The sequence below is a fragment of the Schistocerca nitens genome, chromosome 1, assembly GCF_023898315.1.
Source record: "Schistocerca nitens isolate TAMUIC-IGC-003100 chromosome 1, iqSchNite1.1, whole genome shotgun sequence".
Lineage (NCBI taxonomy): Eukaryota > Metazoa > Arthropoda > Insecta > Orthoptera > Acrididae > Schistocerca > Schistocerca nitens.
In genome coordinates this window covers 268488778-268732570 of record NC_064614.1, presented here as the reverse complement: position 1 = coordinate 268732570, position 243793 = coordinate 268488778, and the positions used below count along the sequence as shown (strand labels likewise).

The following is a 243793-nucleotide window of genomic DNA, read 5'->3' as shown; positions in this document are numbered from 1 at the left end:
GATACGTGACCTGGGTCTGGCCTTTGTTACATAAATAAAGTTGCTGAAATAATTTAATGGATGTAATATAAATACAAAGCTACTCATTCCTTTAGCCAATCTGTTGATTTAATACTGCTCTGTTCTAGTACATCATCTGCACATGGTACTGATAGTGGATTACGAAACTTTCAGATTTCAGTTACGAATTAGCAACAATATGACTTAGGTTGTAGTCCTAACGACATGTTATTTTTTTCAACTTGTTGTTTTATCTTGTAGCTACGTTTCAAAAAACATTTTAGGTTCTATGTGCTGCAAATATTTTTTTATGATTTATACCTTTTACTACATATTTAAAAAAAATTACATATTTATATTTGCAGTTGACGATGGCATGAACACAAGCGACCTATGATGGCAGTAAATGGCAATATGTTCTCCAGTAACTTTGTGTGGGTGTCAGTTCAGCGGCGCCTCTTGCATCAGGGATGTACTCTGTGATACGTAACATTGGACGGTGGCACTGGAAGAAATATTTTGTAAATACTGATTTTAACTTTGAAAGTATTGTACATACCGGTTTCAACTTTAACATGCCAATGCACCTAATGTCAGCTTTGGAACTAATTAAGATCTGGAGTACATTTATAGCTCAAGTTTGCCACATGTATTAACCTCTACTGAGGTATTGTAACAGTAATTGAGTTTATGTATTATAGAGCGTGGTCCTAAATAATAGTTCAAAAATGTAACGGCAGTTAGAGGGGACCAAAACAATGCCACCTTGAGCCGGTACAGAGCGCTGATGACTGCGGCGTATAAAAGCTGGATTCATCGTTTCCCGCACGGATCTCGAGCAGCACGCATCATTTCACCAGTGCGAAGTTGGCCAACATGGATTTCATGTATGGGGCTGCACAATGCAATGGATTAGCTGTTCAAACTACGTACAGGGAGCGATTCCCGCATAGGAATCGGCCGTATCGTCGAACATTCGAACGTGTCCATCGGGAGGCACGCAGGAGCGGATCGTTTATGCTTCCAGGTGTGGAACTGGTATTGGAAGATATCGCAGAACTCCTGCAGTGGAAGAAAGATTACTAAACGCAGTAGAGGATAATCCTTAGACAAGCTCCAGAGCTGTAGGAGGTGCGTTGGATGTGAGCCATCAGTGTGTTTTGAATGCATCCATATCATTTACAGAGTGCAAGCAATGACCCATGAAGATTATCTTGCACGTCTCAACTTTGCTCATTGCTACCTACAAGCAGACTGCAACCAATGAAACCTTCCCTACAAATGTTTTACTTACTGATGAGGCTATCTTTACACGTTCGGATATGTTTTGCATCCACAATTCTCACCTGCGGACTCATGGTAACCAACGTGGCACACGCCTACAAACAAAGGTTTGCGCAGGTATTGTGCACAATAACTTAGTAGGACCATACATTCTGCATTGTAGTTTAACTGACCGTACATACTACATCATCTTCCTACTGGATGTATTACCTGAACTTCTGGGTGATATTGCTCTAGCTGTCCGCAGACGAATGTGATTCCAGGATGATGGAACACCAGCTTATTTCAGTCGAAACGTCAGGAATCACCTGGACGCTGTCTACAGCCAGCAGTAGATAGGTTGAAGCCGTCCAGTTCCCTGGCCACCGCGTTCTACCGATGTAACCTGCGTGAATTTTTTCTTTTGGGCTCATATGCAAAGCCTGGTGTACGAGAGTTCCGTCGCATTTGAAGAAGATCCAGCTGCCCGCGTGTCTGTTGTTGCTGGACATGTGATCGACATGCCTGACGTATTTTCTCATGTATGCTGATGCACGTGCCGTCGGTTTGAATCGCGTATCGCTGTTGGTGTCCGCTCTTTCGAGCACCTCTTGTAAACTATTAATAAATTTCTGATGTCATTTGTCTTCACGTGCCTTTTCAGTTTCCCGTGATTCATACTGCTGTACAAGCTAGCACTCTAATGTCTTTACCGCACCCACATTCCTATAAGAAATGTGCTTATTTAGGTCCCTCTACCGCCTTTACATTTTTGACAAATAGTTTAGGACCACCCTGTATTTATGATATGCAAGCTAGTTTTCATAATGTGATATGTTTTACCCTTCGTGTACACTATTCGCAGATCAGATGATGGTAACTCGATTTACATAAACCGGTCTTCGTGAACAAAGCTTTTACAAATGCGATCTTGACTGGGAAGTTTCCGTTCTCCAAGTTGGATGTTTTCATATCTTCCCTTATTACTCAACATGAGCAAGTGGCCTAAAAAATAATGCGTTAGTTCATGTTAACACGAAACATGTATAGATATCCTGTAAACTGACTTGTTCCACATTATTTCGATAAAAGAACCGTTCAGATGATCTGTGGAACATGTAATTAACTAAATCAACTCCAGCTAGGTAATGGCTCCTTGCTCTGCTGTGTGGTGATCTTTTTACTGCACGAGTCCATATTCACTAATCTACAACACCCACCGTGCAAAACTGGATGGTGTCAGGTGGGAGAGGATGAAAGGGGTAGGGGGAGGGGGCGGGGGAGGGGGGACAATAGGATAAGTGCCTGTCAATCAAAATGAAATGGGGATGATATGGAAAACCACTTAACAGAACAACAGGTTAAGTACCTATCAATCAAAGGAGAACAATAGGTGTGGCCCTGATGTAGGCAACCCGCACAAACAAAAAGCACTCGCACAGGCCTAGCTCCCTACTTCCACCGTCCCAGCGGGCATATGCCCTACCAACGCCTTCTTGTAGTACAGGTGGTGTTGCTTCTACATCACACGAGGGCTGCCAACTGACTTCTCGTTTTCTCGAGCTTCAAACTGCTCCACGAAATTATTTAACATGTAGGGCTTTCAGCTAATCATAACCGGGAGCAGAATGTAGACATTATCATTGGCCAATTCCTGCTCCTGTTTACAGTGTGTCTGTAAGGTGCTGCCTCCTGGCAGGAAATTAAGAACCCTTTCTGCAACGGATGTTGTAAAGACGATGTGTCATAGCAAAATTACTCTCCCTGTAACCCCGCTACGTATGCCCCGATCACAACCAATCGAGTAGGATTAGGGCCGACGAGCTGCAGAATAAAGAAACAACCCTTACCCCTGCAGCTTGTTACTGGCGCAAGCGACCACAATACCGAAAAGTGCTAAAATACACGGACGGCTAGGAAACGACATGTCAGACCATACCGAGATTTTTTCACATCCCTACTAACCGTTACACTCTTGTATATGCAAGGGTTAACTTACTCTGTGAATGACTGTTGTTGCAGTCATAGGAAGCCTTATTTTCTTTTTATGTGAAGTGCAGAATTATACATTTCTGTACGTTTCAAGCAAGTTTCCAATATTTTCACCATTTTGAAATACAGTTAAGGTAATTTTTATCAACGATTTCCTACGTTATCAGTTCGGGAAGGTACCGTCTGGTACTACTGTTGCACACGAGGGGGCCGCAGGTAATTCAATGGTTAATAGAGAGCCAGCCGACTGTGGATGGGACTTTTATTTGTTAGTGGTGTAGTGAGCGAGTACGAAATCGCTGGTGAGATTTTCTCGACATCAAGGTTTATTCCTTCGTGCCTGATCCGGCTCCACATTTCACAGCCACCTCGTTCTGCAAATTCTTACATCCCATCTTCCCCTCTGGGCTTGCAAAGCGTAGCCTGACTGGGATTCTCTCTACATTCATTCTTTGTAGCGATGTTTCCATAATGTTTTATTTTCTTCAAGCTTCTTCATTATCTTACTAATATCTAGTGGATTCCTAATATTCCCATTTCTTATGTTATCTTTCCTGGCAATACCTCTAACTTGTCTGAGAAATCTGATTTCTGCTTATCGTAATTTGCTATCACCAAGTTTTTTAGAGATCGACGACTCAGTTTCCTATAACAATACACGCCTAGCCTTGGTTTTATAACCTTTTAATTTTGTTTTCATCCGTATTTGTTTTGGAATGTCTTATTATACCACATACCGAGTGACATTTGTTCTTGTTTTCTATATCCTTGGCCACATCGTAGCTTATGTAGCATCCTAGAAGACTGAAGCTGGAGACCTGCTCCAGTGGAGTGTTATATATTATTATTTTTGAGCGTGAGGGATATTTTCCACACAGAGCCACGATTTTACTTTTCTTTAATGATATGCGAAGGATACATCTTCGCTCCCCTTATTGATGTAGTTTGTACACTGCTTTTCGTAGCTCATCTTCACTTTGTTCCGAAACTGAAACATCGTCTACGTACGTTGAAGGCATATAAGAAAGGTGTTAGAACAATTGTATTTGGGATTAGACAAAAGTCCTCGTCAGAAACCACAAGCTTTCATATAAACGTTCTGTCATCTGCAAACAGTTTCTCATTGTTTTCAGTGGACCATATCGGGTGCGGCGCATTCCACATCCCGACGCACTGGAATTGGAGACACTTCATCCAAATGATCGAAAGGTCTGCACCACATCTCCAACGTAAGGCCATCCCTCGAATGAGCGGAAGCTGCAGGTGAGGGAATCGCCGGATGTTGGGGTGACAATAAAAAATGGTTCTGAGCACTATGAGACTTAAATTCTGAGGTCATCAGTCCCCTAGAACTTAGAACTACTTAAACCTAACTAACCTAAGGACATCACAACATCCATGCCCGAGGCAGGATTCGAACCTGCGACCGTAGCGGTCGCGCGGTTCCAGAGTGAAGCGCCTAGAACCCCTCGGCCACTCCGGCCGGCTGGGGTGACAATAGACTTAATCACTACATTCTGTTATCCTTATATTCTTGTACACAGTAATTAACATGTATGTATAATTCCTTGCGACGTAGTGCAGTAATAAGTAATACACAAGTTATGTACCCACAGGGAGACGCTGAAAATATGTGTCCTTAATGACAAGATGTTACTCCTCTTAAAATAAATGTTTTAGGTAATGCTGCCACATTTCTGTCGTTCATTCACCATCTTGACGTGAATCTACGAGCATTTCGATGACCACCAAGAAGCATAGGACCATCGCCAGTGATAATGAGCCGATTAGCGTAGTGGCCCTCCTGAACAAAGAGGCGAGCGGCCGACCCTTGCTCTGCGGCAGAGCAGCGGGCCTCACTACCTGGACGCACTTTGGCTGCCCTGAGCCAGACGTAATTGCAGACGGCGGATGACGTCACACCCAACGTCGGCTGAGCGTGGCGTACTGAAGCGCCGACAACACCGCTAGGTGCACCCGGCCTGCACCTGACACCTATCAAAGACGTCGCGGGCAGTGCTTCTGCACGAGCAGGTCTCCTGTGACATCTACGGAGCAGAATACGCTGAAGAAAAGTGTGTCACTGCAACAGACTCGATGCACCGAGAGGGTGCACGATGCATGACTGGGAAGATGCTGTTGTTCAGGTGAACAGTTAATCAAACACGCGGAGTCATGTTGAGTTTATTGTGATACAGTTCATTTTGTTTTGTACCCTTTTCGCGAAACCATGTATATTGCGCATGATTTCCGTGATTTTATGACCGAATTTTGTGCAATTCGTCTCACTTGTTAACTTTCTTTGTGTACACTTTTTTTTGCGAGGACCGCATGGTCGTGATCATATGAGAAAGTTTACAGTGCCAAGGCCATAGTGATCTTCCGCTGTAGAATATCTGAATTAATTGTGATTCTTAATTATGCTTGACTTTTATAGCAGTTCACTTCAAACAGAAATTTTATTCATTTACCCCGCATTTCCCTTATCATTTAGCTACAATATAACAGGTCAGCAACTGGAAGCAGTTAATTCCATAAATTATTTGGGAGTACGCATTAGGAGTGATTTAAAATGGAATGATCATATAAAGTTTATCGTCGGTAAAGCAGATGCCAGACAGATTCATTGGAAGAATCCTAAGGAAATGCAATCCGAAAACAAATTAAGTAGGTTACAGTACGCTTGTTCGCCCACTGCTTGAATACTGCTCAGCAGTGTGGGATCCGTACCAGATAGGGTTGATAGAAGAGGTAGAGAAGATCCAACGGAGAGCAGCGTGCTTCGTTGCAGGATCATTTAGTAATCGCGAAAGCGTTACGGAGATGATAGATAAACTCCAGTGGAAGACTCTGCAGGAGAGACGCTCAGTAGCTCGGTACGGGCTTTTGTTGAAATTTCGAGAACATTCCTTCACCGAGGAGTCTACCAGTATATTCCTGCCTCCTACGTATATCTCGCGAAGAGGCCATGAGGATAAAATCAGAGAGATTAGAGCCCACACAGAGGCATACCGACAATCCTTCTTTCCACGAACAATATGAGACTGAAATAGAACGGAGAACCGACAGAGGTACTCAAGGTACCCTCCGCCACACACCGTCAGGTGGCTTACGGAGTATGGATGTAGATGTAGATGTTAAAATCAAGGGAATAACCCCGCTTGCTACTCACGTGTGGTGTGGTGACTGTTTTAGTTCTTTTCCTTCCTGTTAGTCTCTCAAGTGAGTGTGAATGTAAGTGTTCCTGATTAAACCATCCTTTGATCATTCCTCTTCCATAGATCATAGTCCTTGCAGGGGACTCCGAAGTAAAGTTCTAGGGTTAATTAATATGTGACGTAATAGATTGCAGGCAACAGCAGCCATCATATTACTCACTACATACGTTCATGTGTGTAATAAAATTTAGCGATCTAATAAATGTTCTTTTGCCAGAACTTTTGTTTACGCTCTCACTGCTAAAATGCCACTCTATGCTTCATCCAGCTCTGATGTACGGCACATCCTACTGCTTTCCGTTTGGGCAACAGCTGTATTGAGGCCGCACTTTAATTCCCCATATTCAGATTAATTGTAAAGATCTCCTTAACAATAAAGAAACCTTTCAACGTTAGGATACTGACATATTTATTTCTATTAATCTGTATTCCTGGATTCACTTCAAATCATTCATATACACATTAAATAAGGTTGGTGACAGACTACAGCCTTACAGCCTTGCGTGAGTCCTTTATTGTTTAGCCATGCATGGGATCATTACGGCAGAGACAAGAGTGTCATCAGTGGTGTCCTAGGGAAGTGTGAGAGGACAACTTTTGTTCTCTTTATTCGTAAACGACCTGGCGGACAGGGTGAGCAGCAATTTACGTCTGTTTGCTGATGACTCTGTGGTTTACGGGGAAGTGTCATCGTTCAGTGACTGTAGGAACATACAAGACGATTTAGACAAAACTTCTAGTTGGCGTGATTAATGGCAGCTTGCTCTAAATGTAGAAGAATGTAAGTTAATGAGGATGTGTAGGAAAAACAGCCCTGTAACGTTCGAATACAATATTAGTAGGCTGCAACTTGACACAGCCACTTCGACTAAATATTTAGAAGTACTGTTACAAAGCGATATTAAATGGCATGAGCACGTCAGATTGGTAGTAAGGAAGGCAAATGCTTCACTTCGTTTTATTGGGAGAATTTTGGGAAAGTTTATAAACAAATAGCACTCCGTCTTCAGGCCACAAGTGGCCCATCGGGACCATCCGACCGCCGTGTCATTCTTAGGTGAGGATGCTGGTAGGAGGGTCCGCAACTCGTGGTCGTGCGGTAGCGTTCGCGCTTCCCACGCCCGGGTTCCCGGGTTCGATTCCCGGCGGGGTCAGGGGTTTTCTCTGCCTCGTGATGACTGGGTGTTGTGTGATGTCCTTAGGTTAGTTAGGTTTAAGTAGTTCTAAGTTCTAGGGACTGATGACCATAGATGTTAAGTCCCATAGTGCTCAGAGCCATTTGAACCATTTTTTGCTGGTAGGAGGGGCGTGTGGTCAGCACACCGCTCTCCCGGCCGTTATGATGGTTTTCTTTGACCGGAGCCGCTACTATTCGGTCGAGTAGCTCTTCAATTGGCATCACGAGGCTGAGTGCACCCCGAAAAATGGCAACAGCGCATGGCGGCTGGATGCTCACCCATCCAAGTGCCGGCCACACCCGACAGCGCTTAACTTCGGTGATCTCACGGGAACCGGTGTATTTGGGAAAGTTTAGCTCGTTCACAAAGGGAACGGTACAAAGAACGGTTGTTCTTCCCGTTCCTGAGTACTGCTCGAGTGCTGGGGCTCCCACCAGGTCGGATTAATGGAACACATCGAAACAAATCAGAGGCAGCCAGCTAGATTTGTTACTGGTAGGTTCGATCAGCAACCGAGATTGACGGAGATGCTTCGTGAGCTCAGATGGGACCCTGGATGGAAGACGATGCTCTTTCCGCAAGGCACTATTGCGCAAATTTAAAGAACCGCTATCTGATGCCTACTGCAGAACGATTCCACTGCCGCCAACCTACACTTCGTGTAAGGACCGTGAAGAAGAGGTACGAGAAATCAGGTCTCGTACGAGGGTTTTAGACAATCGATTTTCCCTCGCTGTGTTTGACTGTGGAACATGAAAGGAAATGGCTAGTAGTGCTACAACGTACCCTCCGCCAGGCACCGTACGGCGGTTTGCAGAGTATATGCTTTGATGTAAATATTGGTATGCATGCGGTAGCATGTGTTCCCAGTATGTTCCAAAAAGCCATGCATAAAAAGGAGATTTTCCGGCGCTCATGCCTCGGCTACTATTGGTGATAAAAGGTAGGGGTCAAGTGTTTTGGATAGCCCTTGGACCAGGAACCATTTGTACACCAAGCAGTACAGGCCCAAAGTATGACTATGACGCACTTCTTCCTGTTTAGGCAGATCGAGCAAATCGGTGGGTTCTTTTGTATTTGATGTGGTCTACGGAGGGCTTCATGGAACTCACGGTGGCGCCACTAGTTCACGAGCGGTTCTTCGGAAGACCTTCGAAAACGTTTTTTTTTTTTTTTTTACTGACTTTTCGCCGTCACCGTCGGACCAAAACCCACTCAAGGATTGCTAGACGGCTTCGCACAGTAAATGTCCCAAATTTTTACAGTATGCTTCTAAGATCCTGATCTCGAACTACCTGAAAAATTTTCTTGATCTTTATCCGTTTCAGAGATACAAAGGTTAAAAATTATCCTGCTTATACTCGTAAAATACGTATGTAAAATCCGATGTGAGGCGAAAACATAGTTTATAAAGTGAGGAAGCAAGAACAAATATGGTGCAAAGTAACTACGTTATCTTCTGAGAACCCTATGTCGTAGTGCTGAAGCACATACAAAATCTTTTTGCACATAAAATCCTGTCTGAGGTGTAAAATTAGTTCTGTGTTATTTCAGTTTCACGTAAGTAAACTATCTAAATTTACTGACCAATATATTTCTTTTCACAGCGGTTACATGCAGCCAGGAAAAGAATCGAAGCAGCGGAAAAATGACTCTGTCAGACCACAAAAGAATGCGAATATGTTCCTGTTTATTTAAAAAAAACTGTGACTGAAAAGTGGAGTACCAGCTGCTACATTCTACCTTCCTCAGCGCTTTTAAAAATTTAGGCATGCGAACGTATTCGCGCTTTGTTTATGCTGAGAGAGAAGAAGACAGTAGTAGTAGCAAAGAAACGGAGAAGTGATACATACTGGAAGATAATACTTGCGTTGTAGAAAGTGTGGAAGAGACAATGGGAGTGTGAGAGAAAGAGGGCGACACGGTGCAATAGAATATAGTTGACAGTGAGTGCACAGCATTCGGAAAAGCGTGAAGGAGACAGTGTCAGGGAGGAGGAATAAAGAGAAAGGGGAAGTGGAAGAGGGCTAGAGTCAGTGATAGTGAGAGAAAGAGTATATGACAATGACAACAAGGGGGAGAGAGATAGTGATAGTCAGAAGAGAATCGAGCAATAAGAATGAATGAATGAGATAGTAGCAGTAAGAGAGAGCAAAAGGGCGACAGTGACAGCGAGAGTACATAATGGGAGGGGGGGAAGGGGGGGGGACTGTGCCTGTGACACTGGACACAATGACAGAGAGACGCAAAGAAATAATGAATTGGGCTGAATGAGTAAGTGAGAAAGGACACTTAGGAGTGGATGGTTATGAGTGACTTACAGCAGTGGACTAGAAGGTGAGAGAGTGTTACAGTTAGGAGAGCCTGTGGGTGTCTTAGGTGAATTGCATTTTTTAAAAAAAGCACGCATGTGTTCGCATGTCAAAATTTTTGGGAAAATTTGTAAAGCTGCTGAGTAAAGTAGAATGAGGCAGCTGTTTTAAATAAAAAGGAACATATTCGGATTTTTGGTGCTCCGATAGGAGCGTTTTTCCGCTGGCAGATTAAGGAACTAAGGCCGGTATTACACTATCAAATTTCTTTGTCAAATATCTTTGTCCAATATCTTTGTCAAAGATATTTGGTGGTGTAATAGGGAACTTTGTCAAATGTCGTCTAATATTTGATCACATCTAGGGCCTCGCTATAGATTTGATCAAAGAAGTCGCTTGTCTTCTGTTCACTGCAATGTGACATATTACAGAATGGAGCGCTGGCATCGCTGCAGCATTCGGTCGTCTGTAGTGTTTTTATAAACATTGCTGGTAAATACAACTGGTGTGTGCCGACAACTACAAAATTAATAGAGATGTATGAAGCTGATGAGGCGCTTTACAACGTGAGGCACGCTGAATACAAAATTAGATTAAGAAGATTGCAGACCTGACCTGAACTGACCTGACCTAACTAACCCTCTCCTGTAGCAAGGAATCGTAGTGTTACAGTTAGTCTGTCTTCTGCAGATGTAGCAGTTCTTAAGTGAATATTGTGCCTTGTGATATGAGGATACACTTCACTGAGCACATACAGAAATGTATGCTCATCCATTCTTAAGTAATTGATGTACGACTTGACGTCCTCCACTATAAGCTCACGTAACAAGTTTTGTTGAATGCTTTTATCGTGTCGTCGTAAAACCCACGGCTTCACCCAGGTATGTTTGCTTTTTTTCCCCGCTTCTCTTCCACATGTGCACACAGTGCAATTGTGGTACACGCGACTGCTGCGGATAATAACAAGTTGTTGTTGTCAGCCATCTTCAACTTTGACGAAAAATATGATGGCAGTGTAATACCCCTTCTAGCGCTACGTCGAAGATCTTTGTCAAATATATTTGACGGAATATTTGATCACATCTTTGATCAAATCTTTGACAAAGAAATTTGATAGTGTAATACCGGCCTAACCGCTAGTGTATCCAAGAACAGCACGTAGCATAATGGGATATCAAGTTCTAACTTCCTCTGAAAAGTGATTCACTCACGCAGGCGGCGTGTGCTGAGTGCTCCGGTGCGAAAGTTGGAGGAACAGCTGAACAGAATTAACCTCGCACGGCCTCCGTTTTCGCCGAATTCTTGCGTGCCGCCCCTCCCCGGCTTCTCTGCCTCCCCACTCTCTCCCCTCCCGGCCAACCCCACCCGCACCTACGTCATAGCGACGCGTAAAGCAAACCGTAGCCGCGTGCTACGCTCTGCAGGGAATTACCGCGTAATTGGCAAGAATTGCCGACGCCCACAGCGGCGCCTCGCCGGACCGACTGGACTCTCTTTCTCCGTCCCGGAGCCAACAAGGCGAAAGAAAGCGAGTGCGGGAAGGGGGCCAGGCGCTGGGTGCCGGTGCTGAGTTGCTGCCCGCTGCGGCAGTCTCTTCCCGCAGAGGCTGCGCGTACCACGGCGCGAGCCGCCGCGAACGCAACCGCAGCACCAGCTGATAAAAAGGACAGGACGCGCGCTGCGTCCAAGATAATACACTGCCGACCGGCGGCGAGTGCGCTACACTAGCCAGCTCCCGGAGATGCCTGCAACGGGTAAGTCACCACAATAGTGTCTCCTCGCAGTGCTCTCTTTGTCCGCCCCTGTAGACGATGCGTAAGTTCACTGCCGGCATCCCATCCACTTCTCACTCAAGGCTTAACCGCAGTGACATACGTGGGTAATTACATAAACGATGCACATACCTTCTTTCCTTCTCGGATGGGCTAACGAAGGACCACGTACCAATTTTAATTAATTACTCTCTCTTATTTTTTCCAGTACTGTTTCATCTGTTCACTGTTTTTTCTCTTCCTGCCATCTCATCACTTCAGAGAACGCTATGGTCGCAGGTTCGAATCCTGCCTCGGGCATGGATGTGTGTGATGTACTTAGGTTAGTTAGGTTTAAGTAGTTCTAAGTTCTAGGGGACTGATGACCTCAGCTGTTAAGTCCCATAGTGCTCAGAGCCATTTGAACCTTTTTTGAACTTCAGAGAATGAATCTTTCGTGACCTGTCAAACGAATTTGACTGTGTAAATCACAGTATCCTTTTAAGTAAATTATAATATTTCGGTAAAACGGGGAATGCTGCAAAATGGTTCAAGTCCTATATCGCTGACAGAAAACAAAGAGTGTCAATAAGAAAGGGACGTATAAACTGTCAGGCACCATCCAACTGATAACCAATAACGTGTGGTGTCCCCCATGGTTCCGTCTTAGGGCCCTTACTTTTTCTTGTGTGTATCAATGACGCTTCATCAGCAACATTACCAGAGGCCAAGTTTGATTTGTTTGCAGGTGATACAAACATTGCAAACATGCCGGCCGCTGTGGCCGAGCGGTTCTAGGCGCTTCAGTCCGGAATCACGCTGCTGCTACGGTCACACGTTCGAATCCTGCCTCGGGCATGGCTGTGTGTGATGTCCTTAGGTTAGTTAGGTTTAAGTAGTTCTAAGTTCTAGGGGACTGATGACATCAGATGTTAAGTCCCATAGTGCTTAGAGCCATTTGAACCATTATTGAACAAACATTGGAGTAAGTGGTAAATCAAGTATAGCCTTAGAAAGATCGGCTAATGAAATTTTCATGCATACTAATATATGTTTCCTAGCCATTTCCCTGTCACCAAACCTTGCAAAACTGTATGCAGTTCATAGCTTGCAAAAGATTTTCTGCCTGTATATGTCTAAAATGTGACAAGCGGATAGAAGAAGTTGATAATACTAAATTATTGGGATTAGAGCTTGATAATAAATTTAATTGAGATGACCTGATTACAGAATTGCTTAAACGTCTAAAAATCTCCATTGGCTAAGCAAATGTCTCCAGAAATAGGTGATAAAAAAATTAAAATAACCAGCATACTATGATACATTCACTCCATAATGTCACACGGGATTACTTTCTAGGGTAGTTCATCAAGCCAAGCTAAAGTTTTTCGAGCCCGGAAACGTGAAATACGAATTATTTGTGGTGTGAACTTAACGACGTCCAGCAGAGGGCTGTTTAAGGAACTGGAGATACTAATTACTGCTTCCCAATGTATTTTTTCATTAATGAAATTTGTCATTATTTTCAAACCAACAGCTCAGTTCATTGAATCAATACCACAAGTATGAATAGCTTTCACAGAGATTTAAAGTTACTTATTTTGGCTAAGGAAAGTGTCCACTATTCAGTAACACACATTTTCAATAACATGCCAGCAGCCATAAAAAGTTCAAATAATAATAAAGTTCAATTTTAGAAGGGTTTAAGAGATTTATTGGTGGCCAACTCTGTCCACGCCAGTGATGATGAATTTCATAGCAGAACCAATTAAACCCATGAACGTTATTAATAATATAACATAGTGTGAATATTGCGTACAAACTGACTTCTGTACAAAGTGCTGTAAAATGTTTTTTATTTTTTTTTAATTTCATAATGCACGGTTACAATAGCCTAAGAATTATCACATGCACATAAGTGTATTGAACATTTGATTTTTGGTGACAAATTTAATGTACTTTTAACTGTAAATATGCTTAAGACTTATTTTGACCGGTTCCATACCCACAATGGCAGTCTCATTTTTGATCTGTGGAGGGTACATGTTCTTATTCTGTAAATATTAATTCTAGACATTCTCTTGTCTCTAGTTACGGTATAGGCCCTTTCCATACTCTTGTAGCGATTTTTTCCAAATCGTATTTTTGGATTACGTCCGCAAGATTTTTAAATTTTTTAGCCTTCACTCTTTGACCGATATCTCTTTTCAGAAATTTCGGTGCATATCTAATGTTTGTCGATAATGCAATTTTTTTTCTCCAGAAATTCTTAAGCAGAACGTACTGGTTATTTATCTGCAGATTTCACTTTTCTGAAAGTACAACGAAGTCATCTGTAAATGCGAGACAGCTTATTCCAATACTAGGTGACAAACTCGGCGTTGCCCAGGTATTCATTTTGCAAGTTTTCTGTTACAAACGAAAACAAAAAACGAACTGTGTTTGTAGGATAATGGCTCTGAGCAGTATGGGACTTAACATCTGAGGTCATCAGTCCCCTAGAACTTAGAACTACTTAAACCTACCTAACCTAAGGACATCACACATATCCATGCCCGAGGCAGGATTCGAACCTGCGACCTTAGCGGTCGTGCGGTACCAGACTGTAGCTCCTAGAACCGCTCGGCCACCACGGCCGGCTGTAGGATAATGTCCCGAACAGTTTCTGTATGCTGGGCGCAGCTGTTTCACGTGTCTACAACGCGATTTTGTAAACGCCACTTTGACAACACCTCTTCATAGCTCTGGAGATGGCGACTGTTTTCGTCTTCAGCTGTTTGAGCTTCGCCGTTGAAACGTACGAAAGGTGCTGCCAGGTGTCAGGGATTTCCTTAGGTTGAATCGACTGCAGGAGTGTCTTAAGGGTAGGGAACAAATGTGTTAAAGCTTCACGCATGATGCGGCATTTTTTCACGGGTCAGAGTGTAAATGACGTCGTGTCACTTGATCTATGTGTCGTACAACGATATATTTGTGTAGGTATATTTAGCGGCGTACATGGATACTCACTGCAAAATGTGTTACGAATAGAGTTAGTAGCAAAGAAGTCATAAATTTAAACGTCATGCACAATGTGGCAGTTTTTCACGCATATCAGTATTTATGACATCATGTCTGCTGAACCCTGTGTGGTACCATGATGTAATTCTGTCTGTGCATTTAGCTCCGTATGTAGATACTGTCTACGAAATTTATTGCGAATACAGTTAGTAGCACGAAGGTAATAAATTTGTATGTACATTTTTGTAATATGTATAAATTTCTTTTTCCTCTTTCCAGCCTTATTGGTGAAGTCTCATATTCATTCAGTTTTTCGTTCCAAAGTATCACGTTTTTTTCTGGAACACTGTTAAAATGAATTTGGCATTGGCCACCACCATGCCGTACACCTCTGTTCATTTCAAAGGATTGAGATATTTCTACATCTACATCTATACTCCGCGAGCCACCTTACGGTGTGTGGCGGAGGGTACTTATTGTACCACTATCTGATCCCCCCTTCCCTGTTCCATTCACGAATTGTGCGTGGGAAGAACGATTGCTTGTAAGTCTCCGTATTTGCTCTAATTTCTCGGATCTTTTCGTTGTGATCATTACGCGAGATATATGTGGGCGGTAGTAATATGTTGCCCATCTCTTCCCGGAATGTGCTCTCTCGTAATTTCACTTTACATTCTACTGAAGTGTTTCACAAATTAGATTTGCTAATTCGAAGTTTACACCAAATTCTCGGATTTATTTACCTACAGTGTCTCTCTCAATAGAATCAAAGACTTTTTCAAATCAACAAACATTGCTACTTTGTCTTTTCAATATCGTAATCAGCAGCATAATCTGCCTTTCCTAAAAGCACTTTAACATTCACCGAAATGACTGTCCACTGTTGTTTCTAATCCGTTTGGTAGAATCTTGGAAAATATTTAATATGCAACTGGTATTTATTTCCATGTCTTTTATTTTACATGCTCACCGGACAAAATATTTATCCACACCTTACTGATATCTTTGGAGAGTTATACATTGTGTCGAACTGTCAGCAAGTCATCATGCGAATCGACCGTCTCCCCTGCAGTAAGCCATGGAAATGAAGTAGTGCCCTTGTGCCATAGGGTTGCGTGGATCGACGAAGAGACGTGTCAGGGATGGCAGAGACCAGCTCTCCTATTTGGACGCGCCACCGTGGATGAAGTTGCCCGATTTGTTACTGTATCAGTGTGGACTGTCTAACGTGTCCGCAAGGAATGGTGTGCCACTATCAGCCATGTAACACGGCCTGAAGACAGTGCTCGTAAAACGATAATAACGACGGGGACCGGGACGGGTGTCACACCTTGACGATGACAATAGGATTCCAACTCGACAGGAATTGTGACTGTCAGTGGATGCACGTCCATCTCAACCAGATGTTGATCAAACACGGGTATTCTTCTAGATAAACTGAAGTTTTGTGGGATTGAGAACGTAGGTTTCAAGTGCTACTCTGAGATGCATAGTTTGGCAGAGGAGTGGAATTCATCGGGGGGCCACATCAGACCAGTCAAAAACTGAAAACAAAAAAAGGCATTAATGGTATAGCCATCTAAAGGATAATATCATATCTAACCAAAAGAATGCAGAAAGCTGTGCTTAGTAATTCAACCAATGTAGTCCATGGACATTATTCTGACTGGGAGAAATCACATCTCGGGTCCCCTCAATATTAGGTTCAATCTTGTTCCTCATACATGTAAACGGTCTTCTGTCTAATATACAACAAGAAGAATTAGCTTTTTTTTGCAGATGTAATCAGTCCATGCATGCATGCAGAAACAGAAGAAACGGTAAACTATGTCTTTAGAAGTATCGCTGACTGGTTTTCTGTGATTGGTCACACCCTTAGTTTGAAAAAGACACAACATATTCAGTTCCGCACATCTAGGGCTACTACGCCAACACGTAACACACGGTGAAGAAATAATAGATAGTGCGGAAACTTCAAAATTCTTAGGTGTCCATACTGATGAGAATTTAAGCTGGGCCGCGCGAGATTAACCGAGCAGTCTAGGGCGCTACAGTCATGGACTGTGCGGCTGGTCACGGCGGAGGTTTGGGTCCTCCCTCGGGCATGGGTGTGTGTGTTTGTCCTTAGGATAATTTGGGTTAAGTAGTGTGTAAGCTTAGGGACTGATGACCTCAGCAGTTAAGTCCCGTAAGATTTCACACACATTTGAACATTTAAGCTGGAAAAAGCACATTTCGGAACTCCTATAAAAACCTGCAAATCTTGGGGAGAGACAAATCAGTAAGTCGACATATTTACATTCAATAATGCCATACGGTATAATGATATGAGGAAAACTATCTTTAAGAATGAAACTATTAATTTTAATTTTAATAATCAATAGCCTCAGTTGCACCGTTTACCTAGAATTTACCTAGGTTTCAGTCGCGATAACCCAACCTTCTTCAGAATAACAGTAACTGCAGTTTGTTCATAGTGGACATCGTCAGTCTAAAACTACAAATCCACAAATTATCGTCAGGCTATAAAACTTATCTGGAACTGCCTCGGCCCCACTTCGCGACCGCGATGCGGCAGCCACGAGTGCTGTACTGGAACTCCAATTTGTTTAAGCTCACACGGCTTTGGTGGAAACCGTCAGCTCAACGACAGACAGTTACAGTACCAGAAATCAGTGTGGACACCATTTATAAATTGCAGTATTAGATGAATGGATAATGTGCTGGCTGACCTTGCCAAGTTGGGAATCCGTGGGTGGAACAAAAAAGCTGAGAACAGAGAGATATGGAGGAAGATTGTTGAGGACGCCAAGGCCCACCAAGGTCTGTAGTGCCGAAGAAGAAGAAGTATTATAAAAAAACATATCGCCGAAAACAAAACAGGAGCTTCCTTCGCAAGCCTTGTCCTGTAGCTGACATAACTAACATTATCGACGCATCATTCACTCCGTAGTGCTGCCAACCTGTGAATTATTGGACACGATCCTCATATCTCCACTTGTAAGCATATTTATTTCTGTTGTCACAGTCTAGCTGCAGGAGCATCCTGTACCAACGGTACTACTGAGTAGTTTGTTCGCTTCGTGGATATCTACTAACCCGTTTCCGTAAGGCCAGGAACTTAACACAGGCTAATACAGGGTGTTTCAAAAATGACCGGTATATTTGAAACGGCAATAAAAACTAAACGAGCAGCGATAGAAATACACCGTTTGTTGCAATATGCTTGGGACAACAGTACATTTTCAGGCGGACAAATTTGCGAAATTACAGTAGTTACAATTTTCAACAACAGATGGCTCTGCAAGTGATGTGAAAGGTATAGAAGACAACGCAGTCTGTGGGTGCGCCATTCTGTACGTCGTCTTTCTGCTGTAAGCGTGTGCTGTTCACAACGTGCAAGTGTGCTGTAGACAACATGGTTTATTCCTTAGAACAGAGGATTTTTCTGGTGTTGGAATTCCACCGCCTAGAACACAGTGTTGTTGCAACAAGACGAAGTTTTCAACGGAGGTTTAATGTAACCAAAGGACCGAAAAGCGATACAATAAAGGATCTGTTTGAAAAATTTCAACGGACTGGGAACGTGACGGATGAACGTGCTGGAAAGGTAGGGCGACCGCGTACGGCAACCACAGAGGGCAACGCGCAGCTAGTGCAGCGGGTGATCCAACAGCGGCCTCGGGTTTCCGTTCGCCGTGTTGCAGCTGCGGTCCAAATGACGCCAACGTCCACGTATCGTCTCATGCGCCAGAGTTTACACCTCTATCCATACAAAATTCAAACGCGGCAACCCCTCAGCGCCGCTACCATTGCTGCACGAGAGACATTCGCTAACGATATAGTGCACAGGATTGATGACGGCGATATGCATGTGGGCAGCATTTGGTTTACTGACGAAGCTTATTTTTACCTGGACGGCTTCGTCAATAAACAGAACTGGCGCATATGGGGAACCGAAAAGCCCCATGTTGCAGTCCCATCGTCCCTGCATCCTCAAAAAGTACTGGTCTGGGCCGCCATTTCTTCCAAAAGAATCATTGGCCCATTTTTCAGATCCGAAACGATTACTGCATCACGCTATCTGGACATTCTTCGTGAATTTGTGGCGGTACAAACTGCCGTAGACGACACTGCGAACACCTCGTGGTTTATGCAAGATGGTGCCCGGCCACATAGCACGGCCGACGTCTTTAATTTCCTGAATGAATATTTCGATGATCGTGTGATTGCTTTGGGCTATCCGAAACATACAGGAGGCGGCGTGGATTGGCCTCCCTATTCGCCAGACATGAACCCCTGTGACTTCTTTCTGTGGGGTCACTTGAAAGACCAGGTGTACCGCCAGAATCCAGAAACAATTGAACAGCTGAAGCAGTTCATCTCATCTGCATGTGAAGCCATTCCGCCAGACACGTTGTCAAAGGTTTCGGGTAATTTCATTCAGAGACTACGCCATATTATTGCTACGCATGGTGGATATGTGGAAAATATCGTACTATAGAGTTTCCCAGACCGCAGCGCCATCTGTTGTTGAAAATTGTAACTACTGTAATTTCGAAAGTTTGTCTGCCTGAAAATGTACTGTTGTCCCAAGCATATTGCAACAAACGGTGTATTTCTATCGCTGCTCGTTTAGTTTGTATTGCCGTTTCAAATATACCGGTCATTTTTGAAACACCCTGTATGTGTTCATCTGTAGTATTTCACCTGCAAAGAATGCAGATGTCATGACGAACAGTTTCTGATCACCAGAGCGCGCGTAAGTGGCATGTGAAACATTGCGCAACTGAGTCATCGGGTGAGGACATGTGACGGTCGCTCACGAGTCCGCCAGATGGGGATCTTAATTACGGAGACCGCCTCTGGCACGATTCCAGGGGATTTTTGCAATGTACTGGCACCGGATTTCCTTGTATCCCTTGTCTCACTTTGTCATCAACACAATAAACAAACTCTTACGCTCTATAGACAGTCATCGCAAACAGTTACACTTGCCACAGTTATCGCTTTACGTAAAGGCGCAGCGTCCAATGAGTACTATCAAATGGAACGTTTATTTTTATGCTTAACTGTTCTAAGTTAACTGTCCGTTGATGTAAGCCGACCCGTGCAATGCTCGTTACTTTCACGCGACAACATTTGAAGAGTACGGCTTGTTGATGCAGGACGAGCAAATATAATGCTCATTACACTGATACGAACATCAGGATAAAATGACTCGTACTGATTATAAGACGAAGGAGTGCAATACTCACTGTTTTTATGATATGATAAGTAAGATATCGTTGTAGTGGGCCACTCTGCACGAGGACACCGCCGACACGGTGAAGTGAGCCAGCTGGGAATCCAACCGTTTGTATCTGTTTTTGGTGGGTCGCCTAACCAGGACAAGTTGTACGGCAAGTTAAAGGGTCTAGAAACCTAAGTCAAGACTGAGATTTATCTGTTATAATGACTGGCATTAATCGCAATGAGATTAATAAAGAAAAAAATTCCTGTAGTTCAAATTAGATTACAAAATAACGCTAACTCAGTGAGAGTTACCAAAAAACTGTGGAAGGCGATATGAAGCTAGCGCAACAAGATCTTATAACAGCAGTGCGTGTAATCGAATTAAACGGTACATTGAGAAGCTACAAATTTAACGAAAGTAAGCAACACAAATTGCGTGGCAGAATAGGCAAGTAACGAACTGTACTGGATTTGGATCGCACTTTCGCAATTGCGCCCATAATAGTGTGCCAGAATCTATGTTCGTGGTCCTCAACTCTCCACTCTTTAAAATCTATACATTGGGGGACTGGAGGGAGGCGGGGGGGCGGAGGGGGGTTGCTGTTGTCAATATGATGTGTGAGAATTCCTGCTCAAATCAAAAGCAGGGGAAAGGCCACGTAACCTCCCTCCTTTTGCGTACAAGATGCACGTTTTTGAACACGAAGTTGGCACTCGACTGGAGCGTACCTTCATGACCGGTCAGCCTTACATACGAAGAACACTGTCTAGACGAACGCTGTACTGCTGGCTGAACCAAAATCTTAGAGCGAACTTAACTGTTTCTTCCATACTGGTAAGATGGCATCGCGGCATCTGTCGTTCGAAGCCATGCAGAAAATCTCGTGCTTAGTTATTCTTTGGGGGCTGTGGGGCGGCCGTGGCGTACACTGACCCTTGGAGGCGCAGATGCGAGCCCAGCTGTCAATAGCCACATTCTGGGTCGCTTCCCGGTTTCTGCAAATTCCCCAGAGCTGACCTGCTCGAGCTAATGAGATTCAGCAACGATCTTTCTACCGACACGGGAGGGTTTGGAGATGCATCAGATGGTGGACACAGGACTGTCTCTTTCGACATACAGCTCTAGTATGCTTACTAGATAACTGCGAAATAGCCACAGTAAAGTGAAATGGTATACCTAATGTCACACAGTAACAGTAATGTCACAATGTGAATGAATCTGTCGGTCACTGTTTCCCAGACAACAGTATCAAACGATTTTACTTGGTCAATAATACTCTCTTTCATGACATACTGGGTTTATTCGATTATTTAACGTGCTCCATTACATTAGTATATTACATGATTGTAGGTAACTTACAACGCCAGCTGTAGCATTTTAGATTAAAAAGACATAACATAACTAACACAAAAAGGTTCAAATGGCTCTGCGCACTATGGGACTAAACATCTGAGGTCATCAGTTCCCTAGAACTTAGAACTACTTAAACCTAACTAACCCAAGGACATCATACACATCCATGCCCGAGGCAGGATTCGAACTGCGATCGTAGCGGTCGCGCGGTTCCAGACTGAAGCGCCTAGAACAGCTGGGACACAAAGGCCGGCAACTAACACAAAATAAACAAATAAATCCCTTTTCGGCAAGTTGTTATAGAAGAAATCGCTGTGTCAAAAACCTACGGAAACCAGTCATTGAATTCTGGCTTCTATTTTGACTGGGCAAGAGTTGGGATTCTTCCTTCACATCGGTCAGGGGGCCTGAAGATTCCATAATGTAGCGCTGAAACTGGTTGCTCAATAAAATAACTACTTTACTTTTAGACGGCTGAAGGTGTTTTGTTTCGACACTTTGTACTGAATAGCCGAGGTGCCGCAACCATCTGTGCAAAGATAGACTAGTCCGAAGAATCCTCAACCGATAGGCGTCACTGCATGCGGATAAGAATGGCATGCAGTCAGCACACCGCTCTCGTGACCGTTGTAGTTTTCGTGACCGGAGTCGCGGCGTCTCAATCAAGTAGCTTCTCAGTTGGCCTCACAAGGGCTGAGTGTAGTCCGCTTGCCAACAGCGCTCGGCAGAGCCAGACGATTACCCATCGAAGTGCTAGACAAGCCCGACAGAGCTTAACTTCGATGATCTGACGGGAATCGGAAAAAGAGACAATATAACTCATGCAATTACATCTGACTCCCATTTCCTCTATACAAAACTGAAATACAGCAAGTGGTAACTATTTACTTAAATACCACTTATATGAGTACATATACACATCTTTAAGATATTTACAATTTCAATAAATTATACAGTTTCGGTATCGAACCTTTCTTATGTGCCACCATCTACTCACTGTGTCAACTTTTGTATGAGTTACGATAACGCCATTGTTAAGCTTATAGCATATACAGGTTGTTTCAAAAAGGATTTTACAACTTTTAGAATTCATATAAATTTATCGAAAGAAGATGTATAGCTGGGTTTAGTGTTATTTTGTAGGGAAACACATCAAGATTTTTCACCTTAAACTAAAGATGTTGTACGTGGCTTCCGCTGGTTATCCTGCATACATCCAATCGGAAGCCAATTTCTTCCCAAACTCGCTGTATGGAGTGTTATCATGTCGGGGGAACGTGGGAGCCATGCAATTGGTGCAACACACCAATGACGTTGACCTGGAAAGATGTCACTGAGAAAATACCGGACGTGAGCCATGTAGTAGGGTGGTGCACTATCTTGCATGAAGTAAACATTTCGTTCTTGGTCATCCTCATCGATCTTTTGCATCAAAAAACATATCCAGGTACAGTATCCCGTTGATGGTTCTCTCACAGAAAAAAAGGGGCCGTACACTTTGTCCTTGCGCAATGCACAAAAAACGTTCAGTTTAGGGCTATCACGAACATGTTGCAATATTTGATGTGGATTTTCACTGCCCCAGATCCTACAGTTACGTGTTAATCTTGCCACTTAAGTGAAAAATCGACTAGTCAGAAAAGGTGATTTTGTTCGAGAAATTTTCATCCTCATGTAATCGATTTAAAATATCCGCACGGATGTTCTTGTGAGCAATTTTATCACTGTCTTTTATTGCTTGTACGATCGTCAATCTGTACGGATTCAGATGCAAAGGTTTCTTAACACAAATGAAACAGTCGTATGAGGGATTTGCAGCTCGTGAGATGCACGCCGGGTCGATTTCGTAGGGCTATTAACAAAACGTTGTCTCACTCGCTCAACGACGTCGTCAGATGTGCTTGGACGACCTAATGATTTCCCATATCTTACCAAGCACCCGGTTTCTGCAAAACATTCATGCCACTCATAAATTGCAGGCCCACTAGGAGGATCTTTAGCTTACTTTGTACGGAAATTGCGCTGAATTGTTGTCACCGACTTCGATTCTTCAAATCAAAACACACAGATAGCATACTCAGGTCCAGTGAAGGCAGTCATCGTTAATGGAACTACCGTCAGCGCTCCTTACGGTGCGATTCGGCACTAGCGAACTACGCGAGACAAAACTACATATTGGCACTACAATCACCTCTGTATGTGCTATGAATTAATTTATATGAATTTTCAAAGCTCTAAAGTCCTTTTTGAAACACCCTGTTTGTATATGTTGTTCAAGATATACGTGATATATAGTTAAAGCCAGAGGGTTGTCATACAACTCTGTTTCATACTGAATTACAAGAATTGTGAAAAGCTGTTTTGAATTTATGAACTGAATCTACTATATTGATGGGCAATCTCCCTCATGTTTTTCAGATATTTGCTTCTTTAGTGTGTCCCTCTCTTTTCTTAACTTACTACATGCTGATATTAGAGGTTCAGTAATTTGATTTCCTTCAGTAGTTTGCTCTCCTCCACTATTTGTACAAAGAGCGTCTTGAGTTGTTATGAATAATTTGTATAGCAGGCTTGCAGTTTTCCATAGTCTGTTCACACAGCTGTTGATAGTGGCAGCTTAATCTTTTGAGACCTATGGAGCTTACAACTGCTGCTGTAATCTGTGTAGTAGGTTTGCGTCTTGTGACAAGAAGCTGTATGACGAAATGATTAAACTTTAAATAAAGAGTTCGGTCTAGATCACAAACATTTTTCTGTTTTCTACTTCGTGACAAGAAGGTGTATGACGAAGTGATTGAACTTTAGTTAAAGAGTTCGGTCTAGATGACAAATGTTTTTGTTTTCTAATTCATATATGACTAACGTTCATCACTGAGCATCATTATATGATTCCAACAATAACAAGTAGCTCGTCAGAGTACCGTCCTTCGGTCACAAGTGATAAAGCGTGTCAGACTTTTGACATCGTCATGAAGTGATGGTAGCCAAAGTAGTCAAATGAAGGGTATAAAAATGTCTTTGGGATCTTCGATGGCAAAATGAATGTTGCGTCTTGCACAGAACAATGTCTTTTTCATCGGAAGTATAAAAGCTAGCACATGATAAGCAGTCAACTACCGAACCTCAGTTAAAATACCTTCAGATTTAAATAGTATCTACTTAATTTAGTGGAGAACACGAAATGTTCTATGGAATAAGGTCGGAATAAAAAATAAAAACGTTCGCTGTGCAGATACGCATGCACAGCTTTTAAAGGCACTAAAAGTAATTCTACGTATCTAAATTACAGACAATATTATTTAGAAATTATTAACTTTTAGTAGGCCAGGCGACAGTTGGTGCAATATTAGGATTCTACATCTACTTATATACTCTTCAGACCACTGCGAAGTGCATGGCAGAGTGTAATTTACATGGTGTGTTAACGTTTCTTCTTGTTTCAATCAAATACGGAATGCGGGAATAATGACTGTTTAAATGTCTTTGGGTGCTGTAAGTAGGCTAACTTACCTTCACGATCCCTACGTCAGCGATACGTGGTAAGCTTAAGTATTGTCTAGATATTTCACTTGAGACTAATTCTTGAAATTGTGTTAATAGGATATAGTGGGATATTTGCGTTTATTTGTAGGGTTCTGTATCTCATCTCTTTGTTGTCCGTCCGTCTGTATGTCTGTGCCTCTTAAAAACCCTTTTCTTCATGTGTGAGTAGACATATCAAGTTGAAATTTATGCCATATTCTAAAGTCTTAGGTCCCATGGTGGTGTAACAAATGTAAGCTTCTAAGTCAACGCAATCAAAAGATACGGCCATTTACGTCGCATATTTTGGTACTCGTAAAATCAATCATCGAAACCAGTGAGGTACTTCCCGTTGACCTAGAATCACGAAATTTGGCACGAAACAATGTTTCACATTACAGGTAAAGAAACAACTCAGAAAATTGTGAATTTGTAATTACATCACAACAAAAAAAATTGTCGTTTAGTAACTGACTTGAAACCTCAAATTAAAACATACTCGAATGGGATAAATACCCGTCCAGTATGTGTCGGTAATAGGCAAAAACTGTCGACATTCTTCATTCCCGGGTTGGATGAGCTGTCTGTATACATAATTCAATTTGTACAGAAATCTCAGAGCGCGAGTACTATTTGCCCCTGGCCAATTTTCGTCTGTCAATGCAGTTTTTTTAACGTGTGACGATCATTATTGAGGCAAACATACCTGCGGCCTCTCGTGCGCTGTTCTTTGTGTACGTTTAATATACGCTATTAGTCATATTTAGTATGGATCCAATATATTTGAGCAATATTCTGAGAAAGGACCCACAAGTGATTTGTAAGCAGCGTCCTTTACAGACTTCGTTTCGTACCCTAAAAATTGTTACAACCAAGTCTTTGTGTGTTTGTAATCGTGTATCATTGGTATTATATTCATCTGATACGACGGTTCTTTGTTTTGTGTAGTAATTAATTTTACACTTCTATGGATTTATAGTAGCTTCTCAATCTTTGCAATACTTCGAAATTTTAACAAGATCTGAGAAAATATTCCTGCAGCTGCTGTATTTCAGTATACGTAACTCCAGCATCTGAGAAAAGTCTGAGGTTACTATTAATATTGTTAGCCAGGCCACTACAAGAAAGATCGCAAAAGACTCTCCTGGTGCAACCAGAATAACAACAGTGCTTAGATGGTGTTTATTTTAACAGAAAATAATTTGAAGGAGTTTTACCATTGTACGTGGTGGCACAATGGACGGAACCAATATGTGTACATGTAGAAGGGAACCGGTTCATATTTCTTTTCACCCGCCCGAAGTAAGATTTTCCATGTTTTTCCTAAACCACATCAGTGGAATCGCCAAGTTTGCGGCCAAAGCCGCCCCTCATCCTTTTCCGACTGAAGTAATGTTTCGTATTAATAACTTTGTTGCTGACGATTTTCTTCAGTTGCTTGACAACTTTTCATTCCGTGTGTTTCTTACTGACCACAGGTACATCTCTTAAGATGAACTTTCCAACAGCCTAAAGATTTCTCGAGCGAAGCTGCGAGTGACAACTGTAATGAAAAAGTTTATGACGTTACTGTATAAGATTGTATTCTGAACGCAGAAACTGTGCCTCCACATATGAAATAGCGAAGGCCTTGAGTGTTAACGAAGATAAAGTGGTGCTCCTAGTACTAACTCGAAATTGCTGTGTCATATGCGTTTGTCAAATTAGGATCCGTACACACTTTCTAATGCTGTAACATGATTTATGTGACTAAATTGTTTAGTTTCAGAAGTACAAACTGACTATCCACAATGTAAGTGTGAATCGATTCATTATTCAACGCTTGACCAAACCTTTTGATTTCAGGGAATGAAATTGGATTTTGACACTAAACATAGTTGCAGTAATTTTATTGAGCGCTTAGTATACGCATATATCGATTCTGGAACGGTGTGGAAACTTCCTCGATGCAATTTATAGTTGGTTCATAGCCTACCCAAAATCACAGTTATATTTGCTACAGAAATATACGAGGGCGTGTTGAAAAGCAATACCTTCCCACTTTTTATGTGAAAATCCTTACAGCGTTTTAAATAAAACAAACTTTATTAACATTCCATATCATTATTCTTCATGTCTACATATTTGTTTCTCAATATCTTCATCCTCGCGGCGAACACAAGTCTCCCAACGAGTTTGTTGAGCGTCACTGCAGAATGTTTGACTTTGTTGACGGAGTCATAACCTCACCTCTGCTCGCACTGCATCACTACTCAAATTAAGTCCTCGAAGATGTTCTTTAAGTTTTGGAAACAGATGAAAATCAGATGGACCATGTCGGTACTGTATGGAGGATGATCGATGACAGTGAATACAAGGCGTCGGATTGTTGCTGATGCCGCAGTTCTCGTGTGTGGTCTGGCATTATGCTGAAGGACCGGTTGTAGAAACTCTATTACAGCACGCTGTTTCTCACGCACCGAAAGAGCTACGTTACACACCGCCATGTTACACGCTACAACTCAGAGCGCTCTAGCGGCAGAGCGTTGCAACATGCGTCAGCGAAGAAGGAATGGTGACCGAGTAATATGCGTGACATGTAATACAACCGATATCGAGACAAGAATTAAAATGCCTGAGACATTTTTTTCAGCACGCTCTCGTATACAGAGATTATCAAAATGCAGTTCTGGTCGTATAAACAAAGCTCTGACAAAACGGAAGTGAGATAAATATCCGCTTATTCCCCACGTCCTTTGGACACAGCGCATGTCTCAGTGTAATGAAACGGATATGTATCGTGAAGAAGGCTTGCTAGATGCGTTTTCCTCTCTTCTATCACTATGGATGTACCCATTTTGTCCAATTTGTCGTATTGAGTAAGGGCAGTGTAAAAGTTTCTTGTGGAATGATTTGCAAGTCTTGGTCTTTCGTTCTTTTCTCTGCGTTAGGCCTCTCATCTGATTGAATACTGCTAATTGCAAAACTTTCCAGTTTAATTAATGGCAGTGTTAAAGGAGTTGCCACCGATTGGCACATTAAATCCTAAGATAAAGTTGCCGAAGTTTCTTTTCAAGAATTGTATACTATAGGCAGTGGAGACAGACCAGTAGGTCAATCACATAAGAATGAAAGAAAGAGTAGCTACTGGTTTCGATGAAGGAAGCGTTTTCCATTCATCTGAAGTGATTCAGCGAAACTGGGAGGATCCTAATAGAAGGCTGCAGTGGCGATATTTTAACCCAGCCCCAGACTAACTAAGGTAGAGCGGATGCTTTCTCTCTGCACGGCTGATTATATTATAATCTGTACGTTACGCTGCAGGATCCATGTAATGAGATATAATCGTCGAGCATGGTATCCGGCATGAAGTGTATGAATGATTTATTTACTGCGTGACGGAACATGTCAGTTAAGCAGCTGGATACACTTCATGGTCTTTGAGCTGGAATTGAAACTAGTATTATAATACGCTCACCTGTGGCCGGAATACATGTTTCTGTTCGTGAATTGTGTTTTTATTAAAGAAGGGCGAAGAAAACAAAATTAAACTCAGCCTGCTAAGCATATCGGTAGACATCTGACTACTCTTTGAGAAAGGGATAGAGTTCAATCCAGTCTTCTATGTGAAGCATTAACTAAACGGTGAGTGAGTAAACATTAAAATGTTTAATTACGAAGCCAAGTGTATACCGAAACCTGCGCGACTAAATTGCACTGTTATGTTCCAGACAGCCTTTGTGGAAATGGAGCCGCTGGGTAGGCCTTCTTCTTCTTTTACTGTTGTTATTGACCGAGCTCGTTATCGTATTACGCCACAAGGTCACCCAAGTTGCTCGTTCTCTGTGGACCGCCAACGCAACTCCTACGCGATCTCAGCTAACAAGCCATTTGGCAAGTTTTCCCTCTGCTTCTTATTTTTCCCCGGTTCTTCATTTACTGCTCATATACTTCATGAAATGAAGAGTTAACTTGCCGTGCGCGCACCTGATGCATATAGGGTGTAAGAGCAGAATTTTGCTAACAACGGTAGAGGATGATCCATAAAATTTCGAGCACATGGAAAGAAGCCTATAGCTTGCTACCAGTTCGCCCGAAATCTCATGAGAAGATCTATACGCTGCGTAAGTTTTAAATTCCACAACGCCAAGGGACTTCCGTGCAAGTCTTTCGATGTAATTGACCAGTGGTGCATCGTTTGTGCTCAAATGATATAACCACTGAAGTCAGTTTATTGGGTACATTAGAGTGTTCAATTTTTATACGTCATTGAACCTGTAGCATCGAATCATGTATCACCTACAATAAATTTCCTGGGATTTTGTAGTCGTTTGTTTGTGAACCTCTGTATGCAGCAAACCATGGCACCAGCGGCGTCATAAGCAAGATGCAATGTCAGCGAGCTTTGCTTACGTAAAACCAGCCATGTTTTAACTATGACATACGCGTTACGTAATACAGTAAGCAGTAAAAGTACAACAGTGTGTAGTAAAGGACGGAGCAGTACAGTCCGTCTCGCCTAAGCCAACTCAGGGAACTCTAATTGAACTGGACAAGGATGAAGAATGGAAGGAGGTGTCGCTAAAAGGGTTACTGATTGACAAGCAGTTCATTTCACTAGGTTTCTGAAGATGAATACAGAATGCACACAATACACGGGTTGATGAACTTATTTGCTGAACAACGTCATGCATTTTTGTGAAATAATATATGCTGCAACAGTCACTTTTTACTAATATTTTACTAGCACAACGCTTTTCGGAAGCATAGTGTCATTATCACGCGGATCTACAGTTACTTTTAAATTGTAATTAATATGAAGTGAGGCTGTTTTCTTTTACTGTGTGTGCCAGCGAGGTTATGTGCCAGAAAAGATGCCTGTTGAGGATGATAAATATATTACAGTGATTACAGTGTGTACATTGTGTGATAAGCATGATTACTCGTTATCTAAGTGCATTTACTTATATTTTTGTTGATCATTTTGTTGTCTGGCACACAGAGCACAGTAACAAGTGCATCACAACTTAACAATTCCGCAATCATTTGTTTACATCAATCCAAAGAGTTAAAATAGTTTCTATTGCTGAAACAGCAGTGTACAGTGAAGATGAAACCTTTATATCTAGATACATTTATGTCATGACAAATATAAAGTGAGTAGTTGGTAAAGACAAATTTTTTCCAATGACATAGGCATTCAACAATGGAGAAGTTTTTAATTATTATTACTTTGAAGTTTATCATTCAGTAAGAAGTCTCAATGTACCGTGCCATTAATGAATATTTCCAATTCTTCATATAACTGGAACGTTAATATTATTACTTTCAAGTCTGTCATTTAGTAACATTTCTCCATGTATCGTGCCATAAATGAATATTTCCAGTTACAAGAAAAATAGGAAACAGTCATTCAGGCGCAGTACATGAACCCATGTTTCTAAATGATAAACTCGAAAGTAATAATATTAACTTCTTTAGAAACTTCTGCAATGTTAAATGCATTTTTCATTGGAAAAAATTGTCCTTACCAACTGCTCACTTTATATTTGCCATAACATAAATACGAGGGCCGTTCAGAAAGTAACCTCCGGTTGATTTAAAAAAATACACCAAGTTAAATAAAAATATTTTAATATATACATCTTACAACTACATCTTTGCACTATTTTTCTACATAGTCTCCATAGCGATTGAGGCACTTATCGTATCTCTTCACAAGCTTTGAAATTCCTTCTGCATAAAAATCACCCGCTTGTGCCTGGAGCCAGCCTGTGATCACATCGTTGAGCTCTTCGTCGTCATCAAACCGCTGTGACCCGAGCCATTTCTTCAAATGCATGAAGAGGTGATAATCACTTGGCGCCAGGTCTGGGCTGTAAGGTGGATGGTTGATAACATCCCACTTGAAGGACTCAAGAAGGGCCGTTGTTCTGCGAGCAGAGTGAGGACGGGCGTTATCGTGCAAAAAAACGATACCGGAAGTCAGCATACCACGGCGTTTGTTCTGTATAGCCCGTCGTAACTTTTTTATTGTTTCACAGTACACGTCTTGATTAATGGTCGTACCACGTTCCATGAATTCAACCAACAACACCCCTTTGGCATCCCAAAACACCGTTGCCATCAGTTTTCTGGCAGAAAAATCTTGCGAGGCTTTTCTTGGTTTGGTAGGCGAATTTTAATGTGCCCACATCTTTGATTGTTCTTTTGTCTCAGGGTTCACGTACTTAATCCTGGTTTCGTCACCGGTCACGATTCTGTTTAACAATGGTTCTCCTTCATCCTCATAACGTGACAGAAAGTCTAATGCAGAGGCCATTCTTTGAGTTTTGTGGTGGTCGGTAAGAATTTTGGGCACCCATCGTGCACAGAACTTACGGTAACCCAATCTTGCTGTCACTATCTCGTACAAGAGAGCCTTAGAAATCTGTGGAAAACCAGTAGACAACTCCGACATTGAGAAACGTCGATTTTCACGAACTTTTGCATCAACTGTCTGAACGAGTTCGTCAGTCACCAATGATGGTCTACCACTCCTCTCTTCATCATGAACGTTTTCTCGTCCACTTTTAAATAAACGTACCCATTCACGGATAACTCCTTCACTCATAACTCTTGGTCCGTACACAGCACAAAGCTCACGATGAATAGCTGCTGCAGAATATCCTTTGGCTGTAAAAAACCTTATGACAGCACGCACTTCACATTTGGCGGGGTTTTCTATTGCAGCACACATTTCAAACTGCCACAAAAACTAAACTAGCGCAGGTACGACGTTCACTCGACCACGGCTTGATGCCGACTGACCTGTTGAGTGCGTGAACGCACAGATGGCGTCGCTACTCCCCCCACAACCCGCACTGTGACCAATCGGAGGTTACTTTCTGAACCGCCCTCGTACATCTAGATACAATGTTTCGTCTTCACTGTACACTACTGCTTTAGCAATAGAAAGTACCATATCTTTTTTTGAGACTCTTTGAAGTGATATAAACAAATAATTGTGAAAGTGCTAAGATATGGTGTATTCGTTACTGTGCTCCGTGTGCCACACAACAAAATGACCAACAAAAATGTAAGTAAATGCACTAATAAAATAACTAATCATGTGTATCACACAATGTACGCACTTCAGTAAACACTATGTGATCAAAAGTATCCGGACACCCCCAAAAACATACGTTTTTCATATTAGGTGCATTGCGCTGCCACCTGCTGCCAGGTACTCAGTATCAGCGACCGCAGTAGCCATTAGACATTGTGAGAGATTTCCACACTCCTAAACATCCCTAGGTCCACTGTTTCCGATGTGATAGTGAAGTGGAAACGTGAAGGGACACGTACAGCTCAAAAGCGTACAGGCCGCCCTCGTCTATCGACTGACAGAGACTGCTGGCAGTCGAGGAGGGTCGTAATGTGTAATAGGCAGACATCTATCCAGACAATCACACAGGGGTCGCAAACTGCATCAGAATCAACTGCAAGTACTATCACAGTTAGGTGGGAGGTGAGAAAACTTGGATTTCATGGTCGAGCGGCTGCTCATAAGCCACACATCACGCCGGTAAATACCAAACGACGCCTCGCTTGGTGTAAGGAGCGTAAACCTTGGACGACTAAATAGTGGAAAAACGTTGTGTGGAGTAACGAATCACGGTACACTATGTGGCGATCCGAAGGCAGGGTGTGGGTATGGCGAATGCCCGGTGAACGTCATCTGCCAGCGTGTGGAGTGCCAACAGTAAAATTCGAAGGTGGTGGTGTTATGGTGTGGTCGTGTTTTTCATGGAGGGGGCTTGCATCCCTTGTTGTTTTGCGTGGCACTATCACAGCACAGGCCTACTTTGGTGTTTTAAACACCTTCTTGCTTCCCACTGTTGAAGAGCTATTCGGGGATGGCGAATGCATCTTTCAGCACGATCGAGCAGCTGTTTATAATGCACGGCCTGTGTCGGAGTGGTTACACGACAATAACATACTTGTAATGGATTGGCCTGCACAGAGTCCTGACCTGAATCCTATAGAACACGTTTGGGATGTTTTGGAACGCCGACTTCATGCCAGGCCTCACCGACCGACGTCGATACCTTTCATCGGTGCAGCACTGCGTGAAGAATAGTGTGCCATTCCCCAAGAAACCTTCCAGTACCTGACTACACGTATGCCCGCGAGAGTGGGAGCTGACATCAAGGCTAAGGGTGAGCCAACACCATATTGAATTCTAGCGTTACAGATTGAGAGCGCCACGAACTTGTAAGTCATTTTCAGCCAGATGTCCAGATACATTTGATCACATAGTGTATTTATCTTCCTGTACAGGTTGTATATATATATATATATATATATATATATATATATATATATATATATATATATTTGGATTCTTGGAAGCAATGATAATGCCTTGGAAAAATTCTTTAAATTGAAATGAATACTTTTCTTTAAAAGAGTTACTTTATAAAAAATTATTATTGGGGCATTTTTTCTGAACAAATTAAATTACAATTAACATACATTATTAAATATGCGCAAGACTGCTTCTTTACCTTCTACAACAATACTCATCCTCCAGAGTCCTGACCAGAGTCGCGAACAGAGCACACAGCCGACGCATGCCGACTCCATACTACCGTATCCGACTGACTACTATTGCAGACTCGCGCAGACAAGCGCAGACTGACTTCTACTGTCGACTCGCGCAGACTAGCGCAGACTCGCGACAAGCAACACAATAAACTACTCTCTGGTCAGAGATTCTGTCATGCCTCACCCATCGCCGGCGAAGCATACACCTTACATAGCCCTCCACTGGGGGGGGGGGGGCAAAAATTTGGCAGCGATGGTGAGTCAATTGGACTTGCCATGAGCAACAAATTTTTCATAATTAACTTTACAATCACAGAATATATACATATATACACTCCTGGAAATTGAAATAAGAACACCGTGAATTCATTGTCCCAGGAAGGGGAAACTTTATTGACACATTCCTGGGGTCAGATACATCACATGATCACACTGACAGAACCACAGGCACATAGACACAGGCAACAGAGCATGCACAATGTCGGCACTAGTACAGTGTATATCCACCTTTCGCAGCAATGCAGGCTGCTATTCTCCCATGGAGACGATCGTAGAGATGCTGGATGTAGTCCTGTGGAACGGCTTGCCATGCCATTTCCACCTGGCGCCTCAGTTGGACCAGCGTTCGTGCTGGACGTGCAGACCGCGTGAGACGACGCTTCATCCAGTCCCAAACATGCTCAATGGGGGACAGATCCGGAGATCTTGCTGGCCAGGGTAGTTGACTTACACCTTCTAGAGCACGTTGGGTGGCACGGGATACATGCGGACGTGCATTGTCCTGTTGGAACAGCAAGTTCCCTTGCCGGTCTAGGAATGGTAGAACGAAGGGTTCGATGACGGTTTGGATGTACCGTGCACTATTCAGTGTCCCCTCGACGATCACCAGTGGTGTATGGCCAGTGTAGGAGATCGCTCCCCACACCATGATGCCGGGTGTTGGCCCTGTGTGCCTCGGTCGTATGCAGTCCTGATTGTGGCGCTCACCTGCACGGCGCCAAACACGCATACGACCATCATTGGCACCAAGGCAGAAGCGACTCTCATAGCTGAAGACGACACGTCTCCATTCGTCCCTCCATTCACGCCTGTCGCGACACCACTGGAGGTGGGCTGCACGATGTTGGGGCGTGAGCGGAAGCCGGCCTAACGGTGTGCGGGACCGTAGCCCAGCTTCATGGAGACGGTTGCGAATGGTCCTCGCCGATACCCCAGGAGCAACAGTGTTCCTAATTTGCTGGGAAGTGGCGGTGCGGTCCCCTACGGCACTGCGTAGGATCCTACGGTCTTGGCGTGCATCCGTGCGTCGCTGCGGTCCGGTCCCAGGTCGACGGGCACGTGCACCTTCCGCCGACCACTGGCGACAACATCGATGTACTGTGGAGACCTCACGCCCCACGTGTTGAGCAATCCGGCGGTACGTCCACCCGGCCTCCCGCATGCCCACTATACGCCCTCGCTCAAAGTCCGTCAACTGCACATACGGTTCATGTCCACGCTGTCGCGGCATGCTACCAGTGTTAAAGACTGCGATGGAGCTCCGTATGCCACGGCAAACTGGCTGACACTGATGGCGGCGGTGCACAAATGCTGCGCAGCTAGCGCCATTCGACGGCCAACACCGCGGTTCCTGGTGTGTCCGCTGTGCCGTGCGTGTGATCATTGCTTGTACAGCCCTCTCGCAGTGTCCGGAGCAAGTATGGTGGGTCTGACACACCGGTGTCAATGTGTTCTTTTTTCCATTTCCAGGAGTGTATATAGGTGCAGAACATGAAATAAAATATAGTGCACACGCACTGAGTACAGAACATATCAGGCAATGTCAAAATGTATACACAATGAGTACAAAACATTAACAAATGGCAAAAGTGCACACGCACTGTAGTACAGAACATACCAACAAATCACAAAATGTATATGCAATGAAACAAATAATGTTAACAAAATGACGAAAGTGCACACGCACTGTAATACAGAACATATCTGGGAATCAAAATGTATACGTAATGAGTACAAATGGCATAAAGTGCACACGCACTGTAAAACTCTCTAATATTTTTTTACAACAAATAAACATATCAAGGAGTGAAATAAAGTGCACATGCACTATAGAAGTCTTTAGTATTTTTAGGACAACTGATCTTGTTAACAAATGAAAGGAAGTGCACACGCACTGTATATGTCTTTATCATTTTACAAGAATTAGGAAAGGAATGGGAAGGATTGCGTCATGGTTGTAGCACTTTAGGTTGCACGCAGCTGCACTGAAACTCCATATCTTTCTACAGAAGCACAACACCAACTGAGACAATCTGAAGCTCTTTTCCTTGAAGTATTAATCAGTGTAGCCAAGACACTGAAATGTCGTAATAATATTCCATGCTATCATTTTGGTAGTACACTAGGTACACCAAACAGTGGGACCATAATAACATTTCCATCGCTCAAGGTGGTGGACAGCATGTCGTGTCAACACCATGTTCTTGTAAAATAGACCAACGTAGAATTAGTGCAAAAACCAAATATAGTGCTCCATGATCATGAGGATAGACAGGAAAAATGGATATTGCAGTAATTTCTGGTAATTAGGTCAGAAGGTGAAGGACATTAAGTCACATAGTAGTCTTCATTGAGAATTACACTAGTCTAACAACTGATTTGAGTAATTGGTGGCACTCATCGCCTAGTTACTGAACATTTCTGTACCATGTATGTAGTATTACAGAATAATGTTCATAAAATTATCTGAATATAGTAATTATTGGCACTCATTGCCCAGTTACAAACCATCAGAAGTCATCATTCAAAACAGAAGGTAATGAATGGCATAGTATTAACATAATTCACTTAATTATAGTAATCATTGGCATCATAGGTAATCTTATTACAATAAACAGTGGCATTCATTGGCCAGCGACAAAGCATTTTTTTTGTATTATTCAGCAGTCATTACTTAAAATGAGTTAATTATTGGCATAGCATTTATACATAATTAATCTAATTATAGTAATCATTGGCATCATAGGTAATCTCATTACAATAATCAGTGGCATTCATTGGCCAGTTACAAAGCATTTTTCCTTTTTGTATTATTCAGATGTCATTGAAGTGACATACTATTCAGAGCTGATCAGTATTATTCAGAACTCTCTTAAACTAGTAGCATTATTTGGGACTGGTAATTACTTTGTTTGCTTTTGAGTTATTGCTGCAAATGAAGATGTGTAACGTCATTCGTCATGAGTCAGCGGTAGCAAAGTTATGTATGTGATCACATTCATAAACGACATAGGTTTAGTGAACAACTATTTATACCACATTAATTTCATGAATAATTTCTCCTGCAAAATATACAAAATGGATTATTAAACTGAAAGAAGAAACGCGTATTATGCTGAAAAGTAGTGAACTTCGAATTAACAGGTAGTGAAATGTGTATACAAAATATATATGCTCTCTAGCTGTCCTTTCCAAAACCTTCAGTCAACATACCATGCGATATAAGACATGCTGTCAAAATGAACTGCAACAAATACTTCAATAACTACATAGCATCTCTTAACTGACAGTAAATATATAAACTTCATCATTATTTTGATCTGCAAAGAAAAACTTCATTATCCACATCACCATAACTCCATTATTATCATCACCTGTAAAGAAAAACTTCATTATCCATAGTACCATATTCTTCATCATTATTCATCACCATTCATTATCATCTGAAAAAAAGTCACTTCATTATTCATTATACAACTATTCCTTATTTCTATCATATTTCATCACTAAAACTAAGATCTGTAGTTCTGTCTGACTGACTGCATCAATCGCCTCGTATTCTGAAAGAAAAAAATAGTTAAGACTGCTATTCTACGATGTGTATAGTATATTCTTGTTAATGCTTGTTAATTCTGATCCATTTACTCATCATCACGAGGTATTGCATCCTCTTTCGTTCATTCCGAAGGTGAAATTCCCATTTCTGTTTAATTTATTTCGTTTACACGTTATTTCTTTCTGAAAATGATGAACAAAGATTAATGTCTTGCATTTAATTCATATACCCATTAGATAAAAACTGGTTTATAGTAACATAATTGAGCATAGAACATAGCATGACAGAAAACGTAATTTGTCAAAAACATCGACAGTGTTCAGAAGCAAAAATGTACACAGTGTATCACAATGTAGCAGCAAAAAAAAGTAAAGTAGTCACGATGTTTAGCTATTATAAGGCAAAATGTTAAAGTCAACTGGTGTTTGTTATATCTTAAATATTTCATAGTACATACAAACAAAACAGGAAAATAATCATACATACATAAAAATGGAAAATATGCACGGTCCAGGGTGTATAACGACAAGAAATGTGATCTTGTTTGTGTACAGCTTGTATGTTGTGTAGTTAATAGAGGCGAGAATTGAAGACTTTAATAGAGAGAAAATTTGATAAAATTAATATATCACTAGAGAGAATTGCATAATTATTCGTAAGATACGTAATTTTATCTGGAAAATGTGCACTGTCTAATGTGTAACGACAAGAAAAGCGATCTGCTAACCTTACCTTGCCGGGCACTTGCCAAGAAAAATATGCGATAATCATCAGTAAGTAGTCACATAAATATAATTGCATAAGTGGTTATAAAATGTGTAAGTTCATCTGGAAAAATATGCACCGTCTGATATGTAATGACGAGAAAAGCGACCTGCTAACCTTACCTTGCCGGGCACTTGCCAAGAAAAAATGCGATAATCATCAGTAGGTGTTCATGTGAATATAATTGCATAAGCGGTCATAAAAAATTAGGAAATCGCATTACAGTGTGATAAATCATAAAGTATCTTCATTCAATAAAAGGTTTGACGTTGGATATGTGGTGGTTCCCTTTGGTTTTTCTGGTTCTCAAAGTTTCGACGTGTACTACATTGGGGTGAGGAATGCTGCGAATCCGATATGGACCTGCGTATAGAAGCTCAAATTTACTGCATCTACTCTTTCCTTTGTTGGATAAATAGTGTGTACATACTAATATCTTCTGTCCAATGTGAAATTCACGGCGTGTACAAACCTGTTTTTGCTGTCTTCTCCGGCGCTCTGCGGCACGTTTGATGTTGTTCAGTGCAATGTCAATTATTTCATGGTGTCGTAGTCGACGAGATGTAGGAAAGGTTACTAATTCTTTAATTTTGTTAGGTGGTTCAACATTTTTTAGTATAACAGACGGAGATAGCATAGTAGATTCATTCGGTATGGAATTAATTACATCTTGGAATGAGAGTCTGTGTGTGTCCCAATCAATGTCTTTTGTGGCAGTATATTCTACACAGCTTACCAATTTCTTTCATTAATAGTTCACAAGGGTTCGAAGAAGCATGGTACCTGGATATATATATCGGAGAAATGTTTCTAGCTCGTAACATACGTGTCCATATAGCAGAACGAAATTGTGATCCATTGTCGAAAATTACTTTCATCACATGCCGTACATGAAATAGAAAATGTTTTACAAATGCTTTCGAAACAGTTTTAGCAGTAGCTTTGCGTAACGGAGTGAAGGTAACAAATTTTGAAGTGAGTTCAACGGCGACAAAGATGTAGCAAAAACCTCTATTAGTTCTGGGAATCGGACCAAAAATGTTTACAGCGGCCATATGTCTCAATTTAACAGGTACAATGGGATGTAATGGAGGAATATGTGAAGTCGTATCTGATTTAGCTTTCTGGCAGATTTTACATGACGCTAAAACTCGTCGTATACGTTTCTCCATGTTGGTAAAATAACAGTTCCGTCTCAGTATAAGAAAACATTTTCTAGCTCCGTAATGTGCGTAACTTAAATGAGTATACCAGATTAATTTGTTAACAAGTTCGTCAGGAATGCTGTCAGGATGAGAGCGGCGAAACAGAATGTCATTGCGTACAGTGTAATGGTTTCTAATCGTAACATTATTCCTATCTTGCCAAAGGTGTTTAATCTCTTTCCATACGTTGTCTTTGTTCTGCTCTTGTGCTATGTCTTGTAATGGCGACGAAATGAAATTTTCAAATGCAACTTGTTGAATGTACATGACGCTGAAATTTGCTTTGCAGAAGTTGGTTGCGATGTCTTGCTGATTGTTGCTGAGAGAACGGGATAGTGCATCTGCTACAATATTTTGTGTACCGGGAATGTGAACAATTGTAAAATTAAATTCCTGTAGATAAAGTTTCCATCTGCTTAATCTGTCGTGTGTAAATTTAGCCGAAAGTAAAAATTGTATCGCTCTATGATCTGTGTAACTGTAGTGTGTCTTCCATAAAGAAAATGCCTAAATCTGGTAAAAGCCCATACAACACATAATGTTTAAAGTTCTGTAACAGAATAATTTCGTTCAGCAGGTGACAGAATGCGACTTGCAAAAGCGATGTTTTTAATTACTGTGCAACCATCTTCTTCAATTTCTTGAAAAATGTGTACGCCTAAAGCGGTGTTAGAACTGTCGGTAGCAATGGAAATTTTTTTTAGTAAGATCTGGGTGCGATAAAAGTGGTGCATTCAACAAGGCTTGTTTCAGGTTCACAAATTCAGAATGTGCTTGCCTATCCCAAGACCAAATAGTGTTTTTACCTGCCAATTGACATAATCTAGGGGTGTCTAAAGCAGAGTAATGAATAAATTTACGAAAAAAGTTAATTAAACCCAAAAAACTGCGTAGTTGTTTCTTCGTCGTAGGAACAGTAATGTCACGTAAAGCTTGAAGTTTCTCCGGGTCAGGCGTAATGCCCTTTGTTGAAATTACATGTCCAAGAAATTTTATTGAAGTTTTACCAAAGTACGATTTACTGAGATTAACTGTGTGTCCTTGTGCACGAAAAGTTTGCAACAGTTGTTCAAGAATCATATTGTGTTCAGACCAGTTAACTTCTGCAATAAGAATGTCGTCTACGTACGTTGTAATTCTGTCTTTAAGTTCGGTCGGAAGTATTGTATTCAAACCGCGAATAAAAGCTGCTGAAGAAATAGTTAAGCCGAACGGTAATTTACAAAATTGATAACAGTCACCAAAACAGAGATATGCTGTGTAGTTTCTGCAGTTCGGATGGAGCTGAATTTGCCAAAATCCCGATTTCAAATCTAATGTGGAATAAATAGCAGTACCATGAAATTTCTGTAGAAGTTCTTCTAGTGTCTGTGGGCTATCTGTTTCATTAATAATTATGTCATTGATGTGACGCGAATCAAGTACGAGGCGAAGTGAACCATCTTTTTTCTTAACAATATGGAGCGGGTTTATGTACGGACTAACTGCCGGTTCAATATTTCCTTGGTCAAGCATAGCTTCCAATTCTTTCTTAACTTGTTCTCTATGAATATATGGAATAGGATAATGTTTGACTTTAAATGTGTCGTGCTGTTTAACTTGAAATTCATACATAAAACCGGACATAGTACCAGGAACGTTGTCGAAAACTGGAGCTTGCTGTAAAAGAATATTGCGTAGTTGAGTACGTTTGTCGTCTGTATTTGCACTGCTCTGTTTAACTTTATCAGAAATCGTCTGTATAACGTCATAGTCGGTTTCGTCTAGAGTGTTATAGTTGCGTACGTACGTATCTGTGAACAATGTGGAATTACTGTCTATGTTACGTGATGCGGAAATGACCTCTGTACGATTAATTGTTTGTTCTTCTGCAGATAAAGACTGCTGAAATTCTAAAGCCAGTTGTACATTTTCATCCTTTAACATTAAATAGGAGTTTTGAAAGTCAATAATGGCATCGTGTTGTACCAGAAAATTCGTACCTAAAATAACGTCTGTCGTCAATAAGGGAACAATCCAAAAATTTGAGTGAAATGTATGACCTGCAATACAAAATGATAAATGTGTCTGTAATGTAACATCTACTCCTTTACTAGATACAGCTCCTTTTACTTTCGTTTTACCTAATGGTAACGTAGGATAGGTATTCTCTTTGTTACACTCGTTGAAAGTTCCTTCATTTATAACTGACATAGGTGATCCAGAATCGATTACAGCTGAAAATTTCGATGATCCAATTTTTACTTCGATGACAGGGTGTGAAATGTTTTTTTGAACAACTGATCTTTCCTGCAAAAGAGTGTCTCGGATGTCGTCAAAAGTAATAACATTTTCGTGAACAACATTCTGCGTGTCAAAAGTAGTGCTTGCGTTGCTGGAAGATGCGACCTGTACAGTATCTAGTCAAATTCTATCTGACGTGTTATTATTTTCAGGAGGATGCTGTGGCATTTCGACTATTTGAACTGTTCTGTTATTTCTTCCTGACGTATTACGTTCTGAATGATACCTACTGTCTGGTTCATTCATGATAATATGTTGTTGCTGATGTTCTTGCTGCTGATAAGATAGACTGTTATTAAATGTACGCTGAAAATTGTGCTCATTATTTTTACGTCTGTCGTGATAGTCATTTTTATACGGTGCATTGCGATAGGAATTGAAATGGTGTGTTTTCTGTACGTACTGGTTTCCTTGTTGCTGTGCGTTACTATTTGTTGAAGCTGACGCTATACGTGCACGCGGCGAAACATTAAAGCTTGGTTGACCTTGTACATTACATTGTTGGTTAGGTATGCTAACCGGCTGGTTTTGTTGCTATTGCGGAGAAAAACCTCTATTGCTACCAAAATGTGTTCGCTATTGCTGATAATTTTACACATACTGATGATTAAAATTTTCTCTGATATTAAAGTTCTCGTGGTTGTCATTTCTTGAGCGTCTAATAAAAAATTGTCACTTTCGGTAAAAACTTGTCATATCGGGTTTTCTTTACACTTTTCTTAATACTAGGTAGAGCAATAGTTAAAGAGCTGTTTTGACAGATATAAAGGATAGTAGAAGAGAAGGCAGCAGTGCAGAAAACTAAAGATGAAACAGCACTACTACGGCTCGGGGCCCTGTGCACGCTACGGCACACACTCATTAAAGCGTAATGAATACCCTGAGGTCAATTATGCGCTGGAAATACATTTTAGCTTTTGCGTTACAGGCAATGCCAGTGAAGAATCAAAAGTAAATTGTTGTATCCATGCTAATTCTAGTTTCTGCATTACACGTAATGGCGGTGAAAGTACAAAAATAAATCGACGTATCCAGTTCAATGCGTGCACCTGTGCTCTGTCATTTTCAAATACCTTAGATTTTCTCACGGACAAAAACTGCTTATAATCAACGTTATCGTCTCTGAATTTGAGAACAGGTTCACGATTACATAAGACTTTGTTTGTCTGTGTCTTTTCGGATTTTAACTCCCGTAGCTTTTCAGATTTGAAGTCGCGTAGTCTCTGTAAATTGCTGAAGCCATACTGGCTGTGTAAGTGTGACAAATGTTCGGAATGTGCCGTATGTTGTGACGTGTTAGTGACTGAAACATTTTTCATTTCTGTCACTTTAATACGTTCGTCAATTTGCTTGTTCTGTTGTTCACATTTCTTATCGACTTCCGTATCCAGAGTGGGTGAAAGTTCTGGTGACTATAAATTAAACTCGTCGCGTAACTGTGTTACGTTTTTAGGACATTGTTCAGCGACTGCACTAATTTCATCTCTAACTGATTCTGTTGTACCCGCATGTCTATTAGCTAATTCTTGTGCAACAGATCTAGTTTCTTCACTACTATTACTAGCACAAGCCTTAATTTCGTCACGTAATTGTCCCTTAGTATCATGACATTGCGCGGCAATGGCTGTAATCTGTTCACTAAGCTGTTCATTCCGTTCACTAAGTTGTTTCAAATTTTCATTAAAGTTGTCTTGTCCTTCATTCGAATGTTTGTAACTTTCATTAATTAGTTTAAGTTGTTTGAGATGGTTTTCCTGTTTTTCATTGATTAGTAGTAATATTGCCATAATTTGATCCAAGCCAATATTACCTACTCTATTCTCTGTGCTGTTTGATGACGTACCTGCAATTGGCACGTTTTGTGTAACCATTCGGTCATTTTGTGATTCTTGAAAATGTTTGCTAATCGGATGTGCACTGTTAGCCACTACACCGGAATTAAATAAATCTGACGTATTCTGATTAAACTGTTCATTTCGTTAAAAAAATTTGTCTGTTCATTACGTAAATTTTGCAAACCGGTTGTGTCAAGCTGGGCAGCGTTCATTGTAATAGACGTCCCGCGTCATCAATTGTCGTCAAATTAACAGACGACACAACTGAATTCGTTTGCTCATCACTAGGATCAAAATCAATATTAGTGGTCGGTACGCACTGATTGTCTACAAATGGAGGATTGTCATCAATACACTGCGTGTCGCAAGTACAATCGGTCAAATTATTCGAGTCGGTTATTTCATTCATTACACATCGCGATGTACTGTTAACAGTTTTTCGCGGCATTTTTCACAAATCAAAAAATCAAATTTATTCACAAATGAAACAAACACAATGCAAAAATGCAACAAACACAAATACAACAAAGAGCAAAAAATTGCCGATGATCTGTGGAAGAAAGAGTGACAAATTAGTAAATTGCGTTGCGCCAGATGCTAACTACGTTTAAGTAATTAAGAGCAGATATATGACTACTTCTCAGAAGATTCACAAAGAAATACGATCCTGGCCGGATGTCGCCAAGTGTAACCTCCCAGCAAAAATTGATGAATGAAAATTGAAATGGAGCCAAGCGTAACCTCCCCACAAAAATTAAGGAATGAAAATTGACCATAAACCAACAATAATATTAATTAAATAATGAACCATGAACGAAATGTAACCTCCTAACAGAAATAATAATATCTGGTAAATTTTATAAGGACAGCAGCGCTGACCTTCGGCCGTGTATTCTGAACAAAACAAACAAAAATTCTTACCTCAATAAAACTGCAATTCTATATCTGCTCTTATGTATACATTCTTCGACACAGCTTCGTACAATGCTGGCCTATATATATATATATATATATATATATATATATATATATATATATATATATTTGGATTCTTGGAAGCAATGATAATGCATTGGAAAAATTCTTTAAATTGAAATGAATACTTTTCTTTAAAAGAGTTACTTTATAAAAAATTATTATTGGGGCATTTTTTCTGAACAAATTAAATTACAATTAACATACATTATTAAATACGCGCAAGACTGCTTCTTTACCTTCTACAACAATACTCATCCTCCAGAGTCCTGACCAGAGTCGCGAACAGAGTACACAGCCGACGCATGCCGACTCCCTACTACCGTATCCGACTGACTACTACTGCAGACTCGCGCAGACAAGCGCAGACTCGCGACAAGCAACACAATAAACTACTCTCTGGTCAGAGATTCTGTCATGCCTCGCCCATCGCCGGCGAAGCATACACCTTACAAGGTGTCTTCGCTGTCACATAAACTCACTGGCACATACAGAAAAGGAACCTAGCCTCAGTTCATGTTAATTACTATATTAAAAATAACTTTAAATGGACCAGGTGATGACAGCGTGCAGCCAATACGTGTCGTGTTACTAAAACATTCGTAACAAGTGGCTGTTGCAGTATATACCATTTTATAAAATCTTACAATACAGTAGCAGTCCTCAAATAACATCCATATAACATGCATAAATGTTGAGTTTACTGTCATACATTGCCACAAACCTCGGTTGAGGGTTCCAGCTACATTTGCATGCGTGATTATTTTTTTATTTTTCTTACTTTTTTGAAGATCTTATAGTCTCTGGGTCTAAAGCAGGTCGTAAATACTTTCATCAAGACGGATGTCCTCTGCATAACAGTAGTCTATTAAATCTGAGGGCAGCGATAAACAGGAGCACCTATCAGACGATGTCGAGCAGGTGCTTCGAAGAAACACAGTAGGGTGGCGGCAGACCCGTGAACCATATATTGATACTGCTCCATTGTTAGTCATATGTTTACGTTTGTCTAATTGCAATTAACTCAGTAATGTTTAAACGCTGCACGACTCTGACACACACAATCAAAGAGACGTCATAGCACTACGATAACATACAAGCTGACTGCAGAAACTTTGTGGTTTAGTAAAATAAAAAAATTAACTCGCGTGTGAAGTAATTAAAACAGCGGTAGTGAACAAAATACACCATCTGATTACCAGTATCTGGATACCCCCATTAGTGCGGAGCTGACCAGTAGATATCACGAGAAGCGGACCCGCCGGTATAAAACGAGGCGGTGAGAATCGTGTTTTTAGTAGAGGAGCTGTAACAACAGAATGGTTCGTTCGGGAGAGCTCGGTGAATTCGAACGGGAACTAGTCGGTGGATGTCACCCGAGAAACAAATCCATCAAGGACATTTCAGCCCATCAAGAAAAATATAATAATAACAATCCCAAAGAAAGCAGGTGTTGACAGATGTGAAAATTACCGGACTAACAGTTTAATAAGTCACAGCTGCAAAATACTAACGCGCATTCTTCACAGACGAATGGAAAAACTGGTAGAAGCCGACCTCGGGGAAGATCAGTTTGGATTCCGTAGAAATACTGGAACACGTGAGGCAATACTGCCCCTACGACTTATCTTAGAAAATAGATTAAGGAAAGGCAAACCTACGTTTCTAGCATTTGTAGACTTAGAGAAAGTTTTGACAATGTTGACTAGAATACTCTCTTTCAAATTCTGAAGGTGTCAGGGGTAAAATACAGTGAGCGAAAGGCTATTTACAAAGTAAAGAAACAAAAGAAAAGATCGGAGTAGGCATTAAAATCCATGGAGAAGAAATAAAAACTCTGAGGTTTGCCGATGACATTGTAATTCTGTCAGAGACAGCAAAGGACTTGGAAGAGCAGTTGAACGGAATGGACAGTGTCTTGAAGGGAGAATATAAGATCAACATCACCAAAAGTAAAACGAGGATAATGGAATGTAGTCAAATTAAGTCGGGTGATGCTGAGGGAATTAGATTAGGAAATGAGACACTTAAAGTAGTAAAGGAGTTTTGCTATTTGGGGAGCAAAGTAACTGATGATGGTCGAAGTAGAGAGGATATAAAATGTAGACTGGCAATGGCAAGGAAAGCGTTTCTGAAGAACAGAAATTTGTTAACATCGAGTATTGATTTAAGCACCAGGAAGTCGTTTCTGAAAGTATTTGTATGGAGTGTGGCCATGTATGGAAGTGAAACATGGACGATAAATAGTTTAGACAAGAAGAGAATAGAAGCTTTCGAAACGTGTTGCTACAAAATAATGCTGAAGATTAGATGGATAGATCACACAACTAATGAGGAGGTATTGAATAAAATTGGGGAGAAGAGGAGTTTGTGGCACAACTTGACTAGAAGAAGGGATCGGTTGGTAGGACATGTTCTGAGGCATCAAGGGATCACCAATTTAGTACTGGAGGGCAGCGTGGAGGGTAAAAATCGTAGAGGGAGACCAAGAGATGAATACACTAAGCAGATTCAGAAGGATGTAGGTTTCAGTAGGTACTGGGAGATGAAGAGGCTTGCACAGGATAGAGTAGCATGGAGAGCTGCATCAAACCAGTCTCAGGACTGAATGAAGGCCACAACAACAACAACAACAGCTAACCAAGGCGTGTTGGTGATGTAGGAATTAGCAGGAAACCACAGCTAAATCAAGGCCAGACAGACCTCGTGTATTGACCGACAGGAACCGAAGAGCATAGCGGAGGGTCGTAAAAAGTCACGTGAGTCCAGCGCAAGAAATCACTCGTGAGTTCCAAAGTGCTACCAGCAGTCCAGCTAGCACAATAATTGTGTGTAGGGAGATGTAAAAAGAATGGGATACAGTGGCTGAACAGCTACTAGCCACACATTTCTGTGAAATTAGACTGGGAGACTCAAACGTTCATAACGGGTGGCAGGGACAAAGAACCCAGTGAAATTTTTTTAAGTGCTTTATCTGAAAACTACCTTGAGCAGTTAAACAGAGAAATGACTCGTGGCGATAAAATATTAGACCTTCCGGTGACAAAGAGACCCGAACTATTTGAAACAGTTAACGCAGAACAGGGAATCAGCGATCATAAAGTGGTTACTGCATCGATGATTTCAGCCGTAAATAGAAATATTAAAAAAAGTAGGAAGATTTTTCTGTTTGTCAAAAGTGACAAAAAGCAGATTTCAGAGTACCTGACGGCTCAACACAAAAGTTTTGTCTCAAGTACAGATAGTGTTGAGGATTAGTGGACAAAGTTCAAAACCATCGTACAATATGCGTTAGATGAGTATGTGCCAAGCAAGATCGTAAGAGATGGAAAAGAGCCACCGTGGTACAACAACCGAGTTAGAAAACTGCTGCGGAAGCAAAGGGAACTTCACAGAAAACATAAACATAGCCAAAGACTTGCAGACAAACAAAAATCACGCGAAGCGAAATGTAGTATGAGGAGGGCTGTGCGAGAGGCGTTCAATGAATTCGAAAGTAATTTCCTATGTACTGACTTGGCAGAAAATCGTAAGAAATTTTGGTCTTATGTCAAAACTGTAGGTGGATCAAAACAAAATGTCCAGACACTCTGTGACCAAAATGGTGCTGAAACAGAGGATGACAGACTAAAGGCCGAAATACTAAATGTCTTTTTCCAAAGCTGTTTCACAGAGGAAGACTGCACTGTAGTTCCTTCTATAGATTGTCGCACAGATGACAAAATGGTAGATATCGAAATAGACGACAGAGGGATAGAGAAACAATTAAAATCGCTCAAAAGAGGAAAGGCCGCTGGACCTGATGGGATACCAGTTCGATTTTACACAGAGTACGCGAAGGAACTCCCCCCCCCCCCCCCTTTCTTGCAGCGGTGTACCGTAGGTCTCTAAAAGAGCGTAGCGTTCCAAAGGATTGGAAAAGGTCACAGGTCATCCCCGTTTTCAAGAAGGGACGTCGCACAGATGTGCAGAACTATAGACCTATATCTCTAACGTCGAGCAGTTGTAGAATTTTGGAACACGTATTATGTTCGAGTATAATGACTTTTCTGGAGACTAGAAATCTACTCTGTAGGAATCAGCATGGGTTTCGAAAAAGACGATCGTGTGAAACCCAGCTCGCGCTATTCGTCCACGAGACTCAGAGGGCCACAGACACAGTTTCCCAGGTATACGCCGTGTTTCTTGACTTCCGCAAGGCGTTCGATACAGTTCCCCACAGTCGTTTAATGAACAAAGTAAGAGCATATGGACTATCAGACCAATTGTATGATTGGATTGAAGAGTTCCTAGATAACAGAACGCACCATGTCATTCTCAATGGAGAGAAGTCTTCCGAAGTAAGAGTGATTTCAGGTGTGCCGCAGTTGAGTGTCGCAGGACCGTTGCTATTCACAGTATACATAAATGACCTTGTGGATGAAATCGGAAGTTCACTGAGGCTTTTTGTGGATGATGCTGTGGTATATCGAGAGGTTGTAACAATGGAAAATTGTACTGAAATGCAGGAGGATCTGCAGCGAATTGACGCTTGGTGCAGGGAATGGCAATTGAATCTCAATGTAGACAAGTGTATTGTGCTGCGAATACATAGAAAGAAAGATCCCTTATCTTTTAGCTACAATATAGCAGGTCAGCAACTGGAAGCAGTTAAATCCATAAATTATTGGGGAGTACGCATTAGGAGTGATTTAAAATGGAATGATCATATAAAGTTGATCGTCGGTAAAACAGATGCCAGACTGAGATTCATTGGGAGAATCCTAAGGAAATGCAATCCGGAAACAAAGGAAGTAGGTTACAGTACGCTTGCTCGTCCACTGCTTGAATACTGCTCAGCAGTGTGGGATCCGTACCAGATAGGGTTGATGGAAGAGATAGAGAAGATCCAACAGAGAGCAGCGCGCTTCGTTACAGGATCATTTAGTAATCGCAAAAGCGTTACGGAGATGATAGATAAACTCCAGTGGAAGACTCTGCAGGAGAGACGCTCAGTAGCTCGGTACGGGCTTTTGTTGAAGTTTCGAGAACATACCTTCACCGATGAGTCAAGCAGTATATTTCTCCCTCCTACGTATATCTCGCGAAGAGACCATGAGGATAAAACCAGAGAGATTAGAGCCCACACAGAAGCATACCGACAATCCTTCTTTCCACGAACAATACGAGACTAGAATAGAAGGGAGAACCGATAGAGGTACTCAAGGTACCCTCCGCCACAGACCGTCAGGTGGCTTGCGGAGTATGGATGTAGATGTAGATGTAGATGTTATATTAATACCTTCAGCTGCTGACGGGCGTTGATATATATCAACGGGGACACGTGAAAATGTGTGCACCGAGCGGGACTCTTTTTTTTATTTTTTTTGTAACCATACATATTTATTTAAACATATTAACAACGATACATTTAAAAACACATTTTATTCTATTAACCTATTATATTCCTAGTGTTGGTTAACATTACTGTCATTTTATAGGTTTTCGTTTTTATATTCTTTCCTTTTTCGTTTTTCTCTTATTGTTGTTCCTTGAACCCTTTTACATGGCCATTTGTCATCTTTTTTTTGGGTAAAACATTGCATGACGGACATAATAATTTATATGTAGCATCGGCACATTGATTTTGAGTTCAAATTTGTGTATGTCATGTCATGCACTTGTGATGCCACAGGCACATTGTGCATTCTGGTTTGATCTCTTCCTCTAGTTTGTACTGTTAGGTGGGACAGTATGAGGGAAACATCAGCATGATAGATGGAGCAGAAGTCGAAGAAACTTTTTTACATATACTACAGACTATACATAAATTGAAGAAGAGAGAAAATTTGGTCATATTATATAAGAGAAGCAGAAAGGAAAGTGTGAGTAAACAATATAAATTTTATAGGCCACATAGTAAAGGAAATCATTAAAAAAATAATGAGTAGTTGGCACTTTCCACTAAGTAATGCTTGTATCCTAGACAATATAGTACAAATAATGAAAAAAATAAAAAAAACTGGTAGTACTACTGGGCGTACTTTTGGCACTGATTTGGCTGCGAGCATGGCAGATGTTTGGTGAGAAGCACTTTGTATCACTCGAACCCGGGATCTCCTGCTTACATGGCAGACGCTCTGTCCATCTGAGCCACCGAGGTCACAGAGAATAGGGCGACTGCAGGGACTATCTCGCGCACGCCTCCCGCGAGACCCACATTCTCACCTTGTATGTGCACATACTACATTCGTAGTGTCCCCCCAGGTTCGAGTCCCGGTCGGGGTACACATTTTCACCTGTCCCCGTTCATATATATCAACGCCCATCGGCAGCTGAAGGTATTAATATAACTCTAATTTCATTCTAGACGGCTGCAGGTCATCAATGGCGTCTGTTCTTTCTGCTGCTTGAAAGATCAGCTTGGCAGCTCTGTTGGGCCCATATGCAAGCGAGATGCCTTCTGACAAGATATATGCTCACGCAGCGTGCAGCACTGTCACCGTTGACAAACAGATTTTGCAGCGGCAGTAGTAACCGTATATCTCCAGAGCTCGCAACTTCACCGTAATATGCGGCAACCTTCCAGCTGGAAAACGGCATGACGCGCCCCATTCTTGGATGTCTGCACCTCACTCTCAGCACTCACCGTGCGTATGTGTGTGACTAGAGGATGACAAACAACGGAAGGAATTTGCGTGGGCGCAGTCAGTAGCTAAAGGGAGACGGGAATTCTGTCGACGCTGCTGCTCTGCGTATGCAGCGAAAAGTCTTAAACTTACTACATTTTAGCGCTGGAAGCTCTAGCGCGGACTTCACCGGCTTTTTAAGAAGCTTGCGAACGTAAAAAGGAATCTGACATACGTCAATAAGGATAGACTACAGAAAAGTACAAAAAAAAACTGCAGTCCATATAAATTTTGAATCCACCTCACATCATGCACTCTTATGGGTACTGGGTCTTGATAACAGACTCCACAGTCCTCAACGCACTTCAGGTTACTAATAGAAATATCTTCTTTGGAAATGGATCATCATTTTACGGAGAATTATGACGAGGGCAGTTGTTCATGAGTTCTGTTTTTCGATTGTCCCATGGACCTACAGTTCTGTGCAAGTCTAAAGTACATTCCCCTAGTTGAAGAGTGTAAATGAAGATTCTTTAGGTGATGATTCACTCAATGCCCATTTTGGAACTGCTCTGCTATCGCAGATAGCTTGTAACCTCTCAGAATATCCTCTTAACGTTCTATAGTGACAGAGCTTCGAGAAAAAGGACCACATGGTGTCTCCTCTACCACAGTATTTCTCTGTCGGACCTTGGTATGCCAGAAACTGGCGTCCAGAAGACACTCCTCAAGCTTCCATACACAACATGATACTGGGGAAACTTTTATGCCAATAATGCTGCGGCATTGCTTTGTACACCACGTGAGATAGCGGTTAGCGTTTTTCTCTTTGCTGTGTAGTTCAAGGACAGTCCTTCACGTTTGAGATCTATATAAACGTATCTAAATCAGACAGTCGTGATTCGATGGTACAACGACACAGTGTGGAGACCTTTGAATACAAGAGTGATGGGTCATCGGTAATTGGAGGCAGCGACTTTGTAACGCTCCAGTTTTTCTTGTCACTTTTTAACGATGGTAGTGCTATAACCTTTCTATCTGTAAACATTTAAAGAACTGTTTCTCCCACAATAACTTATTACAAATTTTTCATCTTTGAAAAATTCCCTGAATTTGTCGCTTGTTTCGTTAATCTCGGGTTAGTATCCCGTCTAGTGCTACTGACAAATATGTTTGATTCTGTGACAATTGTTATGTAACTGATGGAGTATCCATCGCTCTACATGTTGCATGTCACACCTGACGCGTTGCGGATCACATATTCGTTTTGCTCGTGTCATGCATCTTTTCTGGCTCGAGTGGTGATATGACAGTTTGTGTGTGTCTGTCCAGTGGTGACCAACTTCTTCATGGAACATTTCGAAGCACAGGTGCTGGACTTAGCACCTTGTGAACTTAGGGTGTGGTACAGATACGTCGACGATACCTTCCTTGTGTGCAGGCACCGTGTGGAACGGCTCGGTCACTTCCTATGACACCTGAACAATCTCCGTGCCATTTAAAAAATTTACCGTCGAGGTGGAAAGGACCAACAGCTACCCTTTCTGGATGAGCTGGTCACGAGGAATGATGAAAACCTGGGACACAGCGCGTATCGAAAACCGACACATACGGACCGATACCAGTACGAACTGTCAGATCACTACTCGTGCCAGAAAAGAGGCATGATTAATACGCTCGTAACGCGAGCAAGATGTGAGCGGCAGTACCACTGACAAGTGAAGCAACACCTAGAAAGTGTTCTGAGGAGTAATGGGTACTCCATCAGTTACGTAAGAAGTGTCACAGAATCAGACACACGGTGAAGTGACGTACCGGAAACAGAAATGTCGGGTACGTCCATTCTACCATACATTCTCCGAGTGACAGGAGGAATCGGCCATATATTGTGCCAACACGGCGTAAAGACTGTTTATAAATGAACAAAGAAGATCAAAGAGTGTCTCAGATCGGCAAAGCAGAAAAGGAACTGCTTGCATTTTTGGGATATTCCGCATACTAAGTACAAGTGGAAAGGTCGATGTTGGAATGGTTGGACAATATTTCAACGCCAGGATCACTGAACATAACGGGCATAGCAGGTTGGGACATGTGGAGAAATCAGCCGTGGCTGAGCAAGCGCTGATCACGTAGGTTAGTTGTTTGATTGGTTTGTGAGAGGGGACTAAACAGCGAGGTCATGGGTCCCATCGGATTACGGAAGGATGGATATGGAAGTCGGCCGCGCCGTGTCAAAGGAACCTTGCTGGCATTTGCCTGAAGCGATTTTAGGGAAATCACGGAAAACCTGAAACAGGATGGCCGGACGCGGGTTTGAACCGTTGTCCTCCAGAATGCGATTCCATTGTGCTAAGCACTGCACCACCTCGCTCGGTAATCACACAGTGGTTCATGCTGTAGAGAAGCGCTATTACACCTGCTTGTTCAGGAAAGCTAAGGAAATACACAAACATGAAAATAAGAAATAAATCTCGACGTGAACGGATATTGAATTCCCGTGCGGCAGCGAACGACCGTTGCAGGTAGCAAGGGGAGAACCGCAGCGGTAATGACTATGGAAAAGCCCTTGGACGTTAGCGCGCCAAGTGCATATAATTTGGGGCCGTAAGCTCGACTCCAGTCCACCACCAGCAATGGAGCCACTCGTACTGGCGAAACGTCAGGAAAATCGTCCAACATCGGCCGAAGAACCCGAGGCAGCTTGTCAAAAATGAATTGGGCAATCAGTTTATTACGGCAGTGTCACGAAGAGGAGTGAGTTTGAAGGCTCATTTAGTAACCGTTCACTTGGGAAATGAGTGTGTGGTGTCACTGCCAGACACCACACTTGCTAGGTGGTAGCTTAAATCGGCCGCGGTCCATTAGTACAGGTCGGACCCGCGTGTCGCCACTGTGTGATCGCAGACCGAGCCCCACCACACGGCAGGTCTCGAGAGACGTACGAGAACTCGCCCCAGTTGTACGACGACGTTGCTAGCGACTATACGGACGAAGCCTTTGCTCTCATTTGCCGAGAGACAGTTAGAATAGCCTTCAGCTAAGTCCAAGTCTACGACCTAGCAAGGCGCCATTAGCCTTAGATAGCTTGTATTTAAAGAGTCTCACTTGTATCACCACAATATCCAGATGTCTCATCAAGAACGATGTATACAAAGGATGGATTAAAAGATAAGTACCAAAGGAGCTACGTACTTTTCTTTATAGCATTCATTAAGGCTCCTGTTTCAGACCTCACTCCATCCTTCGTGAGTTAGCGCCTGCATCTTGGCCGCCTATTTCAATTAGTGTGCGTAGTGTTGGCAAGTCTGCCGACACAACAGAGTGTATTTTTGAATTAATGATGTTTCACAAATTATTCACAGGGAAACCAACAGATTTACACCTAGGTGACAACACTCATGGGACACCTCCTAACGACGTGTCAAACTTCATTTTGCGTGACGTAGTGAAGCAATTCGAACTGGCATGGACACAAGTCGTTGGAAGCTCCTGCGGAAATACTGAGCCATGCTGCCTCTATAGCCGTCCATAATTGCGAAAGTGCTGCCGGTGCAGGATGTGCATGAACTGACCTCTCCATTATGTTCCATAAATGTTTGATGGGATTCATGTTGGACGACCTGGCTGCCCAAATCATACGCTCGAATTGTATACAATGTCCTTCATACCAATTGCAAACAACTGTGGCCTAGTGACAAAAAATAGGCGTTTGGGAACATGAGGTTCATGGAGGGCTGCAAATGGTCTCCAAGTAGCCGAACATAACCATTTCCAGTCAACGATCGGTTCATTTGGACCAGAGAAGCCAATCTTTTCCATGTAAAAACAGCCCATAACATTATGAAGCTACCACCAGCTTGCAGAGTGGTAGACAACTTAGGTCCATGGCTTTGTGGGATCTGAACCACACTCGAACATTGGCATGAGCTCTTACTAACTGAAATTGGGACTCAAGTGACCAGCCCACGATTTTCCTGTCGTCTAGGGTCTAACCGATATCACGATCCCAGAGAGGCGTTGCAGGCGATGCCGTGCTTTTAGCAAAGGCACTAGCATCGGTCGTCTGCTCCCATAGACGCTAATTTCGCCGCACTGTTCTAACGGATTCGTTCGTCGTACGTCCCACGTTGATTTCTGCGGTTGTTTCAGGCAGTGTTGCGTGTCTGTTAGCACTGACAACTCTACGCAATCGCCGCTGCTCTCGGTCGTTCAGTGAAGGCCTTTATATCTGCATACATTTAAAAGGACAGTTTCTCCCGCATTGACTTATTGCAAATTTGGCGTGTTTGAAAAGCACCCTTATTTGTCACTTGTTTCGCTAATCTCTGCGTTGCCAATGGTGAGAGACAATGCCTGAAATTTGGTATTTCCGGCACGCTCTTGACATTGCGGGTCTCGGAATATTGGATTCGCAAACGATTTCCGAAATGGAATGTCCCATGAGTCTAGCTCCAACTACCATTCCGCGTTCAAAGTCTTTTAATTCCCGTCGTGCTGCCATAATCAAGTCGGAAACCGTTTCACACGAAGTCCCTGAGTACGTGTACAAATGGCAGCTCCACCAGAGCACTGTGCTTTCATACGGGATGTTCAAAAAGTCTCTCCGCAGTGCCGTATGATTGTTAGCCGCGAGTGCCTTATGCCGCAGTGAATATACCGAAATGAATCTCAGCGAAATACAAGCTATTAATTTATTGAATATTCATTTTTACTTACAAATTTTCACGTTAAATGTTGAAAGTGTCCCCCCTGTTGTTGAATACACAATTCAATCCGTCTAATCATGTTTCCAAACACAAGCTGTAACATTTCTTCTGTAACAGAAGCAGTGAAAGTGGATATTGCAGTTTTCAGTTCATCGATGGATTTTGGATGGTTTTTATAGACAGATACTTTCGCTGCACCCCAGAAGAAAAAGTCAGGTGTTGTTAGGTCAGACGATCGTGGGGCCAAAGTCCCTGTGAGATTATGCGGTCAGCAAAAAATCAGCAATCAGTGACATTGAAGCGCGGGCTGTATGCACAGTTGCACCATCTTGTTGAAAATAACCGTTCAGTATTTCACGTAAGACACTTCTTACTGGGTTGTTCGAACTCATGGACATTTTATCGGAAATATCGAGTAGTTTATCCTCAGGTAAAACGCTAGGACGACCACTTCTCGGTGCATCTGTCACTGAACCCGTACTTCGAAATCTGTTAATCAAGTCTCGCACAGTACCGCGATGTGGGAGTGTTGTCTCCGAGAAACCTGAATTAAATGTTTGACAAACTGAAACTGTGTATTTACTGCCAGCTTTGAACACCACGTTCTTCAATGGTCAGCATTTTAACAGTGACAAAAACGAAACAAATGAACAAAGGAACTAAACTTAAACGCTCACGCCAACACTTAACGGCACACACCAACGATACTACTGACGCTGGCTGAGATAAACGAAAGAGAGGAATGTTGGGGAAGTCCACTTGATGGGAAGTAATCCAGGCAGGTGAACAATCATACGGCACGCGCGGCTAACAATCATACGGCACTGCGGAGAAACTTTTTGAGCACCTCGTACTTCGTATACGCGACACTACCGCCGTCTGTATATGTGCATATCGCTATCCCATGACTTTTGTCACCTCAGTCTATGTACCTAACCGTGCGAGATATCGTCGTGGTTGAGACGTACGAGTAGGTTCTGCATTTGGAGGGTCTGAATACGAGGGTAAGTCAATTATTTTCCGCAAAGTAGTTATAAAATTTTATCGTAACCAAATAGGTAACTTACAAGAACATCATTTTTCGACGCAGCCTCCTTGCGTTTCAACGCACTTGGTCCATCGTCGTACAAGCTTGCTGATGCCCTCAAAAAAAGAAGGTTCTCGGTAAAGCTGCGAGCCAGGAATGTACCGCTTCTTTCACTGCTTCGTCCGAGGCAAATCGGCGGCCACTTAGTACCTGTTTGAGTGAACCAAACAAGTGATAGTCGGAAGGGACAAAATCTGGACTATATGGAGGATGATCCAGTACTTCAAATTTAAGTTTCTGGAGCGTTCCAGCAGTGTGGACAACAGTATGCTGACGGGCATTGTCTTGCAACAACACGACACCTTTTGACAGCAATGCTCGGCGTTTGCTTAGAATTGCAGGCTCTAGCCTGGCAGTAAGCATCTCACTGTAACGTACACTGTTTATTGTTATGCCCCTTTCCCCATAATTTTTATGCAATGGACCTTGACCGTCCAAAAAAACCGTAAGCATCAGTTTTCCTGCGAACGGTTGGGTCTTGAACTTCTTCTTGCACGGCGAATTTGGATGTTTCCATTCCACACTGTGCCGTTTACTCTCCGGCTCGTAATGATGGATCCATGTTTCGTCACTAGTAATGATCCTGTGCAAGGAGTTGTCCCCTTCGTTATCATGGCAATCCAAATGGTTCAAAAGTCTCTAAGCACTATGGGACTTAACATCTGAGGTCATCAGTCTGCTAGACTTAGAACTACTTAAACCTAACTAACCTAAGGACATCACACACATCCATGCCCGAGGCAGGAGTCGAACCTGCGACCGTAGCAGTCGCGCGATTCCAGACTGAAGCGCCTAGTACCGCTCAGCCACCGCGGCCGGCAGATGGAAATCCCTTCAGCTCTTCCTATAACATGAAAATTAGTAAAGCTAATACAAAAATCATACTGGTGAGAAGACACAACAGTGATGCTCAGTGCCCACCTAATAATTAATGACTGTCGAATCCTTCGCCAGGTATGGAGTAAAATTACATTAGTTGGAAGATGAAAGAAAGGTATTACAAACTGAATCTACCAGGCAAAGGATGATCTCAGCGAGAGAAGAAACCCTTTCACTTACCGCTGCATACAGAAAAATATCAGGAGCTACGACAAAAAGGCGTTTGTTTGAAATGTCTTGCTGAACCAAAGTGAAACATGTACACTCGCAGACGCAGAAAACACTACATAATAGTATCTGAGATGTGCTGCCACTGCAGAATGCTAACGCTTGCCTGGATGGACAAGGCAGCAAATGAAGAGGTGCTCCACAGACTGGTAGACGGGGAGCCGTGTCTCTGAAAGCTTATCCAACACGGAAGGGACGCATGGGTCGGCCGTCTGCTGAGACATGATTGTGTCATTACAGATGTCACTGAATGGGACAACGGAAAGGAGGAACACGAGATGAAGACCGAAACTGGAATACAGTTAACAGATCATGAAGGATACCAGCTGCACCACTTATACTGGTCTCAAGAGGAAGGCCGAAGACTGGAAAACCCGGCGAGTTGATGTCAACCGACCTGATGGTTGAAGATCTATGTAGAAAAGGGCATTTCACCAATGTGTAGCCTCAGCGAAATAGATGAAAGAAAAATAAAACTTCAGACGAATGAGACAGCCGTCTTACATTTTTTATTATCTATTTAATTTTGTATATTTGCATACGATCGGCTTACGCAGAGTCATTTATCAATTAGTTCAATTGTGTGTGAAATCTTATGGGACTTAAATGCTAAGGTCATCAGTCCCTAAGCTTACACACTACTTAACCTAAATTATCCTAAGGACAAACACACACACCCATGCCCGAGGGAGGACTCGAACCTCCGCCGGGACCAGCCGCACAGTCCATGACTGCAGCGCCTAAGACCGCGCGGCTAATCCCGCGCGGCAGTCATTTATCGACCATAACCCCAGTCCGCAGTTTGCAAACATGGCCAATGACAGACAACTTCAGCTTCTTTTGCGGCTGTGTGTCTGTTACACTACTGGCCATTAAAATTACTACACCAAGAAGAAATGCAGATGATAAAAGGGGATTCACTGGACAAATATATTATACTAGAACTGACATTTGATTACATTTTCACGCAATTTGGGTGCATAGATCCTGAGAAATCAGTACCCAGAACAACCACCTCTGGCCGTAATAACGGCATTGATAAGCCTGGGCATTGAGTCAAACAGAGCTTGGATGGCGAGTACAGGTACAGCTGCCCATGCAGCTTCAACACGATACCACAGTTCATCAAGAGTAGTGACTGGCGTATCGTGACGAGCCAGTTGCTCGGCCACCATTGACCAGACGTTTTCACTTGGTGAGAGATCTGGAGAATGTGCTGGCCAGGCCAGCAGTCAAACATTTTCTCTATCCAGAAAGGCCCGTACAGGACCTGCAACATGCGGTCGTGCATTATCCTGCTGAAATGTAGGGTTTCGCAGGGATCGAATGAAGGGTAGAGCCACGGGTCGTAACACATCTGAAATGTAACGTCCACTGTTCAAAGTGCCGTCAATGCGAACAAGAGGAGACCGAGACGTGTAACCAATGGCACCCCACACCATGACACCGGGTGATACGCCACTATGGCGATGACGAATGCACACTTCCAATGTGCGTTCACCGCGATGTCGCCAAACACGGATGCGACCATCTTGATGCTGTAAACAGAACCTGGATTCATCCGAAAAAACGACGTTTTGCCATTCGTGCACCCAGGTTCGTCGTTGAGTACACCATCGCAGGCGCTCCTGTCTGTGATGCAGCGTCAAGGGTAACCTCAGCCATGGTCTCCGAGCTGATAGTCCATGCTGCTGCAAACGTCGTCGAACTGTTCGTGCAGATGGTTACTGTCTTGCATACGTCCCCATCTGTTGACTGAGGGATCGAGACGTGGCTGTACGATCCGTTATAGCCATGCGGATAAGATGCCTGTCATCTCGACTGCTAGTGATACGAGGCCGTTGGGATCGAGCACGGCGTTCCGTATTACCCTCCTGAACGCACCGATTCCATATTCTGCTAACAGTAATTGGATCTCGACCAACGCGAGCAGCAATGTCGCGATACGATAAACCGCAATCGCGATAGGCTACAATCCGACCTTTATCAAAGTCGGAAACGCGATGGTACGCATTTCTCCTCCTTACACAAGGCATCACAACAACGTTTCACCAGGAATCGCCGGTCAACTGCTGTTTGTGTATGAGAAATTGGTTAGAGACTTTCCTCATGTCAGCACGTTGTAGGTGTCGCCACCGGCGCCAACCTTGTGTGAATGCTCTGAAATGCTAATCATTTGCATATCACAGCATCTTGTTGCTGTCGGTTAAATTTCGCGTCTGTAGCACGTCATCTTCGTGGTGTAGCAATTTTAATGGCCAGTAGTGTACTTGGCATGGTGTCGAATTACAGACGCTGCAGACACTTTATTTGCAAGGAGAGGACAGCCTCGGAGTAGGACATGATGGTAGTAGTGAGACTAACCGCCACGCCAGGACAATGAGTGGGGATACGTAGCCAGATGTCAGACTCGTCCACACAGGTATCAACAGACAAAGCCTCTCAGGATCACGAGCAGGGAACAGTATATCTTTCGTCACTATTTTATTCCTAGCTGCTATTGTGGGCTTTTGCCCACTCGTCGCTAATAGGGTGCCTATGGGATGAAGCGTTCTCGGAATGCTATACAACAATTCAAACCAATAACATCAGTAGTTTTATTTCTAGAAAGCAAATTGACAATACTTAATTTTGAAGATTCACAAACAGTAGTCGCAAACGAGGGACGACATGAAAAAAGTAAAGTTCTTGCTATACACAAAGTTCACGTAAGCACTTGATACGGATCATGACACTCTGATAGCGTAGCACAAATGTTCGTTGCAGACTCGGGTAATCTGAAGGCCCGAGGCTAGCAGGAGCGACGTTTAATTCCCTTCTTCCAGGAGTCGCTCTTGGCGCGGCGCGTTCCAATTCCGCGCACCATTGGCCGATGTTCACTCACCGCCTTCTTTGCTCTTGCGTTCCACATCTTCGTTCCGGCGCTTGTGGTTTTGCCGGAACAGCTATTTTCTCACAACTGTGGTATACTATATTTCAGAATAAATTTGAGTCCTCAGATGCACAGAAATGTTTCTTTCACTTTACTGATTTGTACAGATCAATCTCTCATTTTCAGGAGCCTACAAAATTACGATATTTTAAATCATCAGACATTGGCCATTCATTTATGTAAAGCATAAAAAGTTTATTACAAAAGCTTACTTAGTACTGGCTTATCAGATGTCATTATCTGAGCCGTGTTGCGGCTCGCGTTGGTGCCGTTAGTAGGTTGGCATCGTGTAATAGGGATAGTGGCGTCTCGTTTTCTTCTTGTGTTTACTGGCGCCACTACGTTTGCTAGCGTTGTCTGTCTGCGAGTGGCAGCAGCAGAGGTTATCGATATCTAGTACGGTGGTACTATCTGTGGAGGTACGTCAAGTGTTTTCCGGAAAGGAAGTGTGTCGTTTAGTTCTGTTGGGACGGAGTTGGAGGGAGGTCCGGCAGCACGACGACAAGCTGGGAGCGCTGGCGGCACGCAGGCACTGCCAGATCGAGGGGCTGCAGTTGTGGGGGCCACAAGCTCGTTGTCCACTGGACCCAGGACGTTTGAGTTGAGTGAACACTAACACAGTAGTGAAACCTCCACCATTTTGAGATGACACCGTTTGTTCGTGCGTTGCTGCTCGCAGGGTCGCTGAGACGAAGAGCAGCGAGTGGAGTGTTTGGAGTTGGCAAAATTAATTAGCCGTCCTCCACTTCTTATTATTGTCATTGAATCCTTGTGTTTATTTGTGAAGTTCAACCAGCGGTATTTTTCTGACTAGTGGCCGCTAACGCCCCAGTTAGCTGCCCTGGAAGTTAGTGTATTTTCTCGGCAGTGTACTTTTCCTCGCCTTGCTGCTGCTGTGCGGTAAGACGTGTAGTTCGACAGCCTCCTAGATTGTGGTTTGGATATTTTTTTCCTTTGGACTACCTTGGTCGTAGTGGTTCCTTCTGATTCTGGATGTTCTAAACACCATATTCTGAAGACGCAGTGCTGTCCGCCGGTTCCACCTTGGCTGGGTTATTTCATCGTTGTGTTGGTTACCACATGTTAGGTAGATTTTCCAAGGGTGTTGGTCTGCGTTTAAGCTGTCACTAGTTTGAGTTGCCATCCGGTTAAGTGAATACAGCTCTTGGCTGCCTGTCCCGTCGGTTACAAAGTTGAGCGACTTTTCCCAGGCCAATCCTTGGAGCACTGTCTGAGGCCCACTTCTCTCTTGGTTTGATCACATTGTGATGATTGTGTATTTAAAAAAAAATGTTTTAGTAGCTCTTGAAGAATTGTTAACCAGGCCTTCAGCTGTTAAATTGTTTTTGAGTTATTACTATTGGGGCCTTCAGCCGGCAAATAATTTCAATTTCGGGTCAATAAGGCCTTCAGCCATGAATGCAATCTGTCTAAAGAAATTTTTTAATTAGATATTGTCTCTTAATAGTGAAATTTTGATAAGTGTGTTTTTTTTAATATTTTAGTCTTCTTAAGAATTTTCTATCCAGACCTTCAGAGCCAAATAATTTGAATTTCTGGTCAATAAGGCCTTCAGACGTGAGTGGAATTTGTTTCAGAATTTTCTTATTCGACATTGTGTCTTAATAGAAAAATTTGATAATTGTTCATTATTGTCAACCTCATTTACAATTGGTTTCAAATAAGGTATACGTGATTAAAAAAAGAACTGAGCAACCAACGGTAACTGAGTAAGGCACCATCCACACCAAATCCTGCCTTCCCAAGTTCCACGTCTCATTATCTTCTGTACAGAATCATAATGCCATGACATATCCGAAGATCTACATATTGTATGCGATTATAATAAACGGAGATTGACAGATTGATAATTCACAATAAATGAATCACATTTATGTACGTATTCAAGTTGTTTGCTAGCAGCAAGGAACATGTATAAAAGTATAACTAAGGTACGTAAAGAGGTTATATACTCGTATAATATACTTGAAAAATATGGCATATATTTCTAATATTCAAAAGGAATGGGCTAATTTTTACCATTTATGAGGGGTCCTATACAATAAAAATAGTGTCAGTTTTTCAGTGAAAACCTTTGAATTTAGGTAGGAGTGTTTATGTTTTTCAGACCCTTCTAAAAGGTTCATTTTGTAGCCCTTGACAACTACATGCAAATTCCATGGTAAATATGGAAGGTGAAGGTAGACTGAAGAGCCATCAACAAAATACTGGCAAGCCAGTGATAAATCATAAAACGGATGCTGCTCAGATAAGGAAAATCGACGCAAATAAGAAAAGAAATGAGATCTAAACCATTTCACCGACATTTATCAATAAAAGAATGTTACTCAGCTCTAAAATACCACCTGACTGCGAAGAGACGAATTCTAAATCAGATGTCCCATTCTGGTTTACGCTTGACACGATTTTTTTTTACCGTGACTTCCCACTTTGATGTCGTGTGAACCAATGCTTTCTGAGTGACATCAACAGACTGAAGAATACGTCAATCAAATACTTAAAACTTTAAAATACGGAGTGAAGATAATTTTGCAGTGAACTAAAAGACCTGTAACAGGAGCAAAAAATTATTTATTGTAATGTTGACCTAAGCTCTGCACCAATATTTTGCTTGTTTCTGAGGTTTTAAATAGGGAAGAGAGTCTGTTATGACGAATCACACTTCGATGTTCTGTTTCTGATCGTATAAATAAAAACGAAGAGACATTCAAAAAATGTTCATGAAGACAAACCGCTATTCGTTTGTCGTTTTCCAACTTGACGTGTAGCAGAAACAAGAGCATAAAAATTCGAAAATATTTTCACAAGATTAGTTGCAAATCTTTTTGGCCTTCTTAGAAACAAGAGCAAACTTTGAAGTTGTTAGAATGCCATAACTGTTGTTTAAGAAGCTTGTGACAGCAGGGATGCCGTTGAACAAAATTTCTGCAGCACATGGAAATGATACAACAAGACAAAAGAATAACTGTAACTGAACTACAAATAATATTAGCCTATCTGCTATGCTGAGTCGACAGCATGTTGATCACATTTTAATTTTTATTATTATCTTATGCTATTTATTTCTGGATTGACCTCTCTCGTTAAGATGCTTGCATACTGTCTATAATGGTATTATGTACACCTATGCATAATCTTTTGATGATTAATCCGGGGAGGTATGAAAAAGAAACGTTTATAATGGAATTTATTATGCGGATTGTGTATTGTACATTACAAACAACATGTAATAACTACGACAATGCAGACTGCTGTTGTTTTCATAGCTGTTGTTAAGCCAGAAGTTAATTTTTCTGTGAGGGTACCCTGACAAATCAACACAGTTATTTGGGTGTCGCGTAATGTCCTGCCACTCTTACGTAGCGCATCATAAAGGATCAGCTCCAGATCATCTGATTTCTGTTGCAGGACAACACTTGCACAGTCTGGGGAGCAACTTGATGGAGCAATCGTTAATTCTCTCTGTTTCCCTGTTCATCATCTTATGTACTGCTTGTTAAGAGACCGTTAGCTGACCTATGGAATGCTTGTATCTCTGAATAACTACGTAGCGGGTGGTTTCGACAAAGCGCGGAGGAAGTCGACAGCAAACCACTTCCGCACGGAGCTTGCCCAAGGCTTCCACTCGTCTCTGGCATTGTCCTGACCTAGACGCTGGGAAACAGAGTGCAGCTACACTTTCTCACGCAGAGCCTCGCGACAACTGGGTACCAGCAGTTATTTCTTTTTTCTCTTCAGTCAAGTTAAGTTTTTTTTTTTTTTTCATCCTACGCTCTAGACAGCCTTGTTGTCCCGGGATAAAACAACGCGACGGGAGTTGCAGACCGGCGAGAAACAGGGACAGAAGTCTTTTACTTTCACTTCCAGCGACGCACTTACTACGTGAATTATTCATGAACCTTAAGATAGCGTGGTGCTTCGGTATTCTGGCACAAATATCCACTATTACTAGACACTGCTCTTGGAAGTAAGTCATGCACACGAAGCTTAGGAGACAAGCACTGGTTCACTTGGACTGCACAACTGGAATCCCATCGTCCACGAAACGCAGTGGCCAAGTTTCATATCCATTTCCCATACATAGCTTGTGCTCGTCGTGTTTAATACCTATGAAGATATTTAAATTACAGTAAAATTTACATTGAGCTAACAAAATTAATAGGATACCTCCTAATATCATGTCGGGCCTCATTTTGCCCATCGTAGCGCGGTGACTCGAATTAGCATGGACTCCGCAAGCCATTGGATGTCTCCTGCAGAAATACCAAGCCATTCGGCCATAATAACGAAAATGTCCCATAAATGTTCGACGGAATCCATGTCGGGCGATCTGGATGGCCGAACCATTAGCTCGAATTATCCAGAATGTTCTTCAAACCTATCGCGAACAATTGTGACCAGATGAAACGACATCTTGGGAACATGAAGTCCATGAATGGCTGCAGATGGTCTCCAAATAGCCGATCATAACCATTTCCAGTCATTGATCGGTTCAGTTGAACCAGAGACCAAGTCAGTTCCATGTTAACACAACCCGCACCGTTATGCCATTATGGAGCCACCACCAGCTTGCATAGTGCGTTGTTGACAACCTGGGGTCCATGACTTCGTGGGGTCTGCGCCACACTCGAACCCCGTCCTCAGTTATTACCAACAGAAATCGGGATTCATCTGACCAGGCCACGGTTTTCGTGTCGTCTAGGGTCCAACTGATATGGTGACGAGCCCAGGAGAGGAGCTGCAGGCGATGTTGTGCTATTAGAAAGGCACTCGCGTGGGTCGTCAGCTGCCACAGCTCGTTAACGCCAAATTTCGCCGCACTGTCCTAACGGATACGTTGTTCGTATGTCGCACATTGATTTCTACGGTTATTACGGTTATTACCCGAGCACGGGGTCCCGGGTTCGATTCCCGGCGAGGTCAGGGATTTTCACCTGCCTCGAGATGACTGGGTGTTTGTGCTGTCCTCGTCATGTCATTCTCATTCATGAAAGTGGCGAGATTGGACCGAGCAACGGTTGGGAATTTGTCGGGCGCCGATAACCGCGCAGTTGAGCGCCCCACAAACCAAACATCGTCATCATCATCTACGGTTATTATACGCAGTGCTGCTTCTCTGTTAGCACTCACTATTCTTCACAGTTGCAGCTGCTCTCCGTCGTTAAGTGAATACCGTCGGCCACTTCGTTTTCCCTGGTGTGTGTGGGGGGGGGGGGGGGGGGTAATACATAAAATTTGGTATTCTCGACACAATCTTGAGGCTTAGGATCGCGGACTGTTGAATTCATAAACGATTTCCGAAATGGAATGTCCCATGTGATGAAAAACCTAAATCAGGATGGCCGGACGCTTGTTTGAACCGTCTTCCTTCCGAATGCGAGTCCATTGACCTAACCACCTCGCTCCGCGGTCACCACATTACTCACGATGTTTTTCTGTTGAAGATGTTCAGAATGTTCTCCATCGGCAGCGGTACAGCGTCTGCAACGCTGCGGAACAGATCGGCATACATGTTTCTAGTTGCCATTGGAGTGGATTCACAACCAGTCGCCTCTCTCGAGTCATCCAGCATACGCGACTCTGTGGGGCAGATGTTGTCCTTAAGAGTTTCCCGCTGAAAGACGTCAAACGGCGTCATATCGGGAGATATAGGTGGAAACTCAACACTTCCTCGTCGGCCTATCCTGAAAAAAGCATCCTTCATCTCGATACAGTTGGCGAACAGCTGTGTAGTTCGGTCCTGCAACACGGTAAGGTAATTTTCATCTGTCACTGTCCCTTCAAAGAAGGCTGGCCCTTCAAGTCCTCTGATAGACATACCACACCAAACTGATGACTCAGTAACGTTAACAGCTCGTTCCTCCGCAGCATGGGGATTATCTCTTGCTCAGGACACACAGTTATGCCAATTGCTGGTACTTTTGAGTTCAAATGACCAATGACATCAGTCAGTTGTTCACTATGGCAAATCTATTCACAAAATTTGAGGCGCCTGTCCTGATTGCCCTCATTCATCGTTTGAAGCAACCTAGTAATCTAGGGTTTCCATTACGATTGCTTTAAACTGCGGTGAACAATTGATTTGTTTACGCCCGATTCACGTGCAGCTTGCCGTATGGTCTTCCTTGCGGATCTTGTAAAGGCTTGTACCACTGCGCCCACCCCTCTTTCGTCCGTTGCTCATTTCTTCTTGCCACTCTGCCCTTTTTCAGATCACACTCCCTTCCTCCCCTCTCAAATTTGTGGCCTAATTTTCTTATCGTTACACGTGATGGTCGCATAATATTAAATTCTGCCCGTCATCGCTTCTGCACTTCTTTCATGTTTTCACATTTGCAATAACATTTTAAAATACATTTCCCCTGCCCCAAGGACAAGTTTCCAGCCATCTTGTCGTTTTCGCGTAGTAACTGTAAACTGATCTTAAACACGAAACAAACAAATGAGTGGCTGCACACACTAGTCATGAGAGCAGTATATAATCACAATCGTCTACACCTCATCAGTCATTGCAGGTTCAACAGTGTAAATCCGTTTGTGGGACACCCTGTATACTTGTATATACACTCCTGGAAATGGAAAAAAGAACACATTGACACCGGTGTGTCAGACCCACCATACTAGCTCCGGACACTGCGAGAGGGCTGTACAAGCAATGATCACACGCACGGCACAGCGGACACACCAGGAACCGCGGTGTTGGCCGTCGAATGGCGCTAGCTGCGCAGCATTTGTGCACCGCCGCCGTCAGTGTCAGCCAGTTTGCCGTGGCATACGGAGCTCCATCGCAGTCTTTAACACTGGTAGCATGCCGCGACAGCGTGGACGTGAACCGTATGTGCAGTTGACGGACTTTGAGCGAGGGCGTATAGTGGGCATGCGGGAGGCCAGGTGGACGTACCGCCGAATTGCTCAACACGTGGGGCGTGAGGTCTCCACAGTACATCGATGTTGTCGCCAGTGGTCGGCGGAAGGTGCACGTGCCCGTCGACCTGGGATGGGACCGCAGCGACGCACGGATGCACGCCAAGACCGTAGGATCCTACGCAGTGCCGTAGGGGACCGCACCGCCACTTCCCAGCAAATTAGGGACACTGTTGCTCCTGGGGTATCGGCGAGGATCATTCGCAACCGTCTCCATGAAGCTGGGCTACGGTCCCGCACACCGTTAGGCCGTCTTCCGCTCACGCCCCAACATCGTGCAGCCCGCCTCCAGTGGTGTCGCGACAGGCGTGAATGGAGGGACGAATGGAGACGTGTCGTCTTCAGCGATGAGAGTCGCTTCTGCCTTGGTGCCAATGATGGTCGTATGCGTGTTTGGCGCCGTGCAGGTGAGCGCCACAATCAGGACTGCATACGACCGAGGCACACAGGGCCAACACCCGGCATCATGGTGTGGGGAGCGATCTCCTACACTGGCCGTACACCACTGGTGATCGTCGAGGGGACACTGAATAGTGCACGGTACATCCAAACCGTCATCGAACCCATCGTTCTACCATTCCTAGACCGGCAAGGTAACTTGCTGTTCCAACAGGACAATGCACGTCCGCACGTATCCCGTGCCACCCAACGTGCTCTAGAAGGTGTAAGTCAACTACCATGGCCAGCAAGATCTCCGGATCTGTCCCCCATTGAGCATGTTTGGGACTGGATGAAGCGTCGTCTCACGCGGTCTGCACGTCCAGCACGAACGCTGGTCCAACTGAGGCGCCAGGTGGAAATGGCATGGCAAGCCGTTCCACAGGACTACATCCAGCATCTCTACGATCGTCTCCATGGGAGAATAGCAGCCTGCATTGCTGCGAAAGGTGGATATACACTGTACTAGTGCCGACATTGTGCATGCTCTGTTGCCTGTGTCTATGTGCCTGTGGTTCTGTCAGTGTGATCATGTGATGTATCTGACCCCAGGAATGTGTCAATAAAGTTTCCCCTTCCTGGGACAATGAATTCACGGTGTTCTTATTTCAATTTCCAGGAGTGTATTTTGGTTCCAGAATGAGCTATAACACATATAATGTCTTGAAAACAACGGTTGGTTCAGTTATATCGGCTCATTAGTCTCTGGGATATGACGCAGTGTAAAAATACTAGTGTAACCCACAAAGTCAAAAAATTATGAGCTCATTTTGCGCGTCCGCAAACCGAAAAATACTGCCGCTAATACCGAAAGGGTAGTGGCTCAAATTTTCATTCTTCTTTTCAACGAGACCAGTATGGGCGCATTGTGTTTTTTATAAGCCGAGATATTGAAATTGAAATTTATCCATTAGAATCTGTCGCTAATATGTGCGTGATCGCGTCCCTCGTTTCTAAAGCCAGTTTCACACCAACACTTGCACTCAAAAAGATCTGGTTTTGTTTTCAGGCATCGAAATCTGAGGTAGTGAACGTGGTAGTTTGCAGATCTATCACCGTTTCCTCTTTGATAACTTCCCTTTTACAGACAATGTATATGGAATATCAGATAAGGATATAAAAAGACGAAAGCTAAATGACTGTGACGCAGTAAGTACTTGTGTTTTCAAAATATTACAGAAAGAAACGTGAGGCGTACTGTGCAGTGATGAGAACTTTGTAGAGCCAAATGTTGTTGAAGTCCGCCCTCTCAACGAAGCGGTTTAACAACCTGTGGACACCGAGTACAGGCGTAACTGGGATGGAGGGGAGAGGAGGAAGCCGTGGTCTTGCTGCAGAATTTACGCAAACACCTGTCTGCAGTGAGGGAATCCAAACACATCTACATCTACGTGAGTACTCTGCTATTCACAGTAAAATGCCCGGCAGAGGGTTCAATGAACCACCTTCAAGCTGTCTCTCTACCGTTCCACCCTCGAACGGCACGCGGGAAAAACGAACACTTAAATTTTTCGGTGCGAGCCATGATTTCTCTTATTTTATCGTGATGATCATTTGTCCCTATGTAGGTGGGTGCCAACAGAATGTTTCGCAATCTGAGGAGAAAACTGGTGATTAAAATGTCATGAGAAGATCCCATCGCAATGAAACACGCCTTTGTTTTAATGATTGCCACTCCAATTTACGTACCATGTCTGTGACACTATCTCCCTGTTTCGTGATAATACAAAACGAGCTGCCCTTCTTTGTACTGTTTTGATATCATCCGTCAGTCCCACCTGATGCGGATCCCACACCGTACAGCAACACTCCAGAATAGGGCGGACAAGCGTGGTGTAAGCACTCTCGTTGGTAGACCTGTTGCACTTTCTCTAAGTGTTCTGCCAATGAATCGCAGTCTTTGGTTTGCTCTATCTACAATATTATCTATGTGATCGTTCCAATTTAGGTTATATGTAATTGTAATCCCTAAGTATTTAGTTGAATTTACAGTCCGCAGATTTGTTTGACTTATCGCGTAATCGAAATTTAGCTGATTTCTTTTAGTACTCATGTGAATGACTTCACACTTTTCTTTGTTCAGGGTTAATTGCCACTTTTCGCACCGTATAGATATCTTATCTAAATCATTTTGCAAGTCGTTTTGATCATCTGATGACTTTACAAGACGGTAAGTGACAGCATCATCTGCAAACAATCTAAGACAGCTACTCAGATTGTCTCCTATGTCGTTAAAATAGATCAGGAACAATAGAGGGCCTATAACACTTCCTTGGGGAACGCCGCATATTACTTCTGTTTTACTCGATGAGAAGACGCTTGTGAGGAACGGTGTCGCAAGCAACGTTGGACAGGATGACCGAACGATGGGTTCAGTCCTACCCAGCCCAAAAGAATACGGACACCCCTATGTAAGGCAGAATTGCCGGCCGGTGTGGCCGAACGGTTCTAGGCGCTTCAGTATGGAACCGCGCGACCGCTACGGTTGCAGGTTCGAATCCTTCCTCGGGCATGGATGTGTGTGATGTCCTTAGGTTAGTTAGGTTTAAGTAGTTCTAAGTTCTAGGGGACTAATCTCAGATGTTAAGTGCCATAGTGCTCAGAGCCATTAATACAGAATTGATCACTAGGTGTCACGAGAGGCATATCAATCATTACCTTGGAGGCGTGGAGTATTGTATTGTGTAGACAAGCAGTAACAGCAGAATGGGACATTGAGAAAAGCTCAGCGACTTCGTAGGCTAGCCATTGGATGTCAACTAACGAAGCCATCAGAGACATTTCAGCCGTTCTAAAGCTTTTGGTGATGTGAGTGCGAAGTGGAAAAGAGAAGGAAGAACCACAGCTAAACAAAGACCAGGCAGGCATCATGTGCTAAGGGAGAGGGACCATCGAGCGTTGCACAGGATGGCTCTAAAAAATCTCCTAAAATCAGCAAAAGGAATCACCCGTGACTTTCAGGGTGCTTCGGTAGCCCAGCTACCACAATGACTGTGGATAGGGAGCTAAAGATGGGGGTACAGTGGGGCAGCAGCTCCTCGTAAGCCACACGTCTCCAGTCAGTGCTATGTGGCAGTTGAGGTAGTGTAAACAGTGATGCTGGAAACGAGTGATTTGGTGGGACGAATCACGCCGTACCTTGTGGCAATCCGATGGAAAGATCTGGGTTTGGGGAATGCTTGGAAAATGTTACCTGCCAACACGTGTAAAGCCAAGCGACAGGAGAAATGCGCATGTGACTCCCGTATATAAGAAGGCTAAAAGAACGGACCCGCAAAATTACAGACCAATATCCTTACCATCGGTTTGATGAAGAGTTCTAGAGCATGTTCTGAGTACGATTGTAATTTCCTAGAGACCGAAAAACCCATGTCCACAAATCAGCACGGCTTTAGAAAGCATTGCTCGTGCGAACCCAGTTGCTCTTTTCTCACATGATATTGAGACGCCCGCTGAACCCGCTGGGCAGAACAGGTAATAGGATTGTGGAAAGGGCCAAGGGTTGAGATCAGTTTCTGCTTCTAATTGTCATTTGTTGTAATTTAGCAACTCTTTCACGACTGAAGGCCTCCATCAAGAAATCGTAACAAGATAACAATCCAATTAAGATAGCAATAAAGTAATCCAAAAAACAATATTCGCAAAGTGCAATGCAAATGGCTGAGGACCGGCAATTAATTTCCAAAATTTTACAATATATTACCATAACTTTTAAAGGCAGGTGGTTCAAATAGCTCTGAGCACTATGGGACTTAACGTCTGAGGTCATCAGTCCCCTATAACTTAGGACTACTTAAACCTAACTAACCTAAGGACATCACACACATCCATGCCGAAGGCAGGATTCGAACCTGCAACCGTAGCGGTCGCGCGTTTCCAGACTGAAGCGCCTAGAACCGCTCGGCCACAACGGCCGGCGAGGCCAGCATGTTTAACAACAAGAAACCTTAAAAATCAACAAGATAAAATCCAATTAAGATAGCAACAAAATAATTTAAAGAAACAACATGTGCAAGGTGCAATACCAATGGCTGAGGGCCACAATCAGAGTTCAAAATTTCAAAATATATTACCATAATCTTTAAAGGCAGAAGGTCTCAGTGTTTAAGCATGAAAGGTAAATTTAAAAATAAATTTTGCAAAATTTTAAGAAACAAATAATAACCATAAGCCTTCAATTTAAAAAAAGCTGACGACAGATAAGTAAACATCGGTGGCACTCAGAAGGCCTCCAGGGAGGTCGGTCTGCCCTCGTTCACTTAGGTGAGACAGGCGGTGAGCTCAACTATACTTGATCCGTCGGAACCCAACCAGGGGACAGCCACGGACCGATCGACACAACGACTTGCTTCCCGTCAATCAGTACATGAGAACTCAAATCGGCAATGTTACAAACGTGATAATCCACAATCAAATATGCAAATGTATTAAGCTGTGAAAACGCAAGAAACGACACAACATGAACGGACGTGGCTCGAGTACTTAAAACACCACTAAATTTTAACGTCCTGAGTCGGTGAGCCACATAGCTCGTAGCGATCGGACAGCTCCACACACGCTCCGACACTGCGCAGGGACCGGCAGCGGACCCAGCCGACCGCGCCACACGTAGATATCCTCACTGGTCCCCAGCAACAGACCGACTCCTCTCAGAATGCCGACAACATCTCAAATGGTCATCCGTGGAAATAACACCAACTACACACACAACCTGGCAAACACTTGCACAAAGACCTGAACGATACGCAACAGTAACTAAGCACACGCGAAGACAAATCGGGATTCGATGCACACACACGCAGCCGACTGAAGAACGATCGGCGAGCCCAAACGCGTCGTCCTGCAGGACGACCGACCGACGATCCACCAAGACCGTGACCCGGCGCAAGTAATGCATGGCGGCAATGGTCGGGCGAGCCATGTCGATGCAGACCTCACTGCTGCTCCAACCCGAGTGCCCTAGTGCCACATTGCCACTCCCCGACTGGCAGGTCCGGACTGCGCTCCAGATGCCTTCCAACTAACTTTAACTGGCAGCCCGATCTCGCGACCCGAACTGCCGACACGAACTCCCAATCCCAACTCCGACAAACTCCACTCGCTTACGACAGAGAACGACCGGGAAGAAATAGCAGTCCAGCAAAGATACTACGAGAGGAGATATATCGAGACGCGCTGCTAACGCCGCTCACAGTCAGGCAAGGCAGCAACTCAGTGACATTAAATTAATGTAGTAAGGTGGAAGTACATTAAAAAAAAAAACAGGGTGAAAATAGATGATGGCGGGAACACGAGCCACGCACGGCTCAGATATACTGCGGACTATGAATAAAGGGCACAGGCAGATTCAATATTTCTGTATTTCCGAAGAGCATTCGACGCGGTACCCCACTTCAGACTATTAACGAAGGTACGTGCATACGGAATAGGCACTTAAGTAAGAGAATCCAGCATGTTGTCCTCAACGGTGAGTGTTCATCGGAAACAGGGGAATGCCCCAGGGAAGTGCGATAGGACCGTTGCCTACTTCCTGTATACATAAATGATCTGCCAGACAGGGTGGGCAGGAATCTGTTTTTGTTCGCTGATGATGCTGTGGTCCACAGGAAGGTGTGGAAGATAAGTGGCTGTATGTTGATACAAAATGACCTACACAAAATTTCTAGTTGGTGTGATGAATGGTAACTGGCTCCTAATTTAGAAAAATGTAAGTTAGAGCGCATGAGTAGGTAAAACAAACCAGAAATGTTCGGACACAGCATTACTAGAGCACTGCTTGACACAGTCACGTAGTTTGAATATCTGGGCGATATGAAATGGAACGAACATGTGAGGATTGTTATAGGGAAGACGAATCGTCGACTTCCGTTTATTGAGAGAATTTTAGGAATGCGTGGTTCATATGGACGCTAGTGCTACCTACTTTTGACTGCTGCTCGAGTGTTTGCGATCCGCACCAGATCGGACTGAAAGAAAACATCGAAGCAATTCAGAGGCCAGCTGCGAGATATGCTACCGGTAGCATGCAAGTGTCACGGAAATGCTTCGGGAGCTCAAGTGGGAATCCCTGCGGGGAAGATGACACTCATTTCGAAGAACACTAATGAGAACATTTAGAGAACCGGCATTTGAAGCTGACTGCAGAACGATCCTACTGCGTCAACATACATTTCACGTAGGGATCAAGAAGATAAGATACGAGAAATCAGGGCTCATACGAGGGCATATACAGTGTCGTTTTTCCCTCGCTCTATCTGCAAGTGGAAGAGGAAAGGACTAGTAGTGGTAAAGGGTACCCTCCGCCACGCACTGTACGGTGGCTCTCGGAGTGTGTATGTAGATGTAGATGTAGATGTAGTGCCACTAGCGAATTACGGAGTAGGTGGTGTACGTGACTGTGTTTCTCGTGTTTAGGGTGTGGTTCTCTGTTGTTGTTGTTGTGGTCTTCAGTCCTGAGACTGGTTTGATGCAGCTCTCCATGCTACTCTATCCTGTGCAAGCTTCTTCATCTCCCAGTACCTACTGCTACCTACATCCTTCTGAATCTGCTTAGTGTATTCATCTCTTGGTCTCCCCCTACGATTTTTACCCTCCACGCTGCCCTCCAGTACTAAATTGGTGATCCCTTGATGCCTCAGAACATGTCCTACCAACCGATCCCTTCTTCTGGTCAAGTTGTGCCACAAACTCCTCTTCTCCCCAATCCTATTCAGTACCTCCTCATTAGTTATGTGATCTACCCATCTAATCTTCAGCATTCTTCTGTAGCACCACATTTCGAAAGCTTCTATTCTCTTCTTGTCCAAACTATTTACTGTCCATGTTTCACTTCCATACATGGCTACACTCCATACAAATACTTTCAGAAACGACTTCCTGACACTTAAATTTATACTCGATGTTAACAAATTTCTCTTCTTCAGAAACGCTTTCCTTGCCATTGCCAGTCTACATTTTATATCCTCTCTACTTCGACCATCATGTTATTTTGCTCCCCAAATAGCAAAACTCCTTTACTACTTTAAGTGTCTCATTTCCTAATCTAATACCCTCAACATCACCCGACTTAATTCGACTACATTCCATTATCCTCGTTTTGCTTTTGTTGATGTTCATCTTATATCCTCCCTTCAAGACACCATCCATTCCGTTCAACTGCTCTTCCAAGTCCTTTGCTGTCTCAGACAGAATTACAATGTCATCGGCGAACCTCAAAGTTTTTATTTCTTCTCCATGGATTTTAATACCTACTCCGAATTTTTCTTTTGTTTCCTTTATTGCTTGCTCAATATACAGATTGAATAACATCGGGGAGAGGCTACAACCCTGTCTTACTCCTTTCCCAACCACTGCTTCCCTTTCATGTCCCTCGACTCTTATAACTGCCATCTGGTTTCTGTACAAATTTTAAATAGCCTTACGCTCCCTGTATTTTACCCCTGCCACCTTTAGAATTTGAAAGAGAGTATTCCAGTCAACATTGTCAAAAGCTTTCTCTAAGTCTACAAATGCTAGAAACGTAGGTTTGCCTTTCCTTAATCTTTCTTCTAAGATAAGTCGTAAGGTCAGTATTGCCTCACGTGTTCCAGTATTTCTACGGAATCCAAACTGATCTTCCCCGAGGTCGGCTTCTACTAGTTTTTCCATTCGTCTGTAAAGAATTCGTGTTAGTATTTTGCAGCTGTGGCTTATTAAACTGATTGTTCGGTAATTCTCACATCTGTCAACACCTGGTTCTCTTATTATGCACAAATAAACGCTAAATACAGAAGGATATGTACACTTTTTATAGTATTGTGTACTACGTACACTAGAGGAACAGTTTGGAAACGATGATTGCACCCCTTGTAATAAAGTAGCAGCTATGAAGCGACGGTTGTGAACAACATTCCTGAAATGGCCTGGCCTTCGCAGGGTCCTGTCTTGAACGCAATGGAACATCTTTTGGATAACACTTAACACTTCCGGACTGAGATGCCATGGTCCATACACAACACTCTCCCCTGACGTTTCGCCTTCTACTGTGGAAGGCATCGTCCGAGGACAATCGGTGAATTGCATCGAGAGCACGAGTGAGCGCCGTACATATAAGACATCCAGAGGGCGCCGCTGTCAATCACGTGACGTCGGCTGTGCTATGATCTCTGATATTGCCAACTTTCTCAACTGAAATTAATCGATTGTCACGCTGTTGTTGCAATGTTGACATCCATATCTTATCCAGCTTAATTATTGCAGTGTTTGGCAATCTCAATTGCCTCTCTGTACATTCGCGCATAATAATGCGATGTCTTTGCTATGACGGTCGTTTCACTAAACTTCATTTCATGATCAACTTCCTGAAACACATGTTCCGCTACAGCCGATTTCTCAATATGTCCGAGGCGGCAGTTCCTTTTATATTAACCCAGACGGGTGTTGAAGCTTCTTTTTGTTGTGCCTATATAGAACTTTCCACAACGGCACGGAATTTTACAGACACCTGGTGTAGCTAGAGGATCTTAAACATTCTTTTATTATCGTGGTGGATCTGAAAACAGTTTCCACATCGTACTTTCTTAAAGTTTTTCCAATGCTATCAGTGACCTTACTGATGGATGGAAAGAACACTTTCCCCTTGGGTTGGTGTCGATCCTCGTCCGTCCTGGTTGTCAGTCTAGGGTGTAGTGCACCATCTATCTCTCTGTTGGAATACCCATTGCTCTTGAAGGTCGCTATAAGGTGTTCAATCTCGTCATCTAAGTGAGCTGGTTCACATATTTTGTGCGCCCTGTCTATTAATGTTTTAATCACCCCTCTTTTATGTCTTGGGTGGTGGTTAGAAGCTTTCTGCAGATAACGATCAGTGTGTGTGTCTTTTCGCGCTCTCGTTGCAGTTCGCCGATTGTCCTCGGAGGATGCCTTTCGCAGTCGAAGGCAAAACGTCAGGGGAGAGTCCTGTGTATGGACCACGGCATCTCAGCCCGGAAGCGTTAAATGATGACAACGCCTGCCGTGAAAGCCTTCATTCTATGATCTTTTGGATAAGTTAGAACAGCCATTTCGCTCCGGAACCCAACGTACAACATTTGTCTGGTTTCTGCACTGGAGGAAGAACGAGCTGCCATTCCTCCGCAGAAATTCAGACACGTCACTGAATGTGTCACCAGCAAAGGTCAGATCGTCATACAGACGAAGGATCGACTCACCCCCCTCTTAATGTCCACTAATACCTGCCCAGATACGTTTGATCAGATAGTGTACATCTTGATTACCGAAACACGTTGCTTCGTGGCTCGTAGAAAACTTTTCACATGAAGGCGATTGTTTAATATATGGAATATACTACGGGAAAATCACCATAAACAGTGCTGCTTTCCCCGTGATCTAGAGATTATCACAAAAATAACTTAGTGATGCTGGCTACTAATGCGGATGTTCCGGGTTCAGTTTGTGGTGACGACCTTGAATACAGCTGTGCGGAAAGTTCTGGAACGAGGTGTTCTGAGAAGCTACAAAATTGACACTTAAGCCACCGAAGTGGCGTCACATCCAAAGGGTGGCACCAAGCTGGAAGCCAAATGCCAGTATTTTACCATAAACAGCGATTTACGCCATCGATTTTATGTTGTTGCGTGGCACAAACTACGCAGGTTCGTGTTGCGAACGGCGTATCGTGTGACAGATAAAATTGACGGTAAGCCGATGGCCGAAAATGTCGCAGAGCATGAACGTGTATTCAAATCAGTAACGACGAAGGAAGTCAGAATCGTTTTACACTACAACATATAACCACACAGAGTTCCAGATCAGAGTTTTCAGATCCGTAAACGCGAGGTAACGGTTGTATTCGGGAATCAGCGAAACTAAGACTTGAGGACCGCGATACGCGCTGCTCTCTAGGTTGGGTATTAATTTTTTGTAGAGGATTAATCGCCATACCTGCTTTACGTGTTTCCCGCGATCCCTTTGTCACGCCAACTGATGACAGAACCACACTAATGAGCCAAAGCATCATGATCACCAGATTGATAGCGTGTAGTCCGCCTTTGGAACGCAATACAGGAGCAATTCTGCAGTGTATGGATTCGACAATTTCTTGCTAGGTTCCAGAGGTATGCGACATTAGGTGTCTACGCACATGTCAGGCAATTCCCTTAAGTTACAGGTCGGTGGTGTGTGGGCGAAGAGCATGTCTCCAGTAAGACCCCAGATATGTTCCATTTGATTCAGGTTAGGTGAATTTCGTACCCAAGACATGAAAGTGAGTTCGTTATAATGCTCCTCAAACCACTGCATCTCGCTTATGGCCTTGTACACTGACAGTTATCATGTTGGATGGTGCCGTCAGCACCAGGTTAAGAGATCAAGCGTTAAAGGATGTAGATGATTAACAATAGTGTTAAGGTGGTCGACAGCTGGTATGGAGACTTTTGCGAGTGTGGTTTGATAAGTCGGGTAAATTTCCATGAAAGAGTGAAACATCTTTGTTCGCCTTCATGGTTGGTAAGCTTACTTATTCCAACAATCGTTAAAAAGTTTCAACAATGTACAGCGTACAGTTAATTGTTGACAGTCGTCTGAACTGGTCATTGTCGACTGTGATTGAAAACGGAGAAAATCGAGTTTTGTGATGTTATTAAAATTTTTCATTTGAAGGGCTGGATTGCCGCACAAATCAGAATGGAACTGGATGAAGTATGCGTCAACACTGCACCATCATTGAAGACCGTTTACTTTTGAATTAATGAATTTAAACGTGGTCGGACAAGCACCGAAAACGAAACGCGACCAGCTGTCCAGTTGAGGTCACCACGAAGGAAACCATTCTCAATATCCGTCATGTGGTAATACAAGACCGCCGAAAAAAATTCTTGACTGCTGAGATCGCAGACATCTTAACTGAGCGATTGCATAATACCCTACAGGAGAATTGGCTATGAAGAAGATTTGTGCAAGGTGGGTGCTGCGATTGCTCACAGTAGACTAAAAGCACATCCAGCACAACATTTAAACGCAATGTTTGACACTGTTTAATCCGAATCTACAAGGCTTTGATTCGATTTACGACTGTTGATGAAACCTAGATCCTTCATTACACACCAGCGTCAAAACGGCAGTCAAAGCAATAGACAAACGCTTGTGAAAGTGCACTGAAGAGGGCGAAGGCCATTGTGTCAGCTCGTAAGGCGAGGGCCACTGATTTCTTGGTACTCCCAAGAAATAATCCTCAAACATATCTTGGGAAAAGGCAGAGCCCTAACTGGATGCTATTACAGTTCTTGTTCGTTGGTTTGAAACTTTCTCTGGCTGAAAAAAGGCAAAAGTTGCTCTTTAATCAGGATAAAGCAGCATCCCAGATATCAGCGATAACAACGGCGAATGTGCATGAACTGGGCTTTCAACTGGTTCCTTATCCTCCCTATTCACCAGACATAGCCCCCAAGTGACTTCTTCCTGTTCACTAACTGGAAGCTTTGGCTGACTGGGAAGAAACTTTTGTCAAATGAGGAAGTGATAGTTGCAATCGACTAGTATTTTACAGAATTTGACAGAACCTATTTTCCGATGAGATGAAGGAGCTGGAGGATGAGTGGACCAAGTGTGCAGCCCTTATCAAACTGCTCTCGTATTACTACCACAGATCTCACTGAAGCCTGGTTGAATGTCCCCCCCATTACATAATATCACTCCCACAGGCCCCCTCCGTGGCGCGGTGCATGTATCAAGCATGATTTCGCCTGGATGACGGCGTTGTCGGACACGACCATCGACCTGGTTTAACAAGAAGCATGATTCACCCGACCAGACCACACGTTTCTATTCATCACGGTGATTTATTGCCTGCTACAATCATAATTGACGATGTAGTTGGATCAACATGAAATACGACATAAAAATTTTATGGGTCTGGTACCGCATCGTAATGTAAAAACTACTGCTGCTATAGAAAAACCAACGTTTCGGCCACGATTGCAGCGGCCTTCTTCTGGGTCCATTAGGTCCATTAGACCCAGAAGAAGGCCGCTGCAATCGTGGCCGAAACGTTGGTTTTTCTCCGGCAGCAGTAGTTTTTACATTATGACGCGGTACCAAACCCAGAAAACTTGTATGTCGACTGACTCTGGCCGCGGAAGCCTACGCAATTATAACATGAAATACATTTGGGTTGTCTGTTGTGTACGCCGAACAGCGGGCTATGAAACATGTGTCCCTGCACCAACACTGTACTCTGTCGCTAGACCCGTCACTTTGATTTACGGAGCCTCCGACCTCCATGTAATGTGTCGTGGCGTGGACGTCCAACAGCTTGACGTCTACTCTTGATTTCATCCACCTTCAATCACTTTTCATAGTTGCTCACGAGAGTACGTAAACAAGCGACCAGCTTTGCCATTTCCGTGATGCTCGTTCCCAGGCACCTGGCCACAACAATCTGCCGTAACAGTCAAAGCCGCTAATGCCACTGGATTTCCCCCACTTACGGCACGATTACGTCGCCATAGTGATTCCCCAGTTGCCCTTGCTTCGCTTAGATACTTCCCTTGCACCGTCACGTGCCCGCAACTGAGGCCCACTAGAAAGACAGCCGTGGCGCCTACGTCACAACACGTGAATTGCAGGTCTTATGAGTGCCAGTGGCCGTCTACGACAGCAAATGAGTAACTACACTCCTGGAAATGGAAAAAAGAACACATTGACACCGGTGTGTCAGACCCACCATACTTGCTCCGGACACTGCGAGAGGGCTGTACAAGCAATGATCACACGCACGGCACAGCGGACACACCAGGAACCGCGGTGTTGGCCGTCGAATGGCGCTAGCTGCGCAGCATTTGTGCACCGCCGCCGTCAGTGTCAGCCAGTTTGCCGTGGCATACGGAGCTCCGTCGCAGTCTTTAACACTGGTAGCATGCCGCGACAGCGTGGACGTGAACCGTATGTGCAGTTGACGGACTTTGAGCGAGGGCGTATAGTGGGCATGCGGGAGGCCGGGTGGACGTACCGCCGAATTGCTCAACACGTGGGGCGTGAGGTCTCCACAGTACATCGATGTTGTCGCCAGTGGTCGGCGGAAGGTGCACGTGCCCGTCGACCTGGGACCGGACCGCAGCGACGCACGGATGCACGCCAAGACCGTAGGATCCTACGCAGTGCCGTAGGGGACCGCACCGCCACTTCCCAGCAAATTAGGGACACTGTTGCTCCTGGGGTATCGGCGAGGACCATTCGCAACCGTCTCCATGAAGCTGGGCTACGGTCCCGCACACCGTTAGGCCGTCTTCCGCTCACGCCCCAACATCGTGCAGCCCGCCTCCAGTGGTGTCGCGACAGGCGTGAATGGAGGGACGAATGGAGACGTGTCGTCTTCAGCGATGAGAGTCGCTTCTGCCTTGGTGCCAATGACGGTCGTATGCGTGTTTGGCGCCGTGCAGGTGAGCGCCACAATCAGGACTGCATACGACCGAGGCACACAGGGCCAACACCCGGCATCATGGTGTGGGGAGCGATCTCCTACACTGGCCGTACACCACTGGTGATCGTCGAGGGGACACTGAATAGTGCACGGTACATCCAAACCGTCATCGAACCCATCGTTCTACCATTCCTAGACCGGCAAGGTAACTTGCTGTTCCAACAGGACAATGCACGTCCGCATGTATCCCGTGCCACCCAACGTGCTCTAGAAGGTGTAAGTCAACTACCCTGGCCAGCAAGATCTCCGGATCTGTCCCCCATTGAGCATGTTTGGGACTGGATGAAGCGTCGTCTCACGCGGTCTGCACGTCCAGCACGAACGCTGGTCCAACTGAGGCTCCAGGTGGAAATGGCATGGCAAGCCGTTCCACAGGACTACATCCAGCATCTCTACGATCGTCTCCATGGGAGATTAGCAGCCTGTATTGCTGCGAAAGGTGGATATACACTGTACTAGTGCCGACATTGTGCATGCTCTGTTGCTTCTGTCTATGTGCCTGTGGTTCTGTCAGTGTGATCATGTGATGTATCTGACCCCAGGAATGTGTCAATAAAGTTTCGCCTTCCTGGGACAATGAATTCACGGTGTTCTTATTTCAATTTCCAGGAGTGTACTTCAGGCGAGTTTAAAAATTCTTGACTGCCCGTTTACATGCACGCTAGCCCTCTCTCTAGCACTCAACTGAGTTAAGACCTTTGGTGGGTAGCTTTTCAATTACATACTAATTTCCCGCACGGAGCGAGCGTTCGTGAAGTGTGGCTGACAAGCCGACAAATGTGACGTCACAAGTTAGTCGCAGGGCCCCTATTTCTCGTGGGCCCAGCCCGCAAGGCTACCAAACGGAACGAAATCTTGTAATGCTTTGACTCGTCGGTGTATATGCCTCACAAATTATATCGCTACTATTGCATGATTCTGTCTCCATGTCTCCGGAATGTTAGACTCGCTCCGTAAGACACTACGTAGAAGCATTCCGTCTGGTTAAAGTATTGTTTCGAAGTGGGACACGAATCCGGTTGGTTGCTTTTACTGTGTTCTCCAGGAGCTGCTAACCACTTGTCTCAGTAACTCTTATCCTGTCACTTCCTCTTCGCTGCTTTCCGCCTTCCTCAGAGACGCTATAGCGTACCTTGTTATGGCATTACTGGGAGAAAGGATGTCGCACTCATCGTGAATCATGCCTGCACAGCTTGGTCAATTAGAGAAGAGCCCTCATTCGAACATAGTACATTCCGCTGCTAAGTGAAAGATTCGGAATGTGCCCAAGTTTGGAAATGAAGCAAGGTCCCCAGGTATGTAATTGTGATTGGCTCGAAGTGCAGCAATAGAAGTCACCATGTAGCCCCCGACGACGAGTGTTCGTCGGAGTCAGGGGTAACACCAGGAGTGCCCCAGAAAAGTATGATAGGACTGCTCTTATTCTCCATTTACATAAATGATCTGCTGGACAGGATGATCAGCCATCTACTGCCGTTTGCTGATGACGCTGTGGTGTGCGAGATGTCGTCGTTTGGCGACTGTACGAGGGTATAGGATGACGTGGGTATAATTTAGAGTTGGTGTTATGAATGGCAGCTACCTCTAAATGTAGAAAAATATAACTTAATGCGGATGAGTAGTAAAAATAACCCTGTAACTTTCGAGTACAGCACTGACAGTGTGTAGCTTGACAGAGTCACATCGATTGAATACCTAGGCATACGAAACATAAAAAGCACGTCAGGTTGGTAGCAGGCAAGGCGAATGGTGACTCCCTTTTACTAGGAGAATTTTGGGATAGTGGATCTCTTCTCTAAAGGAGACGGCATGTAGAACACTAGTGCGACTCATTCTTGAGTACTGCTCGAGTGCTTGGGATCCCCAGGGAGTAGGATTAAAGGATGACATTGAAGGAGTTCAGAGGTGTGCTGCTTGATTTGTTACCGATAGGTTCGATCAGAACGCAAGTGCTTCGGAGATGCTTCGTACACTCAAATGGGAATCCCTGGAGGGAAGACAACGTTCTTTTCACGAGACCTAGTGAGGATTAGAGAACCGGCATTTGATGCCGAATGCTGAACAATTCTATCACCAACGTACATTGCATGTGAGGACCGCAAACATAAGAGGAGAGAATTTAACGCTCGTTCGGAGGGTTATGGACAGTTGTTTTTCCCTCGCTCTATTTGCGAGTGGGACAGGATAGGAAACAGCAAGTAGTGGTACGTGGTATCCTCCTCCCATGCACCACACGGGTGCTTGGAGAGTATGTGCGTGAATATAGATGTAATTCACAACTGCACGTCGTCGCCTCTGCTCCCTTTGTTAGGTATAATGCGATACTGAAATTTTTTTCGTCTGTCCAGCTGTTTCTAGCTGTATCATAAACGTGCTACTTCCGTCGTAGATCTCAGCCTAGAATACGAATAGTATGTGGCGTGATGGCGCTATGATCTCTTTACAGCTAGCACACTCTGCTATCAATTAGGAGACACGCCGCATTAGGATGCACATTACTTGCCGTATGACCAGTTGCAGTCTACGAACGAGAGCATAAACAGATATTCATCACTCTGTTGCCAACATATCAAAAGTTCAGAGCAACGATCAGCACTACAAAGAGGATGTATGGTGCTTGCAATTGATACTGGAAGAGGACAGAGATGTAACGCTATGAGATTTGGTACATAGTAGTCTGTTCACAGTGGATCAGGTCAAAAGTTCTCCGTGCAGTGCTCGTACTCTCGACAAATTCTGTCAGCTAGTTCCACTGAACATCCAGTGCGCTGTTACTGTGTGCCATTGTGCTACTTTGTATTCTGCGCGGCACTGCAGTAGCGTACAAATTTCTGAAGGCATAAAGCGCTCCATTGTGCATGTGGATCAGAAGACACTGTTGATGGCACCGGCGTTTCGTGTGCGAACATATCCACTTGTTACTTTCTGTGGAACCAGGGTACACTCGACCTGTACACCCCAGAGTGTCCACTACGTCGACTTGGAAACATCGAGAGATCTGAGCTCGTTTTGGCAGCAGTCGATCTGCATACAGAGAACGTCCTCAGTGACCGTTCCGTTTCCTACGCCTGAGAGCAAGGTACTCCCACTCTCCCTCCCGTTCAGACGTCATCGACGCCTCCTAACGACTGCTTTAGCCCTGGTCTGTTGCTCACGTGACATGTGACCTCCCCTCCTTCTCCTTTGCATACGTCACGACTGTCTCCGGTTTGGAGGGGCGCGCAAGGGCAGGGGAATCCCATCTCCCCCTCCCAGGCATCGGCTTCCTCTCCGTCGTCCTTACGGAATCGCCCATTCTGCACTTCCGCCGCCCAAACAGGTTCAGTTTCTCGCCGTGCCGTCCAGAATTCAGACTTAGGTTTCCCGTGGTTTTTCCAAACTTATCAAAGCCAACGCCAGTACGACTTCTTTGAAAAGGAAACGGCCTACTTCCGTCTCCATCCTGTGCTCTTTCCGAGCTTGTGTTCGGTTACTAATCATCAAGCCGTCGATGAAATGTTAAACACTAATCTTTTTTCTTCTTCGATTTCAGCTATTATGCGGCTGTCTGACAGTTCTTCCGCTCTAATCTGGTCGCCGGAAAATGTAGCACATCTACAGCTTACTTGTAGGGCTACAATTATTTTTCACCTATTTATTCGAAAAACGTGGTCTGTATCAGGATTTAAGGATACTCATATTGCTGGACATTCTGTAACGTACTACAATTTACAACTTCTAACGAAGCTTACCTAATTAGTAAGCCATGTCATAAGACACAGTAGTCATTCTCTGTTTGGCCAGTTGTACCTTATAAAACACGTACTTTAATCATGTATGAAACATTGGGCTTCCGCTAAGGCCAAAAACCGGTCTACAGCGGATTCGATACATACGTCGTGCAGTGATGATTTCAGAATCCCAGGCTAATAACATAAATTGTTATTTAATTTTACTTTTACTTTAATGCTGCCTTTCAAAATTTTGCAAGATATGACTTTTTACTTATTTATAACATTCATAATACATTTCACGTAAATTTTTCAGCATGCAGCTATCTATTGAAACGATAATTCTTGAACTGCTTAGCGGTTCTGCTAAGCAAAAATAGCATTTACACCACATAGCATGTAGTTTACCTCATTCACAAAAGAAACAATGTAACATATATCTCGGGAGTCAGTGAGTCAGTAAGTGGATTCATACTTTCGGCACACAGTATTTATTTCCTAAGGTACAGAACATACTTCTGTGGTCTGTCGATTTCCAAGTGGTCAACAGAATTATAAAGTATCTTAACAATGATCCAGAAGAGAGATTAAAAAGGAAACCACATTTATCGTTCTCTAAATCAGTTTAACAGGTAGAGAAAAGAAAAGGATAATACAGCTGATCATTACATCTTGATACCTGAGCATGGAAAATACGTTCCTCACGAGACCCTCTTCATAAGTTCTTCATACGCTCGATTTCTATCCTAAATTCACCACACCTCTTTTGATGCCACCATCGATTTCACTGTCAATGCTTCACATCTTCTGCTTAAATAGTACTAAATTTTTAGCTTTATTTTCGAAATGCTAACGTATAACATACTCCCATGGCAACGAATCACAGTACATTAAATTGTGCGGTCGAGGTGGCCAGTTTTGGGCACTAGAAAGTAATGTCAAAATGAGAACTCTTCATGCAGGAAGGAATTTGGTTCCATAGTGGTATGGGAAGTGGCGAAGTTTTGCTGAAATCATAATTCCTCTACACCAGTTTTATCAAGCTATGGATTTAGAAACTAAGACACCATTTTCGTTTTGATTCACTTAGAGAGCATTCTCGTTCTTAGGCGGGCAGAATCGATGACACGCGCACTACAGAACTCATGTGAGTGCGTATGTTTCTGAGCTCCAAGTGAGGCTGGTTTCTTTATTTGTCTCATCGCTGAACACGGTTTCTCAAGCAATACCATTATATCCCTGCCCTGCCGTCATCATCCCCCGTTCAATAAATTTACCTACACAAACGTTTTACAAATTTCTACGAAATGTACATTAATGTAAACGGCCAACTTTAACGTATTTAAAACATCTAAATGTTCCTAAAGAATTCAATGTTTCACAGAGTTTCTACAGTACATAAATAGAGGAGAATGAGAGATTTGTTTGTAATCCTCGGCACGAAATAAAGAAAAGGGAAGGTGCAATAAAAGAAAATGGAATACGTGAACTCGAATATTCATTATACATCGTAAGAAGAACTTTTTTTGTTGAGAGCAGAATAAAGTAAACAGAATCTCTGCAAGATTACAGATTTAAGCTTTTCATTAACGATACGATTAAGTCGCTTCTTAACCTCCTTGCTTCTCAGAACGAAGCTTACAACCATAGATCGTTGACGTTTAGAGTTTATCTTTGAGCAAGATGCCTGTTAGGTTGCATATGGACAGTTCGTGACAGTTGCTCCGTCCTCAAATGACCACCGCACGAATTAAGTATTATGTACTCACCATTATCATGCAAATATTATTCCACATTCATGACTGTACGTATTATCTCTGATGGTGTAACTCAAATGCTTGATGCATAACTATACTATGCGTATAAATAACGACATTTTAACCCAGATGTTTGTGCAGAAAATCTTGATTCGTATTTTTCGACTGTAGCGTGTCATCACCAACATTTTGATATATTTCAAAGTAGTACAGCTCGGTCTATTTTGAAGAAGTTTGAATGACAACGTGCAGCCGATAGAAGTGAGTGCAGCGTCCTTCATCCTTACTAACAGCATTCAAACGACGTGATATCTTCACTTACAAGCCGTAACACCAAGACGCAAGAAAAATCGAGTCCATCAGATGGAAAACACAGGTATAATACCCGTTAACCTTCAGTATTGTTTCAATAATTAAACATTTAACTAAAAAAAATTATCTGCTGTGTTGACGAAGCTTTCTATCAAAAATAAAGTCTTTTTACCTTCCACGAAGTAGTAACGTGATTGTCATCAGAACATTGCTATATCTCTTTTGTTATTATCGTTACGTTCTTCTTTGTGGTTGCTTTTTGATATTGCTTACCATGCGCTTTTTTAAATGACATAGTTTTCTTTTGCTCGATTGTTCGTCTGTGTGTATTATTAGTAGTTAGGTGTCAATAAAAGATTTGAAATCAAACTGTAGTGTATGCTACAGATACTATCAATAATCAGTCCTCTATTCAAGATATGGTAGTGAATTATTTATTAGATGTTACACTGTTCTCTTATTATTATTGTTAGATTACCTTATTCTTGAGGTAGTTCATAAATCGTAGACGATGAAAAATATTAGGCAGAAATTCGTCAATGAAATTTTTATGCAGATAGGTCCTGACGCAGTCAATTGATTGTTATGACGTTTCTACAATGTTTAGTGTTAAGTGCTCTCCCATCAGCCACCACGCGGGAGTGCTGTAGTGACAAGCCGAACACTGCATTCAGTCCCTGTTCTGTGCGAAGTCTACTCTTCATGCACGATTTTAAGTGTAGTTAACTATCGACTGCGTCTTGCTTCAGGAAATTAAATCTCTGTCCTCTGATCGTACCGCACATGTGCTAAGTTGTATTTTCCTCCTTCAATGATTACAGTTTTTCCGCTCATTTTATTTTTACTTCTTAATTGTTGGCAAACTTCATCAGACAAATTATTAGAGACTAAGCCCTAACTAGGTTGGGAGATGTGGGTCAAAGAATTCGTTCCTACTACTAATAAAGAAAATAATCCAGTCTTTGCCGGTATCGATTTAGCAAACCTTGGATAACGTGATCGTATCGTCTCCTTGCTGACGGTACTCCGTTTCGTAACTACTATAACATCCTCCTGTACGCCCCCTCTTAACAGCACTATATCTGGTGGCTCAGGGGTTAAGACGCTGGAGTCGTACTTGAAGGAAAATTGGATCTAGTCTCCGTCAGACCATTCACATTTAGGTTTCGTGTGGTTTCTCTTAATCGCTTAATGCAAATGATGGGATGGTTCCTCTGATGTGATACGGCCGATTTCGTTCCCCAACTCGAGATTTTGCTACGTCTCTAACGACTCCGTTGTCGACGAGACGTTAAACCTTAACTTTGTTTCTTTACCTTCCTTCGTTAACAGAAAAGAATTTCTATTATTAAAATGGTTTAGTTTAGACGTATGTCGTATTTTGGGCCATTAAAATAAAATTACAGTAGGAATTCGAACTGTTCTGGCCGTTCGTTTCATATGCTGAAATATTAGTCTCATATTGGCGCTTATTTAAAAGACGTGGACAAGAACTACGTTCGTATAGGGCACCGTTTCAGATTAGCTACTGTTAGTTTGATGCACTGGCAAACCTAGGTGTGTGTTTTGATGGTCATCACATCCCTTCTCCGACTCGGAAAGACGACACATAAACTGTTTTGAATCTACAGTAAGGGAAGTTTACATTATTCACAGCTTAAGAACGACACGGCGTACTTCCACGTAAATTAAGGGCACATTGTAGTGATAGACAGGACATCCCAACAAAGAAACAAGTGTCAATCAGACGATGATCAATACTTGTCATACATGAGCTATGCGATGAGTGGGATAACGCTGCGAAAGAAATACACGTGATTTGTGCCACACCGTTACATCTCTCTGTAATTGGAGTCTTGCTTTCTGTAACTTAACTCATCAATCTGGCAAAATTCTTAGAGCCATCGCTGAATTTCATCACACGGTTAAGACGGGGTATCTGTCACGTCGTTACTCGTGATTGGCCTCTTATAGCCTACATCTTGTGTCTGGAGACTGCCGGTAAACTCTTTGAAATGACTGCCTGGAGCTCACCAATGATGCTGAAACTATTTCATTGTGTCCGAGGATTCTGTCGTGCGAAACTTCTCCACGTCGTGTGTTTGATCATTAGGTTGTAAAAGTTCACCAAAAGACCAGGCTCTGCTCATAACGGAAATGCAATAACGGCTGTGATATTGTAGGCGCAATGCACGGCTTCTCGTTATCTTTGAATCAGGGCTATTCGGAAGAGACGTTACCACTTTTCAATACAGACAGCACAATTCTACATCTATATCCACGTCTACATCTATAATCTGCGAACCATTGTGAAGTGTATAGTCGAGGACGTGACCTGTACCGGTTTTTAGGTTTTTTTCCGTTCCATTGACGAATGGAATGCGGGAAAAATGATTGCTTAAATGCCTCTCTGCTTGCTCTAATTACTCTAATTTTATCCCTAGGGGAGCAATATGTACAGGTCTGTAGTATATTCCTAGGTCCATCATTTGAAGCCGTGTCTATAAACTCTGTCAGTAGATTATCTCGGGATAGTTTCCGCCTGTCTTCAAGAGTCCTCCAGCTCTTTCAACATCTTAGTAACTCTCTCCCGCGGGTCAGACAAACCTGTTACCATTCGTGCTGCCCCTCTCTATATACTTTCAATATCCACCGCTAGTCCCATAAGGTATGGGTTCCACACACTCGAGCAGTATTGCAGGACGGGTCGCATGAGCGATTTGTAAGCAATATCCTGTGTAGGTTCTTTGCATTTCCCTAGTAATCCACAAAATAAATAAATAAATAAATAAATAAATAAAAGTCTTCTATCAGCATTACGCATGACTGTACCTACTATGTGTTATATCCAAGTATTTGTATGAGTTTACAGATTCACTAATATTATATCCCCTTAGTGAAGTGCACGATTTTATATTTTTGAACAGTTAAAGTAAGCTGCCAATCATTGCACCAAATTTGAAATCTTATCAGGGTCTGACTGAATATTCGTACAGCTTCGTTCATACGGTATTTCATTGTAGATAACTGCATCATCTGCGATAAGTCTGAAGCTACCCTTAATAACGATGCATGATCAAATTCCGGTTCAATGGAAGAAGCTGACAATCTTTTACACTGATTGCCCGGTTTTTCTCCTTTTATTTTATTTTCTTCCAGTTATGGTCAACTTTTATATACTATCACAGAAGGTTAATTACAATACGACTATCATTTACTAAGCAATACACAGCAGTAAGTGGCATAGCTCTTATTTCCCCAGACATGACTGGCTGTTTTGGAAGACAGTAAAATTTAACACAGAACACGAAAGAATTTGATTCGGTATTCTCCAGTGCACTGATCATAGTGAGATATACTGAAGAGCCAAAGCAACTGGTACTCCGGCCTAATGTCGTGTAGGGACCCGGCGAGCATGCAAAGTGCCACAACACGATATGGCATGGACTCGACTGATGACTGAAGTAACGCTCGAAGGAATTGACACCATTAGTCGTGCAGGGCTGTCCATAAATCCGTAAGAGTACGAGGGGGTGGCGATCTCTTCTGAACAGCACGTAGTAAGGCATCCCATATATGCTAAATGTTGTTCTTGTCTGGGGTGTTTGATGGCCAGCGGAAGTGTTTAAACTCAGAAGAGTGTTCCTGGAGCCACTCTGTAGCAATTCTGGGAGTGTGGGGTGTCGCATTGTCCTGTTGGAATTGTCCAAGACCGTCGGCATGTGCAATGGACATGAATGGATGCGGGTGATCAGACAGGATGCTTACGTACGTGTCACCTCTCAGAGCCGTGTCTAGACGTATCAGGGGTCCCATATCACTCTAACTGCACACTCCCCATATCATTACAGAGCCTCTACTAGCTTGAACAGTGCTCTGCTGACATGCAGAGTCTATGGATTCATGAGGTTGTCTCTATAGCCGTACACGTCCATCCACTCGATACAATTTGAAACGAGACCCGTCCGACCAGGCAACATATTTCCAGTAAAAAAAAAAAAATGGCTCTGAGCACTATGGGACTTAACATCTATCGTCATCAGTCTCCTAGAACTGAGAACTACTTAAACCTAACTAACCTAAGGACATCACACAACACCCAGTCATCACGAGGCAGAGAAAATCCCTGACCCCGCTGGGAATCGAACCCTGGAACCCGGGCGTGGCAAGCGAGAACGCTACCGCACGACCACGAGCTGCGGACTATTTCCAATCATCAACAGTCATATGTCAATGTTGACGGGGGCAGGCGAGGCGTAAACCTCTGTATCGTGCAATCCTCAAGGGTACACGAGTGGGCCTTCGGCCTCTGAAAGCCCATATCGATGATGTTTCGTTGCATGTTTCGCACGCAATTTGCGGAAGGGTTGCACTTCTGTCACGTCGAACGATTCTCTTCAGGATCTTTCTCCGGCCGCAGCGATGTCGGGGATTTAATGTTTTACAGGATTCCTGATATTCGCGGTACACTCGTGAAATGGCCGTACGTGAAAATCCCCACTTCATCGCTGCGTCGGAGACGCTGTGTCCCATCGCTCGTGCGCCGATTATAACACGACGTTAAAACTCACTTAAATCTTAATAACTTGCCATTGTAGCAGCAGTAATCGATCGAACAACCGCGCCAGACACTTGTTGTCTTATATAGGTGTTGCCGACCACAGTGCTGTAATCTGCCTGTTTACATATCTCTGTATTTGAATACGCATCCCTATACTAGTTTCTTTGACGCTTCAGTGTACACTTCGAAGACTTGAGTGCCTTAATCTACGACACTTATCCAACTGGGGGACAAGTGACCTACAGTTTAACATGAACCACGACTTGTTTCTGGCGAATCTCCTCGATGTAAGAGGTAAATGCTAGGGTGAGTGATTCGATCCCACGACCTTCAGTTTCCAGTCACGGGCTTTATTATCAGACTACCAGACTACACGAAAGATAATGGCCGCCATGCTCGTAGCTAACCAAGAATGGCGGTGTAGCACTCCTACTCAGTCTCCTACGGTAGAAACACGGATTTCCCTTTATTGCATTTAGCCCTTGAAATCTTCTCGATGTTGATGTTGACATTTCAGGCTGCTGCCCCTGGCTGTGCTGCGGCAAAGCTCCAACTGAGGATGAACCGTCTCCAGTGCTGGCAACCAAGGTGACGGGCCTGTCGAACGGCACGGAGCTGCGAAGCCTGCCGGCAGCCCACAGTGGATCGGGTGCACGAGAGGGACCAGTCAAACAGGTATGTTAAGCTGCAGCGTTCTGAGCTGCCTTACTACGTTTCTCTGAATGTTTTGTTTCGTTGTACACAACACCACTTGCTACTTAGTCCCTCGTTTACAGAAAAGGCGATTTATGTGGGTATAATATGCAGCCAATGTTTTTTTTATTTTTTCACATTTTTGATACGAGTTATTTTTTGTGCCATTAACTAGTTTTCAAGCCACTGTTGGCATATCATGAGATGGAGGGTGTCACAATAACATATCTGGACCATATGCCACGATAATGGTGATTGCACTGCCTTTTGGTGTCCACCACAAATTCATTCTAATAATGTACGTTTTGCAAGTTGAACACATACGTGCGCAGTATTCAGCTGCACTTGGTTTCATACTGTAAGGGGTCCGTAGGCCCTTACTATAACTTTGCACTCGACACAGGTAGATAGGGCGAACAATCGATTGTGACGTGTTGCGAGAGCGAGTGTCAAGATGCGCCAGAGTGGTTGGCGGAAATGGTGTGTGTGGAAGCCATTATTGGAATACAGGGTTTTTAACCGAGAAGGGTGTCACCATCGCCGTGGTTAGACCCCTAAATAATAAATAAATACCGAGAAAGTGATGACGTATCTTTATAAAAGTGATCAGTGACGTTACTAGTGCCGATATTTAGTTTAGCGTCTACCACACCGGCCTAACCTTGGATTGCAGTGTTGGATGCAGTGATGGATTAGCGTGTGACGATAATGGCAAATGAAGAAAGCCTGTGCTGTGATTAGCCGTAATTAGATATGTATGACGAAGGCAGTGGCTGTCTCCTTTTTGTGTTTTGAGAAGAATATAAGTTCGTAATTCAGTTTTACAGTATTGAACAGGACGAACTGGAAAGTAACAACTTCCGTAGCAGTCAATTCCGATTGCCAGCCCCATTAGGTTCACGGTCATGTTAATAATAAATATTGGGCTGCTATTCGATCAGATCGGGTCGGGATAAAAACGGAGGTGTTACAATACTCACTCACATAAGTAAACACTTACTGTGAATGAATGTGAAACCAAGAAGTACACATTCAGTTACATAAAGGTGTACGCCTAGTGTCGTTAAGGAAGTCATTAGCGACGGAATACTATAGGACTTTGAGGAAACTGAGGAAACAAATTAACAGTGGCCTATTGAAAGAGAAAATCACGACTTTGCATAATGCGATTCAGGGAAATCACGGGAAATTTAAATCACGAGGAATGACAGGATTGGCTCCAGCGATATGTTAGTCCAGCGTCTCAACCATTGCGTCAGCTCACTCATTTTCTACAAGTAGCTATGCATCAGATGCAGAAAGCCTTTCAAGGGAAAGTACATCCACTGATGCGACAAAAGTCGAGAGATTGCGATACGCACATATGCAGATGGCAGTAGTATCGCGCCGGCCGCTGTGGCCGAGCGGTTCTAGGCGCTTCAGTCTGAAACCGCGCTGCTGCTACGGTCGCAGGTTCGAATCCTGCCTCGGGCATGGATGTGTATGATGTCCTTATGTTAGTTAGGTTTAAGTAGTTCTAAGTCTAGGGGACTGATGACCTCAGATGCTAAGTCCCATAGTGCTTAGAGCCATTTCGAGCAGTAGTATCGCATACACAAGGTATGAAAGGACAGTGCATTGGAGAACCTGTTATTCGTATGCAGGTGATTCATGTGAAAAGGTTTCCGACGTGATTATGGCCGCACGACGAAAATTAACAGATTTTGAACGCGGAATGATAGTTGGAGCTATACGCAACGGACATTCCATTTCGGAAATCGTTAGTGGTCCTAATATTCCGCAATCCACAGTTTCAAGAGTTTGCCGAGAATACCAAATTTCAAAAATTACCAGTCACTACAGACAACTCAGTGCCGACAGCATTCACTTAACGACACAGAGCTGCGGCGTTAGCGTAGTGCTGTTAGTGCTAACAGACAAGCAACACTGCTTGGATTAACGGCAGAAATCATTGTGGGACATACAACGAATGTATCTCTTAGGACAGTGTGGCGAAATTTGACGTTAATGGTCTATGGCAGCAGACGACCGATGCGAGTACCTTTGTTAAGAGCAGAACATCGCCTGCAGCGCCTCTTCTGGGCTTGTGACCATATCGGTTGCACCCCAAACGATTGGAAAACTTTGGCCAGGTTCGATGAGTCCAGATTTCAGTTGGTAAGAGCTGATGGTAGGGTTCAGATGTGGCGCAGATTTCTCAAAGCCATGGACCTAAGTTGTCTACCACTGTGTAAGCTGGTGGTGGCTTCATAATGCTGTGAGCTGTGTTTACATGGAATTGACTTGGTCTTCTGGTCCAACTGAACCGATCGTTGGCTGCAAATGGTTATGGTCGGCTGCTTAGAGACCATATACAGCCATTCATAAACTTCATTTTCCCGAATAACGATGTCAACTCACCGGGTCACAATTGTTTACGATTGGGTTGATGAACATTCTAGAAAAGTCGACCGAACGATTTGGCCACTCAGATCACCCGACATGAATCCCATCGGACATTTACAGAATATAAAGGAGGGTTCATTTCGTGCACAAAATCCTGACCTGCAATCCATTCGCAATTATGGACGGCTCTGGAGGCAGCATGGCTCAATATATGTGCAGGGCACGTCTAACCACTTGAGTCCATGCCATGTCAAGTTGCAGCACTATGTCTGGAGAAAAGGAAGGCCGACACGGTATTAGGAGGTATCCCACGACTTTTGTTATCTCAGTGTAGGATGTACACTGATAAGCAAATCTTAAGGACCACAGTACCTTTCAAAAAATAAGCCACTAACAAGTAACCCTGCCCAATGAACCATACATAGTAGAGAAAGTTTCTGGTAGACATACACAATGACACGAAGATAAATGACACTCTTCTATGCAAAGACGTGCTTCAATTCGTCTTTCCACCACATCCCACACGTGCCTGATAGGATTTATGTCTAGGAACGGGCATGTCAGTCTTTTGCCGAATATCCTTTAGTTTCAAGTCGTCCTCCAACTCCGCTGTTCGATGTGGTCGTCTATTATCATCCATAAAAATGGTAGATCCGAATACAAAGCCGAAAAGACGCCCATGTAAAGGGAGTACACTGTTAGAATAACTCTGACCAGTGAATGTACCGTGTTTAAAGATTTGTATGTCAGTACATCCATGCAACATTGTACTTCCGCACAGCATAACACTTGGACCACCAGAACGATGAAGATCGACAATGATCCTGAGTGCACTCCGTTATCTCATCTCTTGCCATATAAGGATACGTCGAGCATCGGAACCACAAACATGTCGCAGCTTTTGTAAAGTCCAAGGGACCATAATGAATCGCGGTGACTTCATTGTAAGCATTGTCTTTGAATAAAAGGGTCATATCTTTTCGTCTCATTGCATATCCCTTTCAGTTACCTTCTGCGCTATACGGTAGCAGTTATTTCTATGTGTGGTCCAAGGTTCACCTACCTATGTTACTTAGCAGTGACACATCATGCAAAATGCACTTTCGTCCCTAAGTTTTGCATACCGGTGAATAACGCATAGGATGTAACTGTATCCCAGTGTGAGACAGCAAATGTGTACCAAGTCTTCACGGCTGATGTCTGGCTCCTGGTGAAACAAATGAGAGAAAAATTAACAGACTAGGAAGTATTTGCCTATATTCGATTAAGGGAGAAGGATGACGACACAGACACTACAATGACAGAAAGAAGAATTACTTTTAGATAACTGAGGTAGCTTATATCCTAAATTAAGTGTTACGTGGAGAGGGATTAGGGGGACAGTATGACAAATGCAGTCTAACAACCCGAGTCCAAGAATGTGATGGTGTGAGTACATAATTGTGAATACATAACGCGCAATGTCATAATGTGTGTACATAATTGTGAGTACAAAATGCGCAAGAGCATCTACAAGCAAATCGGTTTATAGGTCTGAAGACTTGCTGTATGAAGACGAGGAGCCTCATTGGAACAGAACTTTTTAAATTACACTATACGCTTTGCGTGGCGCAAGGCAATCTGACTATAGCAGGCGCTACAAGCAAATTCGACGTACTTTTTCAGGAAGTTTTACACGGCTGCATCGGAAAATGTTTGGCTGCACCCCATTTACGTCACATATACTGACGGAAAATAAATCGAAATACCAAGGAGGAGTTATGCGACATAACGAAAGTTGGTAGGCATGTTTCTACATCTGAAAAATGTTGCATATTCACATTTCGCGCCAGTCGCATAAGAGTAGCGCCACTACGAGCATGCAAATCAGGTTTGTTTTTAAGGTCGTGAGGGTTAGGTACTTCTGAGACTAGAAGCGGTGAGTTGATGTTAGTCAAGAACATACGGCGAAAAGAATTGGGGTTTGGTTGTGTTAATTGGTTTAGTTTAGTTTGGTCTCGCACGGTACTATTTCTGTTGCACCCAATACCGTGCGTCACAACGTTCTGTTGAAGTATTACCTTTTTTTGAATGAATTTGGCTTATTTTTAATTCCGGTCACCGTGTAGAATTTTGTGGAGCAGCTATTCCGTGCCACTTTTCTGCAACGTCTTCTCTGCTGCAGGAAATTGCTAGAGCTTTCCGACTAACGACTTATACCAAATTATCAAATGACTGAACTCGTATTTTCACTTTCAACCACCCGTTTCCTGATGTTTATTTCATAACTGCATTTACAGTTAAGACCATTAGCGTGATGCTAATACATCCTTTCGCTAAGAGAACTCATCAAGAGCGCACTCGGTCTAACACTAATGCTATAGATTTCTTAGATTACATTAAAAACCATCATTTGCTTTTCTCCTAAGAGATTCCGTAATGATTACAAAATCCCGTTCGTTCTGTGGGCGTCTTTTGGGTCCATGGAGTGCATACCAGGCGCCTAGCAAGTAGTCAGCATTCTCCGGTCTACATCTTTCCTTGTAAGCCCTCTCTGTAGGGACAGATACAGTACGCACAATAAGTCAGTCAATATTTGATCCCTCTACTTTACTTAAACACTGCGAACATCTTTAGCTGACGCGACAACTCTTCATATAGCGGAACAGGATTTGACCCACAACGTCCCCGCACTCAAGCTAAAGATGTCACTTTATCCATTTTCTTTTATAATATAGAATTTAAAGATATTACATGGCATATAAATATCTTCTTATTACATTTCCTTTTGACATTCGTTTTATTCCTTATTACGTACGTTATTATATTTTAATATATATCATTTCCCCGGTTGTCACTTAGTACCCATTACACATAAGTGTTGTACTATTTTGTTACAACACTAGTAAGTATTCCTTAAATACTGTAACGTACAGATTTAGTTGAATTATTGATACTACACATTGGGTGACTGTTACCTTCGGGTTCTTTTATCATAATTTATGTGGCTCTTTTAGTGCCTCACATTATTTCATTGATGCATCCTTTATTCCCGTTGTATAGGTGACGCGACTAAATTTTGTCATTTGTCCATGTCCTTTATGTCACGAGAGTAGGAGTCTGTCACTCTGTCCACTCGGTTTGTCACATTCCGTTTATATTGAATAAATGTTATATTTTTATTTCACATCTTTTTGCTTTGTTTTCATGCAAGCAATACTCACGTGCGTTCATGACCTTATTCCAGTTCTCAACTTCATATATTGTTTTTACCATATGATAGCAAGTAACCCGTCTCTTAGGCCAGCGATATTACACTACAAGAATATTTAGCAGCTGATTAAATAACAGTTGACAGTATTTGTTTGCACACCTTCCCCATTAAGAATGATCTTTGTTGTTACTGTGTTTCTTTCTCAGTTTAATTTAATAGTGTCTTATGCCGCTTTAACATAATAGTATTATATAATCCCTTTTCTTGATCTGTTTCTGTATCGACCAAGAAAACTGCTTTGGGATATGGTTCATTTAAAACAGTGTAAGGACCGCTATATCGAGGGAAAAGCTTGTGTGTTTCTTTCTTCAGATTTGAGCTATAGTGTACTTCCTTAATTACTACCAAGTCGTCCACGTCAATGTCGGGTGCCGTAGCTTTTCCATTATATTTACGAAGCCGTTTTTCTGCTGCTTCTTGTGAATTTTCTTTTACAATATCGTCTAAGTTTTCTCAGTGTATGTTATTATCGTCGTGTCCATTTAAACAGTTACAACAATGGCTCGCCTATGAATTTACCTTGCAGTATTTCGATGGGAGATAAACCAGTAGATGAAAGTGGAAGTTCATTAAATATTACTTGGAACTCTGGTATTTACTTTGCCCAAGTTGTATGTCTGTTTGAACAGTGGGTCCTACACAATCTACCCAGTCTTTCATGATACATTTAAAATGTTTCGATTCTGAGTTATATTTAGATATGGTTAAGTGACGTATTCCTTCCCATGCTAAGAATTTTTTAAATTTATGGCTTATAAATTGTGGACAATTATCAGTTAAAAGTCTCTTTGGTTTCCCGACATCAGTAAAATAATTACGCCGCATATAGTGGATTACTGTAGGGTCTTGGCATACTTGGTCGGATATAAAGTTATATATTTGGACCATCATTCAACGAGTACATAAATGCATGTTAAATCATGCAATCCTTTTTGTATAGTCGGATACACAGTATAACCTATGCCCATATGACCCTCTTTTGCTTTCTGACAGGTCTGGCAAGTTCGTATTACCTGTGTGTGACTTTTTTGCTCAGACCTTTAAAATAATAAAACTTCTTCATAATTATGAGCTATACACATACGATTTCCAAAATGTCCATATGCGTTGTGTATGAACGCTATTCACTGTAATTTAACACTTTGGGGAATACATAGTTTCCATCTAGAAGTCTTTTTATGTTGTCGTCAAAATAATAATTAATCTATTATATTCCACGAAAGCCTCTCTACAAGGGTAAATGTCCCTGTTGACATTGCAGAAATTTCATTCTGAAACACGCGTCATCACTGACTTCTTGCTTCATCCTTCTGGTTAGGATAAATACTTCGTCTTGTGTTATTACCCTCGTGTCAGAAACATACATAGGTGCACAGTTAACATGTCGTATAGTCTTTGATGAAAATTTGGCCACCTCCAGTCCATTTTCTGTCGCTTGATGGAAGTCTTCTGCAATACAGGAAGCTGGACACAGTCGTCGCTGAAGCTTGTGCTGGACAGTCTGGACTTCTCCACAATCACACTTAACATTGTTTTCTGTACTGTAACCCATCTTGCCATATTAAACCTTGATCTAGCCACTTCTGGTCTCAGCTTATTCAAAGATTTCTAGGTCATCCATTCCTCGTCATGTCCTGGAGGCAGAGTTTCAGAAACTCTTTTCCAACCGGAGGCAAGGGAAGTCTTATCCCTCCAAAGTTGCACCCTGACGCAGCAGTGGTAGTAAGTGCCTTTGATGTTCTAATGAAACACTTTCTTGACTTCAGTCGCTGCGAATAATGTTCATTCCCATACAGGGGATTAGTTTGTTCTTGTTCCACTTACTTTCTTTCCTTCTTCGCCGCAAATTATCTTCAATTGGGAGGTGGTGCTCTTCCTGCAAGGTGGTAAATCCATTCGACAGGAATAGATTTCCAACACTCTGTTATAATCCTGCAGGTGTCCTTGAGAGCTACGCCTACTTATTTGACGTGCGATGAATTATACCAAATAGGAAAGCGTACTCTGCTGCAGAATAGGCTAAAGCAAACGCAGAGGTTCGGACGGTTTCAGGTTGAGTGCTCCACTGTGATTGCCAGTTGTGTCAACATATTATTTCTGGTGGAAAGTTTCAACTTGCAATTCGTGCAGTGTCTCTTGAAAGTAAGAGATTTATCCAGGGTCGTTCCTAAGTATTTTGGAGTGTAAAAATGTTGTAACTCAACTCCTGACCATACTAATATCAACTTACGAATAGCTCCCCTATTTGTCAAATGGAAAGCACTCACCTGAGTCTTTGAGGGGTTTGGTTTAAGCTGATTTGTGCTATAGTATCTTGATAGATCTTCAAGGGCATTCGTGAGGGTGTTTTCCACTGATTCAAAGTCTGAGCTCTGAGTGGCAAGAGCAAGGTCACCAGCATACAAAAAACTCCTGGTGTTGGCGGCTATATGTTGGTTGTATGTACACATGTGTTTAACTTAAGGAATGCATAGCGAAAGTAACACCGGATCCTTTCGCACACCTCATTTCGTTCATTCCTAGTGGCAATCTAGATAAAGTATCTGGTACCTGATTCTGACACCCTTTAATGTTCTTAATTTCAATATCAAATTGTTGAAAGAAAGGTACCCACGGCATTAACGTGCAGCGTAATAATCTACTCTTCATTAAGAAAGTGAGTGTCTGATGATCTACATAGACTACTAAATAGGATAGCCAAATTAATGGTTCAAACTTTTGTATACTACATACGATGGGAATTAATTCTTTTTCAATGGCTGTGTAACTTAATTCTTGTTTATGCAAATTCCTGTTTACAAAAGAAATAGTTCTATGTTCAACTTGGTTCCATTCATCCTGAAATAACTCTGCAGTTATTCCGTATTCTGAGGCGTTGGTAGATAGTTTAAAAGGTTCAGTCATCACGGGGTGTTTTAAAATGGAAGCATTAACCAAGGCATCCTTTATACAATGGAAAGCTCTGAATGTATCATCGTCCCACACCCATATCGCTCTTCGCAGAACTAGAGCTAGAAGGCACGGTTCATGCATTACTTGGCCTTGTATGTACTTTCTATGAAATCCGGCTAAACCTAGAAACTAACCTAGCTGTTTCACGTTTCTTGGTTCTCGACACTCCTTGATTACTGAAATTCTTTCAGGGTCAGGTTTAACACCGTCCACTCCTATAAGGTGTCCTAGGAACTTCAGCTCTTCACTAGCAAAATGTGACTAAGATTACTAGAGCTTTCCGACTAACGACTTGTATCAAATAATCAAATGACGACTGAACACGTATTTTCACTTTCAACCATCCGTTTCCAGATGTTTCTTTCGTAACTGCATTTACAGTTCAGTCCAGTAACATATCGCTAATGCAATCTTTCTCTACGAGAACAAGAAAACAGTGCAATCGATCTAACAGTAATATCACGGCTTTCTTACATTACATTAGACACCATCATTTGTTTTGCTCCTAAGAGATTCCGTAATGACTTCATTATCCCGTTTATTCTGTGCGCTTCTCCTGGATGTATGGACTGCTTACCAGATGCCCTGCAAGTAGTCAGCGTTCTACGCGCACTACGGTCACCTGTTTCCTCGTTCTGCTGCTGTGGCGACAGGAAGTGCCAGACCCCGCAAATAAACCAGGGAACTCTCACGTACATACGTCACTGCCAAAAACAGAGAAGACGTGAGCCTCAGTGGAGCTGAAGTCTTTGCGAGGTTTCATTGGGCGCTAGGGCAGGAAACTGCTGCAAGAGGTATGCGGGTTCTCTGTAGAGTTTCGCAACAAGAGGGCCTCGTCTGCTAACGGCTCCCTGTTTAGCTCACCTCTCAAGCTGTTCGTTGCCGATACAGCACGCACCGAAAGCAAAGGCGTCTGTCCGCGTGTTTTCAAGCTGGCACTACGGTTGGACGTGAAGGCAGCTAAAAGCAGAGTGATGTGGAGAAGACAGAAACGAGAAATCCGGTGTTTGGAATGGGTAACTGCTTTTGCATGTTTTATTACCTGCATGAATAGGACGTGACGTACTATTACGGAACTCTGGAGCTGTTTAAAGCAGACAACATCAGGCTGTGATTGTTGTTGTAAGGGCCCCAGTTAGGAATAATGCGAGAGAGGACTTACAGTTACGATATTACCCTTACTAGCGATGAGAACCTCGTGAAAAACTCACTGAGAAATGAGAGACAATGTCCTTTTGTAAATTTAAAACTGCCTGAAATAAAATGGAATGCAGTCAAATTAGATTAGGAAATCAGACGTTAAAGGTAGTAGACCAATTTCGCTGTTGGAGCAGCAGATTATTCTCAATGGCGAATTATAGTGGATACAAATGTATCGAAAACTTTAAGGAAACTAGGAGTGTCTGGTGATTATATACAATAAAGGGTTAGGAAGACTTTTCTGAAAGTATTTTCCTAGGATGCAGCGCTATTGGAAATGAAAATTGGACGACGAACAATAGAGAAGCTTTTGAATTGTGTAGTTATAAAAAAGAATTCCGAAGCATAGATAGGTACATGGATACCCAAGGAGACGTTAATGAATCGTGTCAGGGACAAAAGGAATTTATGGCACAACTTGCCTGACGGAAGGGATAGGTTGCTAAGACAGGTCGCGAGGCATCAAGAAATAATTGATTTAGTGATGGAGGGAAGTGTGATGGTAAAAAGTTTTGAAGAGAGACCATGATTCAATACTTTAAGCAACTACAAATGGATGTAACTTGTAGTAAATATGCAGAGTCGAAGAGGCTTTCACAGGATAGAATCGCACGGAGAGCTCCATCAAACCGGTCTCCTGACTGCAAGTAAAAAAACCAACAACCGTTGAACCGGAAAGAAACGGGAAGTGCAAGGATAGGTATGAGGTGGACGGGGGTGGGGAGACGTCACACAGCCTCTGACACAGTACAAACATAGAGGACAAGAGGAAGAGTGGGCGTAAAGCGAAAGAACGCAACGATACCTTAATAAACCTAAGACTAAGAGTGCTTTTGTCTCAGATAAAATCAGTGTAGACCTCCTTAAATAAGAAGGATGAAATTAAAGCTTCGATCCTTCAATTAATGTTCATGTGTCGGAGGAAAAAAGTTCCAAAAGAACAGAATACTTCGAGAGTTCCATCACTCTTCGAGAACACCTAAAGATAAAATACTAATAATTACACGGCTTAAGTATGTGGAATTATGGAAATAAAATTACAATGCCTTATTGATAACCGATACCATGATCAGTGAAGGGGAAACATGTTTTATCAGAGACATGTCTTGTACAGAGACAGTATTTCGAATTCATACAAACTCTGTGATTTTTCCTAGACTTTACTAAGACCTCTACTAGAGTAAGTCTTCCAAAACTGTAGAGTATATTAGAAGGGAGAGAATCTGAAAGTACTTAATATATGTCTTCAAAACTATGTAGAAGGACATCGATGCTTTAAGTATTGGTACCGAGATCACAGAACCACTAAGTATTAACGAAGTGATTAGTATTGCCTGTCACCTGTTCATTTCGGTCTGTATTTACATGATGTAATCAAGAGATGGGAGAGCTTGAAGGTAGAGAGAAAATTTGACCTATCAGTCTACTCAGCACCCTTCTCTTGGCTGACGAGTCACAGTGCTAGGTATCTGCTACAAACATGTGTTCACATCATCGGTATCTGTTCAAAATGTTCAAATGTGTGTGAAATCCTATGGGACTCAACTGCTAAGGTCATCAGTCCATAAGCTTACACATTACTTAACCTTAAATTATCCTAATGACAAATACACACACCCATGCCCGAGGGAGGACTCGAACCTCCGCCGGGACCAGCCGCACAGTCCATGACTGCAGCGCCTAAGACCGCTCTGATCGGTATCCCTCCATGAGCTATAATTGTGGGATATCACAAATTAGAGACCATTTGATCGAAAAGCCAATATCAAATTTAAAAAAAAACTTGTAGGAACAAGCAAATATTTATAATTCCTCAGATGCGATGGTTCACAAATTACAGTAAGGATATTAAAAAGAAATTAGGTAGGTTTTACAGAATGTGTGAAACAAACGAACACAGTAAAATAGACACACAAATGAAACATTGTGAACGTTCGGTTCTGTCGCTGTTTGAACAAACGTAGGATGATGTTTAATTAATTAATATTTATTAATTGAACATTAACCACATGTATGCCCTGAAGCGTGACAGTAACAATTTAACACATAAAGGAAAAATAAAGCGAACATATGGCAAGATGGAATACAGAAACATTTTAATGATTCTATTTACCATGAGTAAATGATTTTGTGGCACGGCTAAATATCATTTTTGCTACCTTTTCCAGAATATCTTAGTTAAGGATACTTATATAGTACGTGAAAAACCAGAAACGTTGTCACAATGAATTAGTGTCCTTTCTGTTTCGTAACGAGCAGTTGAATTTGAGACACCTAGCTAGTAGCGTGTAGCATCATCTTTCGCCCACACGACGGCAGTGAAGCGTCGTGCCATTGACTTCTCGAGGGACGACATCATGGTTCATGAACGCTCAACCAGCGCACCCAGCGCGCAGACATTGGCCGGAGCGTGTCGGGTGTGTGTCCTCGTTTCCGTGGAATGTTCTGCAAATAATCTGTAAGTGACATGGTGACGTATTGTCTTCCTGAAGATTCAGGTTGCCTATGGAATGCAGCAGGCGAATAAGCAGACCGTAGGTTCATGTGTAGTTCCTCAATAAGAGATACTGACAGATGTATCTGTTACGATGACGACGAACGAGTCGTCGCCAATGTTGACTGGTGGGTGTAATGGTACTTGAATTACGTAACCATTACGGCACCTCACCTGAACCTCTCGATACCAGTAATATTCTACTGTGTTTCTGTTAACTAGTTAACGTATTTATGAGACAACATTCAGATTTGATTTCATTTGTGATACATCGATATGTTTATATTGCAATGATATTATTCTTATGTGTATTGTTTCTTTTGTCACTATGATCTTTGACATACTTGTAACCCTGATTTTTGGGCACGTAAGCGATTATTAGTTAGTTGTTGAGTTGTGAGAGAGTCGGACCTTGAAAAGGTCAAGTATTGGACGTCATGTTGGAAAGATGCATATTCTAGTTGGCTTATAAAATATGAGGAAGATGTTTTCAAGTATGTTTTGTATTGTGAAGTGATGTTTGTGTGTCACGTGATATTGCAATAAAAGTACTTAAAAGGAACTGTAACTACTCGTAAAATTCGGAGTGCTGATTATTTTTTTACATCACCATTGTCCAGCGAAAGTGTAATCTTTAAGAATGGTTTGTGAAGCGCATCTACATAACTTTTGAATATAGCAGGCCTCTTTGCATCCGAGCTTGGAATCATAACCTCCTAGATTTTCAACGATTGAGCCATGATAATACGAGACCAGCGTGGGAAACACAAAAAGATGAGTGCCTAGTTTTTTGATTATTACACGAAATGACTATTAACTGTGCTCTAATGACACCTGCCACATAATATGACTGTTATTGCCCGAAAATGCAGTATTTAGCAGCGTGAGCAACACCACAATCGTTATTAAATTCTGACCTTTGTTGTGATAGGGTTGTTAGATGGGCAATGCTAAATAGAAACATATAAATCACAGGAGGTTTGTCAGTAACGTCGATAAGGTGCTGGCTGCATGGCCTGGAATTGCAACGACTAAAATAGTTAGAAGTCGTTGGTAAAAAATGATATATATTATACTTAAGTGGTTGTACAGGTTTCTTCTTGGCTGCATACATATAACTGTAAACAGATATTGAGGGTCAGCAGCTCGTGGTCGTGCGGTAGCGTTCTCGCTTCCCGCGCCCGGGTTCGATTCCCGGCGGGGTCAGGGATTTTCTCTGCCTCGTGATGACTGGGTGTTGTGTGATGTCCTTAGGTTAGTTAGGTTTAAGTAGTTCTAAGTTCTGGGGGACTGATGACCATAGATGTTAAGTCCCATAGTGCTCAGAGCCATTTTGAGCTATTGAGGCCTCACTTAGGCCATACATTACTAAGCGCCTTGTTAGAGGTTGCTTCGTATCAGCTGAACGCTATGCTACTTTACTACTTGACGTCCCGAGCAAGAGTGGACGAGAGCTCGCTAGAAACTTGATACAAGCCGCGGAGCGGCGCTGGTCGAGACTCGCGGGTCCAGCGATACTAATACGGATCGCGGTCGATAACTGCAACCCCCAACAAGTGTGGTATCGAACGTCGATAGCACATTATCAGAGCCATATTTCATTTCATGTAAACATCCCCCAGAAGAGACCAGCCCACCACCCACTCTAACGGCGCCCCGTTGGCGATGCGTGCCGTCACGCGGTTGTCCATGCACTCGCTCTCTGACGTCAGTGTACTACAGTGCCTGCAGCGAGTGACCAGTCCAGGTGGACGCAAACACATGCTCTCTTTTTATGCTATTAGTTGACTTGCTTGCATTTCACTCACAAAACTGAACACTGTCGTCATACATAGTCGTCATACAGACCACGGCGGAAGTGTGGAATATTTATCCTCGGCATTTTTTGTTTTGAGTTGCAACAAACACTGTTTTTTGACATTGGACAGAGAAGGTTCTGTATTGATTTACATTCCTCAAGGAAAAGAGTGAGACTTCCTTCGTCTCTCCACATGTTCTAAAACCTCGATGACCTCCAATACATACTGAGAAAGAAGATGTGACAGTTAGTCCTTTAACTATGTTGCTCTCAAGAAACGCTGACTTTATATAGTCATTGTACAAGCACTAAGTGTATTGATGCATTATAGCTGTCAGTGTTGCTCTCAAACATTAACTGGCTACACGCAATTGGCAGTTCCTACGCTTGGAGCGCGATACTTTGGCTCTAGATGACGCACAGACGGCGGGCTCCACGAGAACCTTGAACTGCCAGACAGAATGTACTTTTTTCTTTTTTATTAGCTAGATTGCAGATGAGGGAAGGCATTCATGAAGAAATTGTCTTTTCGCTTTTATAAAACAAATGCAGGTGCATTCACATTGATTAAAATCAAAAAATGAAATAACACTTCAGATACTGGAGGGCGTTAATTGTTTACGAGCAAGTTGTTATATTTTCAAACAAATAAAATTAAAGTTATCACTGCATAAGGAAAACCCTTTTATTTGTGAAACATTAAAATAACATACTCCCAGATAGTTGAGTGGCAGCCGGAACGGTAACTCAGCGAGTTCGGTCAGAGGGTTAGCTGCCCTCTGTAATAAAAAAAACTGAGTTAATGGCTCAACGACGAACTGAAACGGGTGTCTTGCGACGCCCGCCCCGAGCAGATGAAACGAACGAAAACAAACAAAATGAGACAACAAAAACAAAAACAAAAAAAAAACAAAAAAAATGTGGGCAACGTGACGGAGTGCCGTCCTATAGGCCCGGGTTCGATTCCCGGTTGTGTTGGGACTGGATGTTGTGTTGTCTTCATCATCATTTCATCCCCATCCGGTGCGCAGGTCGCCCAATGTGGCGTCGAATGTAATAATGTAATAAGACCTGCACGAAGGCCCAACGATCATTTCCATTAAAATAATATATTTATCAACATTTTAATGGAGCGTCAAATAGTGTCATTACACTAGAGTTGCGTGCAGGAGGAGTGTTCATCCAGATTCAGGTTCTCCGCCACTCCCCTAAGTGAGTTATGGCGAATCCTGGGATGATTTCTCAGAATAGGGCACGGTCTATTACTTCCACATCCATGACTAATCGAAGTTTGTCGTTCTTCTACAATGACGTTAGCATCAACACGACGTTGAACCATTTCCTTTGCTTCCGTCCTTTCGACAAACTCTGGTTATTCCTACAGGTGATAGTGCCGCAACGTAAAATTCTCCTGTTCTCTATGCCTCAGTTATGTTCTCATACTGTATTACTAACTGTGGCGTGCTAGCACGCCTCTGGCAATTGATCTGAGACGGACTTCCTGCATGGGTGCTACGGCGCTTGTTATCTCTGGCTGGAGCGGAAGTAAAGCAGCTTTGGCTGGTGTACGCTCTCGGTAACGACTCTGCCTACAAAAGACGAAGGGAATACAGGGTCCTCTTGAGTGCCTTGGGATGGACGCTGCGTAATCGCCAGCAATGAATATAACCTGTCTGATTCCCATTTTATAGCTCCTGCGTGTGGAGTAAGGTATTGGCGCACATGCTATCCCTGTCATGTTCCACTCGGAGCGGATGCGAAGATGGCAGGATCACATTAGCATGGTGCTCAGCTGAGCTGCAAGAGGTAGATCATGTGTGTGAGCTACGTTGTTTGGTCGGGCATTGTGGTTCGTATGGCACTGTTTTCTTTCTGGTATCCTTGCCGCGCGGTGTAGTCGCGCAGTCTCAGGCGCATTGCCACGGTTCGCGCGGCTCTCCCCGTCGGAGGTTCGGGTCCTCCCTCGGGCATGAGTGTGTGTGTTGTTCTTAGCGTAAGTTAGTTTAAGTTAGATTAAGTAGTGTGTAAGCCTAGGGACCGATGACGTCAACAGTTTGGTCCCATAGGAACTTACCACAAAACGTGGTGTCCTTTAATCCATGTTTGTGTTATTGCTTCACTTGTGATAGTATTCCTTCCATGTGGGAGCCAGTGTCCTTGTTAAACTCTGTATGTGAGTGCTTTTGCCTTGAATTCTTTCGTCTGCGGTACAAGTGAGAGGCCTGCTTTGCAGTGTTGAACTTCATTCTTGTTCGGATCTATTTGAGAAGTTAGTGTTAAATTTGGCTTCTCATTTAGTTACCTATGTCTGTAGCCATGAGTTTTAAGTGGTGCACTGGGATGTAAGGTTTTATTGAGATGTTAAATTCTGCAGATTTTCGCCATTCCAGTACCTTTAAATATTTATTGCGCTGGTGGTGCTGATGCTGTCTATCAGGTGGTTCGATATGAGTCATTGATATCAGGGTGCCACCATTTGATTCCGTATCTTTAGAGGGTCAGTTACGCCAACGTTTTGTGAACACTTCGATGTGTGTCAGGCTAATTGATGTGTATGTCATGTACGTTTTTTGTGTAGATGTTTTGTGTTAAGATTTGCTGTAAAGAATTTGGTGATTGCTCGTAAATGCCGTCATGATTTACAGCGAAAAGTTACCACTGGTTGTACACTTGGTGTTATTATAAATTTAAATATTTGCCATAAAGTTCTTTATCTTAATATTGGTCATTAGCCATTCAGTTTTGTTATCAGCTTTTGCGAATCATTGTGCCTTAATCGTATAATTATGTAAGCCTGAGTTTGCGTTTTAAAAAAAAAAAAAAAAAAAAAAAAAAGATTAATGTGCATGACAGACTACAGCTATACACAGAATGAGGCATGTAGGACAGGCCATCTGCGATATATCCAGAAACAATAAATACATAGAGGTGCGGTTTTCGCTAATTTATAGCGGACGACATCGTGACTTTCCTGACGTTCGCAATTTATTTTTATCGTTTATAGTCGCCGAATTACGACGCCGACTTTAAAAAAAATATATAACCATGTTCTTTTTCTGTAATATTTAAAAGAAGCATCTAAGAACACTTCAGCGACCTATCATCTACGGGACTTGATCAAATAGTATAAAGATAACTACGCCGCAAACCTCTATCTCACCATCAGGGGAAAAGGTTCCACAAACGTCTGCCTTGTTATACCGAATGTAAGCAAACATATAATTCAGGTATGGTTGTCGTGCTTACCTGTGCGCTTGAAGCTCGTTAATCTGTGTTCTGCTATTGTACCAATCAGATAACTTGCTCTTAATGCTATTGACTCATTCGCAATGTATACGATAGTCGGAGAAGTGAATATCGATTATCGCGAATGCCGCCAAACTATCAGAGCAGCAATGCGGTTGTATGGTGAACGTGCTAAGCAACAAAGACAACGTGTAGTATTGTTTCTGCAGAATCACTTTTCAGCGTACAACAATGCTCAGGGTTGATATTTTCAGCTCTTCGTATGACAGCCATGATGTTAAACACATGAACCGTACCTGAGTTACATACTTCCTTACATTTGGTATTATAGGGCAGAAGTCTGAGGAGCCACTTCTCCTCACGTCGAGAAAATGGTTTGCAGCACTGATACAATTTGATGGAGTCCCATACATATTATGTCGCTGAAGTTCTCTTAGAAACTTCTTTCAAATTCCACAGAAAAAAAACGTGTCTTCATTAGGAAAAAAGTAGGTGTTGTAATGCGGCGTCTATAAACGATAAAAATAACTTGCAAAAGTCAGGAAGTACGCATATTGTCCACTAATACTAGGGGAAATCCGCACCTCGATACATTAAATCGCTCTGGATGTATTTAGGGTGGTCTGTCTTACCTACCTCAACCTATATATTTTGCTACAATTTTTAAGATCAAAGATTAAAGTTATTCCATGGTCAGATGTGATCGAATATATTTCGAGATCGAACTGTTGTCGTCAGCCAAGATGAAATCGCTCTTACAATTAAGCATAATATTCACATTTTGTTTCTATTAATAAATAATGATTAACATTTGTCCAGTATAACCATTAGCACTTTCCCATCCCCACTCCCACGTTCAACGCTGTTTCAACAATAATTAAAAATGCTGTGGCGCTGCTGAAAAGAAAACTATTTTTTTGCTCTGTATCTTAATCCTGCCATCCTGTGGGTGCGAACCAGAAACACTCACTCATATACACGCTTTAAAATATCCACTCTCTGATTAATTAATTAAACTCCACAACAATTAAAGAAACAAATTAAATAATAAGAAGTTATTGTCAATTTAAATAAATAAATAAATGCTGATTACGGAAGTCTCCACCATGTTGCAGGAACAGTACATTGGGGCGCTTAATTCACTTCCAGATAGTCCTGAGAACACAGCATATGGTGATATGGAGGTTTAAATGAAAGTCAACTCCAGAAATATCTTCCTTTTGAGAGTAGTGTATTTTCTCAAACATAATTACACAGGCCTTCATCACAGAACAACAACACAACTGAACTTTATTTGGTTTAACATGCAGCATTGCTTATATACTTTCTTGACAATACATGCTCTTTTCGTCTCATTGTTTATAAAGTATATATCGAATTACAATTAGAAAGTCCCATTACAAAATAAATACCATACGATCATTTCATTTCACTACAAAATATTCTGCCAATAGAATTTTTAAGTAACCAAATGTTGTTTTACAGTGAACACAGTTTCAAGTATTGATTTTTATGTTTGGGACGAAAAAAAGTGATGAAATGCGGTTAACAATACATGACACTATATTACATATTTCTTTTGTGTAAGCTGAAATTGGAGAACTTCACAGACTGTGAAAAAAGATTACAAGCCTCACGTTTTATACAAAAACTTTGTCAGAATCTCAAAAAGGTTATTTATTTATGTTAGATATGTCTATAAGGAGTAATTAAAAATTAATTACATATCTTATGAGTCTGGAATTTTTAATAATTCCCTAAGATGGTACATGAGTTAAATTGCATCTGATGTCGTGAAATATTTCAAACTGATAACTTGGCTTTATATGAAATAATTTGATTTTGGTGATTAATTTGTTCACAAGTTGTGAAATTTGATGCTTATATTATTATGACATCTTCACTTATAGTTTTCAAAAGATGCATAATTAGTTTTCCTATAACCATTATCAAAGTGCTGATTCTGAAATAAAGCATTACTGGTAATTACAGACACTGATTAGTTACTTTTACCTTGTAGGCTGGTAAGCTATTTAGTTATACTACATAGTGTACATAATATATGCATTAACATGTGATCATAAATTATGAAGCAAAAGATGTTTCATTACATATTGTGTTCCGTGTAATGCGGTTTGGGTGGTGTTCCGGAAAGCTACCTGGGTGGTATTGAACAGTGCATAGTGTCCCTCACTAAGTCCTATTACAACCCCTACTGGATTTAGTATAGCTTTAGATAGAAATATTCACACCCGATTGTCTTCCGATATTGGCTTTCTCTCCGATAAAAGAATGTCAGCATTATGTGAGGCAGCTTTTGATACAGCATCCTAACGATACGCTGTCTGTGCAGGCGGAGACGTCCCTCAACAACTGCTTGCCAAGCAATGGACACCAGCGTCGCGTTGTCCGCGAACCAGTGGCCGCGCCGGAGCGGCTCCAGTCGGAGCGGCTGCAGAGGTCCGCCGCACCAACGCCTCCTGCTGGTGACGTCACAGCGTCCGTGGCGGCCGGCGAGCCACCTGCTTGGGAGCTGCCGCCGGTGGACCCCATCATCTGCCGGCGTCTAGAGAAGCTGAGGACCCAGGATCCGCTGGACGTCGTCAACGACATCAGGTACGCGGCGTCACCTCGGCACTGGCACACTTGGCGACTCGTCTAGTCATACACACACTGAAGTCGAACAACTTACGAATATGACTTGCGCGGGACGTTTCCAAACGTCGTCGTTGTTGGTAAGCGTGATTCGTGTGGCAGTAATGAACAGAGTTTGAAGGAAATGCCCCACGAAACCGAGTATTGACTGGTAGCTGAAGTCATTTCATTAGGCACAGTGATCACAAAGAGTTTAGTGGCGTCATTAAACAGTTCCAGTCGCAGCATTTCTCAGCAGATCACACTTGAGTTGTATGAATTTCATAGGCCAACACTGACGAGCACCTATTTTTGCATTAGTGAGATTACATATGGCTGAAGAGGCTCTCAGTATGAAACGACCTCCCAGAGGAGATCACTCCGACGATATTGTTGAAAAAAGTGATATATCCATTGGGCGATTCAAAAGTCATGTCCCATATGAGATATTCGGTATTGGTGGAGATAGCAAAAGCTACAACGTGAGGAACGACCCACTGCCACCACACCGCTGAAATGATTAGTCGCGTGGAGCACATATCACTTGTCTATGAGGCAATTAGTGGAGATAGCGAAAGCTGCAATGAGAGGAATGACCTACCAACACTACACTGCCGAAATGATTACTCGCTTGCAGTGGGTATTACCACATGTCCCGTTGTCTGTGAGGCAAGTGACTGACGAAATCCTATAGAAGGGTATTAAAGGCGCACCAGTTACCATAGCTGTGTACTGTGATGCTGCTCTGCAGAGTACTGATTCGTACAGCGCCGGCCAGGGTGGACGAGCGGTTCTAGGCGCTTCAGTCTGGAACTGCGCGACCGCTACGGTCGCAGGTTCGAATCCTGCCTCGGGCATGGATGTGTGTGATGTCCTTAGGTTAGTTAGGTTTAAGTAGTTCTAAGTTCTAGGGCACTGATGACCTCAGATGTTAAGTCCCATAGTGCTCAGAGTCATTTGAACCATTTGATTCGCACAGCAATGTACACACATCAGGAGATAGCGGAAATGGTTGTCATTCACGCGGCAGGTGTGAGTCAATGGGAAACAGCAGCAGAGTACCACAGGCGACAACCAAACCAATGTAGGCCTAGTCCCAAAATGATTGGCCGTTTGTGGAAGAGTTCAAGTCTACCGGCAGTGTTCACGACAAAAGATGTTCCGGACCAGAATGCACAGCAACGGAGCCACAAAATCAGCAGTCGTGTTGGCTAATAGTGATTCCGACACGGTCAACAAGGTAGGTGGCACAGAAATGCGGCACCAGCCAACCACCGATGTCCAGGATAATGTCCTCTAATCATTCCCATCCGTCTGAATCCACTTTGTGCAAGAACTCCATGTTGATGATACTGACAGGCAGTTACAATTCTGCGAATGGTTTGAATAAAAACGTATGTGTCAGCGGAACCTTGAAGCTGACTTTTCTTCAGCGATGAAGCTAGTTTCCATTTGCAGGGGAGGATGAAAGGATCTATTGGGTAAACGACAATCCTCGTCTCGATGTCGAGGCATACACTCAGACTAACACAAGGTTAAACGTATGGTGTGGCATACATGATGATGATCTTATTGGTTGGTCCCATATTCATTAATGACAAGCTCACTGCAGCACGCTACAGACATCATCTCGAGGAAACATTACCATCCTGTTTGGACAACCTGCCTATCGAACGGAGATGTAGGGTTTTTTCACAGCAGGATGGAACAGCTCCACACTTCAGACGAAACGTCCGCAGACTCCTGGATGAGGTTTCTCCTGGGCGTTAGACTGCTAGACGTGTCTGGTCGTCAGTTTTTCCTTTGTGGGAGGAGAGCACTTCAGATCTGCAGTGTACACGAACAAACCAACAACATTAATTGACGTGCAGGAGAACACCAGAACCAACAGAGATATACGAACAGTCAGTACGCAGCAGTGTCCGTCCCTGTGTTCAGATGAGTTGCCTACAGGGTGACATTCAGTTTGCGTTAGAGGAGCGTGCGAACAACTGACCGTGGATGGCGGTTGCACTGTACTATTAAGTTTCAAGTTTTCATAAACCGATGAAACATTTTGTTTGTACGATTAAAGTGCGTCTTTAGCACGCGTGTTTCCTTTGTATTGTCGCTATCTCCACTAATTACGACTTTGTCCTAAGGGCCAACTCTGCATTGGTAATGTTAACTTTGTCCTATGGGACATGAGTTTTCCATTACCCTGTATATATCGTAAAGCAAGACTACAGAGCGAAAGTCGGCCAGATAGGTGAGAAAGTGGGAATCTCTCCTGAATGAAACCTCAATATTGGGCAGTAAAACCTAAGAATGAAGAATCTGTGTGGTCTGTCGGCAGTACACTTGCTGAGTGTTGACCAAAAACATATCTGGAAGAGTGTTACTACTCTGTGTTTGACAATGTTTAATGGCAAGCACTGGACTATTGCTCCGGGTAGTGGACACAGCGTGGATCCATCAATGCATACCAGAAAGTTAACAGCAGGAAAGGAAGTCGACAAAGACCGACGAGAATGTATCGAACACGGGAAAGCCACTTTTGTCAGCCAATACGGCGAAATTCATTTTTTTCCGCGTCAACATTGGTTACTTGCGAAAAGGCAAATTTATAACTGGGGTGATAATACTACATTATTTGAAATGCGATTTGAATCAAAAGCGATCACGATTGGTACATAAAAAGGTGATCTTGACCATGAATATGCTCCGTCCAACATGCAGAACTCACAAGGGCAAATGTGCATTCTCTGTGCTCAGAAATGATTCCCCCTGGACACTATTCTACAAATTTACCATAGTGCATCTGATGTGCTTCAAATTGAATCCTCATCCATCCTATTTTCCAAATTTAGATCTAACTGACTTTATCAGATTCACCAATATCAAAATTTATCTTAGTAGGAAAAACTTGCATAAGAAGTGGTCGTTATTCTCAGTCGGTATTTTGTTGAGTTTGACGCAAATTATGTTCCGCGTGAGGTAAATAAAAAAAATGAAAACTCCGTGGCCAAATTGAATCCTCATCCATCCTATTTTCCAAATTTAGATGTAACTGACTTTATCAGATTCACCAATATCAAAATTTAGCTTAGTAGGAAAAACTTGCATCAAAAGTGGTCGTTATTCTCAGTCAGTATTTTGTTGAGTTTGACGCAAATTATGTTCCGCGTGAGGTAAATAAAAAAACGAAAACTCCGTGGACCAAACGTATGGACATGCATGGAGGCTATGGTTTCCAGACGGACCAAGGAAAACGCTTGGAATCAATTTTCTACCTTTCTCCTACACTGCTGTGGTGTGGTAGTAGATACCCTGCATCGAGTCGTGTTAAAATAAACGCGGGAGAATGAATTCTCAGTCTGACGGGCCGTATGAGATTTTGTCATCAAGATGGCATCAGACTCTTTACGTGCTAGCAGGAGCAGATATTGCAGCAGAACCTAATAAAACAGCAAATGTTTTGGTTTTGTGTGCTGATCAGCTGAGAAATATATCGGTACGAACAATAATAAATACAACAGCATAATTTAGACTAAAGAGAATCCAATAAAGTTCCAATGCATGTATTAAATCACAAATAGTACTGAAAATTGTGACAAACAGTACAAAAATCAATGGTTTGAATAGAATGGTGTATACATGGTAAATAAATACGCATCCATACATGATGAAGAGCCGAAGAAACTGGCACACCTGCCCAATATCATGTAGGGCCCCCGCGAGCACGCAGAGGTGCCGCAACACGACGTGGCATAGACTCGACTAAAGTCTGGAGTTATGCCGGAGGGAACTGACACCATGGATCCTGCAGGGCTCTCCATAAATCCGTAAGAGTACGACGGGGTGGAAATCTTTTCTGAACGGTACGAAAAAAATGTTCAAATGTGTGTGAAATCTTATGGGACTTAATTGCTAAGGTCATCAGTCCCTAAGCTTACACACTACTTAACTTAAATTATCCTAAGGACAAACACACACACCCCTGACCGAGGGAGGATTCGAACCTCCGCCGGGACCAGCCGCACAGTCCATGACAGCAGCGCCCCAGACCGCTCGGCTAATCCCGCGCCAACAGTACATTGCAAGGCATCCCGGATATGCTGCGGAGTCTGGTGGCCTTTGGGAGTGTTTAAACTGAGAAAAGTGTCCCTGGAGCCACTCTGTAGCAATTCTGGATGTATGGGGTATAACATCGTCCTGTTGGAATTCCCCTAAGTCCGTTGGAATGCACAATGGACATGAATGGATGCAGGTGATCAGACAGAATTTTTCCGTACGTGTCAATTGTCAGAGTCGTTTCTAGACGATCAGGGGTCCCATATCATTCCACCTGCACACGCTCCAGGCCATTACAGAGCCTCCACCAGCTTGAACAGTCCGCTGCTGACATGCAGGATCCATGGATTCGTGAGGTTGTCTCCATACTCATACACGTCCTTCAGCTCGATTCAATTTGAAATGAGACTCCCCCGACCAGGCAGTACGGTGCCAGTCAACAACAGTCCAATGTCGGTGTTGAACAGCCCAGGCGAGGAATACAGCTTTGTGTCGTAGTCATCAAGGGCACATTGTAACGTCTACGCTCGGGCGTACGTTAACTCTTTAAAGCCTGTACTATGGTAAGTTGACGGGCTTCACCTAATAAGAAAGGATTTTAGTAAATATGTTGACCGCGTGTACCTGAATGGAGGCAAAATCAGACTTACACCCACTCAAAAAATGGCTCTGAGCACTATGGGACTCAACTGCTGAGGTCATTAGTCCCCTAGAACTTAGAACTAGTTAAACCTAACTAACCTAAGGACATCACAAACATCCATGCCCGAGGCAGGATTCGAACCCGCGACCGTAGCGGTCTTGCGGTTCCAGACTGCAGCGCCTTTAACCGCACGGCCACTTCGGCCGGCCTTACACCCACTCAGTAACAACAATGATACGTCAAGCAAGTATAAAGTGCAACTACACGTTAGGACGGGCAAGAAACATACACAGAAGATGCTACCAATTGTTAATAATACGGTCGCCAGCCTAATTAGGCATTAAGTGAGTTTTTTCCTTGTACAAGTGGATGTACGTACAAGCATAACAACACGTAGTAATACTGCCTTATATGGTAAATTTTAGAACCAGAAAAATCTACTGAACTAAGATTTTCCTTTTCTGTACTAATTTGGACAAGCTATAAATACACAACATTACACTATAATGATTACTACAAACTGCGTTTTGTCTATTGGTCCGACTGAAATCGGGCATAGGTTACCCTAGAAATAGCACTTTTGAAACACACATACAATGTCAATTTTAATAAGGGTAAAACACTGATAAATTTAGGTTTTATATTGACTTTAACTTTGCTGGTCAAATCAGTTCAGTACACTTCAGAATTTAAATGAATAGAAAAGAAAAGAGTGGAGGGGGGACCCTGAAACTGTTATGATCACTGTGTTGAAACTATTAACTATTGGAAACATTAAGCACTCAAGATTTGCATTATATGAGTTACTACTCTTTTTGTCTTATTACTTCCTCATTTAACTACCATTATTTTTGTCTCAAATTAATTAAGCTTCATTACTAAACCAATTCCAAAATTATCTTCCAACTTTGTCAGACCTTTGTTCTTTGCTTATATTTTCATTAACAATAAAGCTACTTAAACATCTTTCTAGCATAGATAGGTCCGCAGGTAATTCTTATTAACATAAACTTTAAATCTTCATTTCGGGACACTCGGATTGCACAACATGTGGAAAGGACCCTGTCTAGGTTAGTGATGAGGATAATTAATTGATAGGACAATTCTGGTAAAAGTTAAGTTGTTATTGAACAGTCAGGAACAAAATTAACACTGGTCCACACGAATACAATTCTAAAGATTAAACCTGTTCGTGTCGATGCGGCGGTTGGCGGACGGCGAGATGGCGAGGCGCACAGCACACATACAATCACAGCTATGGCTCTTGATGCATCGGCACTTTGCTTCTTCTTAGCGTCGCAATCCTTTTCAATTTAGTGCCTGTAGAATATAGCCATACTGTATAGTCGCCGGAAACGGCACATCCGAGGCTCAATGATATCACGTTTTCCAGGAGAGCCTCCTCGATCCAGAACGTGTTTCTCAGACCGATGCCCAACTCCGACTACTACTGCTGAGCCCGTTATGCCGTGCCGCGCCCATGTGCATTTTCCCGCGCTCGCCTGCCATCCACCTTTTACCGCTCCCCTACAGACAGGGTATTCACCAAAGGTTTTACATTCCACATATCCTAATACATTGCCTACGTATGGACCAGGCGCACAATTACAATTTTAAACATGTTACAATAGATTCAACATGGGTTACACTTCAATTCTGTTATAGCATTGCTTGAAATTTGACATAAATATTAATATTCACATCGGAAGTTGCTTACAGTTTCTTTAACATAATGACACGAAAAGAAAAAGAAATGAAATCAAAACATTGCTTACACTAATTTATCGAAAATCGGAGGAAAAAATTATTATATGTACAGTTGTTGTTGTTACAACACGAGTGGGGCTTCAGCTCCGAAAGCCCATATTTATATTCTTTCGGTGACTGGTTCGCACGTTGACACTTGTCGATGGCCCAGCATTGAAAACTGCAGAAATCTGCATACAGTAGGGGAAGGTTCAAAAATTGGGTATCTGTGTACCGCATGCTCTACTCCAAAATCATGAAAATCATCGGGTGACCATACGTACAACTCCCTGCAGAAAGATCAGCGCTCATCCACAAAAGATAATGTAATACTTCTGATGGAACAGCGGTGGTGTGGTGTACTACGAATTGCTTCCCGAACTCTAACCGTCACTGCTGACATTTATTGTCAACAACTGAGACGTCTTGACACGCAGTCCAAGAACAATGACCAGGAAGACTGAGTGCAGTGATGCTACTCCACGCAAACGCCCGCCCGCGTTATCTAGGCTGACAAAAAACAATATACAGAGGTTGAGTTGGGAAGTAATTGCACAGCCACCTTATTCATCTAATCCTGCGACCTCAAATTTTCACCTTCTCCGCTCTCTATCGAAAAGACTTCAAGGAACTACCTTTCAGGACGAAGACGCGCTCCGAACATAGCTAGATGAGTTCTTTGTCTTGAAACCACCTGATTTCTACAGTCGCGGAATCGAAAAGTTACCCCAGAGCTGGAAGACTTTTCAAAATAGTGAAGAAAAATATATTATCGATGACTAAAGTCTCTGTTACGTGTATCGACTTATGCAAAAACGCAATGAACTTATGCTCCAACCCAATACTAAACTATTTTGACATGTGGAAGAGATAGATTTAGGTAATTGTTTGTTGTGATCGTCGAAAGCAAATAATTAGAAGGGTCAACCGAACAATAGCGATGTCGGGCATTGCAAGTAGCAGGAAAGTATTAGCAGATAGTATATTACTTGGCAGGTGAGATTTGCCGTCTCCTCATTTCGTCATTCTGGGAGGTATCTTCCAATCCGCATAGTTAACGAATAATTAACAGCAGTTCGAAAATGCTGTCAGCAGGTATGTCCACAAACGGTTTACTACCTCTTAAGTGCTTTACTTTGTTTACAGACTGACAAAATGAAACTTTAGACAACAAGGCGCCTTTTGGAGATCCACTGTTCGCAGCATCTGTTGAGACTAGACGAGAAATTGCGTGTCATCGGCTCCAAGCGAAACTGTCGAAGTGAGAGTGAATGTTTCTGCTTAGTCCTATAAATAGACTCGTGGCAAGCAAATAACAGGAGATGAAACATATTGGTCCTCCTTTCTGCAGTTAACTGAGAAGGAAATTACCGAAAGTACTAAGATAGCTCAAATGGCTCTAAGCGCTATGGAAATTAACATCTGAGGTCATCAATCCCCTAGGCTTAGAACTACTTAAACCTAACTTAACCTAATGACATCACACACATCCATGCCCGAGGCAGGATTCGAACCTGCGACCGTAGCAGCAGCGCGACTCCGGACTGAGGCGCCTAGAACCGCTCGACCACAGCGGCCGACAAAGTACTGACGTCTGAAAGAACGACGTAACTCAGTCTGGTTACTACTCAAATCCACGCGCAAGTTTCAAACAAATTATCAAAAGTAAAGTCATGCATCCCATTAAGTTCAGTAATACACAACACATAATACTCATATCTAAAGGGCTTTTAATTAATAGCTTACGATTAAATTGTACACTTCACTTTATTTTCTTTCAGTGTGCCTGCAAAAAAAGGCTATTTACTGTTATCACTGAGTGCTGCGTACTTTGCATGCAGGATTTTAAAATGGTTTTTGAACTCTTTGCCCACTTAAACGACACACCACGGCTAATGTAATAATCAAACGATTCCATGACGAGAAAAAAGTGGCTGTACTAAAGGCATAGTAACGTGCGGTGACGTCAGCAACTTTATAAACTAGTTGCGCGGCGTCTGATACATCAGTTACTAGGTGTACAGCATAGCCAATGAAAGATCTCCGCTTAGCTGACGCACTACACATGATTGCCTTTCTGATTTTCTTCCAGCAGTTACAGATACTCGGTCCTGGTAATCACACGTGCTTCTAAGCATTTAAGATGACCGAAATCATTAACCCATAGAATGTCACCAGATGTATGGAGAGTAGAAAACAGGTGACTGTTTCGAAAGTCGAAAACTATTTTCGTGAAACGAAAGAAAAAAGGTTCAAATGGCACTGAGCACTATGGGACTTAACATCGGAGGTCATCAGTCCCCTAGAACTTAGAACTACTTAAACCTAACTAACCTAAGGACATCACACACATCCATGCCCGAGGCAGGATTCGAACCGTAGCGGTCGCACGGTTCCAGACTGAAACGAAAAGCTGACGAGGAAAAATTGTCAGAATTTAACAGTCGCACGCCCACATGATTTTCAGTCTAGAAAATTAAAAGAACTCAGCTATTTTCATTATACATATTGTAGACAGGATACCATCTTTCCTTTCTAAAATAAAATTTGTTGTACTGCCTCGTCGGAGGAACAGGACGTGAACTGACAAATTAACCATAGTTTGGGACACAGCGCGCTGCACTGAACGGTGTGCGCTTCTTTGTTGGCTAACAGTTTGGCCAGAAAAAAAAAATTTACTTGACGAGGGCCAAGAATAGAGATGGGAGGCTGTAAGAGGCTTTTCTAGACTCTTATAAATATCGACTCGCACCAAACAAATAAACGTTCATGTGGGATACCTCGCTCGGTTTTCAGCTCGATTAATGACACTTTTGTAGGTATAATATGAGGGACTCAGGAGCCAACAGGCAAAGAAAATACTCTTGGTGACCACACGCCTCAGGGCACAGAGAGCAGCGTGGGAGAGATAATACCAGCTCACAGCTACGATGCAGGTTGCCTCAACTTCTGACACAGACCAGTGAGACGGACAACTATACGTTCTACATGTGAGTGCACCACCCTGTCGTCCCAAGCTGTGTAAGAATGCTTCGATGAGCAATCCACAGGCGTCAGAGTATTTGCTTGCTTCCATAAGTCACCTTATCTGAAGCTTACTGAACAGATCTCGGTATATATCAACAGTAAAGTGCTCATGTTACCCTGTGAATGCATGCGGCGTCACTGCTTACGAATGTACACTTCTTGTATTTTGAACTTGCTCTGATACCAATATTTATGCACAGGAGCTCAAAAATGAGCATTAAGGAATTTTTGTACATCGCTGTCCTAGGCATGGAGTTCGAGTTTCGACATTTCCTGCCACGATCTAAAGTCGCCTCACTTCCTGGATCTTTCTACACAGTTATGTGAATCTTATTTTGCTGAGTTATTTCTGTAGTAGCGAGTTTGGTTGATGAAAATGTAAAATTGGTAACTTGCCATTTCATCATTTATATAAGACTGCCGAGAGGGGCTTTAAGCAGCTACTTCCACTGTTGAAAACTATGATGAAATGGGCGTTGTGCAGCCAGAAGGATTTCTAACAATTAAATTTCAATTCTTATAAGTAATTCAGGCTTTTGGATTAAAAAAGTTATTCTCATACTCTTGACAATGATTGTTACACCTGTATCTTAAGACACATGGAGTCTGCGCGACGTCATGTTCCCATGTAAAGAATATTTTACTTTTATTTTCACTACTTCGCTCTTCATAAAAAAATATAAAGATAACACAATTTTTGTGATGTAATCATTGAACTCGGTACTTTCGCATTAACAGATGACAATGGCAGACTAAGCCTAACTAAGAAAACAACTGCGCATAATCGGTAAAAAAATTTTAAGACTACAAACAGTTCCATAGAGATCGATCGGCATCGCCTTGTGATGTCCTGTGCACTCCAGCATCAAAACGCGAGTTTGGTTTCGTAAACGAATAGAGCTGGTATATTGTAGGAGTAAGGTACATCTGATAGCTCTAATTTAAGGAACAGTTCATTTCGTTGAAGAAAAATCTGAAATTGTATGTTGTTCGGAAATATTTCACGTATTTTACACAACTGGGTCATTCGTAGATATTTACCATTTGCATAAGTGCATAATCTAACTTCCATTGATTTTTTTTTAATTTAAGGAAGCTAACAAACGAGTCGTAGGGAAAGAAATTACATATTCAGATATTTAAGAGCTCAACACCTCTCGCGATGCGTTTTTTTAATCCAGTGTTTCCGAAGAACTCTTGTTAGTTTTTATGGAGTTAATCGTACATCGTTATTTGTTGCATTTACTGTCCTTGTTTCTCGTCTCCAAATTATCAACTTTGCAACGCATACTGACAATGTTATATGAAACGTGACTTTTTTGTTAAGAAGGTGGGTAATCAATTTCAGAATAAGCTAAATAGCTCTTGTGACACGTGAACCCATTTCTTCTTTTGTGCGCCCTAAAACACTAATAATAATAATAATAACCATTTCTTCTTCTTGCGCAGTCACTTTTACTCTGACATTATTTCGTCGGTGGCTAACTCAGTCGAGGCAGAAGACAATATCTGCCGCTGTAGCGACACAGAAGGAAGCTGGCGCCACCAGAGAGGGTAGAGGTTATCACTGCAGATAACTGGTTATAAATAAGCCTCACTTTTCCTCCTGGTGTTGCTGAGTCGACGAAATAGCTGTCGTAACAAAAAGTTGGTGTCATTCAAAAGTGAAGTTTAAATTTTGTCTACCTTAGTTCAAATTTTAACTGAAATACTGGATGACCTAGATAATTTTATACCTAACTAGGAGCTCATAATCAATCACTGTTATTAACACATTCCTCTGGATGGCACTGCTTCACATATCAGAAACTGCGGAAGAATCATAGCATGACTTTTGGCGAGCGCTTTAATTCTTAGTGTATCAATTTAACGCATCCAAAATACACCTTAATTGCGAATGTAGAAAAAATAATAAAAAAGTAAAGCTGTCTTCAGCTCGAAGGTTGAACTGAACACCACAGTACTTTACGAAGCATTCTCCTATTGGAGGTGGCTTTTCCTTTCCTGACCTAGCCGTTGTATGGGTATCTACAGCGTCACTCAGACTCCGAACCATTCAGGAGTTTGGTGTTTTTTGCGTACACAGGACACTCTCGAAGGTGCAAGAAAACGTAAGTGACAGAGAAACAATCTGGTCCCAAGGGTTATCGACCTTGATCTTTTGAACTTGTAGTCAAACACATAGCTCCGCCATCAACCCACCTTATAGAAAGTATTAATTTTTGAATAATTTTTAGTGGAAAAAAGGCAACGTTATATTATGCTACAGGGCTAAACTAATAACGTAAGATGAATTGCGAGGTTTGTGTGCAGATTCGAACAAAATTTCTTAAAACAATTACTGATTTTGTTAAAAGAATCCACCTCTACACGTTTCACACATCATTGCATTCTTGCACCAGGAGGTCAGTTTTTACGAGCAGAGTGTTCTCGTTGTGCAAACGTCGATGACTAAGGATAGGACACATCATGTTTTTATTTCAGAATTATCATTAATAAGATCATAAGTCTTTGAACTGTGTTTGTGAATACCTAATAATGAAGTTATCACTTTTTGTGTGATGCCATTTATTTATAGTAAACTTGTGACGTTGAGCACTAATTACGATAAGGGATGATCTCGCGGCTGTAAACTTTGTCTGGTAAAACAAATATATAAAAAACAAATACGACTCTCTACTGCAGTTTAAGACTAGCACTGAAACAATGCTGAAGCATTGTTTGTTTCTGTTGTTGGTCGGTCTTATCGCTAAAAATAAACACTTGGCTTTTGTACGGTGAAAACAGTGTACTACATAGAGAACTCTAACATAACAGTATTTATGACAAAATCGTCATACAATTCGTAGCGGGAAACAACTACTAATAAAAATGATTTGTTGTACGATATATTTCTCTTTTGTTTCGAGGCGATATCTCTAGACTTTTTGTATGAGACATGCGCTTTTTTTACACAAGTTTCCTTCGGAGTTTATGGAACCAATTCACAGTGTATTCACACCTCTGCAGCGCTAGACAGTCTTACAGCTCCAAAGTCTTTCATATGGCTCATCACACATCCTACGGAAACGTTGAAATCTGTGGGGCACGTAGTTAGAAACTTGTCTGCTGTTCACGAGGTATCATGTGATCCTGCAGATAGGTCAGCTCCAGCCAGAGCAGGTTCCCAAGGTGAGCGCCTTGTCTTTTATTTTCAATTATTCTGATCTCTGCTGAGGAGATGCTGGTCAAGAGAAAGTAACGCACTGTTTAAGCAAACGTAGACCGTGTCAAATACGTCCGAAATGCGTGCAAAATGTTCGTAGTAATTGCCTCCAGTTAACTGCGAAATTCAACAGTCTGTTGAGGTCGATCAAGAAAGAGAGAACTATTTAGTTGAGTATTGGTATTTACACACGTGCCCATGAAAATAAATCCAAAATAACATAAGGTCTTTTTGGGACAATGTAGCTCTTCTTGTAGCTTTTCACGTAATACACGGATTTAAATGGGAAGTTTTACACCATGAAACACCAGTCCGATTTTTATCAACAAGATTTAATTGATATGCGCTGTGGCTGTTCTTCGTGGTGGTATCGACAGATTAATTGAAACTTTACACTTCATCTAGTTGCTGTAGAATGCTTTGTACCAGTAAATACCGTGACGGGCTGAACCATATTGTTCGTTATAAATGGTAAAAGGTACTCGTATTTATTTCGATTTTTTTCCTAATTTGTTAAGAGATGGCCCACAGAATACGCACACCGTTAATATACAGCATAGTGCGAGAACGATTATTTGAGACTATCCTCTGCCACGACATTGAAACAAGAAAAATTACAGTAGCTAAGGTTTCTTCATTTGTTCCGAACAAGCGAAGTGAGCTTTTCCCAAACGTCTCTCGAAAAATACATCGTTCAAAAGGACTAGGAGAGCACACGTATCAACGTCCGGTATGTTAAATCTATTTCGATGCAAGAGGTACCGCATGGCTTGAGATCTACGCTTTCAGTGCAGGCTACAAGTAAAATCATTCGCTATCTATTGACTGTGTTATAAATTACAGTAACAGGTGACCCCGAGAAGGACGTACGTACCTGCGCCCCAGTCTTTTTTGGTGAGGTACACAGATGTAGTTGTCATTTGTGGATATTGTATACAACCAAGCACAGGCAATGCGAGATCTTAATGCAGTGCAAGAAGCAAGGGCGGTGTGCTTGATCCAAAAATGATGGACTTTCGGTCGTGGTGCTGAAGATGCTAATGCCTCTTCATGTGTCCTTAATAGGTTGTGGACACGCTACAGGCAGATAAATCAGTACACAATGTGAATTGGCAAGGTCGCCGACGCATTCCAACCCCAAGCGAAGACCAACATCAGGCCATGTCTACGTTTCGGCGTCGTGCGGATACACCCAAAGCACTGCAAGACGATCTCCGAACGGCCACTGGAGACGCTGTGTCCGATCATACTGTAATGAACAGGATGCGAGAGAGGACCTTACGACCCACACGTCCTGTTTGAGTAACCCGTCTGACACGACAACATCTTGCAGCTGGACTTCACTTGTGCCGTTCCCATGTCAACTGACAGTTTCGTCACTGGATGAACGTCTTATTCGCAGACGTGTCGGGATATTCTCTAACGCACAGTGATTACTGATTACCATGTTCGTGTGTGGAGACCCGCCGTGAGCGGTACCTACCAAATGTTGTCCAGGAACTTTAAATGCGAACATTTTTAGGTTAGGCTTTACCGTGACTGTTACTGACATTAAATGAAACAACAAGTTCACTGTTACCAGTCACCGTTTTATTTATTTCCACGACGCGTTTCGAAGGTTTAAACCTCCATCATCGGGTGGATTTACATTAGGAAGTATTACATTTGTGTGTGTGTTGTGTTACGATTTTTGGAGGAACTTGTGGCACTGCCTAGTGGAGAAAGAAGACACCATTTCAGAATATGGTTTAGGATTACTTTTGACGAAAAATGAAACTGATATCTAATAGTAAACATTAAATAAGTAAACTACAGTACCTTCAGTGATCACAGGTTCCTTTTGCTGTCGTAACACATTACATGTATACTGCCACATTTGTAAACAAATATGGCGTCTGGAATCAGCTGGGTGCAAGGTTCGTATAGCAGAAGTGAAGACATAATCGCAAAGTGCAAAGAATATACATCATAACAATATTATTACAGAATAATTGCTTTAAGCATTTGGCGGTGTTTGTTTTGAGGTGTCAAATATATGTGTGTGTGTACTTCAGGTGGTATATAAATCCAATTCTGACAAGTTAAAACAGCAAACATTCGTAGTCGTTTATACAATCAGGTGAAATGTTAAAATGGCTTAAACTTCATACTTATTGATAACAATTAGGTGAAATGTTACAGACTATAATTACAATGATCACATTGGCTACAACAGTAAAATCATACATACATTACACTCTTTGATTGGGGTTAATAAACAGATGTGAAGTGAGGGGCTGGAGGCAGAAGGAGAGGTAGAGAGAGAGAAAAAGTGTGTGTGTGTGTGTGAAAGGGAGAGGGAGAGGGAGAGAGAGAGAGAGAGAGAGGAAAGAGTGATTATATGAGAGGAAACATTTACATGGTAAGGAGTCTTAAGATTGCATGTTGCATATATTAGCTGCCTAAAGGTTGGGGTAATACATTGGTTAATGCTATAAAATATGCAGACAGATATACATTTGTGCCAGTAGTTGATGTACATACAGTTTTAAGCTGACAAGGGGTACAAGCTGTTGGTGTGATGAATTATCTGTGAATGAGGTCACTCTCTTGTACTCTTGACAGCTGTCAATATTTATGGTAAATATTAGGTGTGTGTGTGTGTGTGTGTGTGTGTGTGTGTGTGTGTGTGTGTGTGTGTGTGTGCATTTTTATGAGTGTAGGCAGTTGCTGAAAACGGAGATGATACTATTGTAAATATTGTCATTTTTGTCATTTAGGATAGATTCTGGTTGTTTCATTTGATGTTTGTATATTTGGAGTGTTTCAAGGATGTCTAGTTTTCTGCCTTTTGGTTGGATGTGTAGGATGCTAATACTTGAGTTGTTAACATGGTGTTTTGTTTCATGCAGGTGGGTAGCTATTGCTGATGTGTGATATTTTTTGTTTTTTAGTGCTGCCATGTGTTCCTTGAACCTAATCTCAAATGATCTGCCTGTCTGGCCTATGTAGAAGCAGTCACAGTCCAAACATTCAATTTTGTACACACCTGTGTAGTGAGGTGGGTTTCATGTGCCGATGTTGTGGGGTAACTTCTGTCCAATCTTGTTGTCTGTCGTAAAGGATATGCTTATGCCTTTCCGTTTGAAGATATTGGCAATCTGGTATGAAGTTCCTCCAAAAATCGTAACAGTGCCACAAGTTCCTCCAAAATCCGTAAAACAACACACACACAAATGTAATACTTACTAATGTAAATCCACCCAATGATGGAGGTTTAAACCTTCGAAACGCGTCGTGGAAATAAATAAAACGGTGACTGGTAACAGTGAACTTGTTGTTTCATTTAATGTCAGTAACAGTCACGGTAAAGCCTAACCTAAAAATGTTCGCATTTAAAGTTAATCTGCCCAGTCAGGCAATCAAGGCTATTTTCGAGTACAAAAACAGTGCAGAAAAGGTCGCAATGACGACAAAACACATACACTTCAATAGGAATTGTCTCAAGAATATAGTCATCCTAAATTATGTCAAGATTGACGTCAAAACAAACACAACAACTGCGAAGAAAACACTGGAAATCGCACGAAAACTCTGGGTGAAAAATGAACTGAAAGAACTTTATATTGAAAAACAAATGTTCAATACACAGCTTTATAATGCAGAATTACAGTTGGGAAAGTTGCTTCATAGATTAGAATATGATTCCATAACCAAAAAAGTCGAAGAGTACACCGAGTTCATCGCACAGAAAACGAAAACTACACAGAAGAAAAAACTAGTCAATCTTATAAAGCAACAATTACCTCCCAAACAGAACCAAAACAGCCAAAAGAAACACCTATTCTACACACCCTTCCTCAGCAACACGAACATAACATTCACTGCAGAAGAAGAGGCACTACTCTGCAAAGGCTTAAAACACAATGTTCAAGCTCCACTGGATCAAAAGAACCAAGAAAAGCTCATCACTTGTGCAACACAGATCTCGACCATCGCCTTTAACAAGCAAACTGACAGAATATCAGCCTGCAACAAAATTAACGAAACCATTGAAAAGGAAATTGCAAAACCTTTCCCAGCATACAAGAAAAGAGAAGAAGCCCTCACACGTACCATTAAGACTAAATTAAACGTGAATAATGCAATAATTGTAAAAGCTGACAAGGGCAACACAACTGTTGTAATGGACAGAACAACATACATAGAAAAAACTGTAGACTTCTTCCAAACCAGCAACATAACTGAAATACATAAAGATCCAACAGCCAGAATACAAAAGGAGATTAAACACATTTCAAACAACATTAACTTTCTACTCACCATCCAAGAAGCAAGAAACATTGTAACAATGAGCCCACAAGCACCTTGCCTTAGATCACAACCAAAGATCCACAAAAACGGGACCCCCATCAGGCCCATAGTGAACTGTAGGAACAGCCCAACATTCAAGCTCAATAAAATACTCTTCAGAATTCTCAAACAAGCATACACATTCAATAATGAGAGAACACTTAAAAACACAACAGAATTTACACAATATGTCAAAAACATACAAGTACCTGATGGAGCCACACTTGCCTCATTTGACATACAAAACCCATATTCCTCTGTGCCAATAGAGCCCACACTACAGATAATTAATGCCAACCTACATAAACACAAAAATATCCCTTCAACTCACATTAATGAACTAATGGACCTGCTTGAATTCACACTTTCACACAACTATTTTAAATTTAACAATAAAATCTACCAACAAACATATGGTCTGGCAATGGGCACAAATCTTTCCGGATTGCTAGCGGAAATATTTATAAGTAACCTAGAAGACAAAATCTTGAATTCCAATCACCACCTCCTCAAAAATATCAGCTACTACTACAGATATGTAGATGATACCATCATTTTAATCAAAAGCACTAAAGATGACATAAGTGAGTTGAATCAGTTTTTCACCAACTCCCATGAAAACATAAAATTCACAGTTGAACACCAAAAAGACGACAGCATAAATCTCCTAGACCTTACCATTAGAAAAAAGAACAACAGACATCAGTTTGAAATTTATCGGAAGCCTACCACAACACATACCACAATCCACAACTCCTCTTGCCACCCCGCAGCACACAAAATGGCAGCATTCCGGTACATGATTAATAGAGCTATCCAACTACCACTCTCAGAAGATAAATGTGATCAAGAAATTGAAATAATAAAACAAACAGCTATTGAAAATGGTTATAACAGCTCCATAGTAGACACCCTAAAACACTCAATAATGGCAAAGGAATCACAACACAAAAAACAAAAAGAAAATAACATCTTCCATACAATCCCCTTTCTGGGTAACATTTCATACCAGATTGCCAATGTCTTCAAACGGAAAGGCATAAGCATATCCTTTACGACAGACAACAAGATTGGACAGAAGTTACCCCACAACATCGGCACATGAAACCCACCTCACTACACAGGTGTGTACAAAATTGAATGTTTGGACTGTGACTGCTTCTACATAGGCCAGACAGGCAGATCATTTGAGATTAGGTTCAAGGAACACATGGCAGCACTAAAAAACAAAAAATATCACACATCAGCAATAGCTACCCACCTGCATTAAACAAAACACCATGTTAACAACTCAAGTATTAGCATCCTACACATCCAACCAAAAGGCAGAAAACTAGACATCCTTGAAACACTCCAAATATACAAACATCAAATGAAACAACCAGAATCTATCCTAAATGACAAAAATGACAATATTTACAATAGTATCATCTCCGTTTTCAGCAACTGCCTACACTCATAAAAATGCACACACACACACACACACACACACATGCACACACACACACCTAATATTTACCATAAATATTGACAGCTGTCAAGAGTACAAGAGAGTGACCTCATTCACAGATAATTCATCACACCAACAGCTTGTACCCCTTGTCAGCTTAAAACTGTATGTACATCAACTACTGGCACAAATGTATATCTGTCTGCATATTTTATAGCATTAACCAATGTATTACCCCAACCTTTAGGCAGCTAATATATGCAACATGCAATCTTAAGACTCCTTACCATGTAAATGTTTCCTCTCATATAATCACTCTTTCCTCTCTCTCTCTCTCTCTCTCTCTCTCCCTCTCCCTTTCACACACACACACACACTTTTTCTCTCTCTCTACCTCTCCTTCTGCCTCCAGCCCCTCACTTCACATCTGTTTATTAACCCCAATCAAAGAGTGTAATGTATGTATGATTTTACTGTTGTAGCCAATATGATCATTGTAATTGTAGTCTGTAGATTTATATACCACCTGAAGTACACACACACATATATTTGACACCTCAAAACAAACACCGCCAAATGCTTAAAGCAATTATTCTGTAATAATATTGTTATGATGTATATTCTTTGCACTTTGCGATTATGTCTTCACTTTTGCTATACGAACCTTGCACCCAGCTGATTCCAGACGCCATATTTGTTTACAAATGTGGCAGTACATATGTGATGTGTTACGACAGCAAAAGGAACCTGTGATCACTGAAGGTACTATAGTTTACTTATTTAATGTTTACCATTAGATATCAGTTTAATTTTTCGTCAAAAGTAATCCTTAACCATATTCTGAAATAGTGTCTTGTTTCTCCACTAGGCAGTGCCACAAGTTCCTCCAAAATCCGTAAAACAACACACACACAAATGTAATACTTCCTAATGTAAATCCACCCGATGATGGAGGTTTAAACCTTCGAAACGCGTCGTGGAAATAAATAAAACGGTGACTGGTAACAGTGGACTTGTTGTTTGATTTAATTTAGTTGTCTAGGAAATCTACAAATTTTCAAGGTTCTGTGGGGAGGCATCAGTGTTTGTCCATAATCGTCTTACTGCCAGACAGTAAATCGAACAGGCCCTGTTGGACCACGTGGTGGATGCACCATACGGTGGTGGCCCTGAATTCCTTCTAGTCTCAGGGCCTATGTGGCGGGCGTGAGCAGGAATGTCATGCGAAGCCTGGACACTGAAGTAATGGAATGGCCGTCAGTGAGTGCCAGGCTAAACGCCATCGTGGGTATGTGGAATATAATTGGCTGACATTTTCGTGTTCGTGTTCGATCTGTTCCACCACAGACTCTCCAAGAACTTTAATGTGCTCTCATTGAAGATTGGGAATGGATACCACAGGGTGAGCTCTGCAGACTTATACGGAGCATGCCACGTGGCTGTAAGGCAGTCATAAACGCTTGCGGAGGGCGTACACTCGAAGCTCTCAAAGTGCAATGAAAAGTACCCAGGATGATGGGATAAATGATTGTTTCCGCTTTATTTTTGATACCTGTCGGACATTTCGTTTCTTATTATGTAGACGGTCGAGAATGCTGTGATTCACAGAGTTCAAAGCTGCAAATTGGTTCGAGTCGTACATAACTAACAGGAAACAAACGGTGTCGTTGCGACTTACTTGAGGAGTAAACAGTCTTCAACTGATTGGGAATTAATTACATGTGGTGTTCCTCAAGGTTCCATCTTGGGTCCGTTGCCTTTTCTTGTCTACGTTAATGACCTCTCGCCTTTTACATTGCCAGATGCTAATTCTGTTTCGTTTACAGATGGCACAAACATTACAATAAATAGAAAGTCAAGTACAGATTTAGAAACGGCTACTAACATTAATAAATAGATTAAAGCTAATTACGGGTTCAGAACATGTAAGAGATTTCCTTCCAGCGTGTTGATATTGAACACATGCTGGGAGAAGAGGTTGACAGTAGTTAAATTTCTGGGATTACAACTCGATAATAAATTCACTTGGGAAGGTTTGTTGTTGTGGTCTTCAGTCCAGAGACTGGTTTGATGCAGCTCTCCATGCTGCTCTATCCTGTGCAAGCTTCTTCATCTTCCAGTACCTGCTGCAACCTACATCCTTCTGAATCTGTTTAGTGTATTCATCTCTTGGTCTCCCTCTACGAGTTTTACCCTCCACGCTGCCCTCCAATACTAAATTGGTGATCCCTTGATACCTCAGAATATGCCCTACCAACTGATCCCTTCTTCTAGTCAAGATGTGCCACAAATTTTTCTCCTCTCCAATTCTATTCAATAACTCCTCATTAGTTATGTGATCTACCCATCTAATCTTCAGCATTCTTCTGTAGCACCACATTTCGAAAGCTTCTATTCTCTTCTTGTCTAAAGTATTTATCGTCCACGTTTAACTTCCATACATGGCTACACTACATAAAAATAGTTTATAAACGACTTCCTGACACTTAAATCTATACTCGATGTTAACAAATTTCACATCTCCAGAAACGCTTTCCTTACCGTTGCCAGTCTACATTTTATAACCTCTTCCACTTTTGCTCCCCAAATAGCAAAACTCATTTAGTAATTTAAGCGTCTTATTTCATAATCTAGTTCCCGCAGCATCACCCGACTTAATTCGACTACATTCCATTATCCTCGTTTTGCTTTTGTTGATGTTCATCTTACATCCTCCTTTCAAGACACTGCCCATTCCCTTCAGCTGCCCTTCCACGTCCTTTGCTGTCTCTGACAGAATTACAATGTTATCAGCGAACTTCAAAGTTTTTATTTGTTCTCTATGGATTTTAATTCCTACTCCGAAGTTTTCTTTTGCTTCCTTTACTGCTTGCTAAATATACAGATTGAATAACATCGGGGATGGGCTACAACCCTGTCTCACTCCCTTCCCAACCACTGCTTCCCTTTCGTGCTCCTCGACTCTTATACCTGTCATCTGGTTTCTGTAAATAGCCTTTCGATCCGTGTATTTTAACCCTGCCACCTTCAGAATTTGAAAGAGAGTATCCCAGTCAACACTGTCAAAAGCTTTCTCTAAGTCTACAAATGCTAGAAACGTAGGTTTGCCTTTCCTTAATCGTTCTTCTAAGATAAGTCATGGGGTCAGTACTGTCTCACGTGTTCCAACATTTCTACGGAATCCAAACTGATCTTCCCTAAGGTCGGCTTCTACCAGTTTTTCCATTCGTCTGTAAAGAATTCGTGTGAGTATTTTGCAGCCGTGGCCTATTAAACTGATAGTTCGGTATTTTTCACATCTGTCAACACCTGCTTTCTTTGGGATTGGAATTATTATATTCTTCTTGAAATCTGAGGGTACAGAACAGAATTGCAGAAGCTGCCCTTTTATTGCTGTGTTTCCTTCCTTTCGTTTTAGTTAAGACTCTGAGCTCATAGTCAAGAGGAGTGGGAGTTAAAAATTCATGTCTGACAACTCTGCTTTAGCTTTCCTGTAGGTTTGCTAAATCAGTTTACAGGAATGTGGGAAGTTTTGTTCTACACTACTGGCCATTAAAATTGCTACATCACGAAGATGAAGTGCTACAGAAGCGATATTTAACTGGCAGGAAGAAGATGCTGTGATATGCAAATGATTAGTTTTTCAGAGCATTCACACAAGGTTGGCTCCGGTGGCGACACCTACAACGTGCTGACATGAGGAAAGTTTCCAGCCGATTTCTCATACACAAACACCAGTTGACCGGCGTTGCCTGGTGAAACGTTGTTGTGATGCTTCGTGTAAGGAGGAGAAATGCGTGCCATCACATTTCCGATTTTGATAAAGGTCGGATTCTAGCCTATCGCGATTGCGGTTTATCGTATCGCGACATTACTGCTCGCGTTGGTCGAGATCCAATAACTGTTAGCAGAATATGGAATCGGTGGATTCAGGAGGGTAATACGGAACGCCGTGCTGGATCCCAACGGCCTCGTATCACTAGCGGTCGAGATGACAGGCATCTTATTCGCATGGCTGTAACGGATCGTGCAGGCACGTCTCGATCCCTGAGTCAACAGATGGGGACGTTTGCAAGACAACAACCATCTGCACGAACAGTTCGACGATGTTTGCAACAGCGTGGACTATCAGCTCGGAGATCATGGTTGCGGTTACCCTTGACGCTGCATCGCAGACAGGAGCGCCGGCGATGGTGTACTCAAAACGTCATGAATGCAGGTTCTGTTCACAGCATTATTATGGTCGCATCCGTGTTTGGCGACATCGCGGTTAACGCACATTGGAAGCGTGTATTCGTCTTTGCCATACTGGCGTATCACCCGGCGTGATGGTATGGGGTGCCATTGGTTACACGTCTCGGTCACCTCTTGTTCGCATTGACGGCACTTTGAACAGTGGACGTTACATTTAAGATGTGTTGCGACCCGTGGCTCTACCCTTCATTCGATCCCTGCGAAACCCTACATTTGAGCAGAATAACGCACGACCGCATGTTGCAGGTCCTGTACAGGCCTATCTGGATACAGAAAATGATCGACTGCTGCCCTGGCCAGCACATTCTCCAGATCTCTTACCAATTGAAGACTTCTGGTCAATGGTGGCCGAGCAACTGGCTCGTCACAATACGCCAGTCACTACTCTTGATAAACTGTGGTATCGTGTTGAAGCTGCATGGGCAGCTGTACCTGTACACGCCATCCAAGCTCTGTTTGACTCAATGCCCAGGTGTGTCAGGGCCGGTATTACGGCGAGAGGTGGTTGTTCTGGGTACTGATTTCTGAGGATCTATGCACCCAAATTGCGTGAAAATGTAATCACATGTCAGTTCTAGTACAGTATATTTGTCAAATCAATACCCGTTTATCATTTGCATTTCTTCTTGGTGTAGCAATTTTAATGGCCAGTAGTGTATAAGGCCACGAGAGCCCTGTTTGCGGTCCGTGTCCCATCTCAGCTAGCTCAGCTGCCGTAACGCTACACCGACAGACGGCGACGTCAGCGACCCTGAATCGGCGGAGGCCGCAGCGCTGGCAGCCGTACCGTGCGGAGCGCGTGATCGGCGGGACCACGTGACACGACCGCGCCTCTCGCTACGCAGCTGCCGGAAGCCCGGCACGCGTAGCCCAGACTCATTTTATGGCTGCCTGTCTGCATCGTACCCACGTCAACTGCTGTTAATATCACCGATGATGTATGTGTCAACGACAGTGCGTGAAGGCTGAATCTCTGCTACTGCTGCGCGATTGCATTATATTCAGCACACACGGCGTATCAGAAACATTCATCACAATTTCCAATACTATTAAGTTGACGCATAAGTTCGTAGCGTTTTTGTTCTTCATGTGTGTATTCCGGTCGTCAGCGGTTTTTATAGAGTGTCATTTCTTACACTATTGGCCATTAAAATTGCTACACCAAGAAGAAATGCAAATGATAAACCGGTATTCATTGGACAAATATATTATACTAGAACTGACATTTTCACGCAATTTGGGTTCATAGAGCCTGAGAAATCAGTACCCAGAACAACAACCTCCGGCCGTAATAACGGCCTTGATATGCCTGGGCATTGAGTCGAACAGAGCTTGGATGACGTGTACAGGCACAGCTGCACATGCAGCTTCAGCACGATACAACAGTTTATCAAGAGTAGTGACTGGCGTATTGTGACGAGCCAGTTGCTCGGCCTCCATTGACCAGACGTTTTCAGTTGGTGAAGGATCTGGAGAATGTGCTGGCCAGCGCAGCAGGCGAACATTTTCTGTATCCAGAAAGGCCCGTACAGGACCTCCAACATGCGGTCGTGCAATATCCTGCTGAAATGTAGGGTTTTGTAGGGATCGAATGAAGGGAAGAGTCACGGGCCGTAACACATCTGAAATGTAACGTCCACTGTTCAAAGTGCCGTCAATGCGAACAAGAGGTGACCCAGACGTGTAACCAATGGCACCCCATACTATCACGCAGGGTGATACGACAGTATGGCGATGACGAATACACGCTTCCAATGTGCGTTAACCGCGATGTCGCCAAACACGGATGCGACCATCATGATGCTGTAAACAGAACCTAGATTCATCCGAAAAAATTACGTTTTGCCATTCGTGCACCCAGGTTCGGCGTTGAGTACACCATCGCCAGCGCTCCTGTCTGTGATGCAGCGTTAAGGGTAACCGCAACCACGGCCTCCGAGCTGATAGTCCATGCTGCTGCAAACGTCGTCGAACTGTTCGTGCAGATGGTTGTTGTCTTGCAAACGCCCCCATCTGTTGACTCAGGGATCGAGACGTGGCTGCACAATCCGTTGCAGCCATGCGGATAAGATGCCTGTCATCTCGACTGCTAGTGATACGAGGCCGTTGGGATCCAGCACGGTGTTCCGCATTACCCTCCTGAACCCACCGATTCCATATTCTGCTGGCAGTCATTGGATTTCGACCAACGCGAGCAGCAATGTCTCGATACGATAAACTGCAATCGCGGTAGGCTACAATCCGACCTTTATCAAAGTCGGAAACGTGATGGTACGCATTTCTCCTCCTTACACGAAGCATCACAGCAACGTTTCACCAGACAACGCCGGTCAACTGGTGTTTGTGTATGAGAAATCGGTTGGAAACTTTCCTCACCTTGTGTGAATGCTCTGAAAAGCTTATCATTTGCTTATCACAGCATCTTCTTCCTGTCGGATAAATTTCGCGTCCGTAGCACGTCATCTTCGTAGTGTAGCAATTTTAATCGCCAGTAGTGTATTTGTAATTCACTGTTGCTATATGAGTGTACATAGTCTCATTTTGTCAGTTTGCCATAGTGAGAATAGCTGTGGATGCTAGTAAATGGAGTACCAAGTGGAGAAACCAAAACGTTTCCGACGTATTCTTCTGTTTGAGTTCAGTAGAAGAGTGACAGAAGCGGAGGCAGTGTCTAGGGATAATGCCATTGGACTAAGCATAGCAAGAAAACGGTTTTTCTCGTTTTAAGGAGGATCGTTTTGACATTAGTGACTCTCCAATTTCAGGAAGACCTTCCGGGTTTGATGAAGATCATTTAAGCGCATTAATCCACAATGATCCGTTTCACTGTACTCGAGAACTGGCAAATATGATGAACTGTGATCATTCCACTATCGTCCGACATTTTCATGCAATAGGAGAATGTCCAAAAATCGTGTGTATGGGTACCGCATGCTCTAAGCCAAACTCACAGAAATCAATGGGTGGCCATATGTACCCATTGCCTGCTCGTCATCATTTGGCTCTTGGGACCGCCGCGGTAACCGAGTGGTTCTAGGCGCTTCAGTCCGGAACCGCGCGACTACTACGTCGCAGGTTCGAATCCTGCCTCGGGTATGGATGTGTGTGATGTCCTTAGGTTAGTTAGGTTTTAGTAGTTCTAAGTTCTAAGGAAATGATGACCTCCGATGTTTAGTCCCATAGTGCTCAGAGAGAATTTGAGCTCTTGAACAACACCAACCATAACTGTCCTGTATCGTTACTGTTGACAAGAAATGGAAAAAGGAAAAGAAAGGAGTGGTTGAGCACAAAGCAACTTCCGTACAAAAAGCCCTGCGTGCATCCACGAAATACAATGTTGTGCATACGGTGGAACAGCATTGCTGTGCTGTACTAACGAACTACACTCCTGGAAATTGAAATAAGAACACCGTGAATTCCTTGTCCCAGGAAGGGGAAACTTTATTGACATATTCCTAGGGTCAGATACATCACATGATCACACTGACAGAACAACAGGCACATAGACACAGGCAACAGAGCATGCACAATGTCGGCACTAGTACAGTGTATATCCACCTTTCGCAGCAATGCAGGCTGCTATTCTCCCATGGAGACGATCGTAGAGATGCTGGATGTAGTCCTGTGGAACGGCTTGCCATGCCATTTCCACCTGGCGCCTCAGTTGGACCAGCGTTCGTGCTGGACGTGCAGACCGCGTGAGACGACGCTTCATCCAGTCCCAAACATGCTCAATGGGGGACAGATCCGGAGATCTTGCTGGCCAGGGTAGTTGACTTACACCTTATAGAGCACGTTGGGTGGCACGGGATACATGCGGACGTGCATTGTCCTGTTGGAACAGCAAGTTCCCTTGCCGGTCTAGGAATGGTAGAACGATGGGTTCGATGACGGTTTGGATGTACCGTGCACTATTCAGTGTCCCCTCGACGATCACCAGTGGTGTACGGCCAGTGTAGGAGATCGCTCCCCACACCATGATGCCGGGTGTTGGCCCTGTGTGCCTCGGTCGTATGCAGTCCTGATTGTGGCGCTCACCTGCACGGCGCCAAACACGCATACGACCATCATTGGCACCAAGGCAGAAGCGACTCTCATCGCTGAAGACGACACGTCTCCATTCGTCCCTCCATTCACGCCTGTCGCGACGCCACTGGAGGCGGGCTGCACGATGTTGGGGCGTGAGCGGAAGACGGCCTAACGGTGTGCGGGACCGTAGCCCAGCTTCATGGAGACGGTTGCGAATGGTCCTCGCCGATACCCCAGGAGCAACAGTGTCCCTAATTTGCTGGGAAGTGGCGGTGCGGTCCCCTACGGCACTGCGTAGGATCCTACGGTCTTGGCGTGCATCCGTGCGTCGCTGCGGTCCGGTCCCAGGTCGACGGGCACGTGCACCTTCCGCCGACCACTGGCGACAACATCGATGTACTGTGGAGACCTCACGCCCCACGTGTTGAGCAATTCGGCGGTACGTCCACCCGGCCTCCCGCATGCCCACTATACGCCCTCGCTCAAAGTCCGTCAACTGCACATACGGTTCACGTCCACGCTGTCGCGGCATGCTACCAGTGTTAAAGACTGCGATGGAGCTCCGTATGCCACGGCAAACTGGCTGACACTGACGGCGGCGGTGCACAAATGCTGCGCAGCTAGCGCCATTCGACGGCAAACACCGCGGTTCCTGGTGTGTCCGCTGTGCCGTGCGTGTGATCATTGCTTGTACAGCCCTCTCGCAGTGTCCGGAGCAAGTATGGTGGGTCTGACACACCGGTGTCAATGTGTTCTTTTTTCCATTTCCAGGAGTGTATTTCCCAGAGGTGTAATCATCACTGCTGACATTTACTGTCAACAACTGAGACGTCTCGCAGACGCAGTCTAAGAACAACGACAAAGACAACGCCTGTTCGCATTCCGGTAGATTGACCAAAAGCACTACACATGAGTTGGCTTGAGAAGTCATTCCGCACCCATCTTATTCACTTGATCCTGCGCCCTCAGATTTTCACCTTTTCCGCTCTCAGTCGAACAACTTTCAGGGAACATGCTCTCTGGATGAAAATGCTCTTCGAACACGGCTAGACGAGTTCTCTCACTAAGCTACCATTAGTTTAATTTCTGCCGGTGTTGGTTGTTTGGTTTTACTACTTCGTTAATCGGCATCTTAGTCAGTAATTCAGCCAATTGTAAAGTGCTCTCGGTTATACGGTTCTCAAAAAATAGTTCAAATGGCTCTGACCACTATGGGACTTAACTTCGGAGGTCATCAGTCCCCCAGAACTTAGAACTACTTAAACCTAACTAACCTAAGGACACCACACCCATCCATGCCCGAGGCACGATTCGAATCTGCGACCGTAGTGGTCGCCCAGTTCCAGACTTAGCGCCTAGAACCGCTAGGCCGGCTATTCGGTTCTCAAATTCGAAATAAGTTCGTCCTGTTCAGATTCACCGACAGCTTGTTGAAGTTCATGGTGAAGATGTAATGAATGATAGAAATGTGCGTAAATTGTGTGGGCTGTTTAATGAAGAAAGGACAAATGTTTATGATGAAGAACAATTTGATGGGCTACTGTCATGAATGAAGACTTGACACAAGAAGTTGATGAGACAATTCGCCAAAACAGGATCTTCTCTATTGAGGAGGTGCATCAGAAATTTAGACAAGTTTCAAGATAGCAGTTTTTCACATTGTTAGTGACAAACTTCACTACAAAAAATTTGGGCGAGATTGGTGCCGGAAGTGCTGACAGAACAACACAAAACAAAGCGAATGGCACAATCTTTGTCCGTTTTGGAGCGCTATCATACGATGGTGATGAGTTCTGACTGGCGATGAAACGTGAATTGCGCATTACACTCCAGAGAATAAACGTCAATCCAGTGAGTGTAATCATTCAAACTCCCCAAGGAAACCACGAACAAGAACCTGCAACACGGAAAATAATGGCCAAGGTGTTTTGGGACCGGAAAGGCGTTCTTCTGCTAGACTTTTTGCCAAGAGGGATGACAATAAACGCTGAGAACTACTGTGAAACAGTATTAAAGCTTAGGCGTGCCATTCAGAATCGCCGGCGGGGACCGCTCTCTAGCGGCGTCGTTTTGCTTCACGACCATGCACGGCCTCAAGTTGCGGCAAGAACAAAGACGCAGCTGACAGGTTTCATTGGGAATTACTGGTTCAAATGGCCCTGAGCGCTATGGGACTTAACATCGGAGGTCATCAGTCCCCTGGTCTTAGAACTACTTAAACCTAACTAACGTAAGGACATCACACACATCCATGCCCGAGGCAGGATTCGAACCTGCGACCGTAGCGGTCACGCGGTTCCAGACTCTTGGAAAATGTTTAAATATGTTGAAAAGTGAAAAAACGTGTGTACTGTAGTATGTGATACAATTTACGTTCGTAAAGAAAGTTTCTCTTACTCAATTACAAATCGGTTCTTGCTATAAAAATGACCCTCGTATTTTAGACCTAATGTTTAGTGGACTTTTTTTCTTTTTGGTCTACACTACTTCCTCTGAAAGTTTGTCAGTGGAGTTGTGGTTCACCCTGTATATTACATGCATGCACATAGAACCATAGGGCACTTTTCACAATTATGCTTGCCATGAATGGTTCGCTTTATCTTTAATAAATTGTAAATGTGTTCTCTATCGGAAGGAAGAAAAACAGCCAGGTGACAGTCAATCTCGTTCCATACTCTTGGGAGTCATTCTGGACCTACTGCACTCACTGCTGTTGCCGTACGGCGTGGCAGTGTTACATTCCACCCAAAGTCGTAGGAAGGAGAGGGACATAGGTGGAATTATGCAAAACCTCCACAACAAACGTGACATACCATGGGATGGAGGCCATTGGGTCAATACGAGGACTGTACGTCCTTTACCAGGCCATTCCACCGCTGAGGCAGCTCATTGTTAAGAAACGCCGTTACATCAAGGCGTCAGTGCGGTGGTGATCCGTCCTGTTGAAATTTACGTCATGTTCCCTCAGTTACTGTGTTAGTACACGTTATTTTAATGCATTTATAAACTGGAACGTCATAAATGGTTTATATATTTATTTATGGTATGGCTGTACATATACAAAGATTACGAAAGTACTATATGTCATTATTTAAGCACAAACCTTCAGCATAATATAACACAAATGTCTACAGCTACATATGGATATCAAGATCCTCTGTGTATATTATCACATCACTCGTCGCTGTCAGCAAATTTTCGAAAGGATCCATGTAGGCACGTGTAGTACATGTTGATACAACATGAACGACTGTTTAGTGTTCCACATCACAGTCGCACGATGATGATGAAGATTGGCCGCACTTGTAGACAGTGCCTGCACATCTTCCACCTAGAATCTTTGGACTTGTTATCCATAAATGGTTTGGGAGGAGTCATAGTGACGGAAGCAGTGGGTGATTCGTTCTATAAATGTCGCCTTGGTTTAGGAAGGATTAGGCCTTAGGAGCCTCTGGTTGAATTGGAAGCTAACAACAGGTTTGGGTGTCCGTTGCGAGAGTGTGATGTTAACGGCGTGCTATATGCAGTGACCAGGAGGAGGCGTTTTAAGAACATGGTGGTGTGCAGGATGTACAGGAGAGGAGAGAGGACAAAGACTTGGACCACAGATGGACTGGGGTGAAAGATCAGGGAATTGGTATAGCTTATGATGACAAAGGATGGACCATTTAACAGAATGGATGCAATACAGGTGAATATAGGGTCACTGGACGAAATATCCATCATCTCTCTAAAAGAACGTGCTGGTAGCCTTGGAGCACTGTAGGTAATTTAGATGATGTAGGCAGTCATGTAACCTCCACTGCTGATTTGACTCATGGCAGTGAAATGGTGCTAGTCGGTAGTGTAGAACCCGCACAGTAAGATTGGTTGAAGTGAAGCAGTGCCTATTTGCCACTGGGTTGTACGGATCAACGTGGAGACGTGTCAGAATGACATAAAAAGCTGTATCGTTTCGATGTACCCATGACCACACCACAAATAAAACTGCCTGACTTTTGGTACATCAGTGTGGACTGTGCAATACGCCTACATTGACATGTCTGTCACTCGAGGTCCTTTATTCCACATCTCCATTATGAGCATACTGTGGACGCTACCGTCTTCTGAGATAACCACTGTGTCACAGGGCTGCACGCGTACCGCCATGGTTTCACAAACACTCAGCACCTTGAGTAGTCTGCTAAATCCCTCAATCTTTATTCCATAGAAAATGAGTGGAACTAAAAGTAACAGCGGCTGAAATGTAGCAATAAACATTCCCACCGTTTGGCGGCCATATGGGATCTAATTATCAACGAGTGGCTTCAGAAGTATATGGTCTATCTGAAGAAAATGGTGGATTCTCTCTGTCGCCAAGTTGAGACTACCATTAAGACTAGAGGAGGTGTCAGGCGGTATGCGATGTGTCCTGGGGGTGATTAACTTTTTGTCCCATAAGGATAATTAATTGGAAGTGAATATATCTGGACTACGACCATTCAACCCGGATGATTTACCATCAGCGTGGAGAGGATGCTTTTGTTACTTATTTTAACGTTAGAGGGAAGCCTAACGCGCCACCCGTAGACTGACAGCTGGGGAACCGGGCTTGATGTACACTAGTGGCCATTAAAATTGCTACACCACGAAGTTGACGAGCTACAGACACTAAATTTAACCGACAGGCAGAAGATGCTGTGATATGCAAATGATTAGCTTTTCAGAGCATTCACACAAGGTTGGCGCCGGTAGCGACACCTACAACGTGCTGACATGAGGAAAGTTTCCAACCGATTTCTCATACACAAACACCAGTTGACCGCCATTGCTTGGTGAATCGTTGTTGTGATGCCTCGTGTAAGGAGGAGAAATGCGTACCATCACGTATCCGACTTTTATAAAGGTCGGATTGCGGTTTATCGTATCGAGACATTGCTGCTCGCGTTGGTCGAAATCCAGTGACTGCTAGCAGAATATGGTGAGTTCAGGAGGGTAATGCGGAACGCCGTGCTGGATCCCAACGGCCTCGTATCACTAGCAGTCGAGATGACAGGCATCTTATCCGCATGGCTGTAACGGATCGTGCAGGCACGTCTCGATCCCTGAGTCAACAGATGGGCACGTTTGCAAGACAACAACCATCTGCACGAACAGTTCGACGACGTTTGCAGCAGCATGGACTATCAGCTCGGAGACCACGGCTGCGGTTACCCTTGACGCTGCATCACAGACAGGAGCACCTGTGATGGTGTACTCAACGACGAACCTGGGTGTACAAATGGCAAAACGTAATTTTTTCGGATGAATCCAGGTTCTGTTTACAGCATCAAGATGGTCGCATCCGTGTTTGGTGACATCGCGGTTAACGCACATTGGAAGCGTGTATTCGTCATCGCCATACTGTCGTATCACCCGGCGTGATAGTTATGGGGTGCCATTGGTTACACGTCTCGGTCACCTCTTGTTCACACTCACGGCACTTTGAACAGTGGACGTTACATTTCAGATGTGTTACGACCCGTGGCTCTACCCTTCATTCGATCCCTGCGAAACCCTACATTTCAGCAGGATAATGCACGACCGCATGTTGCAGGTCCTGTACGGGTCTTTCTGGATACAGGAAATGTTCGACTGCTGCTCTGGCCAGCACATTCTCCAGATCTCTCACCAACTGAAAACGTCTGGTCAATGGTGGCCGAGCAACTTGTTTCGTCACAATACGCCAATCACTACTCTTAAAGAACTGTGGTATCGTGTTGAAGCTACATGGGCAGCTGTACCCGTACACGCCAACCGAGCTCTGTTTGACTCATTGCCCAGGCGTATCAAGGCTGTTATTACGGCCAGAGGGGGGTTGTTCTGGGTACTGATTTCTGAGGATCTATGAATCCAAATCGCGTGAAAATGTAATCACATGTCAGTTCTAGTATAATATATTTGTCCAATGAATACCCGTTTATCATCTGCATTTCTTCTTGGTGTAGCAATTTTAATGGCCAGTAGTGTATATGTGTCTATGCGTATGTTGCAGCCCTCCAGGAGGACAAAGGGGGTCAGTGTCGACGCTGCGGTTCGCGCACGGCTTCTACCGCGGCGACCAGCAGTGGCTGAGCGAGACACTGAAAATGGTGGAGCGCGCCGTCCAGTTGGACGAGCTGCTGCCCGTGGACCGATCTGTGCGCTACAGCAGCTCCGTCGTCGACCTCGCGGACATCATGGGACAGGTGACTGACCATCTGCACTTGTCTGCCAGAGTGACCACTAGAGTCAAATTTTCGAAATACACTTACGGAAATGGAACGTGTAATCGCTTGAAGCACCAATATAAGTTGTGACCTTCACACACATGAACACACTTTTGCATTGGTTGGACGCTAAACAGCTCCAGATATCATCTAGACGAATTAATTGTCTTGCCTGCAAATCTTATGAAAATTGTTGGGTGGAGTTTGGTATGAAGGTATTTTTTTTATTTTTTTTTTCGAGTCATCAGTCTTATGACTGGATTGATGCGGCTCGCCACGAATTCCTCTCCTGTGCCAACCTTTTCTTTTTTCTTGTCAGAGTAGCACTTGCAACCTACGTCCTCAATTATTTTCTGGATGTATCCCAATCTCCGTCTTCCCCTACAGTTGTTACTCTCTACAGCTCACTCTAGTGCCAAGGAAGTTATTCCCTGATGTCTTAACAGGTGTCTTATCATCTTGTTTCTTCTTCTTGTTAGTGTTTTCCGCATATTCCTTTTCTCGCCGATTCTGCGGAGAACCTTCTTATGCCTTACCTTGTCAGTACATCTAATGTCAACATTCTGCTGTAGCACCACACCTCTAATACTTTTATTCTCTTGTGTTCCGTTTTTCCCCCAGACCATGTTCCACCATCATATAATACTGTGTTCCCGACGTATGTTCTCAGAAATTTCTTCCTCAAATTGAGGCCTATGTTGTTACAAGTATACTTCTGTTGGCCAGGAATGCCCTTCTTGCCAGTGTTAGTCTGCTTTTTATGCCCTTCCTCCGTCCATCATGGGCTATTTTGTTGCCTATGTAGCAGAAGTCCTTAATCTTATCTACTTGGTTATCACCAATTCTGATGTTAAGTTCTTCGCTGTTCCCTTTTACGCTGCTTTTCACTGCTTCCGTCTTTCTTCGATTTACTTTCTATCAATATTCTATATTTATTAGACTGTTCATCTCACCCAACATCTCCTCTAATTCTTCTTCACTTTCACTGAGGATAACAATATCATCAGCGAATCTTATCACTGATATTCTGTCACCCTTAATTTAATCCCACTCTTGAACTTTTATTTTATTTTCGTCATTGCTCTTTCGACGAATAGATTGACAGTAGGGGCGAAAGACTACATTCCTGTCTTACACCCTTTTTAATCTGAGCACTTGGTTGTTGGTCACCCATATCATTAACGTCGATATACAGCAGAATTTTGGAACATATATTGTGTTCGAACATTATGAATTACCTCGAAGAAAACGATCTACTGACACACAGTTAACACGGATTTAGAAACACAACTAGCTCTTTAAAAATGGTTCCAATGGCTCTGAGCACTATGGGACTTAACATCTATGGTCATCAGTCCCCTAGAACTTAGAACTACTTAAACCTAACTAACCTAAGGACATCACACAACACCCAGTCATCACGAGACAGAGAAAATCCCTGACCCCGCCGGGAATCGAACCCGGGAACCCGGGCGTGGGAAGCGAGAACGCTACTGCACGACAACGAGCTGCGGATAACTAGCTCTTTACTCGCTTGAAGTGTTGAGTGCTATTGACAAATGATTTCAAATTAATTCCCTATTTCCGGATTTCCGGAAAGCTTTGGACACTTACCACACAAGCGGCTAGCAGTGAAATTGTGTGCTTACGGAATATCGTCTCAGTTGTGTGACTATATTCGTGATTTCCTGTCAGAGAGGTTACAGTTCGTAGTAATTGACGGAAAGTCATCGAGTAAAACAGAAGTGTTCTCTGGCGTTCCCGAAGGTAGTGTTACAGGTCCTTTGCTGTTCCTTATCTATATAAACGATTTGGGAGACAATCTGAGCAGCCGTCTTCGGTTGTTTGCAGATGACTCTGTCGCTTATCGACTAGTAAAGTCATCAGAAGATCAAAACAAATTGTTGCCATTTTCACCAGTGATTTTTAGAAGTTACGATTGAATGTTATCCATCTCTTCTGACTTATTTGATCTTAAGTCTTCCAACATTCTTTTAAATTCTCGCTCGAATAGTGGGTCCCCTAACTCTTCCCTACCGACTCCGGTTTCTTCTTCTATTGAAACATACCCTTAGAAAAATTTATAAATGACTGTGCTGGTAAATCTCTACGTTATTTGATTTTCAAACAGCTGAGCAAAACTCAACGTACTCAAACATTTCTCTCTTTACTTATTCTGATCAACACTAAACTGACACAATATTTTTAGCGGAACGCTACAATAGAATGGCCCTGACTAATAATAACCTATACCTTTCATGAATCACTTACCTCACAAAAATCTTCGTTACTCGAACTACTGCAATACAACGAGCGCCAATACTGCCAGCTAAATAAAAGATTCTAACTACTGAAGTCACTAACTACTGATAGGCATATAGTTAACAAATGAAATATTTGATAGAGAACAAACAATGTATTTACCTTAATAGTGGTCAAAAGTCATAATATATATGTATAATTTGTGACATCCAGTTTGGCAAATTTCCTTTTTCTGACGGACACACGTCCAGCTCGTTCGATCATATTAACATCTCAAAACTCTGGCTTGTCTCTCCCCACATCCACCACAGCTAGCGGCTCACCTCCAACTTCACAACGCTACCCGCTGTTCACGCCAACACTACAATAGAGAATATTCATCAATGCCAACCAGCTACAGACTGCATACAGCACAGTCAGTGATTTTCATACAGAGCGCTACGTGGCGTTACCAACATAAAAACCTAAACAGCCTACTTACACTATCACATCTTCAGTGAAGTTCTTCTCCTCATAGAGCTCTTTCCACCAAACCGATCTTTTCGCAGCATTTAACAGTGGAATTCCCATTGAACTCTTCATTGTGCCGTCCTTGTTTTTAATTTCACCGAAGGTTGTTATGAGTTTTCTATATGCTGAGTCAGTCCTTCCTACAGCCAATTATTTTTTGTTTTCTTCACTTTTTCCATGTAGCCATTTCACCTGAGCTTCGCTGCACTTCCTATGTATTTCATTCCTAAGTGACTTGTATCTCTGTATTCCCGAATTTCCCAGAAAATTTTTTTGCTTCCTTCTTTCATCGATCGGTTGCAGTACTTCTTCTGTTACCCATGGCTTCCTTGTAGTTACCTTTACTGTACCTATGTTTTTTATCCCATATTCTGTGAAATATGTCTTCATACCGCATTCCTGGTGTGCTTCGTGGGTGAAAAATAACGTGACCGCGCAACTCAGTCGAGAACCAATACATTCGTCAAGGAGTCTGTGGTGAGAACTGCACTGTGGGTCCCTACGTTATCCTGCCGGAATACGCCATTTGGTACTGTAGTCTACATCTAAATCTACATACATACTCCGCAATCCACCATACGGTGCGTGGCGGAGGGTACCTCGTACCACAACTACCATATTCTCTCCCTGTTCCACTCCCAAACAGAACGAGGGAAAAATGACTGCCTGTATGCCTCTGTACGAGTCCTAATCTCTCTTATCTTATCTTTGTGGTCTTTCCGCGAAGTGTAAGTTTGCGCCAGTAAAATTGTACTGCAGTCAGCCTCAGATGCTGGTTCTCTAAATTTCCTCGGTAGCGATTCACGAAAAGAACGCCTCCTTTCCTCCAGAGACTCCCACCCGAGTTCCTGAAGCATTTCCGTAACACTCGCGTGATGATCAAACCTACCAGTCACAAATCTAGCAGCCCGCCTCTGAATTGCTTCTATGTCCGCCCTCAATCCGACCTCATAGGGATCCCAAACGCTCAAGCAGTACTCAAGAATAGGTCATATTAGTGTTTTATAAGCGGTCTCCTGTACAGATGAACCACATCTTCCCAAAATTCTACCAATGAACCGAAGACGACTATCCGCCTTCCCCACAACTGCCATTACATGCTTGTCCCACTTCATATCGCTCTGCAATGTTAAGCCCAAATATTTAATCGACGTGACTTTGTCAAGCGCTACACTGCTAATGGAATATTCAAACATTACGGGATTCTTCTTCCTATTCATCTGCGTTAATTTACATTTATCTATATTTAGAGTTAGCTGCCATTCTTTACACCAATCACAAATCCTGTCCAAGTCATCTTGTATCCTCCTACAGCCACTCAACGACGACACCTTCCCGTACACCACAGCATTATCAGCAAACAGCTACACATTGCTATCCACCCTATCCAAAAGATCATTTATGTAGATAGAAAACAACAGCGGACCTACCACACTTCCCTGGGGCACTCCAGATGATACCCTCACCTCCGATGAACACTCACCATCGAGGACATCGTACTGAGTTCTATTACCTACAAAGTCTTCGAGCCACTCACATATTTGGGAACCAATCCCATATGCTCGTACCTTACTTAGGAGTCTGCAGTGGGGCACCGAGTCAAACGCTTACCGGAAGTCAAGGAATATGGCATCCGTCTGATACCCTTCATCCAAGGTTCGCAAGATATCATGTGAAAAAAGGGCGAGTTGCGTTTCGCAGGAGCGATGCTTTCTAAAGCCGTGATGATGCATGGACAGCAACTTCTCTGTCTCAAGGAAATTCATTATATTCGAACTGAGAATATGTTCGAGAATCCTGCAACAAACCGACGTTAAGGATATTGGTCTGTAATTTTGAGGATCCGTCCTTCTACCCTTCTTATATACAGGCGTCACCTGCGCTTTTTTCCAGTCGCTCGGTACTTTACGTTGGGCAAGAGATTCGCGATAAATGCAAGCTAAGTAAGGAGCCAATGCAGTAGAGTACTCTCTGTAAAACCGAATTGGAATCCCATCAGGACCTGGCGATTTATTTATTTTCAACCCATTCAGCTGCTTCACAACCCCAGGGATGTCTATCACTATGTCCTCCAGACGGGAATCTGTACGAGACTCAAACGGCGGTATTTTTGTACTATCCTCCTGCGTGAAAGATTCCTCAAATGCTAAATTTAAAATTTCAGCTTTCGTTTTGCTGTCTTCTGTTGCCAGGCCAGACCGATCAGTGAGTGACTGGATGGAAGCCTTCGACCCGCTTACCGATTTTACGTAAGACCAGAATTTTCTTGGGTTTTCAGCAAGATCTTTTGCTAAGGTATGACGGTGGTAGTGGTTGTATGCTTCGCGCATCGCTCTTTTTATAGCAGCACGAATCTCTACTAACTTTTGCCTGTCCTCATTCTTCCGATCTTTCTTGTACCGAGAGTGCAACTGTCTTTGCTTCCTGAGCATTCTCCAAATTGCGCTGTTAAACCACGGTCATGATGCGTATGGCAACAGGGCGTCTAATTCTTGCCATATACTGGCATACTTTCAGCCTCTCTTTAGCAACTGTCAAATAAGCCTTGTTGTCACGTGGAATACCTCCACACATGGTTTGGAGAGATACGAGTGTCGAGAAGAGCTGCTTCCTGGGACCATTCACTAGACTGTCTACGGATATACTGGCGTTGGCCTGACCGCAAAAATCAGAAGCAACTTCCATCGCTGAACACCGGAGAGTTCCACAAATGGCCCAGTTACTCTGCCTCTACATCAAGCATGTCTGTGTCGAATGTCACGTGGTGTCAGCGGTATACAACCCATGGCGACTCGAGATCTCAAGCCAGATTCCTGTAAAGGGACGTCCATTAATTACGTGAGGGGTTTTCTTTAAATTTAGACCCACCCTCCCTCGTTGGTGACATTTGGTTAGATGTGTTGGGACCCCCTGCTGCCCCTCACGTGAGGTTTATCTCGTGGCTGGGTAAAAACTTGAAAAAATGAATTTTTAAAATTTGTTTCAAACGTTGGTCAAAACACTTTAATGAAACTATGATTTATTTAGAAAAAGTATTGAACAGTGTTGTTAACAGGTGATTAGGCACACTATTTTAAACATGTCAGCTCTGGGTAGTATTTGAACGAAGAGAAAAGCAGAGACAGATGGACAAAAAGGCTCCACGGAGATAGTATTAACCGTTTCGATGGATCCCTAAAAACTTGTCATTTTCAACTTTTGTAGTCCTATCTTCCTCAGTTGCGTGTAATATTACGGTATATTGATAATTTTTACTTATGGACCCTCTGACAGCAACTGAATAAAACACAATTTTAGTGCCATACGCGTTTCGCCTTTATTTTCTGCAAGGCATCATCAGTGGCAGGTTGCGTGGACAGTTTCTTCCATATTACGCTCCTGTTCCATTTTTGGTGATGTTCTTCTTCTTATGAACGCCAATTTGCGGTTTTTTTCCACATTCCACAGCACTATGCACTGAACGCTTCTTTTAATGCAATGTTTTGGAGAAGTACGAGTGTCGAGAAGAGCTGCTTCCTGGGACCATTCTTGCATTAAAACAAGCGTTCAGTGCATAATGCTGTGGAATGTGGAAAAAACCGCAAATTGGCGTTCATAAGAAGAAGAACAACACCAAAAATGCAACAGGAGCGTAATATGTAAGAAACTGTCCACGCAACCTGCCACTGATGATGCCTTGCAGAAAATAAAGGCGAAACGCGTATGGCACTAAAATTGTGTTTTATTCAGTTGCTGTCAGACGGTCCATAAGTAAAAATTATCAATATACCGTAATACTTGTCATTTTATTGGTATATTGTATACATTAAATACACTACTGCCCATTAAAATTGCTACACCACGAAGATGAAGTGCTACAGACGCGAAATTTAACCGACAGGAAGAAGATGCTGTGATATGCAAATGATTAGCTTTTCAAAGCATTCACACAAGGTTGGCGCCGGTGGCGACACCTACAACGTGCTGACATGAGGGAAGTTTCCAACCGATTTCTCATAAACAAACAGCAGTTGACCGGCGGCGCCTGGTGAAACGTTGTTGTGATGCCTCGTGTAAGGCGGAGAAATGCGTACCCTCACGTTTCTGACTTTGATAAAGATCAGATTGTAGCTATTGCAATTGCGGTTTATCGTATCACGATATTGCTGCTCGCGTTGGTTGAATATGGAATCGGTGGGTTCAGGAGCTTAATACGGAACGCCGTGCTAGATCCCAACGGCCTCGTATCACTAGCAGTCGAGATGACAGGCATCTTATCCGTATGGCTATAACGGATCGTGCAGCCACGTCTCGATCCCTGAGTCAACAGATGGGAACGTTTGCAAGACAACAACCATCTGCACGAACTGTTCGACGACGTTTGCAGCAGCGTGGACTATCAGCTCGGAGACCACGGCTGCGTTTACCCTTGACGCTGCATCAAAGACAGGAACGCCTACGATGGTGTACTCAACGACGGACCTGGGTGTACGAATGGCAAAACGTCATTTTTTCGGATGAATCCGGGTTCTGTTTACAGCATCATGATGGCGCATCCTTGTTTGGCGACATCGCCGTGAACGCAAATTGAAGCGTGTATTCGTCATCGCCCCCCGCCCCCCCCCCCCCGCCCCCCCACCCCACCAAGTTTGAGTTCACGCAAAACATGGACGTCCCATAATCTGCCCCACAGTTCCTGGTGACGCTCTCTCTTATCCTCTGCAGGGAGTGCGCCTGATGTCATTAGTTTATTCATCAGTGGCAGTCGAAAAATCCGTGAAATTCTCGTGGTTTTGTCCTTCAGGAAGACACCGTGACCACTCCACTTGCCACACTCTTGTCTTGCACCCACTGCATTCCAGCCAACAATCTGTGCTATCCTGCTGTTTGATGCTCCCATGTTCCTCGCGCCAATTGTTCGAGAGATCGCGATAAGCTGCACGCACATGTCATTTGTGTATGCTGTGTTGCGATCGCCACCATAAACGTTCAAGCAACGTTTGGTGAATGTGTTCATGTTGTAACGCTTCACATTTCTATCAGTGTAGTGTCTTACCACCGCCGACATTGCACTTGGGTGACAAAAGCCATGCGGCGGGGTCAGGGATTTTCTCTGCCTCGTGATGGCTGGGTGTTGTGTGCTGTCCTTAGGTTAGTTAGGTTTAAGTAGTTCTAAGTTCTAGGGGACTTATGACCACAGCAGTTGAGTCCCATAGTGCTCAGAGCCATTTGAACAAAAGCCATGGGATACCTCCTAATATCGTGTCGGACCGCCTTTCTCCCGGCGTAGTCCAGCAGCTCGACGTGGCGTGGAGTTAACAAGTCGTCGGAAGTTCCCTCCACAAATATTGAGCCATGCTGCCTCCATATCTACATAACTGAGAAATTATTGCCGGCGCAGGATTTTGTACACGAACTGATCTCTCGATCATGTTCCATAAACGTCAGACGGATTCAAGTCGGGCGATCTGGGTGGCCAAATCATTTGTTCGAATTGACCAGAATGTTCTTCCAACCTATCTCGAACAACAGTGGCCTGGTAAAATGTTCATGAATGGCAATGAATGGTTTCCAGATAGCCGAACATAACTATTTCCAGTCAATAATCGCTTCACCTGGAGCAGAGGACCCTGTCCATTCCATGTAAACACAGTCCACACCATCATTGAGCTACCACCAGCTTGCACGGGACCTTGTTGACAACCTGGCTCCATATCTTGATAAGGTCTACGCCACACTCGAACCCTACCGTCAGCTCTTACCAAGTGAAATTGGGACGCATCTGACCACGCCAAAGTTTTACAGTCGTCTAGGGTGTAACTGATATGGTCACGAGCCCAAGAGAGGCGCTGCAGGCGATGTTCTGCTGTTAGCAAAGGCACTCGCGTCGGTCGTTGGTTCAAATGGTTAAAATGGCTCTGAGCACTATGGGACTTAACATTTGAGGTCATCAGTCCCCTAGAACTTAGAACTACTTAAACCTAACCAACCTAAGGACATCACACACATCCATGCCCGAGCCAGGATTCGAACCTGCGACCGTATCGGTCGCGCGGTTTCAGACTGAAGCGCCTAGAACCGATCGGCCACTCCGGCCGGCCGGTCGTTTGGTACCATAGCCCATTAACGCAAAATTTCGCCGCACTTAACTAACGGATACGTTCGCCGTATTCCCGATATTGATTTCTGCGGTTATTTCACGTCGTGTTGCTTGTCTGCTAGCGCTGACAACACTACGGAAACGCCACTGCTCTCGTTAGTGAAGTGAAGGCCGTCGGCCACTGCGTTGTCCATCGTGAGAGATAATGACTGGAATTTGGTATTCTGGGCACACTCTTGACACTGTAGATCCCGGAATACTGAACTACCTTACGATTTCCGAAATGGAATGTCCCATGCGTATACCTCCAACTGTCGTATCGCGTTCGAAGTGTTTTAATTCTGGCCGTGCGGTCATAATCACGCCAGAAATCTTTCGACGTGAATTACCTGAGTATAAATGACAACTCCGCCAATGCACCGCCCTTGTTCAAGCGACACCACTACCATCTGTATATGTGCATATTGGTATCCCATGACTTTTGTCACCTTAGTGTAAAGACATGACGTTGTTTAACGTTGTTACCAAAACTATCGAATAGTTCTTGACCGATTTACATCAAATTTTTACGCGATGCCCTAATAAACTTTTGGATGGACAAAGGGTATATATTTTTTAAATATACATTTATACATTTATAGCAGGGAAAAGTTATTAACAAAAATATTAAAACTCACTACTTCAGACCGGAAAACTCAAGGAGCTCACAGATGAACTAAATAAACAAAAAATTTTAATAACAGGGATCCAAGAAATGAGAAACACCACAGAGGACCCATTCGAATCACAAGGATACAGAATTTATAATGGGAAACCAGGACCGAGGGCAATGAAACAATGTCCCCAGTTTGGAACAGGGTTTTTAGTAAACATAAAAATAATAGATTCAGTAACGGATTTCCAAGCAGTATCACCAAGAATTGCGACTCTCAGCTTTAAAACAATGAATAAAACCTATACAATAATAAATGCTCATGCCCCAACAAATGAAAAAAAATGTGTAACAAAAACAAAGGAAGAGGTAGATAAATTTTGGGACCTTCTAGAACAAACTGTGAACAGAGTAAATAAAAAGAATGTAAAAATCTTATTGGGAGATTTCAATGCTCAGTTGGGAAAAGAAAGGAAATATAAAGATATAATTGGAAAATGGAGTCCACATAAATTTACAAACAAAAACGGTCAAAGACTTGTAGAATTCTGCAGAGAACACAACCTTATATCTAAATCAACATACTTTAAGAGGAAGCCAAGTAAACTTAAAACATGGAAACATCCAGACTGGAGGAAGGGCGAGTGGCAGCTAGACCATGTCTGTATGGACAAAAATTTTCATAAGGAGATCCACAATGTTAAAGTACTGAGAGGAGTAGACACAGGCTCAGACCATTATATGGTTAAAATTAAAATCAAATTCACACCGTTAAAGAAGAGGACCGGAAAAAACTAATAAAATAAAAAGGAGGTTTGACCCACATCAGCTAATTAAAAATAATAAGTACCAACAAATAACACAAACCATCAAATTAACATATGATCTAGAACAACTAGTGCCTAATCTTAAAAAAGAAGCAGAGAATCTAGCTCCCTTGAACCCACGAAGGAAACATGCATGGTGGACATCAGAATGTGACAAATTCCATGAAGATAGACACCAAGCATGGTTAAAGTTTCAAACACATAAAACTGAAGAAAATGCCATCAACCTAAAAAATGAAAGAAAAAAATTCACTCATAATATTAGAAGAATCAAGAGAGGATTTCATAAAGATATTATAAAGCCTATAGAAGGTAATTATCATAAAACCAACTCCAGGAACTACTACAAAATCTTTGGGAAACAACTACAACAATATGAGGCCCCTACACTAATACTGAAAGATGAAGATGGAAGAATGACACACAGTAACAAGGAACATGCAGAAATCATGGCAAAAGCATTTTACAAACTTCTGAATTGCGAAGAACCCAAAGAACCCTTACAAATCAACATAAATACCCCAATAAAAACCAAACCTAACAAACTAGACCCTCCATCTTTCCAAGAAGTAGAAGAAATTCTTAAAGAACAAAAAAATTATAAGGCATGTGGAGAAGATCAGGTTTTTGTTGAAATGTGGAAATATGCAAGTGACACAGTCAAGACCTCCTTACACATGGCTCTAACAAAAATTCGGGTAACAGAACAATTTCCCGAACATTGGACCACAGCTATCATCCACCCACTACACAAAAAGGGAGATAAGAGCAACCCAGACAACTACAGAGGAATCTCTCCCCTAGATTGCACATATAAAATTCTATCCAAGATCCTATATGAAAGAATCAAGGAGCAATTAGAACAGGAGTAAGGGGAATATCAGGGAGGTTTCAGACCATGGAGAAGCTGTGCAGAGCAGATAATTAGTTTAAAATTGATTATGGAATACTACAAGAAACGGAACAAACCTCTGGCAATAACATTTGTAGATTTTAAGAAGGCATATGACTGTCTCCACAGACCCTCAGTATTAAACATTTTAAGAAATCTAGGACTCCATCCAAAACTAATTAAAATAATACAACTTACTCTAACCAACACCAAATCAAAAGTGAAGTTTAGAGGAGAAATTTCGGAACCATTCCTCATAAAAACAGGCTTAAGACAAGGTGACTGCCTATCACCATTACTTTTCAACTGTGCACTGGAATATATAATGAGAGAATGGTACAAGGACAATCCAAAGCGGATAAGAATTGGAAGTACAAAAGATGATATTAACTTAAACTGCTTGGGATTCGCTGATGATCTTGCTCTCCTAGCCAACACCGTTCAAGAAGCCAGGCAACAAGTGAAATCACTACAAGAAATAGCAGAGAAAGTAGGCCTTAGAATATCATTTGAAAAAACGAAGATTATGCTAACTGATCCACCACTTGCAAGCAAAATTACAATAGGAGAACAGGAAATCAAAATTGTTGATAAATTTAAATATTTAGGCGAAATAATAACAAGCCATCATGGCAAAATAGAATTAAAAAACTGAACTATGCAAATTACATTACCAAAACTACAAACAACAAAAAAAGCCTATCTATAGATGCAAAATTAAAGCACTATAAAACAGTTACACAACCAGAAATAACGTATGCAGCTGAAACTATCTTCAAAACAACTAATACAGCAGAAATTGACAGAATACTAAAAATAGAAAGAAGAATAATTAGGACATTTATAAATAAACAGTATAAAATAAATGGACACTGGAGAATAGCATCAAATGAAACAGTATATAAGAAAATAGAACCAGTCATGAGCACAATCAGGAAGAAACGCATCTCATTCTTTGGACATCTGATGAGACCTCCAGAAAACAGAATTAGTAAAAAAATAATACAAAAATTGTGGAATAGCAAGAGCGACATTAAATGGATCACAGAAATTAAGGAAGATATAAAAGAACTTCAAATTACAGTAGATGACCTAAAAAACAAGACAGAGAAAACCAGAATACTGCAAGACCCGCAAACCAGACTACAAATGAAAATCAATAAAAGGAGTACAGGAAGAGTTGTCTCAGATGAAGAAAGAAAGAAAATATCTGAAAGAATGAAGAAATATTGGGCAGACAGAAGAGCAAAACACCTTTCATATAAGAATAGCCTCTAATAATTATATTACCTAAATATATTAAGTTATTGTTGAACCAAATTGTATCCATGTGTAACAACTTGTTTAGAACTTTGTATTTTTGACTACAGTGGTCCAATGAAGGCCATAAAATAAAGAATAATAACAAAAATATTAAAAAATTCTTGATTGATTTACCTCAAATTTTTACAAGATACCGTTACAAGTATTCGGACAGACATATGATATAATAATATTTATTTTTGTAAACAATCCACAGATTTTCTGTTAAAACCGGCTGAGAGAAAGAAAATGCTGTGCTGTTCTGTGGACATGTGCGGCTTCGTTTTGTTTCTTGCAGACAGTTGTAGCTAACGTAGCAAGACGTTTAATCATCACACATTTACATTTTTCCCATATATATACTTTCTCCTTATATATAAATTTTAACAAGCAACGTGAAGGTTGTATCTTTGGCTTTTCGCCTTATAATTAGTATACTTATATGGAATATGATTGCTACAAAACTTAGTAATCCTACACGTTCGCAGAATAAAACTACGCAAATTACTGTCACTGAAGCCATTATCCTCAGGGATCCAAGAGCTGGAGAAGTCAACCAATTTGCCCATTCACTTTAAGTGACTTCAGTTCCCAATCAATGTTTCGCTTGCAATAACAATAAAGAAGACTCAAGGTCAATGAGAGGGAGAAGAGGAGATGCACAGAGAGGGAGGGAGGAAATTGACGTAGAGAGAGGAAGGAGAAGATGGATAGAGGGGGAAGGAGGAAATCCAGAGAAAGAGAGAGGGGCGATGAGGAGCTGGCTAGAGAGAGGGCGGGAGGAGGAGTAGATGAACGAAGATATGGGGAGGATGGACAGAGAGGGGAGAGAAGGAGATTGGGCTGTAGGCTGTGTATCTAATTTCCCTTACGTATCTACCAATTACAGAGCATTGCCCCGTTTGCTAGTTAGGATATATTTTCCTTTGTTAATAAGGACAGTCAAAAATTTGTTTGAACAGTATAAAAATTAAAATTATTCAGAAATAATAATTGTACTGTAAATGCAACAGAGAAAATAGGGTCAAAAAGCTCTGAGCTCACAACATGCTTATCAAATTGAGTGCAGAAAGTTGTACTACCAATAGAGAGAGGAGAAACTTTTTTGTTTGGAGGAAAGTAGTCTTTAATTGCTTCCGAACGATTAGTATCAGGTCTACCATTGTTCTTTGTGTATGAAAATGACATTTTTCAAATGATGCAAGTGGTATAATCAATCCCAAATAGGAAACATGACCGTCTCCATAGATAAGTGGCCAACCACCAGTTCTGAAGCTTTATTTTATTTCCTTCGTTGTCTCTTCTTCAATATACGTGTTGAACGAAAAAGGAGGAAGTCTGCGTCTCTTTCTAACGCCCTTTTTAATACGAACACTTCGCTCTTAATGTTCCGACATTACTGATTCCTCCTGATTCTTAACCGACTTTCCCTATTGCGTATATCTGCTTTCCTGAGGATTTCAAACATCTTGCAGTATATTACTTTTTCCGATCAAGTTGTCTTGGATTTTCTTAAGTCTTAACTTCCATCACCAAGCGCAAAGCCAGAACTGCTTCCCTTTTCTGAACTCAAACTGAGCGTCATCTGACAAAGCTTCCGTTTGTGTGTTTTCCCAGAGTGATCGATTAGTGATGTTCAAAACACTGTTTGTCACTGTATACTATACTTTCGCCACAGTTACGCACAATCAAGAGACAGTGTGATTTACAATCTTACTACGTACCGGTACATATCGTTTGTCTGTGAGACTGTGCAGGGCCTCTGTTGCTTTTGTCTCTTGACAAGAGTGCAAGAACACGGCTGCAGTGCACTTCTTGTCCGCTGCTACTGAGATATTTGAGTACGTCAGACACTGTGATAGCGTCAGGACGGTTCAAGATCGAAAAACAACAAAGCGCTATACAGGGTGAGCATGAAGTCTTTGCTTGATTACAAAAATTTGTTAGTAAGGAACTGTGTAAATACAACTACGTGATTTCCTGCAAATGGTAGCTTAACTAGTCGAGTTTTTTATGGTTTTTTATTTATTTATCGAATGGCGAAAACAGCAAATATTAGAAATACGTGTAGTTTACAGTAATATATTTAAAGTTTTTGTCACAAAGCTAATATTTTTACTGTTTTATGGATACATTTCCATATGTGCTCCATTCATTGCCCGTAGACCATGTAGGCGATGCTCAATTTCTTTCCATGTCTTTGCCAAAATATCTTTCGCCACCGCCTCTACATCATCTAATATTCGTGCCGTAAGAGTCTGCACATAAGGAACTGGTAAACCGATCACTTTATCCTTAACGTAACACCACAAAAAGTGTCAAGAGTGCTTATGTAGGTGAACGTAGCGGCCACGATATTGGAGCGTCTGTACCGATCCATCTGCCTTGAAAGGTTTCATCCAAGATCTGGTGCACAAATAGCCCCTAGTGTGTGTTGAAATAATGCCAGTGCTTGAGATTAATGTAACTGAGCTGTCAGATCAAGCCTAAAATTATATCCACAAAAATTATTTTAGTCAAGCTTCAAAAATGGTTCAAATGGCTCTGAGCACTATGCGACTTAACTTCTGAGGTCATCAGTCACCTAGAACTTAGAACTAATTAAACCTAACTAACCTAAGGACATCACAGACACCCATGCCCGAGGCAGGATTCGAACCTGCGACCGTAGCGGTCGCTCGGCTCCAGACTGCAGCGCCTAGAACCGCACGGCCACAACGGCCGGCCAGTCAAGCTTCCATTAATAGAAAAATGTATAGGAATGTGGAAGAGTCTCCATAAAAAACTTTATCAGTTAAGCTGCAATTTGCAAGAAACCACTCAGCTATATCTGGCTTAGTTCCTCAGGAATAAATTGTTGTAATCAAGGAAAGACTTCATGCTCACTGTGTACAACGCGAGAAACAGTTCTTAAGCAAAGCGAACGGAGTCATCACTTTTATGTTAGACCTCGTTTCGTGCGGCTTACGTGTCATCACATCGTACAGTATTTCCTGAGTACTACCATAATCTGTATGAATCGTGCTAGACGCTGTACTACAGAATTTCGTGAATGCATTCAGCATCTGCTCGTCTGATGAAGAAATACTATAGTACGTGTTGTAGCTGCACTTGGACCAACACCACACCCTTTTGTTTCAGGTCAAAGAAATACCAGTGGAAAGCTACAGTAACAAGAAGGACCTCGAGAAGTTACTGACTGTGAGTATAGCTTGTCTTAATTTTCATTGAAGTCTATGTAATTAATTTCAAGTGTGCCGAGCTAAACCGTGGCCTGTGAGCGGAAGTTAAATCGAGTCCATTGTTTGCAGGACGTTTGCAGATGCTGCACATACTACGCCGAGGAGATCTTGAAGAGGACAGCATACGAAAGCGACTCGCTGGAGGTGAAGCAGGTGCAACATGTGAGTCACGTTAAAATTAGAGGGACTGCTTTGCCACAACATGTATTTATGTTTTCATTTGTTGTTGAATGTCACGTCTCAAGGGGAATCATTTGAGAAATGCAGTATGAGCAGATTCGACAGAAGGCGATAGGTGAATGAATAAGCCGTCGCCTTCTTGAAAGAATTATTACAAATAATCACATTAAAGAGGTTATGAAGAAACGGAATTCTGCTGCTCTTCTGGTAGGGAAGTTCTCAGTGCGCAAGAAAGCCTGCAGCAGGAAGTAAAAAAGTACATTACATAATTTCTCATCAAGTTCTCAATGTTGCACGACTAAGCTTTTCGCTCGAAGATTTCAATGTAGATTTCTTAAAAGACCTAATGACCTCGTTGTTGACGAGACTTTAAAACACTAATCATCGTTTTTTAAATGTATTCCTCCCCCCGCCCTCCCCCACGGACGGTCTTGTTCTTCAATGGAAGGGATGTCCTCGCAGCAAAACTGCGTCCCCACCTCCTAAACAGTCTGCGGTGGTGTTACTGCTCCAACGTTATGGAAGCTTCCAGACGCAGAACCAGACTGGCAGACGCCTCGCTGTATATCTCTTTCCAGCGTCACTGCTGTAAACCAGCAGTGTTCTCTCTCAATGCTATTTCCGCATACACACTCCTCCGGAACATAGCTCGAGCTTACAGTAGCTCATGAAACCAGTTACTTACAAACAAAATGTTCAATACCGGTTTGCTCCCAATTTTGTTCTTTGGAGCCTGCAGTGTAAAATATGTCTTTTAATGACATGATTATTGTGAATAATAGCCAGCTACACTGCTATGTAAATTGTTTATATTTTATCTCATTGACGATGAGCCCATTTCGGCAAATTGCCATCGTGAGGTGCTATGTAACATCGTTGCTGTCATGTCCTGTCTGTTTTGGAATTATTAATTTCTCCCAGGTGTACACTGGAGATGTATATTGGATGTTACTTGTTTTCCATGTATGCTACTTTTCTGACACTGTCAAAATGGTTCAAATGGCTCTGAGCACTATGGGACTCAACATCTGTGGTCATAAGTCCCCTAGAACTTAGAACTACTTAAACCTAACTAACCTAAGGACATCACACACATCCATGCCCGAGGCAGGATTCGAACCTGCGACCGTAGCAGCTCGCGTGGTTCCTGACCTGACACTGTCATCCAAGCTGTCAGAAAAGTAGCATATATGGGAAACCTTGCCCTTGCAAAGAAACCATCCTGGCATTTGCCTGGACTGATTTAGGGAAATAACGGAAAACCTATATCAGGATGGCTGGACGTGGATCTGAATTGTCGCCCTCTCGAAAGCGAGTCCACTGTGCAAACTACCGTGCCACCTCGCTTGGTAGTTCCGAAAATTTTGGGTACTTGACATCGTTTAATTATTTAGGGACAATACTAACAAACGATATTAAATGGGGCAGCCTCATATAATAGATATTGCAGAAGACGATAAACCGAAGATTTAGATTTGTTGGAAGGGTTCTAAAAAAATGTAATATATCTGCAAAGGAAATCGCTCTCAAAACGTAAGTGCGACCAGGTTCTAAAGTATTTGTAAGGTGGTTTAATAATTCATGTTGCGCCATCCTACGTGTTTTATCCATATTTTTATGCTCTAATAGTACTCCCCACGTAATGAGTGCGTAACTGAGATGTTCTTTTCATAATTCGTACTACTAATAGCAAAATGCGTATGTAATTCCACATGTTGCTTATAGTCAAGTTAAGAACTGAATTAGCTGTTTACTCCGCTTTATGAGAAGCCGTATTTTTCTGTTTATTCGGCGCAGCAGCCTAGCAGAGAGAGACGGTGGAGGAAGGCAAACAGTCGACCTCCGCCACAGCCGTAAACATATAACCTTGAGTAGTGTTCAGGGCTGACGCAACCTCCGCCCTCGGGCTTCCCCCAAGTCATTGCTAGCCATGTTAAAGCGGTAGGAGGTAATGGACCAGGCAGCTAGAAAGTGACCGTGCAACGTTGCGATGCCTGCATGGAAGAATGTCTCCTCTAGTTAAGGAAATCGGTGATGGGAAATTTTCCGTAGGAACCGCAAATCACAGTGTCTCAACAGCTGCTCTGGAGTGTGGCTAGAAAGACAGTTTTAACTTCTGGTCAAACCACCGGTAAAATGAACAAAAAATCTCACTCTTGCTAGCGCTCTGTCGAGATCTTGAAATTTCATTGGGGCGACGGTCGCAATCTTGGCAAAACTTGTCAGGAGATTGGATGGCACTCGGAATCAGTACCATCGTTGGTGGATGACTTGGAGTTTTCCAAAACTTGACAAAAAAGTTAGAGTTTGAGTCTACAGTCACTACTTCCTGCTGCCACGAATGATGGTCTTGCTGGCATCCTCGTGGGCCGCACACGTGAAAATGGGTTATAAAATCTGAATTTAACAGGGGCAGTCTCACCCTTAGAAATTAAAAGCCCTGCATGAAATACACAGGTCATCCACCTCTCGACACCACATTTTAGTTAAGGGAGGCATCTGAATAAAATGCATGCTAAAAAATATGCTATTTGGTTCCCTTCACGTGAATTCAGGTGGGAAAGAACTTAAAAAAGATAACAATAAATGCAAAGTTAAATAAATGTTATGAACCGACGCTCGTAGCTTGGGCGCTTGCAGCCGATTAATGGAAGTTTATTTGGTGAGATTCGGCTAGTAATGCTTTTCTGTGAAATAGTTCAGGGGTGCGGTATTTATTAATCGTGTGGAGTTAGACATTTTGGTGAACAATGACCGTAGTTAACTGTATAATTTACAGGGTGCACTTTGAATCTGTGAACGGTGTTTGTTCTTCCGAGTTCACTTTTCATCACACTTTCTGATACATTCTTCGCTTGACTATTGGCAATATTCATTACATGATCCTAAAATTGGTACCAATATCGGAGTTAGACATAATTTGCGCCTTTAACTTTACATTTATTGTTATCTTGTTTAAGTTCTTTCCCACCTGAATTCACGTGAAGGGAACTAAATAGCATATTTTATTAGCATGCATTTTCATTCAGATGCCTCCCTTAACTAAATGTGGTGTCGTGAGGTGGTTGACCTGTGTATTTCATGCATGACTATTAACTTCTAAGGGTGGGACTACCCCTGTTAAATTCAGATTTTATTTTATAAAATGTTATCCGTTGCACGACTTGTTTCATTACCTTTCGAAACTGGCGTAGTATTACTCATTAGAACTTGGAAGCTTCTATTGCTTAACATAGCATTGATGAGGTTTCCAATTTTAAGAGATGTTACGACTCTTCAAAGTTTGAATATAACTTGTTGCCTCCATACAGTACCATAAGCCGCTCTTAGAGCTATAAAGCTATTAAAGTATTTTCTTTGTTTTATAATCCTGCTTCTGTTAAAGTTTTCAGTGGGAGAAACTGGTCGGTGCAGGTGCCGGCTGGGCCAAATCCTGCCTATTCAACAGGCAGGTTTTGGAAAATTTTGTGGCTGGTACTATTATATAGTATTCTTTCCAAAAGTTTACATACCATGCTAAGTAAAGCAATGCGTCGGTAGCTCTCCAGTTTGGCATTTGGTTTACCTGATTTTAAGATGGCTGTGATTTTTGATCTTTTCAAATCAGGGGGTATGTTTCCAGTTTGGAATATATCAGTAAAGAACGCTGCTAGCCAATTTCTTAATTGTTTCCTGCTGTGGATTAGGAATTCTCAATGGATGCCTTCAAAACCAGATGCCTTCCTCGCTTTCACTTCTTTGAGAGCTGTCGTCATTTCCTTACTTCTGAATGGTCTGTAGTAGTCTGACTCAGTTTTACAGGGTAGTTTGAGAGCCTTCAATTCCTGTTTGACCATAACTGTATGTTATCCAATCTTAGGAGTTATAGAGGTTGTCACAATGTTATTTGCTACTTGCTAGGGAGTAATGACCTCCTTTCTGCGATCTGGTGGGTTGGCGCCTCCAAGTTTTCTCAGCAGCGGACGATGTTACTCGCGTCTGCAGCATACCCTAAGCTGCACGTGTCTCTTGGGTGGTTCTAAACGAGTAACAATACTGGCGCCAGACAATTCCAGTAAATGTCTTGGTATCCATCGCATTACCACACAAAGCTGCTGAGATAAAATTTTTAGACGGACGTAACATGGATTCGCTATGCGAATTACAGGCAATGCCATCTTCAAACGCATTGCACATTTGCAGCAAAGATATAAAAAACAAATTACAGCTGTAATACAATCCAACGAGTAGAAGAAAAGGGTATTCAAAACCATTTAGTAAACATTCGTGATGGTGTCTTATACTGCACAATGCATCTAAATATAAGTATAAAAGCTGTTGTTAGTCAATTACTCATCCACTTACACAGACAAGACAGCACCTTTTCGCTAAGAATGGTAGCAGTCCGAAACAGAGAACAATTGACACGAAGCATTCCCAATGGCGCGGACTTTTAACCATCAGTACTTGAGAACCGGCCGCTAACTTATGGCGCCGTTACTACAACTAGTTGACTGCGGGCTCAAAATACAATACTTTATGTTGGTTACCAACAAATAATAAGATATGCGGCCAGAGATGCTGCCCGCCAATGTCATTATTGGCACTTTAACAAAAAAGTTTGACGAAACTGTCTACATGTTCTGGATTGCCTGCCCCCCCCCCCCTCCCCCCCTTCCCTATTGGAACTCCGCCACGACGCATATATGACCAGTCGAAAATTAGAGAAATTCTGTATCCACCGATATGTGTCACTTTTATGTATGTCTTGTAGTTTTCATGCAATCGTCTACTGAAGCCCCGGAGGTACTTATGGATTACCGTGTATGTAGATTTAGATTTCAAATCTACACTTCTCTAAGATTCGGTTTTACTGTCGCCATAACACCCTGTGCTTTGAGTGTATTAGAAAGACTTATCCTAAGGTGACGCAGTATCCAGGCGAAAAAAATTACTATCCCTCAGTTTAGTAAAGATTGGTTTGCTCAACTATACTTTGTATTTTCGAATGCAGCACATGCTGGCAACAAGTTTTACCATATCTGTCGCTAGAAAGCCTAGTCTATTGCATGATTTGTTTAATCTTATTGATTTTAAGAAAACATATAGCACGCGCTGCAACATAAAATACGCTCTTGTAAGTTAGTTTCTTCTGTCGATCCCTTCAGTTCATTTGAGAATTTACAAAGTGTTCAAATTAGATGTGGCTCCATCTTTCATAATTTAGTACTAAATGAATATTGTTGTTGAAATGCATGTACTGTTGTAAGAAGGGTGAAATAATGTTTATATTGTTACTACTACTCGAGCTGAAGCGACAGGCCTGTTTGTTAACTGCACACTTAAGTTGTGCCAATCACTGTTGAACATTGGCTTTTGAACAAGGTTGCATAATAGTGTATTTTTATTTGTTAAAATGCACTTGAAGAACGTGTATACGTGATTGAAACTATTTTTTTATGAAATGTAATGGTACGTGTCGGCGGAGAAATCTGGAAAGGAAGCACAAGTGAAAAGTACACACATCAAAAAAAGTTTAGCATCACCCCGGTTCCCAGAACTCCCGAAGGTAGACGTTGACTGTGGATATTGTATCAAAGACACAGTCCCTTTGACTATTCAGAGATGTTACTAAACCCGCCCAAAGATGTAAACAACGATGCATGAGCAGTGCCTATTAGACGGGGGGGTTCGACCGCCGAGCAGTTCCTGTCATTCCACCAGGAAGGAGGTACATGGCTCGTGTTGTCTGTAATTCAACCATGCCTAGACGGTCAATACCGCGGATAGATTGCGTTCGCATTGTTACTTTGTACCAGGAAGGGCTCTCAACAATGGAAGTATGCAGGCGTCTCGGAGTGAACCAAAGCGATGTTGTTCGTACATGGAGGAGATACGGAGAGACAGGAACTGTCGATGACATGCCTCGCTCAGGCCGGCCAAGGGCTACTACTGCAGTGGATGACAGCTACCTACGGATTATGGCTCGGAGGAACCCTGACAGCAACGCCACCATGTTGAATGATGCTTTTCGTGCAGTCACAGGACGTCATGTTACGACTCAAACTGTGCGCAATAGGCTGCATGATGCGCAACCTCACTCCCGACGTCCATGGCGAGGTTCATCTTTGCAACCACAAAAGCATGCAGCGCGGTACAGATGGGTCCAACAACATGCCGAGTGGACCGCTCAGGATTGGCATCACGTTTTCTTCACTGATGAGTGTCGCATATGCCTTCATTCAATTGTCGGAGACGTGTTTGAAGGCAAGCCGGTCAGGCTGAACGCCTTAGACACACTGTCCAGCGAGTGCAGCAAGGTGGGGCCGACGTACAGCGCTGGTGGTCATGGAAGGCGCCGTAACGGCTGTACGATACGTAAATGCCAATTCGGCAGCATATTGGCGAGGCATTCGTCTTCATGGACGACAATTCGCGTCCTCATCGTGAACATCTTGTGAATGACTTCCTTCAGGATGACATCGCTCGACTAGAGTGGCCAGCATGTTCTCCAGACATGAATCCTATCGAACATGCCTGGGATAAATTGAAAAGGGCTGTTTACTGAAGACGTGACCCAACAACCACTCTGAGGAATCTACTCCGAATCGCCATTGAGGGGTGGGACAATGTGGACCAACAGTGTGTTGATGAACTTGTGGATAGAATGCCACGACGAATACAGGGATGCATCATTGCAAGAGAACGTGTTGCTGGGTATTAGAAGTACCGGTGTGTACAGCAATTTGGACCACCACCTCTGAAGGTCTCGCTGTATGGTGGTACAACATGCAACATGTTGTTTTCATGAGCAATAAAAAGGGGCGGAAATGATATTTACGTTGATATTTATTCCAATTTTCTGTACAGGTTCCGGAACTCTCGGAACCGAGGTGATGCAAAACTTTTATTGACGTGTGTATTATTCAGAAGTTAGTTACAAAATTACGTGATAGAAGTTCGGTGTTAAAGAAGAAACGTGTCAGACCAAATTCAGTTTTAGAAACGAATGCCATTCAATATGTTAAAGCAGCAGTTACAAAATCTCCCCATAAATCTTAGCGTAGTTTAAGCCAGGAAAAGAAGATTTCACTTGGATCGGCCCACACTGTATTGAGAATACACTGGGGTAACAAAAGTCAGGGGATACCTACAAATATCGCATCGGACCTCCTTTTACCTGGCGTAGTGCAGTAACTCAAAGTACCATAAACACAACAAGTCACTGGAAGTCCCCTGCAGAAAAACTGAACTATGCTGCCACTACAGCCGTCCGTAGTTGGGTAGTGTTACCGGTGCAGAATTTTATGCATGAACTGACCTCTCCATTATGTCCGATACATGTTCGATGGGATTCATGTCGTGCGATCTGGGCGGCCAAATCATTCACTCGGATTGTCCAGAACGTTCTTCAAACAATGGGGAACAACTGTGGCCCGGTAACATGGTACATAGTCATACATAAAAATTCCATCGCTGTTTGGGAACTTGAAGTCCATGAATGGCTGCAAATGATCTCCAATAGCCGAACATAACCATTTCCAGTCATTGACCATTTCAATTGGACCAGAGGACCCAGTCCATTCCATGTAAACGCAGCCACACCATTATGGAGCCACCACCAACTTGCAAAGTGCTTTCTTGACAGCTTGGGTCCATGGCTTCGTAGGGTCTGCGACACACTAGAACCCTACCATCAGCTCTTACCAAATGAAATCACCACGGTTTGCCAGTCGTCTAGGATCTGTTCACGAGCCCAGAAGAGGCGCTACAAGTGATTTCATGCTGTTAGCAAAGACACCAGCGTCGGTCGTCTGCTGCCATAGCACATTAACTCCAAATTTCGCCGCATCCTCCAATAGGATACGTTCGTCGTATGTGCCACATTGATTTCTGCGGTTATTTCACGCAACGTTGGCAACTCTACGCAAATGTCGCTGCTCTCGGTCGTTTAGTGAAGGCCGTCGGTCATTGCGTTATCCGTGGTGAGAGATAATGCCTCAAAGTTGGTATTCTCGGCAAAAACACTTAACACTATGGATCTCAGAAAATAGAATTTCCAACCTGTTTCCGAAATGGAATGTCCCTTGCTTCTAGCTTCGCGTTCAAGGTCTGTTAATTCCCGTCTTACGGTCTTAATCACCTCGCTAACCTTTTCACATGAAATCAGCAAACTAACAAACAAATGACTGCTCCACCAACGTGCTGAGCTTATATCTGCATATCGCTATACTGTGACTTTTGCCATTGCAATGTAATACTGAAATGTTATCCGTACTGGATTCAGTTTTTTCCATGCACTGAATAATGCTGATTATGACAGAAAGGTTCACTACTGTCAATGGTTCTAGACCCTGATTAGAGGCAACAATGGCACTTTAGACTAAATGTATTTCACAGATAGAGCTTGGTGGGTATGTTAATAGCCAGAACCACCGGAACTAGGGGTACTATCAACCCGCACACTTTCAATGAGTCTCCTCTCTCCCCTCCCCCCCTCCCCCCCCAAAAAAAGGCTTATGGAGTACAGTATCAAGGCTACGAATGATAGGACCTTTGGTGTTTGAAACAACTGTGGCTCCTACTATCTACCGAGACATTATCTGACAGTTCATAGCCTTACTATGAGAGGATGACCGTGACTACTGGTTGCAACAGGACGGCGCCACTTGCCGTACATCTCGCTCTGCTGTGGAGATGCTACAGGAACTTTTCGGTGAAAGACTCATTTCGACAGGATTGTGGCCCCCACGATCCCCTGATCTGAGTAGTCCAGACTCGTTGCGGTAGGGCTGCTTGAAAGAAATTGCTTACAGTAGCAATCTCCATACCCTGCAGGAACTGAAGTCAAACATTATGGAAGCCATAAACCAAACAGACAGTGTAATTCTTACTAGAGTACCCAGGAACATGGTCAAAAGTATCGACAAGTACATAGAAACAGATGGACAACATTTACAATAGCTGGTGTAATTTATAGTAACTTATGATGTAAGTTTGACAATAAAATATTACTTTCAGAATAAACTAAGTGATGGGGACTCTTTTAAGTTGAACACCCTATACATCCTTAAATGTCACAGGTAGGATAGTACATTTAAAGTGTTCGCTAACATCTGCATACACACTGTGATCCTTATACAGGGTGTTACAAAAAGGTACGGCCAAACTTCCAGGAAACATTCCTCACACACAAAGAAAGAAAATATGTTATGTGGACATGTGTCCGGGAACGCTTACTTTCCATGTTAGAGCTCATTTTATTGCTTCTCTTCAAATCACATTAATCGTGAAATGGAAACACACAGCAACAGAACGTACCAGCGTGACTTCAAACACTTTCTTACAGGAAATGTTCAAAATGTCCTCCGTTAGCGAGGATACATGCATCCACCCTCCGTCGCATGGAATCCCTGATGCGCTGATGCAGCCCTGGAGAATGTCGTATTGTATCACAGCCGTCCACAATACGAGCACGAAGAGTCTCTACATTTGGTACCGGGGTTGCGCAGACAAGAGCTTTCAAATGCCCCCATAAATTAAAGTCAAGAGGGTTGAGGTCAGGAGAGCATGGGGGCCATGGAACTGGTCCGCCTCTACCAGTCCATCGGTCACCGAATCTATTGTTGAGAAGCGTACGAACACTTCGACTGAAATGTGCAGGAGCTCCATCGTGCATGAACCACATGTTGTGTCGTACTTGTAAAGGCACATGTTCTAGCAGCACAGGTAGAGTATCCCGTATGAAATCATGATAACGTGCTACATTGAGCGTAGGTGGAAGAACAAACTAAAATGAGCTCCAACATGGAAATTAAGCGTTTCCGGACACATGTCCACATAACATCTTTTCTTTATTTGTGTGTGAGGAATGCTTCCTGAAAGTTTGGCGGTACCTTTTTGTAACACCCTGTATATGACTGAAGCGCTAAATGAAAATTTGTACCAAAGCTGGGATGCGAACCCGAGTCGCCTGTCGCTAGGAAGATGCGCTATCCACCACGCCACCGTAACACAGAGTCTTTGCACAAGTGCCAGACTACCTCAGCACGCCTCCCAGCTCAGTCCAACTGCACGTCTCAGCCCACTAGGTATTCCCCCTGAACTTGGACATCGCTGCAGAGATTTTCCACTCTAATCAATGTAATCACATCTTCCACACTAATTAAGAATGTGACGGTGTGCGTTTGCAGCTGTGCGTGTCGGTGAGCAACATGGAGCAGGCGCGCGCCTTCCTGGTGCAGCAGCTGGCGGAGCTGTCTCTGGACGATGTGGCGGCCCGTTGCTCGGAGCCGGAGGAGGTGGAGGCGCTGCAGGAGAGGCTGGCCGACACCATTGAGGACACCGCCAACACACTCGCCGTCCACCTCTGCGCCAGGATAGACTTCATCGCTCGCAAGGTCAGCCCAGAGCGCCGACGCGGCCCTCCCTGTCACACACACGCCTGGGGTAGCAGACGCGGTGACTGACGAAAACAGCGCAAACTAACAAAGCACAAAAAATTTATCTCCGAATTTAAGTAATTACTCCCGCGTCTATCACCTTGGGAAAGATAAGAAGGGCGTTCAATAAGTAATGTAACACATTTTTTTCTCGGCAAATTTCGGTTGAAAAAATACGGAATTTGTTGTGGGACATCGTTCAGTATTCCCGCTTCAGCCCCGGCAGTTTCATAAAGTGCCGATAGGTAAGGCGCTGTATGTAGCCTTCAAAATGACGTCTGTAACAAAGGTACATTCCAAGCAAAGAGCTGTGATTGAGTTTCATTTGGCGGAGACCCAGAGCATCGCATGTATACGTTGGCGCTTGCAGAATGTATACAGAGACCTGGCAGTGAGCAAAACCACGGGGAGTCCTTGGGGTGAAGCGACTGTTACAATAGCAACAAGGTCGCGCCAACCTGTCCAGTTTCCCATATGCCGGCCGGTCGCACACAGCTATGACTCTTGCAATGTTGTAACATGCCGACATTCTCATTCAAGGTGATCGGCGGATGACAATCGAATATCTCGCTCCACAACTGGACGTCTCTGTTGGTAGTGTTGACATAGTCGTCCACCAGCTGGTGTACTCAAGCAGACTGGTACCATGCTGTCATACAAGCCTTCCCAGTAAGGTGGCGTAAGGCCGTCGCAGTGAATGGAGGTTATGTTAAAAAAAATAGGATTTTGTAGCCCACGGAGTGAGGAATAATATGGTGTATTGGAATCCTGAGTAAAACCAACCTGCTTTCAGAAAAAAAGGGATTCCATTACGTATTGAACGCCCCTCTTATTACAAATTTAACTTTTACGAAATGCCTACGTCTGAAATGGGATCCGGTGTTCAGCACAGGAAAGCTCCATATTTGCACAAATAAGCTGCTTAAATCCCGTTTTCACCACTCTCATTACTTCCCTGGTTTGTGTTCCTTCGGTCGCAAATCTGTTTCTCAGTACGTTTTGGCTACAGGAAATCCTTATATAAGTCCATCTATGTGAAGGAGATACATCTGCAACCCGAGTACACTAAAGCAGAGCACCGTCTGTCTCCAGTTGTGAAAACCATAATGATGCTTGTCTATAATGTCCAGTCTGTCAACGTTATCTCAAAGAGTGAGTTCCAAGGGAACATTGTCACTCTAGTGCAAGAACGATTCTAAGTATGGCAAGTTGCCCGCCGACGTAGCTTACACCACAGAGACAATATTCAAACATTCAAGATCTATCGTCAGACTAAGGACATCGATGATCCACACATATTGGCCGCCGACAGTCCATAAAACTAGCTGACGACCTCTACGTACAAATTATGGCTCTTAGTTACCTGAAAAAGAATGCAACATAACTATGCACTGTGTTTTTGGAGGCAACTGGGAAAACTGTGAGTACATAATCGATGTACAACTGTCTCTACACTATAAATTTGGTCTCAAGGTGTCCACTCGAATCAACAGTACCTATCAGCCGCTCCCCAGCAAACTGGTGCACGAAGAAATTAGTATAACTAGGAACTGAATCTGAGCCAATAATATTGGGTTCTCGTGACGAGGAGTGTAGGGTTTGCGCGCCTAAGAAGATCGTCAGAGAGGAATGTGGCGGCTGCTAAGTAGCAATGCACTCCCCCCCAGGCGTGTAGTTTCACGGGCTCACCAGGGAGGTATGAGAGTTGGATTTTGTGCCAGTATCTTGTAACTCTAACGGACGCCTCTCATCGCTAAAGCTCCGTCTACTGACCCCTCCCAGTGGCGTCATTTCAGTTATTTATTCATTTGCTATTTTCTTATAGTGTGTTATCTATTTAAAAAGAAGAAACCGAATGTTCTACACGAATTGGCATTAATAAACACATAATATTTTAACATACTGTCAAATGTGTTAGTAATAACCAAGCGGCTGCATTATGCAGGTGGTCTCTCGGCTGCTGTCAGCTTCCCAGACCTTCTTACTCAAGTAGGTCCTCAGCTGATATCACGAGGCTGAGTTTACCCCTTACCACTCCTCACACCAAGGAAAAATCACTGGCAGTTCTAGGGATGGAACATGAGTCTTCCGCATGGCATTCAGGCAAGGTAACCACTTAACTACAGAGGCACACAGCCTCTCATCGCTATGGGGATTAATTTAACAGCAGTCCAGTATTGCAAAAGGATCCACCACCTATGTCAATGGTCAGAATTTCGGAGAAGGGTTCGTTTTTACAGGTGAAAATGGCCAAGCTCACGGCACTTGAATACCTTCCTACCGGAGGCAGGAATCAGCCGAAATTGATGGATGCGGTTTGTCTGCTGACGTGAAACTGAATAAGCATGCTTGGGACCTGATGTAATTTGCAATGTTTTTCGTAGGAACACCCTCATGGTTTTATGAGCTCAGAGGACCCACTGTCGAAGAATGGGACAGGAAACGTCTTTATTGCGTTGTGGAGAAAAGCCTCTTGTACCCCTCCCCCCCCTCCTTCCTCCACCGTGGAAACTGGAGTACACAATTTTTATTCATTACAGAATTCCCACACACTTCTGAACGTAAGTGGACAAACATCACTTCTCTGAGGTATAATAAGTCTTTTGTGCCACCTATAAAATGTATTTCTTGTGCTATGACAGGTCTCTGAATTGACCGACTGATTTATATCGCAAATGATAAATCTAGAGTCTTGTAACTCCCTGATCCCGGGAAAAATTTCTGCGGATTTTGACTTCACAGGTGTAGAAAAATGTGCACTCTCGAACAGACTGCATTTATTGTGGTTATTGTTTGCATTTCTTAGTCAGATTATCCTTTTACACTGTCCATTCACATTAATGTGACCACATGTCAAAGGTCTCAGTAGCCATCTATAGAGAATCAGCGAGGTTCTGGAAGGTACTGACAGGGATGGGGAGCCATTCTGACTCTAGTGCCCCTAGCCAACTTCGCTAGGTTTCTCGGATGAGAGCAAACAGCCCGATCGAGGTGTCTCACACATTCTCGATTGGGTTCAAATCTGAGGACTCTGGTGGCTAGGGGAGTACGGTAAACTCACCCTCTTCGAACCACACACGTAGAATGCAAGCTGTGTGAAATGTTGCATGTCATTGTCATGCTGGCAGATGCCATCGTGACGAGGAGAAGCAAACTGGATGCAAGGTTAGACATGGTCCCCAAAGATAGATGCATACTGAGCCATCTGTTTTCTGAAAAGAAACACCTGTTGCCACTCAGTGGATGTCCAATTGTAGTATCAGCGTGCAAACTACAGCGTCCGTCGCCGATGAGCAGCAGTCATCATTACTGCATGAACCATGCGCCTACTGTGGAGGTCCATACGCAGCAACGGTCGTTGAGGACACACTATTGGTAGCTCTTTGGTTCATATGGACGGTCATTTGTTCAACAATTGCACATCTACCCGCCTGTACACATCGTCGCAGCCGTTGTTCACCCCTGTCATCTATGGCGCGTGATGCACCTCAGTTGTCTCTGCAAAAGTTACGGATAGTGCCATTTTGCCATACACGGTGTACTTTAAACACGGCGGCATGTGAATAGTTCACAAACTTAGCAGTTTCACAAATGTTTCGACCCTTGGTCCGAAAGCCAATGATCATGCCCTTTCTAACACCAGATAAATCGCTTTTTTTACGCAATATGATAACGACTGTACTGTTTTCTACGCCCGCCATCCCCGACACGCTATATGTACCGGCCATTCTAACGCTACCACCTGCCTTCTGTGAGAGGTTATTGCACTTTGACGTCGAATATAGGCTGTGGTCACATTACTGTGACTGGACCGTGTCTTTCGGTAAGACCTGTTCTTTCATTTCTTGCTCCCCTCCAATCTAGCCCCGTGCGCATTAGGTGTCCAGGTGGTGCCAAACTCTTTCTCTCTGGCAGCTTATTTCGCTCAGCTCGATGCCAGAAGCGTAGCCAACGTGTGCAGCGTGGACCCTGTGTGCAGCCAGGTGGTGTGCGGAGTCCGGCGAGCGCTGCTGGACCCGCAGCAGCTGGGCGGCGAGCGCGAGGCGTGGCTGCGGCACATGGACGACACGCTGGCCGTGCTGTACGCCCGGCTGCGGCCCAGGCACCTCTGCCGCCTGCTCGACGTCGCCTGGGACAGCTTCCGGCCCGCCGTGCGCCAGGCCATTGACGACCACCTCTACGTAAGTAGCGGCTAGAGCTCTAAGACTGCGGTACGCTACTGTAGACTATCGTAAGTAAGTGTAGGCTATGGCAGTTTTCCTTTGTACACTGTGTGATCAAAGTATCCGGACACTCCCAAAAACATATGTTTTTCATATTAGGTGCATTGTGCTGCCACCTACTTCCAGGTACTTCATATCAGTGACCTCAGCAGTCATTAGACATCGAGAGAGAGCACAATCGGGCGCTCCGCGAACCCACGGACTTCGAACGTGGTCAGGTGATTGGGTGTCACTTGTGTCATAAGTCTGTACGCGAGAATTCTACATTCCTAAACACCCCTAGGCTTACTGTTTCCAAAGTGATAGTGAAGCTGAAACGCGAATGGACACGTACAGCACAAAAGCTTATAGTCCGACCTCGTCTGTTGACTGAGACCGCCGACAGTTGAAAAAGGTCGTAATTTGTAATAGGCAGGCCTCTATCCAGACCTTCACACACAAATTCCAAACTGCATCAGGATCCACTGCAAGTACTATGACAGTTGAGCGGGAGGTGAAAAACGTGGGTTTCATGGCCGAGCGGCTGCGCATAAGCCACACATCACGCCGGTAAATGCCAAACGACGCCTCGATTAGTGTAAGGAGCGTAAACATAGGACGATTGAACAGTGGAAAAGCGTTGTGTGGAGTGACGAATCACGGTACATTACTGCGGCGATCCGATGGCAAGGTGTGGGTATGACGAATGTCCGGTGAACGTTGTCTTCCAGCGTGTGTAGTGCCAACAGTAAAATTCCAAGGCGGTGGTGTTATGGTGTGGTCGTGTTTTGCACCCGTTGTTGTTTTGCTTGGCACTATCACAGCACAGGCCTACATTGGTGTTTTAAGCGCGTTCTTTCTTCCCATTGTTGAAGAGCAATTCGGAGATGGCGATTGCTTCTTTCAGCACGATCGAGCACCTGTTCATAATTAACGGCCTGTGGCGGAGTGGTTACACGACAATAACATCCCTGTAATGAACTGGCCTGCACAGAGTCCTGACCTGAATCCTATAGAACACCTCTAGGATGTTTTGGAACTCTGCCTTCGTCCCAGGCCTCACCGAGTGATATCGATATCTCTTCTCAGTGCAGCACTCCGTGAAGAATGGGCTGCCATTCCCCAAGAAACCTTCCAACAGCTGGTTGAACGTATCAGTGCGAGAGTGGAGTCTGTCATCGAGGCTAAAGGTGGGCCAACACCGTACTGAATTCCAGAATTACCGATCGAGGGCGCGACGAACTTGTAAGTCATTTTCAGCCAGGTGTCCGGATAATTTTGATCACGTAGTGTAGCTTCGGTCAGTTAAGGTTGTACCCGTATTACCTGTATGTTAGGTGCGTGTGTTGCATACCTATCTGGCGTTACTTCATAACGATCGCTTTATTTACGTGTGCGATTAGTGTCTTAGATTCACCCCAGAAGCCGGAAGCGATGAACCCTCTAGAAACTGTGTGAGTGTATATAAATTACCCCGTGACCCATGCAACATTTTTGTTTGACGTAGGCATCCTCCTGTCTGTTACGTAAAAATGAAAAATATTCAGACCAAAATTGAAATCGTCAATGTTTAATTCAGGTTGTATTGGAAAATCGTTGATACGTAATGTGAGACAGAGGGACGTTATATTAAAAAAAAAGGAACAAAAACAAGAATGTATCTCATACATCGCTTCGATACTTTGCCGAACTTATATAAAACATATTTCTCTTACTCCTAAACAACTTTCACATTTAACAATATTAACAGCAAACTCTTGCATTTGATTACGATGAAGAATGTTCTATTGATTAAAAAATAACAATAATTATATTATTATTATGCTTGTGCATGTAAACTGTACTTGCATCAAAGGTGTTTTGGTTACATAATAAGGTAGAAGTTACGCTATCAACTAATTTTTACTACCTGTAGAATGCAATGTATATTCGTTGAGCACATAAAATAAGCAATAGACTAACACTGAAATCGATGTACGGTTCTAGTCATGTGCAAAAGAAATAAACAAACAAAAAGAGAAGTGGTCAGCTTCCAGTTTCTCTCTTACACATTCAGTGCTACCCAGTTCTGACTATTAAACTGTACTTTTGGTAAAGCAAAACTCTGGTAGTGGCACTTTGTTTATAAGCGCACAGGACATAAAATTAATCCCGAACGTTTTACTTGTGATTGAATGATTTACGGGTATAGTCGAACTGCGATATGTTCTGTACTTTTCGTCAACCCGAAACGTATTCTTGCTGCCCTATGAACTTGTGTGTGGTCAGAATGAGATTTTCACTCTGCATCAGTGTGTGCTCTGATATAAATTTCCTGTCACATTAAAACTGTGTACCAGACCGAGACTCGAAGTCGGGACCTACCAACTGAGCCACCTAAGTACGACTGACGATTCGTCCTCACAGCTTCACTCCGGCCAGAACACGTCTCCTACCATCCAAGAAGTTCTCCTACGAACCTTGCAAGGGGGATGTTTCCAGAATTAGGTTTTCACTCTGCAGCGGAGTAGCAGGCTGTGGCTAAGCCATGTCTCTTTTCCAGGAGAGCTAACTTTGCAAGTTTCGTGGGAGAATTTCTGTGAAGTTTGGAAGGTAGGAGATGAGGTACTGGTGGAAGTAAAGCTGTGACGACGGATCGTGAATTGTCCTTGGGTAGCTCAGTTGCTAGAGCACTTTCCCGCGAAAGGCAAACGGTCCCGAGTTCGAGTCTCGGTCTGGCACACAGTTTTAATCTGCCAGGAAGTTTCATAGCTGTGGTCATCTTGGAAGATAGAAGTGTCTTCTGTATACTCATGAAGATGTGGAAGAAAGGGCGACGCCAGGTTCAAGGCGTTACCCAAGGGTTAGACTGATACTTTTCACGTTTGGTTTTTTGTTGTACCGATTTATTGAAACGTGTGTGATGATTGAACCGATCTGTGCAGTGACGGCAAAAAATCGCAACGCCATGATGGAGTTGTGTGACATAAACGAAAGTTGGTAAGCGCGCTTCTGTATCTGAAAGATGATGTCTATTCAAATTTCGTGCCAGTCGCATAAGAGTGGCGCTAGTAGAGAATCAAGTTCGCTTTAAATACATACTGTAACGGTCGTGAGCTTTGATTACCTTTGAGATTTTGACGTGGTGAGTTGACGTTAGTTAAGAATGCCTTTAAGGCTGCAGAGACGCTACTATCAACATCTCACTGAGTGTGAATGCGGTCGTGTAATAGTGCTATGAGAAGCTGGATGTTCCTTCTGCGGTATTGCAGAAAGACGTGCCAGGAATGTAGCCACTGTACATGATTGCTGGCAGCGGTGGTCAGGAGAATGTATGGTTGCAAGAAGACCGCGCTGCAGCTGCAGTACTACGCCCCAGAGCCATAAACCGATTTCGATGGTCTTCCCTCTCGGCATTGCCACCTGGCTGTCCGGAGCGCGGACACAACGAACACCACTGACCCCAAACCACTGCCATTTGCGACTTCAGTGGTGTCAACCGAGAGTTCATTGGAGGGCAGGGTGGAGGTATTTTGTGTTTTCTGATGAAAGCTAGTTCTGCCTCGGTGCCAGTGAAGGCCGTATGTTGGTTAGAAGGAGCCTGATAAGGGTCTGCAACCGACCTCTCTGCGCCGCTGGACACACTGGACCTACACCTAAATTTATGTTCTGGGGTGCGATTTCGTATGACAGCAAGAGTGCGTTCGTGGTTATCCCACACACCCTGACTGCATATTTGTACGTCAATCTGGTGATTCGACCTGTTGTGCTGCCATTCATGAACGGCGTTCCAGGTGGTGTTTTCCAACAGGATAACGCTCACCCACTTACCACTGTTGTACCCCAACATGCACTACAGTGTGTCTACATGATGCTTTGGGCTGTTAGATCACCAGATCTGTCTCCAGTCGAGCACATATCGAACATCATCGGTCGACAACTTTAGCGTCATCCACCAACAGCATTGACCGTTCCATTTTTGACCGATAAAATGCAACAGCCATGGAGACCCATCTCACAAACTGACACCCAGCACCTTTGTAAGGCCGGTCGGGATGGCCGAGCGGTTCTAGGCGCTGCAGTCTGGAACCGCGCGACCGCTACGGTCGCAGGTTCGAATCCTGCCTCGGGTATGGATGTGTGTGATGTCCTTAGGTTAGTTAGGTTTAAGTAGTTCTAAGTTCTAGGGGACTGATGACCTCAGAAGTTAAGTCCCATAGTGCTCAGAGCCATTTGAACCATTTCGAACCTTTGTAAGACAATGCATACTCGTTTGCACGCTTACATTGAGAATTCTGACGGTTATACCGCTTATTAATGTACCAGCACTTCACATTTGCAATGGCTTATCTCGCACTTACCTGTGATCTTGCAATGTTAATCATTTAAATATGTTACCTAGATAAAAGTATTCCAGAAGTTTCGTTACTCGATATCAATTATATTTTGGTGTTGAGAGTTTTCTTCTGTTAGTGTAGAATCTGTTCGTTTGTATCATGGGTAATAACAACGGTTGTGAAGGTCGAGTCGCTGACACACATCTGGTTTCATCTTTTTATATAAATATCTAGTTACATGTTTCTTTATTAAATGTCTCTGCAGAAGAAATTGACGAGACATAGAAAAGCGGCCTGGCAAGCCGACTGTGGACTGCAGGGGTGTCCCTAGGGACAGAGAAAATTCCGGATGGAGGTGCATCCGGAGACAGGGCACTGCGCTGACCGCCCATCGGTAGGTGTTCTCTGTCGCTGTGGTTCCAGACGGTCGCGTGTGGCTCCAGGTACTTGCAATTTCAAATGTCGTCGGACAGGGCGGTGATGATTTTCTAAAAAGCTTGGTTTGGAAATGATGTTATACGTCCAGACAAAGCAAAATTAATTATTTTTCGAGACACTATTCCTGTTAAAAAGAACCTCTTGGTGACCAGTTTTTACCACAAGGCCTGCCAAGATTGCTAGTGAAAACCGTCCTGGGCAAAAGAATGCTGTTTTCATGTTGGATGGCTACTTGGTAGTTTTAAAGTTGTTCTACGAGTACTTTTTTTGCGAGGGAGGAATTGCGTCATCCAGATGCAAAACCACGCAGACAACATATTGCTCTCTCATGTCATGGGAAAGCGCCTCATGGCTAAAAAAATATCTGCTAGGTTGGATGTTTGGGAGCAGTTTCTAAAATTTCACTGAACAATATTCGACCGAACCTTCCCGATAGTAAAGCAGAGTTTGCTTAGACTATTGCGAGAGACCCTGTAGCAGAGAGAAATAAATTTTGGAAGAACGGACTTGTTCACGGGACGTGAGAGAAGACACTCGATCAACAGAAGCAGACTTGCATTCTGCAATCAGTTTGTCACTCCACGACTCATGAGTTGTTCCTGCCAAGAAGTCTTAGCGGATGCAGAACTTTTCGCTCTGAACAATCGATTCTGGTGAGAGTAGGAAATAAATTCTGTATTTAATAAGTGGCTATTAGGTGACGTTTGAAGGAGCACACTTTAATATAACTTCTTCACATACACCATGCTTGGACAAGAAAAAACTAAGAAAAGAGTGATTACTATAGTATTATTAAAAAAACTACGTCGAAGATATACAAAAACACCTTGCGCAACATATAACAACAAAATATAGAAAAATGTTGCATGGTGTCCGTTCTTTTGCACAAGTCTGCAACTATAGACACCACGCCGGATCCGCAGGTCTGATACATATTATGTAAATAGAAGGGGAGAAAGGAAAGGAAAAGGTAAATGCTAATAATAGCAGCTGCATCAGGGCTTCGCTCGTAGTCAGCAGTGAGGAATGAAAATGTTTGTTGGACTGGGACTCGAACCCATAATCTCCTGCTTTCTAGGCAATTGCCTTAACCACTGCGCCACCAGGACACATGGCCAAATAAATAAATAAAATAAAAAATCGACCACACATTCATATAATTAATTCGCCTCGTTGAACAATGAAGCCACAGCCTTCAATGCGGATGCAGATTTATGTTCGACCTCCAGCCGGAAACTAAAAGTTAGCGAGCTTGGAGGACGTGTACGATGGCTGTGGATAGGTGGCACAAGGTAGCAGTTTGAGACGGCCGGAGAACGTGCCGAGACATTTCCAAGATGACCACCTGACAAAAATTTCAGTTGTCTGTTCAAAATGGCTCTGAGCACTATGGGATTTAACTGCTGTGGTCATCAGTCCCCTAGAACTTAGAACTACTTAAACCTAACTAACCTAAGGACATCACAAACACCCATGCCCGAGGCAGGATTCGAACCTGCGACCGCAGTGGTCGCGCGGTTCCAGACTGTAGCGCCTAGAACCGCTCGGCCACTCTGGCCGGCCCCAGTTGTCTGTTAATAGAACTCATAGATAACAGACAAATATCTGTTCTCTTACACGTTGAAGCACATTACTGACTTTTTGACAGCACTTGGGCATACGATTAACAAAATGATTCCGCGACTTTCATTTACTGACACTAACTTCCCGGCTGACGCTACTTCGCACTACTTGCAAGTATGCAATGCGCCACTGACCTGTTTGTGGGTTTCTTTATAAAAAAATGAGGAATAGTTACATACACAATATTCTACTTGCGTGTATCTAGACCCATAATCTCTTGATAATTTCTGGTTTTAATGATAGGTAAGTATGTGGTGCACTTGGAACTCCGTCAGCAATGATCATTTCCTGGTTGGCATAGTAAAACTTAGTTTTAGCAAGAAAATATGTTGACGTCCTTGCACTTCTGTTTAGCACAGGTGCAGAATTTTTTCTCTTCTTCAAGTAGTTTCTCAGCACAGGGAATAAAGCATACCCACAGCTTTAGAATTTTTTTTCAGGTACTCCACGAAGATCGTTTGAGGAGCGTCTGCCACAAGGTTCACACTACGTTAATCTGTTGATGCTTTCGGTCTTCTTTCATTTGGTCGTTGTATATGTTCAAACGACCCTATTGAAAACGTTTAGCCCAACGAGAAAATGAAATATCGTCCACTGTGTAAGAACTACAAAAACTGTGTAAAAACTATAAAATTCACTTCAAATGCTGTGGATTTGATTAGATTATTGCCACGTCAAGTTTCCATCTTAATGTGTGAGCTTTGATTCTCAGTCTTCATTTTACACTGGATCTGTGTGGCAGCAATATATAATTTTCAATATATAATTTTCGTCATTACAAAACAAAACATGATATCGACCAAACCAGAACATGGACATCTTCAGCAAGTATTTGCCTGCAGCTGACACAACTACCACTGCCGACTCGTCGTTCTCTTCGCAGTGTTGCTAACCTGCGCATTTTTTATGGAATGACCGTAAACAGATCAGTGAGCGAGAATATAGTGACAAAAGTTTTAAATTGGTATCACCTAAATCCTGCAGTATTCCTTTGCGGAGTGAGTAGCCGCCTACAACAAATCTGAAGAAGAAATCTTAACGTTTGACGCCCTGTCCATGACAGGATCATTAGAGACGAAACGCAACGCCTGATGATGAAGGAAATCGGTTGTGTCCTTTACGAGGAAACTATGCTCGCATTTATCTTAAGCGATTTCGGGAAATTACGAGAAATGTAAGTCTATATGGTCGGTTGTGGACTTGCAAGCCGCTCCTCCATGGTTGGAGTCCTCCGTGTTAACCAGTACACCTTCTCACTCGGTGTCATATCGTAGTAGGAATCGAAGTACGACTGTCAGCAGCATTTCAAATATCGGAAGGTTTGAACTTAGATAATGTGGGCATTCGACACTCCTCAAGAATTTTTGAGAGTTGCATCTAACTGTTCTCGATGACTGCTATTTGAGTTGTGAACTTCATGTAGTATAAAACTCAAAAATTAAAAAATCCGATTCCCGTGTGATCCCCTTGTTAGATCTGCTTGGCAGGCTTCAAGGAATGGACAAGGCAAGAATGCGGATCATCTCGACCGGTTGCCTTCTTGAAACGCTTAATTGGTTTGGGGTGAACAATGATTGCTCCAGTCATATCAGGAAACAAAATATAAGTTCCACATGCAAATATGTAGTCCCACTAGGTCAGGGATGAATCCTCTACTACAAGGCGAAATCTAAAGTCGCGATGTCTAATAAAATTTCAAATAAAGAAATCGAAAGCGACTAACCATTATCGTTAAGAGTTTATTATTTTTCCATGTTTCGCTGTTACATGTTGTGCAAGGTATTTCTATACACTGACGTGAGAAGATTGATGGGTTAGCGATAACACGAATACACTGATAGCAGTAGTATCACGTAGACAATGTAAGAAAAGGCAGCGCTCTGGTGGAGCTATCATTTGTAATCAGATGATTCATGTGAAAATGTTTCCGAGGTGATTATGATCTCACGCCGGGAATTGACACATTCTGAAAGCGGAATGGTAGTTGGAGCTACAAGCGTCGGACATTCCACTTCGGAAATCGATAGCGAATTCAATATTTCGAGATCCGCAGTGTCAAGAGTGTGTCGAGGATACCAAGTTTCAGGTATTGTCTCTCACCACAGACAGCGGAGTGGCCGAAGATCTTCACTTAACGACCGAGAGCAGCGGCATTTGCATACAGTAGTCAGTGCAAACAGGCAAGCAGCAGAAATCAATGTAGGACGTACGATGAACATACCTGTTAGGACAGTGCGGCGAAATTTGGCATAAATGGGCTATGACAGCAGACGACCGACGTGATTACCTCTGCTAACAGCACGACATCGCCTGCAGCGCTCATGACCATTGTGGTTGTACCCTAGGCGACTGGAAAATTGTGGGCTGGTCACATGAGTCCCGATTTTAGTTGGTAAGAGGTGATGGTGGGGATCGAATGTGGTGCAAACCCCACGAAGCCATGGACCAACTTCGTCAACAAAGCACTGTGCAAGCTGGTGGTGGCTCCATAATGGTGTGGACTGTGTTTACACGGAATGGACTGGGTCCTCTGGTCCATCTGAACCGATCAGTGACTGGAAATGGTTACGTTCGGCTACGTGGAGACTATTTGCAGCCATTAATGTACTTAAAGTTCCCAGACAAAGATGGAATTTTTATTGAGAACCATGTACCGTATCACCGGGCCACAATTGTTCGCGATTTGTTTGAACAACACTCTGGAAAATTTGAGCGAATGATTGCTCACTCTGATTGCCCGACATAAATCTCATTGAACATTTATGGAACATGATCTGGAGGCCAGTTCGTGGACGCCTATAGACGCATCATGAATGATTATTTCTGTAGAGGCTTCCACGACTTTTTAGAGGCCATGCCGCGTTGAACTGCTGCACTACGTCGGATGTCCGACACGACACTAGGAGGTATCCCATGAATTGTGTCACCTCAGTGTATGTGTTCCATGTATTTCTTATTAATGCTATAGTAATTACTCTTTGCTCAATCATTTGTGTATTTGAATAAATAATATCAAGCTCCTTTAAACTTCATAGAGCTGCAGGAGTATGCCGTCAAGAATCTGTTAAACAACTTACAAGAAAAACGCAGAAAACCTGGTCTCATTTGCGCGATGTCAGGCTGCTCTATCACCAGGACAAGAATCGCCCGCACATTACCGTAAATGGAAAGCTACGCGAATGAAATTGGAATGTGTTACTTCATACAAGCTACGTCGTGCCATGAGACCACCAGACTTTGATTTATTCCGAAAATTAAACAACCAATTCCAGAACTCAGTTATTAATCTGTGGAATAACTTTCTGATGATGTTACCTGAGCCATTCGCCAATTGAACAAAAACAGCATTTTAAATGAATTTGGACACGTTTCCCGACATTGGGACACGACCACTGAGAAGCAGGGAAACTATATTGCAAGGCTGTAAAGCGATAATGTCCAAAGAACAAGTACGGAAATAACTAAAAAATTATGTGCATTATTTATGAAATGGCCCTCGTAGGACACCTGTCCTGTAAAACGAGGACAACGATTTATTATCGGCAGTCAATAGCTTGTCCCTGAGAACCACAGTGTTCGACGACATAAGTAGTCCTGATCGGTTTAAAACCGAGAAAGTTTCATCCGCGCTTTTGTACCGTATCAGTCTACATTTCACAAATAGAGAGTGGCTGTCGCACTTGACCTGTCTCTGAGCAAACAGGTTTTACAACAGTTCAGTAGCTGGCATAACGAGTGAAAGGGACTGACAAGGAGTGGTACCTACTGTGCACGGAAAACTGCTGGGAAAAGTCATCTTACGTTAGTTTGCATATAACGTTCTAGAATATAGCCCCTAAACAGCAACGTGCGAAAGGAAATACCTTTTTATCTTCGCTACTACCAGTCACTCAGATATATAGATGAGGGATCAATGATCTAATTGGTCCGCCCCTAGTAGCTGAGTGATCAGCGCGTCAGAACGCCAATCCAAAGGGCCCGGGTTCGATTCCCGGCTGGGTCGGAGATTTTCTCCGCTCAGGGACTGGGTGTTGTGTTGTCCTAATATATCGTCATTTCATCCCCATCGACGCGCAAGTCGACGAAGTGGCTTCAAATCGAAAGACTTGCACACGGCGAGCGGTCTACCCGACGGGAGGGCCTAATCACACGACATTTACATTTAATGATATAACTACGCAAATCAAGAGTACACATACTGTGACCCGTTGAATTACCGTAATGCATCCCACCGAGTGATCCTCGAAGACCTCATTTCGGAAGTTTTCATAATTCTCTTCGGTTATGTGATTGCAAGATACTTCGTAAGGTTGTCGATATGTACGACTATCAGTTAACATGAATCCATATTCGGCCGTCATACTCAAAAAGAAAAAAGAAACCAAGGAAGAAAGAAAGGAAAGCATTTTCGGAAACAAGACCATTGCGGACAGAGTACTATCTCGAATTGTATCATATTCGAAAAGGTAATTAATCGTAACCTTATTGCATTTGCCTGAAATAATTTAGAGGGACTAAGAGAAACCTAATTAAGACTGATCACAAGGGGACTGGGAACCTATTGCTCCCGATTACAACTCCAGTGTGTGTTAACCTCTAAAAACCTCGTTTGATCAGATCCTGATTTCATCAACTGTTTTTAATGCATCATAGATCTCTGACGCATGGTAATGTGATTCAAAATACACCGTTTCTTTCTAACAACGCACGTTTTACTTAGCTTGCGTTTTCAGTTGTTATTTACACTCGAGTTGGAACAGTTCCTAGGTCGCTGCTGTTAAACCTCCTTATCATGAATGTTGCCAGCCTAAACATTGTAGCGAGCAGTGTTCCACAACTATCCAGTTATTTTTTCATCCGAAATCTTCTTCTTTTTAGTATTAAAATTGTCACGAACAGGGTGAGTGTATTTACGTTTTTTACTCTAACAGTTTAACTATTAACAATTACTTTTAACACTTTATCTACGTCTCTTTATAACTTTCTGTGTACTAACACCTTTACTACGTAATCTTGAATCTGCAGAAATTCGAAGACCATTGTAAAAGAAATTCAGTTATTGACAAAGTACGAAATAACTGTTTCATTTCTTGTGTCGTGTTCAGTTACTTCATTGAAAAATAGTGAAGATCCGGCTCCATTATAAGTTGTAGCTCCAGCTGCGATCATTCTAAACGAGACCGTAGGTAGTTGCGCGGTGCTCGACACTAACACATCTCGTATTCGTCTTGTTGGCGTCTTTACACGAAAGTTTGCAGTACAATCCTCTTCTCGCAATGGAAACTGTCGCGCAGGATGAGACATACTCACCAGCGTTACGGCAACATCCAAAAATGGCAAAGACAGGGTGCGATATAGGAACAAACGGAAGGAATTAACACTGAATACTCAACACCTAGCAACGGCCTTGCCGCAGTGGCTACACCGGTTCCCGTGAGATCACCGAAGTTAAGCGCTGTCGGGCGTGGCCGGCGCTTGGATGGGTCACCATCCCGCCGCCATGTGCTGTTGCCATTTTTCGGGGTGCACTCAGCCTCGTGATGCCAATTGAGGAGCTACTCGACCGATTAGTAGCGGCTTCGGTCAAAGAATACCGTCCTAACGGTCGGGAGTGCGGTGTGCTGACCACACGCCCCTCCTTATCCGCATCCTCCTCGGAAGATGACACGGCGGCCGGACGGTCCCGGAAGGGCCACTTGTGGCCTAAAGACGGAGCTTACTTACTCAACACCTAGCTAATCAGTAAACGTGGTTGTGCGCCTACGGGGAACTCATGGCCACGGACCACGAAACCTATTTTTTTTAGAGCAATGGGAGTTGTCACTGACGAAGCAGTGAGCATTCATGCAGGACAGTGTAGAAACGAGAGGATTTATCTGTAATTTATACGTTTCTGACGAAAGTTCAGTGGATGCCTAGACGGCTCGTACTACAGCCACGCCTGTACAGCTGTATCTGTCGCCAAATGGCGTTATCCACCGAAGTGATCGCCTCAACTGTACACCTACCTTTCACCGCCCTCCACAGTCGGCATTAGAATTTTCTCATTCGCTTGCTGATATCAATCTGAATACACTTCAGTTACAGAATCCTTCACTGTATAATCTCAACTGTTTGCAAGCAGTACGCGCTCGACAGCTATGCGCTGCTATTTGCATGTATAGAATGAAGCGACGAAAGTCATAGCATACATCCAAATATGGCGTCGGGCATCCTTTTTCCCGGCGTAAGTCAGCAGCTCATCATGGCATGGACTCAATAAGTCGTTGGAAGTTCCATGCAAAGATATTGAGCCCTGCTGGCTCTATAGCCGTCAATAATTGCAAAAGTATTACATATTCAGAATTTTTTGTGCGAACTGACCGGCCAAAGCATTCACTCGAACTGTCCAGAATGTTCTTCAAACAAGTCGCGAACAACTGTGGTCTAGTGACATGTTTGGGAACATAAGGTCCATGAATGTTTGCAAATGGTCACCACGTAGATGAACGTAACTATTTCTAGTCAATGATCGGTTCAGTTGGACCAGAGGACCCAGTTCATTCAATGTAAACACAGCTCACACCATTATGGAGCCACCACCAGCTTTCAAAGTGCTTTGTTGACGAGTTGGGTCCATGACCACGTGGGGCCGGCCGGTGTGGCCGAGCGGTTCTAGGCGCTTCAGTCTGGAACCGCGCGACCGCTACGGTCGCAGGTTCGAATCCTGCCTCGGGCATGGATGTGTGTGATTCCTTAGGTTGGTTAGATGTAAGTAGTTCTGAGTTCTAGGGGACTGATGACCTCAGATGTTAAGTCCCACAGTGCTCAGAGCCATTTTTTTGACTTCGTAGGGCCTGCGCCACATTAGAACATTACCTTCAGCTGATACCAGCTTAAATCTCGACTCATATGAACAGGCCACGGTTTTCCAGTCGACTAGGGTCCAACCGACATGGTCACGAGCCCAGAAGACGCGCTGAATGTGATGTCGTGCTGCTAGCAAAGGCACACGCGTCGGTCGTCTGCTGTCATAGCCCATTAACGCCAAATTTTGCCTCACTATCCTAACGAATATATTCGTCGCTAGCCCCACATTGATTTCTGCGGTTATTTCACGCAGTGTTACTTGTATATTAGCACCGCAACTCCTCGCAAACGCCGCTGCTCTCGGTCGTTAAGTGAAGGCCGTCAGCCACTACGTTGTCCGCGGTGAGAGGTAAAGCCCGAAATGTACTATTGTCGGGACATCTTGATGCTTTCGGAATACTGAACGAGTTCCGAAATGGAATGTCCCATACGTGTAGCTCAACTACCATTTCGCGTTCAAAATCTGCTAATTACCATCGTGCGGCCATAAACGCGTCGGAAATCTTTTCACATTAATCAAATGAGTACAAATGGTAGCTGCACCGATGCACTGCCATTTTATACCTTGTGTTCGCGATACTACCGTCATCTGTATTTGTGCATATTGCTATCCCTTGACTTTTGTCACCTCAGTGTATATAATATAAAAAAAAAAATGGCTCTGAGCACTATGCGACTAAACTGCTGAGGTCATCAGTCGCCTAGAACTTAGAACTAATTAAACCTAACTAACCTAAGGACATCACACACATCCATGCCCGAAGCAGGATTCGAACCTGCGACCGTAGCGGTCACGCGGTTCCAGACTGAAGCGCCTTTAACCGCACGGCCACACCGGCTGGCTGTATATAATATATGCGAGCGTTGTACTGTATATGTGAATGGTTCCAAAAATACAGAGGAGGCGTGAGATAATTTTACATTGCTGACCATTAAAACTGCAACATTATGAAGGCCAGTTGCCATGAAGTGTTGTACTGCATGCTTGGATATGTTTTTATCCTGTGGTTTATGGACGAAGTATGTGTTATTAATACGTAAATCGTTCAATGGGCAAAAATGATTAGGTCCTCTCCACTTTAATTTATTTCTGTTTCATTATATCTTTCTTTAATGCCAAAAATAATCGAATCGCCAGCACGCACATTGAGATCTCCCATGAGCAAGATGGGAATAGTGTCGGTTACAGCTTGAGGATTATTAGCGATGGCATGTGTTGGGAGGAGGCCAGTTGAGGACCAGCAACCAACTACTGTGTGCTAGACACAGTACGCCTACACCTGGAATTATGGTCCGGAGTGGAATTTCGTATTACAATAAGAGCACTCTCATGGTTACCCCACACACCCTCTCTGCAAAATGGTACGTCGGTCTGGTGATTCGGCCTATTATGCTGCCGCAGCATTCCAGGGGGGTGTTTTGCAACAGGATAACATTTGCACACGCACCGCTGTTGTACCCCAACATGCTTTAAGAGTGTCGACATGTTGCCTTGGCCTTTCCGATCACCAGATCTATCTACAGTCGAGCACATTTGGGACATCATCGGACAACTTCAGCGTTTTCCACAAACAGCGTTAACCGTCGCTGTATTGACCGACCAAGTGCAACATGCACCGATCGCTAACCCACAAACTGACACCTCTACAACACAATGCATGCAGTTTTGCAACCTTGCTTTCGGCGCTCTGGCGGTTAAACCGGTTATTAATGTACCAGCGTATGCAATGACGTATCTGGCGCTTACGTTACCTCTTATCTAGCGATGTTAATCACTGAAATGTTGGCTAGAGAAATGTACCCCAGAAATTTCATTACTCTACAGGGTGTTTCAAAAAGGATATACGAATTTCGAATGCATATATTTATTGAACTTTAAGACATACGAATATGAAACTTTACACACATATTTACGAACTTCTCAAGTTCATATTACAGATGTTCAATATGTCCTCCATCAGCGACACGTACAATATCACATCGATACTCAAATTCCTCCCATACTCGGGCAAGCATATCCTTCTTAACTGATGTTATAGATGTACGGATCCGGTTCTTCCACTCTTCCAGGTTCTGTGAGAATGGTGGTACATAAACGTTGTCCTTAACGAAACCCCACAGGAAGAAGTCAGAGTGTGGTGACCGTGGAGCCCAGTTGAGTCATGCCAAGTCGCCAGCTCCTTGACGACCAATCCAACCGTTCGGTAGAGTTTCATTCAGATATTAACGCACTTGGCGACTCCAGTGAGCCGGCCGCGGTGGTCTAGCGGTTCTAGGCGCTCAGTCCGGAGCTGCGCGACTGCTACGGTCGCAGGTTCGAATCCTGCCTCCGGCATGGATGTGTGTGATGTCCTTAGGTTAGTTAGGTTTAAGTAGTTCTAAGTTCTAGGGGACTGATGACCATAGATGTTAAGTCCCATAGTGCTCAGAGCCATTTGAACCATTTTTTTGACTCCAGTGAGGGGATGCCCCGTCTTGTTGAAAAACGAAGTTGTCTTTGTGCAGCCTTGGAAACAACCAGTTTTGTGACATAGCGAGATACTGCTGACCGTTAACCGTATATCCATCAAAGAAGAAAGGGCCCTAAACAGATGATCAGAGTATCGCATAAAACACATTGACTTTGGGCGAATATCGTACATGTTCAGTGACTGCATGTTGGTTCTGTAGTCCCAAAATCGAACATTGTGTTTGTTTACCTGACCACTAACATGGAAAGTCACTTCATCACTGAACAGGATGCGTTGTGCGAAAGTGTTTATCATTGTCAGTAGCATCAAGACGTCGTTACAAAATGCTACACATTTGCGTTTGTCATCAGGACGCAGAACATGTAACAGCTGTAACTTGTACGGCTTCACAACCAACCGGCGCCTCAAAACACGCCAAATTGTTGTTGTAGACAGTTGTAACTCCCGACTGGCACGACGAGTTGAAGGAATACGCTGGAAAGCAGTCTGAATTCGTGCAACGTTTTCTTCAGGAACACGAGGGCGACCGGGACTCTTTCCTTTACATACACATACTGCATCTAGAAACTTTCGATACCATCTGCGAATGTTCCACCCATTCGGAAGATCAATTTGGTACCTCAACCTGAAACGTCTTTGCACTGTAATCCCAGAATAGCACTTCGCAAACTCGAGAACACGAAATGATTCCTGCTGCGGAGTAGCCATTTTAATCATATGACGTTTACCAAGCATAACTAGAGAGCCTGTATAGGGAGAGAGTGGCCAACCGGACGATACGGCGGCCATTTTTCTGCCAAACTGCGGGCGGGACTTTTGAATGGCCAGAAAGCACAAGACAATATGGCGAAATCATTCGTTAAATGCCTTTGTTTATAATAATAATGTGTTATAATAATTTTCACACAGCTAATTCACAGGTCTGTTTTCAAATTTAACTATGTATATTGCAAGTTGTTTTATATGTAGTAAAAAGCAAAAACGACTTACTTCGCATAGATAAGAGTACTTGGTTGGTTTCCACAAGGCTCCTGTTTGATTTATGTCAACCCTGTTGACTGCGACTGCACACTGCTTTCGTCTTTCTTCATTGCGTGGAAATGCTAACATGCGAAATCCACCTTCGCCTCTATTGGAACAACCAAATGCAGCACAACCTGGCATCGTTTACGAACGTCTGCAGAACGAATTACCGATGTCAAAAACAATACTGTACAATTACTAACGTGTTTACTTCAAACATGTAGGCCTACCGACTTCATCACAAAACGCTTCATTATTTCAACTCGTATTTAAGATCGCAAACGCCAATTACGTACTAAAAACAATATACAACTAAATCGAACCTGCATGCACAACGCATAACAAGTCTCTCAATAATTCAAATACCTTTTAATCGTTTCCAAAAGTCCTCTGAACTTCAATTCAACTCAAAAGCACGGCGAACATAGGAAGCGCGAGAGACGTTTGGCGCCATTTTACTGCCAAAGCTAATCAACCAATCACGGGCAACTTCACCTATGGCCACTCTCTCTGTATACAGGCAAAAGGGAAGACAACTGACATCTGGCGGTTATTAATATAAACTAGAGTATGTTTCTCCAATAGCCTGGCCGAGGCGCAGCAATCGATAGTTTGAACAAAATAATACTTTGTAATACGTATATTCTTTTTGAAACAGTCTGGCATTAATTATTTTTTGATGCTGCATTTGTTTCGCCAGTATACAGGGTGTTACAAAAAGGTACGGACAAACTTTCAGGAAACATTCCTCACACACAAATAAAGAAAATATGTGATGTGGACATGTGTCCGGAAACGCTTAATTTCCATGTTAGAGCTCATTTTAGTTTCGTCATTATGTACTGTACTTCCTCGATTCACCGCCAGTTGGCCCAATTGAAGGAAGGTAATGTTGAATTCAGTGCTTGTGTTGACGTGCGACTCATTGCTCTACAGTACTAGCATCAAGCACATCAGTACGTAGCATCAACAGGTTAGTGTTCATCACGAACGTGGTTTTGCAGTAATTGCAATATTTACAAACGCGGAGTCGGCAGATGCCCATTTGATGTATGGATTAGCACGGGGCAATAGCCGTGGCGCGGTACGTTTGTATCGAGACAGATTTCCAGAACGAAGGTGTCCCGACAGGAAGACGTTCGAAACAATTGAGCGGCGTCTTAGGGAGCACGGAACATTCCAGCCTAAGACTCGCGACTGGGGAAGACCTAGAACGACGAGGACACCTGCAATGGACGAGGCAATTCTTCGTGCAGTTGACGATAACCCTAATGTCAGCGTCAGAGAAGTTGCTGCTGTACAAGGTAACGTTGACCACGTCACTGTATGGAGAGCGCTACGGGAGAACCAGTTGTTTCCGTACCATGTACAGCGTGTGCAGGCACTATCAGCAGCTGATTGGCCTCCTCGGGCACACTTCTGCGAATGGTTCATCCAACAACGTGTCAATCCTCATTTAATGCAAATGTTCTCTTTACGGATGAGGCTTCATTCCACCGTGATCAAATTGTAAATTTTGACAATCAACATGTGTGGGCTGACGAGAATCCGCACGCAATTGTGCAATCACGTCATCAACACAGATTTTCTGTGAACGTTTGGGCAGGCATTGTTGGTGATGTCTTGATTGGGCCCCATGTTCTTCGACCTACGCTCAATGGAGCACGTTATCACAATTTCATACGGGATACTCTACCTGTGCTGCTAGAACATGTGCCTTTACAAATACGACACAACATGTGCTTCATGCACGATGGAGCTCCTGCACATTTCAGTCGAAGTGCTCGTACGCTTCTCAACAACAGATTCGGTGACCGATGGATTGGTAGAGGCGGACCAGTTCCATGGCCTCCACGCTCTCCTGACCTCAACCCTCTTGACTTTCATTTATGGGGACATTTGAAAGCTCTTGTCTACGTAACCCCGGTACCAAATGTAGAGACTCTTCGTGCTCGTATTGTGGACGGCTGTGATACAATACGACATTCTCCAGGACTGCACCAGCGCATCAGGGATTCCATGCGACGGAGGGTGGATGCATGTATCCTCGCTAACGGAGGACATTTTGAACATTTCCTGTAACAAAGTGTTTGTAGTCACGCTGGTACGTTCTGTTGCTTTGTGTTTCCATTCCACGATTAATGTGATTTCAAGAGAAGTAATAAAATGAGCTCTAACATGGAAAGTAAGGGTTTCCGGACACACGTCCACATAACATATTTTCTTTCTTTGTGTGTGAGGAATGTTTCCTGAAAGTTTGGCCGTACCTTTTTGTAACACCCTGTATTTAAAAAGATCCGTCTACGACAAGTGACAGTATTGCAGGAGGGTGTCGTGGGTGTCCACAGGAGCCCGCGTCGTGGTTCCAGCGGCTGCACGAGGAGTGCGAGCAGCTGGTGTCTTTCGTGTCGCGGGCGGACGACCGCTGCGCCGAGGAGGGCTGCGGCCCGGCGTCGCGGGTGCGCGCCGAGGTGTCGGAGCTGCTGCAGCCGTACACGCAGAACGGCCACCAGCTGCTGCACACGCTGCGCCTGCGCCGCAACCAGCAGCTGGCCGCCTCCGGGGACGCCGGCGAGGGCAGCGGCGCCAGCGACGGCGGCAGCGGCAGCGGCGCCGAGGACGTGCTCGGCAAGCTGGGCGTGCGAGCCCTCAGGGCGCAGCCGGACGCCGACGGCTACACGCCGCTCTGCGTGCAGATCATGCACGCCGCGCACCTACAACCCTCCCGTGAGTCTCTGCTACTCTCGTCGTTGTTCTTGTCGACTTCAGTCCTAACTCTGGCAAAAGGCAGGTTCCATATTTCTAGATTTCCGGAAATCATCTGACACGGTGCCCCTCTGCAGGCGGTACGAGCATACGGGATACGTTCACGGGTATGTGAGGGGTTCAAAGATTTCTTAAGCAATAAAACCCGGTACATTTTCCTCCATGCTGAGTGTTCATCAGATACAAGGGTGTCATTATGAGTGCCCCAGGGGAGCGTGATAGGACCAATGTTCTATCCGTATACATACACTACTGGCCATTAAATTTGCTACACCAAAAAGAAACGCCGATGATAAACAGGTAGTCATTGGACGAATATATTATACTAGAACTGACATGTGATTACATTTTCAAGCAATTTGGGTGCATAGATCCTGAGAAATCAGTACCGAGAACAACCACCTCTGATCGTAATAACTGCCTTGATACGCCTGTGCATTGAGTCGAACAGAGCTTGGATGGCGTGTACAGGTACACCTGCCCATGCAGCTTCAACACGATACCACAGTTCGTCAAGAGTAGCGACTGGCGTATTGTGACGAGCCAGTTACTCGGTTATGTGAGCGATCTGGAGATTGTGCTGGCCAGGGCAGCAGTCGAACATTTTCTGTATCCAGAAAGGCCCGTACAGGTCCTGCAACATGCGGTCGTGCATTATCCTGCTGAAATGTAAGGTTTCGCAGGGATCGAATGAAGGGTAGAGCCACGTGACACATCTGAAATGTAACGTCCACTGTTGAAAGTGCCGTCAATGGGAACAAGAGGTGACCGCGACGTGTAACCAATCGCACCCCATACCATCACGCCGGGTGATACGCCAGTATGGCGATGACGAATACACGCTTCCATTGTGCGTTCACCACGATGTCGCCAAACACGGATGCGACCATTTTGATGTGGTAAACAGAACCTGGATTCCTCCGAAAAAATGACGTTTTGCTATTCGTGCAGCCAGGTTCGTCGTTGAGTACACCATCGCAGGCGCTCCTGTCTGTGATGCAGCGTCAAGGGTAACCGCAGCCATGGTCTCCAAGCTGATAGTCCATGCTGCTGCAATTGTCGTCGAACTGTTCGTGCAGATGGTTGTTGTTGTGTTGCAAACGTCCCCACCTGTTGACTCAGGGATCGAGACGTGGCTACACGATCCGTTACAGCCATGCGGATAAGATGCCTGTCATCTCGACTGCTAGTGACACGAGGCCGTTGGGATCCACCAAGGCGTTCCGTATTACCCTCCTGAACCTACCGATTCCATATTCTGCTAACAGTCATTGGATCTCGACCAACACGAGCAGCAATGTCGCGATACGATAAACCGCAATCACAATAGGCTATAATCCGACCCGTATCAAAGTCGGAAACGTGATGATACGCATTTCTCCTTCTTACACGAGGCATCACAACAACGTTTCGCCAGGCAACGCCGGTCAACTGCTGTTTGTGTATGAGAAATCGGTTGGAAACTTCCCGGATGTGAGCACGTTGTAGGTGTCGCCACCGGCGCCAACCTTGTGTGAATGCTCTGAAAAGATAATCATTTGCATATCACAGCATCTTCTTCCTGTCGGTTAAATTTCGCGTCTGTAGCCCGTCATCTTCGTGGTGTAGCAATTTTAATGGCCAATAGTCTAAATTAATTGGCTAACACTGGCCATTAATCTGCGGTTGTTTGCTGATGATACCGTGGTGTACGGTAAGCTGTCGAAATTGAGTGACTGTGCAAAGCCACAAGACGACTTAGACAAGATTTCCAGTTGGTGTGATGAATGGCAGCTAGCCCTAAATGTAGAAAAATGTAAGTTAATGCGGATGAATAGGAAGAACAAACCTTTAATGTTCGGATACAGTTTTACTAGTGTCCTGCTTGACACAGTGAAGTCGTTTAAATATCTGGGCGTAACGTTGCAAAGCGATATGAGATGGAACGAGCACGTGAGAGCTGTGGTAGGGAAGGCGAATGGTCGACTTCGGTTTATTGGGAGAATTTTAGGAAAGAGTGATTCACCTGTAACGGAGATCGCATATAGGACGCTGCTCGGGTGTTTGGGATCCGTACCAGGTCGGATTGAAGGAAGACATTGAAGCATTCCAGAGGCGGGCTGCTAGATTTGTTACGTTGGCTTCGAACAACACGAAGTGTTACGGAGATACTTCGGGAACGCAAATGGGAATCCTGGAAGGAAGGCGGCGTTCTATTCGTGAAACACTATTGACAAAATTTAGAGAGCCGGCATTTGGAGCTGACTGCCGAATCATTCTACTGCTGCCAACATACATTGAGCGTAAGGTATACGAAGATAAAAATACCCGTCCGAACAGGCCTTGGAAAGCACAACGGTACCGACCGGCCGCCGACTCATGCTCAGCCCACAGGCGTCACTCGATGCGGATATAGAGGGCCACGTGATCAGCACACCGCTCTCCCGGCCGTAAGTCAGGCTACGAGATTGGAGCCGCTACTTCTCAATCAAGTAGCTCCTCAGTTTGCCTCACAAATGCTGAGTGCACCCCGCTTGCCAACAGCGCCCGGGAGACCGAATGGTCACCCATCCAAGTGCTAGCCCAGCCCGACAGTGCTTAACTTCGGTGATCTGATGGGAACCGGTGTTACCACCGCGGCACGGCCGTTGGCAATACGAAATGGAAATGCCGTGTGGGTAGGTCCTCCCGTCGGGTAGACCGATCGCCTGGTGTAAGTCTTTTGAGTTGACGCCACGTTGACAACACAACTCTCAGTCCATGAGCTGAGAAAATCTCCGACCTAGCCGGGAATCGAACCCGGGCTGTTGGGTATGATATGCCGTCGCGCTGACCTCTCAGCTACCAGGGGCGGACGGCAATACAAAGATAAGATACGAGAAATTATGGTTCATACGGAGGCATCTAGACAATCGGTTTTCCGTGGCTCTGTTTGCTAGTGAAACAGAAAAGGAAATAACAAGTTCTGGTTCAGGGTACCCTCTGCCACGCACCGTACGGTGGCTTGCGGATTATGTATGTACATGTAGATGTAACACTGCAGTGATGCGGCTCTCTAAGTTACTCTATTCTGTGCTTATATCTTCGTATTCCCCATAACTACAGTAGTCTGTAAGCGATAGTCATAAACTAGTTGATAGGCTATACAAAGAAAAAAAAATCAGTAGCTGAGCACAGAGGTCTCCTCGTCCCGATGTTTTTGAGGCCAGATTTGTGAAGATCCCGTTCATGGGGAATCCTTCTTATGATTTGGAGAAGCTTGTGAAGAACCAGGATTTGCGTGTTGTTTTCGCTACTGCCAATAACCTTCAGCTTAATTACATTCACAATGGAGGCCCCCACAAGGACAAGCATGTAGAGTCGGCCGTATACAAATTACCGATTGTGAAATGTCATATATAGGCCAGACCGGCAGGATGTTTAAGAGCAGGTTCAGCGAGCACATGCTAACTAAAATCGGCCATGTTCAACCGAATTCTGCGTTTGCTGAACATCTTAAGTCAAACGGGCACCAGCCTCCCACACTAGAAAATTTGAGAATATTACACATTGCTCAAAAGGGGAAAGAGTTGAATCTAATCGCGGAGTTGGAAGCTGTTTAACATATTTATTTCGATAAAGGCAAGTTGCTGAACGATCAACTGATTAGCAGAAACAAAGTATATTATGATACAATGCTTCCATTGCCTGGAATGTTGCTACAGTGATACATTTATTTTGACGACAGCTTAATTTTTAACTTGTTTGTTTTTTGTGTATGAAGTTAGGGGAGTTATATTTCAAAGAGGGGCTTATTAATGGCCTTATTTTGTCGCAGGTGACTTTACCTTTTATATTCTGAACTTGTATTTTTGTTCTAATCACTAGAAATGGCTTTACACTTTGAATGCTTACGACTACCCCTGTTCCTGACGCCTTGATGTTTGGGTTGTTGGTTTTGCATGCATACGCTGTGCAAGCACTCTAAAATTTATCTATTTTATTAGGCATGACAATTTTAATGACCTTTTTTACTTGCTATTTTATATTAGTATTTTATCTAATTATTCTGTTTTATATAGGGGTACTTTAATGTACTTTTGTTACATGTGGTTACAATGGTTTGCTTATATGTATCTTAATTTGTTAAGTCTATATTTTTTTTGTTTTACGTAAATATGCCTTAACCAGACATGTGCGCTGCCTAGGCACATGTCGCCTCACTTGCATCACCATCTGTCACAGTTGCATTAGTGTGCATGCCAAACTGACATTGTACTCGTCATGAGCTAAATTAGATGACAGGTCCCTTCTTAAACATACTGCTGCCCTCTCGTAAGAATGGAAAACACACTCTGCTAACATGTAATTTGTCGAAATAAACACTCCACAAGCTCAATAACCTGGTGGGTCCTCTCGCTGGAGTAAGAAGCAATGGATCAATAAACTATGAACTACACGAAGGCATACTTCCACCAACCTTCCCTCCCAACGGCTTATGCTTTTCTTGTCGCTAAACAGCGAGCAAAGGGCTCGCAAGGGACAGCACATGTTTCTTCAGTATTTCCCTGTCAAGTTCCCTTGGCTGCAGTGTCATCCTACGTATCTCTCTGGATTATGAGGTGACATGGTATCCAGCAGAATACTACTTCCTTTCCGATCTCGTGGAGATGCATCATGGAGGCCTCAATCAAATGGACTATTCTGTTCACTGAGTATATCCTTAAAATAGCTGCAGCGCACTGAGGGATCAGAGCAGATGAGAAAATTCTTTCCTGTCTCAGATGCCAACTGCTGCAGAACCTTCAGGATCGCATACAGCTCCGAATTTGTTTGTGGTTATCAGTCCTGTGACTGATTTGATGGGGCTCGTCACGACTTTCTCTTCTGTGCCAATGTATTATGTATAAAACAGGATTTTATAGTGAAAAGAGTGGGGAATATTACGGTATATTGTAATCGTGAATAAAACTAACCTGCTTTCAGAAAAAAATAATTGCCTTACTTATTGACGCCCCTCTTAGACTCTCAGAAATTTCTTCCTCAAACTGAGGCCTTTATTTGATACTAGTAGACTTGTCTTGGCAGATATGCCGACTTCGCCTGTGCTAGTCTCCATTTTGTCTTCCTTGCTTCGTCCGTCATGATTTATTTTGCTTCCAAGGTAGCAGAATTCCTTCACTCGTCTGTTTCTTAGTCACCAATTTGGATCACAGAGTAGTACTCACACCCTTTGTCCTCAGTAATTTATGGGATGTATTCCAACGTCTGTCTTCCCCCACTGTTTTTACCCTCTACAAACACAGAAGTTGTTCTCTGATAACTTAATACATCTCCTCTCCTGTACCTTCTTCTTGTCAGTGTTCTCCATATGTTCCTTTCCTCGCCGATTATGCGAAGAAACTCTTCAGTTGTTACCTTATCAGTCCACCGAATTTTCAAATGTTCTCCTTTAGCACCACATCTCAAACCCTTCGACTCTCCTCCTTTCTGATTTTTCCACAGTCCATGATTCATATCCACACAATGCTGTGCTCTTAACGTACGAGGAGGTTTCAGTAACTAATGACACAAATGTATTTTCTCGGCCAATTTCGGATGTAAAAATGCACAATATTTTGTGGGACATCCTGAAATATTCCCGCTTGAGCCTCCACAGGGTCATGAAGTTCCAATAGATGTTGCCGTGGGGGTTAGGCGCGCGGTTTAGGGCGCCTTGCCACGGTTCGCGCGGCTTCTCCGGTCGGAAGTTCGAGTCCTTCCTTGGGCGTGGGTGTGTGTATGTTGTCCTTAGCAAAAGTTAGTTTCAGTTAGATTAAGCAGTGTGTAAGCCTAGGGACCGATGACCTCAGCAGTTTTGTCCCATAGGAACTTACCACAAATTTAAAAAAAAAAAAAGAAAAAAAAAGAAAAAATTCCAATAGGTGGCGGTGCTATACGTAACCTTCAAAATGACGTCTGTAACGGAGATGAGTTCCAAGTACAGAAATGTCATTGACTTTTTTTGGCTGAAAACCAGAGCATCACAGACATTCATAGGTACTTGCAGAATGTCAACGGAGACCTGGCAGTGAACAAAAGCACGATGAGTCGTTGGGGGAGGCGTCCGTCATCATCGCAAGGTCGCACAAACCTGTCCAATTTGCCGTGTGCCAGCCGGCAGCACAAAGCCGCGACACTTGCAGTTTTGGAACCTGCCGAAACTCTCATTCGAGGTGGTAGATGGAGCATAATCAAACACCTCACTGCTCAACTGGACGTCTCTGTTGGTAGTGTCGACACCGTCGTCCACCAATTGGGGTACTCAAAGATGTGAGCCCGCTGGGTTCCTCGAAGACTAACAGAAGACCAGAAAGATCAGCTAAGGAACATGTATGCGGATCTGTTTGCGCGTTAAGCGGCTGAGAGTGACAATATTTTGTTGAACATCGTCTCAGGCTATGACACATGCGATCATTAACTTCGGACGGGAAACGAAACAGAAATCCATTTAGTGTTACAACACCGTTCAAAGCTACACCCACAGTCAGTAAAATCATGACGACGGTCTTCTCGCGCTCTGAAAGGGTTATTCTGTTTTATGTCCTCCCTCAAGGTGCAGCGATCAACTGTGAAGTGTATTGTGCTACCCTCAGGAAATTGAAGAAACGACATCAGCGTGTTCGTCGCCATAAAAATGCAAAAGAATTTCTCCTTCTCCAAGACAACGCAAGGCCTCACATGAGTGTGCAATGTCAAAACGTGCAGACACTCAAGAAACTTACTGTACTGTTTTTCCTCATGCACCCTACAGCCCGGGTATCGCAGCTTCCGACTTCCACTTGTTCGGTCCAATGAAAGATGCGCACCGCGAGAAGCTCACGTGGGTGATGGGGAGGTTATATAATTCACTGAGACGCCGGCTCCGACGTCGACTAGTAGAGCGCTACCATGTGGGCATCCAGGCTCTCCCAGTAAGGTGGCGTAAGGCTGTCGCGCTGAACGGAGGTTATGTATAAAAATAGGATTTTGTAGTGAAAAGAGTGGGGAATATTATGGTATATTGTAATCGTGAATAAAACCCAACTGCTTTCAGAAAAAAATAATTGCCTTACTTATTGAACGCCCCTCGTACACTCCCAGAAATTTCTTCCTCAAACTAAGGCCTTTATTTGATATTAGTAGACTTGTATTGGCAGACATGCCCTCTTGGCTTGTGCTAGTCTCCATTTTGTCTTCCTTGCTTCGTCCGTCATGATTTATTTTGCTTCCAAGGTAGCAGAATTCCTTCACTCGTCTGCTTCTTAGTCAACAATTCGGATCTTAAGTTTTTCGCTAATCTCGTTTCTGCAGCTGTTCATTATTTCCGTCTTTCTTCGGTTTACTCTTAGTCCATAGTGTGTGCTCATTAGACTGTTCATTCCGTTCAACAAGTCCTGTAATTCATCTTTGGATTCAATGAAAATAACAGTGTCATTAGTGAATCTTATCATTGTTATCGTTTCTCTCTGAATTATAATCTTATTCCTGAAACTTTCTTTTTCCTTTGTAACTACCTCTTAGGGAAGAAATTTGCATCTCTGTGTCACATCCTTTTTAATGCAAGCACTTCGTTCTTGGTCTTCCGTTCTTATTGCTCCCTCCACATATTTGAACATACCGTATATTACTCGTCTTTCCCTGTAGCTTCCTCCAGTTTTCATCAGAATTTCGAACGCATTTTACAGGTCGACAAAGCCATGAATGTGTCTTAATTTTTCTTCAGTATTGTTTCTATTATCGAACACTGCTTCACCACTGCCATTCTGGAGCCTTTACCTTTCCTAAAGCCAAACTGATCGTCATCTAACAGATCCTCAATTTTCTTTTCCATTCTTCTGTTACGTTATTCTTGTGAGCAACTTGGATATTTGAGCTGTTTAGCTGATTGTGTCATTATTCTCACACTTGTCGACTCTTGCTGCCTTCGAAATTGTTGGATGATGTTTTTCAGAAAGTCTGATGGTATTTCGCTAGACTCATACACTCTACACACCAGCGAGAGTAGTTGTTTTGTCGCCACTCCCTCCCCCCCCCCCCCCCACTCCACCCCCCAATGATTTTAGAAATTCCAAACGAATTTTATCTATGCCCTCCGCCTAATTTGATCTCTTCCAAAGGTGTGTTAAATCTGACTCTAATACTGAGTCTCCTATGTCTTCCACATCGACTTTCATTTCTTCTTCTACTACATCGTAGAGGCCCTCAGTGTACTATTTACACCTGTCCTCCCTTTCCTCTGTCTGTAGACAATCTACTGGCTAGTTAGGCGAATCCTGAGGACACGGCTAGTGAAGACCACTGAGCAGCTCCTGCTTCGACCCATCGGTGTATATTGGAATAATATCGCCAGCTTGTGCAAAATATTCCTGAAAAGGATTTAAAAACAACACTATATGTAGTATCTCTTTTAAAATTCATCTTATCTAAAAGTTCTCTGAGCATCTCAAGAAATCGAAATGGTTATACACTCCAGCCTTGCCCTAAAACATTAATACTTGCCACAGAAACGTATAAAAAGTAGCCCTTTTGCATGAATTCCAAAGGACCTCGTTGCTCTAACATAGTTATTAAAAACTGGCTCCATATGTGAGCGAGAAACGGTATCGTGGTCCTTCCACTTCTTACCTCTACACACTGTCAGTCTCAAATAACTGTATGACACGATTAGCCTCTTGCTATGAATGTGAAGGGCAGAACTGTACTACAGGAGCAAAATGATGTGAAATTTGTGTGCAGTTTTTTCTCCACTGATGTATCAGCTTGATATTTTTTTTTGAGATGTAACTGTAACTTATTAAATTTTTTCCCGGGCCATACTTCCACGCAGATAACTGCATCATCCGCACAAAGTCTGAGACTATAAATAATAATACTCAGTAAGTCACTGATGTTTAAGTAATGGTGCTGCTTTGCCGCCTGTCAAGAAATTTTCGATTCCGGGTCATGTCTGGTTTGTTACCCTATAGCAATGTATTTTCTTTAAATGGTGTGAGATATATTCTAAACCACTAACATTCAGACTGTTAATGAGTCCACGTTAGTTTTCACATGTATAAAAATTCTTTCAGAAAATAATTTTTTCTAGCCATTAACTCCTGGTTCATTTGAGATACACAATTATTGACTGTGTTGCCTTAAGTAAGTGCCGTAATGAATAAACACAAAATTTCAGTTACTGAAATTTTGACCTAGTATTTTATTTTGGATTTATATGGTCATAAATGGTCTAAGTTGTCTAATTTTCGAATAAGAAGGTAGTCTATATTGTTTGAAAATAGGAGTGCTGTTGCTGAATCATGCAGGAAATGGAGTGGAGAAACATATTAAGCTGTCTAAATTCGTAAGTTGTTGTTTCCACATATATGAGTATGGTCTTTAAATCAGTGTGCCTGTTTTTCAGTTTCTAAGAAGATCTATGTGAAATTAAAATTTTCACCAAAAGAGCAGTTCAAGAAAGTGGAGAAGTGCAAAACAGAACCCTGTAAGAAGGATGTTCCTCTCTTCCAAAGTGTTTTCACAGTGTAAGTATGTAGTTCATTTCACAAAAAAGGAAACATTTTCTAAGGCAAGTTAAGGTTTTTGTGATACTTCACGAAGGAGGGCAAATATTCAGTTTATTTAGTTTATAAATAACTCCCACTGACATGGCAGTCTCTGTGTTTCAAATGCAAAACTGTGGCTAAAGTTCACCCATCCATGTTCGTGTAAGAATTTCTCTATTGTTTCCTTTGTGAATCATTTCATCTTACAACTCTCGTTTTACAGCGCATTGCAGCTGTTTCGTATCTTTGAATGAGACTATAGCAACGGAAATCTATTACACGTTCATCCACACCGACACATTCATTTAATTTCAGTGCATATAATTCATTTCGTGTACCTGGTTATTTTCGATAACACGTTATGCAGCACCATCTTTTGTGGTTTCGCTGTACACTTCATAGCTGTTCTTTTTTTGAAAAAAAAATAGACGCCTTGGTTTCAGTAGCTACCATATTTCCATCCTAAAATAAACATTTCGCTGCTTTCAACGTGGGGCCAACTATTGCACTAACACGGGGTCAATTATTCCACTAAATAGGTTAGACTGGGCTGTAGTGAACAGTATTTCAATATTCTGTCAACTGACAAGGGGAGGCCACCAATTGTGAAATTCAGATTCGATTCATATTGCGCATAATAAAAGCTCATAGCCAGAGGTGTAATGTGGCAAAGCACCAAGATGCACTTCTCAGCCGTTGTCGAGAAAATCGACAGGTAAAAGAAATCGTTGAGGTGAAATACTCTATACGATTTACAATGTTCTACAGCGTCGTGGTGCAGCGGTAAACGCTCGGGTTCGTAATCCGAAGGTCGCCGGATCGAGTCTCGCGCCATGCAAATTTTTTTTAGTATTTGTTATTTGTAATATATATATATATATATATATATATATATATATATATATATATATATATATATATATTAATTACAAATAACAAATACTAAAAAAAAGTTACATGGCGCGAGATTCGATCGGGCGACCTTCGGATTACGACCCCCGGCAATCAGTTGCAACAATTATGCATATAATAAGTTGTTGAAAGTCGTTTGTCGTGGAAAAACTGGCGACTTCGAACATGATTATGTTTTCTGCAAACAAAGTTGTATTTCACAAATGTTATTAATTGTCTTCATAATGTTTACACGTGTAGTTAACGGAAGACGTAGAAACGATATTCCAAAACGAATACGTATAGTGTAAGACAAACGTTCGAATTAGAGACCCCATGATATATATATATATATATATATATATATTACAAAAAACAAATACTAAAAAAAAAAATTGCTTGGCGTGAGATTCGATCCGGCGATTTTTGGATTACGAACCCAAGCGCTTACAGGGGAGTGTTATGGGATCATTGCTTTTCACAATATATATAAATGACCTAGTAGATAGTGTCGGAAGTTCCATGCGGCTTTTCGCGGATGATGCTGTAGTATACAGAGAAGTTGCAGCATTAGAAAATTGTAGCGAAATGCAGGAAGATCTGCAGCGGATAGGCACTTGGTGCAGGGAGTGGCAACTGTCCCTTAACATAGACAAATGTAATGTATTGCGAATACACAGAAAGAAGGATCCTTTATTGTATGATTATATGATAGCGGAACAAACACTGGTAGCAGTTACTCTGTAAAATATCTGGGAGTATGCGTGCGGAAGGATTTGAAGTGGAATGATCATATAAAATTAGTTGTTGGTAAGGCGGGTACCAGGTTGAGATTCATTGGGAGAGTGCTTAGAAAATGTAGTCCATCAACAAAGGAGGTGGCTTACAAAACACTCGTTCGACCTATACTTGAGTATTGCTCATCAGTGTGGGATCCGTACCAGATCGGGTTGACGGAGGAGATAGAGAAGATCCAAAGAAGAGCGGCGCGTTTCGTCACAGGGTTATTTGGTAACCGTGATAGCGTTACGGAGATGTTTAATAAACTCAAGTGGCAGACTCTGCAAGAGAGGCGCTCTGCATCGCGGTGTAGCTTGCTCGCCAGGTTTCGAGAGGGTGCGTTTCTGGATGAGGTATCGAATATATTGCTTCCCCCTACTTATACCTCCCGTGGAGATCACGAATGTAAAATTAGAGAGATTAGAGCGCGCACGGAGGCTTTCAGACAGTCGTTCTTCCCGCGAACCATACGCGACTGGAACAGGAAAGGGAGGTAATGACAGTGGCACGTAGGGTGCCCTCCGCCACACACCGTTGGGTGGCTTGCGGAGTATAAATGTACACTCCTGGAAATGGAAAAAAGAACACATTGACACCGGTGTGTCAGACCCACCATACTTGCTCCGGACACTGCGAGAGGGCCGTACAAGCAATGATCACACGCACGGCACAGCGGACACACCAGGAACCGCGGTGTTGGCCGTCGAATGGCGCTAGCTGCGCAGCATTTGTGCACCGCCGCCGTCAGTGTCAGCCAGTTTGCCGTGGCATACGGAGCTCCATCGCAGTCTTTAACACTGGTAGCACGCCGCGACAGCGTGGACGTGAACCGTATGTGCAGTTGACGGACTTTGAGCGAGGGCGTATAGTGGGCATGCGGGAGGCCGGGTGGACGTACCGCCGAATTGCTCAACACGTGGGGCGTGAGGTCTCCACAGTACATCGATGTTGTCGCCAGTGGTCGGCGGAAGGTGCACGTGCCCGTCGACCTGGGACCGGACCGCAGCGACGCACGGATGCACGCCAAGACCGTAGGATCCTACGCAGTGCCGTAGGGGACCGCACCGCCACTTCCCAGCAAATTAGGGACACTGTTGCTCCTGGGGTATCGGCGAGGACCATTCGCAACCGTCTCCATGAAGCTGGGCTACGGTCCCGCACACCGTTAGGCCGTCTTCCGCTCACGCCCCAACATCGTGCAGCCCGCCTCCAGTGGTGTCGCGACAGGCGTGAATGGAGGGACGAATGGAGACGTGTCGTCTTCAGCGATGAGAGTCGCTTCTGCCTTGGTGCCAATGATGGTCGTATGCGTGTTTGGCGCCGTGCAGGTGAGCGCCACAATCAGGACTGCATACGACCGAGGCACACAGGGCCAACACCCGGGATCATGGTGTGGGGAGCGATCTCCTACACTGGCCGTACACCACTGGTGATCGTCGAGGGGACACTGAATAGTGCACGGTACATCCAAACCGTCATCGAACCCATCGTTCTACCATTCCTAGACCGGCAAGGGAACTTGCTGTTCCAACAGGACAATGCACGTCCGCATGTATCCCGTGCCACCCAACGTGCTCTAGAAGGTGTAAGTCAACTACCCTGGCCAGCAAGATCTCCGGATCTGTCCCCCATTGAGCATGTTTGGGACTGGATGAAGCGTCGTCTCACGTGGTCTGCACGTCCAGCACGAACGCTGGTCCAAATGAGGTTCAAAAATGGCTCTGAGCACTATGGGACTCAACTGCTGAGGTTATTAGTCCCCTAGAACTTAGAACTAGTTAAACCTAACTAACCTAAGGACATCACAAACATCCATGCCCGAGGCAGGATTCGAACCTGCGACCGTAGCGGTCTTGCGGTTCCAGACTGCAGCGCCTTTAACCGCACGGCCACTTCGGCCGGCTCCAAATGAGGCGCCAGGTGGAAATGGCATGGCAAGCCGTTCCACAGGACTACATCCAGCATCTCTACGATCGTCTCCATGGGAGAATAGCAGCCTGAATTGCTGCGAAAGGTGGATATACACTGTACTAGTGCCGACATTGTGCATGCTCTGTTGCCTGTGTCTATGTGCCTGTGGTTCTGTCAGTGTGATCATGTGATGTATCTGACCCCAGGAATGTGTCAATAAAGTTTCCCCTTCCTGGGACAATGAATTCACGGTGTTCTTATATCAATTTCCAGGAGTGTAGATGTAGATGTAGATGTACCGCTGCGCCACGACGCTATAGGAAGCTACACATCGTAGAGAGTATTTTACCGCAACAGTTTCTATTAACTGTCGATTTTCTCGACAACGGCTGAGAAGTGCATCTTGATGCTTTGTCACATTACACCTCTGGCCATGAGCTTTTATTATGCGCAGTATGAATCGAATCTGAATTTCACAATTGGCGGCCTCCCCTTGTGAGACAACTTTACCACGTGATACGAGTTTGCCGATTTTTGAAAACGATTATATTTGGCACTCAGCCAAATTCCTGAAGCAACCAGTAGAGATGCAAGTGTCTGCATTGTATGCAATGGTGATTAAGAAGGACTATTTGTATTTTTTGAACATTTTCGCGTGTTTACTGATTTGTACAGGTGTTTTTGCTTTCATTTGAAACGAGGTAATTTTTTGGTGATCTGTAACAGTGACTCGAACTGGTCATTCATTCTCATCAGAGTAAAAACTTGTTGTTTTGCATATGATTGTCTTTCAGAATCATGTTTAGATATAAATATTACATTGCATTTAGATTTAATAATATCGCTTGGCATTATAGCATCAGGAAGCTTAGTGAAACCCTGTCAACCTACATTTTCGCAATTTTCTAAATTTTTTCTTGTTTCTCTCAGATAGTAGGTTTTTAGTTATGTGCTACATTATGCTGAAGTCGAAAGGCGCATTAGGACCCCGCTGGGACGCCGCAGCTATCTAACTTACAACGATGATACGCTGCAGCTTGTCGTCTCTGCAGTGGTTATCAGGGAAATAAGCCGAGGTAAATCAGCTGGCGGGTGTAGTATTCCCCTTAGAACCGTTGAAAATGAAGTGTAGTGCCCCTACTGCATCGAGCATTGATGACACAGTAGAGACCCTAAAACAAGTCTCTGTTGGTTCTGTGGAGATGGAGACGGAGGCTTCAGACCGCCGAATAATTTGCGGAGGGAAAAGTTTTTACTTTCCAGACATTCCTGTTGAAGATTTTACTTGGTGTTCGAGATATTTGGTTTGGAACTAAGCACCCTTTTCCCTTGGAGAAAATTAACCTGTTCTGGTGAAAATTTCAGAATTTTCTTAGAGGTCCGATATGTGTGAATTAAAAACTGCGTATGTTAATTTTTTTAATATCTGTAGGATGGGAATCAATAACGAGCTAATTGCCGTGGCCAACCAGAAAAGCGGACTAAGCGCTACGAGTATTTTTAGTAGTGCATAGAAAGCCCGAGAGATCGGATGAGCTAAAGCAGGCTGTGACACAAAGCTTTATAACTGTTGGCAGCGTGTGACAGAGATTTTGCCCAGATTGAAAAATGCAAGAGGCTGGAAGAAACTCAGAGGTTGAAGTAGCTAAGGATCTTGTAACTTATGGAGAATGCGACACCTAACAGTCGTTTGTGATTACTGTGCTCCTGCCCGAGGACTTTTTTATTTTAAAAAAGCAGCCGATACATATATTAACACAACGAAAATAAATTTATCACTGACATAATAAAGAACTTTGTTTTACTGTCACAACAATGTAAAAACAGCGTATCAGCTTGTCAGCTGCCGTATTTGTTAGTATGTAATAGCACATTTTTCGAAAAGTTATCAATTCAACCTGCTTTGCGCTCCATAAAATTAAAAGGATTAAAAATAATTCAATCACAGTATAGCGTAACAGTAAAATGTTTATTATGCAAAAGAATTGATAAATGCTTGGCACTTACCTCGGTTTTGCCGATACCTGTATGTCGTTTAGTATGTTCTGCGTTTTTCAGAATAAAAATATTGATTTCCATTGATAAAAGGAAGGAACCTTTAAAAAATTGCATAGTTTTGTGACTTTTACTGTAGACTATAAATAAAAAAATTGGTGATACTTTTCATTAAAATATTTTGTAAAAAAAAACATAATAACGTAGAATCAGTTTTTGGTACTTAGCCCGTTGCTGATTTCCATTCTATATATATATATATATATATATATATATATATATATATATATATATATATATATATATATTTTCTCAGCATGAAATCGTGCCGGCCGGAGTGGCCGAGCGGTTCTAGGCGCTACAGTCTGGACCCGCGCGACCGCTACGGTCGCAGGTTCGAATCCTGCCTCGGGCATGGATGTGTGGATGTCCTTAGGTTAGTTAGGTTTAAGTAGTTCTAAGTTCTAGGGGACTGATAACCTCAGAAGTTAAGTCCCATACTGCTCAGAGCCATTTGATGAAATCGTTACACGTAAGCCGAACTGCTCACCCACATTGACAAACAGATCATAGACACTACCGGATGCAACGCTAAAAGAATTTTCTCCCCTGTCACAGGAAAATAAATCCATTGTCATCACAGTGAACACGATGGACTAGTCAATAAGTCGGACGCCAATAAGCGCACCGCCAACACATTCGTGACTGGAAGTACCCCATTCTACCGCGCAGGTGCCACGAACAGGCAGTACAGGTGTAAGAAAACAACCTCTGCTGCGTCATAACTCAAAGGATTACTGTATATTACGCGAATACCCACACGACGCAAGGGGTGTAACCGGAGCGCATTTTGATTAAACCTGTACCGTCCTCAACAAACAACGAGAAGTTGCTACGAGAGAACAGATACCTTTGGTAGAAGCAGTAATCGAATTTGTGACACGAATAGGAGAGCGGATGAAGATAAGTGATTACATTGACCCAAAGTAATCACTTGATGAACGGAAAATCCTGCAGCTGTAAGCTGGAACAGCTACACGCAGCATACTAGAAAAATGGTTCAAATGGCTCTAAGCACTATGGGACTTAACATCTGAGGTCATCAAACCTCTAGCCTTAGAACTACTTAAACCTCACTAACCTAAGGACATCACACACATCCAAGACCGAGGCAGGATTCGAACCTGCGACCGTAGCAGTCGCGCAGTTCCGGACTGAAGCGCCTAGAACCGCTCTGTCACAGCGGCCGGCTACATGATACTAGACTGCTCGAGTGTATTGCCGCTGCCGGTGACCATTTTGAATACAACTTGTGATGCTCAAGTGTCTCGTTACTGGTCAGAATCCACATACACATTTGTTCTTTAGTGTGTCCTACCACAGGTGTCGCTGTGGGGACTTTTAAATATACATCTTCCAAATAAAGAGTTTTCGTGTTTAAAATTATCTTTTCTGTCGTGCTCTTTGGTGATTTGTTGTTATTTTAACACAGCTGGCAAAGTCGCTTTTGAGATAAATTTTCTATCGACGTTTATAATTTTTTAGCGTGTAAATATTTTCTTAATTTGTTTAGTTACCACACAGAGTGAAACTGAAGTCCACGCCTAATTATTTGAGTTCGTTTTCGAGCATTTTCGTAAATGCCAGTTAACGTAGGAACTGAAAGACAGAAAAAAGAAAACGCGACACAGCTGTCCCTCCTTTATTACCCTTTGTATGTTTAGACGGCTGCCACCCGTGAAGGAGGACGTGCTGCTGATGTTTGTGGTGAAGAAGGTGAAGAAGATCAACGCGAAGAGGCTCGCCGGGAAGAAGCGCAAGCGCACGCTGGCCGTGGCGTACCTCCCGCTCAGCGACGTCGAGGTCGGCGACAACCCAAACGACCGCGCCGCCCTGGAGCGCATGATCATCACATACCTGCCGCTCGGAGAGCCCGGCAAGACAGGTCAGCCGCCCCGACAACTCGCACTGCTGTTTTGTTCTAACGTGCATTCCTTCCTATAGCACTACAGCGGCTTCACACTGCCCCAAACTTCTCGATAACTGGTCGTATAATTTCCGCTATTTTTCCTGTTAACATTTCTTTGCATCTCGTGTCCCTTCACTTTCCGTGTCGAAAGGGTCTTTCCGACCGCAATACTGTTCTATGAGCCTCATGGACTTCTTTCTGTTGACTGCATTCGTCGTTCATTCAGAAGTGGTGTTCATTTTAGCTGTGCCATCACAGATGTTGTCCCTCTATACAATTTTGGATCTTTCTCTCTCTCTTGATCCAAATATTGTTACAGAGAACGATGTTGTAGGTACTCTACAGTACATTTGTCCTCTAGCTATTCCTGACTAACCATTCTGCACTTCAGGTCAATCCAATTTTTTAGACGTTTGTATTTCCTTTCGCCTGCTTCATTTGGTGCATTTTTATATTTTCTCCTTTCATCACTAATGTTAGTTATATTATATAATACGGAATTACGGTTCTGTCTTGAGAAAACCCTACTCTTCATGTTTTAATACTCAAATATGTTTCGGAGAAGGTTGCCCATCTTCTGTGGGTTCATTTATTCTCTGTCAACGTAAAATTTTTTTTGTGTATTTGCATTGGTAAAATTATTAACAGAAAAATATTATCGGGAAATTATATACCTTAGTATTACATACTAATGTTCAAGTGGCTGGCTGACATTTGCCGTACATTTTCTGTTTTTCTCTGGCTTGTCATCTGCAGCTAATCGTGGTTTTTCAATGCTGTGGTACGTAATTTTCCCAAATTTTAAACCTAAAGTGAAATTATTGCTTTCTTCTATTCTCTGGGGTGTTATAATATTACTGTCATTGTATTACGCTCCACCATCAAAAGAGAGTCGCTGTTTCATTCTTTAACTACAATTCTTTATGTTAAAGTACTGGTTTTCGAAAGTGCATTGAATGTATGATGATTCTGGACGGACTTTATAAATTGGTGAAGAGCTAGGGGCTATTTATAGGTGTGTACTTATGTTTTGTTGATTTACATTTTTTCATGCTTCTACAGGGTGGCTGGGCTGTCTTCCCTAACACACGCTGTTTCATTGTTTGTCTGATGTTCACTTGTTCTGCCATTTTATTCTGTGTGTTCTGGATGGGAATTACGAATTGTGCACTGTTAATGGGTTCTGGTGGGGAGGGACTCATATGTCTGTGTGCGTGTGTTTCTTTGTGTGAGAGAGCTTTTACTAGTTCTTTTAGAGCTGAGAGTAGGGTTCCATTGCAGAGTATTGCTTTACATGTATGGTATTTTTTTCTATTGAAATTATGTCTCTTGACTTGTGTTTCATGTCCACGAGTTCATCAGCAAATGCAGAATGAATGCCGTTACTCTTAAGTTCCCTTCTGTTTTCAGTGTACCTGATATCGAAATTTTCTGCATGTCTGTCCAGTATAAACTGAGATGCAGTCGTGACGTGTGAGTGGATCGATTCCAGATGTGTTGTGTCAGTGTTGGTTGTCCTCAGTTTCTTTTGTGTATAGTTGTTTTTTTCTGTAAGCTATTTTCAGTCCTTGTATTTTGAATAGATTGCCAGTACTGTGGGCTGTTTTGTTGTAGGTGAGTGGTGCCATTTGTGTATTGTTGTAGATATTTCTAGTTCAGATGTGTTGTGCTCGTTTGTGTTCTCTGTGTTTATCTTCTGTGTGTCTGTGGTTGTGTGTTATTGTTGTTCTGTTTGCTGCTGTGTGTTGGGTAGAACTTTCATTTCAGCTAGCACATCAGAGCTAACACACAACCACAGGCACATAACACTGAAAAACCCTCATTAGTTACGGATGACAAATTGGAGAAAAATAATAATTGTACCGTAAATGTCAGACAGCCACTCGAATATCAGTATGAACCCACTGAAAATGAAGAAACTTCTCTGAAACGTGCTTGGGTATTCAAACGAGAAGAATTGTGTTTGCTCAAGGCAGAACCACATTTCCATATTATTTATTAGGAAGCAAATGCAGACAAATACAGAGCTTCAGCCACAAGACTATTGGTTATGTTATTCGAGTAGTTACTCTTTTTCTTGCCACTTCCAATAGTTTTGAGTTGTAATTTGCACATTTTTAGCGAAATTCTACACCAGTTACTGAACAGATTACATTTAATACTTACACATGTTCTCTCCCACCTTTAACTGGTAAACCATGTCATCTGCAAATCCTCGTAGCTTAGATTGTTTTACTATAAAGATTATATTCATGTTAAAGATCGTACTTGTCTTTTGTCTATATGCAACTTCTGATTTAGCCAAGAGCAGAAGTTAAGCTGTTACTACTGTATTGAGCAGAACATCATCACTGCATGTAACTTGTTAAAAAAAGTTTTTTATTTTGTTTTGCCCGGCACTTGTGTTTGAGATTCGGCGTGCAGATGTACCTTTGTTGCTCGAAGTTCTGTAGATTTTTTTAGTGAGAAACTTTGTGATAGGACACGTTGGAACACAGCCTAATAATAATTCAGGTGAATTTTCAAATATGAGACTGAAAGATATAATCTCAGTAGAGCTTATTAACATGTAAAAGTAACATTTATTTCAATGTATAAAAGAACACCTTGTACTTAGTGTCCATACTATTTTATTCAGTATCAAACCCAAGCTAAAATTATTTCTCTGTTCGAAGACACCATAAAGTTTAGTTCTCTGTCCAGACATTTAAAATGTGTATTTTGTTCTAAAATATTTGTCTAACGAAGAACATGAGTTTAATTTTTCCGTGAATCTTTGAACCACCTCGGATTGCAGTGTATTAACATGGTACCTTTCATTATTGTCAGCAAGATGCCTTTCATTATTGTTCTCTTTTATAGCTTATTTTGCGGTAACAACATGTGGGAAACCCAACTTTTTTCTTTCCTTTTATTTTGATTCTTCTAACATTTCAAATTTCTTACTAAACTGAGACACGATACAGTTCTGGTTCACTGACCTTTTATACCAATCTTAACTTTTAATAAAGGTGTATTAGTCCATTATTGCGCTATCAACTTACTTGAGTTGCACGGTTAATACTCTTTCAGACTTTTGTTCTGTCAGTGTTCAATATTTCATCAGTTACTAACTGTTATACTTTTGTACTGTAAGAACTAGGCCTAGCAAGAAGTAGGCCTAGCTTATCACAGTAAATTAAAAGCTTTTTCGGACATGAATTCCTTAATGTTGCACATGATTTACTACAATCTCTCATTATTATAGGCCAGCGAAACTGTGTATTTAGTATGAGTCCTTTAAAGTTATTACTCATTGTTCTCTCTGGTGTCCAATAAATTGTATGTTTGTTAATGATATATCCAAGAAATGAAAAGTATGACTCACGTTCGTTCATAGACGTAATGAAACTTAAAATGGGATGTTTTTTTGGAGCGACTGATTGATAATCATCTATCACAATGATCCTATAGTTTTCAGCAAAGGATTTACATCACAATATTGCATTTGTTGAATGTTACTGTAGTTTTTGTAAACAGGCAGAAAGCTGATGATTTTTATTTTTCATTCCAAATATTTCTTGTGCAATTGGTAACTCTACACAGTATGGGACCGTGACTACAAGAGGCTAAACTTTTAATGATTTTTCTGTTTCCTTTTGCTTTACAGATCCTGAGATAGTCAAAATACTGGAGCGGAGAAAGCAAAGCAAGAAGACTAAAAAAATTCTAAAGAAGGACATACGTATCGTATGATCGTGACCAGTGGCCTAAAATTATTTGAAGTATGCTGAAGAGCCACTACTGCCAAATAAATTGCCATATATTCTGTTATACATATATATAAATGTATTTAATATTTCTTTCAAATACTCTGACAACGCGTATGACGCGTGAAATGACTGTACCAGACATAATTTTTATAGAGACTTTTTGTACTATTGCCAAATAAATATAAATGGTTTTCTTTTTATAATGGATGAATTCGTTCGTTTGGATGTCATCTCTCATTAGCACTAGCAACAAAGACAACGACAATTTTGCATTGTTGTTTCGTTTTTGTGCTTCTACAAGAAGCGGCAGACTTCCAATGATTTGTTCTGGCAAGCAACGTCATTTTCGATTCTGACCCTGTTTAGTTTTTGTGCAAAATCGCAAGTGATACATTGGGTAGGATTCCACATTAAACCGTTTAAGTCCCTTGTAAATTCCTGGATGAACTGATCAGAGGAAGACAAACACATAGCACTTCCGATAGAATCATATCTACTGAAGCGCTATGGTTGATGGCCGCACACATGTTTTCATCTCAATAAGAGCAAAAAATTTTCCTCATATATGTGATTCAGAAAATCTGAAGTCAGCTTATCATCAAATATATACCAAAACTTAACGTTTTCTTGCCATTTAGCCGGCCGTGGTGGCCGGGCGGTTCTAGGCGCTTCAGTCTGGAACCGCGCCACCGCTACAGTCGCAGGTACGAATTCTGCCTCGGGCATGGATGTATGTGATGTCCTTAGGTTAGTTAGTTTTAAGTAGTTCTCAGTTATAGGGGACTGATGACCTCAGCTGTTAAGTCCCATAGTGCTCAGAGCCATTTTTCTTGCCATTTACGTCATTTTCTGTTGGTCCGATCATAAGGCCTATTCCCTCAATAAATTTTCCTGCCACTAAAATTATTAGAGGACATAAGAACAAGTTTTAATGTTTATTTTGCATAATATTCACAGCTCATACAGTGAACACAATTGGATTTAAATTAAAAGTTCGCAAAAAATGACATTCAGCTCTGTAAAACTAGCCAGGATTAATTTCATTGCAGTAAAAGGTTTGTTGAACGCACCTAACAGTAGTGTTATACAGTTACGTTATTTAGTAACTGCGAAAGGTTGTTTCAGGTGATTTATAAGTAGAACATCGGTTTATGGTCTGTTGCCCGATCATGGATTTTAAACTGCAATAATATAAGGTAGAACATCCCTGTGAGGATTCTCTATTATTGTGTCCTGTTAGTATTGCTGTAATCCAGTTAGGGTGTGTGGGCCTCTGTTTCGAAATTCTTGTTTTGACAATCAAAATGCACTGAAGTATACTGAGGTGAAAAAAGTCGTGGGATACCTTCTAATATCGTGGCGGACCTCCTTTTCTCCGCGTAGTGCGGTAACTCGATGTGGCATGAACTTAACAAGTCGCTGGAGTCCCTGCAGAAATAGTGAGCCCTGCTGCCTCGGTAGCCCTCCATAATTGCGAAAATGTTGCGGCGCAGGATACTGTGCACGAACTGACCTCCCATAAATACTCGATAGGATTCACGTCGGGTGATCTGGTTGGCCAACTGTTCAGAATGTTCTTCAAACCAATCGCGAACAATTGTGGCATGACGGCAGGCTGCATTGTCGTCCATAAAAATCCTATTGTTGTTTGGGAAAATGACGTCCATAAATGGATGCAAATGGTCTCCAAGTACCAGAAGATCTAGAGGGTCCAGTCCATTACGTGTAAAAGCAGCCCACATCATTATGGAGCCACCATCAGTTTCCACAGCGCCTTGTTGACTACATGGGTCCATTGCTTCGCAGGGTCTGCGCCACAGTGGAACCCTACCATCAGCTTTTACCAACTGAAGTCGGGACTCATCTGACCAGGCAGTGGTTTTCCGTCTTCTAGGGTCTAACCGATATCGTCACGATCTCAGGAGAGGAGCTAGAGACGACGTCATTCTGTTGGCAAACACACTCAGGTAGTTCGTCTGCTGCCATAGCCCTTTAACACCAAATTTCGCCACACAGTCCTTGCAGTTTACGTTCGTCGTGAGCTCTACATTAATTACTGCGGTTATTTCACGCAGGGCTGCTTGTCTGTTACCACTGACAACTTTATGCAAACGCTGCTGCTCTCTGTTGTCAACTGTAGGCCTCGGCCACTGCGTTGTCCGTGACGAGAGTTAATGCCTGTAACTTGGTATTCTTGACAACGCCGTGGATCTCGGAATATTGAATCCTGAAACGATTTCCGAAATGGAATGTCCCATGCGTCTAGCTCCAACCACCATTCCGCATTGAATGTGTGTTAATTCCCGTCGTGCGCCCAAAATCACATCGGAAAGCTTTTCAAACGAGTCACCAGAGTTCAAAGACAGCTCCTCCAATGGACTGCTCTTTTATGTCTTGATACTACCGCCACTAGAGATGTCTATGTTGCTAAAAATGGTTCAAATGGCGCTAAGCACTATGGGACTTAACATCTGAGGTCATCAGTCCCCTAGACTTATAACTACTTAAACCTAACTAACCTAAGGACATCATACACATCCATGTCCGAGGCGGGATTCGAACCTGCGACCGTAGGACTGAAGGCCTAGAACCGCTCGGCCACGGCGGCCGGCGCATGTTGCTATCTTATGGCTTTTGTCACCTCAGTGTGTATCAGGCTATTGTTGGAAGTATGTAATTCCTAGCAGTAGATGCTCTGAATTTCCAGTGATGGTTCAAATGGTTCAAATGGCTCTGAGCACTATGGGACTTAAGATCTATGGTCATCAGTCCCCTAGAACTTAGAACTACTTAAACCTAACTAACCTAAGGACATCACACAACACCCAGTCATCACGAGGCAGAGAAAATCCCTGACCCCGCCGGGAATCGAACCCGGGAACCCGGGCGCTGGTAGCGAAAACGCTACCGCACGACCACGAGCTGCCGACTTCCACTGATACCTGGTGCATTTTTTCTCATCACTGATGGCAGAACTTGAGACATCACTTCCTAAGACTGTTATGATGAGTAAATAAGTGAACATTGCTATGTGGCACCACGTACATGTCAGTCAATGTGACAATATTTTCTACTGCGTACATGTCAGTCAGTGTAACAATATTTTCACTACGACAGCGAGAAGTACCGTCATTACAGTTTTCGATAGTTCGTCTTGCGTTTGTCATTGTTTCGTGGGAGCAAATTTGAACCCGGCGGTTATGTACAGTCTGCTGCTGACTTGGTATAGAGTGGTCTGCAGCATGTTTTGGCAGGTCAGGTCACTTTGGACGGATAGATTTGTCTTGCACGCAGGTCGTCGAATTTCACCCAGCTCTTCAGATGACAGAGTAACTGCCGAACTCGTTCTCGTCTCTTTGATAAAGATTGTTATCCAAACACATAACATTTGTTTTCTTGCCTACACCATCTTAAGCAGTTATTTGTATGATGAACTAATCATTTCACGACACATTCATATGCAGAGAAAAGAACTATCGTGTATTATATGTTACACAGGTACACATTCGGATCCATTTGACAACCACGATCACGACACTGAGCCCCATAGTATTTGAGACAGCAATGTTGACTATTCTAGAAAATGGTTCAAATGGCTCTGAGCACTATGGGACTTAACTTCTGTGGTCATCAGTCCCCTAGAACTTAGAACTACTTAAACCTAACTAACCTAAGGACATCACACACATCCATGCCCGAGGCAGGATTCGAACCTGCGACCGTAGCAGTCACGCGGTTCCGGACTGCGGACTATTCTAGTTTCGTGGTAATTATGCTTTTACACAAGTAGCAGTAGTGTCATCATCTGTGTCAGCCAGCAGCCTCTTAACAGTGACGTAGATAGCTAGCATGCGACAAAGAACCAATGCACAAAATCATTTTACGTATGCTAAGCACTAGATTGCGGAATACATAGAGACCACATGATCATCGGATTTTTAAAAAAAATTTTATACTTATGGTACGTGAAATTCAGACCTCAAATATCCATCTCCCACAGTAGTTCGAAGTAAGTCTCGAAAATTCTCGAGGAAATCGACTCGGAAGTTTTCCGAGCTGCTTTATTAACGTAGAGTTAGGTTGATTTATCGACAGGCACAGTGTTTCTGTGGTAGAGTGATCGTCTGTCACGATTTATGTTCGATTCCCGACCTGTGCATACCCTACTAACATTTCCGTGAAATGTAAAATACACAAAGATTAAAAAAAAAAAAAGAAAAAATCGATAGCGCTCGGGAGTGGTAATCGCAGCTTGAAGTATCGTTTCGGTCATAATTTTTTTCATTTCTTTTTCGTTGAAATACCTACATCATTTAAATTTAAAATTCAACCACATGCTAACTAACACATACCCAGCTGTCATTTTCATGAAAAACCAACGTCTTCTTAGTTCTAGTTACATATAATACACAATAATTCAGTCTTCATTGCAAATATAAATACTTAACTCCTGATATTTGATAAAAGATTGTTAATAAATGATGTTTTTACTTAAAACATTAGAGAATACTTTTTCATCTTTATGTATTTTTTCTTCAAGTAGAACATGCAACTTCGTTCAAAAATTTGCATCAGCAAGGAGTCGTACTCAATCCGTGCACGTCGCGGTACAATATGACATATTACTATAAGACTAAAGTAGTCGTATACTTATATGGATATAGTCTGTTCTTTCGGACATGTCCGACATGATCTTCTTCTGAGCGGATGCACACATATTGCCCGAACTCTTCGGGACTTGGTAAGAATGTCTTCCACGAGTAATAAGTGTGTTGAGGTGGGACACTACGAAAGTAGTGTGTGGACATATAAGGTGAGAATGTGGCTCTCACGGGAGGCGTGCGTGAGATAGTCCCTGCAGTCGCACTATCCTCTGTGCCCTCGGTGGCTGAGATGGATAAGGCGTCTGCCATGTAAGCAGGAGATCCCGGGTTCGAGTGCCAATCGGGGCACACATTTTCACCTGTCCCCGCTGATATATATCAAAGCCTGTTAGCAGCTGAAGGTATTAATATACAATTCTAATAAAGTAGTCGTTAGTCTGAATCTCATTTCTTCTTAGCCACCGGCGCAGGGTCACATTCCCCGCCCGCCGTTTTTATGGTACATCCTCTATTCCAGGCGTCACAACTATGAGGACGCCTAAACTGCCGTCGCGGGTCGGAACGAATGCACGAGAGGCGCACCTGTTAAGTCGATCACAGAGCTTCTCTTCCTTTCGGCGGAGGTACACAGTGTCGTCGAGTTTTGGGACGCGAAAGTGACGGGAGACGCCCTCGACCACCCAGTCAAAGTGAATGCTTGATAGGTGCCAGTTCGTGACCATCGTCCGCGAGTGAGGCGCAGTCGTTATGCACAGATGTGCGTGCTTGTTACGTAGGCAGCGGCTATTGATCGCATGACACAATACAGCATCGTCCGTAATTTCTGCACGCTAATCGGCAGTAATCGCGACGCGACGCGATAACGTGTACGCCAAATGGTTGGTACGGGGATAGTATCACACTTGGGTAAAAGCCGTCTTAACCGCCCCTGCCTGGGCTTCCCTCGTCACTTCTCATGACTTTTAGTATTTCAGCTATCTGTCGGCGCACTCTCTCTCTTAATGAAGGGGTTGAACCATTCAGTATTATGTTCGTCATTTGTACTGTTTCAATATTATTGTCTTGACCTGCAGCAAGGCGAGTCTCGGCAGTTTCGTAACTTCGTTGGCGAACTGTAATCATTATTCACGCGTAACGGGCTACCTCTCATTTAATGTGTTGCCTTGAATCAATATATGGAACATCATACCAAATCTGTTTTCTAGGTCTGTGGATTCGCACCCCCCCCCCCCCTCCTCCCGCCCCCCCCCTTACCCTATTGTCTCACTCTTTACCAATTAAACACTGAAACTAGACATGATGGAGCCTGATGCCGGCTGCGGTCGGGATAGCAGAAGAATCACTGGTGAAATTTAATATCCCTAGTTCTTAGAGGAACAAGAAAAACAGACTGCCAAACTAATTATTCAATCATTCTTCATGCAGCTTCGAAAACCCCCTCCACCAGCCGCATTATAAATACACTCCTGGAAATGGAAAAAAGAACACATTGACACCGGTGTGTCAGACCCACCATACTTGCTCCGGACACTGCGAGAGGGCTGTACAAGCAATGATCACACGCACGGCACAGCGGACACACCAGGAACCGCGGTGTTGGCCGTCGAATGGCGCTAGCTGCGCAGCATTTGTGCACCGCCGCCGTCAGTGTCAGCCAGTTTGCCGTGGCATACGGAGCTCCATCGCAGTCTTTAACACTGGTAGCATGCCGCGACAGCGAGGACGTGAACCGTATGTGCAGTTGACGGACTTTGAGCGAGGGCGTATAGTGGGCATGCGGGAGGCCGGGTGGACGTACCGCCGAATTGCTCAACACGTGGGGCGTGAGGTCTCCACAGTACATCGATGTTGTCGCCAGTGGTCGGCGGAAGGTGCACGTGCCCGTCGACCTGGGACCGGACCGCAGCGACGCACGGATGCACGCCAAGACCGTAGGATCCTACGCAGTGCCGTAGGGGACCGCACCGCCACTTCCCAGCAAATTAGGGACACTGTTGCTCCTGGGGTATCGGCGAGGACCATTCGCAACCGTCTCCATGAAGCTGGGCTACGGTCCCGCACACCGTTAGGCCGTCTTCCGCTCACGCCCCAACATCGTGCAGCCCGCCTCCAGTGGTGTCGCGACAGGCGTGAATGGAGGGACGAATGGAGACGTGTCGTCTTCAGCGATGAGAGTCGCTTCTGCCTTGGTGCCAATGATGGTCGTATGCGTGTTTGGCGCCGTGCAGGTGAGCGCCACAATCAGGACTGCATACGACCGAGACACACAGGGCCAACACCCGGCATCATGGTGTGGGGAGCGATCTCCTACACTGGCCGTACACCACTGGTGATCGTCGAGGGGACACTGAATAGTGCACGGTACATCCAAACCGTCATCGAACCCATCGTTCTACCGTTCCTAGACCGGCAAGGGAACTTGCTGTTCCAACAGGACAATGCACGTCCGCATGTATCCCGTGCCACCCAACGTGCTCTAGAAGGTGTAAGTCAACTACCCTGGCCAGCAAGATCTCCGGATCTGTCCCCCATTGAGCATGTTTGGGACTGGATGAAGCGTCGTCTCACGCGGTCTGCACGTCCAGCACGAACGCTGGTCCAACTGAGGCGCCAGGTGGAAATGGCATGGCAAGCCGTTCCACAGGACTACATCCAGCATCTCTACGATCGTCTCCATGGGAGAATAGCAGCCTGCATTGCTGCGAAAGGTGGATATACACTGTACTAGTGCCGACATTGTGCATGCTCTGTTGCCTGTGTCTATGTGCCTGTGGTTCTGTCAGTGTGATCATGTGATGTATCTGACCCCAGGAATGTGTCAATAAAGTTTCCCCTTCCTGGGACAATGAATTCACGGTGTTCTTATTTCAATTTCCAGGAGTGTAATATATATCAAAAAATACAAAAGTGCGGTTGCCTTGTTGCTTTCTTGTAAGTGCAGTGAAAGTACAATGGAAATCTGTTAAGGTAGCGATGCGCCATTCATTCTTGAAGACAGTTTCAGTCTTTAGTAATGCAGAACATGGGCAGCCTGTTGTCGCTAGAAGTCTGTAGAACGCACAGCACAGGTACAGGTCAACGCGTGGTGCAGGGGTGGTGGCGCGAAAGTGATAAGCACTTGCGTAATGTCGACTGAATGGCTGAGGGCAGTGGGTGCACGTGAACCTGCGGCGGATGTACTCGTTAAACAGCTGAGGTGAGACATCATCGGACTCCGCGGCCACGACTGGGTAAGGTGAACTCATAATGCTAAACTATTTAAGAATCTGGCCAAGTTAACAAGTGCAGTGCTCTGACCACCCATAAACTCACATTAATTACAATATATTCATATTACTCTCCTCTCACGTATTGACGCAAAACATACAATCTATCAGCGGCAACTGATAATGCACAGTATAGTTCTTTCAGTTTGACAACACTTCCATGTTTTAAGCGTATTATCGTGTCCCATGAATTAATTCTAGCATTGTCTCACGATACACATCTACTACAGACATTTTACGACCAAACATGTGAACGTCAATAGGGGTGTAACATGCATCATACTTGTCGTCATCTAACTGTCTTTATATTCCATCATACTGCATAGATAGTTCCATTCATGCCACGAATACTGCACTTTAGCACCGGCATGTTGTGCATTTTCTACCTCTGTAACAACTTCAAAGTCATTGTCAGGCGCTAAACCTACATTTGCACATTTAGAGCCACATACAGATACATTAACGAATAACAGCACTCTTGTAGTACTTGGCTGCTGTGGTTGTGCTACGGTATAGTCAGATGACATCAAGTCGGGGAAGGTCAGGAAGACATCCTGTGGGCTGCGACTGTGCAAAAAACCAGATTGTCCTCGTTCAGCGTAGGATCAGGCGCTCGTGCAGCTGTTCTGTTCTGCTACAGCATGGTCTAGAAACGCTGGTCACCCTGTAGGCTGCAGCTGCTGCTGTGCATCTCTAACAATTATAGCAAAACAACCAAGTTTAATGAGGTATATTTTCTTAAAAATAATAACAATTATAATAATAAGACATGGACTGACATAATACGTACCGATAGTCTTCTTCATCCCAGCTGAACGCTGCAGCAGATGCTGCTGCTAAGTGTGTTTCATCCTGAACAGCAGAGCCTCACTCCCCTCTCTGCTCTTGACACGCGGCTGGATGTCATCATTCCTGTAATGGCCTTCGAGCGAAATATGGCATGCGAATTTGCCTCAGTTTTAATCTGACACCAAGGGTTATTTCGTGACCGCAATGCCCTACTACTTGCCCGTTCACATTAATTTTTTTTTTTTAACAAGCTTACATTAAAGCAGTACACGCAAAATACAGCCGCATTTTCACAGACATTGTGTTAATAGTTCTTTGACCTCCATTGGCCTTGAGGTAAGACTGATATTCTTATTCTCAGTTCCAACGACACCAAGTAGCATCGGCAAGTCTGCGATGGTCGGAACCAGTGCAAATAAACATTTGTTGTTAACTTCAAATGAAAAACAGATGAGTAGTTCTCGTTCAGGCCGCAGATGTAAAAGTGAGGAATATGGACGCTTTTCGTAAACGTAGTTACCATCAACTGGTTGCTGGACTCCTTAGAGGTGGTAAGCCACGGCGTCGTCAACGATGCACTTTGGTATTGTGTACTACCTATTGGAGTTCCTCCTGGATGAGGCCGGCGTCATATGTTAGACGTTGAAGATGACAAGAATGCAACAAACGTTAATTTCGGAATACGTTCCATTATATAACAATAAAGAATTACGCAGTTCAATGGGTACAATGACAGATAAAGTAACAAGAATCAATAATATAAAAGCATGTAACAGGTGGGCGGGCCGGCCGGGGTGGCCGAGCGGTTCTAGGCGCTACGGTCTGGAACCGCGCGACCGTTACGATCGCAAGTTCGAATCCTGCCTCGGGCATGGATGTGTGTGATGTCCTTAGGTTAGTTAGGTTTAAGTAGTTCTAAGTTCTAGGGCACTGATGACCTCAGAAGTTAAGTACCATAATTTTCAGAGCCATTTCAACAGGTGGGCGGGAATTCACAGGAGGTCGGTAAACTGGGGTAAAAAGTGTTTTATTGAACTCTTCTTCATCCTGACACGATTTTGAAGTGTCCAAAATTCAACTTCCTCAAAGCATTCATCAGCATTATTGCCGTGTTTGATTCAAGATGAAGTACTGAATAGAATTGGGGAGAAGAGGAGTATGTGGCACAACTTGACAAAAAGAAGGGACCGGTTAGTAGGACATGTTCTGGGGCATCAAGGGATCACAAATTTAGCATTGGAGGGCAGCGTGGAGGGTAAAAATCGTAGAGGGAGACCAAGAGATGAATACACTAAGCAGATTCAGAAGGATGTGGGCTGCAGTAAGTACTGGGAGATGAAGAAGCTTGCACAGGATAGGGTAGCGTGGAGAGCTGCATCAAACCAATCTCAGGACTGAAGACCACAACAACAACAACTGTCGTGTTTCAAGATGAAAACAGCTGTTATTCAGAACTGCATGCATTTGTTCCTTGTTTGACCAACATTCATCCACGAACACTCATCCACTCACATCAAATTGCCCGAAAAATTACCAGCTCTTAGTTGTTAATCGCTTCGAGAATATCTGGGGCTGTTTGGAAGTGTGTGTGTGGAACGCAGCGCTCAACAACCCCGTAATTTGACAGCTGTGCGGGATCTAACCATCAATGACTAGCTTGAGATGGAAATGGCATTCCTGAAGAAACTTGTAGGGTCTCTCCCTTCTTCGCCGAACTGAGGCTATTATCAAGACTATAAGCGGCGTTTCGCGACCTTTGATGTGTCCTGGGGGGTGGATCATTTTTTGTTAATGATGTGTAGCATTACTAGGGTAGGTTAGTGAAAACCAAGGCGCCGAATTGGCGTCCAATTCAAAGAACTATGCCACGTCATTGAGCCACCATTAATTACATTGCCAGAAATAAAATAACGCACCTTTTTTGAGGTTTCCAATTCATTCAAGATTTATTGTTGCGATAGTGCATATGAAGTACATGAAATTATTACAAAAATGGTTCAAATGGCTCTGAGCATTATGAGACTTAACATCTGAGGTCATCAGTCCCCTAGAACTTAGAACTATTTAAACCTAATTAACCTAAGGACATCACACACATCCATGCCCGAGTCGAAATTATTACATTATCGGATCAATAGCACAAGCAGTTCTGAGGTACCAGGTATCGACCCATGCTGAAACGACCATGTTTGTACGTGGCGTAGCTTTCAAGGGCAGCAATGCAGGCACTGATTCTGACATCCATTCGATCGTGCAGATGGCGAATAACGTCCCCAGATTCGTTATTCCATGCCTGCTCCATCTGCTCATGTAGTTCTGTAAGAGTTGCTTGTTGACAGTTACCATCATATCGCAAGCGCGCTCTATTGGAGACAAGTCCGAGATCGTGCTGGCCAGGGAAGTTGCTACACGTCTTGAAGGGAAAATTTAATCTCACGGGCAGCGTGTGGACGAGCATTATCCCGTGGGAACTATACAGCCCCTTCCTGCCCCAAAAACGACAAAAAACGTGTCTAACAACATTCTGCACTTAGCGAGTGCTGGTTAGCGTCCCCTTCAAAGACATCAATGATGAAAGCGGGTTGTAGCGTATTTCACTCCAAAGCATAAGACCTGGGATGGGGCCAGTGTATCTTGCACGAATGCGTTCTAGAAGACAGCGTTTACCATGTCTACGTCGTACGCGCAAACGACCATCACTTCCGTGCAACCAGAATCTACTTGAAACTTCCTGGCAGACCAAAACTGTGTGCCGGACCAAGACGCGAACTCAGGACCTTTGCCTTTCGCGGGTAAGTGCTCTACCAACTGAGCTACCCAAGCACGACTCAGTTCGTAGAGCACTTGTCCGCAAAAGGCAAAGGTCCCGAGTTCGAGTCTCGGTCCGGCACACAGTTTTAATCTGCCAGGAAGTTTCATATCAGCGCACACTCCGCTGCAGAGTGAAAATCTCATTCTGGAAACATCCACCAGGCTGTGGCTAAGCCATGTCTCCGCAATATCCTTTCTTTCAGGAGTGCTAGTTCTGCAAGGTACGCAGGAGAGCTTCTGTAAAGTTTGGATGGTAGGAGACGAGGTACTGTCAGAAGTAAAGCTGTGAGGACGGGGCGTGAGTGGTGCTTGGGTAGCTCAGTTGGTAGGGCACTTGCCCGCGAAAGGCAAAGGTCCGAGTTCGAGTCTCGGTCTGGCACACAGTTTTAATCTGTCAGGATGTTTCATATCAGCGCACACTCCGCTGCAGAGTGAAAATCTCATTCTGGAAACATCCACCAGGCTGTGGCTAAGCCATGCCTCCGCAATATCCTTTCTTTCAGGAATGCTAGTTCTGCAAGGTTCGCAGGAGAGCTTCTGTAAAGTTTGGATGGTAGGAGTCGAGGTACTGGCAGAAGTAAAGCTGTGAGGACGGGGCGTGAGTCGTGCTTGGGTAGCTCAGTTGGTAGAGCACTTGCCCGCGAAAGGAAAAGGTCCCGAGTTCGAGTCTCGGTCCGGCACACAGTTTTAATCTGCCAGGAAGTTTCATATCAGCGCACACTCCGCTGCAGAGTGAAAATCTCATTCTGGAAACATCCACCAGGCTGTGGCTAAGCCATGTCTCCGCAATATCCTTTCTTTCAAGAGTGCTAGTTCTGCAAGGTTCGCAGGAGAGTTTCTGTAAAGTTTGGATGGTAGGAGACGAGGTACTGGCAGAAGTAAAGCTGTGAGGACGGGGCGTAAGTCGTGCTTGGGTAGCTCAGTTGGTAGGGCACTTGACCGCGAAAGGCAAAGGTCCCGAGTTCGAGTCTCGGTCCGGCACGGCACACAGTTTTAATCTGCCAGGAAGTTTCATATCAGCGCACACTCCGCTGCAGAGTGAAAATCTCATTGCAGAATCTATGTCCATCGCTGAAGACCGCGGCGCGTCTTTCCATCTTCCAAGTCATCCTATGACAGCGCAAGTCGAGCTGTGCATGTCGATGCTGCAGCGTGAGTGGAAGATGGACAGGGGTGTCTCACTGCTAACAACCAGTTTGCGAAAGTTCGTGTTGACACGTCTGGGCTCACAAGCCCTCTTATGAACGTACAGTGATAGCTGTTTGATCTGCCATTGCTCCCCTTACAATACGACGATCTTAAAGGGCGTCTGTGCTGCCTGGACGTCCACAATCTCGTCATAGCATGGTTACCTGCTTGCTTCACATGTCTGCACCACACTAAGACTTCTGGCTGTGAGCATTCGCCCGTGAAGGGTAGACACAGATGACGATGTGGTATCCATGCTATGACGCTATCTATTGGCGGAATGTTCACATGACAACTGGTACCAGCATCGGTGTACAACTGATGCGACACGTCCAACTTGTATGGCAGATGTCCGAAAGGATTATACCGCCACCCCGTTGGGCCAATATGAACCCTTTCAAACTCACTCACTTGGTGGCACGGTTGCCTGCTTGCTTCACACATCTACACCACACTGAGACTTCCGACTGTGAACATTCGATAGCAAAGTGTAGACACAGATGACGCTCTGGTAGCTACCCCACGAAACTATCTATTGGTGGACAACGTTGAAACTACAGTCAGGACGGTATTGTATCCCAGGTGGCATATGCCGTCATCGGAACAAAATCGATGTCGTCTTTCCAGGTGCGCAATTTCTTTTTTCGCCAGTGTATTACGATTATTTCTCAGATGTGCTTACTAACTCCCTGTGCGTCCTTCACACACAGCTATATTTCTGCTATGCACATGTGTTCCTTTTGAACGGTCACTACAGATAATAAATTGGATATGATTTTTATGAAAAGTATTTGCATATTTATATATTTAGAGAGGAGGTCTTGTCTCATGACTTGGTAGGAGAAGAAACTGGAATCGCTAAAAAAAGACATAGGGCATTCAGTATTAGAATCAGAACTTAAAAGAGCTGTGGAAGACTTGAGATCAAATGAGGCAGAAGGGATAGACATCATACCATCGGAATTTCCAAAATAATTAGGGGAAGTGACAACCAAACGACTGTTCAAATTCGTGTCAAGAACCTATGAGACTGGTGACGTACCATCAAACTTTCGAAAAAAATGTTATCTACACAAGTTCGAAGATAGCAAGGGCAGTTATGAGCGAAAATTATCGCCCTATCAGCTTAACAGCTCAAGCTGCTAACAAGAATAATAAGCAGAAGAATGGAAAAAAAACTAAGGAAATGTTACATGACAATCAGTTGGCTTTAGGAAACGTAAAAGCACCAAAGAGGCAGTTCTGACTTTGCGCTTGATAGTGGAAACAAGACTGAAGAAAAATACGCTCATAGGATTTGTTGATCTAGAAAAAGCATTCGACAGTGTGAAATTGGGCAAAACGTTCAACATTCTGAGAAAAGCGTGGTTAAGCTACAGGGAAAGACGGCTAAAGTACGATACGGCCAAGAACTAAGAGGGAACAATAACATTGGAACACCAAGAACGAAATGGTCGGATTAAAAAGAGCGAGGTACAACGATGTACCCTTCCGTCCCTATTGTTCAATATATACATCGAAGAGGCAGTGAAGAAAATAAAAATGAGTTTCAAGAATGAGATAAAATTCAAGGTGATAGCATATCAGTGACAAGATTCCCTGACGATAATGCTAGCCTCAATGAAAGTGAAGAACAATTATTGAATCTTTTCAGTAGAACAGTCTAATAATTGCAGTCTATGGATTGAGCAAAAACAGTAAAAAGACAAAAATAACAAGAAGCAGCAGAAACAAAAATAGCTAGAAACGTAACTTCAGAGTCGTTGGTCACGAAGTAGAGGAAGTGAAGGAATTCTGCTACATTGGAGGCAAAATAACCCGTGACGAACGGCGCAAGGAAGACATAAAAAGCAGACTAGTATAGGCAAAGAGGGTTGGGGGTTGGGTTGTTTTGGGGAAGGAGACCAGACAGCGAGGTCATCGGTCTCATCGGATAAGGGAAGGACGGGGAAGGAAGTCGGCCGTGCCCTTTGAAAGGAACCATCCCGGCATTTGCCTGGAGCGATTTAGGGAAATCACGGAGAACCTAAATCAGGATGGCCGGACGCGGGATTGAACCGTCGTCCTCCCGAATGCGAGTCCAGTGTGTAACCACTGCGCCACCTCGCTCGGTGGCAAAGAGGGCTTTCCAGGTCAAGAGAAGTCTACGGGGTCTACTGGTATAAAACATATGCCTGAATTTGAGGAAAAATATTCTGAGAACGTACGTTTTGAGCAAAGAGTGGCGTGGTAATCAATCATGAACAGTGAGAAAAGCGGAGCAGAAGAGAATCGAAGCGTTTGCAAGTCAGGTGAACTGAAAAGATAACGAATAATTGGTTCTCCGCAGAATCGGCAAAGAAAGGAAATTGTGGGAAACACAGACAAGAAGAGGGAACAGTGTGACAGGTGTTAAGGCATCAAGGATTAACCTCCACTTTGCTTGAGGGAACTGCAAAGAGTAAAAACTCTAGAGTTTGGAACACATCCAGCAAATAACTGAGGTCGTAGGGTGCAGGTGCCACCCTGAAATAAAGAGGTTGCCGCATAGGAGGAATTAGTGATGGGCCACAATACACCAGTCACAAGACAAGAAAGTTCTTGCATACTATGAGTGCGCGTACTGCAGATAATAGACATGTAAATAACAAAATGAAATAGCATATGCACATGACAGTTATTTGGCTCAGAATTTTCAGTGATATATGGAGCCTTCCCACTTCATCCCCTTGTAATATACCTAATATACAAAGACTTAACGAAAACTTCGATTCCCTGACATCGTGTAGTACAATACCTCACTTTAAAATGATTGGTATAGTGGTGATTCGTGAATTTCATAAAAATGACACTAAATTGGAGACTAATTACCAGGCACTATTACAAAATAAAACAAACGACGATGTATTTTAGCAAACTGTGGCATTCATTGCAGTAATGGGAAAGACTTGAATTAGTGAAAATGGTAGGAATAAAATATATGATATTAATCACCAACTGTAATTATTCAAATAATTGGACTTTTACAAATGTAGTTTACTCATTCAAGAAGTTATTCTGTCGCTTGCAAATGAAGGCACATATTGTAAAACGTAAATTTAAGATGAAAACTGTAAAGAACATTCCGTCTTAATGACTTTATTAATTAAACTCGTATTGTTGTAACCAGATATATGCCTAATTATAAAATTCTAGGCATCTGTTACAAATTCTGTCAGTCAAAGCCTGTTTCGTTTTACCCTCTTAGTTTCAATTATTGTTAGGAATGTGAGTCGTTGTGTAATTAGCGTGTATTAATTAATTTTGTGAAGTTCATTATTTTACTCATATTTAGATGGAATTTTCGCATTTAAAAACATTTTTACATTATAAATTTCACATATTATTCAATTCTGTAATTTTAGACGTATTATTCTGTGTAATCAGAACATCTTGGCTTTGGAACTTTTAATTGTAAATACGATTAAAAATATGTTGTCATCATTAAGTAATAATGGTCCAAGTGACCATCCATTATTTAGAATATATAAATAGGGAAGCAGCGAGGCTGCTGGGCCGGGCAGTTTGAGCTGATATATCGAAGTGTAACCTGTGTTAGTTACATGAATATTATTTCATTAAGATTTAAAGTTGTGAAAAAGTATGTTTCTTGATTTGTGAACCAGTCAGTTGTTTTACGAAGACATATTGTACAACTCGGCTTCTTTGCAATGTGTCATTATGGATTTGATCAGCTGTTACGAAGGGAAGAATAAATGTTTAAAAACTGGAACCGATCATTTTCACTGTAAACCACACACTTCACGAAGATCCAGGCAATCTACGAATATTTCAGTTATGTGGAGAAACCTTTCGTTTTAATCTTCTACTTATGATTCTAGATAAGATCATACGACATGCACTTTTGATAAGTCAGTTCATCTGTCTTCGAAGTTTTAAGGATTACCTTACCGACGAGTAGACAATAATTAAGTAGAAATGTTAAACCCTACAGTTTCATGCAATTCCGATTGGTCGCGACGCTATACGTGCCCTTCAAAACGGCGGTTGTAATGGAGGTGCATTCCAAGTACAGTAGAGGGGTGTCATTCAATTTCTTTTGGTAGAAAACGACATCATCGCTTATAAACACAGGCGCTCGCAGAATGTCTACAGAGAGCTGGTAGTGAACAAAAGCACGGTGAGTCGTTGGGCGAGACGCTTATCGTTATCGCAACAAGATTGCGCAAACATGACCTATCTCCCGCGTGACGGATGGCTGCACACAGCTGTGACTCCCACAGTGTTCGAACTTGTGGACACTCGCATTCTAGGCGATCGACAGATCACAATCGCTGCACAACTGGACGTCTCTGTTGGTAGTGTTGACACACCCTTCCACAAGTTTGGGTACTCAAAGGTGTGTGACCTAACTCATCCACCCTACAGCTCGGCTCTTGCATCTTACGACTTCCATCTTTTAGGCCCAATGAAACAGGCACTCCGTGAGAAGCAAAACCGTGGATGACGAGGTTACTGATGCAGCAAGACGTTGGCTCCGACGTCGACCAGTAGATTGGTACCATGCGGGCACACACGCCCTCCCAACAAAGTGGCGTAAGGCCGTCGCATTGAGAGGAGGTTATGTTGAAAAATAGGATTTTCTAGCCAAAAGAATGGGGAACAATTTGGTGCATTGGAATCCTGAATAAAACCAAGCTGCTTTCTGAATATAATGTGTCACATTACTTATTGAGTGCCCCTCATATTTTAGATAATGTGTGTGTTATAGCTGCTCATTTAGTACTGCCCTGATTTAACAGCTATGCGTTGCATTTCTAAGTCGTATATGTATTTACACATCGAAACAAATGTAAAAGACATCTTATTACTGCTACGCGTGAAAGACTGCATCATTACGGCGTGTTCTGCCATTACTCGGCTTGTACCGGGTTTACCTACTGGATGTGTTGAGGATGACCCCTGCCCTTATCTGCACCAAACTCTTCATTTGTTTTGTGTTTTCTCCAGAGTTTATACTCTATTTAGCCAAACACAAGTGCATATTGTATATTTATTTGAAGGGAGAAAGTAATGACGCGCCAAGTTAGCCGAGAGCGCTAATGCGCTGCTTCCTGGACTCGGGTAGGCGCGCCTGCCCCGAATCGAATCCGCTCGGCGGCCTAACGACGGAGGCCAGTGTGCCGGACAGCCTGGATGTGGTTTTTAGGCGGTTTTCCACACCCCCACGTCCCGCCTCAGTTACACCGCTCGCAGACATCTGAACGCATTCGCACTATTCCGTGGATTACACTAGACACAGACAGTTGGGGTACACTAATTCCATCCCGGCGGGTACGGAGTGGTGGCAGGAAGGGCATCCGGCCACCCCTTCAATTAACCTTGCCAAATTCGATTAGCCATGCCGACCCTGCGTCACTGCGGGAAAAGGCACAAGAAGAAGATTTGAATGGAGAAAGTAATAAATGGATATTTAAAAGCTCAAGTTTATGCAACTTTTTCCCCAGTAAATTTTTGACAGTTTCCATGGTAAGCAATTTAGGTGTTTTTGTGTTATGAATTCACTCTGTTTCTAACTTTTAATGATAAGCGATAAGGAGAAATGATGATATGAATACTATCAAAAACTACAGATTATTCCCTATATTCCTAAGGAAATAGCCAATAATTTCATTAAGCAGAATGTCTTTATTAAAGAAAGTAGAAGACGTTGATTGAGAGAGGTGGTATCCCACATTCTTCTATGTCTACAAAAATTTCGATCTTTCACAGTCAAATTTGGACACGAAAACGAGATATGAGTTGCACCGGTTTCTGACTCAGAATTACACTCACATGCAGGAGAACCGTAAACACGGATCCTTTGTAACTGTAGAGTAAAATAGACATGGCATAATCGGAGTCGAATGATGGAGGAAATCAGTAATCGGTGCAAATGTGTTCCCGCAGACCACGGCCTTGTAGAAATTTGAGGCTGTAATGATGCATAATATCCCCCTCTTGTTTGTTGCGACACGTTAAATATCTCTTGCCTTTGATGTTTTCCTGGCTCTTGACCTCATGTAAGAAGTCTGTATACGGCAATTTCAGGAGGAGAACGAGGAGTAGATTACTGTTAAACGTCCCGTCCACAACGAGGTCATTAGAGACGGAGCACAAGTTCGGGTTAGGAAAGGATGGGGAAGGAAATCGGTCGCGCCCTTCAAAGAAAGCATCCCGGCAATTTCCTGAAGCGATTTAGGGAAATCACGGAAAAACAAAATCTGGATGGCCGGACGCGGGTTTGAACCGTTATCTTCTCGAATGTGAGTGCAATGTGCTAAGCACCGCGCCATCTCACTTAGTGTGGTAATTTTAAATCGAAGACTGTTCCTATAGGTGCAGCTTCATTCGTTAAGATGTCAACCTTCTCAAACGGCGGAGTCCGACGTGGGGAAGCACCCACAGCAGATGAATGGACTGCCTCCTCCGTTTTTGCGAACAAATCCTAGCACATCCACTATATAACGGTTGACCATTTGTACTCCATCTCCATTGTTGAATATTTTTAAGGACGCTCTGACAGTCCGACACTGTTAATGTATCTAAGAAGAGACATGAATTTGCAAAACTTAGTGCTTCAAAAACTGTCATTGTCTCAGCCGTAAAAACTGAATGGCTTCTAAGTAGTTCGAAGGCTTCCCTGGTAACTGAGGTCGTATAAAAGCACGTCCTGTAACTCATCTTGTTGAATTATGGATCCTTCTGTACATATACAGATATAATCAAGCAACTGAGGTTAGACGACACGGTTAAGTCTGCACTTTGTTTTTATAATTTCCGAGCTTATAGTATTAAAAAAAAAGACTGAAGCTTGGCAGCAGGATGTGTCAAGATCATACTCAGGTAAAGGCAAACGTGAAGAATATCTGAACGCGAAACATTGCTGTAAAACTGTGCACTCCCCAAGGACTCCATCAATTCTTCATTCTATGATTATATCACAATTATTTAACAATCTATTGTCACGGTGTCAGCACAGATTCCTCTATTTTTCACCACATAGTAAATAACTGTCACGGTTCCTCGGCTAAATCCAAATTGCTACATTATTTTCAACGTTTGCGTCATCGTGGTGTCACACGCAGGTTATCTGTAAGTTCAGGTAAAAATGGAAGTCACAGGACATCGAATATTGGGTGTATGACAGTAGCGATACTGAACTTACCTCGCGCACGGTGGTGCGGGACACTTTAGTGGCCTATCGAAGCCAAGCTGCAACTGCCCGTTGTACTGAACGTATTAAATTCTCCTAAAACGTATTTTTATCACCATGTGTCTCAATGAGCAGTTTAGTTCCACGACCACAGTACTGCACGGTTTTGCGCTGATATTACCTAAACTACCGTTTTAGTGATCTTTCATAGCGATGCACTAAATTTTCCACATGCAGTTTAACTGTTTTGGAGTAAAGCTTCACATTCTCTGTCGTACCGAAAAAGAATAAAAACTCGAGCTTCCATCTGTATCTTTTCGTTTCGGTTGCAAGCATACGGCGGGACCTAGCGAGAACAGACATTGCGATAACCAGAAAATGAAACAGTATGTCATGCCTCCTTGTGAGATGTGGAACAATTTTGTTATTTAGTGGTGCACTGATCCTTCTGAATCAGTTCGTCAACTAGTTGCCTGTAGAGGGTCTTCGCAATTGACAAAAGTCGTTTGTCACACAAAACGAGTGTTCCAGTTTCACGTCTCTGTAACCTGCCGACTTTACACCTCATATTGTCCACGCCGATCTACTCATTATCATGAAAAGCTTTCATCTGTATAGAGCGTCAGCATTTCCTGGTAAACTGACACTGCGCACTGCTTAAATGGGAAGGGAGGAGTTCACAGTTTATGGCGATAATTGCATAGAATGTTCGAGCGCAGTGGTAAAACGATGGACTTTTATGGGGGTAATTATATACTAAATCATTTCTTAATCACTCTATCGGAAAAAACATAGAGCTTCTAGCACTGAAACGTCCTTTGTACGGTCCACCATAAAATATTTGTTATTACAGTACAATGAAGCCTTTAGGATTAGGGTGCAATGGTCTTACAACAAATCTAACTGGTTAGCTACCCTTTGTGACAAGAGTGTGCGTTATGGCTTACAGTGACAGCCTAAGTCTCGTATCTCCCGTATCTGGAGTTGAAACAGGTCTGCAACTTTTATGGATTGCAGTAACTGTTATAGGGACCGTCTTAAGTTGCATAGGAAATAATTAAAACTTCCTACACAACTTAAGACGGTTCATCTAACAGTTGGTTCTGATATCGAGATATCTGATATCGAGAAGGCTATTTACATCTACAGTGAAAATGAACTTAATTCATTAAATAACAAATTACAAGCAGCAGGTATTTTCTGTTATTTGTCAAAGGCATTTGATTGTGTGAACCACAACATCCTTTTAAATAAATTAGAATTCTATGGTGTCACGGGCAGTGCTGGAAAATGGTTCAAGTCATACCTCGCTAACAGGAAACAAAGGGTGTCACTGCAAGGGACTAGTGAATTAAGTCATCAGTCATCATCAGAATGGGAAGAAATTACATGTCGTGTCTCACAAGGATCCATCTTAGGGCCATTGCTCTTTCTTGTGTACATTATTGATCTCTCATCAGTTACACTGCCAGAAGCAGAGTTCGTTTTGTTTGCAGATGACACAAGTATTGCAATAAATAGTATCGTCGAGTGTAGTTCTAGAAAGATCTGCTAATGATATTTTCATGGATATTAATAAATGATTTAAAGCCAACTCACTGACATTAAACTTCGAAAAGAATCACTATTGCAATTCAGAATCTGTAAGAGGTTTCCACCCAGCATATGCATAAAGTATGCAGAAGAGCAGATAGAAGAGGTTGACAGTCTTAAATTCCTGGGATTACAACTTCATAATAAATTCAGTTGGGAGGAGCACCCCACAATACTGCAGAAACGCCTTAACAAATCTGTATTTGCAATTCGAGTGTTAGCTGACACAGGCGACATAAAAATGGAAAAGCTTGAATACTTTGCCTACTTTCATTCCATAATGTCATATGGTATAATATTTTGGGGTAACTCTTCAAGTCAAACAAACGTTATCAGAGTCCAAAAGCGTATAATACGCATTACTTGTGGAGTAAATTCACGGACGTCCTGTAGAAACCTCTTCAAAGAACTGGGTATATTAACTACTGCCTCTCAGTATATTTACTCCTTAATGAAATTTGTCCTAAATAATATATCTCTTTTTCCAACAAACAGCTCAGTTCATACATACAATACCAGGAACAAAAATGATCTGCACAAGGACTTAAAAGCACTTACTTTAGTTCAAAAAGAGGTCCACTACTCAGGAACACTCATCTTCAATAATTTGCCAGCAAACATAAAAAATTTAGTTGCAAATAAAGATCAGTTTAAAAGGAGCCTGAAAGACTTACTAGTGACCAACTCCTTCTACTCCATTAACGAATTTTTTAACAGAAACAAATGATGTATTGTATATATTCATAAAATTAGTATTGTTATTTCAGCTTAAAAAAAAGACATGTTCCACATCCACGAGGATCTCCTCAGCACAGATCTATGGAACGAAAAAACAATCTAATATAATGTTGTTGTTGTTGTTGTGGTCTTGTCCTGAGGCTGGTTTGATGCAGCTCTCCATGCTACTCTATCCTGTGCAAGCTTCTTCATCTCCCAGTACCTACGGCAACCTACATCCTTCTGAATGTGTTTAGTGTATTCATCTCTTGGTCTCCCTCTACGATTTTTACCCTCCACGCTACCTTCCAATACTAAATTGGTGATCCCTTGATGCCTCGGAACATGTCCTACCAACCGATCCCTTCTAGTCAAGTTGTGCCACAAACTTCTCTTCTTCCCAACCCTATTCAGTACCTCCTCATTAGTTATATGATCTACCCATCTAACCTTCAGCATTCTTCTGTAGCACCAAATTTCGAAAGCTTCTATTCTCTTCTTGTCCAAACTACTTATCGTCCATTTTTCACTTCCATACATGGCTACGCTCCATACAAATACTTTCAGAAACGACTTCCTGACACTTAAATCTATACTCGATGTTAACAAATTTCTCTTCTTCAGAAACGCTTTCCTTGCCATTGCCAGTCTACATTTAATAACCTCTCTACTTCGACCATCATCAGTTATTTTGCTCCCCAAATAGCAAAACTCCTTTACTGCTTCAAGTGTCTCATTTCCCAATCTAATCCCCTCAGCATCACCCGACTTAATTCGACTGCATTCCATTATCCTCGTTTTGCTTTTGTTGATGTTTATTTTATACCCTTCTTTGATGACACTGTCCATTCTGTTCAACTGCTCTTCCAAGTCCTTTGCTGTCTCTGACAGAATTACAATGTCATCGGCGAACCTCAGAGTTTTTATTTCTTTTCCGTGGATTTTAATACCTACTCCGAATTTTTCTTTTGTTTCCTTCACTGCTTGCTCAATATACAGATGGAATAACATCGGGGATAAGCTACAACCCTGTCTCACTCCCTTCCCAACCACTGCTTCTCTTTCATGCCCCTCGACTCTTATAACTGCCATCTGGTTTCTGTACAAATTGTAAATAGCCTTTCGCTCCCTGTATGTTACCCCTGACATCTTCAGAATTTGAAAGAGAGTATTCCAGTCAACATTGTCAAAAGCGTTCTCTAAGTCTACAAATGCTAGAAACGTAGGTTTGCCTTTCCTTAATCTAGCTTCTAAGATAAGTCGTAGGGTCAGTATTGCCTCACGTGTTCCAATATTTCTCCGGAATCCAAACTGATCCTCCCCGCGGTCAGCTTCTACCAGTTTTTCCATTCGTCCGTAGAGAATACGCGTTAGTATTTTGCATCCGTGACTTATTAAACTGATAGTTCGGTAATTTTCACATCTGTCAGTACCTGCCTTCTTTGGGATTGGAATTATTATATCCTTCTTGAAGTCTGAGGGTATTTCGCCTGTCTCATACATCTTGCTTACCAGATGGTAGAGTTTTGTCAGGACTGGCTCTCCCAAGGCCGTCAGTAGTTCTAATGGAATGTTGTCTACTCCCGGGGCCTTGTTTCGACTCAGGTCTTTCAGTGCTCTAATCTAATCTTAACGTAAATTCTAAAAACGACATTTCTCCATGAGACTGTGCATAAAACTTTTTATTTTGCACACTACCGGTTTCGCGGATTGGCCATTCCGAAGTGTGTATCTAGTATCATATGTGACTACATCATCGTCATAAATTTTTTAAAAAAATCGCGCGCCATGCTTAACTGGGCAATGCACAGTTGTCAAACGTCCTCATATTGCAATACTTCATACGAAACGCACTGTATACGCTCAATCAACGTGAGTGAGTGAGTGTATACGTGTAAACAGTTCTCGGTGGTGTTGAGCCACAGTCACGCCATACTCTCTAAAAGGATAAACCTTCATTTGACTGTGAATTACCGTATTTATCTTCTGTGATAAACAGATTCAGGCTTTCATGCCATTATCAAGTACAATGCTAACAACATTTAGCATTGTACTTGATAATGGTAGAAAAGCTGTGGTCTGGATAGTATAGAAGATAAATATACTAATAAACAGTCAAATGGTGGTTTATTCTTAAAACAAGTATATAGTGTGTTCATAGGAAATCCTGCAAGATGAGGATTTTTGACGACTGTGCTTTGTCTGGTTATTCATGGCACGCGATTGTTTAAATTAATGATGATGACGTAGCCACATGAGTTACTAGAGACATGCCTGAGAATGGGCAGTACCCGAAAGCTGTAGTGTAAAAAATAAAAAGTTTGATACACGTCCTAGTGGAAAAATTCCGTTCTTCAAATTTATTGAGGCTGTGGGGACCACGCAGAAGAAAATGAGTTATTGTAAAGCCAAAGTCTCGCTTTCGCTCTCCCTCTTAACACTTTCTCCGCCGAACATCGCAAGCGAGGATGGCTTTCACCATTCTGGCGAACAGTTCAGAGCCTTGCGTCAGCTTTCTGGCCGTTATTGCTGTGCTCGGGAGCTCAGTATCTATCGGTGACATTTGTGGAGAACGGTTCTCTGCTTATCAAGCAAGCCACTGAAATGGCGTCAATTAGGAAAGCTAACACATGTCGCTGGGGGTCATGTTATGAATGAAAAACCTTTTTTCAAACTGATTTTTCTTTCTAGGCTTGTTAACGTCTCTTTTCTGACGTCTCATTATCACTACTCGACCCGACTATGGCAAGTGGGAACACCAAGTTTTAATAACACATGTCGCTGGGGGTCATGTTATGAATGAAAAACCTTTTCTCAAACTGATTTTTCTTTCTAGGCTTGTTAACGTCTCTTTTCTGACGTCTCATTATCACTACTCGACATGACTATGGCAAGTGAGAACACCAAGTTTTAATATCCAAGCTGACGTTCATTTTTCTTTTTACACGAATAACTGATGCTTCCATCACTGTGAATCAACTATGATCAATCCAAGTTACAGTTCTCTTGCCCAACTGATACTTTTTATACAATACTCGCTTACTTCGTTAGTGGTTACCAATGTATTTTTCCTGATATAATAATATAATCCAATATGGCGCGGCAATTAATACGACAAAAATCATGCAGCAGCTGGTGTAAGTATACAGATGTACAACTGTTGTCCACCTGAATGTACACTCTAAAACAATTTTTAAAAAATAAAAAAAAATAATTGAGCAAGTCAATAACGCGTTGCTCCACCTCAGTTCATTATACAAGCAGTTATTCGGCGTGGCATTGATTGATAGAGTTGATAGATGTACTCCTGAGGGATATCGAGCCAAGTATGTCCAATTGGCGCGTCAGATCGTCAAAACACTGAAATAGTTTGAGGGAACTACAGATAATGTTCCAAACGTTCTCAGTTGAGAAGAGATCCGGCGACCTTTCTGGCCATCGTAGGACTTGGCAAGCACGAAGACAAGCAGCTGAAATTCTCGCCGTGTGCGGTCAGACATTATCTTGCCGAAATGTAAGCCCAAGACGCCCCGCGGTGAAGGGCAACAAAATGGGGCGAAGAATATCGTCGATGTACCGCTCGCGGATGACAACTAAAGGGGTCCTGCTATTAAAAAAAAAAAAAAAAATAGCACCCAGATCATCACTTCTGGTTGTCAGACCGTATGGTGGGCGGCAATAAGGCTGGTATCCCACCGCTGTCTGGAGCATCTCCAGACACGTTTTTGCTGGTTATCGGAGCTCATTTCGAAGCGGGACTCATCACTGAAGATAATCTACTCTAGTCAATGAGATTCTAGGCCGAGGACGTGTCTGGGGACGCCCTAGACAGTGTTCGGATATCAGCCTGACTATCGGTCGCCATGCGGCCCGACAACCAGAGTGACGGTCTGCGGTGCCATTTCTTTTCATAGCCCTTTGGTTGTCATCCGGAACACCCTTGCAGCACAGTGCTACGTCGGCGATATTCTGCGCCCCGTTTTGTTGCACTTCATGGCAAGCCGTCCTGTGCTTAAATTTCAGCAAGATAATGCAAGCCCGCACACGACGAGTGTTTCTACTGCTTGTCTTCGTGCTTGCCAAACCCTGCTTTGGCCTGTAAGGTTGCCGAATCCCTCTCCAACTGAGAACTCTTGGAGCGTTACGAGCAGGGCCGTCTAACCAGGTCGGGATTTTGACTATCTACATCTACATCTACACACATACTCCGCAATCCACCATACGGTGCGTGGCGGAGGGTACCTCGTACCACAACTAGCATCTTCTGTCCCTGTTCCACTCCCAAACAGAACGAGGGAAAAATGACTGCCTATATGCCTCTGTACGAGCCCTAATCTCTCTTATCTTTTCTTTGTGGTCTTCCCGCGAAATGTAAGTTGGCGGCAGTAAAATTGTACTGCAGTCAGCCTCAAATGCTGGTTCTCTAAATTTCCTCAGTAGCGATTCACGAAAAGAACGCCTCCTTTCCTCCAGAGACTCCCACCCGAGTTCCTGAAGCATTTCCGTAACACTCGCGTGATGATCAAACCTACCAGTAACAAATCTAGCAGCCCGCCTCTGAATTGCTTCTATATCCGCCCTCAATCCGACCTGATAGGGATCCCAAACGCTCAAGCAGTACTCAAGAATAGGTCATATTAGTGTTTTATAAGCGGTCTCCTGTACAGATGAACCACATCTTCCCAAAATTCTACCAATGAACCGAAGACGACTATCCGCCTTCCCCACAACTGCCATTACATGCTTGTCCCACTTCATATCGCTCTGCAATGTTACGCCCAAATATTTAATCGACGTGACTGTGTCAAGCGATACACTGCTAATGGAGTATTCAAAGATTACAGGGTTCTTTTTCCTATTCATTCGCATTAATTTACATTTATCTATATTTAGAGTTAGCTGTCATTCTTTACACCAATCACAAATCTTGTCCAAGTCATCTTGTATCCTCCTACAGTCACTCAACGACGACACCTTCCCGTACACCACAGCATCATCAGCAAACAGCCGCACATTGCTATCCACCCTATCCAAAAGATCATTTATGTAGATAGAAAACAACAGCGGACCTACCACACTGCCCTGGGGCACTCCAGATGATACCCTCACCTCCGATGAACACTCACCATCGAGGACAACGTACTGGGTTCTATTACTTAAGAAGTCGCTTCGATTGGACAGAATTTCGTACGATATCCCTCAGGAGGACATCCAACAACCCTGTCAATCAATGCAAGGCACTGATT

The 243793-nt window shown here is 43.1% G+C and overlaps 1 protein-coding gene and 1 pseudogene across 1 annotated transcript; one reads left to right on the top strand and one right to left on the bottom strand.

The window, feature by feature from the left end:
• Positions 1–11425: 11425 nt before the first annotated feature.
• LOC126247975 (protein unc-13 homolog 4B-like) lies at positions 11426–216608 on the top strand. Its single transcript, XM_049948543.1, has 12 exons — positions 11426–11717; positions 92428–92585; positions 112285–112547; positions 145318–145510; positions 161197–161256; positions 161367–161459; positions 171650–171856; positions 175882–176079; positions 195169–195547; positions 204966–205086; positions 212409–212629; positions 216303–216608. Exons 1-12 carry the CDS (start codon positions 11705–11707, stop codon positions 216386–216388), a joined length of 1992 nt encoding a protein of 663 aa, XP_049804500.1. The 5' UTR covers positions 11426–11704; the 3' UTR covers positions 216389–216608.
• LOC126207049 (5S ribosomal RNA) lies at positions 198101–198218 on the bottom strand (annotated as a pseudogene).
• Positions 216609–243793: the final 27185 nt, after the last annotated feature.

Bases quoted from the DNA above. Each gene is read 5' to 3' on its own strand.
- LOC126247975 (XM_049948543.1), top strand. The intron at 161,257-161,366 runs GTGAGTATAGCT...CATTGTTTGCAG, and splicing joins ACCTCGAGAAGTTACTGACT to GACGTTTGCAGATGCTGCAC. The intron at 212,630-216,302 runs GTCAGCCGCCCC...TTTGCTTTACAG, and splicing joins CGGAGAGCCCGGCAAGACAG to ATCCTGAGATAGTCAAAATA.